The 251,834-nt window shown below is 35.1% G+C and overlaps 6 protein-coding genes across 14 annotated transcripts; 2 read left to right on the forward strand and 4 right to left on the reverse strand.

Annotated features, from left to right (window-relative positions):
- Positions 1 to 4,510: 4,510 nt before the first annotated feature.
- Positions 4,511 to 57,218, reverse strand: LOC136034673 (heparan-alpha-glucosaminide N-acetyltransferase-like). Of its 3 annotated transcripts, XM_065715988.1 has the most exons (11): positions 57,023 to 57,218; positions 52,821 to 52,963; positions 44,495 to 44,622; positions 40,471 to 40,663; positions 33,361 to 33,565; positions 24,454 to 24,609; positions 22,890 to 23,020; positions 21,587 to 21,759; positions 19,323 to 19,509; positions 14,941 to 15,053; positions 4,511 to 5,733 (listed from the first exon to the last, which is right to left on the reverse strand). In XM_065715988.1, exons 1-11 carry the CDS (start codon positions 57,110 to 57,112, stop codon positions 5,552 to 5,554), a joined length of 1,701 nt encoding a protein of 566 aa, XP_065572060.1. In that variant the 5' UTR covers positions 57,113 to 57,218; the 3' UTR covers positions 4,511 to 5,551. The 3 variants fall into 3 exon arrangements, with proteins under 3 accessions (XP_065572060.1, XP_065572061.1, XP_065572062.1); XM_065715989.1 differs by lacking the exon at positions 44,495 to 44,622 and having other exon boundaries at positions 5,418 to 5,733; positions 57,023 to 57,160; XM_065715990.1 differs by lacking the exons at positions 44,495 to 44,622; positions 57,023 to 57,218 and adding an exon at positions 55,054 to 55,069 and having other exon boundaries at positions 5,418 to 5,733.
- A 31-nt stretch (positions 57,219 to 57,249) lies between these two features.
- LOC136034674 (1-acyl-sn-glycerol-3-phosphate acyltransferase epsilon-like) lies at positions 57,250 to 86,811 on the forward strand. Of its 2 annotated transcripts, none has more exons than XM_065715991.1 (6): positions 57,250 to 57,551; positions 64,232 to 64,307; positions 69,162 to 69,364; positions 71,940 to 72,186; positions 73,554 to 73,677; positions 82,775 to 86,811. In XM_065715991.1, exons 1-6 carry the CDS (start codon positions 57,345 to 57,347, stop codon positions 82,995 to 82,997), a joined length of 1,080 nt encoding a protein of 359 aa, XP_065572063.1. In that variant the 5' UTR covers positions 57,250 to 57,344; the 3' UTR covers positions 82,998 to 86,811. The 2 variants fall into 2 exon arrangements, with proteins under 2 accessions (XP_065572063.1, XP_065572064.1); XM_065715992.1 differs by having other exon boundaries at positions 73,566 to 73,677.
- A 914-nt stretch (positions 86,812 to 87,725) lies between these two features.
- On the reverse strand, positions 87,726 to 102,169 carry LOC136034675 (E3 ubiquitin-protein ligase RNF146-like). Of its 4 annotated transcripts, none has more exons than XM_065715996.1 (4): positions 102,096 to 102,169; positions 95,894 to 95,985; positions 92,202 to 92,355; positions 87,726 to 90,038 (listed from the first exon to the last, which is right to left on the reverse strand). In XM_065715996.1, the coding sequence occupies exons 2-4, from the start codon at positions 95,981 to 95,983 to the stop codon at positions 89,575 to 89,577; spliced, it is 708 nt and encodes a 235-aa protein (XP_065572068.1). In that variant the 5' UTR covers positions 95,984 to 95,985; positions 102,096 to 102,169; the 3' UTR covers positions 87,726 to 89,574. The 4 variants fall into 4 exon arrangements, with proteins under 4 accessions (XP_065572068.1, XP_065572066.1, XP_065572067.1 ...); XM_065715994.1 differs by lacking the exon at positions 102,096 to 102,169 and adding an exon at positions 100,646 to 100,716; XM_065715995.1 differs by lacking the exon at positions 102,096 to 102,169 and adding an exon at positions 100,605 to 100,698.
- Positions 102,170 to 103,931: 1,762 nt separating this feature from the next.
- Positions 103,932 to 140,073, reverse strand: LOC136034676 (intraflagellar transport protein 52 homolog). 2 transcript variants are annotated; one of them, XM_065715997.1, is made up of 6 exons: positions 139,796 to 140,073; positions 132,127 to 132,347; positions 130,196 to 130,334; positions 124,828 to 125,110; positions 106,975 to 107,217; positions 103,932 to 104,204 (listed from the first exon to the last, which is right to left on the reverse strand). In XM_065715997.1, exons 1-6 carry the CDS (start codon positions 139,990 to 139,992, stop codon positions 103,965 to 103,967), a joined length of 1,323 nt encoding a protein of 440 aa, XP_065572069.1. In that variant the 5' UTR covers positions 139,993 to 140,073; the 3' UTR covers positions 103,932 to 103,964. The 2 variants fall into 2 exon arrangements, with proteins under 2 accessions (XP_065572069.1, XP_065572070.1); XM_065715998.1 differs by lacking the exon at positions 139,796 to 140,073 and adding an exon at positions 133,744 to 133,903.
- Positions 140,074 to 140,079: 6 nt separating this feature from the next.
- Positions 140,080 to 177,465, reverse strand: LOC136034678 (prohibitin 1-like). Of its 2 annotated transcripts, none has more exons than XM_065715999.1 (6): positions 177,338 to 177,465; positions 175,408 to 175,515; positions 171,823 to 171,984; positions 170,795 to 170,937; positions 144,987 to 145,154; positions 140,080 to 140,401 (listed from the first exon to the last, which is right to left on the reverse strand). In XM_065715999.1, exons 2-6 carry the CDS (start codon positions 175,493 to 175,495, stop codon positions 140,144 to 140,146), a joined length of 819 nt encoding a protein of 272 aa, XP_065572071.1. In that variant the 5' UTR covers positions 175,496 to 175,515; positions 177,338 to 177,465; the 3' UTR covers positions 140,080 to 140,143. The 2 variants fall into 2 exon arrangements, with proteins under 2 accessions (XP_065572071.1, XP_065572072.1); XM_065716000.1 differs by having other exon boundaries at positions 175,408 to 175,510; positions 177,338 to 177,421.
- Positions 177,466 to 187,656: 10,191 nt separating this feature from the next.
- LOC136034679 (basic salivary proline-rich protein 2-like) lies at positions 187,657 to 239,556 on the forward strand. The gene is made up of 8 exons (XM_065716001.1): positions 187,657 to 187,747; positions 191,487 to 191,563; positions 199,444 to 199,525; positions 204,127 to 204,289; positions 213,566 to 213,642; positions 226,256 to 227,195; positions 232,518 to 232,559; positions 239,169 to 239,556. The coding sequence occupies exons 1-8, from the start codon at positions 187,685 to 187,687 to the stop codon at positions 239,378 to 239,380; spliced, it is 1,656 nt and encodes a 551-aa protein (XP_065572073.1). The 5' UTR covers positions 187,657 to 187,684; the 3' UTR covers positions 239,381 to 239,556.
- The last annotated feature ends 12,278 nt before the right edge of the window (positions 239,557 to 251,834 follow it).

Genomic DNA, 251,834 nt, shown 5'->3' on the forward strand with positions numbered 1-251,834 from the left:
ATAATCGAGTGACTTAGGGTCGACGGACTCTATACAGAAATTGGCAGAAATTCGTAAACTGCACTATCGATTCTACTATATAAAACATCAAGTGACGGCAATATAAGAAAAATCAATTTCTTATCTGCAAACCGGACTACCCTAGCCTCTGACATGTAATGATTTTCTCGATCAATGGAAATAATGAGAATTAGGGGGTCCAAAGATCACTTTTCCAGAACTTCGCTCTCTATTATATTTCCTTTCGATAATCATTGCTTATTATCATTAACGCTGGTTCAGAAGGGTTCATCTATCAAAATTAAATTTACTGTTTTTGAGCCACCTAGTACCACTTACACAGACAAGATAAAAAACATTCCAAGCTGGAACCTTTTAGTGTAGTTGATTCACAAGTTAGAATGAGTTCTGAGAGGTCAATCATTTTTGCTTAAAATACACTTTTAGGCCAATAGATCAGTATATAGTCAGTTGGGTATCAAAAGGACGTATCGCCATTATAGTAAATTTTCAGAAGGGCAGAAAAAAATCTCGCAATTTTTTATTTCTCCCCTCATAACCATAAACCAAAAACGGGTTGGTATTTATTGATCTTACATATTGATCCGTTATAGTTTCATGGTGATCAGAGTGGAAATAAAAAAGTTACGAGGCTTCTATTCTGCTCTTCTGATAATTTATAATTATGGAGGTATATCCTTTTGATACCCGACAGACGATATAGTCTCTTTGATTAACCGAAATTTATTTCTAAACGAATTTTTTTTTAAATATAATTACTTAATTGAGTTTGGGTCATTTGTATGCATACTTTTGTAAAAATGAAAGAATAAATATGGATTTATGATTTGATGCGTAATTCTTCTCCTTCTTTATGAAGAACTACTCTTGCTATCTTTAGTTCTTTGGAGAAAACTTAAAGATTCAGGGTCTGACTGACAGATCATTGTTAAGAAAAAGGTAAGACACTTAATTTTTTAGTTTTATTAGGTCTACTAAAACCTATTTATGCTGCTGAAACTTGACTTTATAACTGTCAAAACCCGTGTCACTTCTTGTTCCAAAAACCTTGCAAACTCAAAGTTTTCACCTGAAGTTGATGTTAGCCAACGCTTGATGGAAAATACTTTTGATGACAATAGATGTTAATATAGATATCATTCAATTGTTTCTTGAAAATTTATAAACCAATTACGTTTCAGAATTGTTTTTTAAAAACTTACTAGCCGATGAAAAGCAAATAACCTAAAATTAGCTGTTAAAGATGAAAGCTAACTGCAATGGCATTGATTGGCTAAAAACCTGGCTTAAAAGCTGATACACGCCAATTTAAGGCCAAACCAAAGGTTAAAAATCCAATCGAAAGTTTTTGAAAGGCTTCAATCCACTTTAAAACTGCTTTTAGGCTTTTCAAAACTATATTTAGCCGATAGAAAGCTTGTTTGGTTTATTGTTTTCATATTTTTAATATCCAGTAGTATATTACGCTTAGTCGCGTAACATGTTTCGGGTAAGTTTATTACATTTCCTTGTTTTGACTGTAGTTACTGAGTATTCAAAACTTTTATGGACACGTTTTCTTCTCAAATCACACTGTTTCTACTTAAAACCAGGTTTATTCCCTATTTTCTGACACCCAGTCAATGTAGGTACTTTTAAAATGTACCGTGTAATTGTAAGCTAATCTTATATTATTTTTACCTATCGATAAGATCCAACCAAATATTTACTAAAACTAAAAAAAACTTGTGCAAGCTAAGGCTATACTACTTTGCCATAAAACACAAGTGCCGGTTTTTTATTTTCGATATTTAATGATGCATGATGTGCTGGGAGCCCATTTTATGCCTCAAGCTGACGGGAATAAGGCGAGATGAAGTTTGTTTTTCGCTTTTTTTTTAACTTTATGCTTCTAATAGTTATTACTTAAATGCTTGTATGATGTTAGTTCAAACCAGATACTGCACAATTAACTTTTTACTAACAATATAGCATTGAAGGGGGGAGGTGAGCTTAGAGAGGCTATCGACCCTCATTGTTTCTATACTCATAGCTTGACAAATTTGACTCAAATAAACCACGATTCCTGCTGAATGTTGGGAATAGGAAGGGCGCAGAGGGGAGGGGTCGGAAGGAAAATCAGCGAATGCTGGCTCTCCCGTTATATTCATCGAAAATCCTCCCAGGATTTTCTGCCAAAAGTTGACAAGAAGAGGAAGAGGCCATAGCCCACTGAGTGCATCTAGCTTGCTTTTGCACCGAATAGGGACTTGGCTAGTTTTTGAGCAAAAATCATTATCCGTTTTTTCCAATATGTACGACTACAATGAAGTTGTTAGCCCCTTGAAATTATGAACATGGTGTATCTTACCAACAAGCTTTTGTAAAAAAAGAAAAAAAGTGATGTCTTATACTTATATGTATAATAAGTATATATCTTATATGTCTTATAAATTTAAAAATTCACCAAAAATTTGATACCATTTTTCTGCCCCTTCTAAACGGACAAAATAAAAAATGTAACATAATTTAAAAACATAAAGGTCATGTAAAAGCAGATGGTACCACTTCCGGACCGTCAGAAAATGCTTAAAAATGCAATTATCTTTGTTATCCAAGTTAAAGGACCATAAGCCATCAATTAAAGGCTATCGACGCAAGTAATTTCAACGTTGTTGTTTTTACAAATTACTCTTCAGTTGAATGTGAATAAAATTAGTATTTCGATAAAATCATTCAACAACAAATATTTGCCATGGAAATTTTCTTAGATATCTATTTTTAAAATTTTGGACAATCTGCACCATGGTATCATGGTTAGATTGTATACATGGTGCAATTTAAAAGTAACAATGTTGATTCGATTTCTGGAAATAGAGAATAAAGATGGTTTGAAGCAGAAACAGAGTATTTTGGAACTTCTTTAAGGAACCTTCCACGAATTTGTTTCTACAGAAAAAAAAAAACTTCTTGGCATATATATTTTAAAAGATTTAAGGGGTTGATAACGACAGTGTCTAATCAATGGCAACGAAAAAAACAAATTGCTGCTCCCAGAACGTTTTCTCTTGATAGCGTGACACTTTACGTTGATCAGGCAACGCACATATAGTTTATTTTTAATCGGCTTCCGAATTCTTAAAAGACGATCTAAAAACTTAGCTGGCATGTAATTTTACTACAATCATCATCATTTTTTAAATCGATAAAAAAAATTAAGACAACCGAAAATTTGTTGTTGAAATACTACGCTAATAGCTCGGCACTAAAAGCTTACAAGCCAATTAAAAATCAGCTTATTGTTGGTTATGACACGGGCTTCGTCTATCTGGCTTTCAAGTTTGTTTGTATATGTATTGGACTAACAGCACTTCTTGACTACTAAGGTCTTTGCGACGGCCCTGCGGTGTGTTGCAACAGCTGAGTTTGAACCTTGGGTCCCGTATTACTAAGCTGAGACCAAAACCAATTCGCCACAACAGGACTTTTAAATTTCCTTCTAAAGAGCAGATTGCAACTTCAAAGGATTTAATTCAAAGGATCCAACTGGCTTTTACATCAGTTTCTCAATAACAGTAGTAACTTTTTGATTCGAAGAAGTCATTACTGTAATTTCATAGGTTTATGTCCAAATAGATGACATTTTCGTCATAACGGCTTTTAGTTTCGCTTTCTAAGACGCTAGTAATTTCGACGTTCTTGTTTTTGTGTCAATTTGGGGTCATTTCTAAGAGGTTTTCCAGTCTTTCCGTCAAAACCTTACAACTTTCTTCCTGCACAAATTTCTTTTCATTTAAAAATTACTTTTCAGTTGAATGTGAATAAAATTAATATTTCGATAAATCATTTAACAGTAAATATTTGCCATGGAAATTTTCTTAGATATCCATTTTTAAAATTTTGGACAATCTGCACCATGGTTCACTCTTTATTATGCTGTAGAATGTAGATTCTGCCACCATGATCATTGCGGTCGACATAAGAAAACATTTATCGGATAACGACTGTCATAAAAAAAAATCAGAGTTCTGATTCAGCGCAAAAATGGGCTTAATCCTAATTGTGTTGCGAGAGCAACACTTTGGTTTTGTCGTGTTTTTTTTTTTTTTTGTTCCTAGCACCCCGATTTCAGCTTATTGCTAGAAAGTGGTAAGGGTCTAACCTCTGCAGTTTTTACGGAAAGTGTGGACCTTAGGCCGGATTGATGAATATGACTTTACATTTTGGAAAGCTTCGTAGAACTCTTGCCTGGGGCCAAAAAGGACTGAAGAATAAATACCTAGGTCTACCAAAACTTATGACGAGAACCACAATGATTTTGGTTTTTTATTTACTGCATATACATTGTATAGCAGTTTCAAAGAAAACAAAAAGAGGGAAAATACTCCATATCAGGGGACGAGGTGGTTTTTAGCCCGGTCCACATTCTGACCATTGCTACTCTTGTTGAAAACTTATAAATGATTTTTATAAGAGTTTCTTTGAAGACGCATGTTAAATGAAGACCAGGTTCATCTTTAAAACTTTTTACTCAACATAAACCATAAAAATAAAATATCAGGAAATTCAACGCATATATAAAAATCGTAAAAAAATATACAAATCTGCTTGCAAAGATATACACATACAAACAAAATTGTATGCAAACTAATATTTAACTATGAATGGAAATTATGATGTTCAATAGCTTTCTGAGTAGAAAATAATTTAATCTAGATAAAAGTTTCTAAAAGATTGATTCACATTTTATTACCCCAGTTTCAAAACTGATCAGCTCCATAAAAAAGCGAAAGATAAGTTAACAAGCTAGAAAGCTAAACAAGGTAAGACAGAAGAAATTCCAAGGCACATAAGTAGTTTTGATTAAATACTCGTATAACTATATTCTATCCATAATAAGGTTCGGTACTTTTTTGTGTTTTAACATTATTACGTTTTAATATAGAATTATTCAATTTAGCTGCTAAAAAAAGTATTCTTTGCTACGTGGCAAAGGAATTATTTTAACACAACTAAAACAACTCGTTTAATTACACAAAAAGGGACTAAACGGCTAAACCGATGCTGTTACTAAGGTTAGCCTACTAGGTACCTCACATTACCAGGACTATTTTCTATGGCGAAGCTTACTTACGTAGTTATGGTTAACTAGCAACAGAGCCCGTCGGACGACATGCATAAAAAAAATATAGAAAAAAAATATGGTCTCTACTAAGGACTAGAGACCATACTGATTCTGATTGTGCAACAAAGTAATACTCGCTTCAGTTTTACGTTGCATAACACAATAGGATTTTTTTTAGATTGGTGTTTGGGAGGTATTTACTAATATTGTCAATTCTATAGGCAGACATCCGTAAAATGCATTCAGATCAGTTTCAATTATAATGCGTCCAAAGTGGATCTCAACATACAAAAATAGTTTAATATTTATAATTTGTCCGCAAAGTGGGTCTTCCTTACTTTAAAACTGTTTTTACGCTTCAGTACACCACAAAATATAAAAAAGATGAAGAAAATCCTGGCATTGAGAAGAAACCAAAAGAATGAACTAAAGGGCAATGAAAATCCTCTTTTCGTTCATCCAATAAGCCAAGACAACCCACATGGTAGTGCCCCAGAGGCATTCTGCATAGAGCCATTCATGAGTATTCATTTTGCCGTATGACCAATTCCATGGCAGCATGTTATAGCACAGACTGTGTCCGACATACATAACAATACTGTTTTTCCCTAAAAGAAAAAAATATTATTAACCATATTTTGTCTATATACTAAAAATTTCATAAATGAGACCAAGGAATTGAAGCTCCTGCAAAAGATTCTTCAAGTTATACGTACAGAATCTATTACCTGTTTCTATGTGTATGTAGGTTTACGCAAACATTCCAAGAACCAAACTATTAAGACTATTAGGCTATGAAGCCTGGTGCCAGGCAACCATGGGCATTATGAAGGCCGTAAAAATCCTCCCAAACTATATCACCGAAAAAAGAACAACAATAGAAAAATATACAGAAAATATCATCATGCGAGGACCAAAGCCCTGAGAGGCTGGTATACTAAGCTATGCGAAAGTCCCGGCGAAGTCACAAAATCTAAAGCTGAATTTTCGGGTCATATTCTTCAATTTTCCAGATGTCCTTTTCTAGATCCTTGGGGATGCCTCCCACCTCTGTGCAGGCAGGCATACTGATGCAATCTTTTATATTGAACCCAAAATATTTCTGTCATAAAAGGAGAGGACTACCAACATTGCACACTTAGTCCAAATGTATTTTTTCAAACGAAATTAGCCCATGGGGAGAATTTTTCTTTAATGATAATAGTTTATTTCTAGCTTAATACGAATATTAGAAGTCGAGCAATAGAGAGTAAACAAATAAGACAACACAGAACTTAAAAGTAAGCAAAAAAAAGAGCTTAACTGCAGACCTGGATTTCAATTGAATTTTATTCAAAACTAATAACACTAAAGTAATTCAGCAATCTCAAAAGGGGTCATACTCAGTATCAAAACTAGAGTTCAATCACACAAAATTTTCTAAATAAATACATTTAGCATTAACCGACTATAAAAAAACTAAAATATATAGCAATTTTATCTCTGCTTCTACTGTTACCTACCGCCTACACTTTGTTTCCATCAACATTTTTATATATAAGCTTTTTTTTTTCATTGTCTGTATAATCGACTTTAACTCCAAATTGTACATGGTTCATTTCTTAAGTCAATTTTTAATCCGTCAGGGCGTTATTTCAAAACATTGCTCCTCAAAGTTTGAACAGGGATAGGGAGCCTATTTGCCCCCCGATTTTTTTGTTCACTTAAAAAGGCTACTAGAACTTATTAATTTCCATTCGAATGAGCAACTCCCGAAGTTCTAGGTCCACTGGGTCGATAAGATCACCCCTAAAAAAACAAACAAAAAAACAACAACAAAACAAACAAATAAACATGAATCCGCGATCTTTCTTCTGGCAGAAAATACAAAATTCCATGTTTTTACAGATAGGAGCTTAAAACTCTACAGAAGGGTTCTCTGACATGCTGATTCTGATGGTGTCGTTTTCATTAAGATTCTATGACTTTTAGGGGGTATTTCTGCCTTTTTTCGAAAATCAGGCAAGTTTTCACGCTCGTAACCTTTGATGGGTAAGACTAAACTTAACAAAACTTCCATATTTGAAATCAACAACATAAGCCAATTCTTTTGATACATCTATTGGTATCGAAAATCCGTTTTTTAGAATTTCGGTTACTATTGAGCCGGGTGGCTCCTTACTTACATTTCGTTACCACGAACTGTTTGACGTACGGTTGACCACGGAACGTTTTTCAGAAGATGGTATCTGTGCAAGAGGCACCTTAAACAAAAATACAAATACATTCGCTGAAGAAGAGCAAATAATTTTGATTATGTAAGTTTGCTCCAGCACATGCAGGTGCGAAATCCAACCATACTCCCTGCGTGGAAAACAAGGATCACACAAAATTGAGGAATATTTTCAGCCGCTTAACGATTATTTGAAAAAAAGAGGGAAATATTTCGCTAAAGATCATCTTCAATACGAGGAAAGAGTCTTGATAAAAAAAAAAGGGAGCAAAACAACTTGTAAAAACTCGAACTAAAAATCTGAGAAACAGAAGAGCTACACTACAGCCCGAGTTACAGATGTGTAGTATCAGATAGCTCAGCCTTAAAAGCGAAAATTCACGCAAGGGCCCATTCTTCGAGCAATAACACGCCTAAGGTGCAATTTTTCAATAGATTTACTTTGAAAAATGCGCTAATTTGAAGAATTAAGTGCACAACCCATCAAAAAGATGCATATCTAAGAATCCCATTTATATAAACAAATGTAAAAAAAAAAAAAAAATGAAAAAAGCTCTGTTTCAAAAACATATTCTGTTTCTAAAAGAAACAGAATATTCTGCTTAGAAACACTGAAGCCCTTTGGAGCTTCAATTTCATATGACAAAATATGACAACACTAAGACACAGTATGGCAACAGTACATGGAGCTCAGATATTTTCTTCTGTTGTATCTTCATCGACTGAAGTATTATTTTAAATTTGCTTTAGGCTTTTAAGCTAGCTTTATTTTAAACTTTTTGTCTTTGTTTTAAAATTACCCCTAAAAATGTCTTTTCTTGTCAAGAGAAATTAAAATTGTCTTGTCAAACAGTTCGTGGTAACGAACTGTAGTAAGGAGCAACCCGGCTCAATAGTAACCAAAACTCTAAAAAACGGAATTTTGATACCAATAGTAACATCAAAAGAATCAAATTTTAATGCTGATTTTAAATATACAAGTTTCATCGAGATTAGTCTTACTGATCAAAAGTTACGAGCCTGAGAAAATTTGCTTGAATTTAGAAAATAGGGGGAAACACCCCCTAAAAGTCATAGAATCTTAACAAAAATCACACCATCAGATTAAGCGTATCAAAGAACCGTACTGTAAAAGTTTCAAGCTCCTATCGAGAAAAATGTGGATTTTTGTATTTTTTGCCAGAAGACAGATCACGGATGCGTGTTTATTTGTTTTTTTTCTTTTTCCCAGGGGTGATCGTATCGACCCAGTGGTCCTAGAATGTTGCGAGAGGGCTCATTTTAACGGAAATTAAAAATTCTAGTGCACTTAAGTGACCAAAAAAATTGAAGGGCACCTGGGCCCCCTCCCACGCACATTTCCCCCCAAAGTGTTATGAAGTGTACAAACGTTTTCAGAGGGACTTTTTCGAGCTAGGGTGGGAGTGGGTCGGGGGTTGCGTGCGAGGATCTTTCAATGGAGGAACTTATCATGAGGGAAGAGAATTTCCATAAAGGGGGCGCAGGATTTTCTAGCATTATTTAAAGAAAAAACAATGAGAAATAAATACAAAACAATTTTCACCTAGAAGTAATGAGTAGCATTAAAACTTAAAACGAGCATAAGATATTACGTATTCGTCTCCTCTACAATACCTTGCTCTTTACACTAAAGTATTTTTAGTAATTTCAAATATTTATTCTACGGCCTCTGTGATTCAGGGGTCACTCTTAAAGATTTGGGATAAAATTCAAGCTTTAGTGTAAAGAGCGAGGTATTGACGAGGGGGCAAACCTGCTCATATACGTAATAAAAATACACAAATATAGAAGTTCGTTACGTTAGTTGATTCGTAAGGTACGTATGTTTATTACTAACAAAAACGTTCGTACAAAAAGTAAAAAAATCTAGTTGCATTTTTAAGTGATCAAAAATTTAAGGGCAGCTAGGCCTCCTCCCCCACCCCTTTTTGTATCAAAATCCTCTGACCAAAATGTTGAGAAAGCCATTTAGCAAAAAAAAAAAATATGCAAATTTCGTTTTAATTATTAATATGCGGTGAGCCAAAATCAAAACATGCATTAATTCAAAAACGTTCAGAAGTTCAATAAGTTTTTAACTGCAAGTAAGGAGCAACATTAAAACTTAAAACAATACTCCGTATATGAAAGAGGTTGTCCCCTCCGCAACGCCTCACTCTTTACGCTAATGTTTTTTTTTATTGTTTTAAAAAGTAGAGTTGTGACAGTGTCAAACTTTAGCGTAAAGAGTGAGGCATTGCGGAGGGGACAACCTCTTTCATATACGGAGTAATTTCTATTCGATTTAAGTTTTAATTTTGCTCCTTACTTGCAGTTAAAAAAACTTGTTTTATTATTATTTAATTTTAGAATAAAACGATCAAGGATGTCAAGAGCATGACCCAATCAGTAGCGGTTGGAAACGTCCAAGAGGATTGCCCAGGTCCCGGTGGAATGATAATCTCAGGGAATTCCTGGAATTCTGCGGTCAGATGCAGAGGCCCTTGCTGCCGACCAACTGGCATGGAGAAGGTTGACAATTCACCCAACACCACCCTGGTATGAGGATTAAGCAAAGTGAGTAAGGTGTCAAGGGTGTGGAGGGGTAAAACAATACCATAAATTCATAACTTTGTGAACAACCGATTTATGTTCATACAATATTTTCCCCAATTAGTGGTGTGTCCTGCCAATGTATAACCTTCCACACGGGCAAGGAGCTTTACAAAAGAACTTATATCCATATCAACACTTTATATCCTTATTCAATTAGATTCTAACTCAATGAATTTATAAATAAAATAATCTTTGCTGTTTGTCTTCAGTGACCTTTTTACGGCTATAATCATAGGGTAAAGGGAAAGAATATGGCACTAGACTTTAAAGTCCCTACCAGCAGCGCTGATCTCCGTTTCATGGCCCTCCAGCCAAGAAGTGCAATGACCCTTCCTGTTTATCTTCCCCAGATTCCCATTAAAAAAATGGGTCGACTCTGGCTGAGCTTACAGGGTCATGCCACTGACCCTCATTCCAAACCAAATAACCAGCGAAAGCAGGACTCGAATCCTTGTCGTCATGGACAAGGGATTTCAAGTCTAGTGCTTTCTATAATTCTCGGATTTTTAGGTAGCGTTTCCTAAGATGGTTTCCATTCTATTTTAGGTTTTCGAAGGGTATTGAAGCATATTCCTTCTAATGTTTGTCACATTACAAGATTTTTTGCTTGTTAATTGCTGCAAAGAATCAGCGTGAATTTGTGCAGAAAATTGATTGGACAGATAAAGTAACTGGTCAATCATTTGGACGCTGAGGAGTCGGCCGCTGCAGTAGTTACAGCCATCCCCTCCACCTTAAAATTTTTTTGGCAGGGTTATCAAAACTAAACATGCCAGTATTATTAAGATGGATTCCGATTATGATATTTCTCAGATTTCAGGGACTGTTATTAGCGTCGTAACTGCAAAGAGGTATGGGAGCTCTAGAATCATACAACTGAACTTTGGAACTAAAGACGAACTTTATCGTCCAATCAAGTTCAGCATCAAGTTTGAATACAGTCTATTCTGCGTGACTTTGCCAATTGAAAAGCCTAATCATTGCTTTAATCGCCAATGATTCAGGCATTTCGCAAGAGACAGTAAGAACCCTGTTAAATGTAACGAGTGTACAGGTGATCACACTAAGAAGGATCAAGTATGTTTAACTGAAATTGTTAAGCGCGCTAATTGCGGAGGGTATCACCATAGCAAAAGCTTGGTGTGTCCGGAGCTTAAGAAACCCCTCCCCACTCAAGGGGCTTCAGGAGGATTGAGTTCGTCTGGCCGTGTATAATTTTTAGGTTTTACTGACATCTAAATCAGCCGTAAAATTATTTTATCCCTATATTAACGGTGCTCGTGACAAGCTTGGAATTCTCTAACATCTTTTAGTAGTTACAAAATTGTGTGCATTATTCAACACCTTTAGAGTACTAAAGCTAGAGCTCTGCTTTCATAGCTAGAGCTCTCGCGTCATCACGTATTCTTTTCCAGCCCGCCAAACAGACATCTGGTCGTGCTTCCGATGGCCTCACGATTGCAGAGAATAACAGGTCTTCTTGTGCCTTTCTTAAATCTACCAATACATATATTTCAGTTTATTTTTGTTTCTTGTTTTGATGTGTGGATATGCCCACGAACTACCGAAATATGAGTTCTATGCCGTAGCTTGTACTTCGCTTTCTGAATCCATTCATAAGATCCGGTCTGCACATAAGTCAATAACTATCTTAGAAATGAGATTTTAATCCAATTGAATACAATTTGTACACATTTATTGACAAAAGTCAATGTGACGACAAAAAACCCCCCTCCCCCCAAAAATGGATACCATTCATAGCAATACATCTTAACTAATCAAAAACAGGGAAAAAAGGAAAACAAAACATATAGAAAAAATACAACCCCAGATATAAAAAGCAAGCAAATGATAAAAATAAATACAGGACTGCAGTGCTTACTGAAATGTTACTTTCGTCCCTTACTAGTGGTATTATTCGATTACTAAATTCAAAGCTGTTTTCTTATGTACACAATTCAGCTTCCACTTCTGATCTGAATTTCGTCTTAACGGACCCTCGTCACATGTTGGGTGCCATTGTTGATACTTCAAGGGATATCCTAGCAACCCCTTAAGTTAGCAGCTTCGACTCACTTTTTTTCTACTTATCTCGTATTCTTTACCTGAGGACAATCTCATTAATATGGGCTCTAGGGAAAGTCAGTGATATGGGTTCTTGAGAAATTTCTCCTTCTTGTTTCCTGATGACCCAACTCTTCTTGACAAAACATTTCTTATATACTTTTGGGTCATTTTACAAAGTAAAAACATGCTAGAAACATCGTCGCCACTACGCCGGCATCTATTCAGGCACATATTTTCCTTCTAAAACCAGGCAAAGCATCGAGTTCAGAGGGTCTCGAACCCAAACATCTGATCAGCGGGACAAAAAAAAATTGATCAAACATCCCGTCATTTTAATCCAGGCCATAATTACCGAGCAGCATATGTATGATGCGCTATGTGAAGTTTTAGTAACTTGTGTTCCTAAGAAGAAAAAAAAAACCGACATCTTGCGACTCATACAGACTGATAATCATATGCTCGACGATCGGAAAGCTTCTTCAGAAGCTTGTCTTAGGCAAAATTAGCAGGAAGTGTAATCAAGGCAATGATTAATTTGATTTTCAAGATGTTAAGTGTGGTTCTATTCTAGGTCTTGCAATATTTAATAACGTTATCCGAGTAGTTACTCAACACATTCTATACTGCTTAATTGAGCCACATAGAACTGCAAGTCGCTTGTTGAATGAAGATGACATTCTTCTTTTAGCTAATAATCTTGAGGGACTTCAGACCATCGTTGATGTTGTCTGCTCTGGAATGAATGAAACGAGTTTTTAAGTTGCTGCTTCAAAAATAAAGTTTTTTTGTCTTTGAACCAGAAACCGCCTTCACTGATATAATCCAAGTTGGTCCAGCTACAATCTCATCTTCCACTTTACTTAGATGTTTAGGCCTTACATTTGGAATGTTAATTAGTTTCACAATAAAGTTTAAAATTGATTCTTTGAAAGAGAAACAGAGAAAATGCTACGGGCTTCTTTCCAGGATAAAGGGCCAATATGATAAAAGAACCCTTTGCCGGATATATAATACATTTTTCCCATAACGTATATTTTTTTGACACACCTTAGAAACTTGGTTGGCAAGTCAAATCGTCGTTTTTAAGGTTCTGAAAGCACTTTCAAAGTATACCCACTGAGATTCGTAATAGCTAAATTTCTGACTATAATGTGTTTTGGAGATTTGAAAATAAATAGGTAAAATTGAGGTAGGTTTACTGACCGCTGCAGTAGAATTCTTGATGTTCCACTAATCTGTCGTCTCCAGTGTTGTAAGATGTGAAGTCTCATAGTTTTTCAACTATGTCGAATTAGTGCTTAAAAGTTAAAGTTGTCAATAATTGTGCGTAATTTTGTCACTGTCCTTTTCGTCTTATTTTTCTCATACCCCTCTTAGCGCGTCTTTAATATGAACACAGTGTAACAATAAATTGTTATTACTATTAAAATAGCGTTGATGGTTAGAATTGACTATTACGTAGTAGTAATCATTTATGTTTATTGTTTACTGATTTTTTTTTATATCACAGTTTATTTATTTCACGTCAGAAAATTTACAGATAAAAATTGGAACTGATCGTGAGAGCCCAATCCAGTACATATTCAATCAATGCGTTGATACGACTCTGTTTATGGGGTTAAATACTAAGAAACAGAATGTGTCATTTAACAAAATTTAAGCCCAAGAAATCTCAATAAAAAATTCTTAGCATTACATGTTTTTCTGTAAAGTGACATATAGAGCCTTTGCTACCATGGCACGCTTATAATGTCTAAAGCTCTGTTTCCAATTTATGTTTTTCAACTAATTACAAGAAAAACATGTTTTCCCCTTTCCAACTTTATTCCATCTTCTGCCCATAAAACATCCCGTGAAAATATGGCTAAAAGGCTCGTTCAAATTGCTGTAGTCTACATGGATCATTAATTAATAATCACTATACAAACAAAAAAGTAGGTTTTTCTTTAAATCTTAGTGTTCATCTAAGGAGAGGGGGCAGCTACAGACCACTGATCCTCAAGGGTATCCAGTACCATTTATTGCTATTTTAAAAGCCCTTTGTTTAAAAAACATCGATCTCTATTCTTACAGATCTTTATAAAAATGAGCATCCATTATGTCTTTAGCAAAGCATATAAAAAAACTAAGAATAAAAGATGGAGCATGAGGTATTTTCTTTCCTTGTGTCACCGTTTATTAGCAAAACATTATTCATGCAGACAGACATTAACCACGCTCTGAATATTTGAAGAATGACACGATTTAGAGAGAGGTGCTTACATGAAAAAAAAAAATTCTCTAGTGCTACAAAACCATCAACAACTGACCCCTAAGGATGTCAGTTGCCCACCCAGAGAATCCATTGCTTCCCTCAAAGAAAGATTGAGTAAGCAAGTTAGGGACTTTACTAGATAAAGGACAAGTGACATACCACACACCGAAAGTTCTGGGTAATCCTAGGCATCTTATACAAAAATAAATAAAATTAATGTAATTTTTTTTTTGCAAAACGTAGTTTTTTTATATTTCTGATGGGACTTGTGCATTTGATTGCTTGGTAAATTAGTTTCTATAGGAGTCCAAATTTTTCCTTTCTTTCCCTTTTGCTCTCACTATCCTAATAAAGAAACTATGAGATTCTAGGTGAATAAGAAACACGACTGAATCTTCAATCTTGATTCAGGCACAAGACTGAACATTACTTTCAGGGTTGTCCCCAGCATTTTAATGAGGAGGAGGAGGAGGAAGCGTATTTTAAAAGGTATTTCATAGCCACTACGTAGCAAAAAAAAATCATATTTTTGTGCAACTTCCGACATATTGGGGGGATTGAAACCAGGTATCCTTATATCTTGGTAATATTTATTTTTGTTACTGAGGTTTGAGTTAGTGTCTTTTAATCTAAACAGCTGTCCAGCACAAAAAAGGATAAAAATACCTGGAAAAACCAGGGGAGCCCCGTTCCATATATTATAGACATCAATAAGTAAGTAGAACACCGATAGGATGATCAATGCGAAACATGTTGTTACCAGCACATATGATATTGACCTGAAAATGAAATAATTAGATAAAATGAAAATGTTTCATTTCTGACCTCCTTAACCAAAGAAGGACAGTTTCGTAACGAAGCTAAAATTCCAAAAAATTTACTAAAAGCTAGGGCACCATTAGTAGGATATCATGGTTGCAGCAATAGCTATGACATCCTCCCACCCCAGACGAGGACGACCTGTTTTCCGTGTAGCCCCAGACGGTTGGCCAAAAGGGACAATCTTCGGCAATCTGTCACCCTTCGTACGCAGAATGTGGCCTAGCCATCTCAACCTTTCTTTCATTATAGCCCTAGAAAGCAGGATTGAACCATATTTTTCGTACAAGCTACTGTTTGAAATACGGTCAGTCAGCCGTATTTTATCCAAAACAATCCGTAAGCAATTTCTCTGGAAAACAGCTTGTAATTGTTCATCCGCTTTTCCAAGCACCCATGCTTCAGAGCCATATTTGACCAATGTCATCACTGTAGCTTCCAATATTCTAATCTTGGTTTGCACACTTATCTTACTATTCTTCCAAACTTTTTTTTAACTGTGAAAAAACACCCTGAGCCTTGGCTATTCTACTTTTAATATCTTCACTGTTCCCACCTTCTTTACTAATAATACTACCAAGGTAAGTGAAGCTGCCCACCTGATTCACCCTTCGTACGCAGAATGTGGCCTAGCCATCTAAACCATATTTTTCGTACAAGCTACTGTTTGAAATACGGTCAGTCAGCCGTATTTGCACCCAGAACAATCCGAAAGCAATTTCTCTGGAAAACAGCTTGTAATTGTTCATCCGCTTTTCCAAGCACCCATGCTTCAGAGCCATATTTGACCAATGTCATCACTGTAGCTTCCAATATTCTAATCTTGGTTTGCAGACTTATCTTACTATTCTTCCAAACGTTTTTTTAACTGTGGAAAAACACTCTGAGCCTTAGCTATTCTACTTTTAACATCTTCACTGTTCCCACCGTCTTTACTAATAATACTACCAAGGTAAGTGAAGCTGCCCACCTGATTAATCTTTTCGTTACCCAACGTCACCTGTTCATCTTTACTTATTCCTAGCCTTAGTAACTTAGTCTTCTTAACATTAATTATCAAACCTATTTTAGCAAACCTGAACTCGCAAAACCTCTAAAAATTCATTCATTTTGCTCATACTTTCATCTAATACGCTTAAATCATCAGCATAAGCTAAGTCCAGATAGTAACTATTATCCATGTTAAACTGATAGCAATAACTAATAGGGAAAACAAATTTTTGAGAATTAAAAACAAAAAACAAGAAACTTCAGAACCCTCGAATAAGGTGGTGGATCAAAATAAAAATTGCAAAAAAATAACAACGGTCGAGAACCCCTTCACAGAAGGTTTTCAGCCCTTCATGTTAGAACTGAAGAAAACAACATTCTAGCTTTGGAAGTACTGACATATCCTTTTTACCCCTGGGACTAGCGGTGGACTGGAACATAGTAGACCTGTTAAGGGCTTTTGAAAGAGAATGTATACATTTACAAGATTTCTCATTAGATACGCTTTAATAGTAGTAAAGACATATACAATCTTTCACAAAAACTACATCTTTTGGTGTCGTTTTCGTATTAATCTCTGAAACTGGCAGCGGATTGGAATTAAGAATACACCATTAGAATCATATTGGTGAACAACCCTCAGGCGAACGTTTTTCAGCCGCACTCCTTTTGAGAACCCCAGAAAAGCCTATGCATCATTGGGGTGTCTCTTTTTTTACGGCATTAGTCCGAGTAAAGAGCGGTAGCTTGAAAAAAGTGACTCCGCCTCTACCATATTGCAACTAGGAAAAAGCCGACAGTTTTTTCCTCCCTGTAATATTATTAGGCTATTATATGGCTGCCACAATTCTCCTAAAACATATCACTCACAAGCTTCATATATAAAATCTTTTTCGTTTCTACCAAGATTAAAGCCTTTTCGTATATATTCCTAGTCACGTTTAAAATTTTCATCACTAAGATACCTCTTCTACTTCATAGACTATTTTCCGAAAATCAATCCGTCCGTCTTTCATGCTACCAAGTTTTGAACTCTCCAGCTTTGTATCCAACTTTTCTTGGAATATCTTAAATTAAAAAAAAAAAAAAAAAAAAAAAAAAAAAAAAAAAAAAAAAAAAAAAAAAAAAACGCTTTCATATTCAGAGTAAAAGAAGGGGAACAGTTTAAACTCTACCCGTGCCTCAGTTTTCATTTTTTTGTAATTTATTTTAGACACGTCAAGAAGTAAACTTCGAACAGAAAAGCAGAGTCTCACTTGAAAATTACCTTCAATCCCCAGAACTAACTTCATCTTCAAGAATCAAACTCCGAAGAGAATTTACAAGCTACATCTCCTCCAAATCCACATCCCTACAGATCCCTCTTGGTCTTGCAACACTCATCTTGATCGGATGAGAGCCTCCTGCTCAAGAAATCTGGGATTCACTCTTCACTCCAAAAAGCTTGCTACCACTCAGCTCAATCATCCCACTTTTCAAGTCTAGCATCAAACCCATCACTGTAAATACACACCCATGTGTGCTGGTGCTATGAAAACATTGTTCGTCCCACTTCAGAAAATCCAGAATATAGCTAATAGGCCAGGTCCAGTCATTACCTATGACTCTCCCCAGTCTCTTAGTGAAAGGTTTGATCTGGTGTCGACGGCTGGTGTCTACAAACACATGAAGTTGCCTCCTTTTGTACATATTTTTCTTGTTCTAACCACCCATTGGCTAACTGAGAAGACAGATACGAAGGAACACAGTTCTGTCCAATCATCATACAGTTGACACGACAAAAACCGAGTGCTTGAAGAGCAGTTTCCTTCGACGGTGAACTTTGACTTGGAAAGGACTTCCCGGAGACATTTTCCTTAAAATTGTCTATCTAGTTCAAAAGGAGATTCAACAGACAATTACAACCTCACGATGAAACGAGATAAAAGATTAGCGGCATGTCAGATACTTAAAAGTACCTGGGACGACAAATTTAGGAAAAGCACATTATTAAGAGTTTATAATTACAGTGTGACTCTCAATGTCTGACAAGCAAAACGAAATGATTATGCACAGGAGAAAACAAGGATTATAAATAGCATTCAGAGTCAAACATTTTAGTTGTAAAAGAAAAATCTTGAAAACCGCTGGTTAAAAAAGAACTGTTTACTTTATAGATACGACCAGAAGCATATGCTTGAATTAAGGCGGTTCACTACGGCCACCACTAAAAAACACCATTTAAAAGCCAATACAATATCCATCAAATAGTCAAAGACAGACAAAGTCGTGACGAAAAAGTATAAATATCGAACAGAAAAAAAACACATACAAGAGATTATTCCATTTATTGGGAATTTAATTTCACAATATAAAAACCAAATAAAAAAATAGTTAGTGTACCGAAAAGAGCTCACCACAGAGACACTCCCGGTCATCATGGTACTAACTCGGTATACTAGTATTTCAAAATTCACGAGCACAATTTAAATAAATTACACCTAATTCTTTTTTAGTTTATTAAATTAGCTGTAGCTGTCTTTACCCATTATTATCCGTTTTACCCAGTAGTATCGATGGGCTTTTTAATTTTTAAGGGACCTGCATAACTAATAATCTTATTAATTTGTCACTAAGCTTTACACGCTAATGTATCAACTTTGGGAATTGAGCAATACGCCATGTTGCTAAATTTGATTGACTAAACAATGTTGAGAAGTGCCTGCTATATGAAATATTAAATTGTCATAATAAGTGAAATAGATGTGCCTCAATTATCCCTTTTTTAGTCATTACTTCAGAAAAATGTCAAGAGGCCACGCTTTTTAGGCTTAGACAAGGAGTTAATTGAACTTTTGCTCCAAAAAAGAAACAGTATCTTAATCGAGAAATTATTAGCAAAATTACACATATTTCGAATAGGCACAGTGTAGATTTTGTAAAAGGAAAAGTCCAGCGTCACAACAATTCAAACAAACAAGCTTAAGTTTTGAATCAGTTATGGTTAAAGAAACCCTATGAATATACTAGAGAACACACATCGTTTGAAATAATTGACTAAGGTTGCCTCCCCCCTCCAAACACAAAAAAAAAGAATTCAATAAAATCAAAATTTTCATTACATTCCCTATTTTCTTTGGTCAATTTCTTGTTGTTAGTGTCAAAGAAGTTCATCAAATTATGAACATTTCACCTTATATACTAAGGAAAGGGGAGAGTGGTGTTCGTCCTAATTTTCGTATATATAGAATTAGGCATACCAAAGATTTTTATTCACTGGTATAATTCCGCCAAATTGTGTGAAATTACAGAGGGCTCCTCCCAGCAAGCCGAACAATATTGCAAATGAAAGCCAACTGGCTAAACGGCGTTTCTTATCTTTGAAAGTTAGTATTGTAATACCAGTTTGAACACCAAGTAACGTTTGAATGATGCTAGTGACTGAACCTAGAAAAAAAGACAGACAAGCTATATAATAAATTGAGCCATCTTGATTGAAGTTCACAAAAAAAAGGAAAGAAAAAAATAGTTTGAACGCACAAAATATAATCGAATAAGTTTCCACTTGGACTTATTTTGGGTAGCTGAGGTAAGACTGCAGCATATTTTTTTCTTTTTTTTATGTCTCACAATAAGCAGACGGCTTTGCCTTACCTCTTGAAAAAAATTCTTTCAGTTTCTACAGTTTCAATATGATAACAAATTACATTTCAGACAGGTGCGCTTTAGCTCCTTAACAGTAGGATACTTCAGGTTCTGATCGGACCAACTGCTTGGTGCCCGGTGAGGGCAGCAAGTGAGCCTAAGCAAAGCAAGATGCTTAATTTTGAGGCCTTCATATTACAATTCTAGGCCGAAGTTTGCAGTTATTGTCTCCAAAACCGTTTAATACGAGACTTACAGAGGACAAAACACCATCTATAAATATGAACTTGTCGTCTATCGAGTTTAGACTTGTAATATTGCCATATATGCCTTGTAATCAAGAGGCTCAGCAGACCATGAACCATTGACAGAATGAGTATAGATGCTTGTGTATAGTAAAGTTGAAACCATTGGATTTGTTGAAATGCGCAGAATAAAAACCAGCAGATGTACAATGGTAAAACCTGATTGGCATACAAACAACCTATGCACGAGAATCTAAAAGCAATTCAATCACGGGGTTTGCAAATCATTATTTAATGCAAAATATTTAAAATGAAGGACACAAATCACCCTGTCTGTGTAAGGGGATATAAGAAGCCGTTGGTGAATATAATGGGACAAACAAATTTTTTTATATAGTTATAACAATTATAGCCTCATAATCCAAAAATTCGAAAATTGAAACTTCATTAAAATGCGATTATAATTCAGACTGACTTCTAGGATTTCTTCTGTTTGTGCAGGTACCCCAAAACTCTGATTAATTAACATCCCTTGGTATCTCCCCACAGACAACATAAAAGCTGGCCATGCCTCCAAATATACATCCAGACAAGACAGGCATGGTAAACAAAAAGCCTCTACAATAGAAAGGAATGACTTTGATATCGTCGGGTACCAAAGGTAGCTAAACAGCAACACGTTATCCACTAACTCTACAACTTCTACTACAAGACAGGATATGATTCGTCTTTTTTGTGACCATTTTTGCTTCCATAGGTCTTGAAGGACTGGACAGACGTAGTATTTTGCTCCAGTATTTACTGTGTGTTTAATGTGCGAACAGTAAACTGATATTTAGACAGAAAAGGCAACATTTTACATGGCAGACCCTTTGAATGTATTGAACATGGACCCTGCCTAAAAATATATATACTACCTCTCATTCTACCCACCGCTTTTTGTGCTACACTTTGACTTGTTTTTCCTCAGTGCGTGAAATTTTAATGCTCTAACACAAGAGCAATGAGATAAGAAGTTCTTTTAAGTGCCTCAAGAATGAGAAAGCTTACTTATTCATATTTGCTTAAAAATATATTTTAAATCTAATTGTTTTAAGCAATCTGCAAATAAATAAATCACAATTACCGATTGGCTACTATTGCTCTTCAGTGCTAAGCTCGGAAGCATAGGATTTTACAAATCTTTTCAGGATTTTATTACCATTTGCACCTCAAAATTTTAACAGGATATACTATAAGGTTGTCAAGAAAACCCTAAAGATTTTAAACACTTATCACTCTAAATAAAACTTCATAAGATTTCTTGAAAAATTTTCAAGTTGAAAATAGCGACAAAATCCTTAGCATAAAACACATTCAGGGAAGCACTAGTAAGACTTTATCACAAAGAGCGGTGAGTGGAGGGACAGAAGCCCCCTTCACATACTGGATAGACTATGCTCGTTTTAAGTTTTAATGTTTCTCTTTGCTATAACAAAAAAGAGTTCCAAAAAAGACTAGATTTCTATGATGCAGGACAATATGTATTTGCACAGTAGGCAGATAGACTCGTCCATTTGTGTAGGTATGTATTACTTTTTTTATTAATTAAAAGGCAAGAATAAGAAGATAAAAGGTGAAAAGGCTTTCCTTACCCAAAATACCCTCTGGATCGAAAGATCCACTTTTATACACTTCTCTTGCAGTGGGAAACTTGTATATATGACTCTCTGTTAGTAGAATTTTATCAATGTATCCAGTGGCACCTCCAATGCAAAAATCAGGATAAGAAGCATTATCATGAAGCCCACCTGGACCCAGGTATCCACTAGAATAGGACAAGAATGATTAAAGAAAAAATCACGAGTCGAAACAAATAGTCTATTTGTTTGAAATGCTTGCTAATGTAAGAAATCAAAACTCAACCATAGGCACGGCCTACGGTAATAAGACAGCTTATCATAAGACAGTTTCTCGTGTAGTTTCAGCGTTTGATTTGAATTAAAGGCAAGATGGCAGTTCTTAATTTATGTTAAGTCTAGAACTGGTTAGGATTTTTCTGAAAAATTATCAGAAACTTGGCAAATAAAAAGTTTTGTAGGGGATTTGCTACACCAAATTTGAACGTCTTTAACGAGAAACGGGGCTAAAGCTATTTATAAAAAAAAAGAGATAGCAGGCAGATTTTGTTTGAAGTAAATTTAAGTGGCTTAATCACTTTATCTCTCTAGTTTTTGCACCAAACCTCAAATTAAACAGGATTTTCTCCATTCACATTTATCATGTTTTTCAGGTAATTTCACCCAAAAAAGCTGACTTATTAAGTAATAACTGATCTACAAAGAAACATCCAATAGTCGTCTACGTCCCTGACAGAACACTTATTTTAAGATTTAATGAAATGTTCTTAAAGCCTTAATCCGTTGCAAAGATCTCTAGCAGCACACCCCATTCCCAGGGAATAATGACTGAAAATATGGAAGAAAAAATAACTGAATAAATAAGAACCACGTGGCTGCTCCTCCAGAAATAAGACGAACTATAACAGCCCATCGAACGACTTTTGATGCAAAATATTAGAGGTCATATTTCATTGGTCGGAGCATTGTTAGTACCGAACACGAGAACATATATTTCTAAAAAAAAAAAAAAAAAAACTTCGTAAAAAAAGTAGCGTTTTTACTGTATTTTCAGAAAAAAAAAGATAGGTTTGAATCTGGACAATCGGCCGTAAGGATTAGCGATCATCAGTTTTTCATTTCTAATAAACGATTTTAGTGTCAAAAATGAAAATGACTTGTGTTTAATTTGCAATGTATACATATATATATATATATATATATATATATATATATATATATATATATATATATATATATATATATATATATATATATATATATATATATATATATATTTCCCTTTCTTCATCAGCTCTTCTCTCTAATAAATACTTACGTAGGACATCCAGGAACAGGCAAACCAAACGTTAATCCTGTATGTATAGCAAGAAGCACGAGAATTGCTACCCAATGAGGCCAAGCATTTGACACGTCAGTCAGTTTAAGAACTGATGCTCCTTCCGGCTCCTAAAGTGAAAAAACAAATAAATAAAGGTAAGTAATCTAGCATTTTATCACTTTGACATCTACATAGGAATCTCGTTCAGAAGTAAGGAGTAAATATAATTTAGTTAATATTAGGAGTCCTGGGGAGACTAACTGTCATTTTCCAATTGTCCTGTCTTAAAAACCTTATACTGCAATTTAATATTTTAAATATTTGTTAGAGCACAATATGGTTAAATAGCACATTGGAAAAATGTAATTACCAAACAATTTTTATATGCTGTAAATAACTTAATTCAACGTGCAATATTTAGATTCAGAACCTAGGCTTATTTTAGGGGCTATGGAACTTAATTAGTTTTCACTTAGTAGAAACTAAAAAATTAAGTTACTCAAATAATAATGGTAAGATAAATATTTTAAATTGGTATTTTATGGTCAATTTGACAGTTCTGTGTGAAAATTGATGAGATTTAAATAACTGCTGTTACAATATTAGCTCCCAAAATTAAATAGCCACTGTCATTAATGTCTATACTATCGTGCTTAGCTTGAAATTCGTATATTTTTTTGACGCTTTTACAAGTCACAGCTTTGTAAGAATAAATTTACTTACATAGGTTAGTAAACAACTCAAAACTACTCACCGTGTAAACCTGTTACGCTTTTGAATACAATCACCGGGGGGGGGTACCTGTTCTTTAAGGCTAAAGACATACCTAACCTGAGCTAAATTATTATTACAAAAAAAGCATATTAATTAGCCACCACAAACGACTTGGTTATGTTGCAAATAGCATTTTAGCAAAGCCTTTTGAGGCATTTTAGCAAAGGTTTGAACTTCATATTTACTGTGTTTATTTTATAAATAAACATATTGCTAGATACTTTCCAGAGAAATTACCTAAGGATTTTTCTCGGTACACGGCTGACTGACCGTATTTCAAACAGTAGGCTGTACGAAAAATGTAGTTCAATCAAGCTTTCTAGGGCTATAATCGGAGAAAGGTTGAGATGGCTAGGGCCCGTTCTGCAGATGAAGGATGACAAATTACCAAAGATTGTCCTTTTCGGCTAACCGTCTAGGGCTAAACAAAAAGCAGGTCGTCCTCATTTGGGATGGGAGGATATGATCAAGAAAGATTTAGAGGATATGGAGCTTCCTGGGAGAGAGTGTAAAGAGGGAGGCCTTGAATAAATACGCAGGAGGAGCCCTGCGTAGCTCTGTTGGCCTCAGGCGGCTTGGTACTGCGGCGAGTTGTTAATAGTAGTAGTATTTTATAACGATTTACCATATAACAGATTTAGGGTTTTTGGTGAAAAAAAAGAAACACGATTTCGTTCAAATTAACACTGACCACTTAAAGCACAAGCCAATCAATTTGAAGCGTTAAATACTTATTCTAGCCTAGAATCGCTGATCATGAATATTGAGTGCCTCAGAATCTACGTACCTTTTGATGCATCAAACGAAGAGAGAAGAGAACCAATGTGGCAGAAAAAAGATAACAAACGGCAAAGCGCTGAAGAACACCTGGAATACGCAAGGTCTCTATTGGCTGGCCACGAGATCCAAGACAAGCACCAATAAAAAACAAGGTTGCAGATCTCTAAAATATAGATACAAAAAAAAAATCTAAAAGCCGGAATAGAGCTATACCATCTTTTAGGATTATATTGCGTTAGTTAGAGATTCGCTTCTTTTTCCTCTAGGCTGATCACAAAGTGCGAATCGCCACGGAAAGTTGGGGATGGAATCAATTAATGGAGGTCTAAAATTCAAATTAAAACTCAAAATCAAAAGGTCGAAACTAGCGATGGGACGAAGCCAATATTTCCCCCGATTTCAACACTAGTTTTGATGTATCGAATCTGATACGATTCTTGATCCCGCTATAATTTCACGAGCAAATGACATTTTTTATGGTACAATTAAGCACTTGCTGTTTCCAAATTTCTGGTAAGAGCACTAATAGTGACATATATACTCACAGGTCGCCTGTTTTTAGTAGTTTTGAAGTCAGCTCACTCAAACTTTGAGAACGATAGAATAATTTTCGGCATGCATGCCTTTTCTTGTGTCATATAAGATTATTTCATCGTATTTAGGGCTTAAATTTTAATTGTTTATAGTCTATAATTTCTTAAAAAAAGCTTACTACTGAAGGACAGAATTACAACACAAAGTGAAAATACATACAGATGCATGATGAAATCAATGTCTAGTGTTAATTGATACTCCATTTCTAAAGTTTTATTGTTAGAAAAGTGTCCTTTCAATAAGATTTTTCAGCTTTTTGCTGTTTCTTCTTTTTTATTATTATTAGCTTGAGGCTAATTAAAAAAAAAAATCTTATTTTTCTAACTTATCAAAGAGCTACATTTCTTTCTACAAGAGTTAGTTCTACGAAACCATGCTGGTTTATTCTAAGGCTTATTTCATTATAAAAATTTGGAACATGGTCAACAATAAGTGTGCCTTAACTTTCGAGAAAGAATATGGTTTTGAAATTTGTCTGTGATACTGAAGTTCAGAATTTTTCTGAAATTTAGATTTTATTACTGCATTTTTACAACTATGTAGACAAATTCTTATGTAAACTCAACGATTGAACAATAGGTAAGAGGTTCAGATAAAATTAAAGTCAGACAGCTAATCAGAAAACTTTCTTAAAAATTGGATGTGACTGCACTTCTTCAAGTATGTGGAAAAATTATGTTGCTAAAATACTGAATAAACTACAAAGCAAAAGGTTAAGATTCTTTTGGAGCTAGACTGCTAATGCTGATGCTAGAGAAACTATGAATATCTATATGTTACTGTGAATGTCCGAAATCTGGTTATGTCAACATTCACCGGTGAATGTCCGGAATTTCTTTTTCTCTTCTTGGATTGAATTGGCTTTGCAAATCAGCTTTTTCAGTCTTATGCAAGCTTTGATGGTAAAAGTTAAAGTTAGGTTAGATTAACTTATAAATATCAGGAACGGGTTGAAAACCTAACCTGTCACCATCAAACCTTGCACGAAATTGAAAAAGTTGGTCGGGAACGCTGACTAAAGCCAAGGAGAAAAAAGTATTTCAGACATTCATCGGTGAATGTCGACATTCACCAACTTCGGACATTCACGGTAACATATCTATATAAATTGATTAATCCCTGAGGTATTTCTTCTTTACTGAAACTTGAACCATTAAATGATTGGACAGCAACTAAATCATAGCACATATACGTTTAGTTTTTCTAAGTGATTCTTTATCGATATAACAATATCTAAAAAAAAACAAGAGCTAAGAGTTCATATGGCACTTGTGACGAGGCAAGAAGAGCTAAGAGCCAAGAGATCATATGGTATGAGCTCTAGCAAAATTCTATGAATCAATAGATTGATTTAAAAGGAAAATAAGAGGCTTAGTGCCGGTCAGTATTTAAATAAAGCTCTGAGTTACGATGTCCTCCTAAATATCAAAATGCATTAATATCCGATCACCAACTCATATGTTATAAATACCCAATTTTTTCTAATTTTTCCTCTCCTTTTAGCCCCCCAGATGGTCGAATCTGGGAAAACGACTTTATCAAGTCAATTTGTGCAGCTCCCTGACACGCCTACCAATTTTCATCGTCCTAGCACGTCCCCCAAAGAGAGCGAATCCAGTACGGTTCCGTCAATCACGTATCAAGGACATTTGCTTATTCTATCCACCAAGCTTCAGCCCGATTCCTCCACTCCAAGCGTTTTCCAAAATTCCCCCTCCAACTCCACCCAATGTCAAAAGATCTGGTCGGGATTTGAAATAAGAGCTCTGAGACATGAATTCCTTCTAAATATCAAATTTCATTAAGATCCGATTACCTATTCGTAAAATAGAAATACCCCAATTTTCAAGTTTTCCGAGAATTCCGGTTTTCCCCTTTAACTCCCCCCAATGTCACAGGATCTCGTCTGAATTTAAAATTAGAGCTTTAAAGCGCAAGACCCTTCTAAATATCAAATTTCATTACGATCTGGTCACCCTTACGTAAGTTACAAATACCTCAATTTTCAAAATTACCCCATCCCCCAAACTCCACCAAAGAGAGCAGATCCGGTCCGATTACGTCAGTCACGTGTCTTAGACAGGTTTTTATTCTTCCCATCCAGTTTCATCCTGATCTCACCGCTTTAAGTATTTTCTAAGATTTCCGGTTACCCTCAACTCCCCCCCCCCCAATTACGCTGGATCCGGTTGAGATTTAAAATAAGAGATCTGAGTCACGAGGTCCTTCTAAATATGAAGTTTCATGAAGATCCGATCACTCCTTCGTAAGTTAAAAATACGTCATTTTTCTATTTTTTCAGAATTAACCCCCCCCCCACCCAATAGAGCGGATCCGTTCCAATTATGTAAATCAAATATCTAAGACTTCTGCTTATTTTTCCCACCAAGTTTTATCCCGATCCCTCCAATCTAAGCGTTTTTCATGATTTTGGGTTCCCTCACCCCAAACTCCCCCCAATGTCACCAGATCCGGTTGGGACTTAAATATCCTTCTAAATATCAATTTCATTGAGATCCGATCACCCGTTCGTAAGTTAAAAATACCTCATTTTTTCAGAATTAACCCCCCCCCCCAACTAACCCAAAGAGAGCGGATCCGTTCCGATTATGTCAATCACGTATCTAGGACTTGTGCTTATTTTTCCCACCAAGTTTCATCCCGATCCCTCCACTCTAAGTGATTTCCAAGTTTTAGGTTTCCCCCTCCCAACTCCCCCATGTCACCAGATCCGGTCGGTATTTAAAATAAGAGCTCTGAGATACGATATCCTTCTAAATATCAAATTTCATTGAGATCCGATAACCCGTTCGTAAGTTAAAAATACCTCATTTTTTCTAATTTTTCAGAATTAACCCCTCCCCAACTGCCCCAAAGAGATCAAACCCGTTCCGGTTATGTCAATCATGTATCTAGGACTTGTGCTTATTTTTCCCACCAAGTTTCATCCCGATCCCTCCACTCTAAGTGTTTTCCAAGTTTTAGGTTTCCCCCTCCCAACTCTCCCCCAATGTCACCAGATCTGTTCGGGATTTAAAATAACAGCTCTGAGACACGATATCCTTCTAAATATCAAATTTCATTGAGATCCGATCACCCGTTCGTAAGTTAAAAATACCTCATTTTTTTCTAATTTTTCAGAATTAACCCCCTCCCCCCAACTACCCCAAAGAGAGCGGATCCGTTCCGGTTATGTCAATTATGTATCTAGAACTTGTGCTTATTTTTCCCACCAAGTTTCATCCCGATCCCTCCAATCTAAGTGTTTTCCAAGTTTTAGGTTTCCCCCTCCCACCCCCCCCCCTCAATGTCACCAGATCTGTTCGGGATTTAAAATATGAGCTCTAAGACACGATATCCTTCTAAATATCAAACTTCATTGAGATCCGATCACCCGTTCGTAAGTTAAAAATGCCTCATTTTTTCTTTTTTTTTTTTAGAATTAACCCCCCCCCCAACTACACCAAAGAGAGCGGATCCGTTCCGGTTATGTCAATCATGTATCTAGGACTTGTGCTTACTTTTCCCACCAAGTTTCATCCCGATCCCTCCACTCTAAGTGTTTTCCAAGTTTTAGGTGTCCCCCTCCCAACTCCCCCCTCCGATGTCACCAGATCTGGTCGGGATTTAGAATAAGAGCTCTGAGACACGATATCCTTCTAAATATCACATTTCATTGAGATCCGATTACCCGTTCGTAAGTTAAAAATACCTCATTTTTTCTAATTCTTCAGAATTAACCCCCCCCCCCAACTACCCCAAAGAGAGCGGATCCGTTCCGGTTATGTCAATCATGTATCTAGGACTTGTGCTTATTTTTCCCACCAAGTTTCATCCCGATCCCTCCACTCTAAGTGTTTTCCAAGTTTTAGGTTTCCCCCTCCCAACTCCCCCCCCAATGTCACCAGATCCGGTCGGGATTTAAAATAACAGCTCTGAGACACGATATCCTTCGAAACATCAAATTTCAATGAGATCTGATCAACCGTTCGTAAGTTAAAATACTTCAATTTTTCTATTTCTTTCCGAATTAACGGGCCCCCCAATCCCCCCCCCAGATGGTCAAATCGGGAAAACGACTATTTCTAATTTAATCTGGTCCGGTCCCTGATACGCCTGCCAAATTTAATCGTCCTAGCTTACCTGAAAGTGCCTAAAGTAGCAAAACCGGGACCGACAGACTGACAGAATTTGCGATTGCTAAATGTCACTTGGTTAATACCAAGTGCCATAATTACCATTGGAGGAAAATTATTATTCAAACTCAAAACGACGATTAACATATTTAACTTTAACTGATAAGAGTTCTAAATATGTATCATATAAATTATCATATATTGCAGAAAGTATTCCTCTCATACAAATGAAACCTACTTTTTTTGCATTTTTGCCAAATTTTTCTAAATAATTTATTTTCTAATAAATAGTAATGGAAAAATAGAATTTACCACTGAAAGAAAAATGTATTAGACAAAGTGACAATGATGATAAATGGGTAAGTGGTAACCAACGAAGTTTCAGATATGAATCATTTCTAAAACTAAGGGCTGTTTCAAACATTTTACGCAAAACTGAAAAGTATCCGCTAAAAAGTTCTTTATTTTGATTGTCTTTAAATGTGTGCTTTAAATTGTGAAGAATAATAACTATGTTCAAGACTAAGCTCCAAGTCCTATTTCAACCCGTCACATTTTATCGTTTATAGTAAAGGGATCATGTTATTATTATATTTTCGCAATAAATATTTATCATTAAGATTAACAGAGCAAACAGTTGCCATTCCTTAGTTGACTTCAAATGCCGATTCTTCCTCATTTGAAACGTTTTAAATTTTAGGTTACCACTGGCTAGAATTCTTTTTTTACTAGATTGAATCTGACAACATGACATTAATTAACAGTAGCACATTGGAAGTAAACATTATCATTGACTTTTCATTTGCCAAACTAAGAAATACACAGTTTTTCAATGCTCTTCATCTACCACACACATCCTACTACCCTTATGTCATAACTTCCAATAAGAGCAAGAGCTAAGAGCTCATATGGCACTTGTGACGAGGCGAGAAGAGCTAAGAGCCAAGAGATCATATGGTATGAGCTCTAACAAAATTCTATGAATCAATAGATTGATTTAAAAAGGAAAATAAGAGGCTTAATGCCGGTCAAGATTTAAAATAAGAGCTCTGAGTCACAAAGTCCTTCTAAATATCAAAATTCATTAAGATCCGATCACCCACTCGTAAGTTATAAATACCTAATTTTTTCTAATTTTTCCTGTCCCTTTTGCCCCCCAGATGGTCGAATCTGGGAAAACGACTTTATCAAGTCAAATTGTGCAGCTCCCTGACACGCCTACCAATTTTCATCGCCATAGCACGTCCAGAAGCACCGAACTCGCCAAATCACTGAACCCCTCCCCCAACTCCCCCAAAGAGAGCGAATCCAGTACGATTCTGTCAATCACGTATCAAGGACATTTGTTTATTCTATCCACTAAGCTTCATCCCGATTCCTCCACTCCAAGTGTTTTTCCAAGATTTCCCCCTCCAACTCCCCCCAATGTCAAAAGATCTGGTCGGGATTTGAAATAAGAGCTCTGAGACATGAATTCCTTCTAAAAATCAAATTTCATTACGATCCGATCATCTATTCGTAAGATAAAAATACCCCAATTTTCATGTTTTCCAAGAATTCCGGTTTCCCCCTCCAACTCCCCCGAATGTCACAGGATCTGGTCGGAATTTGAAATTAGAACTGTAAAGCACAAGATCCTTCTAAATATCAAATTTCATTTAGATCTGGTCACCCTCTTGTAAGTTACAAATACCTCAATTTTCAAAATAACTCCCCCCCCCAATTCCACCAAAGAGAGCAGATCCGGTCCAGTTATGTCAGTCACGTATCTTAGACAGGTTTCTATTCTTCCCATCCAGTTTCATCATGATCTCACCGCTTTAAGTATTTTCTAAGATTTCCGGTCTCCCCAACTGCCCCCCCCCCCCAATTATGTTTGATCCGGTTGAGATTTAAAATAAGATATCCGAGTTACGAGGTCCTTCTAAATATGAAGTTTCACGAAGATCAAATCACTCCTTCGTAAGTTAAAAATACGCCATGTTTTCTTATTTTTCAGAATTACCCCCCCCCCAATTCAGTGGATCCGTTCCAATTATGTAAATCACGTATGCAAGACTTCTGCTTATTTTTCAAACCAAGTTTCATCCCAATCCCTCCAATCTAAGCGTTTTCCATCATTTTAGGTTTCCCCACCCCAAACTTCCCCCGATGTCACCAGACCCGGTCAGGATTTAAAATAAGAGCTTTGAGACACGATATCCTTCTGAATATCAAATTTCATGGAGATCAAATCACCCGTTCGTAAGTTAAAAATACCTCATTTTTTCTAGTTTTTCAGAATTAACCCCCCCCCCCCAACTATCCGGATCCGTTCTGGTTATGTCAATCATGTATCTAGGACTCGTGTTTTTTCCCCACCAAGTTTCATCCCGATCCCTCCATTCTAAGTGTTTTCCAAGTTTTAGGTTTCCCCCTCCCAACTCCCCCCCTAATGTCACCAGATCTGGTCGGGTTTAAAATAAGAGCTCTGAGCCACGATATCCTTCTAAATATCAAATTTCATTGAGATCCGATCACCCGTTCGTAAGTTAAAAATACCTCATTTTTTTAATATTTCAGAAATACCCCAAAGAGAGCGAATCAGTTCCGATTATGTCAATCATGTATCTGGGACTTGCACTTATTTTTCCCATCAAGTTTCATCCCGATCCCTCCACTCTAAGTGTTTTCCAAGATTTTAGGTTTCCCCCCCTCCAACTCCCCCCAATGTCATCACATCCGGTCGGGATTTAAAATAAGAGCTGTGAGACACAATATCATTCCAAACATCAAATTTCATTAAGATCCAATCACCCGCTCATAAGTTAAAAATACTTCATTTTTTCTATTTTTTGCGAATTAACCGGCCCCCCACTCCCCCCATATGGTCAAATCGGGAAAACGACTACTTCTAATTTAATCTGGTCCAGTCCCTGATACGCTTGCCAAATTTCATCGTCCTAGCTTACCTGGAAGTTCCTAAAGTAGCAAAACCGGGACCGACAGACCGACAGACAGACAGACCGACAGACCGACAGAATTGGCGATTGCTATATGTCACTTGGTTAATACCAAGTGCCATAAAAATGGAGGATAAGTTATTCAAAATCTAAATATCTCGCTGTCGGGGTCATTAGTATTAAAGATCTTCTCAAAATTTACACGAATATAACCCGACTTTTTCCACTTATATTACCAATTCATGCGTCTCAATTAGTCCAATCGAAGCAAACCAATCACTACATAACCCCTGCTGGGTATCATTCTCTACAGCTGCTAAATAAAAATCCATGGCTGTATAATCACTACATCCATTATTTTTGCAGCGATGACGCGAAAAACAAATATTCTTTGTGTTTGAATAGTTTCTTCCAAAAACAGCTTAAAATACATGCAAAATCAGTCTGGTATCACTAAACTAAAATTTTTTGCAGGTGTTTTTCTGATTAAACCAGGGTTGGTGTTTTGGCATTACTCACAGTTATGATAGCAACAATTGCAACATAAAAAACCTCTGACATGAGAGCCACAAATCTCCACAAAACAGAAATTACAGACTTTACACTTGATTCCCATACCCTCTATATAATTAACGCGAGTTATACAATCAGCATCCCAATGTCTATAACAAAAAAGGGCAAGCATGGAACATATTTTTTACTACAGCATCATGTTTAAATTTCTTACTGAGAAACATCAGAAAGAAATCTTCTTTTGTGCCAAATATTCGATACGCGACTGCACTAACTTACAATATGCCTATAGGCTCTTTTAAAAGAGAGAAGGGATTAATACCGTGACCTAACAAACCAACCAATTTCCTATCTACAGATAGAAACAAACCTGCCTATAGGTACATTCGAAAGATTAAGCAACCAATCAAAACAAGCTACGACTAAGGAGAACACCGACTAGCCTTTCAAGCTATGCTATCCAATTAAAAGCATAAGGTATAGCATATCCGAACATTTTCCATCTTTGAAAGATAAGCACACGAATTATATTCAGAAACTATAGAAATCTGCAGCGAAAAAAAGAATTTAAAAACCTTTTTTTAAATTTCAAAGACCAAAATATCATTCAAAAACCATAAATCACAAACAATTCATAAACAGAGGTGAAAGGACTGTATGCAGTCTGTATAACCTCATACAGATTCTGGAATTTGAAATCATAAGCCTCGTGAGTGTTTTGATACATACCCTCAAAATACCTTTAAATACGGTCCATTCAGCTTCCTTTCTCTTTAACTGGCCAGTTATTGCCATCGGTATACACACACCCATGATCCAAATAAACCATGGGAATACCAAATCCGCTACCAGCAGTCCATCCCATGTCGCATGCTGAAAAAACCAATAGCCACCTCCACCACCATTCACAAATATCATCACAACAATGCTCAGCCTAAAACAAAGTAATAAATGTGGACAAGACTTAAGTTCCCTTATATTCCACATTTTTAAGCAGGTACAACATTACCAACTATTATCAAATTGACACTCAGGACATTAGGATAGTGCTAACTTCCATAGTACTGATTCCTCAAAACAAATTTGATGTATATGCTCGACATATAGTACCTACACTTTCTGTTTGAGTTTAAAAATTTTTCTACAGGGTGGATATGGTGCTTGAAAAATTGGTTTTGCTACAAATTTCTTTTTCTTTCTTACACAATGATGTATTGTTCATTATGTTCTACTACGGAGACGGAGTTTTTGATTCACTTCTGTAATATTTCACCTCAATTCCCCTTTTTTTGCGAGTATGATGACCAATATATTTCTAACTGTAAGGAATAATTGACAAGATGCCCAAAAAAGGTCAGTAAGCAATTTTTCACGAATAACCTCTGAAGCAAAAAAAAAAAAAAAAAAAAAAAAAAAAAGAAAAAACACAGAGATAAGCTGTTCAAATGGGATTTAAGAACAACATTAAAATTTGAAGAGAACAGATATTATGTTGCATACGACGAAAGCTGCCCCCCTCTAGCTCCATTCTTTACGCTAAAGTTTATCTATTAATGATTTGGGAGCATTTTAGAGTTCAAATAGGCAGTTGGTATTTATAGGTTTTTTAATCACTTATAGCCTTTCAAAGCACGAAAACTAGAATTTTCATAGTTAAAAGCATCTCCAAATAAATAAATCCTTATATTCACTGTTTGTGAAATGTTGTGAAAAAAAAACAAAAAAGACAACAGACTTTTGTCTGATATTAAGGGATTGGGGTGAAAATGAAGATTCAGACTTCAGCACTAAGAGTGGGGATTAGTCATTACATAGTTATCACTCGATAGGATTCCGGCCTTATTCGAAGAAAAAATATGATTTGCAGCACAAATTGGCAGAAATCAGCATTTTCATTAACCCCATTTCTTTTTTTGCTAAAAAAATGCACTAGAAAATTTAACTTCCGATTGAATGATCCCACTACCGATATTCTATAGCCACTAATTCAAAATGATCACTCAGGGAAAAGAAATAATCGAAAAAATAAAAACGTATCTGTTGTCAAATATCTCGGAGAAAATACAAAATTTCGTGTTTTGGAACATAGGAATTTAAAAATTTTGTAGCAGGGTTCTAAGAGATCCTGAATATAATACTGCAATTTCTGTGATGATCGCATCCTTCGTAGGGGTGTTTGGGTGGGTTTTTCGTAGGGATCATCGTAGGGATTTGGGTAGAACTAATTAGACTCCTAGCCCCCTCCGGAAAAAAATAAAAACAGAGACCCTTGGCTATTTTATCTGTGCTCTCTATCCGGCCTAAGTCACGATAATAAAACTGTAACTTCTAAAATCCAAATCTAAACTTTTAATTACTAAAAATTTCCAGAGAAAACAACAGCTCGGTCTTGTGGGATGCCACCATAACAAGGAGGGGTTGGAAAAATGTTCTGATGAAGGGGCCAAGATGCCATAAAAATGCATTTACAGACCCATTTTCTTCTGGGAGTCCAGAGTAAAGTTTAGATTCAAAGTCCCCCCCCCCCAGAAAAGCAATACCTAGTCTGTTGTTACATCTTAATATTACATATATATTTTCCATCATCTCACGAAATATATTAGGGATTAAGAATATAACAAAAGTGTGTTTTTACCCCGACATAGATAAAAAAATAAGCAAGGAGCCATCCTCCAAACTTATTTTGGGAAAATTACAACATGCTTTACCTTACATGCGGGTATAACTTGTGCTTCAGGATCAAAGAAGAGGTGCAAAAACTTTCCCTGGTCATTGCAAATTGTGCCAACAGGTTAAACAAATCATGTTTAAAATAGACAACTTTCTTTGGCTGATCTTAAAACCCACCCACTATGATGGAGTATATCTCCAAAACCTTTATGACCGATCCCGAAGCAACACCTTGCGAAGGTTGGAAACAAACAAGGAAGGGCCAGTGCGGGCATTTAGGTTAAAATTATCAGAGGTCGCCTTTCAGGCGGATCTTCTTCAGACTTTCTTAGTAGGTCTTGACTCCCTTGTTGGCTTTCATTCACGACAACTGAAAACTTAAAATGACAAGAGCAGTTGCTATGAGTTTATTGACTGGAGATAAATCTTTTAATATGTTCATTTATTTATTTTTCCAAATTGTAAACAAGCCAGCCCTCCCCTCGAGTATTGCTTGTAGTTTTCCCCTAAAGAGTATACAATAACTATTGACTGTGGCATAAGTGCTACTGTTACTACTACTAACAACTCGCCACAGTACCGAGCCACCTGAGGCCAACACAGCTACAGAGGGCTCCTCCTCCATCCCAATCTATTCAAAGCCTCCCTCTTTACACCCTCCCAGGAAGTTCCCTTTTCCTATAGATCTTTCATTATAAAATCCTCCCACCCCAGATGAGGATGATTTGTCTTCCGCTTAGCCCAAGACAGTTGGCCGAAAAGGACAATCTTCGGCAATTTGTCATCATTCATTCACAGAACTTGCACTAGCAATCTCAACCTTTCTTTCATTTTAGCCCTAGAAAACGGGATTGAACCACATTTTTCGTAGAGCTTTCTGTTTGAAATATGGTGAGTCACCAGGGTACCGTACCGCAGTACCGCGTAACAATCCACAGGCAATTTCTCTGGAAAACATCTAGGAAATCTTCATCCGCTTTTCGGAGCGCTCATGCTTCAGAGCCTTATTCTACCACTGTCATCACAGTAGCTTCCATTATTCTAATCTTGGTTTGCAGACTTATCTTCCCTTCCTTCCAAACTTTTTTTAACTGTGAAAAAACACCTTGAGTCTTGGCTGGTCTACTTTTAACATCTACACTGCTCCCACCATCTTTACTAATAATACTACCAAGGTAAGTGAAGCTGTCTACCTGATAAATCTTTCCGTTACTCAACGTCACCTTTTCATCTTCACTTATTCCTAGCCTTAGCGACTTAGTCTTCTTAACATTAATTTCCAAACCTATTCTAGCACCCTGAACTCACAAAACCCCTAACATTCATTTTGCTCGCACTTTCATCTAGGATACTTAAATCATCGACATAATCTAAGTCCAGAAGAGACTTTTCTCCCCATTTGATTCCGTGGTCTCCCATTGCCTTTCCTGTGCTCCTTAAGACAAAGTCCGCCAACATAATCCATATAAAGGGGAATAGAATATAACTCGGCTTAATTCCTGATTTGATATAAAACCAGCTTCTAACCCATTTCCTACCATAACTGCAGCAGTGTTATTTTCGTACATAGCACTAATCATTTTAATGTATTTGTTTGGTATGCCATACAAGGATAAGACCTTTGCTAAACCTCTTCTATCAGAACAATCGAACGCTTGCTCATAATCTATAAAACTGGGGACCAACATCCTCTACTTTTTCTAAAACTGCAATGTTCTTCTCTCAAAACTTTGTCTACACCACCTCGCAATCTAAAAAGTATCATAGTACTAAGTAATTTGCTACCGAAATAGACCAGACTAATGCCTCGATAATTACCACCCTCACTGTCATCATCTTTTTTTTACATTGGTTTAATTAAGGTTTTCCTCAAATCGTTAAGTACTTCCCCTTTTTTCAAAAATCATATCCATAATCTTGAGTACCTTATTTCTAGCCTCAGAGTCACCATCAGTACCTGAAGTTTTTTTAGTGGTGTCGCTAATTCTTCCTCACAAAACAAATCCTTCACTAATCTTCTTGAAATTCGGTCGATACGATAGTCATTTTTTAACGTCGTAACATTCCTAGTTCCAATTTTCATGTTCTTTAAATCATTGAAGTTATTTTGGCCTTAGGAAAAGCAATGATCCCGGATATCAGTGCAGGACAGGGATCAACATATCTTCTCAAGTCTACACCGAAGCGCTTAGGACGGCTTAGAACCAGACAGCAAGAAGTCCCGGGACCTCAATATGAATGAAGGCTTTGTTCAATCCTGGGCCCATCTTGGTCACAAAATGGAATTCAGCACTTGGCAATGGTCTTCTATCAACAAGAGTCAAAATTTTACACAGACAGTCACAAGCATATTACCTCCAATTATTTATTCATACCGATAAAGACGATGCTACTACGGAGAGGCAACCCATAGTAGACAAATTAGCTAGGAAAAGGTTCAGCCCAAAAAAGCACGTCAAAATAGACAAATCCCAGAAGAATTATCCATTGATCAGAATTTCGTGTGAATACTGTATATATGGTATATATTCCTCTGTATATATTTGTGCGATATATATATATATATATATATATATATATATATATATATATATATATATATATATATATATATATGTTTTTAACTACGTAAAACTTGCGAATCACAACATTCTTTGCTGTCCCATTGTCAGTGCATATAAATAGATTGTCAGGTTTACCGACTCTTGAACATGCAACATATAATGGTCAATGGGAAAACAATCCGTATTCAGATCTATACCTCATGATTCTAATGATTGCCCTTGAGCTTTGTTGATGGTGATTGCTAATCGACCAGTCCCTGAGTCGCCATCGTCATTTATATATCCCCCTGTGCACCCCGGCGTCCCCTTTGTAGTTATGTCCCTGTGTCCCGGTCGTCATTTATATTCCCTGTGTCCCGGTCGTCATTTGTGTCCCGGTGTCCCAGTCTCTGATTTCTCTTTGAGTGTCCCGGGCGTCATTTATATTCCTTGTGTCCCGGTCGTCATTTATATCCCCCTGTGCCCCCCGGCGTCCCCGTTGTAGTTGTGTCATTTATATTCCCTGTGTCCCGGTCGTCATCCCGGTATACATTCGTTTTTGAATTGGTATATGATGAAATAAATTTTTAATTTTTTCCCTTTTTTTCCTTTTAGTTTTTTTTATTGGTTTTGACCTTTTTTTAGGTTTTTTAGTGTTTTTCTTTTTTCTTTTTAGTTTTTTTTGAAGTTTTTATCTTTTTAGTTTTTTTATTTTTATTTATATTTTTTTAGTTTTCTTTTTCTCCTTTATTTTTCAGTTTTTTTCCTTTTTTTAGTATTTTTTTTTTTTTAGTTCTTTTAGTTTTTACCTTTTTTAGTTTTTTTTAGTTTTTTAGATGAAAATTTTTTTAGTTTTATTCCTTTTTTTCTTTTCAGTTTTTTATTGGTTTTTACCTTTTTTTTTTAGCTTTTTTAGTTTTTTTTCGTTTTTTCTTTTTACTTTTTTTTTTAGTTTTTATCTTTTTTTATTTTTTTTATTTTTATTCTTAATTTTTTTTTATTAGTTTTTAGTTTTTTTTGTAGTTTTTGCCTTTTTTAGTTTTTTCAGTTTTTTTTTTTAGTTTTTAGATTTTTACCTTTTTTAGCCTAACCAGGATTTGAACCTGGGACCTTCATTCTCCGTTCTGACACCCTCTCTCACCGAGTGACTACTCCAGCATGTTCATTTTGGTGTTTTAAATGGTATATTATTAACCAAATTAATGTGTTTTACAATATACTAAGCATCGTCATAACAAAAATGACGACAACTAATTTCATGACGTCAGTCAACACAGAAATTAAGTTCTGAAATTAAGTCATGAAATTAGTTACCGTCATTTTTGCTTTGACGGTGACGTCATTCAAGTTATATAAGACATATGTTCACGTAGAAATCTATTAATGTTTAAGTTTACAATGACTGATGAAGATGCTCAAAGAGTCTATGCCAAAAAACCTGCTGCTGATAGAGAAAGTCAGAAAAGAAAGCGTGCCGAGGAACTATCAGCAGCAAGTTTTTTGGCATAGACTCTTTGAGCATCTTCATCAGTCATTGTAAACTTAAACATTAATAGATTTCTACGTGAACATATGTCTTATATAACTTGAATGACGTCACCGTCAAAGCAAAAATGACGACATCTAATTTCATGACGTCAGCCGACACAGAAACATGACGTCACCTGACAACTAATTTCATGACGTCAGCCGACACAGAAACATGACGTCACCTGATCCACAGATCCACAGACAGACAACTTATTTTTATATATATAGAAGATATATATATATATATATATATATATATATATATATATATATATATATATATATATATATATATATATATATATATATATATATAGTGATTCATTTATATCTAATTGACAGGGAAAAGACGAGTTGCCTATTCTAGAAGCAAAAAACTAAGTATTTAATTGAAGTATTAACCTTATTTATTTATTTCTATTACTCCAAAGAAGATTCAAAGAAGAAGAAGGACCACATATAACCTTTTACAAGGCCCTGATACATCTGACTTGTCGAGTCAGGTGTTAAGAAGGTTTCGGTACACTTCAGCTCCTAGCAAACAAAATCAGGAACTTTTTATTGTAAACAAGTATTTTAGTGCGAAATACTAGCACAGAATGGATTCAGTATATTAAGAAATAAAGAACTTTTATAATTTGAAGCTCCACATTTGAGAACTTTTGCAAATCCAAGTCGATATACCTGATCCAATTCCTACCATTGGAGACCCCGTTAAATCGAATTTTACCAGCCTCTATAGTTCTATTTTTGAAGTATTAAAAATAGCTTGTGTATACTCAACATCTTCGTTATTCCCCGACTTTTGTTTTGGCTATTAAAAAAAAACAAAACAAATGGTTAAATGTTATTTTACAATATGATCTATCGAGCTCACTGGTAGGAAATTTCAATTTTGATAGTGATTACTGGACCAAATAAGCAAGAAATTTTACGGGTGAGGCTTCATTGCAACTACGAAGATCAACTCTACTTACAAAGTATCTACCACAGCGGATAACTACTAATAGTTTTGAATACCACGGCTCAGATTATTTTTTTTTTTGCACCTTTTAGTAAGAAACACACAAGTAAACTAGGAATAAGAGTCTGTTACCCGCGAAAAGTATCCAGCGATGCAAGCCTTTTCGTCTTTTGAGGGTTCTGACATGTTGAATCAGCAGCAGGGTAGGCATCATTCTCATTTCTTTTCTGATTTGCCTTCCATTCTTGGAACTTCCGTGACCCATAAATGGTCAAGTAAGAGGCAACAGCAAGGCACAAGTAAAAAATGCTGCTGTATAGTATAGCTATAAGAGAAAGATATCTTTTTTTATAATAAGTTTTGACAAACATAGATAAAGAACGATAAGGGAAAACGAAGAGATGGAGTACATAAGCAAAGGTTATTTTTTTAGTTTCTTATGAAAAGCATAGAGATTTTAACTAATAGATGTGTGCTGCGAAGTACATCATGGTAGCGACAATAACTGCAACCTAGCAAAGAGCGATCCTCGGCCCAGAGTAACCGAGAGGTAGAAACACATTTTTTTTTTTATAAACGATCTAGTGAGGAAAAACTTCCATTTGACGCCAGTTCAGGAATGATAGCTATTAATTCAGTTAGTGTTAATTGTAAAAATTACTGCAAAAATAATTTCATAGGGACTTCTCCTCAAAAAGAGCACCAAAGTGAAACGAATCGCACACGATGGGAAACTCGAGTTTTATTCGAGCATTAAAAAATATTTTTACAAACTTGAACCCCTGAATAAGTCTAGAATTTGATTTTTCTTTTTATAAATCAAAATTCAAAGTCTTTATAAAAGTTAGGGCATTAGCAAATGTAATGCAAGCACTTTATTTATTAGTTTTTATAGTCAGATAAAATTTCTAATTAACCAGATATCTATTGACTTATTCATAGCAAAAAGTACTTCTGATAGTGGATTAAATAAAAAAAAAAAAAAAAAAAAGTTTTTTTTTCTGAAAGTAAGGAGCGACATTAAAACTTAAAACAAACAGAAATTATTCCGTATATGAAAGGATCCATCCCCTCCACAACAACCCGCTCTTTACGCTAAAGTTTGCGCTAAAGTCTTAAGCATCCAACAGTTCGTTGTCACGATCTGTTTGATGCGGAGAAGCTAGTAATAACACAAAAGAATGTCAAGGACCTCGATTATATTATTTGCTATAGACAACAGCAAAGATACTAAAACCTAAGGAAAAACCAAAACGGCCATTATTAGAATTGAACAAAACAAAAGATAGCAGAGATTTAGAATCAACATTTGATCAAAGTAAAAGCTTGAAAAAACTTTACTATGTGCTTCTATCAATAAGAACCAACAGTCATAAATAGTGAGCGATCATGTTAGCGGCTGTAGCGGAAACCTTGCCGGTGCTAGAATTGGTAATGCAGTGTCGATCATTTGCGTAAAAACGGAAATTATTAGGATTACGCTTTTGCTTATAGAGTAAATATAAATAGTTCTTTAATTTCGACGATTCCCAATGAGTTAACTATAAATTCGGAAAGTTTTTAATTAAACGAACAATTCTTTAACGTTGATTTTCGTAATATGCCTGTTCATTCCCGTCATTGTCCAATTTTAAGAGATTTGCGGGTGTGGTGGAAATTGTCAAGGTATTGTCAAATTGTGGAAATTGTCAAGGTGGAAATTGTAAAAAATGCAGTGATTTTTTGGACTCCAGATAATCTTTTAATGCCCTGGAGACAAGCAAATGCGCGGGAATTTATTTAGAAAATCATCTAATTCGTTAAATTCTCGTAAAAACCATGGATTATAATCAAAATCCATGAAAGGACAAAATCCTGAAAGAAGAATCTGAAACGAAGAGACCAACCATGACACAACCAAAAAAATAAGAACAATAATAACTTGGGAACTTGACTTGGGCTAATGAAATTCAGAGATAAAAACATATATCTTGAATGATTCTCCCGTATAAACTAGGGTCCAACCAATATGAATTTTTGGAATCCGATACCGATACGACACCGATATAATTTACCAATAAATTCCCATTCGAAAAAAACTTACAGTTTAAACCCCCCATTGTCTAGCCATATTCACACTAGTATGTTTCTCCCTGGTCTATTACACATTAAAGAACAGCCTCAACAATTCACTCCTGATATGAGTTCTCTAATTGAATTCGTTCCTAATTGGGTACAAAGTCAATTTGAGTTCTCTTGACTCAATAGTTATGCTTCAGCAAAAAACATTAGACCCAACAAATTTTTTTTCAGGCTATTATTATTTTTTCTTTGTTTCTCTTACTTTTTTATGTTTCAGTGAAAAATAATTGTTTTCTACTTGTAATTGTAATTGTTACCGCTCGTCTTTTTTGTTGATTTCTTTAGTTTTCTGACATTTTTTGTTCTATCTTTTAGAATAAATAGTAAAATACTCTCTATAGAGCATATGCTCTATAAATACTATGTTAAGAAAACATCCTATAAATCGATATACTATTAAAAATTTTTGATAAATATCCCATAAATAAACAGCTTATAATGCTTTTGCCATATTTTGTTTCTATACGTATTACATTTTAAGTGATAAAATGTAGAAATTTGACTAGTTAGTTAGTGCTAGATATTTACAAATGAATCTTATCTTAAAAAAATAGCCGTATCACTGCTTGGCGTTAATGGGATTTAAGTATTTGCAAAATAAGTAAACTAAAACAAGACATAAAAACAGAATGGCTCAGGTCTCTTTTGCAAATTTTCCTTTTTATGATGCAAAAAGAACGATAATATGAAGATATTTAGCTGAATGGTTAGATCTTTTTAGCCGAGTGGTTGAAGCACTGTTTTGTTCACCTTGTGGGCGCAGTATGTAATTAAATAAAAAAAAGAAAAGTTTTTTTCAACTGAAAGTAAGGAGCAACATTAAAACTTAAAACAAACAGACATTATTACGTATTTGAAGGGGGATGCTCCCTCCTCAACACCCCGCTCTTTGCGCTGAAAAGTTTTTTAGACTTTTAAAAAAGGTTCTAATTGTACTAATTAAACGACCCTTGCGTTTCAGGAGCCGTTCTTAAATAATTGGGACATAATTCAAACTTTGGCGTAAAGAGCGAGGTATTGGGGAGGGGGGAACCCCTTTCAAATACATAATGATTCCTGTTTTTTTTAAGTTTTAATGTTTTAATTTTTTTACTTAATTTCTGATCGTTTTTTCAAACAATGCCGGAACATCTGGTCCCACCTCCATGAAAAAATACTCCTCCCCACGGAAATATCCTTCACCCTCTTGGAAACCACACTCACCATGGAAAATTCCCCCGTGGAAAAAACGCAAAAAATTTGCCCCCCCCCACCTGAAACTGTATGCACACTTCACAATAACAAATACTATATTACTAATAGCAATTAGAAATATTAATCATATCTTACAGAGCAAAAATCCTACATTCTTCCTCCTTAAGCTCCTTAAAAATTTTAAATCTTCTAAATTACACTATTTTAGAATTCTTCTGCTCAAGTTCTGTTGAGTACGCCTGTCCTGTTTGCATCTTGACATCTCGAAGGAATTGTCAGACAAACGTCATATAAAAAAGATGCTTAAAATTGTCTTTAATGAGGGCAAAACCCTGCATATCTCCCTTTTTCGCCGAGTCAATCTGGTTAGTCTTGAGGAAATGAGAAAAAAATCTTATATTTGGCCAATAGTGCTCTGCCAATGGTACCCTTTTATAGCTCGGCGCCCTCATTCTCCTTCAGCAAAGATCACCATTTTAGTCAAATTATAATTTCCACGTAGAAGACCCCCCTCCACATAATTCATGTCTTCAATAAGTGAATCTCCTTTCTCTCTCCGTTTCCCATCCTTTTTACAGTTCATCGTATAAAATTTACTTATCTAATTCTTGACATTCTTTTTGTGTAGTTTATATTTTACTGAAATCTATGCGTTTTTATAATTATTATTTTATGTACGATGTACTTCGTTTTTAATTAGTTTTCGAAATTCTTTGTTGTACCAGGTTTTCCTTTTCTTTGCTTGAAACAATTAGTGAATTCGGCTCTATTAGAGCTTGTAATAGAGCTACTGAGATGAATACTATCTTATCTTACGTTCAAACAAGGTAATTAAGCTTACGTAAATAAGAACTAGATGGCCAATAGTCTCCATCGGTTTGAATTTGACAATTAGATCCGTTATTTAAAATTACTTGATATTTTCCATATTCCGCAAAAAGAATTTCGTCATATTGGCAAATTAATTCCCTGAAAAAAGAAAAGAAGGAAAAATCAGTACACCCTCATTTAAATGTAAATTGAAAAAAAAAAACCATCAATATACTAGCTCAGAAGTGAAAAAATAACCAAACAAATTCACACTTTGGAATATTTCAAACAATTACTGTCAAAATTAAAGAAGTGCCGAGCAACTTAGCCTTTACAAACCAGTCAGTTAACCCAAGATACATTATCTGCAAATAAAGCCGAGAAATGTGCTTTTTTGTGGCTAAATTTTCAAATTAAATTTCTGGCACTGCAAACTTTACAAAAGATTTATTATCTTTTAGTCCTCACAGGTTATCATTTTTCTTGAAAACAATTTTACCAAAAGAGAGAGGCAGGGGCGAAAAGTTCGCATCAAGAAGAAACTCCAGAAAATAGGTTTTCGAATTTTTTTTTCTGGTTTAGAAACTAAAATACTCGGCTTATAAGAAACCTTGTGATAACGCAGTGTACGAGGTCGTGGCTCTTGATTAAAGGCTTTTAGGTTCGATCCTACCTCTTGTAGGGAATTAATTAGTTTGCGCAGCCTACTGGCGAAGATTAGTGGTCAAACCAGTCTGCGGGAACGTTTATAGCTAAGCCACCCTAGCCCAGTAGATGGGACACTGGACTTGCGATCCGGTATCCCTCAAGATGCGGGTTTCAGTCCTTGTGTCACTAATCTCAAGTCCTGGTTTGGATGGGGATTGGTGGTGTGACTCTGTAAGCTCAACCGAATGGGGTGTGGAGGCCATAAACATTTGAGGTCTAAGCCTCGATCCAGTTGGATTCGCCCCACCAAAAATTACATAAATATTAGAAGCAAAAAAATTAATAAAATGAAATGAAATTTTTTAGCCAAGAAAAGTACTTTTTTCCCTCCATAATTATAGGATTTATAGCCTTGCAGGACCTTCATTTTCAAACTGGTGACTGAACCGTAATTCATACGCATAGCAAAAACTGTACATAAAACAAGCATCTTTAAAAAGTTTGTGAATGTTAGCACTCGTAGGGTATAGCTTTAAATCAAAGACCTGATTTAAGTAGTCATATTTTAGTCTTTAATTGTTTTCTAGGTCCCTTTGATTCAACACGCAATAAAATGAATAATAAAAAGGCAAGTTGAAGGACAGGACCGAATCAGATATGGAAGCTGTAAAACTTGTTCTAATTTCAACTGTTGTAGCGCACTTGAGCTTCAGGAAGTAAAACTTAATAAGAAGAAAAAAGGGATGAACGAAGAGCCTGAAATACAGGTTTATGTCGACCTTCGCTCATTAGTTTCAGAAGATAGTAAAATACAAAGCGCCCAAGGTACAATTTTGGATTCTAAAAGAAAATAGGTACACAGAAGACGGAAGTTACAATAGAGCTATACCTTTCTTGAGTCTTGAATTCTAAACATCGCTAATGATAAAACTATTCTACTTTTCATCATTCGATAGTTGCCATGGTTATGTTTTAACTTGAAAAACCATAGAATGTTTTCCTCCTACTCTGTCGATTTAAGCTTATAGCTAGAAAGTGGTGAGGTTTTAACCTCTACAGATTTTACGGAAAGTGTGGACCTCACCCCGAATATGATATTACATTTTGAAAAGCTACGCATAATTCTTGACTCAAGCCAAAAATGATGTTTTTTAATGGAAATTGAGCTAGAGCTCACAGTATGCGAGATGAAGGCGAGTTTAATAGTCTATGTCGAAGAGGACTTTCTGAAGTTATGCAGCAAAGCTCTCGTTCCATCGAGCCATGTTTCTATTTTCGACTGGAAAGCATCATTCTAGGAGGCAAGCAGGCAGATATCAGTTTCATACCGAAGCTAGACTAAATTGGAAAGTTCTTACGATGTGCGACGGTTATCTGGTCCAATAGCAAAAAATTGAAGCTTTCCCTAGGCCCTTTATAAGAAGTGATATTAGAAAGTTGGACGCTGATCAAGTTTTTCGACGCTGATCAATAGTCCTTGATGAGCAGACCTAGGTGTGCACAACAAATTTCTTAATTAAAAGACTCGTTCATGCGATATACCATTCTAAAATTTTGAGGGTTTGACAACTTCAGTCTTGCAGAATACATTTGAAAATAAAAATCTGGTTTATATTTTGAGACAAAACATTATTTGCTTCCAATGCATTTGAGAGCATGAACAATTCAGTTTCATTCCTGTTACTGAGAGGGGGGAAGTTGAAAATAGGAATATATTATTAGAACACAGTCATCTACATAGACGAGGGGCTATGTATTTTACTAACTACTGTACCTTCCTTTTAATTTTAGCAGTGTCTATCTACAGTAGTATGATTGTGAAAGAAATTCTTCATACTATCTACAGTAGTATAAAGTGTAATGTGCACATCGAAAGAAAGAATTCGGACAAAAAGTCTGAGACAATATGACACTTGAAAGATGTCTTTAAGGGGTCATTGCATTTAAGGTTCAACTGTCTGCTAAGTAAATATAATATTTTCAAATCCCTTTTTCGGATTTTTGACCAAAGTGTTGCTCCTGCAACATTTTGTTGGCTTAGGCCATTAGGGGTTGCTGAAACCCTTCGCGCAGCCTAAGCAGGGGAGGGTGGTGCCCCCCTGACATAGTGGTGTATTTTTGGTAGGGACTGCTTGCTCCGGTTTGGGACGAAAGTTTTTTTTTATTGGTTTTTAGTAGTTGAGTTTTTAGTAAGTTCTTAATTACTAAGATTGTTTTTTTTTGCAAACAAGTTTGAAACGAGGTTTTAGTCACTTTGTGTGGTCTCTGTTAGATTTTACTAATGTCGCATACCGCCAAAAAGTATTAACTTAAATTTAAGTTTATCAAGGGAATCTGTCCGTACTACCACAAAAGCCAACTGGGAGGTGAAAACTTCATTTCGTAAAAACAAGGAGGGGAAATTTAAAATGCTAACACTTCTTTAGGCTGTCTAAATGATATTTCAGGATTGTGCTGTCATAATGGGGCTGCAAAAGCAAAATATTTACTTCTTTTTACTGTCAAAAATTTGTTTTTGAGTCTTGCTATGGCACTGAGGCAAAGAAATTGATATCTTACTTTTTTCGGCTCTCTGTTTTGTTTTTTGTGTTTGCTTTTTTGCAAAGCAGGGTGGTTTTTACAACATTGTTGTTTTTAGCGGATTTGTATAATAGAAAGTAGATGTATGAGAAGTGCAAAAATTATTAATTTAAGTTTCGGATTTTGGTGAGGAAATGGTGGCCACTTAATTGCCTATTTTCATCTAATGAAAGCTCAGCAACATATGACATATCACCTCCTATGTTCATCTTAAAACATTAAAATAAAGACCGAACTCTTTAGAGCTTAAATAAAAGTTCGTAGAAGTATATACTTAAAACTAAGAATATGAGGCAAAATATTATGAAATATAATTAGGAAAAATAAGAAATAATTAAGAAAAATAAATTTTCGAAAAGTTGTTTATAAAAGAAGGCTATGTGTTTAATTTTTTTATCTAGCTGGTATAGATGGGTCTCTGAATTCTTATTTTGAATCAGTGGAATGGCATCGATTGTTTTTTCAAGCATTATGTAATAAAATGTTGATAAAAATTGGAAATTCATACAACTTGAGTTAACCACGGAAAGGGAATGCAACTACAATATTATTTCAGTATTTCTCACCTTCTCAATACCAATCAGTTTCAAAATATAGTTATGTTTTTTATAGGGGTTGCATATATTTGTCCATAAAATTGTCTGAACTGCTAAATATACCACCGAGGATTTTTATACCTACTTTGATAAATGCCATCCAATCATATTTCAGCGATTAGTTGTTTATTAATCAAATTTTTTACAGGAAAAATCCCTTTCTTAATGCTAAATCTGAGTCAAATTTCAAATTTTTGTGCTAAACAGACGTGTCGAGATTTAAACGTTTGAATTGAATATCTGAAAATCTCAAGATTAAAAAAAAGCCTAATTAGAAATCTACCACAGCTTGAAACCCTGAGAATTTAAATCACCATTCTATACCTATCAAATACAAAAATAACAAACACATAATAATCCGTTTTTTCAAGGAGTATTTCGACTTTATTACATTCACCGGAATATTGAGCTAGACATCGACCATGTAATAAACAGATATGACGGGAGTGAAAATAGAGAAATAGAATTTTTCTTATAAGAGTGTGAATTCCGTAATTTAAGTGAATTGTTATGAAAAGTACAATTCTGACTAGCAAATTTTTGAGATTTCGTCAATGTTGACACTGTTTATTAAAACACTATTTTTAAAAAGAAACATTGATTAGTTAATGCTTTATTGCCTATACTTAAAAACCTTGTTTTAAATGTCTTGTATGCATTTCTATCTCTTCGTTCTGTTTTTCTTGTTACATTCCTAAATGAACTGGTATTTAATGTTTAATATATCTTTTATACAAAGTTGTATCTTTCTCCTCATTTCCTACTCTTCATTACTATCATAGTTACTAAGCGTTGTCACAAAGTTGGACGACATTGTAAATGATTTGACCTATACAAATTGTCACATAGACTGCATGACCCAAAAAGATGGTTCAAGACCTTAATAAAAAGCTTAACTCACTCGCTATAGTGGTCAGAAGTGCAAAGGCAAAATATTATGCAGAAAATATTAAATATAATTTTTTTATAGATGGTGAACAGCTTTTCATTTTATTTTTTTATGGCGGGATAGTCTTTTTAACTGACTATTTTTGTATCAATATTTTCATACCATTTTGATTCCAACAGATTTATTAGAACTTTAACCCTCACCAGATTTTGGATTAAATTTAGGACCATCTGGACTAAACTACTTACTTACGACGCATAATTGTCGAGGTTTCATTTGAATTGCAGGCATTTCTTTGTTCGCAAGTTTATCCAAGCAACCTATTATGCACCCCCCCCCCTAAAGAAAATCCTGGATCTGCCCCTGCTTCAGTATGTCTTTAAAAGTCTTTGTCTTTTTTACAATTTAATTATGGTTTGTTTTTAATCTACATACCAATAATATATCTATGCATTTTAGTATTATTATTGACTAATAAAACTCTGTGAACATAGTGCAACAAAAGACGATAGAATCTGTAAGGGATTATAATAAAAATTTAAATATTTTACCTTTTGATAGAACTTTTAAATTCTCATTAGAGGACCCAAGAATCTGATGATGAGATCTTCATTATGAATACGTCATAATTCAACTGAAATACGGAAAGACTTTCCAGATGAATTGAAGTCAATGAAGGAAACGGAAGAGTTCCGTGCTCCGTCAAAATATTTAGGTTTAGATAATTATATAGGGTGAGAGGATAAAAATATGACCGTTTCTGATGAGTGGGATGGTGAATGGTGAATATTGAGGTGTGACTGAAAGTTAAGTTATAAGTTTTTATTTAATGAAGGAAATTTGAATGGCTTTGGAGAGTTGATTTAGAAGGATTAGGCTTAGCCAACAAATTGAGGCTACTTTGCACAATTGTAGACTTACTTTGCACAATTGTAGCACTCCAGGATATTATGCCAGGGATTGCCCCAATAAAAATGGTCGAAAAAAAATCATAAAAGAACATGTTGAACTGGGTCCCATAATGATGAAAAAATGGGTGCATTTGAGGAATCCTAGATGATATGCAGAAAAATAAATGGACAATTACAGGAAATGACAATTAATTCATGTAGCGATTAAACTTAAATACGAAGTAAATAGACTAATAGGACTGACTTTAACCATTTGGATACGACAATCCAACACAGGTCAATAGGCCAACAATAGCCCTTGTCTCGACTCTCGGCCAAAACAAGTAAATAACCATTTTCTAACTAAACGCTGATGAACTACGAGCCGAGAAAACATCGTTAAATGAAAATAACAAAAATTAATCAATCAACATCACACTCCCTCCCCCTTCATCATTGGTTCATGATTTACAACGTGAAATTCTGGACCGACCTGCACTTTCGCCGCTATTTACAAGAGGGGCGCCACTTTAGATCGACCATGTAACACCCACCTCACTACAGACTGACATTGTCTCAGCCATGCTGCCTCACAATGGTATCAATTCTTTTCATAGTCTTTGATATGGATAAATAAACCAGGCCAAGAGTGTTCAGGCAGAATATGATGAGCCATATTTTTGCCCTGATGGAGAATTTCAGTTGGCATGACGTTTGGGGACAAGTTGATTATTGAAGAACCTCCTTAAGATTCCTGTTCATCCCATGTAAGTTTTGCACTGTGAATTTAACAACAGTGGATCTTTCAATTCAAAGGCTACCATTTCTTCATTGTACTGCAATGTGCTGTCAATTACATTCAACCACTCACTTTACCGTAGGTGAGCCAATACAGTGCTTTGGTAGATATCCATGAAGACGTTTCGTTTTGGATCCTGCAACATAAAGTTTGTTTACAACATCTACAAAGCGAGGTAGGTTACCTATTCCCGATACCTTGACAGGGCATCAGCAATGAACAGGGACAGCTACTAATTGTGAAATCGTGTGCTTGTAGGCTGAGAGTCCACCGAGCTAATTTTTCATCCTGGTTCGACATCGCATAAAGCCACTGTAAAGGATTATGGTCGACTGGTTACTCACAACCTACTCTCAGCTGGTGTCTTTTTCCTGCTGATGAAACAATAGGATGTTCCTCCCCATCAACTTGCTGGATTCCCCTCGACCGCTTCACATCTGTTTGTAATGGTTCGTTAAAGTTCTGATTCCTCAAAACCGGACCTGAACCTAATGCCTTCTTTAGGGACATGAACGCCCCTTGAGCATTAGGACTACATTGGACAATTTCTAGTGCCTTCTTAGTCGTCATCTGATGGAGTGGTTCCACTAAACCTATACCCAATACCTAATACCCAAGAACGCCAGCAATGGCGTTCTTGACCCCTCGACGGCTACTAATTGTGAAATCGTGTGCTTGTAGGCTGAGAGTCCACCGAGCTAATTTTTCATCCTGGTTGGAAATAGCATAAAGCCACTGTAAAGTATTATAGTCTACTGGTTGCTCTCAACCAACTCTTTCCTGTTGATGAAGCGATAGGATGTTCCTCCCCATCAACCTGCTGGATAATAGCTGTCCCTCGTCCTTTTCCGTTCAGATCGGTTTGTAATGGTTCAGGATAAATTTAAAAGTTGCAGCTAAGTATATACCTAACAAATGAATTTAGTTTGGATTTACCTTGTGGTATTTTTCTAGGAAGTTAACATGGAGAAGTTTCAATTTCTTTTTTAACCTCAGAAAATTCAACCACATAATCAACACTCCAGGCTTTCTTCAGCATCTTTTATGGGCCTTGCCACTGTACCTCAAGTTTGTTGCTTCCACACGAAAAGAGCAGTAGCACTTCTTTCCAACTTGAAACTCTCTCGACTTCTGGTTATGGTTGTACCAGACCTTCTATTGCTCCTGGCTTGACAAATTACAGAGTAATCTTGGTCTATTTACTAAGTCATTCCCACATGTTAACTAAGGAACTGACTACCTAATCAGAAGCACCTTTCTTCTCCTCCCCCCGCGCTTCTGGCAACACATATAGTGATCTTCTGACGCAATGCCTGTAGATCACTTCAAATCGTGAAAAATTCATTGAAGCCAGATAGTCTCCCTACACTTACCCCACTTCTTTGGCCCATTTCTGGAAAATTTCCTTAACTAAGGTTCCATTTAGCCTCCCAACCCATCTATCCATCTCAAGTATTTAAATACATGTGAGACATGGTTTAAGGCCAAGAGCCCCATGCAGTCTCAGCATCACTTGGGAGATGAGGTTAATTCCATTAACAGTCATCATCTCAGAAACTATCCCCACTTAGGAGAGACACTAGATTAATCCATCACCCATTATCTGTAAAACTGTTGAGCAAAGTGGTATTTCCTTCAGATACCTAATTGCATAGTCACCTTTAACCAAGATCCACTTGAAACAGTTTCGCTACACTCTTGAGGTCCCAAAAAGCTCATTACTATTTTGTGGAAAGTAGTTTCAGTAATCAGGAGCAGTTTCAGCAGCATCCCCTCAGTTTGGCACTTTCTTTCTGTTCTGTTACATATGTAAATATGCAAGTAGATTAAAAGGAACACATCAAATAATGAATATAAAAAATTAAACAAAATTATTCAAAATTTTCCCACCTAAGATGGAGCCAAAGGAATAAACCACAGAGCACAACTAAAAGAATACTGGCTACTTTACTTACTGATCATTAGCACTTTTGTAGGGTGCCCATTCATTTTTTCCCCCACTTGATCTCCACCTGAAAGTCCATGGATATTTAGAATTCAAAGTGATATTTGAGCCTCCAGCTCCCTGAACTGCATGTGCCAGAGGAACATAAGCGCACTGAAATGAAAATTATAATCAACATCAAGCATATAAAGAGCACAAGGGGTATTGGAGGAACCCTATCAAATATAAGCTTAAAAGAAATTGCTTAAGAAAACAAAAATTTTACAGAGGAGCAAAATCTTCTGCTGATAGTCTAATATTTTGGCTGTAATAAGGTTGTTGTGTAGACTATATAAGATTGCAACGTATTCCTGAATATATGTCAATGAATCAAAAATGGGACACATTAATTGGGACCACTAAGCAAAAATGTGTAAATTTATCTTGGTTTTGAGAATAAAATACAACAAATAATTTTGCAATCCCTAGTGGTGGTGCTGATCTCTATTGCATGACTCTTCAGCTAGGAAGTGCAATGGAGGGAGGGGGTATCTTGGTCCTAGCCTTCATTAATGGCATTCTATAAAGGTGTCATTAGATAACTGACTGGCGTGGGGTGGATGTCCTGTTTTTGACCAGATGATACTTGCAAATATCCTCAGTAAGATGACCTGACAAGGATAGGCAGGGTATAAATGGTTGCAGCTGTTCTTCCATTTGGGGTTATTCCTAGAAGGGAAAACCTACCAGTGTGGCCTGATACTGGTAGTTGGGCCAAAATTTTGGGACTTCACCTGACTAGATCTTTTAGTAAAAAAGTGTTACAGGATGACAATGATGAATAGCACCCATAAAGGAAATTATTGTCTATCAGGTGACAAAGCATGGCATTGGATTTTTAGCAATGAATATTTCTTTTTTTTTCTGATGGGCTTTTATGTCATATTCAAGTTATGGTTTACTATGGCCAATTCATTCTTAAAAATCAAAGCAGCAGCCAGAGAAAATAGTGACTTGAATGAATTTTACACAGAGTTATTTGAGGTCGAGGCCGAAGGCCTCGACCGAGATCTGTTGATTTTTGAATTTAAAAAAAGGTTAGGTTAGGTAAACGAAAATAATTCCAACTAGAAACAAGGTAATTTAATGACAGGACTTATTGCCCAAGTTGGTACAAGTAGAAATTACACTTAGACCAATTTCATGTTGGAAAGAAAATGTTAATGGTAATATACTGCTAAAATACAGTAGATACACCAATCTAGTTAAAACCAATGCATTATTTGGTCACAGAATAGCCTTTAAGTCAACATGGTATTAAACGAATTGGTAAGACAGCTAGCCTTATTCATTATGTTATTGTAAATCAAAGAATGTCTGGATCAACACAGGGCAGTAAGGTATATACAATTACTATTATTGTTTTTAAAGCAAATATTACCACCTAGTATCAACAGTGAATTAAAAGCTGAAATACAGAGAAAGTAAATACCCACCAGGTATTTAGGATGGATGGTGGATTTAAAAATTACAGTATCCAAGACCCAGTGATTTTTGTACAAAAAAGGCATGAATAAAAGGGAGATAAGTTTTAGAGCCAAAATTGGGATACCATAAGCTACATTAATGACAATGGTCAACTAAGGCTACAAGATTTGGGTGCTCTAAGGGGAAAAAGATATTTTCTGGATATATATATATATATATATATATATATATATATATATATATATATATATATATATATATAAAAGTAGACTTAAACCAATTTTATCTGGTAAAAAAGTTGGCAACAAGTGCTTTAAGCAAGTGATAAGTGTTTACACATAAACCACTCTTGTCTACATAAATTTATTGTACTAAAAACTCTTCAGAATTGGTTAAAAAATAAATGAAGTAGAAATTTCAGCAAGTAAATTGATCACAAGCATTGCTGTCATGTTGAAGTGCACAAGTATTGATACAAAAGAAGCTGAAGTCCTTCTTTAAAGTAAATTACTACATATTTTTGTTTGAAAAGTTATTATGTTTTTTTTTAGAATAATAAGGCAAGGGTTTTGTTGGGAGGATTAGTGTTATAATTGCATGTAAATAACATCCAATATGTTCAGCAAGAAAATCACAGACATTCATGGGTCTTGTTATATTGCTTTATACCATGGATTCCCTTTAGAGACCTCCTAATGGTCATGAGAATCACACCTGGTTTATGATGTCACAAACAAAAACAATACATTTAACAATAATTTTATTTCAGTACTTACATACAAACTATCAGACAAATGCACTTTGATCATTTTTTATCACACCATAAGCACATTTTTTCATTATTTTGAAATTGGGTTGCAAATACAACAATTTTCACTTTAAATAGCATAAACATTTACAGATTAATGAGGTATTGTAGGGCTTTATGTTGCAGGTTTGAAGATGCTACAAACAAGCCTCAAGATACATCTGAAACCAAATCACCTGATATCCAACCAACCCAGGTTAAACCAGATGCAAATAACCCCCAAAACAAATCAGGAACCAAATTACCTGAAAATCAACCAACTCAAATTAAGTCAGATGAAGTACCAAATAAAAATAAAACACAAGGCATAATAAAAGGTACCAAATGCATAAAAATAACAGCAAATTCTACTAATAATGTAAGCAAACCAATACACATATTTAAATGCCAATATTTCTGTAGAAGAATAAATTCAACACTGAAAATAGAAAAAACAAACAATACCTCCCCACCTTTAAATACTACTCCCTACAATAATATAGAATTTACAACTGAAGGGACATCAATATCTACAGAAAGAGGCCTCTCTAAAAAACGTGCATCAACTACCCCTATTTTTGGAGGAGGATTCCACAATTTAATCAAGAAAAGCAGTGCATCCAATTCTGAATATAAAAGCTTGATAGATATGGACACCACTATTCCTGCAACAATGGACACCTTAATTTCAGAAACTATCACAAATACCTTCCCTAACATACTTGAATCAAACAAAGGCTATACCACCAAATATCATAAAAAAAAAAAACCTTCAAAGCAGTAGATGAATGTGGGTATCTTCAAAAACCTCAGTAAGAATACAGACAAGAATATGAGTCCTGATTCCTGATATGGACTACAGTACTACCAAATGCATAGATGGAGAAAAAAACTGTCAGAACAAAACTTGTCAAAAAAAATGTTGGATCTTTGATGGTCAAAAAAAAGTGTATGGTCAAATGAATATTGCTACATTCACTTAATGCAGTAAAATGGATAGAGTAAGGCCCCTAAGGAGAGTAAGGGGTTAATATTATAGGATAATTTAATAATTTTGGCTATATTTAATTCAGAATTTGATTTTAATAAGGATAAATTAAAAGACAAAAAAAAAATGCAAGTTATTATGTGTAGGCTGGGAAAGAAAATTGAGAAATACCAGCATCCTTGCTGGATGGCACATAATATGTGTGGGGGCATATCACATAAAAGCAGCTGTTGATTGTAACTGTTTTGCTAGTTTTTCTTAGGATACTTTGGACTACTGGTATATGCCAAATCTTGTAGCATAAAAAAAGGCATCAAGTGGTATATTCACTTTATACAAAAGCTAGTTATATGGTTTGCTATAAATTTACCAATATATAGGCTAAGCATATCAAAGATTGCTGAAAGGCAAAGCCTATGCAGTGGTAGCTTCATAGTTAAGAATTAGACTAATGATGCCTAGCCTATATTAAAAAATTGATTTTTAACCAAGAAGAAAAATATTAAAAAATTGACTTTTATTGTAAGTGTGTTATTGTTGATTATTTTCTTTGCTTAGACAGCCTTAGGGCTGAAATATTCAAATAGGTTTTTTTCATTCACTGTCTTGGGAAAAAGGCATCATTATTCTCTCTTCTGTATTTGTATTCATCTTTTAGCTAGAAGTTAATTTGAAAATAGAAAAATGTACCCTAAAAGCAACATTTAAAATTAAATTATGCTAGGCTAGTAGCCTAGTTTCCAGAATCTAATGAAGTAGGCTAGGCTAATGCTTAAGAATTGAATTATTAGCATATAGTGTTTAGCATGGAAGTGGCAAAATACATGTTAATCCCCATATTACATCAAGATGTTATCAATATTCTAGGCCAATATGTTCAGCCTAAGCTTTCTTTAAAGAAAAAAATAATTAAAGCACATATATTTTGGCCAGCCAATCACCATATTGCACAAAATAAAACAGAAATTACTTTTTCACATTCTGATGAGCGACCATAGAGCCATGCAGGGAGAGTTGGTGATCGTATATCCAAAGAAAAAGTGTCAAATTGCAAGTCCATAGCAACGCTCACTTTTAAGTTTCAAATTGGGAATGCGCTGTCAATTTATAACTGAAGTTTTGCAAAGCCACCCAAATACTGGTCAGCCTAAAACTTTGGCACAAGTAATAGAAATTATCAACATCATTCTTTTATTTTTGTAAACGCTGTCCAAAATGTACAATTTTTAAAAGTTTTGGCATGAAAGCGCTCAATTTGGCATGAAATTTTTGGAACTGGAACTCAATAAAAAATGTCTTCTGTTTTAAAATATACGCGTTATATATTTGCCTCAGGTTTTATGTTTGGATCTGCTCCAACATTTTTTGTTGTTTGGACAGGATGGAGAGGCATATCACTTCTTCTCCCAAAGTGGTTATTTCAAAAAATTGATGATGATCTTTTTGGAGCATACCAAAAATTAGTCTTGTTTTTCTATGAGCACATCACAGGGTTAAAGGTAAGTCTTGGTATCAGTATTGTGCTTCCATCCTCCAGAAGGAAATGCTACAAAATTCTGGAAACTAGTCTACTTTAGGTCTGTTCCCATTACCTGAACAATTGTTTAGGGTCATGAAACTATTGTTAATAGATGCATTTTGACTTTTTGAACATCTTTTCTCTTGCAAAAATACCGCAAAATCACCGTTATGGAGTTATTCCAGCCCAAATATTCTTGTAGGCCTATTTAAACATAGGCCTATAGAATTGCAGTCATTTCCATTTTTGTTGGTTGGATGTTTGAAATCACAAATCTGTAATAGTTTAGAAACAAATTTGGGCTATATATTTGCACATTAGGGGGGTGGGGGTAAAGCATAGCATATATTAAACATGTATAGGCTACTAACCATTGCTGTATTTAATAGTATATGCTATGCTTTCCTCCCCCCTCCCCCTTATGTGCAAATATATAATAACTCCATAATGGTGCATTTGCAGTAGTTTTGCAAGAGGGAAAAGATGTTCAAAAAGTCAAAATGCATCTATTAATAATAGTTTCATGACCCTAAACAATTGTTCAGGTAATAGGAACATCAACCCTACTTTAATGTTGGTGGACACTTAATTGTTTATGCTAAATGGCATATGCTATGATGCTTCACATTAAATCTTTGGTAAATTTCCCAATTAAATTACTAATGGGATAGCTAAGGAATAGATATACCCTTGGAATCAAAATTTTACCCTGGATCCAAATACCATGTTCATTTGCATCTGGAATGAGTTTTCTCTCCACTCCCTAATATGCAGACATACTTATAAATATTGTGTAGTTTGTATATTTAAGCTAAAAATCAATTGAACAAATGGTAAAATTCTACTTTATCTAGGCTACTTTTGGCTATCTTGGAAAGCATTTAGGTTAGGAAAATGAAACTTTCAGAGATGTGGTCTACAGGCTAAAGTAGCCTTTATCAAGGGAAGGTATTTCAAAGTACCAACTTTGACTCCTTCTTCCTCTAAAGTTTCCTCACCTTTCAAAATTGGTGTGTTATAAATGTGAAACTTAGCAAAATAGATCTTCTTCTTAAATGAAGTAGGCCTATTACAAAATTGTTTTCAGCTTTACAACTTTGGACAATCCCAATTTACAAGGTTTTAAAGATATGCATTTTCTAAATTTTGAATAAAAAAAAACATTGATGTCTACACAAGTAACAGGAATTGCATTTTCAGAACTGAAGCCAGAAATCAAGAAACTGATAACTGAAAATAAAGGTAAATTGTTGTTTTGTCAAAATTGCAATAGGTGTTGACCTGTTGTGTATGTATATTTCAGCTAAAGGTAGGTACTTCAAAATACCTTTCTGGGGCACACTTTAGCCTGTAGACCTATCCCTGAAAATTTCATTTTCCTAACCCCTTTCCAAGATAGCCAAAAGTAGCTAAAATGGAATTTTACTGAACATACCACTAGATGCCATTTTTTTGCTCTTTCTGAACCTAATAATTGCTTTTCTTGCAAATTCAGTTTTAAGCCTTTTTAAGACACTTGGAAATAAATATTTCATTGTATATTTTTTGAATATAAAATTGGTTATAATATTTGCTTTAAACTTGATATTTCGTTATAAATCCATTTTGTAAAAGTTTGCAAACAGTATAATTCACAAATTCTGATTTGTCAAGATTAAGTTGATTAAAAAAAAAATGTTTTTATCCCAGCTTTGCCTCTTGTGCCAGTAATATACCTACCCTGAATTATATATATGCAATTTTTTTAGTATTTTGACAAACTGTTAAATCAATTTCAAGAAAAGGATGATTTCTGGAGAATTCAGTGCATATATATAACTTAGGATGTATATTTGCACATCAGGGTATGGAGTGGTTGTTGGGGTAAAGCTTATATCCAACACCAATGAATGTTATACTTGTACTCAGAATGAAGTTTTGACTCTAAAGTTGTGTCTATTTATTAGCTATCTCATGAGTGAGTTAATCAGATGATTTACTGACACTTCTGAAAGCAAAGTTTAGTTTCTTTCATGTTGAAGTTTTGATTATCATTCAGGTACTCCCATTAGCTGTCCAACTCTTGAACTCATTAAAGCCTCTAAAAAAAAGATACAGAAATATTTTCTATAACCTATTTTTGTCTAATAACTAGAAGACTCCAGGGAAAAAATCTTAAAATACTTATTTATATCATTCTTAAGCAGCATTCAATGGGAAATCAAATATATGATTATTATTTTCTATCTCTTCCTGCCCTATGAATACCCTTGCCCCAAATTTTAACCTTCACATTCTAAGACCAAAGGGTAAATACTTAGTGGTCAGCTTTTTCTGAAGGAAAAATGGGTAAATATAGAACAATTCATATAATTGACTTCTGAATCAAATGAATATACCACATGTTTCCATTTCATATGCTCTTTTTGAATATAATGATGGCTTGTGATGCAAGTTCATTTTAAACCTTTTCTCAAACCCTTGAAAATTACAATTTTCTTTCTATGGTTTTTGGGAATAAAAAGGGTTGAAATTGTATTTGGGAACTTAAGATCTGCCCTTCTGAACACATTGTTTACCTTGGTATTCCCATTAGAAATACCATTTCCCACACTTGTCATGTCCTAACAGAAGGCATCAAACACTGCACATCAGCTTCATATGCTTCCATAGTTTCTGCTAAGTTTTGTTTCAATTGCTCTTATCTTGCAATGCTTTAAAACTATTGCTCATTCCCAGATCCTCTACTTTATACCCTTCTGGAAGATATTTTACTAATGCTGATAAATTGAAAATCCGCCCCACTTCCTTCTGTTTTGCAAAATACATACTGAGATATCTGATATGGATATATAATTCAAAGTTCATCAACAGTCTTTGCATAGCAGATCCTACTATAGCCATTGCTCAAGATTTCTACAAAGAAATCACACGCCTATATCACACACTATGTTATACAGAGACCTAGGCAGCATGATTACACTCCATGAGATTATCTAATTTTGTCCCTTTACTATAGGCATTTTTTTGGTTTTTTGCTTCCACTATCAGAATAGAGTTTTATACATTCATACATTGAAAAAAGTTGAAGAGAAACAAAGAAATGAAGTAAAAAGAATAGGCATATCAAATGTACCAGGATACAGCCACAAGCATTTTGACAGTTGTTGAATTGGCTTCCAACTTACATCAAAAACAGGTAACTTTTTTGTTGTTGAATTCGGAGGTGAAAATGCTCCAATTTCAGAAAATCAGAGTTTAGCACCCTTTTTGTGATAAAAATTCAAACTTTTAATCAAACAGATAGATTTGTAGATGTTTTTCTATGTATTGAAACCCTTTTCAAACCAAAGTTTGAAATCAAGCCTTCTGGAGTAGAAAAATAGTTCCTTTGTCCTGTGTGATGCAGTTAAGTTTTTTTTTCTGGCTGTTGCAATCAGTCTAGCACATATGAGTACCCTCTTGCTGTTACATTGGTAGCTGTCATGTATTTTACCTTACATCTAAAAAGTTTCTATATATCAAGCAGCTAGCAAGGGTATATATCAAGCAAGGGCTCAGCAGCAAGAATTGCATCTATGTTTATTCGTTAATCTGCTAATATCAGATTAACTTGTTGACAGCCTGAAAATTGGTAACTGGGCTCAGCAGCAAGAATTGCATCTATGTTTCAAGTAAGTGAAATTTTCGAAATGTCCAAAGTCTATCTCTCAGTTGAGGTCTAAATCAATGTAGGTAAGAATCTTAGCAGTCAATCAAGTTTAAATTGATGGAAAATAAACTATTCTGTCAACTGCAATAAGATTTTGAAGATGATTTGATAAATCATGATTTCATGTTTTTAGATAGTAAGCATACATTGCTGCTAATCCTTTGTTATAAACCATGGTTAAATTTGAGCTGTGAGAGCAACTTGATAATCCTTCTTCAACTTCAACTCCTTCTTTACAATTTCAGCTGTGAGGCAACTAAACATGGATAGAGGCATATTTTGTTGGATAAATTGGTCACAGTGTAACTGTTTAGTAGTATACTGTATTGTTCTAATCCATTGCCAAATAGCTATGGTCAAACTTCTGGTTACTAAATTAAATAATTATCACAATCCCAGTAGTTTTTCAGGTGGCTTAAGAATCAACTTACTTGAATAAAATCCCGTGCATCCCTGAAGATCATTGTGGTGTATTTTTTGTGAAAGTGTACATTCTGTATGCCTTACAGATTTGTATTAGTCAAAGAAGGTCCAAGAGGTAGTGAGGTATAAAGCTATCTTCCACTTCAATTAAGGGATAGTAATAAAATAAATATAACCTTTTATGTTACACTGGAAAAATATTTCTTTAATACAAGGGGAGCTATCACCCCACAGCTCCCATATTAGAGCAGTACAGCAGTCTCTTGATGCTTTTTAAACAGTCTTCTATATTTACTTGAAGCTCATGGGAAGTTGCAAAATTTGGACCAAAAAATGCGCTCTTTGAAGTTCAAGATAAGACCCCTCCTCCAACACATATATGCATATATCCCCTGACCCTCTTCCCTAGTAGCTGATATGCAAGTGTACATCCCTATACATGATTTTATCAAGCCTTGAATGAATCAACTTAGTCAATTGATGCTCCAAGATGTCAACTATCAACTATTTCATCTTTGGGATTGAACATTCCTTGGTGTGGTGTGTTGGCTTCTGAAACTGGCAAGCTCTATATATTACTTCCCGAGAACTTGAAATCCATTTGCTATCTTAGGTGTTTTGACTTGTAGCTTTTTCTCACTCTTTAGAGCAAAATTGTTATTTTGTGCCACAAAATGGCAGAAAATACCTTTTTTCTATGGTATAATATTTTGTTTTATGTATAATAGGGACTAGAACTTTTAACTTCCATCCAAAAGAGCCTTCTCTGATGTTCTAGGACCATTGGCTCAATGTACTCATTTGTCTCTGGAAATATACAAATTTTTGTAGATAGAGCCTTGAAAACTCTGGATTAGAGTTTTCTAATACTCTGAATTTGATGATGTGATTTTCATTAACATCACTTGCTCTCTTGTTTTTTCCCCCTGTTTTTCCAAAATGAGAAAAATAATCTCCATCTTCTTAAATTTTTTAAATGAACTTTACATATTCAGATTCACCATAAAAAAGCCAATTATTTTTTATAATACTTATAGTTCATTACCAGGAACTGTTTGATTATTATATGACCTTACTTGTGTCAGTCTTAGATTTTAATGTGGCTATTCACTTTTATGTAAAAAAAATCTTTTTTGGGAAGTGTCTTTTTTCTATTAAACTAAATTTAACAATTCAGAAAAAAGAAAAGAAAAATTCAGAAAAAAGAAGTATTTTTTTTCTATAGTTTTAACGTTTTGCACTTAAAATGTTTCCTTTATGTTTACTTTATGAGAAAGCTGCTCCTTTTGCTCTCCTGTCTTATAGTTTTTGCTTACACCTCCCCTGAAACTCTTGTTCTCAAGTCAAGGCATATTTTTCCTCTGAAACAAGCAATTTTGTGACAAGCCTGCAGCCCTAATTTGCACCAAAAGGGCAAGTTTTTTAAATCATTGCATTCATTAGTCTTGAGTATGTCAATTTGCTGATCCAGAATTATTGTATTATTAGGTTTTTTCCAGAGAAGGATCTAAATTTGTTAAAAAATGAATTTCAACCAATTTTGAATGTGTCAAGTTTGGTTTATATGTTATGTTTAGACTGTGTTACGTTTGGTCTTGTCTTATCGTACGTTAAGCGTGTACTAATAGTTAGCCTAAAAGTGTAGGCTATGTTTACCTTGAGTGTGGCCTGTGGCCCAAGTATCCAGCTTGAGGTAGAAGTGGAGGTTTTGGCTAATATATCTATATAGATGTCAACATAAACAAGTAAGATACATAAGTTAAAAAAAAGTTTATTATGGTGACTGGTCCTCAAGTGTCTAAAATCATTCTGACAGTAATCCTAATGACAATGAATGCCTGCTCTTCCCTACTTCCCTGCCTTCTTTCTTCCCTCTTCCCTAGAATATATTAGAAAAAACATTGGCTGCTTACAAAGGGGGTATTCCATTCCAAATTCATTGACACAGGAAGCATTCCCAAGACTGAGAGGAAACGTTTCTAGATATCTTTAAAAGAATATTAACTTGCTTTCTTTAGAAACTCCTATTGTCTTTGTATCATTTTTGAGCTTTAGTTCTAAGGCAATTTTAACTTTAGGTTTCCCCTCTTTTTCTTTAGAAATTTATTAAGTGTTCTATCATTACCGCTAATCTCACTATAAATGTATTTTTAACAAAAAAAAAAAAACATATACCACATTCCAAAAATTTAATTTGGTAGTTAGATAGAACTGAATCTCAGATATGGAGTCATCAATCAATCATCAATCATTTTATTAATACTAACACACTATTACAGTAAAAATAAATTTTTCCTCGTTTGTTGATTTATTAAAACCGTAGGAGAGCAGAAAAATAACATACCAGATCTAAAACGGAACATAAACCTTGGTCTATTAAATTTGGTTGAAGTTCAATGAAGTGCTGGTGAGTCAGGTCCAAACTTTATAGTCCTTAAAAAAGAGAGCAATGATTGTCCTTAAAAAAGAGAGCAATGAAAAGAACTTGTTTGTATGTTTAAGTCAGCTTAAAGCTATCAATGCTTAGAGTTTACTATTACTTGCAGATCTACTTCAGCGGTGACTTGGAATGCTTCAAGAAAGAGGAATCAATTCTTTATTTTTCAAATCATCAATCAACAGGTGAGTAAACTTATCTTGGAAGTTTTTCTTGTATGAAAAAATTCATGCCTTTCGAATTTTCCGACTTCAAAATGAAGTTAATAATCTAAGACAATAAGGCACTGCATTCTAGAAACTTTACAAGCAAAATCAAAATGGTTTACCATCTACTTTGTGTACAATTAGATCCTCTAATATTTTTGCGAAGATCGTGTTTGTTGCAACGGCTAAACCAGGGTTTTAGCTCCAGTTAAAAAGAATGCTATGGACCATAGTTGCAAAGTACTTTATAGATTCTTAATGTTTGATGGTTGTAGTTAAATAATACAAGCTTTTTTCTTTGGTAGGAGCTATTTGTCAGACCTGATAAGCTGCTGAAATTTCCTATTAACACGTTACCTATGCAACAAAAATGACCAAACAAGAGTTTCCTATCATATCATTTTTACAATAGAATACAAACCAGCAACTCATATTATTGATTAATTTTTTCTGCTGTGTGTACTTTATGAAGTGATATCTTATTATAGCTATAGTCTAATCCAATAATTAAACTTTGAGAAGTTTGTTGACAAAAAGTGTTTGTCCTGCTATAAAAATGCTGTTGCTGATCTGGTTCATATAAATGATCTGAGGGCTGATGTATCATTGCCTTGAATGAAGGATTTTTCCTTTTTGTGGCTTCAACTTGTCAAGCAGCTCTAAGCCTCGAATATATGCTTAAAAACTCCTCAAAAACAAATCTTCAGGTAAAACAAAAATAGCTATTCCCATTTCTGTATCAAACCGTAGGTGAGCGATTTTTCCTCTTTTAATATGGTAATATTGCTTAGAATGTAGGGAATAATAATAATAGAATCAGAGTCAACTGGGTAATGAACAAACAAGTGTTGACTTAGTGAAGAGCAAATATCTCGTGTATTATTACAAGTATCTATCATTTCTTCCCTGGCCACTTTATGTGGAATGGTGGATACTCTCAGTGAAATTCTGGAAAGTCTAGTACTCTTTTTGATGACCAAAATTGATTGCAAAGCAACCAGTCCCCCTTCCCTTTTTGCCCCTGGGTGTCCACGGGCATCCTCTCCCATGGATTGCATAAAATTTCTAAGATGTGAGCTACACATTCCCATGGATATGGACCCTCAGTTATTAGAGCTATCCATTGCTCATAGATTAGATGCATGGTAGAAAAATGACCCGGTGTTTAATCTCATTGTCTGTTCGACTTGATATTTATATCCCCAAGTCTTTGGATCATTGGAATCTCGACGCACAAGAAAAAAAAATAGTGGCTCTCCCAGATAAGGGGCCAAATAAAGGCCATCGTGTTTTTTTTTTTCTAAACGCATTATAACTTACATCTATAAGCTCCAGGGCGAAGGCACTGAAAAGGAGAACCTGATTGACAAAAGTCGTTTCGGCTGGATGCATGGACCCGTCAATAGGACCCAAAAATGGGCTAAAGTCCTTTTAATTGTCTTATAGCTTAGATCTGGAAGTTCTTGAACAATAGGAATCAATGCTAAAAAAGATGGATTGCCAGGAAAAATAGCCTAAAAAGGCTCAAAACTTCCTTTCCCAAAAGGCTTGATGCTTACATCTGCAGTCCTTAGACCGAGGAGACTATTATTTACAACAAATTGTGTTGGAAACTTCCAGCGATTGGCTCCTGGTTATAGGCATTGGGAGCCTGAATGTGGGCCAAAAATGGTTTTGATATTAGTTTGAACCCCAGTAAACCTCTTGACTAGGGGAACCAGTGTACTAAAACAAATTTGATTGGAGGCACAGGCCCACTAAAAATTGATTCAAAAATGCCAAAAAAAATTTTGTTTTTTTATTGGTTTGAAGCTTATGTCTTAAATTCTTAGGTATAGGAAACTTCAATCCATAAGGAAAACTGAAAAAGCTGCTTCACCTAAAATGGAAAGGACGCTAGTGGGGGATTGTTGTTGGAAGGGCTCTATTGAGCCTCAGACCATAATGTTAGATTTAAAGCTATTACACGTTTTGATTTGAAGAAGATCAAGCATGGCTACGCTTCTACTAAATGCAGGTGATTGTAGGGGCTGGAGTGATCCTCGGTCAGGTTTGGTTCCTACAACATAGAGATTAAAAATCGTGGCATTGTTCCTATTCAAATAAGATGCATCATGCCTATTTTTGTGCTAAAAATTTTGCGGGGCATAGAGGGGGCCATTTCAATTTCTCAAATCATGCCGATTGAGGTCCTCGTGTATTTGCTGTTCAAATAAGCCAAAAGATCCTTAACTCTCGGCTATTAAAAGGGTGAGCGAGGGTCCAGTTTGTTCAGTGTCAGCATGCAATTATGTACATTCAAAATTCATGCCTGTCCTTCAGTTTTTTTAAGAGCTATTGAAGTGTTTAACATGATTCTGATTCAAACATGTGGCAACATACTAAGTTCATGAGCAATGGATCACAGGCAAACTTCGTTCCTCTTACAGAGCGTAGCATGCTTGTTTTTATCACTAAAAGGTTAATGGGGAGAGGCTGGGTAATGAGGGGCTCACGGCGACTTTGTACGTTATTACCATGACTCTAATAAATCAGGGCTTAGTTTGCTTTTGCACCGAATCTGGACATACCTCATTTTTTATAAAGTCAATATCCTTTTTTTTTCTGCAATTTGTATTACAGCTATGAAGGGTTTTCATTGAGATTCCCGACATGATGCGTCTCATGGACGAATTTTGTACAAAGAACTGAAGTCCTAAACTTATATAAATGTTTCATGGACACTAAAATCTACCTTAGTTATTCCTCTCTAAAAAGAATATAAAACTACACTTCATCTCCCACATGCAGGCTCTCGGCTCAAGGACTAGCCAAAACCCTTCTTATGGATATACACGGGTTTACAAAATATGATGTCGCATTCACCATTCCGACCTGAGGTCCAAGTTTTTCGTGAAAATAGCGTAGGTCAGACACCTACCACTTTTTCACAATAAAACTGAAATCGACAGTAAAGAAAAAAAAACAACAGGACAATACCAAACTTTTCTCTGGAACAATTAAATGAATAACTGTGTAAAATTTTTAAATAATAAATATTACTATGCACGATTTATTGAAACCTTACACGAACAGCTTTTAAAATTAATAATTGAGCAAATCTTGGAATAACTGAAATTGCCTCTAATAAGAGAAGACTACCTCCTTAAACATCCTGAAGGCCAAAGTATCATTTGTGCTTTTCTGACATCAAAATATATTTTAAACAGTTTTCTCTAATTATTATTTACATTAAAAAATTTGCACAAATTTATAGGAATTCTTTTTAATTATATTTTGAAGAATCGATTTAGTTTCGCAAGTCTTCTTCCTTTTATTTAGATTCCTTTTAAATGTTTAGAAAAACAATTGATGGATCATTGGTTGATTTTTCTAGTTCATAATTTTATTAAAAGAAACTAAAGAAATTGGTTCAATAACTAGCAATGTTTTTGTTTTAAAAGTTTATTGAGGCATCAGTTTTCTATACTTTTGTATGATATTGAATCGAAAGAAAGGCTTTGATAAAAAAAGTGTTCTTCTACAGTAATAGAATTAATTAGAAAGTCACGAAATGTGATTATTCTAAGAATTTTTTTGCTGTGACCTTGATTAGTATTGTGATTTTCTTCTTTTTACTTATTGATGATTTGATAATTAAAATCACACTGTTGAGAATACATATCGTTTTCAGTAAAGTGTCTTTTATAGGGTTTGAGGGCGAAGTAGTTCCACCCTTATTAAGATTCTTTTTGAAATACAAATCGATAATAAAGCACAAATGACCTTATGGCCCTAAAGACTTAGTGGGTTGTAGTCCGGCTCTTTTTTGTGTTAATTTCTGTTCGTTTTAAGTTTATCTTTATAATCCATCTTAGTTTCTGTTCGTTTTATTATTACTGTGAGAGTTATGAGAGGATTCTCACGAACTGAGTGGAGGCTCTGGCCATAAAGCCATTGCCCATTCCTGCCATTGTGAATTGTGTGCATTTATGGCTACCACTGAAGTAATCGTTTTCTCTGTGCCTATATTGTTAATTTGGTTATTAGTCTTTTTAGAAAACCAGTAATATTCTGTCCGTTGTCGGTTTAAGTCGCCCACTCATAGTAATTTCTGTTCGTTTTAAGTTTTACTCATTATATGACTATGTTTGCTCGTTTTAGGTTTGATATAGCTCTTTACTTTTCTTTGAAAATCTTGTCTGTGGGAAAAAGTTTTTTTTAACTAAATTGCATAACGAGGGGATAAACACCCGACGAGCAGAAAAACTGAAATAAAAAGGAGCAGAGGGTCAGAATTAAGTAATAAGAATTGATAATCGTAGTATTTATTTCAGGGTTGAACTGAATAATGTTTGAATTAACGATATAGGGATATAGAAAATCGTTATTTTGGTTGCTACCAAAGATGCACACTATTCATTACGACAGGAATGAGGCGTATGATATTTTCTAGGGGGAGGAGTTCGAAAATACTAATGAAGCTGATTGTTAACCCGTAGTGTCTCGACTTTTGCGTGAAAAATATCCTGGGCCCATATTATGGAAAAGAAGAATCAACCCCACCTCCTCCCAAGTTGCAGATATGCTGGTCTCTAAATATTTGTGGTGGGGGTAATTATTTTAAATTACTCGTTCATTCCTTTTTGATATTTATATTTGCACTAAGAATTAATTAAGTTTCCTTTCTCAAAACATTACACAATCAGAAGAGCAGTCTATGGCTAGTCTACTGTTTGCTTTTTATCCCAATGATCAAACGCATAATTCAACACCATATTTGTTCAACATACAACCTTTTCATTCAGTTAAAGTTTTGTTACTTTCTTTGTATAAGTGTCATTTTTCTGGCAGTTGATTGGGTAATCTGCAACGCTGTTGCCATCAGACAGAAGTCAATTGGTCATCTTCGATATGTGATGAAATATTCTCTACAAGCTTTACCTTTATATGGTTTTTACTTTTATGAACATGGATGCATATACGTCAAACGAGGAAGTTTTAAGCCGAGAAAGATGTTACAGGCATTAGATTATTTGAAGCATCCAAAGATAAAGGTAAGAAAAATGTCTGTCACGAATTCACACTCGAGGGACTTAGAAAATGGGAGAGAGGATCATTTAGTCCTTGGAAGCATGCTAAGACCTCCCTGTGAAGAAAAATTTTAAGGAAAGGGCTTAAAGTATGCAAAATATTTAATATTGTGCCATATCTGTGGGTTTAATCAGGCAAAAAATAAACTCATTTGTTATCTGGTCTCTACATCAATATTTGAGAAACTTGTAATATCTGAGTTTTGAAATGATACGACATGAAAGCCCTGAAGATACTTTACGATACCCCTCCCCCTCCTCCCAAATTTTGCCTGAGTTTACCAGGATATGTTGAAAAAACAAGGACATTCAAATCCAAATAAAAGCAAAACTTAAATCCTTTATTCCGAACCCAAAGTGATAAATGTGACCAGGCTTAGTATTCACTTGTGCAAGAATACACACGTTTTAAATAATGTTTTAAAATGTTTATAGTCAGCAACCTTATATGTTTAATGTTCGCTTGTGTTCTGGAGATGCAAAACACAGATCCCTATCAAAAGATTGTTTCCATGATTTTTTTTTTTTTTATTTTAGGTTGGTCTCTTAATCTATCCATCGACTTTTTGGACAAGAGGCTCTGGCATATTTCTTGTGTTTTCTTTTATTGTTAACCAAAATTCAATTCAAATAACAAGCAGGATCGGATTTTCTAAACAAAAAATATTTTTGGACTTCGAAAACAAATAAAAAGTATTTAAAGATTACAGTGAGGTCGTAAAAGTATTTAAAGGTCAAAATGCAGGGGAGTGTCAAAATTGCGAAAAAGCGGCATATTTAGCTCAAATTTGTGAATTACTTTGCTGCGCAAACGTGAAGCTAGAGTATCTAATAAGGAGAGTGGACGTAGACAACGTCCAGAATTTACCCAAGTTGAAAATTCCTTAGGGCACAACTATCATCCAAAATATGATAAACCAATTCAATGATATATAAATTTCGTAACGTCTGAAGTACCAATATTCTCAACGTTGTTTGATGTTTTAGACATGAATTGTAAAATTACGATGGTATCGAAGCAGAATGCAGGAACACGAGGAGATTTGAAAGCTAAATCAATTTTTGACCTGCTGTAAGAATTTCGGTTCGAATTCAATGAAACCAATTCATAGCTGTTTAATCAGTAGAAATTCTGCCTTCGTACACTTTGAAGGGGTAAATCAACTTACCAGAATAACGAGTTGATGTCCAATTAACTTCGCTTATTTCTATTTGTTTAAACGTTTTAAGGGTTTCTTCCGCACGGGTAACAGAATATGTTTTTCATTGTATTTATAAAACAGTTCATCAAGCTTGGGAAGATTGGCTCGTTTACGGTTTTCTTAGTTTAAAAGAAACTCAATTCCAACCATAAGGAATTAGCCTCCCCTCCCCACCTCTCATTGTAAAGAAAGACCATAATTAAGTAGTTGGTGTTAGGTTGTGTATCCCCGAATAATTCACCGAAAATGAATAACTAGTTCTAGATGCCTAGACTATAACTAGATAAAATTAAAATCCTCATTGCTGTTGTATTCTTTTAAGACCATTCTATACAGCTCTTGACTCAGATTAAACCCTAAAGTTTTTGAGCTACAAATGCCACCCAATTGTGAAAAGTGAGCATGATAAGCTGTAATTGGTGGTAAAAATTTTCACCAAATGTAATATGCACTTTAATAGTTGACTTCAGCTTTATAATAAGACTATCTTAGCCGTTGTGCCTTGTTGCGATCTCAAAAGAAAGGAAATTTAAGAACCCCGGAAAACTTTCCTGCGAAGAATTTTTCCCTGAGGAAAACTCCTCAGTGGAAACTCCCTTGTGTATTGTTGGTCAACCAATATTTAATTAATTTTTTGCTGTATTTTGGATTAAAATCAAGTCGTTAGGTTAAGAAATTTCCCCGAAAATCCATGAATTCCTTTGCATGAATCGAAAAATACGATGATGTTCCCACTATAGAGCTGATCCCATACTGATTAAGTTAACCTTTACCCTATATTTGTATAAATTACCAAATTAATTTATCTTGATTACATATGCGAAGAATTGGAAAAAGATCCCTTTGAAAATTTTCCGTGTCTAAATAAATTTAGTATTTGTTATGTTATAAAGTATTTGGTTGAATACCAAATTAAGGAAACTGTTCAATAGCAAATCCAGAGTAATTATTGAAAGAGATTTTTTTCATTTGGGCAGTGAGTATGATGACAGAATTCATAATTACCTAACTCGTTGATTCAATATCTAAAAAATATGAATAATATTACTGGACGGGACTGTCAATTACTTTTGTCGAGGGATCTATAATTTCAGTCAGCACGAAAAGTATTAAAAGAGGCTTATGGGGGGAATTTATACCTAAAACCCTCGTAAAACTGCACTCAACAACGTATTGAAGTTTCTTGATAATGGATATATATATATATATATATATATATATATATATATATATATATATATATATATATATATATATATATATATATATGTATATATATATAAATATATATATATATATATTAAATTCTTCTCTTTGCTTTGTAAGTACTTTTACAGTCCTGGATTGTTGTTTTCCCTGAAGGAACACGTTTTGTACCAAACCATCCTGCCATTGAAAAGTCAAAGAAGGCGGCCGAAGACGCGGATCTGCCGGTTTTACGGAACCTCCTCACACCCCGGCACAAAGGCTCTTGGCTGATTTTCGAGTCAATGCAACATTCGTTAGATGCTGTTTATAATGTAACATGTATTTATGGAAGTACTATTCAAAAAAATGGCAGGCAGAAAGCACCTCAGCTAGATGGTAAGTTTCTTGTATTAATTTTGCTGAACAAAAATTTTTGGTGCCAACAATTATATTTTGATGTTTTAGGTTTTATTATAACTTGAAGGTTCTTTTTCTTTGATTGAGACAAATGAAGAAAAAGAAATTACTCTTCGTAATTAGTTTTTTTTAAGTTCTTAACCTCTTTTGTAATACGAGGCTGCTGACTTTGCAATGACAATCTCCATAATTACTTCAGTGATCAACCAACCCACAGAAATCCTCTCCCATGCGACTCCACGCGAACCAAAACACACACAACCCCCCCCCCCCCCAAAAAAAAAATAAAAAATAAAAAAGTAAATCCAATTTGCACCCCAATTAAACGGCTTAACGGCAATTTAACGGTTTAACGGCTTAATGTTTCGACCTGACTATTCCGAGGCCTAGAGACCACCCCATCTACAGATAAAAATAGAAAGACCACCTGAGCCCTTAGAGACCACCCCATCTACAGATAAAAATAGAAAGCTCATATTTCGCAAATAATATTTGAACTTTTAACGTTTGAATTTTAGCTATATGTTGTTTACATGTTTCACAAACGGTTTTGAAATAATATCAAATAGAGGCTTAGAGACCACCCCATCTACAGATAAAAATAGAAAGCTCATATTTCGCAAATAATATTTGAACTTTTAACGTTTGAATTTTAGCTATATGTTGTTTACATGTTTCACAAATGGTTTTGAAATAATATCAAATAGAGGCTTAGAGACCACCCCATCTACAGATAAAAATAGAAAGCTCATATTTCGCAAATAATATTTGAACTTTTAACGTTTGAATTTTAGCTATATGTTGTTTACATGTTTCACAAATGGTTTTGAAATAATATCAAATAGAGACTCTTGTAGTCTCGTGGAAATGACACGCAAGTTGTCGAATATTCTGTGCGTACACAGAATTGTTTAACTTCGTTTCATACATTTTGTCTGAGTATGCTTTATCACTAAATTAAAAAGAAAATATGAAAGTAAAACGCGATTTCCAAGCCTTATACCAATAGAATTTACCCTAAGTGTGACAGGGCTGACCCTCCGTACATCCTTCGTTTAAAGCCCAGAGGGTTGTAACGGATTACTTATTCAATGAAACTATTTAAGCTTTAAACAGAGCTAACTGTCTTTTGTCCTTGTAATAGTTCCACAGGAAAGTGTGGGAAAGCCCGCTTTTTTCTTTATCCATAGAAGACGTTTAAGAAAAACAGAAAATAATAGCTCGTATACCTTTGGGCTGCCGTTCGATATAGAATGACTGATAAACTGAAGTATGGTCACATATCAGGTGTAAGTTCTGGTAAGGAAAATGTCTCTTATGTTCGATAATTGCTCATCTGTTTGCAGATATTTTGTTAGGACGATGCAAAGAAGTTCATATCAATGTGAAGAGAGTACCCATCCATGATGTGCCTGTAAATGAAGATGAATTTAGGAAGTGGCTCCATATGCTTTACTATGAAAACGACAAGTAAGATAAATGTTGTTGTTTTTTAGTTGTTTCCATTCTTCAATATTTAACAGTCCAATAAAAGGCATAGAGAACTATTGTGGAGGGAAAGAGATAGATAGTTTTGTTCCCAAAGAACATTTTTACATAACGTTATGGACCAAGTGGTTAATTTCCCTATTATTAAAAATGACTATCAAACAGTAAAAACTAAAGTCGGTGCCCTGGTACTGGGGTTTTTTCTTTGTGGGTTTGAAGTCGGGGCGGTAACTTACTAATTCAGTCCTCAAAAAACTTAAAGGTATCTTAGATCGGGTATTCTGACTGCTAATTTCGGTGTTCAGGAGAATCATTGAAGTAACACTGCTACATGATAGCACAGATTATTGATGCTCACACAGGTTTCTCACCTCAATAATTTTGCGAACCTGAAATCTATCCGATCAGACAATTTGGCCTCCTGATGTTTGACGATATCCAATGAAATTAAGCGGGCGGAATTTTATCGTATCCAAGCGCAGGCGGATTGTTAATCAATCCAATGACGTTGCGTGACATTACACCTGCGGGCAAGTTTTGTTAGATAGCCAATGTAATTGAGGAACACGTCGGCCCATGTATTTTCTATAAGTGAGATATTTGGAGAAACCTAATAGATAATCTGTGATGATAGTACATCTGATAGGCACCGATGGAATCATTCCTTGGAAAATTCGTTCTGCGAGAAAAACATAAGTTAATTATGAAGATCGAAGAAAAAAAGGATCCTTTATGTAGTATCTCCTCCACTTCAACCCCTCCCTCCCTCCCCAGAATTCTGAAATTTAAAGCCATAAGAATAAAGCTTTATTGTCTGCTACAACCATAAGAATAAAATATTAATGTCTGCTACAATATATCCGGGGTTTCTCTAACCAAGGAAAATGCAGGAAAAATTTTCGTCCAGCCCTTGAAACCCAATTGGAAAAATTGTCGGGATTGAAATTCAGTTTTTTGTATTTCTTAGGATACCGGAATTAGCAAGTTTCTATCCCGTCCTTTGATGCCTTTGCTACTACCACTGACAACTCACCGCAGCACCAAGCCGCCTGAGGCCAACACAGTTACGTGCGCTCCTCCTCCATTCCAATCTATGCGAAGTCCCCCTCTTGATACCCTCCCTTCTTTATGACATCCTCCCACCCCAGACGGGGACTACCTGCTTTCCGTTTAGCCTTAAACGGTTGGGTGAAAAGGACAATCTTCGGCAATCTGTTATACTTCATCCGCAGAACGTGCCCTAGCCCTCTCAGCCTTTCTTTCATTATAGCCCTAGAAAGCGGAATTGAACCACATTTTTTGTACAGTCTACTGTTTGAAATACGGTCAGTCAGCCGGGTACCCAGAATAATCCGTTGGCAATTTCTCTGGAAAAAATCTAGCAAATCTTGGCAATTTCTCTGGAAAAAATCTAGCAAATCTTCATCTACTTTTCGGAGCGCCAATGTTTCAGAGCCATATTTGACCACTGTCATCACTTTAACTCCCAGTATTCTAATCTTGGCTGGCAGACTTATCTTCTTATTCTTCAAAAAATTTTGACTGAAAAATACCCTGAGCCTTGGTTATTCTACTTTTAACACCTTCACTGCTCCCACCGTTTTTACTAATAATACTACCAAGGTAAGTGAATCTACCCACCCGATCAATCTTTTCGTTACCCAACATCACCTTTTCCTCTCCATTTACTCCTAGCCTTAGTGACTTACTCTTCTTAACATTAATTTTCAGACTTATTCAAGCACCCTGAACTCATAAAACCTCTAAAAGTTCATTCATTATGATCACTCTTTTATTCAGGATGCCTAAATCATCAGCATAATATAAGTCCAGGAGAGCTTTTCCTCCTCATTTGGTTCCGTGGTCTCACAGTGCCTTACCTGTTTCCAAGCTATTCTATCAACAGAACCGAGCGCTTGCTTATAATCTATAAAACTAAGGATTAGTCGTGTTTGACAACTAAGACACTTCTCAATTATTAACCTAAGAGTGAAAATTTGGTCGACACATCTTCTACCTTTTCTAAAGCCGCACTGTTCTTCTCTTATAACTGTGTCTAAAGCATCTGTTAGTCCAAAAATTATTACATTACTAAGTAATTTGTTACCTACAGAGACCAGACTAATGTCCCGATAATTACAACACTCACTTTGATCGCCTTTCTTATACATTGGTTTGATTAAGGTTTTCCTAAAATCGTTAGGTACTTGCCCTTTTTCAAAAAATCATATTCATAATCTTCAGTAACTTATTTCTAACCTCAGAGCCACCATATTTAAGAAACTCATTCACCACACTTTCGGCAACTGGAGCCTTATTATTTGTTAATCCTTTTAGTTCTGTCGCTAATTATTCCTTACAAAACAAACCTTCCTTCACATCCAAGGTATCACACACTTTTTCGTTTTCCTCTATATCTTTTCCTACAACTCTATCACGGTTTATAAATTCTCAAAATGTTCTTTCCGTCTTTCTTTAACTCTTTCCTTATCACTAATTGTGGGTCGTTCCGGTCCCGAAAATAGCAAGCTGACACTTCGATTATAGATACCAAAAGCACTGGCCTTGTACCATAGATCGATTTTAGTGAGGACCACCATCAAAGCTTGAAAGTTTAGTAAATTTGTATTCTAATAGTACTAGACTAGATTGACTAGATTTGTAGATAGTACGAAATAGTACTAGATTAGTAGATAGTACTAGACTTGTCTAATTGACTAGAGATTCTACATATTGACGAAGAGTTGTTGGGCACCAGTAATTTAACGTGGCAGCAGTGAATCAGTTAACACTATCTGCAATTTTTTACATTTTTCTCATATGGATTTTTTTTGCGCTGGTGTTAACGCCTGAATGAAGCCTTTCATGACAAAGAACGATGTGGAAATAGTGATACCTGTCAATAGAAATCAAGGTTCTTAAAAAGGAAGTTTATAAAAAAAAATGCGTATGTACACAAAAAAATTCTCTTTTTATGCTGATTCCAAATATGTATTCATCAATTTTTCAATTCTAAAGTTATTACCATGAGATAATTTGCGTGATCATGGTTTTAGCGGCAGCTGTAACCTAGTAAAGAGTGAACCATTGCCCATAGTAACTAAAAGCTTAAAACCGTATTTTGAAAAAAAACTGGACAGTGAGACAGAATTTCCATTTGTAATTTATTCTTAAATGGTAACTATTATTTCGACTGACTGTAATAATAAAATTTGTCATGAAAATTTATGGGAATTTCGAAATAAGAGCCTGGAATTTCTCTAAAATGGCGTCTGATCGAAATGAAAGTTCACCACTGGAATTGCCTTTGTCAAAAACCCAACACAGATAAACTACAGACCCTCACCTTGAACAACAAGGAAAATCACTTTTTTTTACGGGTAGCACTGATTTGTCTTTTTGTCGCCGCTATTGGGGACCTGGAACATTGTAGAGAGATCTTTAAGGGCTCATTTGAAAGCAAAATTTTATATTTACGTGCTTTTTAAAATTCAACTTGATAATGCCCTTGTAAAGTGCCATATAGCTCCCAAATACGGTACTCTGGGTGCCTTTTCTGGAACAGAAAAGATGAATGAACAGGGTATCACCATAATCTCCATGGTTGAAAAACATAACCTTAGACTTATAATCTTCCTCTTGTATGTATTCCCTCCCAGTCCCCTTAATATCTTTCATAATTCGTTTACTGACTAATAGAACTAGTAGGCAATTGCAACATAGAGATCTGTTTAGGGTTTCCTTTAAAACTTAATTTTATATCTGTGTGCTTTCTTATAAATTCGTTTTGATGACCTTATTAATTGCCACTTGCTACCCAAAATGGCACTTTTAAGTGCTATATCTGGAATGGAAAGGCTAGGAAGCGTTAAAAGGGCACCATCATAATCTCTGTTGTCGAAAACCTTGAATTTAAATTTAAAATTTCCCTCTTGTACACTCCTCTTGTAAAATCCTCCGTCTTGTATACTGTTTTGAGAGGATTGAAATTGTATTCTAAGACTCTCCGGGTGAAAGACTTTTGAAAGCCTTACAAATTAGTCTTTTATTTTCTGCTCGGTGTTTAAGGGCTTTTCTGCTCCTAATCGCGCTTTGTTGCGTCGATTTTGTGTTTTCAGTCAGTGCTAGGTTTTTAGAATTCTAAAAACCTTGGAAAATATTATGAATCAGTTTATTTGAACCGATATTGCAGATATGTGTTGCATAAACTGCGAAAAATTAATTTTTGTTCGTTTTGAGTTTCATCTTCTCTCTTTAATTCCACCCCGAAAAACTGTTTTTTATTTTTTTGCTTTTTTTTACTATTATTAAATTCAAGAAAGGGTGAATATGCCACTAAAGAGTGGATTGGTCTCGATGAAAATTAAACCATCAAATTCACCATATCTGGCCAAATTTAGAAATGGTTTCAGTTTGTTTCAGGGTCCTGTTATATGGAGCTTAGGATTGCTGATTTAAAGTCTAAGACCGAACTTGCAATTTGACCATCCGAAAACAAAACTCACAATGTAGATACTTCACATTTTTTAATTTCACTAGTCATTTTGTGGTCATCACTTTCACTGTATTGATGGATAATCCATTTTCAGCTTTGGAGACACCACATGAAGTCCAGTAATGTTGTGTTGGTAAATACACCCTAAATTACTAATGGTACTAAATAACGTATTTATTGCAGTTCGTTTCTTAATGTCTGTTTTGGAAAAAGGGATATATACTGGAATTTTTTTTGCATATCCCTTTAAGGGAGGCTAAGCTGCAACTAAGTACATATATCTCGATGTAGACTTGCAGATCAATTGAGTTTATCGTCTCTTTTATAGTAGTAGTAGCAGTAGTAGTAGTAGTAGTAGTAGTAGTAGAACAATTTTATTAGAAATAAACATTTCTTAATCAATAGCACAACATAAGCGATGCTTGCGAGGCTGTGCTAAATTCAAGGAAAACAAAGAGAGAATATGGAGAATGAGACCGTATACCGAAACCATCAACAATAAAAAAAAACATAAACAATACATTACCTTGCGTAACCCCAAGACAACAAAAAATAACAAACAATAAAATACATAAATATTACAAATGAATAACCTATGGTAAATTTGTTTTACTTAATCTGTTTCAAAAGTATACCTACCGAGCAACTCCACACGTAAATCAGACTTAAACTGGACAAAGCTACCTATTTCCTTGATATCTATGCTCAGTTTATTCCAAAGTTTTGAAGCTCTGTAAATAAGTGAAAAAGAAGACCTGCTTGAAACTAATCGAGGAACCTCAGTATTTCCTCGTATCCGAGTAACGTGGTGGTGAACATTAGACCTCTCACAAAGTATTCCTGTAAAACAATCAGGAAGGCTCTCACTGTAATACTTATATATAAAAATCAACGTATAAAAATCACATAATCCAGCTGCAGGCATTATATTTAAATCTCTATACACAGACCTCATAGACTCCTAGTTCCCAACACCACAAAAAACTCGGATAGCATTATTCTGGATCACACGGATTGGACGAACTATCGAAGGGAAAGTATCAAGCCAAATCGACGAGCAATACAAAATGTAGGGGTGAATCAGGGAAAAGTATAACAACCGTAGAACATTTAAGGGGAAAATTTGTTTTAATTTGCGCATGATACCTAATTTACATGATCACTATTTTCGAAACTGACTTCACATGATCTTTATATGATAGGGTTTCATCAACATTGATTCCGAGGTATTTGGTGAACCTTGTTCGTTTAATAATTCCCCGCTCCGAAATCATTTCCGTAAACCAAGGGTAAAATTCGGAAATCGAGAGAAAATAACAAAATTTGACTTATCTATATTCAGGTCAAGGTTGTTTATTTTAAGCCATGTACATATCTTGCTCATTGCTGCATTTATCGTTGACATGAGCAGTAGTTCCGTAGAGGGAACACACACCAAGGTTGTATCATCAGCAAATAAGGGCATAGTAACCTGGGTCTTACTAGGACCGTTGTCAACAAAGTCATCAATTCTGGGCAGAGCTTTCACAACTTGCGGCAGATCATTAATAAAAATTAAAAACAGAGTCGGATCCTTGGGGAAACCCCCAATTAACAACATTTTTACTAGACAAAAATCCTTGTAAATTGACATACTGCTGTCTATTTTGAAGATAACTGCAAAGCAAGCCCAATGTAGCACCCCTTAATCCATAAAATTCACATTTTTTAAATAATATTCGACGATCAACAGTGTCAAACGCCTTAATTAAGTCCAAAAATATACCAGCTACCCTAAGCTTTTTATCAAGAGCATCATTAATTATAGTAGTAATAAATGAAATCGCCATTTCTGTTGTTTTACCATTCCCGAAACAAAACTGATTTGGATGTAAAAGTTTATTACGTTCCAAATGCTCATAAATTATAATATTAATACATTTTTCAAAAATTCGTGAAATAACATGTAATAATGAAAATGGTCTATAATTCCCCAAATCATTCTTGTTACCACCCTTAAACACAGGAGTTATTCTTGCGATTTTAAGACAATTGGGGAACTTTTCTTGCTTAAAACAAGCATTAATAATGGACGTAAATATATGTGAAATGCTTGAAAACGCGGTTTTTAAAACAAGAAGGTTAATGGAATCACTCCCAGCCGAAGAACTTTTCATCTCAAAGATAATCTTACGAATTTCATCATGAGTAACAGGTCTTAGATACATTGATACATCGACAGAAGTACCCATAAAAGTCTCAAGCGGAGGATCATTATCAGAAGCTACTGTAGTACGAGAAAATCGAGCCCCAACAGTTGCAAAATGTTCCGAAAGAACATTGCATATTACTTCAGGCTCATTAGATTTTAACCCGTCACTTGCAGTAACTTCATCAGGCAGAACCGGATCTGCTGAAGGTATAACACTTTTAATAATTTTCCATGTTTTAGCTGGGTTACCACAAGTATCTTTAAAGTTACACTCAAATATTTTTTCTTCGCGTTTCTCAAAAGTTTATTAAAAGCATTTCTATAATTTTTATAAATTCTAGTGCAAACTGGATCATTTTCATTCCTTATTGAATCCCTATATAACTGTTCTTTTTTATTTATGCACCGCAGAAGACTAGGTGACAATCACGGCTTTTTTGGTATCTTTTTCCTTGACCTTGTCCGATTCATATACAAATTTTACTCAAAATGGAGATCAATGTATCATAAAATCTCTAAAAACTTATTTTTATATCATCTAGATTTTCAACTACATTATTCCAATCAACATTAGAAATCTCTTGTTTAAACTTTTCTAGGTTACTCTGGTTAAGCACAGGTAATATACTCATTTTCAGTCTAGGGCTTTGCTGCCTCGGGAAAATTTTGAATTAGAAAAAATATTATCAACTAGCTTTGCCGTTAAAGTGGTAACACGCGTACAAATATTAATAGTGGGAAATAAACTATATGACATGCAAAGCTGTAGGAAATCCATAGGAGTATTCGAATTCATATCATTAAGGTCAATATTGAAGTCCCCAAGCATGAAGAATGGGTGCGAACCAGTAGGTAGTTTATCCAACTGTTCCTCCAAAATATCCACAAAGGCCAGTATAGACCCAGATGGTGGTCTATATAGTACAACAACATAAACATCTTTTGGCTTAATTTTAAGCTGAAGGATAAGTGGCTCAAATAACATCTCGTGATACGGCACTAGATTATTTCTTACCAAAACCTCGATATCGCTCCGTATATACGTACCAATTCCGCCATGTTGTCGAAGTTGACGATTCCTATGATAAAGTGTATACCCTGGAATATCCAAGAGAGCAGAGTTATGCTCATTTAGCCATGTTTCTGTAACTATAAATGAACTATGCGAAATTTCTACGGAAAAAATAGAACACGAAACAACACATTTTGGAATTACTTATTTACAAAACAGAAGACAACATTAGATTAAATATTCCATTTGCATTTAGCTGAAGAACTTGTCTTTGTTGGTGGAAGTCTAACGTTTATGTGACACATGGACAGCTTTCAAACCCAAGTGTTTATCTTAATGGGCACAATTTTGTTTCGCGCGTCATTTGAACTACCCAAACCCCAAAAATATTAACAACATATTTTTCCAATCATTTATTCGTGACGTCGCTAAGTTGAAGAGGATGTCCTTAAGTAAATTCTTGTTTTTTCTCCTTTTTTTGGTTACGATCGTGATGCAAAGATATGATGAGTCAGATTAATATTACAGCTATTGATTTCCTTTAAACTGTCTATTTTGAAACCTCTCTTTATTTTTTGGGTTTTAAGTTTTAAAGTATGTTTTTAGTCTGAATATTTATAGTTCGTGTTAGAAACTGGTGAATTTAAAATATAGAACCAAATTATTAATTGGCTGAGTTCCATCATTTACCAGAAGCGCTTTCATTGAAGTTGTATCTTGCAAATCCAACTCAAAACTTCTAAACCCTTACATTATCCAGAGGCTGTTCACCTTCTCTCCCCATCAAGAACAAACACGAGGACTTTCTAAAAAGCTGTTCAAATCCACCGTTAACACCAAGGTCCGACTAGATTTTTTCAGCTAGCGAGTGGTGAACGATTGGAACTAACTAAGTCAAGAGATAGTACCTGCAACCTCGCCTGAGGAATTCAAAAAGAGGCTCTAAAAGGAATGGGAGGCCAAACCACGGAGATTCCAGGGGGAAATTCCCTCCTGGTCCTCAGTACCATAACATTCTTGGAGGAGGATGCGGCCTGTCATACCCAACCATCTCGCACACGCAATCCAAAGTTGCTGTTGTGCGGCGGTACCAACTCTAAATCGCTGGAGAATGGTTTTTGAACTATACCTACCATGTGATCACCGTTACCGAATAGGCTTAAATTGCATATCTCAACACTCTCTAGTCCTGATGGTTTGTCGCTTGACCTTAATATAGCAACCTGATCTATCACGATCATCAACAACGGAACATCACGCTTCTTATAACTCCGAAATGCGAATTAAGGTAATTTATTTTTGATTGTTTTTTATAACATTTTTTTCTTGTTCTTTTTTTTTGTATAAATTTAGTGCGTTTAATCAGTTTTTCTTCTTTCAGGTTACTCGATTCCTTTTACAACTTGACAGATCCTTTGCCGATAACAGCTGGTGGAAAGCAGCTGAAATTACGTATCAGTGAAACATTGCCCAGTTTTGTATTTTTCGCTAGCTTACTCATTCCTCTTGGGTTCTCATCCTGGTGGCGGACACTTTACCTAAAAACATGCGCTTTAGGTACTCTTGGAGGTTATGTTTGGCTAGCTATACGTTCTGTTGCTTAAATTTTTTTTAAAGAATTGTAATGCATACGTTTATTCTTTTTTTGCCGAAGTGATATTATATCAAGTCCCATTTCTGCTCATTTTAAAAGTATATGTGATACATTTTGAGGCTATGAAACATTAACAATGTTGGGTTAAAACTATGTTAATTTTGTCTGGTCTTTTGACGACAGTCTACAGCAATTACGATTTTAAAAGTTCGTAGCAGTGTTAAACAACCTAGGCCAGCACCATGGTAAATACTCCTCTCCCACTCTGCGTGAAGATTCTTTTTTGAACCTCCATCCCCCCTCCTCCACCTCCTACAAAAAACCTAAGGATTGTAAACCATTTTTATCACCATTTAAATTTTGACCATTTGGGATAGTAAACTTTTGTTCAACAACTAGACATGCGACGTTAATAAAATTGATGGTTAAATTTGTTAAGAAATTTAATCTCCTAAGTTTGTAGTTTGTTTTCTTTTAAGCAAGTAATTATGCACCTTAGCAAAATGAGATGGTTTTAATCTCTTGAGATTGATTTTTAAGACTAAAATTGATGGTTAAATCCCTTAAGAGATTTAATCGCTTAAATTTGTAGTTTGTTTTCTTTTAAGTAAGCAATTATGCACCTTGGCAAAATGAGATGGTTTTAATCTCTTAAGATTTAAACCTTAAACTAAGTTTATGTAAATTTAAGAGAAATATCGTGCCCGCTTAGAGCACTGACATACAAGGGAGCTGTATTTAAAATATGTTTAAAGTAAGCTGAATTGACTGAGGAAAAGTCAATGAAAACCTGCATTAAGGAAGTTTGCTTAAAATAAAAGGGGATTTGTTACTTCAGAGATGTACGCACTTATTCGGTTCAATGGCTAGGGAAGAAAATGGGTTGTTAAAATGAAAATGTGGCTCCAGATTGAAAATATTTCAGAGGTTTTGCCTTTTGAATAACTTTTACAGGGGGAGGGGGAGGGTCAAAAGTACTTGTCGGTGACATTTTTTAATTATCATATTCTCCTCTCCTTTCTGTGCCAATAAGTCCTGATAAACATATTTTTATTTTATGGCATTTTATTGTTTTTCAAGCCTGCTAAAGGGTTATCTATTGGGCAATAAAAAACTAAATCTCTGTAAAGAAATTTAGCCCCGTTTACTTGTTGTAATATCGTTTCTTTTTGTTGCGAGGGAATGGTATTTATTTGTTTTCAGCTCCTAATTTCTGAGTATTGACTGAAAAAAAGATTAACAACGCTTCGTATTTACTTGAGCGACCCAAGCGTGTACGTTCGTACGAATGAGCGAATTCAACTGAAACATTAAGAGAATGCAGGCAAAATAGTTAAATTTCTAGATTTTAGGAGTACACAGTCCCAAAGGCTTCCTCTTTTGTGTCTAGACCGAGCCGTAGAGTTAAGAAATAAAGTATTTTGAAACAAAGCAAGAAACATAGACTACTGAGAAAAAAGGCAACCCTCGGATATATAACTAGATAGGTCAATGGACACAAGGAAACATTTTAAGAAAACAATTCTTACTTCATAATATGCAGAATAATCATAGTTAACATATTTGCAGGGGGAGGTAACCTTTATCTTCACTTATTTCATTGTTTTACACTTTTTCTACCACACTTCTAAATTTTTATGTGTCTATTCTCTAAGTCTATGTTTAGTATTAAAAACGTGCTCAAACAAACGCCCAACCGCCATCTAACCACCTAATATAACCTATTTTTTCTATTAGCAAGTGATCTGAGAAATAATGATATTTAAAATTGTATTGACACCATTGCATTTGGTATATATTTTTGTCCTGTGGTGGCGCAGTGGATTTGACCTTGTCTTGGTAATACGGGACCCAGAGATCGAATCACGCTGCAGGGCCGACACAGGGACCATAGTAGTCAAGAAGCGTCGTTAATTCTTAAATCTTAAACTTTTGTATATATTGGCATCTACAAACAAATTTCGTAGATCCCATTTGTTTCAGCAAGAATTTGAAAATGGAGAAAAGACTGATCGAATCCATGCTTATTTTTCACAAATTTGTTTTTAAAAAATTCTACAAAAGCGAAAGAAGTGAAGATAAAGGTTCTCCCCATGCAAATATGTTAACTCCTATTATTTTGCAGATTAATATAACAAATAATTGTATATTTAACATGTTTCCTTATGCCCAGTGGCCTACACATAATCCTGTTTAAGCCCTTCAATGTATATTTTTCATGGCAAACATTGTTTTATCCTTTTTGATTCACCATATTAGATATTTCAAGGCTTGTTCTCGGAACTTTGTCCGGAAACTATTCCATATTACTTTCCTTTTGTGTAATTAGTATCTGATGAGCTAACCTGCCAATATATTAACTCTATTGATTATTAATTAATTTAAAAGAAAAAAGGGCAAAGTTAAAGAAAAGAAAATTGTCATTTTGAGGGAACAAGATGAAATTTAATGCTTGTTTTTTTTTTATGTTGGGTCTTCATTTTTTCATAGTAAATTTTGAGTATTGTAAAAATAGAAATGCTATTGTTTTTACTTTTGTAGGTTAACCACATTAGATGTGTTTCACAACTGTGCTGAGAACATTCCATGTTATTTAACTTTTTATCCTTATTTGGTAAGGTGATTTAGCCAATTATACTTTCAACCGTGCCTTCTCTCGGATTCAGAATCCTTGCCACTACAATAACGTACTGGTCAGTAAAATTAGAAATAACGAAATAATACTTGAAACTGTGTTTGAGCATGCGTCCAATTTCTTTTTTTATATAGTTCCTAAAAATATAATGAAAATTCGGTTGCGAAAATCCAAATGGCGAGTTTTTCCTTTTTTCCGACTGGGTTTGATTTTGCGACCAGATTTTCAAGAAAAAACTTCTAAACCAGCTAAAAATTCTTCATATAGCTTTCTAGTTTGTGAAACGAACTTTGTTTTTTCTAGAATTTAATTATGAATCAATATATACTCCCTTATCTAGTTCGAAAGGCTTAAACATTAAAAACTGCAGTTAGACTAACCATATTTTTTTATTTTCACTTAAGCGACTCTAAAACAGAAATCGGGAATATCTAAAAATGATTTTTGGATAAGAACAATACTGACGTGGCAACGCTTCTCATTTTGCTAAAATGAAACGAAGGAACTTGTTAAAAGTTCAGCTTCTGGGAAGTTTTTATTTCTTTTTTTTCATCCAACATCTTATAGAGCTTAATTTGTGATTGTTTCTTATGCTGTACGACAACTTTCTATAATTGACACTTAACCTATTTTTAATTTACATCAACACCATTCCAATTTATGGGGATGTTTAGAATTCTCGGCGTTCTGGCCTAATTTGCAACGTGTTCTTCCCTGTTGGGCTTTGTTCTATTGTCGGAACCATGGTGAATTTTTTGGCGAAATAATACTCAAATATTATGATAGCTGGTACTTTAATGCTACAACTTATTTCAGGTTGTTAATTAAATTTTATGTTTCTGCTGTTCTTTCCCGAACATTTTATTTTTATCCTGAACTTGAGAAAAAAGGAGCCTACTGGCAGTGCCAGTATAAGATTGACAGTATAATGTCGCCAAGCTGAATGAGCCAGATTACAAATTGCTTTCGTGTAACAAAATAAACCTGCAACTTAAAAGGAAGAAGACGAGCTTAGCCAAATGCTAAGTGCAAATGCTTTGAAACCTAAGTGCAAATGCTTTTTAATGGGAGATTCGGATATTGATGATCCTTAAAATTTGTAATTTAGCTCATTGAAAAATGTTAAGTGTCTGTAATGCTTGTTCCATTTTCTGTATAGTAGACACTGATTAAAATTAATAAAGCACAACAGCTTTACGATTACTTATGAAGACGCTGGATAGTGTTGAATATTTTGTTTATCAGACCAATTGGTCAGTGTGGATTAAAAAAAAAAAAGAAGCCAGATCATAGATTATTGTATTACTAATCTATAAATTTAAAATATTCTGTTTTACCTTCTTCTTCTTTCATTTGAGGATAGCATTGTGTTTACATTTTCGGCAAGGAGGTTTCAAAGTCCACGCAGCATTCGGATTCCAATAAAAAAAACTAAACAATAAAAACCTAACAAATTTTGAGCATCTACAAGACTACATACCGAGAGGTAAGTTTATAAATTCAGAGGGCTGCTGTCAGACATTAAACCGAATTCGCCGCTATCGAAATCAAAAAGGTGTGATTGCTAACCAGAGGCGTCATCCGTCCTACACGACAACGCGCATCATCACTCAGCTGCATCAGCCGAAGACTTACTTTTGCAGTTTAATTGGGAAGTCTTTGAGCATCCACCCTAGAGTCTATTGTTAGAACCGATGTTTAAATTTTAACGGTCACTATGTAAATAATTAACCAGAGTAAAATACTATGTAAATTTAGCTTTACTTTGTCTTATCTGTGAAAGTTTTTATGCTCGAACTTACTTCCTGTGTATTATATTTTTAAATTTTACAAGATGCAATATATTAAGATCTGAAACAAGAATATTTTCTGTTTTTCATGGCAATAGATGAAGATATTTTCTAAAAAAAAATGACAGTGATGATAGTAATAACAGAAGAAACTATAAAAATTTTAAATACTTTCAGCGAAACAATCCCTAATTTTGTCTATCCAAGTAATTTTTCTATATGAATCTATATTTTCGCTATAATAAAGCAAATGGCTTTCTTAGCAAGAATGAGAAACTGCAACTTCAAGTAAAGGAAATAACAACGAATACAGTTTATATATATGAAATTTTTTATTTCAAGACTTATTTAAATTTGCGGCCGTAACAAAAATCGAAACACGAATCAGAATTTATATACCAGACACTTTCAAATTCTTAGACCTAAATCCGAAATGCAAAAAATTTCTTTTATACTTAATTAACACTTTCAAGTAATATCATATTAAGCTAACTAATTCGAAACGCAACAATAAGTAGATAAAGAAAATAAACGAGAAATTAGGCTAAGACGACTGAAGGGCATTCGTTTCGATTTAGATGATATTAAAACCATGTCGCCTGAAAAATGTTGGAATTAATCAGACTAACCACACACAAAAAAATGTTAATATAAAAAAATATAAGATTTGTATTACAGGGAGAACGCTATGCAGATAGGAAAAGCTTCGCATAAAAAAAAAAGTTTAAGCCGCAAAAAGAACAATACTTCTAATCAATTTACATTAATAGATAATACGGATGTTAATAGACAAAATTCACGAAATGTTTACAAGACAAAAAATAAAATAAAAAGGTGGTCGGGAGAAAAAAAAGCCAAAATATTTGCTCAATTTTGGTGTTATTAAAAATCCCAGAGTGATTGGGCCTTCAGGTTTAAAAACACATTTAAGATAGCAAAAAAAAGTTTATTCGAGATTGGATTGTACACATTAATATACATTTTTAAGCAGATTGAAAAATAAATTTCCCTGCTCTGTTTTATAACAAAATATTGCTAAGAATTTTCCATAATAATAAATAAATAAAAAAGGTAGCGAGTGCTGTTCTATCTGTTTGGGATTTTTGGAGGGAGAACTGCTATGTCGAATATTATGCAGTGCAAAACCGTAGATTTATCACAATGTTACTTAATAAGGATTCTCTTGAACATTCTAGGTGTAAAGAAGATATTCTTTAAATTGTTCAAGCTGTATCTTGTAGACCAAATCAGTCAATGATAGGTATATTTTAAAATTATATGCTTGCAAATACGGTAATCAAAAGACGAAACATATTCTTTTCGAAAGCTAGTTGCAAACACTTACAATTTGAAACTACAAGATTATACGGAAAATGATGGCAAATATTGTGTTTTGGAAAGGGAAAAAAGTATACAGCTGATTATTTTGTAGACGTCCCAAAGCAATACGACAGGGGCGGTAACCAAATATGGTGCAAATTTAACTGTAGACCACTTTTTGGAAGGGGGTTTGTTTTTGGTTGCCGAATATCCCTTGGACAGCCGCATTCTGTTTTGGATAGCCGCATATCCCTAGAGCAAACAAAGTTGTTTTAGTCAAACTGAACTAAGCGATAATATAGGCTTTCTTCACTCATGAGATTTGATTTAGCATCGAACAAAAAAGAAAGCTCTTGGATCAAAAACTCCGTATTGGGTACAAGATCCCTAAGAAATACGGCTAATAAAATTGTTCCTAGAATACTCGAATGCATTAATTTATATGCAGTATCAAGAAATATGGGGATTTTTTCCCTCCCCGTCTCCAAGATTAGGAATCAGAATTTGCACACACTCTTACATTACCTTTTTTTACCCAATTGGCTGAATTTATAGAAAGATGAATACTTGGAAATTATAAATCTTTTATTTTAGTACTTCAACCTATGCAAGGTTAAACATAGCAGAAGAATAAACATAGCAGACCCAGTTATACATGTCCCCCCTCCCCCCAAAAATAAAATAAGTGGAGAGCTGAATTTACTATTTAAAATCAAAATGAAGAGGCAATCCCAAAATCTCCACGATCCTATTTTTAATAAACACATATACAGAATACATGGAGACATTAGCTATATCACTAAAATCGCACAGTTCAGCAGATTCACAAAGTATTTATAAAGTTAGCTTTCTTGTGTAGGCGTCGAACCATTTACTGGAGCTACATCCGAAACGAAGCTGGATGTATGAATGCCAAGTCTACTTAATCTTAGTGATAACTGCTCCATGTCATTTCTGATAGAATGAATTCTCTCTTCATAAAGATTGACAAGTGCAGTTAAGGTTAAAGCACGTGCAACTCTACCAGCTGCTTCCCCGCTTTCTTCTTCCTCTGAATCGCTGGTATCGCTATTTTTTTCATCTTGACTCGGATTCAGTAGTAAACCAGCCACCCCTTTCTTAGATGCAGAGACAAGATCGCGTTTTATCCTTCGCTTCCGTCCAGGACCGTGAACTCTAAACTGAACCATTTCTTCAAAATCGACTTTGTAAATAAATCCGGCAATTAAAACTTCACATGAACTTCTATTGCAACTGAATGCAGCCTCAATCTCCTGATTAGTTCGATGGTCATACTGCCACCACCCTATAAACAACAATTACGGCTTAGTCGATTCAGGCAAGCAAGTAAAATATATCACTTTTATAATCTTTGATGTTATTGAATCTCTTGCTCCAGGGATCTATTGTTTTTAATATGTTCTTATTGTTGTTGTTTTGTTGAGAGAAACCTGATCTGAGACACGGGCCGCCAAAGATGGCACCTCGGGTGTCATTTTTCATTTTCAATTCTTAGTAGAACATACAATGTTTCGAGTCTGTAATGATATTTGTTGTTTTTCAAAGAAAAACTTCCGCGTTTGTACTTTTACTGTGACTGGATTTTGATACGACAAAACAACAGATTCTGATTTCCTGATACCAATGACTTATCCCTTTGTTGAACATCTGATACACGCAAAATAAAATCTATGTTTTTTTTTAACAAGGAAAACCGGGAAAAAACTCTTAGCAATGAGCTAAAAGAAAAGAAACTAGCAGAAATAAGTAAAATACGACATGCTGAAATTGTTTTTTACCCAAAGCAAATCTGTATGACTCTTTCTGTTTTTTGTTTAAATTTTAGTTAATGAAAATAAATTATGTTTGAAATGGGATTATTTCTTTCTTTATTTAATGTGTATAACTTGCCACAGAAAATAATACTAATTATTAGAACGCCGACAATAAACGTGTTGGTCATGAAATTATTAACTGAAATCGTAAAATTCTGAGATAATCCAAGAATTGGATTTGTCATTGGAATCAGGGAATTAAAGAAAAATTGCATCTTAAACTTCTATTTGTTATCGAGAAATACCAGTTATTTACACCTTCGCAAAGATTCTGACTGAACATAACCCCATTCTGTTAAATTGTTGACTTAAGAGTTTTTTTCGCCGTCCAACTAAAAACTGATAGCTAACATTGTTAGAGAATATATTTAACAAATCGAATACTAGCTGGAGAAAATTGTTAGAAAATTTATTTCTGTTAGCTAACAATTCTGTTCCCGCCGTTCAAACAAATATCTGTAAACATTGTTAGAAAAAAGTTAGGCGGCGGAAAAACCTCTTTAAATATGAATGAAGTTGAACCTGTCTAAACTATCAGAACATCATTCATCTTCAAACTTTCAGGTTCCAAGCCTTTCTTTAAAAAAATATTTTATTAAAAAGGTGTTTCATTTCGTTTCAATTCGTCGTTAACGTATTTTTATTATGGACTAATTGTAGGAATATTTGTCAACTTCTTTGTATTTCTTTTGCCTACACAATTAATTACTGGAAATCCGAATATACAACCGGAAAACCCTCTCACTGGTCATTTTTATCCAATAAAGGGCGAATGGGGCCAAATACTCTACCATTATCACTGTTACTTACACTTAATTGTCAAAAGAACGTTCCTTCCTACAATTTTACTGAATTAGGCAACATCGCTTTGCTTGCAAGTATCTTTTACCAGCATCTTTTGAATCCGTATTCTACTGGATTACTACAGTTGCTACCCTTTTGCTGTACTCAAGATACAAGGGGTCAGGGTGGCGGCATAAATTTACCCTGACATCGGTATATTCGATAGCCCCCCTCCCATAGGAACATGTAAAAATTTTAGCCTAAATTTGTTTTGCTTTAACCCTACTCCCTTTCCTGGAGTTGAGTAATCTTACTTCCTCCCCACAAAAAATAAGACTTGTATATCTATACTCAGAACCATATACCTGATGCAAAAAAATTAGAAGGTTTCAGATCAGTTGCCAGATCTACACAAATATAAAATACAAAAAAGGAATGATCTTTCTGACAGTGCTTAATTGTGTGAGAATTTAGCTTTCAAGTCATTTTGTTCTGCTATGGTTAACAGTGTCTCCTGGCAGAGAAGGACACGAAGCTACTTTGGGCTTTTTCTCAATTGTGGACATTTTTGGTCTTTTGACATCGTCTGCTAGGCTTCAGACCACTAAAATCTTGAATCAAAAAAGAGTCAGTATGTTTTTTTTAGTTTGAGACAACGTTACACGTAGCGAACGTGACCGACCACTAAACCAGAAGGAAATGGTCGGCTATTGTAGAATAATAGCCTCAATATAGACAGAAAGAACAACTATCAACATATTATCGAAGTAAAAAAATTTTTACTTTATTTAAAATCTTTGTTTATTAGCAATAACATTTTTCTGAAACTTTTTGAACTTCAAGTTTCTTACCATTACTGCCCTCATAATACCATATGTAGCCATCACCTTCAGAAGCAATTCTTGCAATTTCTTCATGGTTTATAACTTTTGGATTCTTCAAAATTTCTCTAGGAAATGGTGTTCTACACATCGGACATTTTCTCTGTGCGCTATAAGCCACGCCCTAGAATAAAACATGAGATAGAGATATTCTTAGCTTAATGCCATGTTCTAGTACAACTTTTTCGAGACTATTTCCCCATTTTCATTAATTTAGACTAATATATGTTCATACGGCTGAGTTTTCACGGACAAGTGGACATCTTTACGTTTTCGTGAGATTTCATAAGATCCCTTTTTGATTCCGCCACTCTGAAAGCTAAAAACGAAAACTTTGCAAAAAAGACAAATGTGTAACTTCTTTGGTAGTAAAAAAAGCTATTGTTATATATTTTCTCTTGTCCATCTGGTCTCTTGTTTTCATTTTTGTAGTTTCCGTTTTAACGAAGCCAAGGGTGCAATTTAATCAGCAATTTCATTTTTTACTGCCCCCATTATGCATGAGTGTAAACAAGCAAACATAGCTGAAAAGATATTTTAATGCTTTATCTGAATAAAACTGATATTTTATTCAAACAAATCAAGTTTTAGAATCATCAGAGCTAATAATTGACGAATTATCTTAATTTGAACAATTATGAATTTTCAAGAAAACCTTTATGGAGAACTGTTTTTGACTTTTACAAGCACTTAAAATTCAAGAAATGGCACAAAAAATAAGTAAAACGATTCAACAACTTAGACGATTAAATTTTCCCTTGTGTATTGTGGAACAGATATCAAACAGAAAAGAATCTTAAGATTCAGAGGTTCCCGTAATTCGGAAATGCAGAAGTCTCAAAGCTGGTGTTCTCATTTCTGACAACTTATAATTGAAATAAATTATAATTAGTATCTTATGATTACTTTTTGTAAACGTTTTCCAAAAAAATAGTCTCCATGAAAAGTAAAAAGCGATTTTAAAACTTAAATCAAGCTGAAACCAAGTCATGCAACAAGTCAAGCTTAAGAGCAACAAAACTACTGTAAACGAATAAATGAAATCTGAAACAAAAAGAATTAATTTAATAAATAGATGAAACCAAAAACGAGCAGAAATAACTGAAAAACTAGAGGAATCTAAAAAGAAGAGAAATTTGCCACGTCAAACTTAAAATAAACAGAAATGACTATGAATGAATCATAATGAAAACTATAACGATATGAAATTACAATGAATAGTCAAGTTACACTTCAGACGAACAGAACATATCACAAAAAAGGGGCTGCCGCCCCCTTAAACTCCCAAAGGCTAATTTCAATTGTACGTTATTCAATATTAAATTCATCTTGATCAATTTTTCATTTTTTCTTATATCAGTCAGCCCGTAACATGGACTTCATTCATTTTTGCACCAAGTGAGGACTTAACTTATTTTCGCACCGCGCACCTGGCTCGGACTTCGGTTATTTTAAACTTAGTCAGGAATTAGCTCGTTTTGGCACTTATCGGAGACTTGGCTCGTTTTGTATCGAATCAATCTTTAACTTGGACTTGTAACTCGTATGGCACATGTCAGGTTAAAGCTGATTTTTCCTTGGCTCAACTGTTGCTTCGATTTAACTTCTTTTAGCATACTCAGGACTTAGTTTGTTTATATAACTAGTCACAAATAAGCTCATTTTGTGCCGAATCAGGACTTCCTCGTTTTTGTACGAAGTAAGACTGCATCTTTGGACTCATCTCGTTTTTTCACTTATTCAGGATTTGGCTCGATTTTGCAAAGCCTCAGAAAAATTCCGCGGCTTATACTTAGCTCGTCGTTGAACCGTTTAACCGAATTCCTCCGGTTATTAATATACTACCAAAGCGATTCTAGTTGAAGTTACAAATAGCCTAGTATGCGCTCCTATTACATTATCTCATCGTTCCGCAATAGCTGTAACCTAGTAAAGAGTGAACCGCGGCCCATAGTATCCAGAAGTTTAAAAATACTTTATAAAAAGGAGGTTCACTCCTTTTCCTGTTATGATAAATAACCTTGCTAAGGAATTTCCCAACAGATGGAAAATTGTGGATAACCTAACGGTTGTTGAAACCTGCTACCTAAGCTTAGTAAGCAACCATGAGTATCCTCAATGATATTGCAGATGACGCTGCGGTCTTGGAGATGAGAGTAAACCCCTCTAAATCTATGATAATGCCAATATGTTTCCTTAAAACTTCACCCCTTTTCCTCAACCCTATCCCCCAGATATTTCTGTGTCTTCCTTCAAATTACTTGGGGTTACAATTTCCTCTAATCTAAAGTGGGATATCCAAGTTAAAGCTATTGTCCATAAAGCTAATGCGTCTATGTCTCTCCTTAAGCTCTTGAGTAAATTTGTCCCCCATCCCATTCTTTACTGATCTATACTTACTTTGTCTGCCCGCATCTTGAATATGCATGTACAGTTTGACATCCTGGCATCTCTCGTGATGAATCAGAAAAAATTTAATCCATTCAAAAAAGAGCCCTCGGAATAATTTTTAAAGAAGCTAAGGTACCATACTCGCTCCTTCTAAAAAAGGCCAACCTGGAAACTCTTGAGCACAGGAGAGGAGCGTTGTGCCTCCGTTTTGCAAAAATGCAATAGTAAACCTTCGTACGCAAAACATTTTCCCCAAAAGACACTCCCCACCCAGACATCGCCTGCCATGTACTGTTTCTGAACCCGTTCATATCTTGTCCCCCATCCGTTGCTTAACCTCCAGGTATGAAAAAACCTTTGTCCCCTTCATTACTGATAAAGTAAACCGCTAGTTTTCTTTTTTTTCTTTGGTACTGCTGATACCCAAGTTTGATGTTCATTTGATTCTTTTGTTCCCTCCCCTTTGTTTATATGTTCTCTTTTAAACCTTTTCAATGCTAATTTTATCTCACTCCTTTTTAGTTTTGTTTTAGTTTTTACCTTTTTTTGTTTTAGTTTTTAGCTTGATGACATTTGGCCACTTTTTTTTTGACTAATGAATGGCTTTGCCTTTCTGATTTTGTTGTTTTTGTCATTGTTTAGGCAATTTTTTAGTTGTTGTGCTATTTTTATGATTTTTTATGGTTTTATGACTCCAAAACGCGAATTCGGTCCTTTGAGGCTTATGATAGACATATTTTAAATTAAATGTCTTAACAGGGAAAATCACTTTTTTGCACATGTAGCACAGATGTCTCCTCTTTTTTTCTTCACAGCAATTTGAGTTCTACTAAATGAACTAAAATAAGCCTAACTAAAGCCTAACTAAAATATACTTTCTTATGAGGAGAACAAAATTTTTTTGAATACTGCAGAAAAATTGCAATAGTAAAACCATGAATTTTTGCAAATTATATTGACTACACATCTAGGCCAGAATCTCTCCTTTTTTTTCATTATTGATTACCTCATTATCTGGGGGAAATACGCCAAACCTCTAAAAAGTTATGTTATAATTAAATTTTTTTAGCTAAAACTTCAGCTAAAGTTTTACACTTTAAAGTGTTAAAGTTGACATAGTCAGTTTTTTTTCAAACAGGGATACTTGATTGGACAACAAACCTTTAGAACAAACCAATATATGTCCATCATTGCTCTCCTATTAAACTGACAGCAAAAAATATTAAAACTTTATTTTGGCAAAGAAAAAGAAGTAAATATAAGCTTATTACCTTAATACAGAGAAAACAAAATGTATGATTGCAGGGCAGTTCTACAGGATGTGAACAAGGTAAAAGGCATACTGGACACTCGTCTGACATTTCTGGAAAACGAAAATCATATTAGTTTAACTCAGATAGATCATACATAGGAAAACTATAGCTTAACTTATAAGTAAAAGTATAAACAGTCCTGAACCAAGATGGGGACACACAAATTTCCCCTACATCCCAAGCTACATGGAAATTTTCAGAAATTATAAAGCTGAGCAAAATTGCCAAAGTTGCTATTTCAGATGATCTAACCAGTAAGAGATCCCTCCACCAAAGAGAAATTTCACAGTGGTGTTTGTAAGGAATCTCCATTATAGAGTTTCTCCAGCTTATCATTGCTCCCCTCCCCAAAAAAAAAGATTATCATACTCTCCATAGAAATAAGGCTGTTATTTCTAATATAAGGCCATAAAATAAGGCTAACAAACTAAACTACCCTGCTTTCACCCAAATCTTTAATTTGGCAGGTTCAAGCTCTATTCTCTCCCTTGTTCTACTGTACAATGGGTGCTGAGGAAATCATAGATAACTGTATCTTTGAGTAGAGCGTTCAATCTACATGGAAAAAATACCTCAACTTGCTTTTTGCAATGAATTAGGTCCAAAAAGATAGCATTCTAGTCCAAAATCCAGGTGGAGTGCAAATCTTTCCAAAGGTATTGAAACTAGGATATTCGTCTTTTGAAGAAGTCAAGTGAGGTTCTAATCAAATATTGGTTAAAATGAGAAAAAAATCAGAAGGCTAAATAGTTTTAACTTAAAGTTCCAGAAACAAAACAGAAGATCCAAAGGAAATCTTCAACAATTTTCCTTTTTTAAATCTCACAAACTATGAATGTAAGTTGTTCTCCTTATTTACTTACTTGGGTCCTGGATATCCTCATGGGATGCTTTGGGGCGACAGCTCCTGGCAACTCATAAGCAAGAGTTTGGTATATTGCTCTATCTGGTGTGGTGTGTGATAACTGATCCATCTTACATTGCCAAAGTTCTCTGTGCATCGTTTTCATAGCCTGGCTCATCAACAAAGCGCAAGGAGAAATTATTCGTGGACAATTTTTGGGAGATGGTATGACTCCATTTTCTTGACATGGCCAAGTCAGTGCAGTTTTGTTTCTTGATTCTGTTGAGAATGGTTTCAGTGGACTCGAGTCTTTAGCGTAGTTCCATATTCGTGATGCAGTCAATGTATTTGATTCTTTTAATATGATAAAAACATTTTATATTGAACGCTAGAAGTTTCCTTTTGTCTTTGGTTGTGAAATAGGCACAGCTCTAGTTTGTTGGATAGATGGTTGTTTTTGAGAGGTTGGCTACACTTTGGAAGCTAGAGCAAACAAGGGCAAGTTTTCATTTTATATCAGAGCTATGACAATTATCAAAGGAGAGTAGGCTACCTAGGTGTAAGAGGTAGTCCACCATTTGAAATTTTTGTCTGCCTATACTAATAATGGGGGATTATGTAGTTCATGTCTTGTAGTCACCATAACTTTGGTCTTACTGAAATTGATCTCCATCCCAAACATCTTAGCAACATTGCAAAATTTATCAGCTTGTGCAAGTAGTTCCTGTGATGAGTTGGCTAGCTTACCATTATCACTTGTGCAGGCAAGATTGTCTATCAGCAGCCCTCCTATTTTAGCACCACATACCAAATGTACCCATGATATATTGGCATTTAGAAAGGGGTTGAGGTATGGTGAAAAGACGCAAAAGTAGAGTGCTCCTGATGAAGTTATGAACTCTTCTGACAACCTATCAGCAGTTTATACTTGGCCCAAGTGCTAGTACTACTTGATAAATACTACTTGATAAACTAGACTCTTGATAATTTTGACTATTTCATCAGGAATTCAGAAGAGAACAAGAATATGCCACAGTCATTTGTCCCACTTCAGGTTATACACCTGTCAGAAATCAACAAATAGCTGGAGGAGTTTTTGGTTCATTTTGTTGCATTGTTCCATGAGTTGTTGAACAACAAATATCTGGTTGATTGTGGTTCTGATAGGGCAAAAGCCAGCCTGATGGTAAAATTGGTAATTATTTGTATGGGTTAAATAAGGCTTTTTTCAGACTATGCAACTGGCGGCTTGTGAAGCTACTTGTATAGCAATTTCAGCATTCCTTTGTTGATCCAAATTTTTATGAATAAGTGGAATTGCCGCCTCCTCCCATTGATGGGATATATATAGCTGGTTTTACACATAGCAGATATATAGATATGGTACATATCAATCACAGCATGCACTCCAGTGTTAATGGCTTCAATTGGAATTCCATCTGGGTAATGGGCCTTTTTATTAATTGAACAACTTTATTGCTGATTTGGTTTCCAGCTTGAGCAGGGGTCTAAGTTCTTGTTTGAGCAAGGGGAATCTGGTCAGAATTTCAGGATCAGCCACTACTGGGGGATTGAGTTTAGCTTTGGAGTAATCTATCCATCTTTCAAGTTTTGACTTTCAATCAGTAATCTTTTTTGTGACTTTGTACAGGATCACAAATATTTGTAGTTTTTTTTTTTTTTTACTCAATTCAAGTACTGTTTTGAAAAGTGCTCTGCTGTTCCATCATGATTTTAAGTCAGGTGGTTTCTTGACTAGATGGGAGGTGGGACACCACTCCTCTCCACTATCTTGCAGAGACTGTTGTCTGTAATTCTGGATATTCTGCATTTGTCTTCTTATAGACAATCCACATTCTGGTCCTTTATCGTGTACATTCCTAGTTCTCTGTGGAGACACACTACATATATGCAATACCTTCTCCTAACCACTACTTGGGAATCCTGAGTAGCCTGGGGGAAAACCCTGCCAAGAAGGTAATTCAGACAATAACAAGTATATGATGTTTCTTCTTTGTCTTCACTGACTAATTTATGAAAGCTTACTATTGCTAGTTAAAACCACAGGATTCAATCGAAAAATTTCTGATCTGTTTCAACCTACCACAAGAAAATGACCACATTTGTCAACTTCTGCAAATAAAAACTATATTTTCAAAAAACCTTTTGAATCCATCAGCTTTCATTTTTAAACCATGTGTCTGATAAAAGACTTAAACTCTTATAATCTTCACAAGTATGATTTTCATGGGAGAAATTCACATATTTAAAGGATTATAAACAATAATCAGTTCAATTTGATGGACTATCTCTTAAACAGAATATATTAATTTTGACAAATAGTTTCATGGTAAAACTGGCAATGGAACTCTGTAATCTGAATGATGTTAAAGCTCCTAATCAAAGCACATTGTACAGGAAAGCAGTGTTGAACAACTCAACAACAAGCAGTAATAGCATCATTATAAGACAAGATAAGAGACCCACTTCTTTTTATGCTTAAACATAAATTTTCCTTTGCTGAAAAAAAAATGGTTGGAATATATGTTTTGCTTATTTCAAATTTTGAACAAGAATCTACCTTGCTTTGTATCTTTTAATAAATTGCACTATAAATAAAATTTACATGTGCCTCAAACAGGGGAAGCTGCCCCATTAAAAGGCTTTGTTCATACTTTTCCAAGTTATCAGTTCAGGAAGTAATACAAACACCTCCCCTCCCCCCTTTCATGGAAAATCCTTGTCACTTTATGAATTTCAAACTTTGCTGGGACAATCAGTTTTCATAATAAAATCATACTTCATTTGGTAAAATTCTAGTTAATTGACTTCTTGCTATCTCAGAAAGGGTTTAGGTTAGGAGAATGAAACTTTCAGGGATAATTCTACAGACTAAAGTATGTCCCAGGAAGGTATTTTGAAGCAACTACCTCTACTCCTTCTCCCTCTAGAGAGCCCTGACCTTTGATGACCTTTAAAAATATGTGTGTTATAAAAGTGAAACCTTGCAAAATAGATCTTCTGCTTAATTGAAGTACAACAAAATTGTTTTCAGCTTCATAACTTTGCCCAGTTCCATTTTAAAAGGTTTTAAAGATATATAAATACATTTCCTAAATTTTGGGAAAAAAAACATTGATATGGCTAAAAATTTTGCTCAAATAACAGGAATTGTATTTTCAGAACTAAAGACAGAGAAAAAGCAACTAGTAACTGAAAATTAAGGTAAAATGTTGTTTTGTCAAAATTTCAATAGGTATATAGACCTGTCATGTAGGCAAATTTCAGGGCCCTCTAGATGGAGAAGGAGTGGAGATGGGTACTTTAAATTACCTTCCTGGGACATACTTTAGCCTGCAAACCCATCCCTGAAAGTTTCATTTTCCTAACCTAAACCCTTTCAGAGATAGTGAGAAGTCAATTAACTAGAACTTTACCCTTCATTTTGTTGTAGCCTATCATGAAAAGCCAACAAAAGCATTTTCCAGTTAATTAAAAAAAAACAAAATTCATTATAAATATGACCTACATATATTGCTCAAATGAGATTACCCCGTTATACAGGCGATACATAAGCTGCAGAAGGTGGTACAGCAAACCACAACTCATGTCACACCTCCCATAAAAAAAAGTATTAGGCCTAAATGAAGAAAAAGATTATCAAGCAAAAGTGATTATTATAAAAAGATTTAGTTGAAAGTTAACTATTCCAAAATTCACTAGAATTTCATTAAGGTTTTATATCAATAGTATCAGCATTGAAGGCTACATAACCTAGGCTATATTTGGTCCTGTTTTCAATTTCTGTTGCAGAAATCATTTTACCTAACCCAGCAGATCTAGTAAAATTAGGCTAGATTTCTTACAAACTATGAATTGTTAAAGAGTCCCCTAGTTTTATTTAACTATTGGATTCCTCATAACCTTTAGATTCTTCTATTAAGAGCTGATGTTTAAATCAAAAACTGGATAAAGTAAATTTGCTCTTGATTTGGCTGTCATTTACAAGAAGAGTCATTAATGGAATATGATATTTAAGAATATCTTTTATCAAGAAATCTTTATATATAAATAAAAAATATTAATAATATTACATATAAGGTATGTCTTATTTATAGATAGAATGAGAACTGACTTGACTGAGGCTTTCTTAATAAAACAAGCCTTTTGTTTTAGTCACCAAATTTGACGACAATAGCAAACTTTGGCTGAACTGGCAATTGAAGGCCTAAAAAAAACAAGTAAGACATGGCTCAATCCTTTGAGCAATATTAAAGTAGGGCTGTAACACATTGGTTTCTTGGCCATGTCTTGAATCAAGTCTAAAAATTCAGTATTGTTGAAGTTTCAATCAGTCTGATTGAAGATTCAGGAAGCTTGAAACTTTATTGAAGTCTGAGCTCAATTGCAGCTATGCTAGTACCTAATTAAAACGCAGGAAGCATTTTTTTTATTCTAAAAAAAGAAACAAGGGATCAGTATTAATCTGGTCAACTCCATGTTTATCACTAGGGGTCCACACCTAGTCTCTTTTTGATGAGCTAAGCCACAAACCAAAAATGCTGATTTACAAATTGGTTTGTAAAGGTGCAAAGACCAAAGGATGCCACCATGTAGGGGCGTAGCTAAGGGTGGGGGTGAGTTACTCACCCCTAAGTTTCCAAGGTACCATTGTGCAGTGTTGACACCTCAAAATTTTGCTTGTGTTTTTAGTTTAATTTAGCTTATGTTTCAGTACTTGTGGTTTGGAAGACTGCACAATATTTTTGGTACATTCTTTGTACCCCCAGAAACCCATACTTTAATCAATGTCTCTCAAGTAAAGTGTATATGCAAAGGTACTTTAGGGTCAATTTAAGATGAACAAGGAAAGAAAAATAAAAAAAGCAACAGTTCTGAAATTAAATCTAGAGGTGAGATGAATAGCACAACACTTTAAAACCGAGTAATTAAAGTCTGATCAGTATATTTGTCATAAAATAATTTGTATATTCTCTAAGAACAGTATTTTTATAAAGAACTCCACTCGCAAAGCTTGAAACTTTCACCCAGATCAAAAGATTATCAAGCAAAAGTGATTATTATAAAAAGATTTAGTTGAAAGTTAACTATTCCAAAATTCATTAGAATTTCATTAAGGTTTTATATCAATAGTTGGTTTGTAATGTGAAATAATTCCAATTAAGAATAAATAAATAAAAATCAGCATTGAAGGCTACATAACCTAGGCTATATTTGGTCCTGCTTTCAATTTCTGTTGCAGAAATCATTTTACCTAACCCAGCAGATCTAGTAAAATTAGGCTAGATTTCTTACAAACTATGAATTGTTAAAGAGTCCCCTAGTTTTATTTAACTATTGGATTCCTCATAACCTTCGGATTCTTCTATTAAGAACTGATGTTTAAATCGAAAACTGGATAAAGTAAATTTGCTCTCGATTTGGCTGTCGTTTACGAAAAGAGTCATTAATGGAATATGATATTTAAGAATATCTTTTATCAAGAAATAAAAAATATTTATAATATTATATATAAGGTATGTCTTATTTATAGATAGAATGAGAATTGACTTGACTGAGGCTTTCTTAATAAAATAAGCCTTTCGTTTTAGTCACCGAATTTGACAACAACAGCAAACTTCGGCTGAACTGGCAATTGAAGGCCTAAAAAAAAACAAATAAGACATGGCTCAATCCTTCGAGCAATATTAAAGTGGGGCTGTAACACATTGGTTTCTTGGCCATGTATTGAATCGAGTCTAAAAATTCAGTATTGTTGAAGTTTCAATCAGTCTGATTGAAGATTCAGGAAGCTTGAAACTTTATTGAAGTCTGAGCTCAATTGCAGCTATGCTAGTACCTAATTAAAACGCAGGAAGCATTTTTTTTTATTCTAAAAAAAGAAACAAGGGATCAGTATTAATCTGGTCAACTCCATGTTTATCACTAGGGGTCCACACCTAGTCTCTTTTCGATGAGCTAAGCCACGAACCAAAAATGCTGATTTACAAATTGGTTTGTAAAGGTGTAAAGACCAAAGGATGCCACCATGTAGGGGCGTAGCTAAGGGTGGGGGTGAGTTACTCACCCCTAAGTTTCCAAGGTACCGTTGTGCAGTGTCGACACCTCGAAATTTTGCTTGTGTTTTTAGTTTAATTTAGCTTATGTGTCAGTACTTGTGGTTTGGAACACTGCACAATAATTTCGGTACATTCTTTGTACCCCCAGAAACCCATACTTTAATCTATATCTCTCAAGTAAAGTGTATATGCAAAGGTACTTTAGGGTCCATTTAAGATGAACAAGGAAAGAAAAATAAAAAAAGCAACAGTTCTGAAATTAAATCTAGAGGTGAGATGAATAACACAACACTTTAAAACCGAGTAATTAAAGTCTGATCAGTATATTTGTCATAAAATAATTTGTATATTCTCTAAGAACAGTATTTTTATAAAGAACTCCACTCGCAAAGCTTGAAACTTTCGCCCAGATAATTTAAATTTTCTTTTCAGACCTATCCCACTCCCACGATAAAATTTTCAAGGGTTTACTTGTTGAAGCTGGTCTTCTTTCGTAAATATGAAGAGCGTGAGCCGAAAAGTTTATTTACGCCTAATATTTGATATTTGTCACTGTATCTCTTTGTTTCTCAATTTTTAACGAGCTTCATTAAGCTGAAAACTGCCTAAACTGCAGACTTCGCTTATCTTTCATGACTTTCTTTCTATTTTGACTTTCTTAACTTTCTCTAACTTTCTGCGATCTAGATTTTTTATAGATGCAAAATTTAGACGAAAGAGACAGTGCTGATGGTTCAGAGATGGCTCACAATGACGCATATATGTGCTAGTTGGGATTAGACACATTTGATTTGAACTGGTTACACATCGCAGAAAACTTTTTTATTGGAAAGAGCTTTGCTTAGGTAAAAACTTTGTTTTTGTTGTTTGCGCTGTTGTCAATCTCAATACATCTATTCGGTTTTTAGTGTAATTCTTGGGGTTATAAATGTTTTGTTAGTGTGTCCCGGTAAAAATATTCATAAAATATATCTCTTTTAATTGTGTGACAGTTATAAAGAGACTAATTTAATACATATACCCTCCTTTAAGATTCACAACTCAAAAAAGTTGTATTTTCTAAGTAAAGAATTCGATATATTTATTTAATAAAACGCTTACAAAATCAAACATCTCCAACTTTATATGATAAAATGTCTTTGAGTACTTTTTTAAGAGTCTCTCTTGAAGATTCGCTATTTATGCCAATTGAGTTTCCTCCACTCAAAATATTTGATTCCAGCCGAGATTCAAGCCATTTTGATGCAACCGATGACAAATTTGTTTCATTTGACTTCCAAGCTTCTTCTAGATCAAAAAGCTCAACTGCTGGTGGATCAAAACTAATGAAAGGAGGAGGAAATACCTGAAATAATGAAAAAGTGCTTGCAACTCTTAATATGTTTCTATTATGTTGTAATCAGCAACAACTTCAGCGATTCTGTTGTGTTTGGGGTTGGTTGTACTATTATTGATTTTGGGAGATAAATCTAGAGAGAGGGAAGGAAGAGGGTGACAAATCGTGAACCTAAGACACATTCAGTTACCTCTTTCAAGGCTCAGAACTGTATAGTTACAAATCCTTCCCCTATCCTTAACAAAGTATGGGAAAAGGTAATAAGTTGGAAAACTCAAAAGTTTTCCATTTAAGGAAGCACTTCATTTGGATTTTTTGTTTTCACCTCCTTTCTCATATCCATTAAAATATTTTAATTTCTCTTATTTAGATTCTAGATCAGACGAGAAAGGAATTTAAAGCCAGACGACGCTTTTAATTTATTTTGGCCTGATTCTTTTCTCTTGTAACATGTTAATCTCATACAAAAAGTCAATATAATTTAACAAAAACAATAAAAAAAGTAAATTAAGTGGGAATTATAAGATAAAATGGACAAGATTGTAAGAAAGACAAGGTTTCAAGGGTGGAAGACCTCTAACCCTCGTTATGTACATGCTTGATAGCAGAAAACCTATATAAGTGTTTTGGTTGTATTTTAGGTGTAATTTTTTGTTATTCTCACTAATTCATGCCTAATTTAGTTACCCAGAAGAGGATAGACCGAATGTGAACTCCACCTTCCCTTGAAGACACAAATGCTAAAAGTGGCAAAATCCTGCAATTTTCAGGGTGAAATACGACAGTTATGGAAATGATTTTTACCCTTTGCCCCTACCCCCACTAGAAATAAGGGTAAATCTCCTCTCCTCCCCTAAAAGAATCCTATTGAAAATTCCTAGTCTCCAGTATATTTTATTTAATAAAAGAAGCATACGATCCACTATTTTGTTTCACCTTTATTTCAAGCGAAACATCCCTCCAAGGTAGAATAAAGAATATTAGGTATAAAAACCTTTCCAAAATCATCCACTTTTATTGCGTTTTTGATTACCTATTAGATTAAAATATCATATAATGAATGTAACACATTCATGTAAAAGCAAAAATATTTCTTTTCATAAGCAAACTCCACAATATAATTTTACTAGAGTAAATCTTTGGGCTGTTGGATATTATTGGAAAATGTCTGTTTCACCCACGAAAGGCGTCGGAAAATCCGAGCTGAAAATTTGATCCAAACCCATGTCTTTCGCAACCTGGCATTAAGCAGATTTCATTAGAGAAAATAAATGAAGCTAATCATTTTAATGATTTTTTTGATCATTTTAATGATCATTTAATGCTCTTTAAGCAATTGAATGTAAGCTTTTCCATGCATAAAAATCTTCAGTTTTTCCTCATAAGTGTAGCAAATAGGATGTCATTGCAATATTGATGTATATAAAAATGACATCACTCATATAAATATGTTGTTTGTTTGTATATGTTGGTTGTGTAAAATATGCTCGTTATTTGCTATAAAACTTTTCAAAATATACTTGTGTTATGTTTACTTTCAGTTACTATATGCAGTGGCTTGTTCTTTACTACGTTTCAAATATCTCTTCATCAATAAGACTAATGCCCCATTTATATTCCTGTATGTAACCGTAGGTTTCTTACCGTTCTTTACTAAAACAAGCTTCATATTAGTCTAATGATGTGCATTGTTGCGCAATTACTGTAGCTTATAGTAATAAAATCACGCATCGAGTTAAAAGAGCCTAACAAAAATAAAGCTAATTTAAAAAATTCCAGGTATTTTTCTGGTTAGGATTAAACAATTAACATTACTGCTTGGACACCATAAATATTTTGCAGTTTACATGATAACTTTAGTGATCCTGAACTGAGAACTAAAATAAAATAAAATTTATTGTGAAATTTTCGTTTCTATTATAAAAATATAGCACAGAGTTATGGAAATGCGTAATTTAGGAGTTAAGCAAAAAAAAATTTGGTTCCAGGAAACAATTAAAACATTAAACGGAAAGATGAAGTAAAATTATTTTATGTAAATTTTCAGGAATTACTCTAATTTCAAATCACCAATCCGATTTTTTGTTAAAACCCTAAAAGAAATATAGCATTTTATACAACTATATCTACATGCTTTTTGTAATGTTAAAAAACACTTTTGATCTTCATATGCAGGATGATTTAATAACATTTTATACTACAGTGTTGTACAAAAATGTATTTTTTTTGTACAAAATTGATTTTATTTTTACAATTTTTTTTGATTACAAAAGGCACTATATATGTAGCAATTTCTTTTCAAATGTTCCATTAAACAGATCTCTACGATTTTCCAGTACCCACTAGCGGTACTGAACAAAAAAAAAAGGAAAAAAAGATGCCTTCGATCCAGAATGTCGCACTTCGAGTCACTTTTTTTAAATCCAGTAAATTTTATTCGTTATTCAAGCCAAGGAGCAGTTGGTTTCCTATATAGGAGTACTGGACAAGGTGGTTCTAGTAGTTCACTTCTTTTTTTTTTGATCTGACTCTAATGTTAGGAGTTATGGGTTATTGTATTTCTTAGTACAGGACGTGATTGTATCTTACTAGGTTGCAAGCTACCGCTGCAACTCGGATACCATTGCTATTATCTATTGGAAACATACTCAATTTAACTTTCCTTTTCATCTAATTTCAGCTGAAAAAATTTTAGCTGATGCGAAAAATGAAGTACAGGGACAAAATCATTTTGGAAAATTATGAACTTTAAGCATGTTTTGGTCAAAAAGAGACTTACAGCCATTTGAAGTGGAGGATGTGGTATATCAAATTTTGGTGGTATAATTCTCAGCATCTCGTGAACGACGCCTATATCTTCGTAATTTCTCAGCACTTCAGGGAGAAGACTAGTATCCAGTGAATAAAACTTCGTGTCAAATAATTCCATATAGTCTGCTGGAAGAGGCTCTGATTGGCTAAATACCACTTTGGGCTCTTCTGCTAGGGAAATAACATCAGGGGCTGAAAAATATTCTGTTACCTGAAATGAAGCATATATATATATATATATATATATATATATATATATATATATATATATATATATATATATATATATATATATATATATATATATATATATATATATATATATATATATATATATATATATATATATATATATAGAGTTTAGGAAAAAGAACAAAGTAAAAGAGAATGGGTTCTGGTGAACAGTGGGCAGAAGAATTCGGGAATACCTTTTAGGATGAATAGTTCTGTTATAGGGTTGGTAGCGAGGGATGGGGCGTTGTAACAATGGACCATTTATTTGTCTTCGATGACTGGCTTCACAAAAATAACCCTTTTTCTGAGCTTCTCAAGGATGTCACTTAAAAATGTGTTCACAGTTTGTCCTTTAGGAGCAAATGTATTCTTTGTGTACGATCTTCCTTTCATGACAAAATCAGTTGCCTACTGATTTGAGCTCCTATTTACTCACTCAAGCTTTCTTTGATTGAGGAAATTTTGCAGTCAAGTCACTCTTGACTTTGCCTCTTGTTCTTGGGATTGCATTAAAAAATCCGTGGTTAACTGCCAAACATCACACAATAAAAATTTTTTGCTCATTAGCGATTCTACCTAAAAGATCAAGACACCTAGTTTTTCGGGTGTCGTCCTGCTCAATTGTGGGAAATTTCAGCATCATTTTGGCACCTACCTTTCAACTCCAATTAACATTCGACAATCGCAATATTAACTAGACCTACGTTGCCTGAGCAACGTGAAGTATTGCGGCAACCTTTCTCCAGCTTCGCCGAATAAAGTGTTGTGAGAGCAAAACTTTGGTTTTGTTTCTTTGCTATCGGTTAAACGCTGAAGTTGTCAGCCTATCGAAGCGTTTAAAACTTTATGTTCAAAAAAGAACGCGATCAGTAATCACATGATCAAAGGCTATTCCTCAGCGTTGAAAAAACAATAATAACAAAAGAATATCGAAAGAAGGGACTAACTTGACTTTGCAGCCGGTTGAACTTTATCCTTTTCAATCGTAGACATCGTGACGGATGAAAACTTGGAACAATCTTATCTTATATAATATAGTTGGTATTATAAAGCCATCCTTAACTTTTCAGGATTAAAATACCATAGGTGACACTAATTATGACGAAATTGCCTCATTGTTTTACGTTATCGTTTCTACCCGTTGCGTAAACACTTAATTCTAGGTGACAGTGAGTATGGGTAGGCTACACCAACTAGCAAAAGTTACAAACCCTTCTTCACCGAAGATGATTGTAGCCTAGCAGACGATTATTGCTTACAAGTCCCCTGCATGTCTTACCACTGGAACCAAATTGGTATTACCATCAAATACACCGGAAACAAATAATAGGTGCACCAACTATCCAAAGTTGCAAACCCGTTATTGCCGAAGCCGACTGTTTCTTAAAAGTCCTCTACTTGTCTCACAATTGGTATCAGCCTATTTTTGGTTTCAGTGTGTACCCTACTATTGAAGTTGTCAACCGCTTGAAACTTTCAAACTAGTATATCTCATGAAGGAATTTTTGTACCAAAAAATGGATGACATATACTTTGATCAGCTCATCAAAAGCTATCGATTGCCATTGAAAAAATTCTATCTGTGTTAGTCCAAAAGTTGACTTTTTTTGCCGTAGGCCAACTTTTTAACGTCACCACTTAGAAAGCAAAGGATAAGCTCCAATTTCCTTAGCAATGACAGAACTTTTAAAGTTTAAGAGGTAAAGTTTAAAAGTTTAAAGTCTGATAACATTTCTCTACCTCAATCCCAAGTCCGAAAAAACAAATGATAAACCCAGCCGAAATCACGGCAGCACTTCCGGACCCGTGGGAAAATGCCGCTTTTTTGCTTCTGTAAATTTTTCTATTTATCACTCAAAGAAGATATATTGGCTGTGGAGCCGGGTAACTGCCGCATATATTTAACACTTATATATTTTAGTCCATCTTCAATTTGAAAGTGGTGCCTGCCTGCTTGCCTGCTAGAACGGAGCTTTCCACTCGAAAGCAGAAACATGCTTTGATGAAACGAAAGCTTGGCTGCACAACTTCAGATACTCCTCTCTGACATAGGCTATATAACTTCACTTTACTTCGAACATCATAGTCTCTGGCTCGTGGACAAGCAAAAACCATCTTTTTGGCCCCAGGCAAGAGTTCTGTGGAGCTTTCCAAAATGTAATGTCATATTCATCAATCCGGCCTGAGATCCACACTTACCGTAAAAACCGCACAGGTTAGATCCTTACCAGTTTCCAGGAATAAGCCGAGATCGGCGGCATAGGAAAAAAACAACAAAAAAAACAAAAAAACGGGATAAAACCAAAGTGTCGCTCTCGCAACACAATGAAAGTCTGGTCTCATAAGGCTGTTGAAATGTTCAATTTTTCGTCAGTTTTGCAACATTTTTAGCTAGTAATCCTTCTGGGTTTAATTTAGGGAGCATTATCATGTATCCCTAAAGAGGATCTTGGGAACCAAGTCCCCTCACTACCAAACCTCATTAATATAGACACAGTTCACCTCTTTCTACTCGCGGTCGTGCAAGGATCCTTAATGGGCGTAAACCAAAAGATGATATATGTGCCTAGATTTTGTTTGGTCGTGTATCACTTTTTGAAAATGTCATAATTCGTAAAAGTCCACTCTGGTAATGGGGCCATAGCAAGTTTAAGCACCAAAGCAACTATTTCTGAGTCCCTAGCAACGAGCAGGCTTGTTGATTTTTGATTATTTACGCCTGGATGTTACGTATTACTATAGGGATTTGGTTGTTATGTAATTGTTTACTTATGCAAATATTCTCTTCGAGAATTTGTTGTCTGTTATTTGTTTGTTTAAAAGCCTACGAGGACCAGATAGGAAAAAACCTTCAGGGCTCGCTAGTTAAGTGAGGAACTCCTCATTGTAAATAAATTAATCTTAACCCAATGTTTACTTGACGACACTGGTCTTTTATGGCAGTACACAATCCTTTTGTTTTGAATTTTGTTTTCATTGCTGCTAACACAGACGAAGGCACCCCCATTATGTATTGATCTTTCAACAGCCTCAAAGGGGTCCCGTTCTGTGGTATAGACACCTGTTGAATTTCAAAAGTGTTATGCAAGAGATAAATATTCTCATAGTAGATAACGAACAGGGTAATTCCCTTTTTTTCTCGGGGGGGGGGATAAAACATGAAAAATCATTAAAAAACATGAGAAAATCATCAATGTAACTTCCAAGATAAACGGCGAAAGAGAGAAATTTTAACAGGGCCCGATAGAATTGGGCCTATTTCCCTATTTTTCGGGAAATAGGCCCGAGCCTATTTCCAGGTAAGATTCTATGGGCGAAGCACGAGGGGTGCTTTCTCCTCCGTCACCAAAAAATAGAATGATATTTTACTCAAAATGAAACTGGTATAGTTCTCTGTATGAAAATAACAAGTAAACATTTACCCCATCCCCATGAAAAAGATTTATTAGTGATAGAATAACGTTATTATCTCACGAAATATACGCTCTTAGTGTGTCTGCCATTTCAAAAGTGCTTTTGCTATTCATGGCTTATTCTGAGAGTTCCTCAAATGATTACCATCTACCAACTATCCACGTTAACCCTTAATCACCAACTGTCAAGATATTTGGGTTAGACTTTTCCATGAACAGGTATCATTTGGCATAGGATTAAATAATTGGAGGAAAAGGTTAATTTTTAACATCTACTTTTTTCCGCCAAATAAGATGCTTTTAGCAACTTAAAGCTTTACTTCAAATGCTTAGAAAAACGTAGCTTATTTATGCGTTATATAAAGATGAGAATAATATTTTTTTTCTTACAGTAAATGCAAATAAGTAAACAAAGTGATTCTGAGTATTAGTACAGGCAAATGGAGGTTTGACCCGAAACAAATTGCAACAGAAATGATTCTTACACCATCTTGTAGAGAAAAAAAAACTGAACAGCATATCCATTTTCGCATATTCTGAGTCGACGCAAAATAACCGTGTTTTGGCTTTTAATGCGATTTTTTTTACGTTTTCCGAAAAAAAATATAATTTTAGTATCCGACCGTTTTTCTTGAAATGAAGTATGATTCTGATCCAGAATGACAAGCTGAGACAGAAAATGAAGTCAGATTGGGTGTCTGGTGCAAAACAAAAAGTTTCACTATCATCAATATGCGTTGCGGTAATTTTTATAAAGACAATCAATCGGCACTTATTATTCAACAAATGATCGGTTTTTCGTAAAAATACCTGAACTAGGCACTAGTATAAGACGCTTCGAAGGCTACGTAATGCAATAAAAATGAAAATCGTCACATTCATCATTTAGTGTTTTAAAAATTTCAAAGTTTATTCCCAAGATTTGACTGAGAAATCAATTAGACGAAGACTTCAAGTAATGCCAGAAAGTCGAGTAGAAAACTAGTTCCGGTCAGTGAGAGTCATAACCTTTATTTAGATTCGCCATCTACCCCGAGAAAAATTTTATTCGAAATTTCGCCATCTAACAGTCGAGTAATACTTTCCGGTGAATCTGCTAGTGGAGGCTCCATTCAGTGGGAGCTCCATTTGAAGTCTACCTCAGACATGTTACCTTACCTGGCGATTGCAGGACACAACCACTATACGAAATCATGCCATCTTTACCTCCAGCGAATGGACAAGCTCGAAGATACCCATCCTACGGTCTACCAGGCTTTCCAGAGTGGCATGCATGTAGTAAGACGTTCTGATAGATTCTGGGCTGGACTCTCCACAGATCTTGTCATTGAACAGGAGCTTATGCGCTCTCTTAAAACCTCTGGTGGCCTTAGCAACGGCAGCGGCATGACAGAGGCTCAGAGGGGTTTTGTCGCGACCAGTCTGCTCTACAGTAAACCTTCTGATGGAACGTATCTCACAAATTCTGTACGTTACAAGCGATCAGCACAAGGAGATGTCAGAGCCGATGCAACTGAGAGACTGCAAAGATACGCAGACGATTATCGAGTTTCTGGAAAGGGGTCACCATTTGAGGGAGATGTTCAGTTAAGAAGCATAGCAAATGGTCTAACTGCCTATCCGTCTGCCAACGTTGATTCTGCCAAAGATGTTGGCCTAAAAGTCATTGACGCCATGTCTGGACAGCTGGCCTCTGACTTTGTGTTTCGACGAAAACAACAGGCAATCCAGATGACGACCAAGCAAAGTCCAAGCGGAGACTGCAAACGACTAGACCCGACTCTTCTTTTTCAGAGGTTTATCATGATCGCGAAAAGGATCAATCTTACGGAAACTGAGTACTTTCAACATGAACTGTTTTCCTACCCAGCGTCACTTTTTGACAGCTCCTGCATGCTCCGGACTGCGAACAAACCAGAACTTGCGAAGGCCATAGCCCAGGCGTGCAACCTTGAGAAGCATTCATTTCCCCTCTCCGAAGGCACTCGATATATCCTAGACGAAGGAGCTCTGCTGCACAGGATACCATGGACAAAAAATGAAAGATACCTGGAGATTCTAGACCATTATGCAACTTACGTGACAGTAAAGTACCCTTCTGCCACTATCGTTTTCGACGGCTACGATGGTGGGGCTTCCATAAAAGATATAGCTCACTCGCAGAGGAGTCGTACACTTGGCCGTGAGATCTTCTTCATAGCAGATATGCAGCTCAAGGTGAAGAAAGAAGAGTTCTTATCTTGCAAGAAAAACAAGGCCAGGTTTATCTCCGCTTTGGCTGATCATCTCCGTGCAAAGGGTGTCTCTGTCTCCCAGGCATCAGGTAACGCAGATGTCCCGATTGTGGAGGCTGCTGTTGCCTCTTCACGGTATCACGACACTGCCGTAGTTGGGGACGATACCGATCTATTGGTTCTCTTATGCTACCACTGTGACTTGTCAAGCAAGAAACTATTCTTCGCACCTGAGCCAAAGTCGAATAAAGCTCCCCGAACAATATATGACAAGATACTTGTCATCTGATCCTTTTTGCTCACGCTCTGTTAGGCTTTGACTCTACTTCGCGAATCCAGGGTGTGGGAAAAGGTCTTGCACTGAAGAGGCTGATAGAAGACAATGATTTCCAAAAATCAGCTGCAGTGTTCATGCAGAAGTCCGCTTCGAAGGAGGAAATCAAGACCGCTGGTGAAGACGCCCTGCTGATTATATACGGTTCGTCGAAAGGAGGGAACTTGAACAAACTCCGCAGAGAAGTTTTTGAAAAGAAAGTGACAACGGCAAACTCTTTTGTTCACCCAGAAAATCTGCCACCAACTTCTGATGCAGCCAAGTTTCATAGCTATAAAGTTTTTTATCAAGTTCAGGTATGGACCGGGGAGCCTGATCCGGAACTGAAAGCCGAAGAATGGGAATGGAAGAATAAATATGACTTCTTGTACCCATTAACAACTGACCTCCCACCAGCCCCGCGTATGCTCCTAAAGATTGTGAAGTGCTCCTGTCGTGTACAGTGTAGTTCAGCGAGGTGTAGCTGCTTTAAAAACGGCTTAGTTTGAACTCCAGCATGCAGAACCTGCAAGGGAACAATGTGTTCCAACTCTCCAAAAATCGACAGCAACAATGATGAAGAGAACCTAGAACCCTAGTCGTTAATCCATTCCAAATGAAGAAGTTGTGAAACTAGTCGGAATCTGATTCTCTATTTTGTATTTTTTATAAGATTGATTCTATTTAATAGACTGTGAAGATTAGACACTATGGGTTGACCCTAAATAGTATACGAAGAGTGTTTTAAGTGTGATTTACGATACTGACCACTGAAAACCAGTTCGGTTTGTAATTCACTTTCCCTAATTATTTTCTAAAAAAAATGTAGATCATTCATTAATGATTACGATTTTTTTCTGGTTCAGTGAACAACCTATTTGATTCTATTTTCGGTCTCAGCTCGTGATTCTACGTCAGAACCACACTTTCATTCAAGAAAATCGGGCTACAACGAAAATTGTATTTTTTAGGCGAAAAAAGTTGAAAAAATACAATTACCTTTTTTATCGTGCTTCTTGCGCTAAATCCGACTTCGTTTTCGGTCTCGCCATGTTATTTTGGGTTAGAATCATACTTCAGTTCAAGAAAAACCGATGTCCACGAAAATTGCGATTTTTATTCGAATAACGGAAAAAAATAGCATTAAAAGCCAAAAAACGGTTATTTTGCGTCGACTCAGAATACGCGAAAATGGATATGCTGTTAATTTTTTTTTCTACAAGATGGTGTAAAAATCATTTCTGTTGCAATTTGTTTCGGGTCGACCTCTTTTTGGAGCTCATTTTCCTGTACTATATAGTAATGAATTATTGTGTGAGAACCATCTTCTTTACATAATATAAGCAAGAGGGGGCATGGAGTCATTTTTGAAGTCTCAAAAGTACTTTATTTTTGGCTATGCGCGGGTTATTAAATTCAAACTTGATGGGGTTGGGGTGATTTGATGAAACCATTGGATGAGAAAAATAAAAATGTATTTTTTATTTCAGAATGTTCTTTTATTACAATTAAACGATGTCGTAAAAAACATCTGTAGCTCATGTGCACAGATTTATCTGCAAAGAAAAAAGAACATCGATCGCCAGGATGTTTCTTATACTATAACATCTTAAAGAAATAATAAAAACACGGCAAAAATTCAATCAGGAAATTAAAACACTTAGGGTCTAACACTCATTAATTCTAAGTTTTGTATGAAATATTCCTTTTTTTTGGGGGGGAGGGGTTCAGTTACTATTAACATGAGTCGCCTTTAATTAGGTAGATTCTTTAATTTCACTTTTGCTCGTTTTTGGTTTAATGGAGTTCTTTACCTTTCTTTGAAAAACTTATTTTATGGAAAAATTGTTCTTCATAATTTTCTTGTTGATCCTTCCGGACCATGAAAACGGTCTTTCAGACCATAAAGTGTTTCTAAACTTAAATACTACATCGAAAATTAACAATTTAAGCTGGAAAGGAAAGGTTTCTAACATTGATATAGAAGGGGAGTAAGTTATGGGAGGATGTGTTATTCATGTTAACTTTAAGTGGAGACACAATACACGTAGAAAAGTAAGGTTTTGTGGGTAATTATAACTAAAACTATTATTCGTCTTAAATTCAACGGGAAACTAAGATTTTAAGACTCAAGTTATTTGGAAAATTTTATTTCTAATTCAGGAAATCCCGAGAAAAAGGCTCCCCCGTAAAGAAAGCGTGGGGCCATTCAAGACTAGCCCTCTCCTGTGCGTTCATGATTTGGAGTATTCTACCCCCCCCCCTACAAGGCGATACTTTGGAGAGTCTACTGCCTACGAAGACGATATCAATAATACAAGCCTTTACTTAATTACCATTATTTAAGACATATAGATGGATTTTTTTTTTAAAAACTTTATACATGTTTTAGCGATAAAAAGGCTACGCAACTGGATACGAGGCTAAAATCTCAGGCTATAGTACATTGAGCAGCCCTAGTTTGATGCTGCTGTTGTGGGCCTGGCACTCAAAGAAATAGCTAAAATAACGCATTCTTTTTGCTTAATAAGGAAAAATAGCTGAGACTGTTGGGGACATTTTCGAATAGTTATGAGGTGTTTGAGGGCCCTGATTCTGAAAAATAGGTGTTTTTCACTTTTAAAATAATAAATCCTTTTTTAAAAAGAAAATATTTTTACCATTTAAGGGATGAGAACCATCAGATTAATAATTTATTCTTTTGAGAGGTTATTATCATTAGTGTTTCAGGGAAAAAAGTAAATTTTTATTCTCTTTTCACTGGTCCCCATTGATGATCCAGCTTGGATTGAGCAGTTACTGCGTATTTTCTTCGGGGAAGAAGCGATACAAAGGGACAGCATTAATACCAACCCTCTCGTAAGTAATTAGTTAAGACTAATAATGAAATTTCAAGGGGATGGGGAACATAGTTTCATGCTTAATATTCGGACTTAAAACAACTAAAATAAAACTGAAGCGTAACAGTCAGGGCTGGAGGAGGGGGGCAACTACCCCAAATCTGTGGAATAACCACCAAACGGCCAACCTACCCACGGTTAACCTACCCACATTTACGGAATACTTTCTGATATTTAATCTTTTAAGCAGTAGTATAGGCTCTCTATATCCAAACAACCACTTTACCCCATGTGGGGGCTTCAGCCCTCAACAATTTACAAAGTAAAAGTATATTCTTTTTCAGCCTAAAATATACTCTTTTTCAGGACGAAATCCAATGTGTTTCAAAGAGAAAATTTTTTTTTAGTATTTTTCACGTTCACCTAGCAACATTACCAACGATACAAGGGGCCTACATTGGCGGCAAGGAGACTCTCACCTTTTTTTCACCTTGAGAATTTCTTGACAGTCTTTGTGTCAGTACGGGCCCGAGGAAAGGGAACGGGAGGGGCACTTTTGTGTGGGGGTGAACTCTTTTAATGTAGCTCCCCTATCTATGATTTAGATGGTTTTACAGCTGACCTCGACTTCGATTCAGAACTTTAGGACCGTTTGCTTGCCCGACTGTCACCAAGGCAGTTCGAGAGGCTACAAGAAAAAGAGACACTGCTTAGTCCCCACAGTGACTGTGATGAGAAGGGATCAGAACACGGTGGAAGCAGTTCATCCCCTGTATTACCTGATTTTTATTTAGCCAACTCCGTATAATGTAAACGCTTTGTTTTTAGACCTAAGTTTGCAGACCCTTTTAACACTCTTACAGCCATTAGTATCTGTTCAGATCTGAATGAAATAGTACACTCCTATATGGGCAAGGAACAAGTCCTTCTTAAACAACAGATTGAGAGGGAGAGTTAGAGATAGTATTAAAGGATGCATTGCAGCGTTCTTTTTTTTTGTTTGAATGAGAAAATGGGTGAGGTGCACTCGCATTATATACAAACGGAAACGCAGACACTTCATCCGGACTTGTAAAATTTTTAGGGTGTTTTTCAGACTGTATTGGTAGTATTTTTAATAAGGTGGATAGTTAAAATGAGATGGGGAGTGGGTCAGTAGTTTTATTTAATGAAAGTTTAGGTTTAAATGTTTTAAAATTTAAAAAGGACTTTGTTGTAAAAGGCGGAAGAGGGGTTGCAAAATATAATTTTGATTTGAGGGGTTACAAGAATATTTAACACATTTGTTTGAATACGGGTCTACAGTGATTCAAGTACGTTTTCACTTTTGCAGCTCAAAAATCATTGCAAAAAGACGCTAATAAGACACATTTGTACGATTTGGCAGTTAATGGGACTAAGGAGGGGGCAGATTTTGCCGAAGTAAACTTTAACTCTTTAAAAGGGCAAAACTCTGTAACATTCAAAGGAACAGATATATTTGAGAGGGCCGATGAACATTTAAAGATCAGTGGTACAGTGTTACCATAAGACCCAGAAGTTGAAGAGGGGTGATCGTAAAGATAATAAGCGGGCAATGTATTCATAGAGAGCTCCGTCCATTGAATTGGTGAAACACTGGGTACAGCTTACTTATGAGCCTTCGTTAGAGCCCGAACCTATTGGAAATTTTCTTCCAATAACAAATATTAGTCGAGTTTTAAGTCAAGGGAAGAAGGACTTCACGTTGTTGTAGTCTAGTGTAACTTCCAAGGTTCTGCATCGAATGAAAATTAAGACATAACTTAAGGCACTGTAAGCGTCATGGGCACAAGTCTGCGAAGACGTTTTCGGATGACAATGCTAGCTTGCGGCTCAATAATTTTCCGAATTCGCTCTTGCAGAGTAATAAGGTGGCTTTAGATATAGAGGAAAAACTGAAGCCATTGCAATCTCTAATGCCCACGCACAAGGAGATGCTAGCAATACCATGCAACTGGTAGATATATTTGAGACATTTGGTGGGGAAGATTGTATGGGTGCAGCCATGGTTGCACTTGTTAAAACTGCCAATAAGTCAATTTAACAACTGCAAAATACAAATTATACAATGAATCTTTCACCAGAGGACAAGTTGGCTATTCAATATAAGTAAATGTGTTGGGTTTGCAAGGAGCTATTGGTTGAGGGTATTGGGAAAACGCCGGGTCTGCGACCCTGATCAGTTAAGTAATCCAATTTTATCAGGGAATGGGTAACTTTCGTGAAATGGCCCATAAATTATGCAATGTAAAGGTTAAACAGTACCAGTTTCCAGTCACAATTCCAATTATTATTTGAAATTCATATTATCAGCGTTGGCGCGTTTACTGAAAGGTGAAGTTGTAGATCGCGCACAGGTAGACGGGCCATTTTCTTACAGCACCCAAAGCATCTGAGAAACTACTAGTCTCAGATTTCAAATGGAAAACAGTTGATCATGGTCACATGTGCTTAAATAAAATTTTATTTTAGATAGTTCCCTAAATTTATTCAGTCAATTACTCAGTCGATTTAAATCAAGTAATTCAAGTAAAGAGAAGCAGCGATTCCAATAGTTTCCTCTCCATAAACTGCACTTTCCGGATGATTTATTAACGTTTAGAGGCATATACCCAGATGAGTACTACAACTCCGTCTCGAGCCTACGAATTTCCCTGACATTGCCACTGTTGAGAAGAATGAACCAAAGGGATGTTTTTTTTCGAAATTGATGATGAAATAGTAGTGGAACTTTCATGGCTCAGTAAATAATTTCGTTTTCCTGTGCATAAGCAGGCTGGTGTTAAAGGACCCAGTGGAACCCTATAATAATTCCTTGGTGGAGGATTGGGGTATGCACTGGGCACCTTCGAATCAACAGCTTATTGCCTACATTTATCCGAAGCAGATTATTGTTTCAAACCATATTGTTTTGTGGTGGATGCTATACAATGGTTTTAAGGTCACAACGATTCATAGAACCCTCCATTTTGATCAAAAACCATCTATGAAGAAGTTTATTGGCAAATTGGTCAATAAACGCTCTGAGGCAAAGACTAAGGTTAAAAAAGGATCATTAAAATTATTTTAAATTCTGTCTTCAGTAAGATACGCGAGAGTGTGTTCCATGAAACTGGAGATTTCCAGTTTTGGAAATGTCCAAAAAATTAAGAAATCAAAAAGTCTCGAAAGGGGTACTTAAATACTATGTGAAGGAGAATTTCGACATGATTGCTTATACAGAATTTGTAGGATATAATTAAATTCAAATAGCAAAGGTCATGGCGATTCGCTCGTAAGGATTTAATAACTACATGGTTAAAATGGAGAAAAATGCCAAGTCAGCCATATCGGACAAGGTCTATGTATGCGCAGACGGTTCAGATGTACTGCCGCCCGGCCATTATGCTTCATTATACGGTAATTCAGTCTAACTTCAGACCGGGATGCATGTGTAGAAAATCGACATCGTCTTGGTCAGGAGAAAATTCAATAGTTGGTATGAGAAGGGCACGGTTTTCCTTCCCAGCAGTTTTCTATTAGTCTCCAGCTCAGCAATGTGTTTTTTTATGTGTAGTGTCTCTCATATGTTTTCATATTTAGTGTTTTATTTTTAGTAGCAGGACTTAACTAAAAGAAAACTAAAGCTTAAAGGTCAGGGTTGGAGGAAGGGTGCCAACTACCCTCATTTACGGAATATTTTCTACTCGTTGAGCCTCAAAGTAGTGTTATAGGATTTCTCTGTCCAAACGAATACTCTACCCGCATTTATGGAATAATTTCTGGTCGCTGAACTTTTAAGTAGTAGTATGGGCACTATATGTTCAAACGGTCACTCTACCCCAAAGGGGTTTTAACCCTCCAATATTTACAGGGTAATAATATATTCTATTTCAGCCTAATATAAATTTGTTTTCAAGATGAAATCAAAGGTGTTTCAAACGGAAAATAAGTTTTTATAATTTTTGGGTTCAGCCAGCAGCGTTATCAATATTGACGGCACAGACAGTCCCATCCTGTTGCTTTCTTCAGATTTCCGTGAAAGTCTCTGCGTCAGTACGGGTCCCGAGGAAATTATGCAAAAGGAAGACTTTTTGTGGGGCTAAGTCCTGTTAATGTAGCCGCTTCCCCATCTCTGATTTAAATTGTCTTACTGAATTTGCCTTAAACGGTGGGAAGTGATTGTAAAATATAGGTCAGATTTAGGGAGTTGTAAGGGTGTACCCCACATTCGTTTCGAGACGGGCTTAGAGTTCTTGTATTCCTTATTGCAGCCCAAAACCCATTACAAAAAGACGCTAGTAAGGCAAATTTGGCCAATTTGACAGTTAATGGGACTGGAGACGGGTAGAGATTTCCAAAGCAGACTTTAACTGTTTAAAAGAGCAATATCCTGTAGTTTTTAAAGGAACAAATATTTTTGAGAGGGCCAATGGATGTTTAAAGATCGGTATTACAGTGTTACTGTATGACACAGAATTTGAACAGGGTGATCGTACAGATACTCAGTGAGCACTCCGTCCATTGAATCAGTGAAACAATGGGTATGGTTCCGTTACGAGCCTGCCAAAGAGCCCGAATCGGTGTTACAGTATTACAGTATGACACAGAATTTGAACAGGGTGATCGTAGAGATATTCAGTGGACCAAACACTCTATATTATATTAATATACATACTCTATACTCAATATATTATACAAACGACTATATTGTTCCTTTATGAGCCTGCCAAAGAGCCCAATTCAATTGGACATTTCCTTCCAATAGCAAATATTAGTCGACTTTTCAGTCAAAAGAAGATAGAGGCTCACATCAGTATTGCCCAATGTGTCTTTCAAGACTCTACCAAATTAAAATTAAAACACCACTTAGGGCGCTGTAAACGGCATCACCAGTCTGTGGGGACGGATTGGGGTGACAATGATATCTAAAGGTTCAATATTTTTCCGAATTCGTTCTTGCACAGCGACAAGATGACTAAATATCAAATACAAACTCAGAGACGTTTGCGATTCATTGAATTTGAAACGTGTTAAAGAACACGAAGCCATTGCAGTCTCTTATGTCCATACAAAAAGAGATGCTAGTAATACCATGCAATTAGTAGATGTATTTGAGACATTTGGTGGGGAAGATTATGTGGGCACAGCCATAAAAACACGGACAAAATATATGAAGAATTTGGGTTGGTTTGGTGTTTAATTTTTAAACTCCTCATTTGTTGATTGGTCTAATTCTTAAAATCTGTAAAAAGAAGAGAGGACTGATTATCGCTTTTTCATAGATATATCAATTCGGGGAGGATATGTTTTCCACAGAGATCGTATCCTGGAAACTAACCCGACTGAAATATGCATAGGTGACAAGTCGAAGGCGATTTTTCTAGATATTATTTCTCTTTATCCGTCGGCTTACTAGTCTTGGCCGTGTGGGAATTATAAATGGCTAGACAATCCTTGTGATCCAACTTTCCCCAACATTGCCACTATTGAGGGAAAGGGGTCATAGAGATGGCTTTCTATGAGTCGATAGGCATAAACCCTACCACGAAAGATCACTCAAAATAAATGTCATTGATCACACTCAATATCAGAATTTGCCACAACCACCACCCAAAACAAGAAGAATGCGTGTCTAAAGTTTTAAAACGTGTTAATAAAACGTATAGACCTTAATCGTATCGTGAGTAATATAAAAGACTCTTGACCTATCTCGTTGAAAATGATCATGTACAAATTGATGGTAAAAAGGTGAAGTTATAATCCATGGCAAGATCTACAATCTAGTTGATTTGATATTAGATTTCATTGCAAATCGTACAAGACTTGAATCGTTTGACAGTCATTTGTATAAATTTTGAAAGTCATCAACCTTCCCAAAAAGTCTTATTGGGAATAAACCTATTTTAAGTCAATTGAAGGAATATCGTCAAATATCAAAAGACAACTTTAAATCATTTTCGAAAATACTAGCACACCAAGTGGAGGTGATAATTGGCAATTAAAAGCTACCAAACGAATGCGTCTTAATATCAGTGCATCATAAGATAGTAGGTAAAAGATAGTTAGTGTTTTTGATCCTAACACTCTCACTGCCGATTACAGACTAACAACACCAAAGAATGAAGATTCTTTTTACCTTCTCATCACCAGTAAAACATCTAACGAAAAAACATTTTCAAACGCACTCTTTTGTGTATATTGATTAAGATCATTGTCTTTAGTATATTTCACTCATGCGTTTAAACTATCGTGTAGTCTTTCTATATGCATTATATTCACCTTTGCTGCAAAATATAACTGTTCTTCCAACTTGAATTTACTTAATGATATTACATATCTTGCAAACATCTAATCTCATTCAAGAGTTAGCTGAAAACCTCATGTAATTTCAACGGCTACGTTAGGTACTCCTGGTTTCATTTTGTCACTACTAGCACCTTCAACTACAAATAAAGTAAAAGCATCATTACAAAAAAAAATTGCCAAGAACAATATCCACAATGTTGTCGCACTGAACTCTTTTTGAATACTGACTTAAGTGAACCGTAAGATCTAACAAAACTAGTGTCGTTAACCTTCAAACCTTTTTTTACTGGATTATAAAGGTCCCCTGGTACCAAAATAAATCACGGAAAATTACGTCATCTACATAAGTAAACATGGAACTATGATCAGTTTTTACAACCGGGGTTCTCTACTTTACTGGCGGCCTCTGAGAGTGTTTTCATATATTGCCCTCGTAGGTGTTTAAACAATTACATAACAGCCAAAGAATTCTTGAAGAAAACATCTGCATAAGTAAACAACTGTGCAACTACCGAAGAAATCATGATGAAAACATTTTCATAATTAAATAATTACGTAACATCCAACTCCCTATAGTATTACGTCACACCCAGGTGTACATAATCAATAATCAGTAACACCTGCTGGTTACTAGTGACTCAGAACTGGTTGCTATGATGCTTAGATTTGTTATGGCTCCTCCTACTCACTCGCTGACTCTTAAACCTTCTTGGAACATTAAAGGAGCATCATTAAAGGGTCCAAACTTCCTAGTCCTAGTCCTAGGGCCTAGGGACCAAAGTCTCCTCATATCTGAATTTACTTAGTATAGATATGCTGTACCCCTTTTGGCTTGTGGTCGTTCAATGATCATTAATTGCCCTAAACCAAAAGATGATGCATATGTCTAGGTTTAGTTCGGTCGCGAACTAATTCCTGAAAGTGTCACACTTGCTAAAAAGTCTACTTTTAACGAATTTTATAAATTTCATTTAAAAGAGATGAAACTTGTGATGAGGACAGAAGAGGAGTATTGAAACCATTATATGTCTAAATAAGGCAAGACAAAACAACATTATCAATAATTTTTAAAACCAACGAAACGACATTCTTACAAAATGACCTTAAATTTGAAGATCTTTAATCTGTGGTCATATCAAAACTCTGTTTGAAAAATTATTTAATATTACATTTTTATGAAAACCAATTAAGGTCCTTTCTGAATAAATTCGGTACTGAATAAAAAATAATTAACTAATTTGCTATACTAAATATTCTCTTACAATTTGACCAAGTAAGAGATATTTTATAAATAAAAGTTACCGATCATCACAAACATGTATATGTTCTCATACGTTTCAAAGTTCCAGCCCTGCTCAAAAATTGGATACACAGCAATATAATTAACTAGCTGTTGGGGTGGCACTTCACACGACCCCAACACCTAGTTGGTGGGGGCGCTTTGACCCCCCCCCCCCAAGCCCCCCCCCCCACGCGTAAGCCGTTACGCACCATTTTAGTTACGCGCCATTGTAGTTGTGTCCCTGTGTCCCACCTGTGAATATATATATATATATATATATATATATATATATATATATATATATATATATATATATATATATATATATATATATATATATATATATATATATATATATATATATATATATATATATATATATATTTGTTTTTAACTACGTAAAACTTGCGAATATACAACATTCTTCGCTGTCCCATTGTCTGTACGTATAAATAGATTGTCAGGTTTACCGACTCTTGAACATGCAACATATAATTGTCCATGGGAAAAACAATCCGTATTCAGATCTATACCACATTATTCTAATGATTGCCCTTGAGCTTTGTTGATGGTGATTGCTAATCGAACGTTCCCTGTGTCCCCATCGGAAAACTTGCGAATATACAACATTCTTCGCTGTCCCACTGTCTGTGCATATAAATAGATTGTCAGATTTACCGACTCTTGAACATGCAACATATAATTGTCCATGGGAAAAACAATCCGTATTCAGGTCTATACCTCATGATTCTAGTGATTGCCCTTGAGCTTTGTTGATGGTGATCCCCGTCGTCACTTATATATCGAACAAGTTTTTTTTTTTACCTTTTTTTAGTTTTTTATTAGTTTTTAGTGTTTTTTACTTTTTAGTTTTTTTTAGTTTTTACCTTAGTTTTTTTCTGTAGTTTTTTGTTTTTTTATTTTTTAGTTTTTAGTTTTTTAACTTTTTTTTAGCTTTTTTAGTTTTTTTAGTTTTTTTTCTTTTTAGTTTTTTTGTAGTTTTGTAAAGTTCGAACCTGGAACCTCTCGAACCTAGAACCTGGAACATAACGCGTTACCAACTCAGCTACATCGGCTTGAATACTTTGGTTTTTGAATTGGTATATGATAGAAATAATTCAGACGTCATATGCGGACAGACAGACTGACAGACAGACAGACAGACAACTTATTTTTATATATATAGATTGTAATACCTCAACATTCAAAGAAAGTTTTTCATCGTTTATCCGTATATCTGACATGCAAAAGTCAAAAAGCAGCCTGACTACTTCCTCATTGTCATGCTTCTTTACATAGCTGTCATAAAATAGCTGAATTGAACCGACCACAAGAAGTTTTCCTCCACTCTTGGGATGTGAATAAGCAGCAACAATTGGTCGTTGCAAGGGATGGCAGAAATGGCCTGTAGTGAAAATAGTTATAGCGGGCTTTGCCACATTTAGCGTTGCTCCGAATGGAAAGAGGAAAGAGACCTTCCTGAAAATTGAGTAAACATAATTAGTAACCGACAAATAAAAGGATATGTATGAGGTTTTTACAAGTTAAATTTAGCACCAAAGCCTGTTGGTGCTTTTCTTTTTATGGCTACAGGCATAAAAAGAAAAAAAACTAATAGACTACAACTTTTTCAGGATGGGAGAAAAATTATGAAATATGCACTAAATTTGCTGTGATTTTTAAATTTTATATTCTATTTATGTCTATTTGAATCAAGGGACTGGTTCGACATCTTTAGAGGAGGACCAAGGGAGCTTTGCGTATTTGGTTTCAGCACCGTGGGTGACCGAAAGAGAGAGGGATGGGCAGAGGGGCCGTGCCCCCATGGAAATGTGGAAATTGCAAATTAATCCTCAGGAAAACAAAGGAAGGGGAGCAGAGTAGGAAAAAATTATGGAAGTCTAACAATAAATCAAAACAAAAGAAAAGAAAATGGTCATGTGTACGACCATAGTTTACTGTCTACCAATAGATTTTGACCCTTTAAAGGGGCAAAGTTGTAATTTGTCACCAAATGACCCTTTCTCGGCTTTCCACGATCATTTTTTCTATATAATTAGGTTAAAAAAATAATTAAAATTGTCCCTGGAAATGAACGGTAAGGAAAGAGCGCAACTTGTTTTAAAAGCGAAAGTAAAAAAAACTTAAGTTTTGATAGTGTTATATCAAAGAATTTGCTTTTATTGGTGATATAAATACGTAAAATTACCAAACTTGATGAAAGGTAATAGATAATTTTCATAGAGTTTCGTTGAGGATTTAGAGCCCTGTACGGAAAAGGGCAAGGGGGTACCTCAAACCAAGTCGTCGGTGTATCTATGAAAAGTGCTTCTTAGATAACAAACAAATTTGGAAGTAATCATTAAGCCCTAGTTAAACCTTTTCTAAGGACCATTTTGATTTGACCTTTGGTAATGAGAAGGAATAGGGGTCTCTAAAATCAGGTAATGGCCACGCCTTCAAAAGGACAATGATTAGATTTCTGCTAGTGAAGTCCTGGATTCTTGTCATCCGGGATTTCTCACTATTTACACTAAAGTGTGTTCACACTATTCAGCTCAACCGGTTCAAAAATGGAGACAGCTACTTCTGATTCTAATTAAATCATCTGTTGGACTTTTAAAAAAGAAGAGGATAATAAAAAACAATTCACACATATGCTTAGACTGGTTATTCAACACAAAATCTATCACGCATATATATTTCTTAGTGATTAGAATAGAATGGTACTAGAAAGATTTTCCTTGTCCGAGTTTCAATTCAAGCGCAAGCTACATTGAAAATGAAAGGAAAATTATTTCTGGAGGGGGCGCATTCATACTTTAAAGATAAAGTAAGAATTCTTAAATAATTACAGTTTGAAATAGTTTTCAGACGGGACTTTTTCAATTCATACCTTAAAACTAAAATAGAACGCTATGGCGTCGCCTATGGTAAAGGCCAAAAGGGTTAAACAACTTAATTATTATTTATTTTTCCTAAGGCAATTCCTATGGAAGAGATGGTCGCATAAACTTAGGAGGGAATCATTTGACTAGAAATTGGAAGTTCTAGCGCCATTTTTAAGAGTCAAAAATGATTGGAGGGGTTTTAGCCCCCCCCCCCACAGCCTATATTCTCCAAATACATTTGATTAAAATTTAAAAATCAACACTTTGTTCATAATAGTCCAAAGATCAGATAACAAGAACTACGGGATCGACACTACCGCTTAGAGCCAAGGGGCAAGTGTTGTAAGTTATGCCCGGGTGCATCTAAGGTTTTTATCAAAAGGTGGTCATATAAACTTTGTAGGAGGCCAGTTCCAATGCACTTTTTAAGAGTCTAAAATAATCGAAGGGCAACTAGCCCCATTCTCATGTCTTTTTTTCAAAATGCATCCGACCGAAATTTTGAGATAGCCATTCTGGTTGAAACAAACCCCCGTAGCATGGGGGCAAGTGTTGTAAGCTTTACCTCGTTGGAAGATACGTCTTTTTATGGAAAGAGTGGTCGTGTAAACTTTGTCCTCATTTGATTGGAAATTGAAAATTGTAGCTCTCTTTTTTTAAAGTCAAAAGTGATCTGAAGTCAATTAGCCCCCCCCCCCATACCCTCTTTTCGCCAATCGAAATACTGACATAGCCAATTTGTTAAGAAAAAATCCAAAGATCATATAACAATGTCTCCGAGGTTGACAACCCCCAGAGCCTGGGGGTAAAAGCTATAATCTCTGCCCCGGGGTATATAAGGTTCGTATGAAAGTGGTTGTCGCATAAACTTTCACGATCAAAGGGGAATTAAAACTCACTTGCTTAGAATTGCTCACTTACTCAATCCCTCAGTCACTCATACTCGCTCTCATACTCACTCAAAATCCCACCCAGGTGGAAGAAGTGATCGTATAAACTTCGGACGGGGCTTATTCGATTGTAAATCGGAAGTTCTAGTGTCGTTTTTAAAGTCAAAAGTGATTGAAGGTAAACTACCCCCCTCCCTACGTTTCCTTTTCCCCAAATGCATCAGATCAAAATTTTGAGAGAGCCATCCTGTCCAAAATAGTTCAAAAATCATTTAACAGTGTCTCCAGGATTGACATAACACCAGGACCCCGGGGTCATGGGTTGTAAATTATGCCCAGGGGTTGTATGAGGTTCTTATGGAAGCGTTGGTCGTATAAACTTTGGCGGAGACTTATTTGATTAGAAATTGAAAGTTCTAGTTCCTTTATAAGAGTAAAAAATGATCGGAGGGCCCTTTTTCCCTCCAAGTCCTCTTTTCCCCAAATGGATTTTATCAAAATTTTGAGATAACCATTTTGTTCAAAATATTTTAAAGACAAAATAACTATGTATCCAGGGTTGAATCTGGCCCCCGGGGCATGGGCTATAAGTTATGCTAGTTGAAAATTATTAACATACGAGCTTTTCATGGAAAGGGTAGTTGCAAAAGCTTTGGGGGATGCTAATTGGATTGGAAATTGAAGTTTTGATTCTCTTGTTAAGAGTAAAAAGTAATCGGAGGGCAACTAACCCCCTCTTGCACCCTTTTCCCCCAATGGATCTGATAAAAATTCTGAGATAGCTATATTGTTCAAAATAGTCCAGAGTGGAACTAACTATTCTTCTGGGGTTAAAAACCCTCCCCCAAGCCCCAGAGGCATGGGCTGTAAGATATGTTAATCGCCTATTGTTGAAATATAAGGTTTTTATGGAAGGGGTTGTTTTTTGAGCTATGGAGGAGGCTCATTTTATTGGAAATTTAAAGTTCCAGTTCCCTTTTCAAGAGTGAAAACTGATAGTAGGGTTACCCCTCCCTCCTCTCACGCCCTTCTTTGCTTAAACGATCCGATCAAAATTTGAGATATCAGTTTTGTTCATAATAGTGAAAAAGTCAAATAATTATAACCCAGGGGTTGAAAAAAAAACCAATAGCCTCCGGGGCAAGTGCTGTAAGTTATACAAGTTTCTTACTATTACTTTGATAATTTTTTTTTTTACTTTGATTTACTGATTTCAAAGGCAATTTATACTTACGAGCCGATGGATATAAGTTATGTAAGTTGCTTATTGTTACTTTGATACTTTGTTTACTTTAATACTAGTTTTGATACTTTCATGAAACTTTGATGGTGAAAAAAGAATTGATTTTGAAATGGGTAATGTTGAAATACTTGAAACTTTGGCAATCATAAACGAACAGAAATTAGTTCTTAAAAAAACTTTCCGAAAAGAATTTTTTCAAAGAAAAGTAAAGGGCATATTAAACTCAAGATCAGCAGAAATAAAAAAGACAATAATAATTCAAGCTGAAAACGACCAGAAAATTACTTTTAACGAATATACAAAACCCAAAACGAACAGAAATTAAATAAATGATCATTGCAAACAAACATCCAACAGCCAAACTCTTGTTTGTAATGATTTTGTTCGCTTTCAGCTTGATTTGTATATTCAACTTAAGTTTTACTCGTTTTTAGATTTATGTATACAATTATATTATTACCTGTTGCATGTTTGTTTGCTATGATTGTTCTTTTAACTTCTGTTCGTTTTGGGTTTCATTTATTTTTCAATAGAAGTTGCTGGTCGTTTTGAGTTTGAGTTATTAGGTTTTCACATTCCTTTGGAAAATTTCTTTTTCGATTTTTTTTTTTAAACTAACCTCATGAAAAGAGAATTTTTAAAACGAACAATTTTCATCCCTTCCAAGATCTACAAAAATAAAAATCTAAATTGGTCGGAACCTACGCTTTTCTTGAGGCCCTAGCAATTTCAGAAATTTAATGAAAATTCCTTACTTAAGATAGTTATGTCATGATTTAGGGATACAAGATTAGAGACTGCCAATAATCATGCTTTATGACAAGTCATCTGAGGCAGGAGGAAAAGCCAAATCTCCTTTAGTAGGGTAGGAAGAGATCATATAGATAATATATAGAAAATAAAAACTACGGGGGAATTAATAGCGAATCTCTGAAAATATTATGCTGGAGGAGGAGTGTGTGGACCTATCTTGGGCTGAATTGCTGTTATAGTGGGATCAGGTGTCAGTGGCAGTAGCAGTAAATCGTTAATATTCTCTTGAATCCCGGAACTCTTATTTAGTCTTTACTTCTTTATATTTAGACTCATAGTAAATGCCTCTGAAAACGTTCAAAGACTCCTGAAGACTAATATGTAAGCTTTAGATAGAGAAAAATTTCAAAATATATATAATTAGTTGGATTATTTCACATTTAAAGCATATTTAGTGCCTAAATATATTTGAAATGTACACTTTGTTTGTGTAAATAGTTATCATTTATGCTTTCCATGGTTTTGAATGAAAACCCCATGCATCTGACTGAATCATAAAAAAAGAAACTAAAATAATTAACTCAAGCCAAGATACTTCGAATTAAATCAAATAGGCCATTTTACACGATTTTGAATTATTGTTGAATTTTACTGACCTTGGCAAGAGGTGATAGAAATTCTTACTGAAATACATGAATAGTAAGGATCATAAACTAGCAATATATATGCAATAAATTAAGGGAATCCGTGACAGTTTTGTCAGTATAAAGCTTAGAAAGTGACATACCTATTGCTAACAAGAAATTGTTTGGTACTTTGAATATTTCTGGAGTTTTTCACAAGAGAAACTTGAGGCAAGGGGACATTGGATATCAAGCATTCCTTTGGATGGAATAAGCCACTGGGAGAAACTCTTATTACGCAATCTGCAAAGGAAAAATGAGATGTTGAAGACCTGATAGAGCTTAAATATAATAACGGATGATATCACAAAAAAATCACAAATTAATAAGCATTTAAAATGTGTCTGGTATCATAAAATGGCTTCATTACTGTCTAAAAGATTTAGAAGCCAAATCACAAATTTCATTCAAGGAACAAAACAAATCGAATAATTAAAAGGAATATGAAGATGAAATCTCAGTTTGTGTACTGGGGGGTAAGGAAATTTAAATAATAGGATTTAAGAAATACTACTTGTGACCATAAGTGGTAATCCTCATAAATTGCAGCTTGGTAAGTTGTAGTGAGTTTTTGGATTGGTAATACACTTTAGTGCATTTCAGTACGAACTTCGTCAATTTGATGTGTAAAAATACATTTATTATTCCATGGCCATAACCATATGCCAAAATCCTTTTTGATGTTCATGTTGCAAAAAATATCTCATGAGTAAAACAAGGCAAAAGGCAATCAAGTGCTTTAACATTAAAATATCAGAAAATGTAAATATTGGACTATCGGATAGCTGGTATTTTGAAAGGTTCATCTTTTGCAAAATTCTAACAAAAAAGAAGAACAAACCATAAAAAATTAATATTGATGATAGTTTAATAGCCCACCATCAACAAAAGATTATAGCGGAGGAAAAAAGAAGAGGAAATGAAACACACAAAGGAAAAGAATCCCTCAAATTATTCCAGTAGAAAAATATTGTCCATTCAGCGTCGGTTTTATCACTGGGCTCCCACAAATGCTCAACTACTGTTTGATTGGGCTGACAATCCAGAATATTTTATGACGCAAACTTTTGTACCACTTAGAAATAGATAGTAAGAACTTTCGTATCTAAAACAAGACTTTTTGATTTTATTGTGCCCTTCACAGGGAACACCAAGCAAACCCACTAAGTAAACAAAATGGGCATGACAAAATGAATAAAAAACAAGTAAGTGCGTTCTTAACCTCTCCCTCTCCCGCCCCTGATTCGACACTACAGTTCTGAAAACACCTTTAATGGCAGGAGTGTATGGTGTATGTTTATTTCTGTGTTTGTGCTGTTGCATTGGTGATTTCTTTTTTCATTATATTATCCTTTTTTTGCTCTCAAAGTTTCAACAAATTCAAATGTGCAAGTAAATCTGTCCATTAGTTATTCTCAAGCTTAACATGATTCCTGAAAATATAATCCCAATCAATAAAATCTTCCCATCATAGTCATAAAAAAAAATAATTAAAACTATAATGGATAACATAAATCCGTTGAGAAAAAAGATGATGCAAAGAATTTAGTGTAAGGCTAAGTAGATTTATTACTTCTAATTTGGCTGAATATTTGGTCTTTAGCAGCAATAAAAAAATCAAAATTAAAGTGACATGTAAAATTAAACCTTTTAAATTTATCCTTAATGTGGAGGTTAAACTCCTAATGGCTATCTTAGCTTTGTTTCCAGTTACCGTCGAATACATTGTACCTTTTCCAGCGATTAATTGAGTAATTAGAGCGCTTTAGAATACGGTTATTTGCATCACCCATTGAGAAAATACCAGCCACGTTTCCATAAAGTATGATAACGTGATGCCAATTAGCCTGGCAAAAAAAAAATTACCAGAAATCATTCGTTATTTTTAAACAAACTGTACAATAGGAATTATCATGTCAAAGAATTTTTTCATTCCTTTCAACGAGGACTGATCAGTTTTTGATGTGCCTGGTAACATGAATTACGTGAAGAAACTATAGCTTCTAACTTTTATCCCTTGTCCTTCAAAGTTTACCTTGATTAATCATGATTCCATATTCTTCTAGAAGAAAGTCAATATTTGTTTCTGTTTCTTTATCCATATTCTGTTCGGCAATAACCATAAGTTTTCCTCCATTTTCTATATGCTGTCTTAGCGCATTGAATTCGATTTCAGAGAATTTCTCTTTTGGAGTAGGTAACACAATGAGACGCTCACAGCCTCCTGTAGTACCAGGACCGATTCTGTCTTTTTGCCTGAAAAATTTATTCAGAAGTTTTCTACGCTACCAAAAATATCCGGTTTTCGCCGCATGAATCGTACTCAAGGCCACACTTAGTAATTTAGAGAGTTGCCTAGCAGTATAATAAAAAACATAAAAATTTCATAAAAATTAAAGTATCATAAAATTTTATTTTAACAGCAAAAGAAGTATTTAAAATTTTAATGTATCAGACCAGGCCAAAAGCTTTTTTCCAATAAAAATGGAATATCTCAGACACAAAAACATAATTAAAGACATTCGAGCACGGGCAATTATTTATTTACGAAAGCAATACTGTAGCAAGCCAAAATAGAAAGGTCTTTCTTGGTTCTTTCACTCTCCTGTAAAGCTCATGTGAAAAATGTGGAAAAATTGAAATTCATAAGATTTCCATAAAAATAACGCCATTTATTTATGATAAATGACGAGAGTTATTCGTTAAGGCCTAAGGTCCCAGCTACCATGCGAGCGAAGTAAGGCCCAACGAAAACCCCGACACGTAGGCTTCTTGCTAGACTCCAACCAATCTTTTTGTCTTTTGTATACATAAATAGTCTTGGCTGCATTATTGCCACCACATTTTGATTGAAATTGTTTCATGCAGCTTCTAATGTTATTTTTACGAGAACTCAAATAAAAAAATGAAAAGGTTAAAAAAATTTTATTAAAAAAATTCAGCAACATTTTTTCACTTCTATTCAAGTTTTTACTGTACTGCAGACGGGGTATCATTTGCCTTCCTAGATTTCGAAAGCATATTTTTGGTATTTCGATTAAAAAAGCCCTTTTTGATGTTTTTATTGGAAAAAATTTTATTGGAACAAAATTGTCTTCCTGTATGAAAAATATACTCTTAGCTATATTTTCAGAAATTAGCACCACTGGCAGGGGGAGGGGGAATTCTTTGTTTATTCTTACAAGACGGTTAAGATGCAAAAATTACAAGAAGGTTGAGATGTGAAAAATCTACCTTTAGTAAGAAAGTAAAACATAAATTGGCATAAAGGAGGTTTTATTTCACTCCTAATGCAGTTTTTATACTAAATGAAAAATTAAGTAAGATTTTATCTTTTACACTTATGAAACACAATTTTTAGTTATTTTTTAATGGGCAATTGAACTTGTTAAAAAAAAAAAAAACAATTTAATTGTTTAGGAGTGTTCCAAATGGAACTTTTCATCTTAAATCCAAAAATCTAATTACAGTTTTATTTCCCATGACATTGCCTGACTCTTCTTTTTTTAAGAAGTTAATTAAGCAAACAGGAAATCGCTACACTAGAAAACGTGTTACTAAAGGTAATTCATATATTTTTTCTGGTTTAAAATAGGGTGCAACAAAGATACACTAAAGTGTGCCAAAAAATTTACGTGCGTATTATACATACAGTAAGACCTTCCATGATGCTTTTAAATACTTTTGTAGTTCTTTGAAATTATCTTGTAGCGTAAATTCTTCGTTTTTGGAGATATTAAAGACAACAGAAGGAAGTAATTCTCTTTCAGCTCCCATGTTATGAAGTTTATTTTTAAGTAGCTATGGAAACACAAAAAATATAGATGGCAGTAATGAGGAAACTCGTTAAGAATAGACGTTTGTGTCAATTCTAATTTCGAGGCAAAATCTATAGTGGTCTTTGAAAGATGAAAATACTAAAATTTCTTCAAGCTTAATAAAAAATAATTCTGACATATTTTGCGAAGAATCAGTAAAATAACTAAATTTTTAGCAAGAGAATTATGACAAAAATAAAAATCCCCAAGTTTTGGAATTTAACTAGAATATTTGATTTTCCGTTGAACAATATTACAGTACGGTACAAGTTCGCAGAGATATAGTAAAAGTTACAGCGATATATAATCAATATGGCTAAAAGGCACATTCAAGATGAAATTTATGGCTTATTTTGACATTGCATTAATTCAAATATTTTATTTACTGAATTGCTCTCCTCTGTCAGTTTATTTTTGTAAACAACTTTCAATAAGTTCTATAAGGTACGTAAATCCTCCACGTTAAGAGTGCCTGAAGCCCCAAAACACAAATTCCTAGGCCCAAATCATCTAAATTTTGTGAGAATTCTCTTCAATCAATAAACTAACCAGCCTTCAGTAGAATTAATGGGAAAAGACCAACTGTTAAGATTGGGTTATGTGGCATAACTTCCCTATCCGAAATCAATTTTGAACACGAAATAAACGATTACATTCATATGCCTACCAGCGCAGGAGCGCGGGGGGGATTATGTCCCGAATAAATTTTTTCTGAAATTTAAAGACCCCACTCCAGATTATTTTAGGATTTCACTTTTTTAAAGAGTAATTGTACCGAACCACGGGTCACAGAAAGTAAAAACAAGAGTCGATCAAAAGGAGACTATTTCAATACTAGAAGCCCTTTTAGGGAGCAGTAGAGCATATACTTCAAAAAACTCCGCCATTTCGTGCTGCAATGTGACCATTTGGGTCGAAATTAGGTGATCAAACAGTTCGTGGTAACGAACTGTAGTAAGAAGCGACCCTGCTCAATAGTAACCGAAACTCTAAAAAACGGAATTTTGATACCAATAGTTGCATCAACAGAATTGCAATTTAATGCTGATTTTAAATATATAAGTTTCATCAAGTTTAGTCTTACCCATCAAAAGTTATGAGCCAGAGAAAATTTGCCTTACTATAGAAAATAGGGGAAAACACCCCTTAAAAGTTATAAAATCTTAACGAAAATCACACCATCAGATTAAACGTATATGAGAACCCTATTCTAGAAGTTTCAAGCTCCTATCTACAAAAATGTGGAATTTTATATTTTTTGCCAGAAGTCAGATCATGGATGTGTGTTTATCTGTTTGTTTGTTTTTTTCCCAGGGGTGATCGTGTCGACCCAGTGGTCCTAGAATGTCGCAAGAGCATTCTAGCGGAAATCAAAAGTTCTAGTGCCCTTTTTAAGTGACCAGAAAAATTGGAGGGCCCCTAAGCCCTCGCCAACGAACACTTTTTTCCCAAAGTCACCGGATGAAAATTTTGAGATAGCCATTCTGTTTAGCTTAGTCGTAAACCTAATAACTATGTCTTTGGGGCCGACTTAATCCCCCCCACACTTCCAGGGGGAGGGGCTGCAAGTTACAAACTTTGACCATGGTTCACAAATAGTAATGGTTATTATGAAGTGTACAGACGTTTTCAGAGGGACTTTTTCACGTTGGGGTGGGAATGGGTTGGGGGAGGGTGTAACGTGGGAGGATCTTTCCATGGAGGAATTTATCACGAGGGAAGAAAATTTCCATGAAGGGGGCGGAGGATTTTCTAGCATTATTAAAAAAAAACAATGAGAAAATAAATGATTTTTTTCAACTGGAAGTAAAGAGCAGCATTAAAACTTAAAACGAACATAAGGTATTACGTATTTAAGGGGATTCGTCTCCTCCACAATACCTTGCTCTTTACGCTAAAGTATTTTTAGTAATTTCAATTATTTATTCAACGGTCTTTGGGATTCAGGGATCATTCTTAAAGATTTGGGACACAATTCAAGGTTTAGTGTAAACAGCGAGGTATTGAAGAGGGGGCGAACCCCTCATATACGTAATAAAAAAACATAAATATAGAAGTTTGTTACGTAATTTAATTCGTAAAGTATGCATGTTTATTACTAACAAAAACTTTCGTAAAAAAAAAATCTTTTTGCATTTTTAAGTAACCAAAAATTGGAGGGCAACTAGGCCTCCTCCCCCACCCCTTTTTTATCAAAATCGTCCGATCAAAACTATGAGAAAGTCATTTAGCAAAAAAAAATAATATGCAAATTTCGTTTTAATTATTCATGTGCGGTGAGCCAAAATCAAAACATCCATTAATTCAAAAACATTCAGAAATAAAAAAAATACGTTTTTTTTTAACTGCAAGTAAGGAGCGACATTAAAACTTAAAACGAACAGAAATTATTCTGTATATTAAAGGGGTTGTCCCCTCAACACCTCGCTCTTTACGATAAAGTTTTTTTTATTGTTTTAAAAAGTAGAGTTGTAACAAAGAGTCAAACTTTAGCGTAAATAGCGGGGTGTTGAGGAGGGGACAACCCCTTTAATATATGGAATAATTTCTGTTCGTTTTAATGTCGCTCCTTACTTGCAGTTAAAAAAACTTGTTTTTTTTTTTAATTGTCTCTTCAGACCGAGAAAAGACAAGCCACATGGTTCATAGTACAGAAAAGCCTTCTAAAAACATACCAGTTCTCGAGACCCTATCCAAAACCCTAGTACATTTTGTTCTTAAGTGCAACAATATACAACAGCTTATTTATTTTCCGTGAACAAATTGAAAGGGACATGATTAAATGTTTTCTCTATTTTTTAATATGAAAATAAAGAGCCCCATTACAGAACAAAACGGACATAGAACACCTGTTCTTGATGAGAGGTTGCTCCCCCTCCCAATTCTTATTCTTATTCCCAATTCTTTAGTTTTTAAGTAGCTGAAATTTAATAGAAAACGAGAATCAGCAATTCGAAAATATTTTATTGGTCCATTTCCTTCCAAAATTTTAACACAAAATATTTTACCTTTTCAGTCCTACTGAGAACTTTGTCAAATAAAAGTTATCACAAATAAATTACGACACTCACTCTCCAAGCGCTAGGATGACAGAATATACGTTGGAAAGTGTTTATTTTGCTACAGCAGAAATTAAAACTTTAACACAAAGAGCCTTTGGTTTATATTTATTTGTGTGTGTTTGACGCGTTAACTTTACTTCTTTAGCATAAAAAACTCACTTTTTAAGAATTTTAAATCCTACCAAAGAGCAGCAGCTTTAATTGTCTATTGAACAGCTCCGCGCCACCCCAACACCTAGTTGGTGGGGCGCTTCGCGCCCCCCCCCGCGCGCGTAAGTCGTTACGCGCCATTGTAGTTGTGTCCTTGTGTCCCACCTGTGAATAGATATATATATATATATATATATATATATATATATATATATATATATATATATATATATATATATATATATATATATATATATATATATATATATGTCCCATTGTCTGTGCATATAAATAGATTGTCAGGTTTACTGACTCTTGAACATGCAACATATAATTGTCCATGGGAAAAACAATCCGTATTCAGATCTATACCTCATTATTCTAATGATGTGTCCCTGTGTCCCGGTCGTCATTTATATATCCCACCTGTGCCCGCGGCGTCCCCGTTGTAGTTGTGTCCCTATGTCCCGGTCGTCATTTATATTCCCTCTGTCCTGGTCGTGATTTGTGTCCGGGTGTCCCAGTCTGTAATTTCCCTTTGAGGTTCCCGGTCGTCATTAATATTCCCTGTGTCCCGGTGTCCCGGTCGTCTTTTGTGTCCCGGTCTGTAATTTCTATTCGAATAATCCCTGTGTCCCGGTCGTCATTTATATATCCCACCTGTGCCCCCAGCGTCCCCGTTGTAGTTGTGTCCCTGTGTCCCGGTCGTCATTTATATTCCCCGTGTCCTGGTCGTGATTTGTGTCCGGGTGTCCCAGTCTGTAATTTCTCTTTGAGGTTCCCGGTCGTCATTTATATTCCCTGTGTCCCGGTCGTCATTTGTGTCCCGGTATGTAATTTCATCAGTTGACAAACATGACGTCAGTCGTTGTCATTTATATTCCCTGTGTCCCGGTCGTCATTTGTGTCCCGGTGCTTTGTTGATGGTGATTGCTAATCGAACATTCCTTGTGTCCCGGTCGCTTTCTCTTTGAGTGTCCCGGTCGTCATTTATATTCCCTATGTCCCGGTCGTCATTTGTGTCCCGATGTCCCGGTCTGTAATTTCGTCAGTCGAAAACATGACGTCAGTCAACACCTTATTTTATATATATATATATATATATATATATATATATATATATATATATATATATATATTACTAAATATGCTTTTTTGGTTTTTTCTTTTTTCTTTGTAGTTTTTTTTTGTAGTTTTTACCTTTTGTAGTTTGCTTATTTTTGTTTTTATTTTTTTAGTTTTCTTTTTCTCCTTTATTTTTCACTTTTTTTCCTTTTTTTATTTTTTTTTCTTTTTCAGTTTTTAGTTTTTTTTTATTAGTTTTTAGCCTTTCTTTCTTTTTAGTTTTTTTCTGTAGTTTTGACATTTTTTTTTGTTTTTTTTTAGTTTTGTAGTTTTTACATTTTTTAGGTTTTTTTTTCTTTTTTAGTTTTTAGTTTTTTACTTTTAATTAGTTTTTTAGCTTTTTATTTTTTTTAGTTTATTTTCTTTTTAGTTTTTTTTGTAGTTTTTACCTTTTTTAGTTTTTTTTCTTCTTTTGTATTCAGATTCGAACCTGGAACCTGGAACGGTCTCGATTAGTCGTCGGATAAGTTACAGTCGTTAACCCTAGAAAATGCAGGATAACTGAGCATAAGCGACGTCATATATAAACAAAAATTTAATCTTTTTAAAAACTGAAAACAAGTCAAATTATATGTAGAGATCAAAAAGGGACAGTAATTGTGAAATGTGTCACACTTTCAGGGATTTGTGAAAAAATTATGCTTACAGCGGAGCAGATGTGATTAACATTGTTATTCACCTACTTGGCAGTAGTGTTTCAGTCGACAAGTTGCCGGACAAGTATTTGTTAACTTTTACGGATTACATCTGGGGAAGTTAATATTGAGCAAATAAGGGATGTTCGAACACACCATGCTTGTCATTGAATCCACAAAAACAACACTAAAAAAGTTTACAACCAGGATTTTTTTTTACCTTCATAGGAGTGAATAATTGCTTGTCAAGCTGTATTTTGAGTAGGGCCCGACCGATATGGATTTTTGGGGTCCGATGCCGATATATCGTTATCGGACCGTTACGATGCCAATATAATTTTTCAATAAATTCTCCTCCGAAAAAAACCTTACCTAAAGTTTAAACCCCCCCCCCCATTCTTTGACCATATTCATATTCGCATGTTTGTCCCTGGTCTGATACACATCAAAAAACAGTTTCAATAATTCGGTTTGGATTCCAAAAATTAGGACATTCACAAGAATTGTTTTATTTTCTTCACATTTTCTGTTCAGCAGCTTCTGAGCACACAAAAAAAAGAAGAAAAAAAAAATGGCGGATACTTGTAGAAGAGACAAATAAGGAAAAATTTAATCAGAGAAGCCGGTTTAGTTACATAAACACATATACATGAAAATATGATTGAAAGAAGTGTAAGATATCTATTGAAAATGATCATTTAATTCTAAATTTCAAAAGCGGGACTTTGAATTTTAATCATTCACATATTAATGTGAAAACTTCACTTGACATTCATACAATATGGTATCTTATTAACAAATCCATGCTAGGCACACTGGATACAGGGATCCAGCTCGTTTTAAGTTTGGAGGAGGGATTTAAAGAAAGTATCGACACAATCGTCCATCCCCAATGACTGATCAAGCAAAATTACCAGAGGAAATATGGTACCATCTTCTGGACAAGATGCGCATAAAAATATATATCGGCTGCTAACCAATATTTCTTTCCCGACATCCGATAATGACACTGACCTTCATATCGGCCCAATAATGGTCGGAGCCCAATTTTGAGTGTTGACGTTTCTGCATCCCAGACGTTTAGGCAGGTCTTATCTCTGTAATAAACCATGACAATAATTGTGCGTGTTCATCCTTTAATTTTAAAAATGTTAAAATGTTGGTCATATACTCTATAAAGTAAAAGCATACTAAGTAGTTACTGGTAATATTTTTAATTATTGTGATATACCAAATCATTTATAAAATCGCAAACAAGAGGATTACTGAGGCAAACTCAACAAAGTTTTCTGCCCAGACGGCAAAAATGTAACATTTCTATTTTTAGCCAATTGATAAGCAATATCTTCAGCAGCCTCAATGCGCCTAAGTTCGACCAAACCTTCTCCAGCGTCACCAAAAGCTTTAGCCAATAGAGCTGCAGCTTCAGAGTCACCCTGAGCGGAAATGACCGCAGCTTTCTTCTGTTGCTCAGCCTTTTCTACAACAAATCGGGCTCTTTCGGCATCTTGTTGTGCAACCTGAAATACAAATGAAAAATCACATATTGAACTAAAATAGGAATTCTTATTAGGAGCTTTATTAAAAAAAAAAAACTATATTTGCTTCATTCTTCTTCACTTGTGAATATGAGCGTGGGATGGTATTTGCAAATATGCTCCCTTTGTGTTATTAGACAGTAAATATTACTTATATTTGAGATATGTAAAAAATTTTTGGGAAAATAAAGTTCTAGTAGAAAATACTAGTCGAAGTTGCATGATCTTTTTTTTAGCAGCAGGCTAAAAACAGAAAAAACAAATAGTTATTACTAAAAATAAACTTTTTACAATGTGATATTTGCCTTATCTTATAGCAATTACCCAACTTATGAATTGCCATTTCTCAAACCTGAACGTCCACATTCCTGAATGTATTATACCTCACCTTTCACTACATACATTTAAACAGAATCTCATACTTTATAGTAGGTAGGTAGGTAGACGGTATTAGACCCTTAAGGTCCAAACCGGTGGTACTGAACTCCGTTTCGTGGCCTTTCAGCAACGAAGAGCAATGAGGGGGAGGGGAAACCATCCTGTGCTTTCGCACACCCTTCCTCCTTACATTTCCAAGATTTTTCCAGGTGCTGATTTAGAGCTAGGTCGACTCTGGCTGACCTTACAGAGTCACTCCACTGACTCCCATCCGAAACCAAACAACTGGGTATATCTAGGATCGAACCCATGCCCCTAGGACAAATAATTCTCAAACCAGCGCAACAACCACTTAGCCAGGACGGCAAACTTTATAGGATTACGTTATAGGTTTCAAAACTTTCAGATGCATCCTAAAAAGACATAGGACCTAATTCATTCTTGCCTAGGAAATAATGATAATAATTCCCTTTCACAAGAGATAGTACCTCCTGGTGCAAAATTCAGGGTCTTATGCAAACAAGTGGTTGTTAGCTTGCTCAACAAACATTTTACGACTATTGTGAGAAGACTGATTCGCTTTCTGCTTATTCAGTTGTAAAATATTCTCAACTTACCTACCTCCCCCAGCCAAGACTCCATTTTTTGTCAGCAGTAATGGTGCAGAAGCTTATTAGCATAGCCAAGCATATTAAACACGGAATATTTGAAGGACGCACAGGTAATCCACGAACTTGTTGAAAAAAGTAACTTCCGAAAAAAAAACTCAAATGAGCACGCAAAGATAGTTGAAACACAAGTTCTTCACAACGCCCTTGGTACAAATGAAATCGACACCACTGGCTTTTTTGATCTAAAGAAGGCATTCAACACCGTTTCCCACTTTATTTTACAGTTTAAGCTTGGTTGTGATGGAATTGAGAAATCCAGTAAGAGATTACATCCATGTCATACCTGACAAACAAGTATCAATTTATTACTTCTGGTGGTATTGTTGCTGCTGAAATTCCCTAAGCAAATACTGCTGGTGTGCCCCAGGGCCCATTTCTAAGTCCTCTATTATCCCTTATACAAGTTTGCAGGATTTCTAGCACTCTAAAGGCATTTAGATTAAGTGTTATTATCTATGAAATTGTTGGTTCCGTTTAACCTAACAACAATTCAGCAATAAGCATGAAAACTCTGCTTTAATACACCTACTCCAGTACTTTATAGATAACATGTTAATGATGAATGACTCAAAGTCAAATTTTGTTTTTCTCCCGAATTGGTGATCATCTACCAAACCTACCGTCCGTGGTGATAGAGTTCATATTATAAGGTAGCTTGGTATCAAGCTAGACAATAGTCTATCATTAAAACCTGCCAAAGGCAATACGGATCAATAGATAAGTCATCTAGCTGCTCTTCTGAGGTTACACAGAAGAATGTATGAAGGTATACTTGCCATGTCCGTTATTGCCAGATTCTACTCCTAAGAAGAGTGCCTACAGGTTTCACAATATTTTCTTTCTCTATTGCAATATTTGAGACTATAGGTGTCAAAGTACCCGCAATAAATTGATATAATATGGAATAATTATAGAGGATATTCTAGTGATTTTGAGATTCTAACGATTTTGATTCTGGAGGTGGACACTCAAGCAACATAAATTTTATGACTTCCTTGGAGCACACGAAGGCCTATGCTTAGTCTCTGACTACCTCATCCCAAAAGTTTGACAAAAGGAAAGGAAACCCACACTAAAGCAAAAGAAGTGATTAATCACTCATCAAAACACAGGGCTCTTCTAACTGCACGCTTGCTTACTATCAAACGGCATGATAAAGAGGAGGTCTTTTTCGAAAGCAACTACAGAAGACTGCTTCTTCTGGGTGAATAGCCCCGATACAGACATGACTCAAAATGGTGAACTTTTGTATTGAATACCTTACAGAGCCATCTGTTCCCAACACCTCTACCCTAAAATAGCTGAACCTACAAAAAAAAAAAGTTCCGAAAGTTTACCATCTTGGGCTATACATATTCAATCAATTTAAAGAAGATCCAACAAATAGAGAATAAGACCATCAACATGGCACGTCAAGACTGCTCAGCGTAATTGGTACTCAAAGGAAACCCTCCCACTATTCTGGGTAGAACGGTGTCAGAGTTATAGTGACTTTCAAGGAACATCCTAACAGAACTGATGCTTTGTAGACATTCAACAACCTTCTTTCTCTAATTAGTTATAAATAAGAGAGGCAGTGAGATACAGTTATTAATCAACTGCAATAAATATGGATGGGATTTTGTTTTTTCAAACAAAAATCAAAACAAACAAAATCATACTTAATTATTTAATATAGAGACGCAAAATAATGCCCTGTGTAGTCTGTAATTTACAGTTTGGATGCACCATCTCCACATAACAATAAAAGACGCCTATTCCTTGCTGTTTTATATTTACTAGGTAAAGTATAATCAAAAAGACCTTTTTACAGGCATGAAAACTTAATAAGGAGTCAAGCTAAAATAGAGGTTCCATGAAATCTCGAACAACTGCCCCGTCATTGAGTCGCACCATGAAGCATGACCTTCAACATCTGATGGGAAAAGGCTTCTTGAAATTTCCTTCCACTTTGAAGCGTTTTGATTAGAGATGAAGAAGATACAGAGGGACTTTAGCCCCATTATTGTACAGAGTATCTGTCAATAGAGAAGGAAATTACCAGATTTTTTAAGCCCAGGCTATAATCAATTGATAAAAATTCGCTCACTTTATACATGTTGACTCAGGGCAATAAATTGAGGGAATGGGACAGAAGTCAACCCTAAAAGAAATACCACACTCCTACCTACCAGCTGAAAAAGTATATATTTCTTAACTTAGAAACAATATTGGTAGCAAGACCTTCCATTTTAGTAGCAAGAGTTCTCTCAACAGACTGATCTCTATCCGCAAGCTAAATAATAAAGAAAATAAAAAGTAAAACAAGAAGGTGTTTCACTCTCTCCTAATCCATAAAAGTCTAACAACAAGTAAAGTAATATATCTACCAAATCTCCAGACGTAGCGGCATAGCGCCTTTTAGCTTGTCCTTAAGTGCAAAATACGACACAACAGATCTTCAGACACTACAGATGTGACCAAACATCCAGAAGGGAGAGCGAATGGAAAAACAAACAGTGAGGATACCAATCACGCCCCTCCTTACTTCACTCCGGATGGGAATAGAAAAATAAACAAGATAGCTATTCTTCCCAATACTTATCCTGTAACCAGAGCCCACTCTGACTGTTATCTGGTATTGGAATCAGACACAAGGGATGGCACCATGCGGCTTGGGGATTTACTTTCGAGAATTTATTTTCCATGAAATTGCTAAACAACTGAAACTACTAAACGATTACGAGACGAGAAAAATACCTTGAAGGCACGATTAAGAAATGAGAAATGGTAGAGGGGGAAGGAGGATAAAGTGAAAAATATTTGTACGGAGAATGGGCACTGAATGTTACAGGGGAGAGAATTTCCAAGAGTTTTCGGTTTGGGGGATATTACATCCTCGGTAAGGAGACAGTGATGGCCATACTCGGGCCAAAAAAGGTGTTGGTTGAAGGGTGTAACTTTCTGAAGAACTAGTCTTCTTCTAACCCTTAGCTGAATCGATTACCTTGAAGATTCTCTAGATGGCTTAAACATGGATCTCCGTCAGATACATAGTCTCTAGAAGGATTCTTCTCCTTCGTCCTCTGAGGACGAGCGAGCTGGATAGTCTTCCACAGCTAATTCATCACCCAAAGCACAACCCTCACGGTTGAATTTTTCACGAAGTTGATGTGAAAAACTTCCATCACCTTCCTATGCCTTCCAGTGCAACTCTATAGTTGACGTCTTTCAACTTCTTCAGTGTTCGATGGGTTATTTCTAACTTATTGGTGCCAATTCCTGTTTCCCTCCTTTCCAATTCCTTTCATAATTCCTATTTCCGAAACTTTTCCTCCAACCTTGACTCTCATTGGGCAACCATCAAAATTTACATTTGCATGCGAGAAGAACCGAACTCGTCCGAAATATGGTTACATTTTGTCACTGTAATCCTAATTAATATTCTTTTTATCCACAGGTCTAGCTTTTGCACAGCAGAAAATGTTCACAAAATAAAAAAAAAAATACATATATATTAAAAAACCTTAAAATATCACCTGTTTTAATTCGACAGCTTCTGTGAACTCACGACCAAATGTTAAGTGTGTAATAGAGATATCATCTAAAATTATGCCAAATTGGGATGCTCTTTCTGTTAAGTCATCACTGACTTTTTGTGACACAAGTTCTCTCTGAGTGATTAGTTCACCTGCATCAAATTGGGCCTAAATAAAAAGGATATATATTACAAGTTGAAAAAGGATATACTTTTAACGAAAGAGAATATAAGAACAGAAGAAAAATAGAGATATGGAGCAGTATATTCGAAGGAAAAACAAACATTCAGCCTGGAAACAAAACTCAAATAATATGACCTTTTAGAAATAGTAAATAAAGGGTCAGAAGTTACCAAACAAATTTGATACAGGATAAAAAAAGTCAATACAACTTACTAGGTTGCTTCGCTGTTTTTTATTTTTAATTTCTATATACTTACCCTGATGTTGTAAGATGTAAAAGTTATCAGGGGATATTCGATCCCAGGTTTCGGCAAATTTTTCTGCTTCTTTTTAATACCTTGTGACAGCGCAGTGGATATGGCCGCGCTACTGGATCAAGTATGCAGCGGTTAAATCCCGCATGTCGTAAGGAAGTTTCCTCAGCAGAGGCACACTTATTACTTTTGTCCTGTGGTGGCGCAGTGGATTTGACCTTAGCTTGGTAATACGTGACCCAGAGATCGAATCACGCCGCAGGAATGCACTGCAGGGCTGATGCAAGGACCTTAGTAGTCAAGAAGCGTCGTTAATTCTTAAATAATAAAAAATAATATCACGGGATACAATGGTTTTCTATTCCTCCCGTACTTTTTTTCTTGTCCTTTTTTATTTTCTTTTTTAGTTTTTTTTTAGCTTTTAAGCTTTTTTAGTTTTTTATTAGTTTTTAGTTTTTTTTTCTTTTTAGTTTTTTGTAGTTTTTACCTTTTTTTTAGTTTTTAATTTTTTTTTACTTATGTCCTGGTCGTCATTTATACTCCCTGTGTCCCAGTCGTCATTTGTATCCCGGTGCTTTGTTGATGGTGATTGCTAATCGAACATTCCTTGTGTCCCGGTCGTCATTTATATTCCCTATGTGCCGGTGTCCCGGTCGTCATTTGTGTCCCGATGTCCCTAAATGTAATTTCGTCAGTCGAAAACATGACGTCAGTCGACACAGAAACATGACGTCACCTGACAGATCCACAGACAGACAACTTATTTTTATATATATAGATAGATATATTAAATATATATATATATATATTTTCTTTTTAGTTTTTTTGTAGTTTTTACCTTTTTTATTTTTTTTCTTCTTTTGTATTAATGCTAAAGCCAAGGTTCAAACCTGGAGCCTCTCGGACCTAGAACCTGAAACATAACGCTTTACCAACTCAACTACTTCGGCTTGAATACATTCGTTTTGAGCAGCTTCCTCGGGTGTTGCCATTGTAGGTTCTTCAGTCATTTTACAATTAGAAATTTCTCTTTCAACGGTCTTCTTACAATTAAAAATTTGTCTTTGAACGATATTCTTAAATACCTGTGTCCTGGTCGTCATTTATATTCCCTGTGTCCCGGTCGTCATTTGTGTCCCGGTATCTCAGTCTGTAATTTCTCTTTGAGTGTCCCGGTCGTTATTTATATTCCCTCTGTCCCGGTCGTCATTTGTGTCCCGGTCTGTAATTTCTCTTTGAGTGTTTTTTTCTTTTTAGTATTTTTTAGTTTTTTACATTTTTTCTTTTTTCAGTTTTCTTTTTCTTCTTTATTTTTCAGCTTCACTATGAAATACATATCGCCGAACCTTTGTTTTTTAACTAAAATCTGGTAGGCATTGATGACCTTATCCAAGTCAAAATCCCAAACCCAATCATCATCGCTATCATTTTCAGTTTTGATATGTTTTGACTCTCGCTGTCCAGGTGGATCTTCACCTAACTGCGCGGTTTCGCGTTCTTTAGCCTCAAGCCTGTTTCCTTGCTGTTCTTTTGATTCCTCGGCACGCTTTCTTTTCTGACTTTCTCTATCAGCAGCAAGTTTTTTGGCATAGACTCTTTGAGCATCTTCATCGGCTTTTGCCATTGTAAGTTCATCAGTCATTTTAAACTTAAACATTAATAGATTTCTACGTGAACATATATGTCTTAAATATCTTTAATGACGTCACCGTCATAGCAAAAATGACGACAACTAACTTCATGACGTCAGTCGACACAGAAACATGACGTCACCTGATCCACAGACAGACACACAGACAGACAACTTATTTTTATATATATAGATATATATATATATATATATATATATATATATATATATATATATATATATATATATATATATATATATATATATATATATATATATATGTTTTTAACTACGTAAAACTAATGATTCTAGTGATTGCCCTTGAGCTTTGTTGATGGTGATTGCTAATCGAACATTCCCTGTGTCGCTGTCGTCATTTATATATCCCCCTGTTCCCCCGGCGTCCCCGTTGTAGTTGTGTCCCTGTGTCCCGGTCGTCATTTATATTCCCTGTGTATCGGTCGTCATTTGTGTCCCGGTGTCCCAGTCTGTAATTTCTCTTTGAGTGTCCCGGTCGTCATTTATATTCCATGTGTCCCGGTCGTCATTTGTGTCCCGGTGTCCCGGTCTGTATATACATTCGTTTTTAAATTGGTCTTTTTTTTTAGTTTTTTTTACCTTTTTTTGTTTTTTTTTACTTATACCTCATGATTCTAATGATTGCCCTTGAGCTTTGTTGATGGTGATTGCTAATCAAACCTTCCCTGTGTCCCCGTCGGCATTTATATATCCCCCTGTGCCCCCCGGCGTCCCCGTTGTAGTTGTGTCCCTGTGTCCCGGTCGTCATTTATATTCCCTGTGTCCCGGTCGTCATTTGTGCCCCGGTGTCCCGGTCTGTATATACATTCGTTTTTGAATTGGTATATGATGAAATAAATTTTTGTGTTTTTCCCCTTTTTTCTTTTTAGTTTATTTTTGGTTTTTACTCTTTTTTTTAGTTTTTTTCTTTTTTCTTTTTAGTTTTTACCTTTTTATTTTTTTTTTTTAGTTTTGTTTTTCTTTTTAGTTTTTTATTGGTTTTTACCTTTTTTTTTTAGCTTTTTTAGTTTTTTTTTCGTTTTTTCTTTTTACTTTTTTAGCCTAACCAGGATTTGAACCTGGGACCTTCATTCTCCGTTCTGACACCCTCTCTCACCGAGTGACTACTCCAGCATGTTCATTTTGGTGTTTTAAATGGTATATTATTAACCAAATTAATGTGTTTTACAATATACTAAGCATCGTCATAACAAAAATGACGACAACTAATTTCATGACGTCAGCCGACACAGAAACATGACGTCACCTGATCCACAGATCCACAGACAGACAACTTATTTTTATATATATGTGTCATTTATATTCCCTGTGTCCCGGTCGTCATCCCGGTATACATTCGTTTTTGAATTGGTATATAAATTTTTTATTTTTTCCCTTTTTTTCCTTTTAGTTTTTTTTTATTGGTTTTGACCTTTTTTTTAGGTTTTTTAGTTTTTTTCTTTTTTCTTTTTAGTTTTTTTTGAAGTTTTTATCTTTTTAGTTTTTTTATTTTTATTTATATTTTTTTAGTTTTCTTTTTCTCCTTTATTTTTCAGTTTTTTTCCTTTTTTTAGGTTTTTTTTCTTTTTTAATTCTTTTAGTTTTTACCTTTTTTAGTTTTTTTTAGTTTTTTAGATGAAATTTTTTTTTAGTTTTTTTCCTTTTTTTCTTTTTAGTTTTTCATTGGTTTTTACCTTTTTTTTAGCTTTTTTAGTTTTTTTTCGTTTTTTCTTTTTACTTTTATTTTTAGTTTTTATCTTTTTTATTTTTTTTTATTTTTATTCTTAATTTTATTAGTTTTCTTTTTCTCTTCTATTTTTCAGTTTTTTCCTTTTTTTTAGTTTTTTTTTAGTTTTTAGTTTTTTTAGTTTTTTAGCTTTTTAATTTTTTTCATTGGTTTTTAGTTTTTTTTGTAGTTTTTGCCTTTTTTTTTAGTTTTTTCAGTTTTTTTTTTTAGTTTTTAGTTTTTTACCTTTTTTAGCCTAACCAGGATTTGAACCTGGGACCTTCATTCTCCGTTCTGACACCCTCTCTCACCGAGTGACTACTCCAGCATGTTCATTTTGGTGTTTTAAATGGTATATTATTAATCAAATTAATGTGTTTTACAATATACTAAGCATCGTCATAACAAAAATGACGACAACTAATTTCATGACGTCAGCCGACACAGAAACATGACGTCACCTGATCCACAGATCCACAGACAGACAACTTATTTTTATATATATGTGTCATTTATATTCCCTGTGTCCCGGTCGTCATCCCGGTATACATTCGTTTTTGAATTGGTATATAAATTTTTAATTTTTTCCCTTTTTTTCCTTTTAGTTTTTTTTTATTGGTTTTGACCTTTTTTTTAGATTTTTTAGTTTTTTTTTCTTTTTTCTTTTTAGTTTTTTTTTGAAGTTTTTATCTTTTTAGTTTTTTTATTTTTATTTATATTTTTTTAGTTTTCTTTTTCTCCTTTATTTTTCAGTTTTTTTCCTTTTTTTAGGTTTTTTTTTCTTTTTTAGTTCTTTTAGTTTTTACCTTTTTTAGTTTTTTAGATGAAATTTTTTTTTAGTTTTTTTCCTTTTTTTTCTTTTTAGTTTTTCATTGGTTTTTACCTTTTTTTTTAGCTTTTTTAGTTTTTTTTCGTTTTTTCTTTTTACTTTTATTTTTAGTTTTTATCTTTTTTATTTTTTTTTATTTTTATTCTTAATTTTATTAGTTTTCTTTTTCTCTTCTATTTTTCAGTTTTTTCCTTTTTTTTAGTTTTTTTTTAGTTTTTAGTTTTTTTAGTTTTTTAGCTTTTTAATTTTTTTCATTGGTTTTTAGTTTTTTTTGTAGTTTTTGCCTTTTTTTTTAGTTTTTTCAGTTTTTTTTTTTAGTTTTTAGTTTTTTACCTTTTTTAGCCTAACCAGGATTTGAACCTGTGACCTTCATTCTCCGTTCTGACACCCTCTCTCACCGAGTGACTACTCCAGCATGTTCATTTTGGTGTTTTAAATGGTATATTATTAACCAAATTAATGTGTTTTACAATATACTAAGCATCGTCATAACAAAAATGACGACAACTAATTTCATGACGTCAGCCGACACAGAAACATGACGTCACCTGATCCACAGATCCACAGACAGACAACTTATTTTTATATATATGTGTCATTTATATTCCCTGTGTCCCGGTCGTCATCCCGGTATACATTCGTTTTTGAATTGGTATATAAATTTTTAATTTTTTCCCTTTTTTTCCTTTTAGTTTTTTTTTATTGGTTTTGACCTTTTTTTAGGTTTTTTAGTTTTTTTTTCTTTTTTCTTTTTAGTTTTTTTTTGAAGTTTTTATCTTTTTAGTTTTTTTATTTTTATTTATATTTTTTTAGTTTTCTTTTTCTCCTTTATTTTTCAGTTTTTTTCCTTTTTTTAGGTTTTTTTTTCTTTTTTAGTTCTTTTAGTTTTTACCTTTTTTAGTTTTTTTAGTTTTTTAGATGAAATTTTTTTTTAGTTTTTTTCCTTTTTTTCTTTTTAGTTTTTCATTGGTTTTTACCTTTTTTTTTAGCTTTTTTAGTTTTTTTCGTTTTTTCTTTTTACTTTTATTTTTAGTTTTTATCTTTTTTATTTTTTTTATTTTTATTCTTAATTTTATTAGTTTTCTTTTTCTCTTCTATTTTTCAGTTTTTTCCTTTTTTTTAGTTTTTTTTTAGTTTTTAGTTTTTTTAGTTTTTTAGCTTTTTAATTTTTTTCATTAGTTTTTAGTTTTTTTTGTAGTTTTTGCCTTTTTTTTAGTTTTTTCAGTTTTTTTTTTTAGTTTTTAGTTTTTTACCTTTTTTAGCCTAACCAGGATTTGAACCTGGGACCTTCATTCTCCGTTCTGACACCCTCTCTCACCGAGTGACTACTCCAGCATGTTCATTTTGGTGTTTTAAATGGTATATTATTAACCAAATTAATGTGTTTTACAATATACTAAGCATCGTCATAACAAAAATGACGACAACTAATTTCATGACGTCAGCCGACACAGAAACATGACGTCACCTGATCCACAGATCCACAGACAGACAACTTATTTTTATATATATAGATTTATAGATAGATATATATTCACAGGTGGGACATAGGGACACAACTACAATGGCGCGTAACTAATATGGCGCGTAACGACTTACGCGCGCGGGGGGCTTGGGGGGCGCGAAGCGCCACCCCAACACCTAGTATATATATATATATATATATATATATATATATATATATATATATATATATATATATATATATATATATATATATATATATATATATATATATATATATATATATATATATATAAAAATAAGTTGTCTGTCTGTCTGTGGATCAGGTGACGTCATGTTTCTGTGTCGGCTGACGTCATGAAATTAGTTGTCGTCATTTTTGCTTTGACGGTGACGTCATTCAAGATATTTAAGACATATGTTCACGCAGAAATCTATTAATGTTTAAGTTTACAATGACTGATGAACTTACCATGGCAAAAGCCGATGAAGATGCTCAAAGAGTCTATGCCAAAAAACTTGCTGCTGATAGAGAAAGTAAGAAAAGAAAGCGTTCCGGGGAATCACAAGAACAGCAAGAAAACAGGCTTGCAGCTGATAGAGACAGTAAGAAAAGAAAGCGTGCCGGGGAATCACAAGAACAGCAAGAAAACAGCCTTGCGGCTAAAGAACGCAAAACCGCGCAGTTAGATGAAAATCCATCTGGACAGCGAGAGTCAAAACATATCAAAACTGAAAATGATAGCGATGATGATTGGGTTTGGGATTTTGACTTGGATAAGGTCATCAATGCCTACCAGATTTAAGTTAAAAAAAACAAAGGTTCGTCGATATGTACTTCATAGTGACGCTGAAAAATAAAGAAGAAAAAGAAAACTGAAAAAAGAAAAAAGGTAAAAAACTAAAAAAAAACTAAAAAGAAAAAACACTCAAAGAGAAATTACAGACCGGGACACAAATGACGACCGAGACAGAGGGAATATAAGTGACGACCGGGAACCTCAAAGAGAAATTACAGACTGGGACACCCGGACACAAATCACGACCGGGACACAGGGAATATAAATGACGACCGGGACACAGGGACACAACTACAACGGGGACGCCGTGGGCACAGGCGGGACATATAAATGGCGACCGGGACACAGGGATTGTTCGAATAGAAATTACAGACCGGGACACAGAGACACAAATGAAGACCGGGACACCGTGACACAGGGAATATAAGTGACGACCGGGACACTCAAAGAGAAATTACAGACTGGGACACCCGGACACAAATGACGACCGGGACACAGGGAATATAAATGACGACAGGGACACAGGGACACATCATTAGAATAATGAGGTATAGATCTGAATTCGGATTGTTTTTCCCATGGACAATTATGTGTTGCATGTTCAAGAGTCAGTAAACCTGACAATCTATTTATATGCACAGACAATGGGACAGCGAAGAATGTTGTATATTCGCATGTTTTACGTAGTTAAAAACATATATTTATATCTATCTCTATTCACAGGTGGGACACAGGGACACAACTACAATGGCGCGTAACTAATATGGCGCGTAACGACTTACGCGCGCGGGGGGGCTTGGGGGGGCGCGAAGCGCCACCCCAACAGCTAGTATATATATATATATATATACTATCAGATTTTACCAAAACCACATGTATTTCTTTTTGGCTATATCGTTTAAAGGAGGTTTCAGAAATTTTAACGTTGCTTGAAAAATTTCACAACGAAGAGCTTTAAATTAAATTTCACTGAAGATACACCCGTGAGGACCGTCACGGTACATCAACCAATCGAATTGTTTCATATTCATAATTCAATTATTGCATTTTTCCTTTCAAGTGAGGGGGGAGAGATAGCCTTGCTTTCGAGCCTTATTTTCTTGCTCCAACATGCAACACATTTTTACTATTTTCCTTTTTTGTAAAAGCTCCCATCTATGCAAAGGTTTTTGTAGAGTACTTTACTTATCTATTTAAAAAGAGTGTTGTTACTACAAAGCAAGAGAAATCTAAAATAAAAGAAAACATGACATCATATCGATAAAGATGAAACGTCATAAAGAAAAGAATTACTGACGTCATCACTTGTATATATACATCGCCTTCACTGCATATGGTACCCAGTTTAATTGAAGCTCAACCAATTCAACAACTAAAATAATAGCACAGATGTATTATCAAGATATAATAGAAATGTCACCGTCGCATTCAATTACAAGTGAAGATTCATCGCCCAAGAGAGTTACCAATTCAAAAACTAAAATGACACCAAAGATGTATTATCAAGATATACTAGAAATGTCACCCACACGTTTAGATATAAGTGAAGATACTTCCCGCAATAGATTAAGTAAAAAAAGACCTCATCAGTCGAGTGTAACAAGTTCTATTGTAGAAATGAGCAAATCAACGTCTAGCAAGAGAGGAACAAATTTCAATATAAAAGATTCTCGAGTAAGAAAAACTTCAAAGTTTAGAATGAACAAACTTAGCAGAAAAACTGTTCAGATTGAACAGCTTGCATCATCTCTTTTCAAAAAGAAATATGACTTTATTTTTCCAGAACGTGTGGTCTTTCCATCAAGTTCCTGTAATTGGGTTGAAGGTTTTAGAAAAACTGACCAACAGAAGATACTCCTAAAAAAACTAAGGGATGTAGACTTTAGGAAAGAAGAAGCAAATTTTTTGCAATGCGGTAAACCGGAAGTAGATGATATTTCATTGCCTTTGGAAGTAATAATATACAAAAAACTTCGGGACTTAAGCTGTACTCCTGATTTCAAAGATTTCTATGACTTTGGAAACGTTGGGTTTCTAATTGCTGAGCATCCTGAGTCGTTTTCTGATTTCAATTCAAGAAATAATTATGGCATCGAAACGCTTTCAGAAAGAAAAAAGAAACTCTTTTGGCTTGATTTGAATGATACACTTAAGCGTATAATGGAAAGAGGTATCGTCTTTGACGATCTCGATCTGGAAAGTATTTACTCTACTACACATGGTCCTCTAATCACAAATTTTGATTCTGCGCGAAGTCTTTACAAAGGATTGCCTCCAGCAGACTACCCAAGTTGCTTGATTTCGAGGCTCAAGCGCCGATTCTCAAGACAGTGGAATTAGCCATGTTCGAACTCCAAAATGGAATATTAAAAAAATTGATTAAGTTTTGGCGAAACTGATATAGGTATTTGACACCAAGGCCAGATTTCGCCTAGGAAAAATTGGATTGGCACAATTAACCACCTATTATACTCCCTAGTTGCTAAATTAGTAATTTTTGTGCATGCCCACGTGCATTAACAAGTCCCAGTGGACAGTTTGTGTTGCTAAAAATTATTTTACGTAGTTAATGTGTGCTTCATTGTTTCTTAATAAAAAATCAATCTAGACCTGAACTCTAAATTGTAATAAGAATAGGCAATAACAAAAAACAAGATTATGTAACTTTTGAACATTTTGTTCTCTGTTAGGTTTTAAATCTTAGGTTAGGTTTGCACTCTGTTAGGTTTAAGTATCTGTTATGTTTTGTGCTGTGCAGTAAAAGCTATTATGTAGTATTGAAGACACAGCTACTTTCCTATAAAAAAGATCATTTCATAAGCTTGTGCTGCCTCCTTCCGCTAGCTTCACTCAGGCCTTAGATCCACGCAAATAGCTATCAGATGATATCATTTTCGGTCTTTTTTTTCTGTTATAATTTTGAAACTAATAGAGCCTACCAGTAATAACAAATGTAATGAAATTATTTTGTGATTTTTTTTTTGCTTAAGTAGTTTGGTTCTCTACACAAAAGATAAAAATATAGGTAACACAGAAGGGAAATCACTTTTTGAAATACAAACGAAAGACCCGAATTCCCCATCGTTTTACCTAACAAAAGGATGGGTTTGCCAGATTTTTTTTTTCGTCTCTTCAATCACTATATCCACAATGGTTGGCGGATCAGGCGTTAGGTTGTCGCATATCATGACATTATAGCTCTAGTTTTTCAGTTAATTCGTTTCTTTTCAATCCACTTCTTTTGTGAATGTCTATTTTCATGGTTGATAGCCTATAAGTATTCTCATGGCCTGTACAAATTTTAATATTTCTACCTTCTATAGTTTAGTTGTGAACTCAGAGAATGAAGAGAGAAAACAGTTCCTGGTAACGAACTGTAGTAAGGAGTGACCCGGCTCAATAGTAACTAAAACACGGACACAGATTTTAAATATATATATGTATCATCGAGTTTAGTCCTACCCATCAAAAGTTACGAGCCTGAGAAAATTTCCCTTATTTTCGAAAAAGGGGGAAATGCCCCCTCAAAGTAAAAGAATCTTAATGGAAAAATCACCCCATCCGATTCAGCGTATCAGAGAAACCGTACTGCAGATGTTTCAAGCTCCTATCTGCAAAAAGACGAATTCTATATTTTTTCCAGAAGAAAGATCACGGATGCGTGTTTATTTGTTTTTTTTTCCCACGAGTGATCGCATCGACCCAGTGGTCCTAGGATGTCGCGAGAGGGCTCATTCTAACGAAAATTAAACGTTCTAGTGCACTTTTTAAGAAATTATAAGTTCTAGTGGCTTTTTAAGTAACCGAAAAAATTGGTGGGGAACAATTCCTCCTCTTCCACCCTTTTTGTCTCAATCGTCGAATCAAAACTTGGAGAAAGCCACTAATATGCAATTTTGTTTACGATGAGCCAAAATCAAAACCTACATTAATTCTGAAACGTTCAGAAATTAAATAAAAACAAGTTTTTTTAACCAAAAGTAAAGAGTGACATTAAAACTTAAAAAAGAAAAATTACTCCACATAGGCAAGGGGCTGTCCCCTCCTCAACGCACCTGCTCTTTGCGCTGAAGTTTGACTCTTTGTCACAGTTCTACTTTTCAAAACAATTAAAAACTTTAGCGTAAAGAGCGGGGCGTTGAGGAGGGGACAACCCCTTTCATATACGGAGTAATTTCTCTTCGTTTTAAGTTCTGATGTTGCTTCTTACTTTCAGTTTTAAAAAATTGTTTTTTTTTTTATATATTTGATTATCACTTAGCATTGATATTGATATCAACAAATGCTAGTATTGATATAAGGAACAATTGAAAAATGTATCAGCATTAATTACTTCTACATGAAAGGGGTGTTGGATTCAATTCAAACTTGGTGGAAAGTACAAGGCAAGCTTATTATGGATTTTTTTTATGGTCTACACATGATTAACTGTCTCTGAAAGGGGGAGGGGGGATAATGCATCAACACTAGGCACTAGGGTGTCGAATTCATTTCTAGATCAGTAAAAAGTATGAAGTAAGCTCGTAATTGGTGTTTTTATGCTCTGGACCTGATTTACTCTCTTCGAAAGGGGGGGGGGATCAACAACTAATTTCATAAGCTCTATGACTAGGTTGACGGGTAGAATTCACTAAAAAAAGTCAACGGAAGTCCGTGCTCGATGGGACCTTTGTATGTGAGGGAACGGCTGAATGGTTGTCAAGTGCATCCATTGGATTGATTTATCTGATCTCAATTAAATATTTTTCTTGAGTTGAGTTTTCGGTGGAATAGAAAAAGCCCAGGCCTTTTTTTTTACAATCACAGACATTTACATTTGTAGAGCAGATGTACAATTTGAGTGAAATGTTCCTTTTAGCCCACAAAACTCATATATACATAGAAAACACAATAAAAAATATTTCAATGTTTTTGTTGAAGCTAAAAATAGTATTTCAATCCGTCTGTTTCGTCAAATATTTCCCATGTTCATTCTAAGGAAATTTTTTTCAAGGTTAATCAAATCGAAGCATGAGGGATTTACTGACTATCAACCCACAAACAATTAAAGAAAATAGATTATTCTGCTACATTATCCACTTATTGACACGCAATAATACATTAGTATGGTCACTCCCTAATTGTAGTAAAATCAAATAGTTGTGGGCATCAAGTCATGGTTAATTGTAGAAAAAGCCAAGACAGATAGTCCAATTGAGTGAGAGGCAATTCTGACATTACCCCCCCCCTCCCCCTATTAGGATTGTATAAAAATGATGTTGGTTCATTTGTTACTAGATATGTCTGTCTATTATCCGTCTATGCACCAGGAGATGAGAAGCAAATAATTCACCCCAAAAATCGGTCGAAGGCGAAACAAGTCTGCTCCTGAATCCAGGTTTTCAGAAGAAAAAGAAGAAGCTTATTCGCCGAGAACTAAACTCTACTGAACAGAGAGAAACAGTACAGAACCCCTTCATCTTCTTTTATAATTCGGTTAAGATTACCAAAAATTAGCTATGCAGAAGAGAACATGCTGTAAAAAAGGGGAGGCCTTTGGAGAATACAAATGGGATTAGAAGGCGGTCCTTTACTTGATTAAATGAAAAAAAAATTAACTGTAAGTAAGGAGCGACATTAAAACTTAAAAACGAACAGAAATTATTCCGTTGATGAAAGGGGTTGTCCCTCCTCAACGCCTTGCTCTTTACACTAAATTTTGAATCTTTCTCACAGCTCTATTTAAAAAAAAAAAAAAAAAAAAAAAAAAACTTTAGCATAAGAGCGAGGCGTTGAGGAAGGGACAACCCCTTTCAGAAACGGAACAATTTCTGTTCGTTTTGAGTTTAATGTCGCTCCTTACTTGGAGTTTAAAAACTTGTTTTTTTTTAATTTAATTTCTGAACGTTTTTGAATTAATGCATGTTTTTATTTTGGCTCACCGCAGATGAATAATTAAAACGAAATTTGCACATTAATTTTTTTTTTTTACTAAATGGCTTTCTCATAGTTTTGACCGGACGATTTTGATAAGAAAAAGTGGGGGAGGAGGCCTAGTTGCACTCCAATTTTTGGCTACTTAAAAGGCAACTAGAACTTTTTATTTTTTTACGAAGGTTTTTATTAGTAATAAATATTCGTAACTTACGAATCAATTTACGTAACAAAATTCGATAATTGTATCTTTTAATTACGCATTTGAGGGAGTTCTCCCCCTTGTCAATACTTCGCTCTTTACACTTAAGATTCAGCTTGGTCCCAATTCTTTAAGAATGACCCCTGAATCACAAACGCCGTAGAATAAATAGTTGAAATTACTAAAAATACTTTAGCGTAGAGAGTGAGGTATTGTGGAGGAGACGAACCCCCTTATCTACGCAATAATTTTTTTCGTTTTAGGTTCTAATGCTGCTCCTTACCTCCACCACAAAAAGCTTTTTTTTATTCTCTCATTATTCTTTTAAATAGTACTAGAAAATCCTGCGGCCCCTTCATGGAAATTTTCTTCCCTGATGATGAATTCCTCCATGAAACAATACTCCCACATAATCCCCTCCTCGACCCCCCATTTAACGTGGAAAAGTCCCCCTGAAATCGTCTGTATACGTCCCAATAACCATTACTTTATGTAAAGAATGGTCAAACTTCGTGACTTGCAGCCCCTCTCCCGGGGACTGTGGGGGAGCCAGTTGTCCCGAAAGACATAATTATTAGGTTTTTCCACCATGCTGAACAAAATGGCTATCTCAAAATTTTGGTTCAGCAACTTTGGGAAAAATGAGCATGGGAGGGGGCCTAGGTGCCTTCCAATTTTTTGGTCACTTAAAAAGGGCACTAGAACTTTTAATTTCCATTAGAATGAGCCCTCTCGTGACATTCTAGGACCAAAGGTTCGATACGATCACACCTGGGGAGAAGAACAAAAAAAGAAAAACAAACAAACAAGCATCCGTGATATTTCTTCTGGCAAAAATATAAAATTCCACATTTTTGTAGATAGAAGCTTGAAACTTCTACAGTAGGGTTATCTGATACGCTGAATCTCATGGTGTGATTTTCGTTGTAACTATTGTTATCAAAATTTCATTTTTTAGAGTTTTGGTTACGATTGAGCCGGGTTGCTCCTTACTACAGTTCGTGAAGACGAACTGTTTGACTCAGTAAAATTTGTATAGCAGGGTTTCCCTGATCTAAAAAGACAAAATCACAAAAATGGTAAAAAGTGGACATAAATTAAGAATTTTGTTCCCCTTTCAGCATTAGCTTTAGTCAAGTTGAGGAAGAAGTAAACTAAAAAAAAGAGACTCATTTAAAGAAAAGACTTGAGTGTAACTGATAAAACATTGACAAGAAAGAATATGCTTATATTGGGTGAATTATTTGACAATTTACAGATTATGCAATTTTTTTTGTTTACAGGGGTGCAGCTACATTGTTTTAACCCGGGGGGCAAGAGGGGGTGATACTGAAATAGGTGCTATTCAAGGGATGGCGAAGAAAAGTAACTATTTAACAAACACGCTACTTCGTGAATTTAAAAAACATTACGTAATACATTAAAAACAAAAAAACAGACATTAAACAATCATACATATAAGTGCTGGTGCTTGGCTTTTACTAAAATTGTCAGCAATGATCTGCTGCAGACGACAAAAGCATAATGTAATCAAGGTTTCAGGCGGGCTAAGGTCAATGTTGTACATACCTGGCTTTTTCAGACAGATTCACCCCTAACACTGCAGCACATACCCCCCCTCTACTTCCCTCATCCCCCATGCCCAGCAAGGGATGTTCGATCTCATAATTGAAACAAACTCTACTCTAATAACCCCGGATATCGCGCTATTCCCTTGCGTAATTTTGAATGGATTTCGACGCTGTAAGATTTAATTGGTTGCACTAGACTTTTAATATACGTGATTTATTGATATATTATTTATGACTTTTGTTAAATTAATTTGTTTGTGGGTTCTCCGATTTGTATTAGCAAATAGCATTGATATCAGTGGGCCGCATAAAGCCGAAACAAAATTATAGGTAGCGCAATAGCGCTGCCTAAGTAAAGATACACGATAAGCCAAAGTATTACCTAAGAAACTGAACATTATATTGCGATTATATTTATATTCCCCACATTTAAATAGCGACTGGATTTCAAATTGAAAGTATCTGAAAAATAAAGTCAGAATTTTTAATTTATCCGTTTGGCAAACAATATTCAAAAAATCTGAAAATTTCTTGACATTATTGCAGCAGAAACCATAAATAAAATAAAAATTGCCATGGATGCCAATTGGCAGGGAAAATTGACTCCTAGGGTTTCAAAATTACTTTCCCTTTGCATCTTTGCTTCAGAAAACGAATTCTAAAAAAATTACAAGTTTTTTATGTGTAAATCAGGGTATGGTGAATAAATCAGGGTATACGTTTCCAGAGAGGGGTTACATTTAATGTCGTTTTAAGGTCAATAAATCCCTTCATGAGCAAAACTCGGTCTCCTAGTGCTGCATGATAAAATTGATAATAATAGAAAAAGACAATGGGTTGGTACAGCTTATACGAACACGAAATTTCTAAATTGCGAGAAAAATACACATATTTTGATCAAATTCACTTTATCCTACTCGCAGCAGACATTTCCTACATGATGATGCAGAGATAAATATCACACAAGTAGCACTGACGTTACGTGAAATCCGACTGATAACAGTTATAATCCTCAGTACATTTATGTCAATTATTTTTAGCGCTGGTTAAAAAAACAATATATTTAGAAAAGAAAAATAGCAAAAATTCAGCTTGGTATTGTACATAGAGGCAGTTCTACATTTATGGGTTATTATGTGAATTCTTAACATAAGGAATAGAACATTATCAGAGCTTATTGGGCATTTCAATGACAAATAAGAGAGTCGGAATTTTAACTTAGCACTAGAATTAAAAATAAAAACAACTTGATGATTCCTAGAGCATGTCTCCCTCTACCAAATTTCACGACCAAACTACAACCAATATAAAATTTCTAGTTATAGTACGAATATTATTATAAAAAGCACCAAGTCTTATTTTCTTCTCCAATTATTTCTTTTTCATTCAGAAAATTATATTCACTGTATATCTGCGTTCTTGTTCTTCAATAATTCAATTTTTATCCTATTTGCAGATACACAGGCTGTATTCATTTCCACTTTTGAAACCTTTGAAACTAGATAATCTAACCTTGGACTGATAGATCCCAGGTAGTAAAAGCACCTTTCATATCAGGGGGAAAAATGACCTGAGCAAATATTTGGAAAGATATTACTGTGGAACATATTGTGAACTGTAATGGACCCCAAATTTTCTCGTTTTCCTTATGTTAAAAACGAGCATGGATTAATTAAAAAAAAAAATTCTACCAATAGTAAAGAGCAAATTTGACACTTGAAACGAGCAACAGTTTAAAAGCTAGGTAATAGATTATAGCTTTTTTTCAAATTATTGGGGGGGGGGGGGAATTACCCCTTGACCCCCCCCCCCCCCCCTTCCCCCTCAACGACACCATTGATTCTTTACACACATAATTTATCATTGGGAAAGAGAAAAATATTCAAAACTGGTTGTGCCCCAAAAGAGTAATGGTCTAAATGTATACTTCAATGAATATTGAAGAGTATTTTGAACTAAATTAAAAACCACAATGTGTATCCTGGTTATATGGAAGGAGGATTAAAATTTTGAAAATGATTAATCAAAGAAAAAACGTAAGGAATTCCCCGTCACAAACGGGAAATTTAAATATTGACCCAATTTATGATTGTCTTTTGAAAAAAATAACCAATAGTCAATAAGGGAATTAAAATTTTACCTAATCACCAAGGGACAAGATTACCTACTGGACCAAAAAGAGTTTATTCAATATTAGCTAACAAGAGGATTATTTCGCAACAGAATAGTTAACTTAGTTTTAATTTTCATAATTTTTCCTCAGTTGCTTTGATGTTCTCATTGAAGTAACTCTAATAGCTTCTTTTCCCAACGTGAACCAGTAGGGAAAATTGTATTTATTATTATTGGTAGTGGTTTTATTTGTTTTTAGTTTAGTGTTTTTCTTTTTAACGTGTGCTGAGGACACCTAGTTTGGATACAGGCGAAATATCCGCGTTATTTTAATCTTTCATCTCTTTTCTCTCTATTGGTCGCAGTCTCGTTTGAGGTTTTTTTGTGGAGTTTTATCTCTCTTTGTTGTTCAAAGTCTAGTATTTTTTCAAAGATCTACCCTACAATACAAAATGAATACTAGTTGGATGTATAGAAACTACGCTATTTTTATGGGTCTAAAATCCTATACTCCTCTCCTTGTGACAGATTTTTTTTACTTTCTAGATTTACCCCGCTTTACATCTTTAAACATTTGTTCTACTGGGGACTAAATAAGAAAAAAATTGAAGGATTATAAATTGCAAATCGTGAGCAAGTGTTCAAAGTCTGGTATTTTTTCAAAGATATACATTGCAAAATAAAATGAATACTAGTTGTATGTCTAGAAACTACGCTATTTTTAGGAGGTTACAATCATCTACCTCTCTGCTTTTGACAGATAATTTTTGGCTTTCTAGATTTACACCGCTTTATATCTATAAACATTTTTTCTACTACGGACTAAATAAGATGAAAATTGAAGGGTTATAGATCGAAAGCTTCAGAATATACAGTGCGATTCAGTGTGTTTTGATTTGAAGGTCTCAGTTTTGGGCGAATTGAATAGAGAAAGAAAGAAATTGATTTAGATAAACTTAAATACAATTGTGTATACTCCTTCCCTTCCTTTGCCCCTGTTGTTTATCTGTTTAGTTCTATTTAATTAATCTAAAAAAAAAACTCTAAGAAAAATATATGAGAATTCGGACCCAAATCCCTAAAAAAAAACCCAAACCTATAAGCTATACACCGTAGCGTTGTTTGGGGGAAGGGGGTTGTCCCCCAATAATTTTGAGAAAAAATTATTAGGAAAACACAATTTTTTTTTTTTTTTATTTAACAATTTCTTGGGCGCCGTGTGGCACTTTGTGATTGCCTTATTAAGTCAAATTTATAAAAAGTAAATAAATATAAAAATATATATAAATGAGCCCATAATTAGCTCTATGATGCCGATGTGTCCGGCCTAGCATTCCGTTCAAAAAATGTCGCCCAAATTGTGGTTTTTGTGTACAAGGTGGCAGTTTTTGACGGCCTTATCGAGTCTAATATGTAAAAAAAGATAAGATATAAGAATTAGCTTTTATGAGTCCTTAAGTAGCTCTCAATGATATTCCAGTGCCTCAATAGCAATGAAGAAAAATAAGAGGACATATCACTGCCGCACATGTGAAAATAGGATTTTTTTTTTCTTGTTCCATCACCCACCCAAAAGCTTGTTTTCAATACATTACTGTTGTCTGCAGTAACTCATATATGACAGCATTAGTAAAGACCGAGTCCACTACTTAATTTATGCTTGTTTGATGCGTGTGCATTCTTTATTTATGTATTTTTGAAGACTTGCCGATTATTTTTGAAATGTCCAATTGGAGACTTAGGAATGGATCAGGCTATCTTTACTTTTTAACCGCTTGGTACATCCCTCCCCCATCAGATGGAAGAGCACATGCACATGTGATCCCAGGATTAAGACAGCTGGGCATCAGTAAATTATGCAAATTATTAAATCAGAATAAGCGCGTCCGTACGTTCAACAATGTAATATGGTCCAACTTGACCAGTTCTGTAATAAACCAGCTTTGTCCATCTTTCAACTTTGATGTGTTTTATAATATTTTCTACCAATATAATCCGTATCAATTTTATTTGGTCACAATAGGCTAATAAGACCAGCATAAAGAGCGGGGCGTTGAGGAGGGGACAGCCCCTTTCACATACGGCATAAATTCTGTTCGTTTTGAGTTTTAATGTTGCTCCTTGCCTTCAATAAAAAAAAACTTGTTTTTTCTTTATTTAGTTTCTGAGCGTTTTTGCGTTAATGTAGGTCTTGAATTTGGCTCACCGTATATGAATAATTAAAACGAAATATGCATATTAATTTTACTTTTTCTAACTAATATAAACCTTATAATAACCTAAGATGATTTTTGTTCCACTTGCTTAAGAATGACTTCTGAATCAAAAAGGCTGTTTGATTAGAATAATAACCTCTTTTAAAAGTTAAATAAGAACCATTAAAAATAGCTATCGAGGAGAGCTATCTCCCCTCATATACGTAATATTTTTTGTTCATTTTAAGTTTTAATGTTGTTTTTTACTATCAGTTGAAAAAAAAACTTTTTTTATTTAATTGCTGATCGTTTCTAAATAATATCGGAAATCCAGCTTCCCCTCCATGGAAAATTCCCTTCCCCTACGAGAAACTTCTCCATGGAAAGATTTTCCCGTGTAGCTTAAATTAGCGATATTTGCGGAACTAATTTTGTAAGGTATATTAACAGTCAAACAGTTCGTGCTAACGAACTGAAGTAAGGAGCGACCCGGATCAATAGAAACCAAAACTCGAAAAAACTGGATTTTGATACTAATAGATACATCAAAAGAATCGGATTTTAATGATTTTAAATATGTAAGTTTCATCAAACTTAGTCTTACCCATCAAAATATACGAGCCTGAGAAAATTTGCCTTATTTTGGAAAATAGGGGGAAATACCCCTTAAACGTTATAGCATCTTAACGAAAATCACAACATCACATTCAGCGTATCAGAGAACTCTATTGTATAAGTTTCAAGCGCCTATCTACAAAAATGTGGAATTTTGTATATTTTGCCAGAAGACTGATCACGGGTGCGTGTTCATTTATTTTGCTTTTTTTTTCCAGGGGTGATCGTATCGACCCAGTGGTTCTAGAATGTCGCGAAAGGGCTCATTCTAGCGGAAATTAAAAGTTTCAGTGCCCTTTAAAAGTGACCAAAAAAATTGGAGGGCACCTAGGCCCCCTCCTACGCTCATTTTTTCCCAAAGTTACCGGACCAAAATTTTGAGATAGCTATTTTGTTCAACATAGTCAAAAAACCTAATAACTATGTCTTTTGGGATGACTTACTCCCCCGTAGTCCCCGGAGGAGGGGCTACAAGTCACAAATTTTGACCATTGTTAACATATAGATATAGTTGGAAAGTGTACATACGTTTTCAGGGGGATTTTTCTGGTTGGGGGGGTCGGGGGGAGGGGGTTACCTGAGATGATCTTTTCAAGGAGAATTTATCATGGGGAAAGAAAAATTACATAAAGGGGACGCAGGATTTCCTAGTATTCTTTAAAAAAAAAAAAAAAAATATGAAAAGTTTTTTTTTCAACTGGATGTAAGGAGCAGCATTGACACATAAAACGAACAGAAATTATTACACATATGAGGAGGTTCATTTCCTCCTAAATACCTCGCTCTTTACGCTAAAGTATTTTTGTAATTTCAACTATTTATTCTATGACCTTTGTGATTCAGGGGTCATTCTTAAAGAATTGGGATAAAATTTAAGCTTTAGTGTAAAGAGCGAGGTATTGACGAGGGTACGAACCCTCTCATATACGTAATAAAAATATACGAATATAGAAGCACGTTACATAAATTAATTCGTAAGTTACGCACATTTACTACTTATAAAAACATTCGTGAAAAAATTAAAAGTTCTAGTTGCCTTTTTAAGTAACCGAAAAATTGGAGGGAAAATGGGCCTCCTACCCCACCCCTTTTTTCTCAAAATCGTCCGATCAAGACTATGAGAAAGCCATTTAGCCACAAAATATGCAAATTTCGTTTTAATTATTCGCGTGCGGAGCGCCAAAATCAAAACATACATTAATTCAAAAACGTTCAGAAACTAAATAAAAAAAAAGTTTTTTTAAACTGAATGTAAGGAGCGACATTAAAACTTAAAACGAACAGAAATTATTCCGTATATGAAAGTAGCTGTCCCCTCCTCAACGTCCCGCTCTTTACGCTAAAGCTTTTGATTACTTTGAAAAGTAGTGTTGTGAGAAAGATTCGAACTTCAGCGTAAATAGCGGGGCGTTGAGGAGAGGACAGCCCCTTTCATTGCGTTCGAAGTTTTTGAAAGACGAGAATAGCATTCAATCAATGCGGAAATTGGCCATACTTTGTGAAACATGGTGAAGAAACGTACTAAAAGAGGATTCGGTATGGATACCGTGCAGAAGCACAGGGAAAAACTAAAGTAAATATACAAAAAGCTTGGAATAGCATGACTTTGAAAACATTTCCTCGCCGTGAATGAAACAACTCTCGAAGAAGAGACTGTAGCTGCACCAACAGAGTTAGAAGTTATAACTGCTGGTCGCAATTTAGAATCGGATGTTTTAACAAATTCTCGCTGGATGGTCGATGTACCCTTTTTTCTAAAGGGCTAAAAGGATCTAGTAGTAAAAAATACATAAATATGACTTAAATCATTTTGTAGTATAAACTTTTCAAAGACCTTTGACCTTGATGTATAGCCAGGGGCGTAGCTTTTTCATTTTTATTGGTGGGGCAAGAGGAGGTCCACATCTGGATAGTCAATGGACAAGGGCTATCCTTTAGGGGAAAGCAGTGGCGGTTATGGCCTATTCAATTTGCTCATGCTTACACTAAGGAGTGTCATATAAGTTGTACAATAAATGAGTAACTTACAGTCAGCCACGGCCTCGTGGTAACAAACTGTTACACCGATCGTGGTAACAAACTGTCTGATAAGTAAGGAGCGACCCGGCTCAATAATAACTGAAACTAATTTTGATACCAATAGATACATCAAAAGAATCGGATTTTTACGCTGATTTTAAATATGTAAGTTTCATCGAGTTTAATTTGCATATTAATTATTTTTTTGGCTAAATGACTTTCTCATAGTTTATTGGAAGATTTTGATTAAAAAAGAGGCGGGGGAGGAGGCCTAGCTGCCCCCAATTTTTGGGTACTTAAATGCAACTAGAACTTTTCATTTTTTTCGTACGTTTTTATTAGTAAGAAATATATGTAACTTACGAATTAACTTCAATAACAAACTTCTGTATTTGTATTTATTACGTATATGAGGGGTTCGCCCCCTCGTCAATACCTCGTTCTTTACACTAAAGCTTTAATTTTGTCCCAACTCTTTAAGAATGACCCCTGAATCACAAAGCCCGCAGAATAAATAGATGAAATTACTAAACAGACTTTAGCATAAAGAGAGAGGTATTAAGGAGGAGACGAATCCCCTTATATACGTAATATCTTATGTTCGTTTAAAGTTTTAATGCTGCTCCTTACTTCCAGTTGAAAAAACCTTGTTTTTATTTATTTTCTCATTGTTTTTTTTAAGCAAGAAAATCCTGTACTCCCTCATGGAAATTCTCTTCCCTCATGATGAATTCTTCCATGGAAAGATCCTCTCGCATAACCCCCTCTTCCCGACCCAGCCCCCTCCCCGAACACGAAAAAGTGCCCCTGAAAATGTCTGTACACTTCCCAATAACTAATACTATATGTAAACAATGGTCAAAGTTTGTAACTTGCAGCCCCTCCCCGAGGACTGTGAGGGATTAAGTCGTCCCCATGCGGAACGAAACGGCTATATCAAAATTTTAATCTGGCGACTTTGTGAAAAATGAGCATGGAAGGGGGCATATAGGCCCTCCAATTTTATTGGTCACTTAAAAAGGGCACTAGAACTTTTAATTTCCATTAGAATGAGCCCTCTAGCGACATTCTAGGACCACTGGGTCGATACGATCATCCCTGGAAGAAAAAAAAAACAAAAAAAAAACGCATCTGTGATCTGTCTTCTGGCAAAAAATACGAAATTCAACATTTTTGTAGATAGCAGCTTGAAACTTCTACAGTAGGGTTTACTGATACGCTGAATCTGATGGTATGATATTCGTTAAAATTCTATGACTTTTAGGGGGTGTTTCCCCCTATTTTCAAAATAAGGCAAATTTTCTCAGGCTCGTAACTTTTGATGGACAAGTCCAAACTTGATGAAACTTATATATTTAAATCGGCATAAAAATATGATTCTTTTGATGTAACTATTGGTATCAAAATTCCGTTTTCTAGAATTTTCAGTTACTATTGAGCCGGGTCACTCCTTACTATAGTTTGTTACCACGAACTGTTTGATAATTACGGGCTGCCAATACTCCTGCTTTTTTGCAACCCATCTGTGCCTAAAAGAAAAGCAGGTTGTCCTCGAATGGGTGTGAAGAGGACCTTAGACAGGATTTAAAGGAAATAGTAAGTCCATGTAAAAGGGTTAAAAATTACGGGAAGGAGTTAAGAATGTAGTTCTGAATATGGGCGAAAAGCAGTAAGTGTTTTGTCGGCCTCTGACGGGTTGGTGCTGTGTTGAGGTGTCAGTAGCAGCAGCAGTAATATAACTATAATTTCTGATTTCTTTGTGGTATTCTTTGATATTGACGTCCTGCCGTTGTCTTAATTATGGTTTGTCTCCCTTATCTCCAATTAATACATATGTATTAAAGGGGGATCAATGGATAATAACCTGTTAGGGGATTTTACTCCATTTTCTAACCTAATTTTGAAAAAGCAAGTAATGCTTATTTGATGTCGCATTAATTTACCTCACTGAGAAAACGGATATTTGTCATTATATAATGAGCAGATAGGGCAATTGTATTTTAACAAAATGTAGGAATTTCTAGTCTCTATTAAAGCTATTTTAATGTTAATAGGGACCCAAGAACGCAAAAACCGCTCCTTTTTTTCAGTGACAAGAATGTGACTCTAGTATGTATCAGATTTGTCCCTTTAAAGGTAATTTTGAGGTTCTTTCTTTCAGCTGTAAGATTTTCAGTTTAGTATTTATGAGGAAATACATTTATACTGCAAGGGTTACGATGAGCTCCCTCCTTTCATAGTACATCATGTTTTCTTTTTTTTCGTATCTTAGGTACCTCATAAGCTCCTTTCTTTCAGCGACAAGATTGTCAGTTTGACATTTATGAGGGAAGAGCTATTCACATTACAAGAGTTATCAAACCTGCACTAACTAAAGAAGCTGCAGAAATTCTAGCTGAAGAGCATTCCCGCCTTTGGTGCTTACAAACAGAGTACACAAACATAGCAAGGGTAAGTTAATTCTTATTGCACGTTCCTGTACAAGCAAATTATTTTTTTGAATTTGATTTACTATATGTCTACTATAAAAGAAAATTGTTTTTTCTTCTAGTGTTTTCTTCTAATTGTTTTTCTTGGATTAGTTTTTTTAGGGTGGGGGGAGGTACCCACGGTTTGTCTCTTCTGCATCTCCATGGTTATCAGTATATTCTTCCTTTAATCAATTCCTTCCAATTGAATAGAAAATTAATTGGCAAATCATTTATTGTTTTTTTGCCAATTGAAATAATAGCTTCAGAAAACAAATCAGCGTTAAAAGATTACCAATAAAAATTTTTGAAAAGATTTATTTAATTTAATATATTCTCTGAGGCCAACCTGACTCTTATGCATAATAATGGTAGATGGTAATAAGCTTACCTAAGCTATAGATATCAGGTGACAGATTTTCTTCAAACAATAATTTCGACAGGACCTGTGCCTGTCATCATCAGGTTCAAATTCCTATTTGAACCTGATGATGAAAGGCACAGGTCCTGTCAAAATTATCGTTTGAAGAAAATGAATCACCTGACATCCATAGCTTAGGTAAGCTTATTACCATCTACCATTACTATTTATTTAATTATAAATTTTCTATGATTCTGATTGAAGTGGAGTGAAAGAGAGAGAGAGAGAGCGACAAAGAATTAGCATAATTAGTCCATTAAATTAGTAAAACTAAATTCGTTGATATAATCGTTCTTGTTTCTAGGAATTGCTATTTTTTTCTTACAATTGACTAGTATTTATATTATGTTCTGTTATAGCTCAAAGATAAACACTTTTCAAAAAATATGCAGTCTTTTTTTAAAGCGCAACCTTTAAGTGGTTTGAGGGAGGTAACAGCTACATTCTTATTTCTGGTTGTTTTAAGTTTGACTTGCAGGATAGATAAAAATTGAGATACAAAAGGGAAGTCATTCCCAACAAGTCTACAGCTGCTGCCACCTGAGATTAGTAGCCATGGGTTTTGGGTGACTGTCATTCCTTTTTACGCATTTGGAGTAGAGATGTGTCTAGTTATTTATTTGCTTTCTGTGTGGTGAATTATAGCTTTCCGGTGTGCGTTCATGTGATCTTCTGCACATTGAAAAAGTAGCTAAACTGATGGGGCTAAAAACGTCAACCTGTTGCAGGATAATCTGGGAACCATTAAAATGGCATTTAAAAAAGTGGACTGGACTTGGAATGACATTATAATAGTTAGTTACTGACAATGACATACGAAGGGATACAACCAAACCTTGTAAGGGTTGACATCCCTTAGAGGCAACAAACCTGAGGTTTCTGCTAGAAAAAGTCAGGCCGTTTGCTATAATAATACAAAAATATTCAATAGTTATCGAAGAAGAATATTGAAGAATTGTTTTATTTTTTCTTAATTTCAAAGAAATTGAAGATTTCATTACAATCAACCGCTTTTATAGTTCATTTTTTCCTAAATCCAAAATCTTTTCCACTTTGTCTTTTGCCAGTCCTGCTACTTTAATTTAAAGATTCTTTTGCTTCTTTTATAGAAAAACCTGCTAGGACAAATCACCAATGATTCCCCAAGGAAGGCAAAATTAGCTGGTTGTATTATAAAAACACCATGGAAAACTGCTGAATAAATTCCATGTGTTTACTCTCTTGTAAAATTTTGGAAAGGCAGGCTTAACACCTCTTGGGTTTAACAACGCTTTAAGTCAAACTAAAAAGATAAAACCCTAAATCTTCTCTTTCCTCATTTGCCATACCAAGACTATACCCTTTGGTAACAACAATGAATAGTATAAATAAAATAGAATTTAACATACCACAGTTGCTTTTAAAACTTCGCTCGTAATAGAAGGAAGCACTCTTTCCTCATAATCGACGCCAAGAGTAGAATAAAGATTTGGAAGTTGGCCAGGCATTGGTCTGAACAGGATTCGAAGAGTGATATTCACATTCTGAAGATCTATAAATATTAACCATTATGTTCAAATGGCACCTTTAACTCCTTTAATAAAGACACATGTTTCTTTGTTTTTACTTTGTTTACGTTTTAACGTTTTAGCATTAAAATTAGTGATGATGTTGAAAAGGAATTAAAAATAGACAATTATTTAAGATTATTTTCGCTATAACTGACTATAACTGATTTCACTTGAACTTCCATCCTAATATTTTTAATGAGACTGTTGCCACTTTTTTGCTCTGGCAACTGATAAGTATAGCAAGCTAACTCATTTCAATATAAATTATAACAGTGTTATGATGTGATCATGTTAGCACAAAGGGGGATGCAAGTTTTTTTTTTTTTTTTTTTTTTTTAATTTGGGACTATATCTGCAGAAGATTTATCAAGAGCAGTGTTTGAATGGATAAAGATATAATCTAGACCAGGAATGTCTGACTTCCAGAGTGCAGTGTCATGTTTTCACCCTCATCATGAAAGAATACATTATTTTATGAGCTGCATTCACAGGTTTGGTGCATGGTAGGTATAGTCAAATTTAATAGGGCTAATGTACTCACGTTGAACTGATTTGCACATGTGGCATGTAGGAATAAGTATAAAAATTTATTCTTGTAAATGCTAATCCTATAGAAGCACTTTTTGTTTTACTTTTTTTTACATTCATTTTATGCTTCATTATTTCTTAAAAGTTGCCCATTCCTTATAGTGAAATATATAACACACTGGAAAAACATGTCCAAATTCACTATCATATTTTTCATCAGTGGAAACCCTAGCATGTTTTTGCTCATAAATCTTTATCCCAAGCGAGAATTGCTTTTATAAGAAATTATATCTGTTACTGGAAAATATGAATAAATAGATACAGAAACGAATGCTAACCTTTGCTGCCAGTGATAACTGGTACATTCCTGGGTCGTGATCTAATGTCATAAGTGATAGGCTTCTGAACCCAAGGAATGAAGAAATGAGTACCTTCTCCAATCACCTTATCCTTGACACCAACAAATCTGTCAAATATTACAGCTCTGTGTCCACCTTCAACTAAAAATGCACACGTTATTTTTTCTTCTGAAACTGCCAAATTTATATTTGATAAAAAAAACTCATTAAATAGGAATCAACTTTGTTTTCTTTTTCCCCAAATTCACACTTGGTTATAAAATAATTTTGTTTCATTGCCAGTACACTTTAATAATTAGTTGACTATACTCTTGTGAATGTTTTAGGACCCCCCCCCCCCGAAGCCCTCCTTAAAACTTTTTGTGCTGACTCAAATTAGAGACCTCTCAACACAAATAATTGATAGCCCCTTCCCCAAAAAATTCATATTTTCTGGATATTCAATTAAAGGGTTAGTTAACAATGAATTTTGTCATCTACCACATTTACTGAATTATAAAACTTCGTTTTCAATAAATTCTTTGAACTTAGTATTCAACAACACTTCAAACTTAAAAATACTATCAATATTTTATAGGTGGAGAAATTTGTCCAGGAGGGAATTGTTCATATTAAGACAAATTCGATTTGCATATCTTTTTCTGACTCTTTGCAAACAAAATCAAAACAATTTAATCAGGCAATATATATAAAAGTAGGGTTAATAATAGCTTTATTCAGTGTCATTAATCTTACTACGGAAAGCATGTTTGAAAAACTTGATGCCTGTGCTTCTTGATTCAGTGCATTATCATGTTTTGATTTATTGATTCAATTCCCGGGTGAAGGGGAATTTTCTGCAGGATGGCAGGAATTTTCCCTGACAGTAGATTTTCTAGGGGGGCGGGGGTCTTGTGAAGGAGAAATATCAAACAGGGATTTTGCAGAAGGGATATCCCTAGAAAGAATTTTCCACAGGCAAAAATTTTATCCAATGCTATTTTCTGGGAGGGGGATTTTCCTTGAATGTCCTTTCTTTTAATATTGCAGCAATGCATGATGGGTAAGATAGTTTATACATGATCACTTAATAAGGCATTGGCTGGCTCATTAGGGGAACTTAAAAATTGGAGAGAAAGGATTTCAAAATTTTTGGCCAAAGAGCTCCTCTAGAGAATTGGTTTTTCTACAGATGATACCTGTGCAAATAGCATACCTAACCACAATAGGAGTATTTGCAGCTACATAGATACTGGGAGACTTCAGAAACATGTAAGCTTTGTGAAAAAAATCCATGAAAACACATTTTAATTTAACATTTTTGAAGAAAAATATATTTGAAAAAGAAAAGTTGAACTTTGCTTAAGAATAATTAGCAAAATAGTATTCAAGATCCTCTTGTCAGTTATATCTTAATGTGAAATTGGGAATTGTGAATAAATGGATAAGAGAAAAAATAATTCCACATCAAAATATTGAAATCAAAATTTGGCATTTTTAAAATCTATAGATTACACTATATTTTAGATATGGTGTTTGGAGAATACTTGATTGAAAAGATATGTTGAATAGATGGATAAGAAATACCTTTAAGGATTTATTTTGACAATAGAGTAAAGTTGTATTGTACAGGGTTTATTTATTATTTATTTATTAATACCAAATACGGTAAGCTTTCAAGCTTGTCCCACTAAACATAATAAAAAGAAGTTATGACAATGCTGACAACATAATACACACATACAAATCTATGAAAAATAACAACTACAACAAACACTGACAAATAATACTATAAATGATTTAAAAGTGATTTACTGTGAAAATGTGTTTCTGCTAGTTTTGTTTTGAATCTGTTTATATCATCTGTTAGAACTGTTTCAGGTGGAAGGTCATTCCATGGCTTCCACACCCTGCTGTAAAATGAATGATGGCCTATTTTCCTTTTTGAAAGTGAGGAGTACAATTTATGTGGGTGATAACAGGTCCTGTTAGTGTCATTAAATGTGAAGAGCTGTGATGTACTTATATTATCAATGCCTTTGATTAGACAGGATGTGTTAATAATGTCTGCCATATCACTTCAGAATTGAAGACTTGGCAATCCTAGCCTGTGCAGTCTATTTTCATACAGCAAATGTTTAAACATGGGCTTAGTTGCTCTTTGCTGTGTTTTTTTCAACCCTTGCTCTGTCTTTTTTATCCAATGGATACCATACTGACGAATTGCATTTGAACATAGATTGAACTGTTGATTTATAAATGGCAATGAATGAATCGAGATTAAACTTATGGAAATTGCATATGAGACATAAAAGCTGATAGTTTGCCTTATGAGTTACTTCAGAGACATGCCTGTCAAACCTAAGACTAGAATCAAAATGAACACCAAGGTCACAGACATTTTTAACAGGTAAAATTTAATGTCCAACAAGATGGTAATGGTAACTTTGTTATACTTTGCAAAAGTAATGGATGACCCTACACTTATTTTCGTTGACAAACATTGAGTTGAAAGTACACCAATTGTGCACTGTATCCAAGTCTTTTTGAAGCAATGAAGCTTCATCTGAATTTGTCAAGGAGCAGTAAAGCTTGACAAACAAGGAGACAACAAGAGGCAAGTCACTGATGAAAAGGCAGAAAAGTACCAGACCAAGGAAACTACCTTGTGGAATGCCACTTAAAACCATCTCAGCAGAGGACAAAGCATCAACTAAAATCACTTGCTGCATCCTGCCTGTTAGATAATCACCCATCATTTCAAAATTCTGGCAACAAGGTGATATACCTCATACTTTTAAAGTAAAAGCAGAATAGAAATTTTATCAAACACCTTAGAAAAGTCTATATAAATGCAATCAAACATAAGACCTTCATCTGCCATTCTATGGAAGTCAGTAACTACTTCCAAAAGCTGTGTATTACATGAATGTTTTTTATGGAAACCATGTTGAGATGGATGCCAAAGAAGATTTGACTCAAAATAATTTTGTATTCTCTTGGAATTTAGTTTTTCCATAATTCTGGAAAAAATGAACTGTTTGATATTGGTCTATAGTTTTTAAATTGTGTTTTTGTACCACTTTTATACAGGGGTTTGATTATTGCTTTTTTCCATGCCAAAGGGCAAGTACCAGATGCCAGACACAGATTATACAAATATGTCAGTGGTTTAGTGAGTACTAGTTGAGAAATTTCAATCCCAAAAAATACAATATGATAAAAAGTGTGCTTATGAGGAAAATGACACAGCACAAGACTTAACAGTTGAAACCAGTACTGCTGATCTTTATTTTGTGACCCTTTAGCAAGGAAGTGCAATGGGGGTAAGGGGCAAGGCATCCTATGCTTTTGCATAACCTTCCAGTTAACATTCCCAAAATTTCTTCAGGCATTCTTTTACAGATGGGTCAAACCTGACTGAACTTAGAGTAATGAGATTGACCCCTAGTAAAGTAATGAATCCCAGCCCACAAAGGCATAGAATTGCAAGTTCAGCATGCATGCTAATGGGGCTCAGCATGCTAAACCCCTTTAGTTCAGCATGCTAAAAGGGTGAATTAAAAAGAAAAATCCATTTCCTACCATTAAACAATGCTGAGTTTACTACACTGCCAACCACAGCTACTCCTAATCCAACTTGACCAATCTTGTTGAAAAATTGTGTTGCCATTCTTTTCTTATTGAGCTAACCTTAAATAAACAAAAAATCTATAATATATAAATGAATATAAAATAGTTCACAATATTTTCAAACATCATAAAGTAAGCTGTTTTATACCATAATACCATAATATACCATACATATATACCATAAAGCAAATTCAAAATTAGGGAGAAAGAAAAAATATAAACCAAAAAACATACATTCAAATCATATGGCCTAGCAATCTATGGATAGATATAGATAAGAATGAATAGGAAATATGTTTCATAATTATACTCAATTCCTACTTATAGGGCTTAAAAGATTGTATAGAAACTGGTCATAAATTAGGGCAAATAATTTTTTGGTAAACCTTAAGCACAGGGGGATGTTTGAAGGAAGTCCTAAAAAAATATGAAAACTACTTTCAAAACAATAATAAAAGCTTACTTACCTTAATGATTTAGATAGGCCAAGTAAGTGGTAAGGCTAAGAATTTTTAAAAGTAAATTCAGAATTTTATACAGCTTCATTCAAATTCAGGCAAAATAATAGAGTTATTGCCCCTCTGAAGAAAACTGTTTATAATATATAAGCATTATCCTTATCTTATACTATTCCAAGAGTATATAATCTTTCAAAAAGACATACTCTTACATGGTTGCTCTTCTAGCAATGCACCCCTCCTTCTACTGGTCCTATATATACCCCTAATAATATATTCCTTCATTGCCTTTCATTTCATGATGTACTACATAAGGGTAGCTCAATTTTTGGATTGATGAAAACAAGTTTTGTTAGAGTGATTATAATAAAATTGTGAACAGAAAATATTAGGTAACACTGGAGAGTTGAGGCTTTGATGAAGGAAAAGTGAAATAAATAAAAGTAGGATAAAATTATTGTTGAGAGGCTCCTTGCTCTTTTAGAAGGTAGCTGGGTTAGGAGAATACAACTTTCAGGAATGAATCCAAGGCCCCTACATAACATCCCCAGAAAAGTCTACTATCAAGCTACTATCTCAACCATTTCCTTATTTGTAGGTAAAAAAAAAAATATGACAACAGGTTTACATAAATTTTGTAACTAACCTAACTATAAATAATTTTGGCACTGAGAAAACAGAGTATTTTGTCAAAAATGACTGAGAAAACAGCAATGAGAAAATGTAGTATTTATTTTCTAGAAAATGGCTGATAACTCATACCTTAATTCAAAATTCATCATTTTTAAGAGCTCAAAACGTGTTTAGGCCTAAATTTGAAGATGCAATAGAAGCAATTATTATATTCATAAAGAACATAAAAAAGCAACAAGTGGTATGTTCACTTTATTGGTAAGTCAATCATATGAACTGCAAAATAATGATTGGATTAACATGGACATATAGCCAAGTTTTAACTAGCCTACAAGCCAACTAAACTATTTACAAGTCATATCCAAGGTTAGTGACCAGTTGTCCATGTTTAGAAATGACACATTAGAACCAAGACATTTGTAAAAAATTAGGCATTTTCTTAATAGCCTCCTGGAAATTTTACCCTAAATATAACTTAGGCAATATATTTTCTAATCAGAAGGGAGTAAAGCAAAACAAAGTGCATTTATGAATGAGTTTAACATATATTTTAAAATATCTGAAATTAGGCTAAATTTCAAGAATTTTATAGTGTTTTCTTGTTTAAGAAAACACTATCTACATTTGTGCTAGGCTACTCTGAATGATTTGAACTAGATTTTAGCCTACACCCATGCAACATTTGATTTTTGTTTGTCATTCAGAAGTTCTTTAACAACTTATGAATCAAAAATTAGCAGGGTGCGATGCTTCCTAAGCCTTCACTTTCCTAGTTAAATTTATTACTGAACCTAGGCTAATTCCAGTCTATTTTCTTTCTCCTGCTTATTTAATAAGCAAATCTTTTCTTCAAAAAATTCTTCAAAAACGAAAAAGATATCTTTTGGGTGATTAACGGTGGCTCACACTAGTAAAGACAAGAGCTAAGAGCTCATATGGCACTTGTGGCGAGGTCGGAACAGCCAAGAGCTCCTATGGCATGAGTTCTAGCAAAATTTTAAGAATCAATAGATTGCTTTAAAAGGAAAATCAGAGGCTTAATGCCGGTCGGGATTAAAAATAAGAGCTCTGAGTCACGAGGTCCTTCTGAATGTCAAAATCCATTAAGATCCGATCACGCACTCGTAAGTTAAAAATACCTCAGTTCTTCCAATTTTTCCTTTCCCTTAAGCCCCCCAGGTGGTCAAATCAGGGAAAACGACTTTATAAAGACAATTCATGCAGCTCCCTGACACACCTACCAATTTTCATCATCCTAGCACGTCCAGAAGCACCAAACTCGCCAAAGCACTGAAACCCACCCCCCAACTCCCTAAAAAGAGAGCGGATCCAGTCCGGTTACGTCAATCACATATCTACGGACATTTATAAGCGTTTTCCAAGATTTCCGGTTTCCCACTCCAACTCCTCCCAATCTCGACAGATCTGGTCAGGATTTGAAATAAGAGCTCTGAGACATGAGTTCCTTCTAAATATCAAATTTCAGTAAGATCCAGTCACCCCTTCTTAAGTTAAAAATATCTCTATTTTTCTGTTTTTCCAAATTAATAGCCCGCAGCTCCTCCAAAGAGAATAGATCCGTACTAATTATGTCAATCACGTATTTATAACTTGCGCTTATTCTTTCCATAAAGTTTCATCCCGATCTCTCTACTCTAAGCGTTTTCTAAGATTTCTAGTTTCTCCCTCCAGCTCCCCCCATGTCACTGGATCTGGTCGGTATTTACAATGAAAGTTCTAAAGCACAAGATCCTTCTAAATATCAAACAGATCTTTTATTAAGATCTGTATACCCGTTGGTAGGTTACAAATACCTCATTATTTCTAGTTTTTCCGAATTGCCCAACTCCAAAAAAGAGAGCGGATACGATCCGTTTATGTCAGTCATTTATCTTGGACTTGTGCTTATTCTTCCCACCAAGTTTTCCTGATCTCTCTGCTTTAAGCATTTTCCAAGATTCCCCCCCCCCAATGACACTGGATCCAATCGGGATTTAAACTAAGAGATCTGAGTTACAAGGTCCTTCTAAATATGAAATTTCATAAAGATCCGATCAATTCTTCGTAAGTTAAAAATACCTCAATTTTTTAATGTTTTAGAAATAACCCTTCCCCCTCAACTCCTCCAAAGAGATTGGATCCGTTCCGGCTATATCAATCACGTATCTAGGACTTCTGCTTACTTTTCCCTCCAATTTTCATCCCGATCCCTCCACTCTAAGCGTTTTCCAAAATTATAGGCCCTCCCTCCACCTCCCGCCAATGTCACCAGATCCGGTCGGATTTAAAATTAGAGCTCTGAGACACGACTTCCTTCCAAACATCAAATTTCATTAAGATCTGATCACTCCTTCGTAAGTTGAAAATACCTCATTTTTTCTAATTTTTCAGAATTAACCCTCCCCCCAAAATCCTCCAAAGAGAGTGGATCCGTTCCAGTTATTTCAATCACGTATCTAGGACTTGTACTTATTTTTCCCACCAAGTTTCATCCCGATCCGTCCACTCTAAGCGTTTTCCAAGTTTTTAGGTTTCCCCACCCCAACTCCCCCCAATGTTACCTGATCCGGTCGGGATTTAAAATAAGAGCTCTGAAGCATGATATCCTTCCCAAAATCAAAGTTCATTAAGATCCTATCACCCGTTCGTAAGTTAAAAATACCTCTTTTTTCTAATTTTTCCAATTTAACTGTCCGCCATTCACCCCCCCCCCCCCAGATGATCAAAAAGAAGAATTGACAATTTCTAATTTAATCTGGTATGGTTCCTGACGCGCCTGCCAAATTTCATCGTCCTAACTTACCTGGAAGTGCCTAAAGTAACAAAACCGGGACAGACAGACCGACAGACAGATCGACAGAAACTACGGTCGCTATGTGTCACTTGATTAATACCAAGTGCCATAAAAAAAAAAAATTTTCGTTTTTCCAAATTAATAGCCCGCAGCTCCTCCAAAGAGAATAGATCCGTACTAATTATGTCAATCACGTATTTATAACTTGCGCTTATTCTTTCCATAAAGTTTCATCCCGATCTCTCTACTCTAAGCGTTTTCTAAGATTTCTAGTTTCTCCCTCCAGCTCCCCCCATGTCACTGGATCTGGTCGGTATTTACAATGAAAGTTCTAAAGCACAAGATCCTTCTAAATATCAAACAGATCTTTTATTAAGATCTGTATACCCGTTGATAGGTTACAAATACCTCATTATTTCTAGTTTTTCCGAATTGCTCCCCCCCCCCCAACTCCAAAAAAGAGAGCGGATACGATCCGTTTATGTCAGTCATTTATCTTGGACTTGTGCTTATTCTTCCCACCAAGTTTTCCTGATCTCTCTGCTTTAAGCATTTTCCAAGATTCCCCCCCTCCAATGACACTGGATCCAATCGGGATTTAAACTAAGAGATCTGAGTTACAAGGTCCTTCTAAATATGAAATTTCATAAAGATCCGATCAATTCTTCGTAAGTTAAAAATACCTCAATTTTTTAATGTTTTAGAAATAACCCTTCCCCCTCAACTCCTCCAAAGAGAGTGGATCCGTTCCGGCTATATCAATCACGTATCTAGGACTTCTGCTTACTTTTCCCTCCAATTTTCATCCCGATCCCTCCACTCTAAGCGTTTTCCAAAATTATAGGCCCTCCCTCCACCTCCCGCCAATGTCACCAGATCCGGTCGGATTTAAAATTAGAGCTCTGAGACACGACTTCCTTCCAAACATCAAATTTCATTAAGATCTGATCACTCCTTCGTAAGTTGAAAATACCTCATTTTTTCTAATTTTTCAAAATTAACCCTCCCCCCAAACTCCTCCAAAGAGAGTGGATCCGTTCCGGTTATTTCAATCACGTATCTAGGACTTGTACTTATTTTTCCCACCAAGTTTCATCCCGATCCGTCCACTCTAAGCGTTTTCCAAGTTTTTAGGTTTCCCCACCCCAACTCCCCCCAATGTTACCTGATCCGGTCGGGATTTAAAATAAGAGCTCTGAAGCATGATATCCTTCCCAAAATCAAAGTTCATTAAGATCCTATCACCCGTTCGTAAGTTAAAAATACCTCTTTTTTCTAATTTTTCCGATTTAACTGTCCGCCATTCACCCCCCCCCCCAGATGATCAAAAAGAAGAATTGACAATTTCTAATTTAATCTGGTATGGTTCCTGACGCGCCTGCCAAATTTCATCGTCCTAGCTTACCTGGAAGTGCCTAAAGTAACAAAACCGGGACAGACAGACCGACAGACAGATCGACAGAAACTACGGTCGCTATGTGTCACTTGATTAATACCAAGTGCCATAAAGAAAATTACAGCGCGCTCATGCTCACCCTATCTGACTTGTCAACTTAACACTAACTTCCCCGGAGCTAGTCTGTAAAGGATGTCAATGTATATGTATGCGATAACTTTTCAACTGAAATGGTACTGAATACTAAACATTTATCAGAATTAATCACATGTAATGCATCGTAAACATAGTATATTTACAAATATATTTACAAATGTCATATTTCTTGATTACTGTTCTCTTTAATGTTTTTTTATATTTTCATAATCTTCTTGTATTTTGAAAAGATTGATTTGTTTGTTTACATACGACATTAATTATCCTCGCTTATCCTGGATTCTTATTTTCTAGATTTAGCGGTGTAGCGTATCCAACAACTAGTCCTGACTCTATGGAAGAATAAACGTCCTAAACCCTGACATCATTTGATCTCCTAAAACGATTAAATAAAAACAAAGTTTTTTTAAGCTGGAGGACCAACATTAAAACTCGAAACGAACAGAAATTATTCCGTATATGAAAGGGGCTCTCCCTCCTCAACACCTCACTTTAAGCTAAAGTTTGACACTTTGTTAAAACTTTACTTTTTTTAAAACTTTAGCCTAAAGTGCAAAGCGTGGAAGAGGGGACAGTCCCTTTCATATACAGAATATTTTCTATTCGTTTTAAGTTTTAATGCTACTACTTACTTTCAGTGAAAAAAAACTTGTTTGTTTAGTTAATTTCTGAAGGTTTTCCAACTAATGCAAGTTCGTTTGACTCGCCATATATGAAAAATTGAAACAAGATTTACGCATTGATTTTGGCAGATTTACTCTGTATATGAAGGGCCCTCGTCAATACCATGCTAGTTACGCTAAAGCAGTTAGCAATTTTAACAAAGCTTCTTATTTTAGCTAATCGCCCCTGTGTTTCAGGACGCTCTTAAAAAATTGAGACAAACGGTCAAACTTTATTGTAAAGAGCAAGATGTAGAGGAGGGGGCAACCCTTCATATATGAAGTAATTTCTGGTCATTTTTCAAATAATGACGGTAAATTCAGCTAACCCTTTTTTAAATATACCCCTCTCCTAACAGAAAACTTCTCCGTGGAAACTTCATCCAGCGTAAAGTGTACCCACCCGTCAAACTCCCTCCAGACAGTTCCATCACCGCTGAGAATCCCCCTCCCTGTAAAATTGCTTGCAAATAACCCAGTCTGAAAAATTCTTCTTGGTATTCTTTGAATTGAATAGGACTTTAATCTCAGAAATTTCTCATCTACTAGGGAACATACATGAACCAATAAATAAATAAATTAAAATATGGATAGATGGCTCAGAAATTACTCCATTTTAACTTTGTTAATAGTCCATCATATCTCACTGAATTACCAATTTTTTATACTTTGAATAGCCTTATGGAATTTTCCAAGACTAATCTAAACCAAAAATATATTCGTATCTTCAGAAGAAGAAAAATAGTGTTTATGCATCCTACAAGAAGAAAAATCCATTTTTTTTAGAAACGATAGACTATCCAACGCTTATAAAATAAAAATAATCACTAAACATATTAGCAACAGCTGGTACTCTAACTTCTTCACTATTTATGTCATACAATACTCCGAGATGCGACAATTGTTATTTGGTCCAATTATATCTTTGATCGAACTCCATGTTTTCCGGGCATAATCAGAATTTTGAAATGAATCTTCATAATATTCATTTCACTTTTTTCAAGAGTCCCTACCATAAGATTTTGATAATTTTTAAAACGCCTTATATTTTTTTTTCTGTTGCATACTGGACATTGATTTTATGTAAACGGTTTTCTTCATTAATCAACCTCAAAAGGGAGTCATTTACTCAACTTAATCTTAGAGCATTTCTCTTTCCCATTGAAATTCTATACGGGCAAAATTGATCAAGGTTTTCAGTCAATATATTATAAAACTTACCTAAGGATTGATTTTGATTCTTTTCATTAACTACTGGACTCCATTCAACGTCACCAAGCCCTTCTGTTAAATTTAACAAATTTGTATGCGAAAAATCTCGACGATTTGTTTGACTTTTTTTAAGATACGGGAAAAAAGCGAAAAATCAGTCATAATTATACAGTGATCAAATGAATCATCAGGAACGATATGGGTTTTAATGGCGCAGTAAGCGAAAAAAATATTGTCAATTAGTGAAAATGATCTATCAGTTATTCTAGATGGCATAAAACATACAGGGTTTAATCCATGAGTTAACGGACATTCTAAGAACTAAACAGTGTTTCTATCCATTTTATTCTGGTTAATATTAAATTAATATCAAAATCTCCCATAACTAGATAAGGAGAATTAAAACTGTATAATTTATCCAACAAGGTTTCAAAACTATTTATAAATTCTATCAGACTAAATGACATAGTACAAAAAATAACCGCGATAAGCAGTTTTTGATCATTGAAAAAAAAAAACTTAATAAAACAAGATCCAAAGAGCATTTCTATATCAATTGGCAAAAGATCTAGCCTTGCACTAGCTGGTATGCAATTTTTAACAGAACACCAAAACCACCTTGCTTTTGTCTACTTCTGCCGAAATGAAAAAGTTGATAATCTTCAACATGAACTCATCTAAGAAATTTTCACATAGGCCTAAAATATCCGTATTAAATGCCAATAAAAAAGTTTCAAACGTATCTTGTGCAGTCCTCCAGCCCCAACAATTCCAAGGCGATATGCTCCTTGCATTAACATTATTATTTGTCAAAAAGTTCAAAAAAAAATATTGATTTTTTGGAATATCTAATATATTACAATTATCTTCATTACCATTAGCTGCAATATTTTGGAAAACTGAAAGAAACAAAAGAGAATATTGCTCAAATCATTTAACCTTGATGATGAAGTTCCACAATTTCCTCTATCCATCATCAAATATTACCACCACATGAAGGACAACCATATCAGGCCCTACCAGCCCAGCAATCAAACAAAAGAAATAAAAAAGGTAACACAAACAGGAACAACCTTGAAAAGAGAAGAAAAATGTCTTCATTCCGGGTTAATTTCTTCCAATACTGCTAATCGGAAAGACCTCTGTGAGGGTCTAAATAATATAACAGAAATAGTAAATAAAGAAAAATAATTAAGGATTTCGAAGAAGGCATAAAAACAATATATAAATGCAAAAAAAAAAAAGGCTAAACAAAACAAGATTAAACATTAAACACTTATATGATAACAACAGAGGGCTCCAACTATCATACGTAATAATTTTATGCCACAGAATCATCCACTTGCAAAATTTGCTGTGTTTCTCTTCGGTCTCTCAGAAAGTCGTCGATATCTAGTGTATTATCACTAAATGAGTATTTTGCAGTCGAACCGTTGGGTCATATCACAAACAAATATGCCTGAATGCTCTTGGATATCCATGCATCGTATCCGTAACTTTTATTAATTTATCACACTTCGCCAATAGTAGCTTACAGTACATATTTTACGAACTTCAGCTGGAACATCGTCACTAATAAACAAGTTCGAATTGTTTCCAAGGAATATCTTAACCTTAGGCTTAATAGTATTTTTATCATAGCTAACTTATCATCTTTTTTACTCAGTGACACGTTCAAAATTTACGATTTCTTTCGTACTGTGTGATGGTGAAATTTACATCCTGCATTTCTGATCCACGGTAAACTATCTCTGTGAATACAATTATAGTGTTATTATTGTCATCGCACACATCATTACATATGATAACATCTTTTTTTTTTAATTTAGCAGTTTCCATTCTCACAATCCGACCCATACAATCTTCTTTTTCTTCTTAACTTCATTAATTCATCAGCACATGTTTTTATTTGCAATTTGAGGCAAGACGTATCATTTTCGATCTGTCCAATTTTCAGTTCAGTATTATTCCTCTTATTTTTAAGTAACGAATGGTCTTTTTCCTGATTATCAACTCTGGTCGTAGGACTTCCTATTTGATATTATCTAGCTTATTACCATTTTCTTTTACAACATCAAGACTCTGCTTAAGGTCTGAAACTAGTATTGATAATTCTGGCTTTGAGCTACCCTCTGAAGTTTCAAATGTACTATTCATACCTTCTTGTCTTGGGTTTGTCCCTTTCGTCCCATTATGTGCTAATAGACTTGATATATATCCAACTACCCTCGAGACAATCTTTTCACATTAATTTACACACAGAGGTCTTAAATGCGTCTTACTCTGACGAGAGTATAGAATGAACTTAAACTACTTGAGAGCATGAATTGAGGAATTGAATAAATTTCAATATTTTTTACTCTTCTTCAAGATGATGATGAGATTTAGTGGACTCGAATGGCTTCCACAAATAAATCTTTCTTTTTGTACTCTTAAGAAGAGATGCAGTCATCCAAGAGGCACGAGGAACTGGACGCTTAGACCCTTTAGCTGCTGAGGTCACACAGCGACTATCAATAAAGGCTTCATTGATCAGATCATAAAATTGACGGAAAAGACTATCAACAGACCAACTTGAGTTGGTGAGAAACTTCCGGAAGGTATCAGACAATCAAAATTTAAACTGTTCAAGTTGATGATGTTGGTAACGTACTGGTAAATTACAAAAAGTGGAAGGAACTGAAAGTAGACCGTAGATTGAATAATTTTTAATACAAGGAAAGTGCTCAGAGATTTGAGACATGATAACAAATGTCGAATTAGGCATTGAAGTAGAAAAAATATTGTCGATTAATGTGGCATATATGTCAGGTACTCCTGCTAGAATAGTGATACAAGAAAACATGTTAAATGATAAAGCAGAGGATAAAGAGTCTTAAGAAGTTCTAACGAGATTTTTAAAAGGCCAATATTGAAGCCTCCTAAAAGGATAATTTAATAATTACCTCTGATTATTTCAGACATAACCCTGTCAACATTCCTATGAAAGAAGGTATCAACCCACTTGGTCGGTGGTATATTTCCCCAATGATAGTTTTCTTTTTGTCAATTAAAATTTCAATGAAAATAGACTCAAATAGTCCATCCAGATACTTATACAGATCACTACGCATAGTATAACCCAGGTAATCAGTAATGTAAAATGCTAAGCCACCTTTTTTTTCTTTCCAATCTATTTACAAACTCCAACTTAAATCCAGAAATATCTAAAAGTATATTATTTTCCTCATGGAGAAATTTTTCATATATTAGGTGGGGTCCCATATAAAGCACCATTTTAACTTAAAACATTGATATGAGTCTTTTCAAGCAATTTAAATTGAATAGGAATTTAGATATCATAACTAGAGCGATCCTAATCAATAGGTGTCGTTAATAAGAAGTAAATGTAATAAAAATTTGGATATAACTAAAGAGGAATGTGAAGAAAAAAAAGAAGAATGAACAGATAATTAATAGAAAATGATTTGTGCAATGACCAAAGAGTAGAACCATGATATATAAGAAAAACGACAATCGTTAACATTGTTAAAAACAGTGAGGTAGCACAAAGCTATCAAGCCCAAAAGTTTGGAAGAAAAACATAAACTGCAACGACAAATAGAAAGCAAGTGAATTATAGTTGACCCATTGCATAAGAAAAAAAAAGAATTCTGACAGAAGATAGAAAAAGGAATCTGTTTGAAAGGCAGATAGAAGGGAAAATAGTGAAATTTTGGGGGAAACGCTGAAAAGAAAGAGACAATGAAGTAAAAGCAAGATTAAAGTAAACCAACGCATTACTGTACTAACTTTCGATAAACAATACAAACCTGTGATATGCATCTGCAGGAGGTCCTACATAATAAAATCATAAATAGATAAAGATTGATGTTGTGCACAATGGTACAATGAGAGCATATAAGGAGCATATAGCAAACATGGAAAGAGAATACAAAGAACACACATAAATCATTCCAGAAATAGGGCCAAAACTGACCTATTAAAGTAGTGGGCAGAAAAATAGCCAAAAATATAACATTCCTGCGTACAAAATAAAGCACGGAAAGACAAATGGCAAGCAAACAACAAGAAGGAAGAAAAATAAAGCACTGAGAACTACACTAAGCATAATTAGTGGTGAGACTGGCAAGAACAGACGGTTGAGCATGATCATATCACTTTTAATCGCTATCTTATAGGGACAGGTAAGATCAGTTTTGATAAGTATGTTGCCGTCTACTGTCCAAGCATCTCTGAGCCCTAGCTTAGTCTCAGCATATCATTGAGACGAGTGGCTTCTTACTTACTGTTCGTTACCATGAACTGTTTGATAAGCATACGCAATATAACTTGTCAGATAAGTAATTAGGGGCTTCTTGAATATGACATACAACGTGTCTTGTCAGTCTAAATGAAATACTTTGATCAAATTGAGGCCAACCCAAAGCACAACCCTCACAGTTGGATGCAGTCCAACTCGTGTCACAAAGGCATTGCCACATAGATAATTTAATTCCAGACAGCTTATCCTTTCTAAGCAACAAAAATTTAGTCAAAGTTTCTCGTATAATATAATTACTAGACCTTTCATCTGTGTTAAACAAAATAGGTATCACAAAATTATGATCTGATGTTTTTGTTTCGCTAGACTATTCAAATTTCTAATCAAATGAACACCTTTTGAAGTTTCTACGATAATTCTGTCTATACAAAATGCATTGGTCAGAAACAAAAATAGATAGAATATTTGGCTCACATTGCTCTTTACTTAGGCAGTGCTATTGTGCTGCACATGATTCACAAGATATGTGATGCCCACCTTCTCCTCTTTGTTAATGAAAGGAGTCAAATGAAGCGTTAAATGAGGATTCTACCTAATGGTTGCGATAATTGTTAAGTTTCATCACATTTATCATTTGAATCGCGAAAATTCGAAATGTCTACAGCGTTTATGCCACCAAAAAGTAGACCTCCGCCGTCTCCTGCCGTTGTTCAGAAGGTTTTTACTATGAATTCTTAAAATACTGGCAATCTAGAAATTTTAAATCATGTGTGGTAATAACCATTCTTCCAAAGAGTGGAAACAAATCATGACATTTAGTTTAAGACATCTAGTAGCCTGGTTTGCCTATTAGTCATCATCTCCACAGTTAAATCACCACAAAACTCTTTTATACTGCCTAAAAAACTGATTATTCACCCAGTGAACCATTTTGGTCCAGCTATGTCAATAATTTCAATATTTCATCCATTGACTTAAACAGTGCCAATTAGGTTAGACCACTCATCTTTCTTTTGAATCTTTGTGTAAAAGAATAAAAATATTTACAAAACTTTATAACTAATCTAGAGACAAGGTGATCACCCTTTCTTTTTTGTGCTCTTTACATCTACAATAATCAGTTCACTTTCAAATACCCCCCTCCCCCCACTGATCATCCTAGATACAGCTCAAGGAACATATGAGCACTGAAAAAGGGCAAGTTTATTCTTTTTCATATTATTTTGCTAGAAAGAAAGTGAATACATTGCCTAATGAATATTTTAATGCCCTTTCCATATAGCCTATAATAATTGCTCCTAGGGTGAATTCCAATTTGAGCCCTTTATTGGGTCCCAAAAGTTAACTCATTATAGTTTTTAGACTGTGATCTAAGAGATAAGATAAGATTTATGACTGAAAAAGGGCTATCATAAGCCTAATAGCATAGGCCAATAAACAAATGTATAGCAGATAGTGTAGTATCAATAAATAAACAAAATTATAAAAGGTTTTATTTGATCTAACCTCTATTTTTCTCTTTAGAGTCAAAAGTGATCAAAACACAACCAGTACCCCCCCCCCATCTCTCAAATGAATCCAGTCAAAATTTTGAGATACCCATTTTGTTCAAAACAGTCCAAAGGCAAAATGACTGTGCTTCCAGGGTTGAATCCTTTGTTTACTTTAATACTTGGATTTGCTGATTTTGGGGCTACTTGAATTTATGGGGCAAGGGATCTAAGTTATGCAAGTTGTCTCCTTTTACTTTGTTACTGGATTTAATACTTTAATGAAATTGTGATTATGAAAAAAAATTGAAATAGGGAATTTTGAAAAACTTGAAACTCAGGCAATAAAGAACAAACTGAAATTACTTTAAAAAAATACTTCTAAAAACATAGTTTTTCAAAGAAAAGTAAAGGCCATATTAAACTTAGATCCACAGAAATAAAAATTTATGATAGCTCAAAGACAAAATAATCAGAAATTACTATTAAAGAATAAATAAAACCTAAAACAAACAGAAATTAAATAAACAATCATAGCAAACAAACATACAACAGGTACTAATTTAAGTTAATAATTAAATCTTAAAACAGGTAAAACTTAAATTGAATATTCAAATCAAGCTTAAAACAAACACAATTTACTACAAACAAGAGTTTGGCTACTGCCCTCTTTCCTAACTTCAAAAGTATAAAGCCTTGTGTCATTGGTGCTTTGCTGAAAACTATATGTGTCTTGAAAAGAACATATAAATTTAAACTGAATATTTGATATATAATGATATTAATTGCTGAAAGCTCATCAGTTTAAAATTTTATTTCACTGCAATTTTCGTTTGATTTTCAGTGTTGTAATAAAAATAAAAGAAAATATTTTTTTTATTTATTAATACCAAATACACTAAATATGGTTTTTTGTATAATTACAGTTTAACCAAATATGGTTCTTGTATAATTTTTTGATTAAAACCCCAATTACACAGTAGGTTATATCTACAAGCTTTCTTCAGCAATATAACAAGTAAAATAAACATAAAATTGAACTTTATTGTTTTATTGTTGGCTTAGTTTTAGTCTTCTTTTTTTTCATCATAAGTTTAATTTACTTATTTTTGTTGTTGAAGACAGTTTTTTAGATAGAAAGCCTAAATATTTAACTAATGTTTCTCTCTCTAACATTCCTTATTATATTAAACTCATTACTGTTTCTATTTTTGCAACCATCAATGGGAGAGAATGAGGTGAAGTGTCATTATGCATACATCAATTAGTATGTGGTAACAAACTGTAAGTAAAGAGCAACTCGGTCAATAGTAACCAAAACTATAAAAAGCTGAATTTTTATAACAATAGATACATCAAAAGATTTGGTTTTTATGCTGATTCCAAATATGCAAAATTCATTAAGTTTAATGTTACCCATTAAAAGCTACAAGCCTGGAAAACTTTGCCCAATTTTCAAAAAAAGGAAGAAAAATCCCAGTAAGGTCAAGCAATCTTAATGAAAAATACACCATCAGACTTAGCACATCAGAGAATAATCCTATTGTAGAGGTTTCAAGCTCCCATCTACAAAGAAGTAGAGTTTTGTATATTTTTTTTGCCCAAAGAAATATCTTGGCTGAGTATTTTTTTTTTTTTTTCTCAGGGGTGATTTTATTGAGCCAATGGTCCAAGAAGATTGGTAGAGAGCTAATTCAAATGGAGATAAAAAGCTATAATGCCCTTTTTAAATGACAAAAAGATTGCAGGGCAACTAGCCTCCCTCCCATGCCTCTTTTTTTACCAAAGACATAAAATAACATTATTGAGATAGCCATTTGATTTAGCATAGTTGGAAGGTCCAATAACTATACTTCTGGAGATGAAGTGACTCCCCATAATCCCTGGGGAAAGGGCTGTAAGCTATGCAGTTTGCCCCTTGGAAATGCTTTTTGGGAAAATTTTTGGTGGGATCAATTTTCTACAGGACAAATTATCCATGGGGATGAAAGTTTCTGGGGGAAATTTTGCACAAGGCAGCAGGAGGAGATTTCCTGCTATGCTTTAAGAAATGGCTGGAAATTCATTAAAAACACATGTTTTTTAACTGAAAGTCAAAAGCCACATTAAAACTTAAACAAACAGACATTATTCTGTGCATGAGGGGGCCTGTCCCTTCCTCATTGCTTGATTTTTATGCTAAAGCTTTAGAGTTCTTTAAAACACTTCTCATTCAAATTCAACTGCCCATGTGTGTTAAGCAGTAAACTGTTAGTAGCCTAAGCTATTTTGGCACATAGAAATCAGATTGAAGAAAAAGAAATGCATCATTTGATTTTCTATTTAATACTCTTTCCAAATATAATACCACAACAGTTACAAGAGTCTCTCAGCCCCATCCCCCCCATACCCGTAAGCTACAACAGCCTGTATACCACCATACACTATAAACAGTGGTTTTCTGATCTTTTTTTCTCTCAAATTAACTTCATGGACTAGGCTAAACTGTTGGTGAGAAATAATTGAAAAATAACAGAAATGAATGATATCATCAAGCTTTTGCACATAGCCTAGGGCTATATGCAGGTATTAGGAGAGAAGGAGCTGGGATGTAATTAAGAGGGTAATTATTATAATACTTAGTTACAGAATTAAAGGGAAATTTATGTTATAAGATAGAAATTAAATAAAAAAAATGTATCAATCAATGCTGATTCTAAAAATTATAGCCCTAGTCAGTGGGAGCTAATCATAATTTTCATACATTTTATAGTTCAGCACACATTTGCTGACACATTCAATAATTTCATTAAAGGTACAAGTGGGTTGACTAACCTTTAATCTTTTATTGATCTTTTTCTAGTAATAAAGTTCATGTCTCATTGGAGAAGTCCAACTGTGCTTGTCTTTCAGTTTACTGCTAGCTCTCTTTTTTATCACCCATAGGAAACTTTTACCTTTGTCATCAAAATTTGTGTTTGTTTCAGATGTTGGATGAAAATAGTGGTTTAATTGCTACTATTCAGAATTGTCAAGCTGCTGGAGAGTTGCATAAATCTATTCCGTAAGTACAGTCTTCACAAAGTATGAAGAGCCATAGTCCTTAGAGCATTATCAGCATTCTTTGCTTTGAATTACATAATCTGTATCTAACAGAAAATAAGACTTTATTTGTTGTAAATCTTGTGTATCTGTAGTCATTTCTTCAAGATGACTAAAATCTTTCACATATATTTCAGAGTTGTTAAAGTAAAAAAATTATTGTTTTGAGCCATTACTGCTTTGTTGTTTGAAAATTAAAACTAAATTTGTCACAAAAATAATAAAATTGTAGCTAGCTTCTGTAGAGCATGGCTTACAACCTTACAATTTCTTTACAATAAGCAATACTATTTTTGCTGACATTTTACTTTACACATATGAAAAATTGGGTAATTGTATAAAATGTTTTTAAGATCATCTCCTTTAACTTGCTCCTTGCACTGCCAGGGATGTGTATACCCTCAGTTGGAAACCCTGGTATGTAGGATTTGGTCAATAATTGCATTACTTTCTAAACATTAAACTGACAATTAAAGTTTTCAGTGTTTATGGCTATCCTAAATTAAGCAAATGTTGCTTTGTGATAATGGATTTGAAAGAAACTAACTAAATTATAACCCCATATTATATATTTTTGGAAAAAGGATTTTAATGATATTCAAGTGTCTTATTTCTGCTTCTGTAAATTTCTTCTTTATCTTCCTCTTTGGTATAGGAATCAAAAGGTAGTAAACAAGTTCCATTTTCTGAATATTACTGAGAAGCTGACTGGTTTATATGAAAAGCTTTTGGAAACAGCATATAAACTTCTGTTGCCTCACCACAGTTTGATTCTTTTGTTTTATTGGTTTTATTATTTATATGTTATTGCTGATTAATGTTATTATTTAATATTATTGTTAATTTCTGTTTTTATTTTGCGTTTTTGTTGTTTGTTTTCTTAAGTGTTTACTGCACTATTTATCTTTTGATGTAAGTGGTTTGTAAATAAATAATATTATATACAAAGAGAAGGAATTCCTCTATTGTAGAATAATCTGAATGACTCTAACTCTCAGGATTTGTGTGCCCACTAAAAATTAGTCTGAGCACTGACCAAACTTCCTCTGGAAATCTCTATTAATAAGTCCCAAGATAGCTTATAGCAGCAAGATGTTGCTCTGTTTTTATTTATGTATGTTTTTATTTGTTGCTCTGTTCATAATAATTGACTATAACTTGCAGTATTTTGCAAGGCATCCTAAAGGGTACTTTCTGTTTGAATGCAGGAAATCTTGGGCGTTGCTGAATTGAACATTTTACCCTCTAGGCTTGCTCATCTGTTTGCTTTTTTGGTGGATTAGCTAGATTAGTTTCCACTGGCTGCATTTTGGTTCCCCATAGTCATTTATTTCTTGAAATGTTATAACCATTTCTGAATTTTTCTATTGGAGGAAACTTCTCACATTCAAACCAACATGAAGTTGTGCTTAATTGTCTTGAACAAACCATTCCTTGTAGCATTTTGGGGGTATTTTAGAAGTTTTTATATTGGTATTTATACACAGTAGTAGGTTTTATTGGTCATAACATCAGCAAGAATAAAAAAAAAATATCTAAATGCTATTCACAGCTTACAATCAACAGCTATCACAAAGAAAGAGTGTGGTTACCCTCCTTCCCTTCACCAAGTGCCTTAAAGTCACTAAAAACGATACTTATTTCGAGTTTTTGATATTCCTATTTCAATATGTATTGTGTTTGTTTGTCAAAACTGCAAAAAATCATGATACTAATCAAGGTTACTGAATAGCAAAGAAAAATACTTCTTAGAACTATTACATTTGTGACTTCTAATTTAGCTTCTATATTTTAAAAGACAGTTTTCTTTCTAAACTTTTCCTTTTCATTTTGTTTCATTCAAAAGCACTGAAAATTAAGCATAAAAAAATAAAATCTTAAAAACGAACTTAGCAATTTTTAAGACATTTTTTATGGTTTGTTGAGGCAACATTTTAGACTGACGAATTAATGAATGATTCATGAACTGATGTTCTATGCATTTGAAAGTAATTTGTTTTATAAGGAAGAAATTAATGATGACAATTTACCATGTACCAGGCAAATAATACTAGATTGATTGTTTAAAATAAAATGATATAGAGAAAAACTTTAGAGGCTTTAAGGATCATATTTGTGGTTATTTCTATTCATTGTTGGTGTCGTCCATAGTAATATCTGTTATCTTAAAGTTCCATGATAATGTTTCATATTAGGGGCAGTACTTTAGTTTTATCCTGCTTTTTTTTCCAGCAGCGATTTCAGTATATTGCTAGGAAGTAATAATTTTTTTTTGCAAGGGCTCTGTGTTCTCTACAACGAATGTGGACCCCTGGCTGAATTGTAGAGCATGATATTACATTTTAGAAATATTTGTGTTATTCTTGCATAGGACCAAAAACATGATTTTAAGAAGTCTTTTACCAAAGTTGACAGTGTATTAGCTAAATTAGGGTTCTAGAGTGGATGTCAGAGAGGGCTTTCTAAAAATTTCCAGACAGCCATTTGTTACTTCTTTGCAAAATTTGAAAAATATCTTCTTATTTCTATTCCATAGTTATTTTAGCTATATGCTATATTAAAGCAGCAAGACAAGCTAACTGGTTGTCTTTATTTGTCACCCCTGTGCTTTGTTTTTTCACTACTGTTAATTAAAAAAAAAATTCCACTAGACAAGTTTTTCATGATAAGTGAAGAGCTTCATTAGACCAAGAATGAGCAAAATACAGTCAAATAATCTTCCAAGTGTGAAACTACCACAAATCACTGTCAATAAGTAAAGGAAACTCAAAACAAACAAAAATTAACATTAATAGGGATAAAAGGAATATATATCAGTATATGTATACCAAACTGACAATCCACAGCCATTATTTTTCTATAAGTGCAAATTATGCTCTAGTCTTGAGAAGGTATGGGGGTTGTCAAAGACATAATATCCAGACGTATCAACTACACTTAACAAAATGGCTACCTCAAAATTTTGATTAGATGTGTCTTGGGAATTGATGGGCGTAGGGAGGGAGGCTTTTTGCCCTACAATTTTTTTCTGACTAATAAAAAGGGCACTAGCCCTTTCGATTTCCAATCGAATGAGCCTTTTTAGAGGTTTCTATGACTACAAATGGCCGTTTCTACATTTCAATCATATGCGTTACGGGAAAACACGAGGTTTGGAGAGATGAGGATTATTCACCCTCCAATCACTCTGAATCTTAAAAAGGGCACTAGGCCTTCTGACGACCAATCCAAAGAGCCCCTTCCTAAGTCTATATGATCACCCTTTCTATATATACCTTATAGGCCTCCAGGGCCTTACTTACCTTGCCCTGAGGGATTTGAGGGGCTGTTATCCTTAAAGACATATTTTCCGTTCCTTTCAATTATGCTGAACAAAATGGCTAATTCAGAATTTTGATTGGATGTGTTTGAGGAAATGGTGAGCGAGGGGGGGGAGTTAGTTGCCCTTCAATCAGTTTTGACTATTAAAAAGGACACTGACCTTTTTCAACTTCCAATTGAATGAGCTGTTTTCGAAGTATCTACAACAACAAATGGCCATCTCAAAGTTTTTATCTGATGCATTTCGGGAAAATATGAGGCGCGATGGGGGGGATATTCACCCTCTGATCACTCTGAGTCTTAAAAATGGCAATAGAGCTTTTAATTACGAACCCAATAAACCCCTTTCAAAATTTATACTATCACCCTTTCTATATATACCTGATATGCCCCCAGGGCATAACCTACATTTTTTGCGCTCAGGGCTGTGGGGGAGGGGTCGCCATCCTCAAAGACACAATTTTCGGACCTTTCAATTATGTTGAACAAAATGACTATCTCGAAATTTTTATTGGATGTCTTTGGGGAAATGGTGGGCGTGAGATTGGGGTTAGTTGCTCTCCAAACACTTTCCACTATTAAAAAGGAGACTGGCCCTTTCAATTTCCAATCAAATGAGCCATTTTCGATGTTTCTCTGACAACAAATGGCCATCTCAAAGTTAAAATCAGATGTATTTCGGGAAAATACGAGGTATGGGGGTATCCGCCCTCCAATCACCCTGAATCTTAAAAAGAATACTAGAACTTCTGACCAATCCAATGTGCCCTCTTCAAAGGATACTCAATCGCCCTTTCAATATATACCTTATATGCCCCCAGGGCATAACTCACAACCCTTGCACTGAGAGCTTTGCAGGGTTGTCATGCTCAGAGACGAAATTTCTAGACCTTTCAATTACGTTGATTGAACAAAGTGGCTATTTCATAATTTTTATCGGATGTGTTTGGGGAAATGGCGTGCGTGGGAGGGGGGTTAGTTGCCCTTCAATCACTTTTGACTATTCAAAAGGGTACTGGCTCCTTCAATTTCCAATCAAAAAGCTTTTTTTGAAGTTTTTTCGACAACAAATGACCATCTCATAATTTCTGTCAGACGCATTTCAGAAAATACGAGGTGTGTGTGTGGGGGGGGGTATTCACCCTCTATTCTCTTTGAATCTTAAAAAGGGCATTAGAACTTCTGAATACCAATGCAATGAGCCCCCTCCGAGGTTTATAATATCACCGTTTCTATAGATACCTTATATACCCCAGGGCATAACTTACAACCCTTGCCCTGGGCGCTCTGGGGGGGGGGGTTGTCATCCTCAAAGACATAATTTCTGGACCTCTCAATTACGTTGAACAAAATGGCTATCTAAAAATCTTTGATGGGATGTGTTTGGGGAAATGGTGGGTGTGGGAGGGGTTAGTTGTCCCCCAATCACTTAACTATTAAAAACGGCAGCAAGTCTTTCAATTTACATAATTTATAATGCTTTTCCTGATGGTTGTTGGTTGGTTGTCATCCTCAAAGACATAATTTCCGGAAGAGCACTAGACCTTTCAATTTCCAGTCGAATGAGCTCATTTCGAAGTTTCTACGCCAACAAACAGTCGTCTCAAAATTAGTATAAGATGCATTTCGTGAACACACGAGGTATGGGGGGGGGTATCCACTCTCTAGTCACTCTGAATCTTAAAAAGACCACTAGAACATCTGTTTTTCTATCAAATAAGCCCATTCCGAAGTTTTTATGATTACCCTTTCCATATATATTCCTTATATGCCCCCGGGGCATAACTTATAACGCTTGCCCTGAGGGCTGCGGGGGGGGGGGGGGGGGGGGTTTGCCATCCTCGAAGACATATTTTCTGGACCTTTCAACTACGTTGAACTAAATGGTTATCTCAAAATTTGATTGGATGTATTTGGGGAAATGGTGGGCGTGTGAGGGAGGTTGGTTTTCCTCCAATCACTTTTGACTATTAAAAGTGGCAGAAGTCCTTTCAATTTTCAATCGAAAGAGCTCTTTTCAAAGTTCTTACGACAGCAAATGGCCATCTCGAAAGTTCTTTCAGATGCATTTCAGAAAAATACGGGGTTTGAGGGGGGGGCATTTACCGTTCTATCACACTGAATCTCGAAAACGGCACTAAAACTTCTGATTAGGAATCCTATGAGCCCCCTCCGAAGTTTAACTGATTACACTTTCTATCTAAACTTTAAATGCCATAAGGGTATAACTTACAAACCTTGCCCTGAGGGCTGTGGGGAGGTTGTAATCCTCAAAGACATAATTTCCGGATCTTTTAACTATGTTGAACAAAATGACCATCTCAAAATTTTGATTGAAGGTGTTAGGGGAAATGATTGGTGTGGTGGGGGGGGGGGTAGTTGCCTTCCAATCACTTTCGACTGTTAAAAAGGGCACCGGCCCTTTCAATTTACAATCGTAGTATTTCGACGAAGTATTTCGATTTACAACCGGCCCTTTTCGAAGTTTCTTCGACAACTCCTTGATACGAAGTGCCCTGGTCAAAACAAAAAATAATAAAGCACTATGTCCACATTGCTCTTTACTTAGGCAGCGCTATTGCGCTGGACTGTACTTGCCTTGTCCAAAAATCCTTTAAAGGGAACTTACAGTCCCTTGGCTTGGAGAACAAGGAAAATCCATTGACTTGAAAAACAAGGAAAGTGGCTGAAACCACGATCTTCGGCATCGAAAGCATCTTTATTGTATTTCTCCTTCTGATAGAGGGCTGTCTACTGGCTCATTTTAAAGGAAATTGCTATGTATAGTGCTTTTGTAATTAACAAAAAATGATTTTTTGAAATAATTATAACCGTTGTTGCAGTGGTAGCTGCAACCTTGTAAATCGTGGGTTGCTGTGGTAGCTGCTAATTAAGAGAATTAAGATCTCAACTTACTCCCTGTTTTAGGTATATTTGCTCAATTTTGTATTGTTTTTATCCTCATTAAAAAATAGAAAGAGTCCTTGCTTCCCTCCCCTACTTTTTCGTGAATCGACGCCACTGTATTTCATTGAGCCACGCTTTTGCTTTTGAGCGAAAAACTCCGTCAGTTCCAGCAAGCAAGCACCAAATAGTTTCAAATTGAAGTTAAATTAATATCTAAAGGCTTGATTCGCCTTTAGATTCCTATGATTCCTGTGTCAAAGTGTAAAAAAATTAAAAATTTGTTGCAAGATAATCAATTTTTGAACTTAGCGAGATGGAATTTTTTGCTTAACTGTTTGATTTCCCTCAAAGAGCGAATGAATGTATGCTGCAACAGTTTTTTTCGTATGAAAATTCGCTCACGAGATTCCAAAGGGCCTACAACGTCTTTGTTTCAGTATACACACTGGCAAAAAGCTGGATAATTAATTTGCTAAAAAAAAAAAAAATTAAAGTTTTGCTCCCTCCAGAGTTTTGTGAAGTACATCGAAGATTGCTAGGGAAATCGACCAAAGGCTGTTGCAACATTTTACGTTACCCTATCAGCGGAATTGTGATTCATTTTGGTTCTGGTCTGTTTTAGATTACTTTCTCTCATTGACAGTAGTTTCTGTTCGTTTGATGTTAGGTGTATTAGTTCATTTTATTCTCTATTCGTATTGGTATTTAATATTGCTCTTTTTTTCCGAAAAAGGATTTTTCGGAAAAAGTTTTTTAATTATTTTCTGTTTGTTTTTTAACTCACATAGTTTTATTTTGGGTCAATAGGAATATTTGTAAATTTATTTTAAGGGCTATCTCTTAATAAATTCTTTTTGATATGCCAAGCCTTCTGGAAACTACTTCGGTTCCTTTTGGCTTTATGACGGTTTTCAATATGTACGTGATGATGGGTCAGGAATTAGTCTTGCTACCATCTTTGTGATCTACTCGCAGATATCATGTTGTCGTAGGAAATCAAAAATACTTTTATATAGAGGTCTTTCAGTGTTAGCTGGTAGGCTTGAGAGCAGCAGCACATTGATGTAGGGCTGAAGGTATGCCTCCCTGAAGATTCTCGTAATGTTGCTTACTTCCTTCTGGATGCACTGACATTCAAAAATCAGGTGGTTCAAGGATTCTGGAATAGAGTTGCAAAACCTGCAATATGGTTCGGCTCGTTTATGCCCAGTAAACTTCTCTTTTCTCGGGATCAAAGATTTGCTTTTAATTCTGTAATAAAGAATATTATCCACCCTTGATGGAAATAAGGATAGAATAGGCATTTTTGTTTTTGAAGGAACTCTTCTTCTGAGTATGTCTCTGAAGATCTGATCCTTCAAATTGGGGTTGATTGGATTATACAAGGAGCTACCTGCTAGCTGGTTTGCAATCTCATTATATAATAACTAAGATGTTGGAATCCAATTAAAATTGTTATGTCCAGTTCAAATTTCGATCCACTGTAGTTTTTTTACGATTTTTTCTTACAATGTTTTTACTATTAAATATGGGGTGGATGGGGAATAATATAACTAAATAGGCCATTGCTTGTTATTTCTTTTATCAATGTTTTTACAGATATTATTTTTATAGGTACCAGCAACATCTTCATCGGAATTTAGTTTTCTTAGCATCGTTGGCTGAATCAGGAACTAACATCTCTCAGTTACTGCCTGTAAGTTGCTCGTGTTCCAGACTTCTAGCTTCATGTTACTAAGTTTCGATTCTCGTTTGGATTACGGAAATGGCTGTCTTGCTCATAGAAAGTTTCTTATAGGCACAAGAAATAAGTCTGATTTTTATTGCTTTAAAGGGCTCTGAAATACGCTCGCATGGCAATGTATTTATTATTATTTTAATTGAATTTTAAGGAGTGTTATAAACCGTTTTCATGTTATCTTGGACGGTGACACAAGGAGGAGGGGGGGGGGTTCTTAAGTAGTGACGTAAAAAAACATTGCTTCTGAAAAGTCTTTTCCAAGTAAATGCTCTTCCATATTTACTTGTGATCAGTGCCATGCAGTGGGTAGCTTCTAGGCGATGAAGAGGCTCTTCCAGTTGAGCTGATATTGAGTTATGCCAAATAATTGGTGTACTAAACATATGTACTTAAAACGAGCATAACAATGGAGGCTAATATTGTGCAGCCTGCTGGAAAACTATCATTTTCTCAAACAAAGAGATAAATTAAAAATGTTGTAAATTTTTTTTTGTCTTTTCAGTTAAAATTTAAGGGTTTAGTTGAAACTCTGCATCTTTCGAGCTTTTCCGAGTTTCAACTTCTCTACCGTGGAACGGGGTAACTTTGAACTAAAAATCATGAAAAATCGAAGCTATTTTTGATATTTGTCTTTAAAACTAGAATTTACTCAAAACTATTTTTGATGTTTGTAGAATAATTCATTCTACGACCAATTGCAGTTGTCCAAAACTGCTGGTCTTCATGTAGTGAGAGCTTCACTAATCCTAAAAAGGTGTTCAAAGTTACCTCACGAGATGTTTAACTTTGAACTCTAAAAAATTTGACGGGTAACATTAACAAGAGTTGGAGGAGTTTGAAGGCATGTGGCATCAAGCTTAAAGTAAAAAAAAACTCGTTTATCGAGAGAACTAAAACATTATCTCTAAAATAGACATGCAAAAAAAAGTCAAATTAGTGAAGCATCAGATAACCAAACCCATAATCAAATGAAAATTGTCCTCTGTGAGTGAGTCGAGGGACTAGAAGATCTTCCACTACCTGATCGAGAGGGATGGATGCTGAGTCTTTCACCCTGGGAAAATAGAAGGATCCATCCTTCTTTTTTCGCAAGCATATCACGTTTAGCAAGCCGTCAAAAGAAAGAGCATCAACCTCTTACACTACAAAATGCTTATAAATACGACCCACGAAGAACTTTGTAATGAACCATCGTCCATCCACGGTTTTTGGTAGATAATTTGAACCCGTATTGGCTGCTGTCTTGCTTGATAGATTAGAAGGGCCAGCGCTCGTCAACTCATCCACTTCAATTTCAGACTCACTCTCGCACCCAGATGCATCAATCATAACAGATTCACAAATTGAATCTTCTGCGTCCCGAATGCTTTCCCTTGTTATGATGCTAAGACGTTTGCGCTTGATATTCCTTGCAGATTTTCCAAATCTGCGGACTTGCAGGACATCTAGTAAAACTTTGCTGGCGTTGTCCATAACCTCGTGTGGAGTTTGCTGGGTGTTAAGTGGATGGTCTTAAATAACTGTGGAACGTGATAAACACTTCGCAAAGCCATTCTATAGATTTTTCTTTCTATTTGATAATAGACTCTCCAGTAGTACCCTCAGAAGCTTGGGGAATTTGTCTTTTTCTCACTGAAGTATCTTTTGGGTTATCTATTTTGTAATCATCAAGTATTTTCCTCCAAGTTCTTTTCATTGGAGCAAAAAATGCAACATCAAGAGGTTGCAGTATATCTGTTGCGTTTGGTGGAGGGCATACAAAGCGAATGTCGTTTTCTCTGCAGATTTTCAGTACTTTAGCAGAAAAGTGGGAAATGAGGCTGTCAACCCACAAAACTTTCACCCCTGCTCTTTTCTTTAGGCGGGGGAGTGCCAGTGACAAACCATTTCAAAAATTTCACTCTCAAACCATCCTGACGTAGATGCAGAATACCTAGCTCCTTTAGAGCCTCCTGTACGCCAAGAGCGAAACATACCTTAGATTTGTAGCACACAAATGGTGGAAGCAGTTCGTATTCTACATTTCTATATATCGTCAGGGACATTGCTCCCTTTGTTTCATTCATTTTTATGGAGGGGTATTTGGCACCTTTTTTTTTACAGTCAATTTCTTTTTCCCAGAGTAGTTTGTTAAGTTAGTCTCATCGTAATTCTAAATATTTGAGAAAGGCACATCCTGAATAGTCACCTCTAAATTGTCATAGTACTCCTTCAACATTTCAGATGAAATAGAAGCTGTTTAGTTCGCTACGGTTCTCAACCGAAGCTTTGAACGATGTCGATTCAGAAAAGAATCAATACAAGTCCTGTCCAGTCATATTGTTCCTAAAGCAATTTGCTGTTTTTCCAACTGATGTAAGATAACTTTTGACTATGATTTTCAGCTCGAAGCGGTCAACAGGAAACCTCCACTCAGCACATGTAAGCAAATGGGAGACGATAGCTTCTTCTTCAAGCCCTGTCAATACATTTGGTCTACCCACCTTTTTATTGTGCTCCTTGTTCATTCGGCGGTAAAAGAGTACCCAAAGGAATCCCGTATTTCCACGAAGCCTTTCTCATTGTTAGGTCTCCTTTCTTTATTTCCCCCAGAGCTTTTCCCCATCACATCCTTGTCATAACTGGCATACTTTCTTTCATTCACTGGTTTCGTATATGTTCTGGACATCTGTAAGAATTATTGATCAAGAATCAATTTAAAACGAATAAATAATAAAGCAAAAAATACATAAAACAAATCCATAAGAATTTCCAATCAAATGATTCTCATCCGCAGTTTTTACGATCGTCGCTTCTCTAATAAGTGACTGAAAAAAAAAGTACAATGAAGGCTTGTGGTCTTTACAAAAAGTACAATGAAGGCTTGTGGTCTTTACAACAGGCAACGGTTGAGCATTGTCACTGATAGGGTCAGTTCCGAGGATTAAATTGTTTCTATAATTTTGTTTCCATTTTGGGTGCCTGTAAATAATTTCACTTGCCCTTTATTCGCTCTTCTAAATTGCGTGATAAACCACGGCCTGATAAATCAATCTCTTTAGCGGTAAAACAGAAGGCATGAGCCTTATCTGAAAATAATATTTTAAAAAATATCATATTTTAAATTTATCAAATTAAATTACAAAGGACCCAAATTAAACTGCCTTAAATTAATTTTTCATATTTTTTTTTAGGGCAAATCGTACTTTTCTTTTTCATATTTTACACTATAAGTAACTTTATAATTCTTTGTTTCTTCTATTGATTGTCTAATGCCCCTTCCCCCCAAAAAAAAGGAAAGAAAAGTAGGTCTGAAGGAAGTAGGAAAGGGTGGAAAATTTTAACGACAGCTAAAGAGATGAACTTGATTTGCGCCTTCCTAAGGATCAATAGAATGAAATGGGTTTCCTGAAAGTCTAAACAACAGAGTAAACCTCAATTCAATTCAAAGTTAAACAATTGGCCAGTAAAGAACATTAAAGTTAGATAAGGGTAACTTCGAACATATGTTCGAAATTACTTCGGAAAAACAAAATATTCGCGGGTAATATGTTACAGTGCTGCCATCTTGAATCCATAGAATAAGGAAATGACCTGACTTAAAAACCTAACCATTCGGCTCCTTGGCTATAGAAAAATGTAAGATTAAAAGACCCAGTTTAGTTTATATAAGTAAGAAAAGGGTTTCTTACTTTTAGCACTTCTTGACAATTTTAGATAGCTCAAATTCTTTTAAAAATAAAAAGCTAATATTTCATGTTAATCTGAATGCAATGTTACCAAGTGATTAAGATGCCATCCATCAATAATCTAGTAACAAGTACGATCGAATAATTCCACTATTGTCTGCAAGAGAGCGCTCATTGTTCGTTACTAATTTTGTTCAAAGTTACCCCTAGCGTTCAAAGTAACCCCATTCTACGGTACTTCTTTCTAACTTTTATCATTTCAGTTTAGTATTAGTTTAAAACAAAAATTGTAAGCTGGAACAGAGGGGAGAGTTAACCCACTAGCTGGGGTCTAACCCAAGCTAGTTTTTTGTTTTTAATTTTCTGAGTTCCTCCAACATATGCTAGTTTTTAGAAACGTGGAGTTACTTTTAACGCTGTTTAAGATCATGAAAAATAAATTTGCTTCTTCTTTTCACATTATCTTGTTTTATTTTTATCTATTTCAGTTTTTCTAGATATCTTTGTATACACACCGAGTCCATATCCAGGGGAGAGGGGTTTGAGGGTTGGAACCTCCTTCCCCCCTCCGAAATCGTTTCTGACTTGTATAAATGTAACAAGTACATATTAACAAATTTGTAATGCGTTCTTTAAAGTTTTTTGCCCTCCTCTCTCTCCCTATACAAAAATACTGGATACACCCCTGATTTACATACAAAAAGGAAAAAAAAGAGAAATGGCTCAATTGAACCTTAAATAATCCTAGAATGTAAATAAGTATGCACAATTAGTTTAAATAATTCAATAGGAGTGCCAGAACTAGTAAGAGGCTCAGTATTATTTTTCTAATGTACACTTACTTAATGTATTTTTAAACTGTTAGCTTTATTTCAATGTTTCTTCTAGCCTCCGCATTCAGTACCAGGATCAGCATCAGCACCCCCAAATCCCGAGGCTCAAGTCCCACCACACCCGCCTACTGGTGCTTCAACAAACCCTCCTGGTCCTCCTGGCGGGCCTGGTTATTATGGGACTCAATCTACACCTGGTCCACCGTCACAGTCACCAAGTATGTAGGCTTTTTATTTTGTTTACCGCTATTACGCTTTTAAGCAATGTTGGTGCGTCATAAACGTTTTATATTGCTCGTAATACACATTTCAAATGTAATAATACAATAATATTTATTTATATCCCACATATATCAAAAAGATAAATAGTGGAGTATTTAGAAAAACAATAATCACAACAACGAAAATCTTAACACCCCCTATCCCCTAAAAATAACACTAATAGAGCATACGGGTCAAATCAAGATAAGGCGACTAGCGCCGATACGCCGTTGAAGACAGCTTATTGTTTAAATCAGTCAGTCTGTCAATGATATTGGGCAGGTGAAAATTTCTTATTATTTTTCGATTCTGATATCAAGGAGAAAGAAATTTGCAATAACCAGAATAGGGAGAGATTGAATTTTGGAAGTATTTTTTCTTGAAAGTTGAGTAAAGGCCAGAGAGGTAAAGAACCGAATGGTTAGAAAAAGAAGAATAAAGCTTATCGATGACAACACGATTATACTTACCCCAGTTGGCTACAATTCTAGAGTAGCCAGTCTGGGTTTTCGCCTTAGCATCACGGACAGCACGCAACCGAAGTCCCTTAAGAGTTTTTGGTAGTGTAATAACCAACCACCTAATCGAACCAACATTAGGGTTGAGAGATTTGGTGAACTTAAAGGTCTAGTAGAGAAAGAAGCACTGAAAAAAAGATACTTGCATTTAGTAATGTTAAGGAAAGATCAATTTTATTAATAGCAAAAGGATCCTTATGAACCATATGCGACAGACCAATTTTTGGATCGACTTAGTAGACGAATGTTTTCAACATGGGCAAGGTTTTCACTCAACTCAATAAAACACATAGGAGAAATATTTTCAAGTATTTCAGAAATACAAAATTTGAAAATACTTCAAGATATAATTCCACATTGAGTATGCCTCGACGAAAAGTACCGTGAGGAGTGGACAGGGCACAATTACTTTTAGTTCGAAGATATGATGGAAAACGGAGAGTTTGGCTGTGAATTATACTATTGAAAGCCTTGGAAAAATCAAGAGCACAAATATGGAAAATATATTTTTTAGCCAAAACATTTTTGAGAAGCTTAGCGAGAGCGGGGTGAGCGTGCTGACATCCAACAGTGAACTGAAAGCCTAACTGATTCGAAGTTTATATTAAGATTACAGGCAAGGCCTGTAAAAAGAAAGTTCCACTGGCGTCTTACCTTGTTTAAGAACGAAAGTAATGTCTCTGCACAAGAAGCTCTTGGGAACTAGGGAACAACAATGGCACATTTAGAAAAGCGACTGTAGATGGAAAAACAAATGTGGGCAATTTACTTTTAAATGATAAGCAATGACGCCGTCAATATCATCAGAGTTTAGATAATTTTAAAAATCACGCTGCCTTTCCATGGCGATAAAAAAAAAGTTCAAATAAGGATAAAAATCCTTTTAATAGACAGTAATAAATTTCACAAAAATACTATATTTTGGTAACATATGTAGTGGTCGTCATCAGTAGTAATACTAAACTAAAACAATTAAAAGCAGTAATTTATATACAAAATGTAATAAACTGCATATTGTTTAATAATCTTATTCTTTCCAAAGGAAAAACGGAAGCGAGTCTCTTTGACCTTATTGGGTCCGGTTCATTAGCATTGGATGAAATTAAAATTTGGTTAATCGCATTATGTGAATTGAACTTTGCTCTATCTAATTTTAATAATTTACCGTAAATAGAATTCCAACCAATTTTCACCCGTGTCCCTATTTAACGCTATATTCTTTAATAAAATTTTCTTAATTTCAAGAGTTTTACAAATATTTTGCTTTTAACCCCGGTCCCTAGAAATCGAAGAAAATACATGATCTGGAAGATTAAAAAATATGTTCCGAAAGGGCTGGAGTGAAATCTTCGGGCTTAGAATTTTGCTTTAAAGCCAAAGAAATAGAGTCTTTGTGCTGTAGTAATCTCGTATCCAAATTCTGGTTAGTATGTTCTACATATGAGCTTCCACAAGTACATGGGATCTGATAGACATGTTGTTCCAATAAAGTTAGATCCTTCCCAGAATTTAGAAAACTACTGAAAGTATTACTACTCTTTGAAGCTATCCTTAGAATACTACTTTGTAAAATCCTTTTAAGTTTTTCTCTTAGCCCGGGTACATATGGTAAGGAACAATTTCATCCTTTTCTTGGTTTGTCTCCAAGACTTTCTTAGAAATCTCTAGAAACTTTTTTCTTCTTTTTGAAAAAGTCTGGTTAATTAACCACTCTGGATACATACTACTTATTAGTATTTTTCTTAGAAAAGACAAGTTCTCCTGAAAAAATTTCGGAGAGCAAATATTAGAGATCCGGTCACTTAAAGAAATGAGCAAACCAATTTTTACTTGGCGAGCGTGACCGGAGCAAAACGACAAAAATCTCTTGTTATTAGTCGGTTTCCTGTAAAATTTAGAATCTAGACTATTTTCGTTTGTAAAAAAAGAACATCAGGAAAAAGAAGTTTTCCATCCTCTTCTAATTCAACAGTAATTTTTAAATCCCCCCCCACAATTAGGATGTTCCAAAAACCATTTTAATTTCTCCTCCCCATAATTCCATACTGAAATTATGTCATCCATATACCAGCCCCAAAAGTTATGTTTTAAAAATATGAAGCAAACGCAATTGTTTCCATATTTTCCACTACTGCTTCTACATCGATATTTGTGTACATTGATAAGATGTCAAAGCTCGAAAGCGAAGAACTAGAATAAATTTCCAATTAAAGAGTAGTAATACTTTGGGTAGTTTTCTAAATTTTGGGAAGGAATTAACTTCATTTGGGAAACGAAGTGGGGTCTCTCAGATCCATGTACTTGCGGTAGCTCATATGTGGGACGTACTAACCAGAATTAGGAAACGAGTTCACTTCAGAATAAAGACTCTATTTCATCTACTTTAAACAAAATTCTGAGCCTGACAAATTTCACTTCAACCCTTTCGAGACATATTTTTAATTTTCCAGACTATTTTATTTTGTTCGATAATGTCTCTTTGACTTCAAGGGACCGGGATTTAAAGAAAAAAATTTGCGAAATTCTTGGAATTGAGAATAAGAGTATAGCTTTAAATAGAGACACGGGTGATTTTGGTTTGAACTGTATTTATGATAATTTATTAAAATCAGATAAAGTTCTATTCACCTAATGCGATGAATCTCTGTCCAAGTTTTAGTTCATTCAGTTCTGATGAACCGGATCCAATAAGGTCAAAGAGACTTGCTTCCCTTTTTGCTTTGCAAAGAATAAGACTATTAAAGAATATGTAGTTTATTTTATTTTGTGTATAAATCATTGCTTTTAATTGTTTTAGTTTAGTATTTCTACTGATGACGGCCACTGCATATGTGACCGAAATATCTAGTATTTTTGTGAAATATATCACTGTCTATTGAAAGCATCAATATCTCTATTTGAACTTTTGTTTATTGTCAAGGAAAGGCAATATGGTCTTTGAAATTGTCCAAGCTCTGATAATATTGTCGGCGTCAGGGCTTGTCAATTTAAAAGACACTACGGGATAAGTCTCGGACATTTAATTTGTTGTCGATGATTACAACTGATAGAAGCATTTAGTTTTGGACATGTAAAGCCTTATGAAATGTGGCCATCTTTACAGTTTGCACACTATAGTGACAACTCTGTTGGAGATGTGAGGACCAGCACATCGTGCACGTTTTGGAGTGATATATCGGACAGGACAATTGAAATTAGTACGGGGATGTACACCTGTTACAGCATCGCTGAATCTCTTTAAACTCGTTGACGCTTAGGATTTGACATCCAAGACCGACTCCCTTGATGCTATATCACTGAAGTCCGATATTCTTTCCATAACTCGGAGAATTTTATCCATCACTCCCGGGTTTTTAATTCTGTTTTTTGTCTTTATATTCCCTGTATTACTTCATGTATTTGTTTTTGTATTCCCTGGAATTTCGGGTGTCTTAATTTTTTTTTCTTTTTCCATAATTTTCTATAACAATTGGAGTTAAGTTTGCACGTTCCTGTTTTTGCTGAACTTAAGAATACGGTCATACTTTTTCTATTCCACTCAGTATTTGTGGGCAAATTTTCGATGCCACATTTTAGATAATAAGCCAAAATAGACAAGCTTACATAAGCCAAAATGCGAAAAATGGGGCATGAGTAGTGCAAAACCACTGTTGCAATTCAATTGAGTGTAAAAGGCTCATCAAGAAATCTGTAGAAAATATTTATATTTATGGCAAAAAAGATACTATATTCGGAAACAAGGAAATAATAAAAAAAACTACTCTTTTTGGAAAAGCTTGTGCTTAATATTTTGATTTTGATTGTGCTTGAAATTTTAATTAATTGTGCTTAATATATAATGTTTTGATTGATGAATATTCAATGTTTACTTTTTTCCTAACTGTAATATCGTAAAAATGTAATTCCCGTTCTGTGTTATAACATCATCAACACCTTTCATATTATGTGAATATCAAATGTTACTTTTCTATTGGTTATGAATAAGATTCAGAGTGAACCAAATGCGATTTTTTTTTTCCAAAATTCAATTTTGGGAACTTCACTAAAAAAAAGTAGACAATTCGCAATGAAAGTTATGTAACATATACACTACTAATATTCATGTCGCTTTAAGAATAATTTGGAACATGCTTTTTAATCCTACTTTAATTACCAACTTTTTTGGTGGGGGGGAGGGATTCCTCGATATGACTTAAAAATGTGCAAAAGTATCTTCCGTGGATCTTGCCGAATTGTACATACGCGGTCTAAGTGAAAACCACGATTAGATGATTACTATTATTTCATTCATTCCTTGTTTTAACCAGGATATCAAGATTAACAAACGTTCACTTTCTATCTTTTCGTTAAAGCAAAAACCTTTTGTAAGTAAAAAAAGAGAATTAACTAAATGGAAACCTACAGGACGTTAGATGTCTAAGAAAAATTAGCAAAAATCGAGAAATTCTATTTTTAATGGGAATACTACCAAATGCAGTTATGCAGTTTTCGGTGGTAGCGGGGGCCAAAGCCAATAAATGAGACTTGAGGTGAAAAATCAGGAAAAAGCTTAAAATATGAAATACCAAGAATCTTAAGAAGCTGTAGCTACCCTTTAAATGTATAGTTGTCTCTGGGAATTAACAAATCGCTAACTTTTAACTGGTAGGGTGTTTTGTGTACCATGTAAGGTAGAGTGGGGTTAAAACGACTCCCTGATACCACGCTGAGCACGCTTGGCTGGCCATTGCTGCCCCCCTTTGCTCTGGCTGGCTGCGAAGAGGATTCCAGCTGTCTGGGAGGAAAGCCGACGAAGTTCTTGTGGCAGAGCTTTGTTCAAAGATCCCATGGTCTTAGCTGGATCAAAGCCATACGCAAGCTTATGAAGGCCTCACGGCGGGGAATGTTGATTTCATTTACAAGCACAGAAACATGTACACTAGCAACATCTAGTAGACCAAAAACACTGCCATTGACCACCGACGTGGTGTAGGGCTTGTGGTTTTGTTTGCACATTTCTGGTCCAAACTGTCAACTCTTCTCTATTTTGAGCTGTAAAACTAAATAATTTAGGTTTTCCTGTATTTTCGTCAACTCTAAATATGTGATGCATAGATAATATCAACACGGCAACCTTGCTTTTCTTTGGCACTTATGAAACCATTGTTTTATCACTTTTTAAGGCAAAAAGTGAACTCCCTTGCTTGCGAGTTTTGTTTGTGTATGAAACCACTATTTTATCATTTCTGAAGCCAAAACGTGAACTCCCTTCCTTGCAAGTCTCGTCTAGTTGGCACCGAAAAATGCTCGGATAAAAGCAACTTTTCTTTTTTTTTTTACAGTATATGAATGTATCACAGAGATAGAAAGTATGGGAGTCTGCTAGGCATTGCATTTTCATACCATATTTGTTAGGTTTTGATTGAATGTACTTACGGAACCGAAATCTGCCTCTAAACCCGATAAGCATCTCGTTGATAGTGACGATGTCTGCAGAAGAGTAAAGTTGGCTGCTGTTTCCGACAAACTGCTCGTAGGCCTATGTATCAAATGTTGGTGCAAGTCGTATTCTTCTTTCTATTCGGGTCAATGGACCATCAAAGCGAAGACAGGTCTCAATGTACTAATGATGTTTTTAGAAAAAAGGAGACCTCACGCAGTTTCTGTTTGCAAAGGTTGACCTGTGTGTGCTGGTGCTTTGGGGCCAGCTCGTTCACTGATGATATCTTTAATTGTGGTTTTGCGTGGGGATCGGGAACTTATGCACCACTTTGTTGTCCTGTCACGTCTCAACGGCAAACCCTTATCGGTCAATTTTTCGGTTTTCTGAGAAAGAGGCAAATTGTCGAAATCTGGTTGACCTGGAGCTGGTGAAGGATGTTCATCAGATAGTATTATACGTATTATTAAGTAACGGTAGTTTCCTTGGACTCACTTGCGCTTTCTTTTGACGATGAAATTTCATCAGTAACAAGGTTTTCCTTCTGGTCCCTGGACCGTCTGTAATCATGGTCATTTCGAGTGTTGGATCCACTGATATCTCGTCGTCGTCTTCAAGCATCTGAATAGTGTCTTTCTCTGTAAGGCACTTTATAGGTTAGGTGTCCATTTTTTTTTAAAGGCAAAAGAAAATATAAGTTATCCATATGAATCACTCTTCGACACTGAAATCCTGAAAGAAGAGATGAAAAAGGTCTCATATTTATTCTACAACCAAATCTTCGCTTTCCTTTTTTGAAACGTTAATGTTAGGGGTCAAAATAATCCCAGGACACTATTTCCTCCTCGGCCTTTGGTGCCAGCCATTCCACTAATTGCGTGCTTCAACAACGCCAGCTTTCCGGACAATAGATGAGAAAACAGTCGTTTGCTCCTAACGGTATAGGAGGCACACATTCTCAGAGTTTTGTTAGAGTCTAAGTTACACACCCTACCAGTTAAGGGTTGATTTTCGAAGTTTTCTAGAAGAAAGGCATTGTAAGGCTTTGATCCTCTCGGTTGTATTTCCCCGATTTGTTCATAGCCATGTTGTAGCTACAGTGGACATAGCTATGTTGTTTATGTTGTACTTTTGTTTATATTTCCTTGCAGGCTATTATATTTTTTGTTCCTTGCATGTATATAGTTTTTTTTTGCCTTTACTCCGCGTTAATTTATGTACTATTGTGGGTTATAAATAAACTTAATTACTTACTGAAAATGGGTGGAAAACGTTACTTTGCTGTTGTTTGTCAAGTTTTTGATTTAAAGATTGGAGGCTAATGCTCAAAACGTAGTGTTTTAGGTTTTAGACCTTAAAAAACCCAGTAGTTACCATAGAGTTTCCTTTGAAACATCTGTGCTTCTCATGCAAAAATGTGATTCTCCTTTGTTGAAGGGGTTTGCAATTTTCTTTGAAAAATTATATAAGAGCACTTCTTATGATGATTTTTTTTTCAAATGAACCTTCTCCCAACATTATACGACCATTGATTCGATATGATCACTCCCGGGAAAAAGCAGAAAAAAGAAACATTGTTGCTTCCCATACAAAAATGTGATTCTCCATGTTGAAGGTGAGTTGGGGGCTGTAAATTTCCTTGAAAAACAAGTATAAATGCAATATATATGCAGTTTTTCAGACTTTAAATGCAACGGCATGACCTGTATTTGACCTCGCAGTTTTGGGAAATTTTTGGTGGTCATTATGATTTAGAATGGTTGGCTCCTTTTGGTAGTTTTAAATAAAATGTATACGTGTGACTACTAGTTGTTTCTATAGCCTTTTTTGTTATCATTTCTTTTTTTGTACAGGTTTCGTATATTGTACGTTATTTTTAGCTGCAAGTTACTATTTATAGCTGAAACCGCTATACGCCTTGCTTTATTTCAATCTTTATTTTAAGAATTTAAATTGTAAATTCGAAATCAAGTTCATTTCCTTGTTCTAATTTCCGCGTCATAATTACTTGTTTAATATGCGAGAATTGAAGAATATATTATGTTTCGAAAACAGGTTTGATGGGTGAGTAAATTTGGTTCCAAATTACCATCGGTTTAATCGAGTTGTGCTTCGAAACAAACAAAGAAAATTTGAATATTTCAGCTGATTCATTTTTTGATTAGAATATTATCTCAGTGGGAAGTAGAATGGTTTCTATTTTTTTGAAAATGTAGAAAAAAAGATGCATAGATGCCACATCGGTCTTTATTAAGTGCTTCGTACCCAGGATGCTTAATTATAAGAGATTAATTCAAGTTCAACTGATATTACTTGTCTAGTATCAATACTCCTAGTTCAAACCATTTAACTGAAATGATAAGATTATCCCATAGGAAAAGGAGAAAGGCTAATTATATAAAAGTATGTTTTAAACAAGAATATGCTAATTCTCTTGTAGTCTAACTTGTTTTAAGACTTTCCATAGGAAGGGCATTGGTGCCAATTGGTGGGTGAAAGGACAATTGCTCCCCTGCTAGAGTTAGAGAATACTTTTCTGTATCTTCAATAAAAAAAGACCGAAAGAATATTCCCCCCCCCTACATTCTTGTGAATTGGCGCCCCGTGAGGAAATGGGTTTTAACTGTGCGTGTGTTGACCACCGATTGTCTTTATCTGAACATAAAGTAATGGAATCGTCCCAAGACAAGTTTTCTGGAATTTTTAACAGTAAAATTTGTTAGTATATGTAGCTTAAAGCTACTGTCTTGGTTATAAGATAGCTTTGAAAAGTCCCACATTTCTAACTGGAATATGTTATCGGTTTTTTTCCTTTTTTGTTCTGTCCAAAGATAAAATAAAAGACTCTAACTTTATTTAATATGCATATAAAAAAATCATACATGTGCTGGTGCGCTTGCGTATGTGTTGGTGATTATGCTTAAAGACAAGCTAAACTGGAAAGGCTTGAAACTCAAAAATTTTGCAGAATATTCTTGGAACCATAAAAATGGCTACAGATTGTATAAACTGAGGAAATTTTTTTTTAAAAATGGAGCAGAAAATTTGCCTTGGAATAACGTCATGAACGGAGTGGGGCTATAGAAAGCTAGGCTCTTAAAGCTCGAGCACACAAATGCCATATTTGTAAGTCTAGCAGCCAACCATAGTAAGGGAATCAACCGGAGGGAGACGACAAATAAACCCTCGAAGGATTTTTTGCTTGCAAGAAAAATGAAAATAAAACACAAAAGATGAGAATCCAGCTTTTTCACTCGTAGATATATTTATATACAACCATAATGTATATTTTCTAGGGCCTAGTTACTCTCCGCAGACTCAAGGTCCAGGACAATACTCACATCCTTATCCTCAGCCATCTGGACAGCAACAGGTATGTCATAATTCTTTTTTTCCTTTTCAATTGCGCTTTTAAAGAAGAGTAGGACAAAAAATAAATTTTTTTTTGTCTAATTAGTCTTATTAGTCCAACCGTGGATTAATTTCATATATTTCTTAGGAATATGAATTGAGGGAAGAATTTTCTTTATTGATAAGGAGTAATATTTAGGCCTAGGTAGCTCCTAAGTGTTAACACCAAATGGAATGGCTTAGACTTGGTTCTTGCCTGTATTTACTCCAGGGTTTGCCTGATTATGCGTAATAAGACATATAATTTTTGCATTACTGGTTTTAATTTATGCTTTTGTGCAGAACATTAATTATTCTCATCTTCTAAATGAATAAATAATACCATGGAAATATGAGAAATAAGCAAGTCGCCCAGTCGCCCTGAGAACGAAAGAAGGTAAAAAAAAGAGAAAAAATTATGGGTGCATTTTGTGTTAATTTGTTAAAATTATGTGTTAATTTTGATCCAAGATAAAGTCCTAGAGATTTTACTCAAGAGATAGACAACTTCCTGTTCATGTAATTCTCTCCAGCAGGGATGTACCTGGAATAGCTTTTATTGTGTGCAAAAGTTAGAAGACAGTGTTGATCATACTATACGTAAGCTGGATCAAAGTTTGTGTATAGATTTAGCAAACAATTTCCTGTGTTTTGTTTTTTATTATTATTATAAAAATGGAATGGACAGTCTTAAAAAGATGGGCAGAGGCTTATTTGTTTGTAAACACTGAAATCTAGCACCATATTTATGTGATGAAACATATCAGAGGAGCCTAAAAAATTGTGTGCGCCCTCATTGCCCTCTGGGCCTCGTTCGGCATTAGAGTAAAATTATCAAATAGAAATTTTATTTGGCTATTATAAAATAGGTATTGAAAAGCATCAAATATGTATTAAGGAGTGACGTGAGGCGTGTTGCTCTAGGAGCAAAGGTGTTAAATCTTGTGAATAACTTCCTTTAAACAGATGCTTTCTAGATGGCGAAGTTAGAAATCTAGCGCCCTTTTTACTCAGCGGTCAAACGGGTCGGAAAAAAAAAGATCACTAAGGTCATTCTTACTGTCCCTTTTGTGTCCTTCATATTGTGATGATAAAAATTTTAAGATGGCATCTTAATCAAAATTGTCGAAAGATCTGAACGTATGGCTCCGGGTTGATTTGATGCGCGCTGCTCTAGAAGCATTTCCTCAAATTATCCTAATGGTCCATTTAAAATCGAGGACTTCCTACAGGCATTATAGTAGAAAGGTGGACTAGTTTTTCCATTTTGAACCACAAATAACCTAAGGATTGCTAATGCGCATAATGGGAAGACCCCAGGTAGAGCCCTGGAGCTCAACTCCTGTCCTCTGACAACCTTTCAAATATTGACAGGTTAGGTATTCTTGAACTCAAATCTTTCAGGGGTTATTCTGGGTATGTGAATGCTATTTACTTAGCTTATTCGGCGCGCGTTGCTAATTTACTCGTTGCGCGTTGTTATGATCTCAAAATAAAAGAAACTCAAGGAAATCTCATTCCGCGGGAAATTTCCCTGGAAAAAAATCTATATTTGGGCTATATATTTGCACATTAGGTGTGGGAGGGAGGGCTGGTGGGGGTGGGGGGTAAAGTATTTGGACAGTGTGAAGTTAGAAAACAATTCTTACTTCTTAAAATGCAGAATAATTCTACCTAACACATTAGGTATGCAGACCCGCTATACTACCCCCATTCCCCTAATGTGGAAATATGTAGCCCAAAATTGTTTCTAAAGCATTATATTTTATCTTATTTTGGTATATTTCATTAGGTTTGAGCGTCAGAAAAATATATTAGAAGAGCATTAGATAGGGCGTATATCATACAAGTACTAATCCCCCTCCTGAACATCCCCTTTCACTGGGGAATGGAATTAATAAATCAAAAACCGTGAAAATGCACCGAATCGATATAAACGAGCTTCGATTTTTCATGCGCCTTGCTTTTTACAAAAATAAAAAACAATTTTTTTCAACTGCAAGTAAGAAGCGACATTAAAACTTGAAACGAACGGAAATTATTCCGTATATGAAAGGGGCTGTTCCCTCCTCAACGGCCCACTCTTTACACCAAAGTTTTTTATTGTTATAAAAAGTAGAGTTGTGAGAAAGAGTCAAACTTTAGCGTAAATAACAAGGCGTTGAGGAGGGGACAGCCCCTTTCATATACGGAATAATTTCTGCTCATTTTAAGTTTTAATGTCGCTCCTTACTTGCATTTGAAAAAATTGTTATTTCTATTTTATTTCTGAATTTTTTTGAATTAATGCATGTTTTGATTTTGGCTCAACGAACATGAATAATTAAAACAAAATTTACATTTACATTTTTTTTTTGTTGGCTAAATGGCTTTCTCACAGTTTTGATCGGACGGTTTTGAAAAAAAAGGGGCGGGAGAGGAGACTTAAAGAATTAGGAAAAGAAGTCAAAACTTTAGCGTAAGGATCAAGGTCTTGTGGGAGGGATAACTGCTTTCATATACACAATGATTTCTGTTTCTTTTAAGTTTTGATGTCGCTCCTTACTTTCAGTTGAAAAAAAAAAAGTTTTTTTTATTTAATTTCTGATTATTTTTTTATTTGAACTTCTAATTTTTAAATAATACCGAGCAATCCGGCTCTCTTTCAATGAAACATTCCGGTACTTGTGCATTATACGCCACTCATTCAAGTGTACGATGTGTAAAACTCGAGAACAAGCCGGTTTCTTCGATAGTTTCTTTTTTACTTAGAAACAAATTTAGGATATATATTTACACATTGGGGGGGGGGGGGTGAAGTATAGCGGGTCTGTATGCAAAATGTGTTAGGTACAATTATTTTGTATTTTATGAAGTAAGAATTGTTTTCTGACTTCAAACTCTCCAAATAATTTATCCTCCCCCCACTTGAGTGCAAATAAATAGCCCAAATTATATATTTCCCATCTATTCTCTCACTTGTCTTTGTCTTGTCTCATGCTAAGCTGAAAAAAACTAACGAAGAAACCGGTTTGTTCTCGAGTTTTATACAGCTTAAACTTGAATGAGTGGCGAATAATACAAAAGTACCAGAACTCTTTCCATAATTTATCCTCCCCCCACTTGAGTGCAAATAAATAGCCCAAATTATATATTTCCCATCTATTCTCTCACTTGTCTTTGTCTTGTCTCATGCTAAGCTGAAAAAAACTAACGAAGAAACCGGTTTGTTCTCGAGTTTTATACAGCTTAAACTTGAATGAGTGGCGAATAATACAAAAGTACCAGAACTCTTTCCCCCTACGGAAAAAAGAACAAAACTCAAATAAAAATCTCAGTTTAGGAAAGCCATATTTTCCACAAGGGGGGGGGGAAATGTTTTCAGGGGTTGTATTCCACAGGGGTATTTTCCACGGAGGGTATTTTTCGGGGGGGGGGGGGGAACACCGGCCAACGTTAGTGGGTACCCAAAGCAATCTGTAGGCAATTTCTCTGGAAAAAATCTATCAAATCGACCTCCGTTTTTTGGAGCGCCCACGTTTTAGAACCATGCTTGACCATGGCTATAGTTGCTATAACTGTAGTTTCCAATGTTCTAATCTTGTTTCGCAGACCTATCTTCTTATTCTTCCAGACTTCTTTCTACTGTGAAAAAACGCCCTGGGCCTTGGTTATTCTACTTCTAACATCTTCACTGTACCCACCGTTTTCACTAATAACACTACCTACATATGTGAAGCTGTCCACTCGATCGATCTTCTCGTTACCCAACATTACCTTTTCATCTTCACTTATTCCTAATCTTAGCGACTTAGTCTTCTTAACATTAATTTTCAAGCCTATTCTTGCACCATGAACTCGTAAAACTTCTCAAAGTTCATTCATTTCGCAAACACTTTCATGTAGGATGCTTAAGTCATCAGCCCGATCGAAATTCAGAAGAATTTGACTCCCCCATTTGATTCAGTGGTCTCCCATTGCCCTTGCTTTGCTCCTTAAGACAAAGTCCATCAAAATGACCCATAAGAATGGAGATAAAACGAACCCTGCTTAACTCCTGATTTAATACGAAACAAGCTACTAACTTCATTTCCTACCTAACCGCAGTAATGTCATTCTCGCATAGTGTTGCTCTCGTACCAGCACTATTCACTGCAATGTATTTGTCTGTTATACCATACAAGGATAAAACCCTCGCTAAAACTCTTGTATTAGCTGAATCAAATGCTTGCTCATTCTCCATCGAACGGACGACTTAAGGTGTTTGATTACCCAGGCACTTCCCAATGATTAATCTATGAGTGAAAACTTGGTCGAGACATCCTCTACCCTTTCTAAAACCACACTGTCCTACTCTTAAAAATTTTTCTACAACATCTCCAAGTCTAGAAAGTATCATCACACTGAATAATTTGTGACCTACAGAAACCAGATCCATGCCTCTATGATTAACACACTCACTAACCTACACTTTGACCTTATGACCTTTTTCTTTATAGAGGGGTTTAATTATAAGCTTTCCATATTATCGCTAGGTACTTCCCTTTTTCCAAAAATCATATTCGTAATATTCAGTAATTTAGTTCTAACATCATACTCACCATATTTATAAAACTTGTCTACCACACTATCAGAATCTGGGGCTTCATGTTTTTTATCCTTTTAGTACTGTCACTAATACTTCCTTACAAAATAAACCTTCCTCCACATTTAATGTGCCACAAACTTTTTTTTTATTCTTCTGTATATTTTCCTGTAACTTTATCACGGTTTAGCACATTTTTAAAAATTCCCGCCCTCTCTTTAACTATTTCCTTATCACTAAGTGTCGCCCTGTTCCTAAATGGGCATCTGATTAGCTGAAAATTTTCAGAGATCATTCTTTGAAAGTCATACATTTTTTGGGGTATGAGGGGGGTCAAAATGAGTCATTAATTTTTCTCGTAAATAGTTGTATGTCGAATGAGCTCTTACAGATCGCTCGCTTGGCCAAGATTACCAGTTTCCCAAAAGTTTACTGCGGGAATGACACTTGTACCCGAGTAAATCGAAAGGCAAAACATGCAGTCAATTTTTTTTAATTATTTACAATATCTTGAGAATTGCTTCAGATCGAACGGAGGACTTAAGGTGTTTGATTACTCAGGCACGTCCTAATTATTAATCTATTAGTAAAAACTTGGTCGACACATCCTCTATCGTTCTAAAACCACACTGTTCTTCTCTTAAAACTTCATCTACAGCATCTCTAAGTCTAGAAAGTATCATCACACTGAGTAATTTGCTACCTACAGAAACCAAATTAATGCCTCTATAGTTAACACGCTCACTCTTTATCACCTGTCTTATAGAGGGGCTTAATTAAAGAGATCTAGATCTCAAGGGATCTAGTTGAACCTTTGAAAGTGTATTAGAGGGTAAATTGTATGTTTGATTTTGACTGGGGGAGGGGGTGTCTAAGTTAAATCGAAATACATTATGTGTGTTCAGGTCTTGGAAATATAATGTGCAAAAATGTGGACAGGGTTAGGCAAGGGAAGTTCAGATTTAGTTTCGTGGAGAGGGGGAAAGGGTCCTCTCCCCAAAACTAAATTTTCATAAACTCTTCCCATAAATAACATCTTTGCACTAGAAGTTCGTATGCGACTTGCAATGTATGCAAGGTTAAATAGCTAGATGGATCAAAAGACACTAAGTCCTGCCAGACTATCAATATGGTCTGTATTCAATGTCGCTAGGGATTACGGTATTAAATTCAAAAATTTTGAAAATATCGTGGGGTGGAGTCGACGCTAAATTATGGCCTGGGGGAAAGAGTACAGCTAAATCGAAAGAAATTATGTGCATTCAGATCATCAAAATACTATAGTTGAAGATTCTCGGGAGTAGAAACTAACTGTTTAGGAAATCAATTTTAAATTTTGAGGGATGGGGGTAATTGAGTACACTTTAAATTTTGAAAAAAAGGGGTCTTGACATAAGATTGGAGGGCAAGTAGGAGCCTTCAAGGCCCCTTTTCCTCCTAAAATGGTCCAATAAAAATTTTGATATAACTATTCTGTTCAGTGTAGTTGAAAAGCCCGAAAAGTATGCCTTTGGAGATGACATGACCCCACACAGCCCCGGGAAAGGGGTTGTAAGCTATGGAGTTTGCGCATTGTTCAAACATAGTATTTGTTATTGGGAGTATGTGGAAAAAATTTTATGGGGGGGGGAGATTTTCAATTGGGAGACTTTTCCGTAGATAGGGAACTTTCCAGGAAAAATTTTACACAGGGGAGGGGAATTTGCCAGAATTCCTTTTAGAAATTCATTTTATTTGTCTTACTTTTTCTTTAGTGACTCAATTTGAACTGTGGAGATTTTCTAGGGGAATTGTCTGCGGGAAATTTTCAGCGGGACTATATTTTTTTCGTGGTGGGATCTTCCGCGGGATAAATTCTCAATGGGGAATTTTCTGTGGGAAAACTGTTCATATGGAGGGTCTGGGAAAATTTCAGCAAAGGGGGATATCTGGCATGATTTGAAAAACAATCAGAAATTCAATAAAAAACTCAAATTATTTCAAATGAAATAAAAAAAATATTTTTCAAATGAAAGTATGCTAAGGAGAATTTACAGGCGTAATCGTCGGCAAGAGGCTTTCAGGGGAATTTTCAGCGAGGATGGAATTGTCCGGAGGAATTTCTAGAAGGTAAAGATTTTACGTGGGGAGGGGGACTTTCCACGAAGCAAATTTCGTGGGGGAATTTTTCATAGAGGGAGACGGATTTCCGGGTATTATTTGAAAAACTGTCAGAAATTAAGATCCCCCTAAGCCCTCCAAAGCCCAGAGTAACATTTTTACTTTACTGAAAACAATGTTATTTTGAATTTTGTTGAATATTTGTCATAATCTAACAAGCAACAGCAATAACAAAAAATCAGAAAATCACCGTTAATAACCAAGATTACTGAAAAGAGCTAATGCAAGTTGACTGTTTTAATATATAATGATAATCATTCCTGGAAGTCTCATCAACTTGTATACATTGATGTTGTAAAAGAGAAAGTGTTCACGATATATTTTGTTTTCAGTAAGGCGCAATTGAGGCTCTCGTTCTGCCTTTAGAAGGCTTTGGGAATATTAGCCCTACCTACACATAAACTGTTTGATCTATACTGCTGCTTGTTCTTTCAGCGGAAATCGTAACACTTTAGGATATTAGAGGCAACAATATAGCGTTGCCTATAGTAAAGGCCATACGGCTCCAATGTTTGGTCGTCATTTAAACTTCAATGGTCGTCATTTAAACTTCAAATGGGGTTAAGTCGACTAGAAATTCTCGTGCCCTTTTTCCGAGAAAATTTTTGAGATGGCCATCCTGTTAAAGATAGTTCAAAGATCATATAACGAAAACTCTGGGGTCGACCCCCCCCCTGCGCACGGTGACAGGCATTGTAAGCTATACCCTGAGGGCATATATGGTTCTTATAGGATGCTCGTGTAAATTTCAGAGAAGGCTCATTTGATTGGAAATTAAAAGTTCTTCTTCACTTTTTTGAAGTCAAAAGAGATTGGGGGGGGCAACTAGCCTTCCCCCGCCTACTCCCTTTCCCCGTACCCATCTGATGAAAATTTCGAGATAGCCATTTTGTTAAAAATAGTTCAGTATCAGATTACAGAAACTCTGGGGTTGACACAACACCCCAGGGCCCGGGGAAGCTGTTGTATGTTATGCGCTGGAGGGATATATGGTTCTTATAGAAAGGAATACTTGTATAAACTTCAGAGATGGCTCATTTGATTGGAAACTGAAAGTTCTAGTTCACTTTTAAAGAGTATAAAGATATCGAAGGGCAACTAACCCCCCACCACCCCCTTTTTCCCCAAACCTATCTCTACACCAAACAATTATCAATGATGAATCGTGGGAACTGAACCCTGACCCTCCCTCCATAACCTGACTCCCCTTCCCCCAAATAAACTTTTTCCAAAACTTGCTCTTTCCAAAACTTCTTCACCACAAACGGCTACTGCCCGTTGCTCAATGGTAAAAGCATAAAGCCTACTGCGTATTTTGCACTTTACTAAAACAGATTATATTGCAAGTATGTTCTTTTGTACTTATTACAACGTTGAAAGTAAATTTAAAATTGAAGTGAAATCAGACCAGGATTTACCAATCGAACGTTCACTAGGCTCTATGGCTTTTACTAATCCAGTCAGACCAGGATTTACCAATCGAACGTTCACTAGGCTCTATGGCTTTTACTAATCCAGTCAGACCAGGATTTACCAATCGAACGTTCACTAGGCTCTATGGATTTTACTAATCCGGTTTTCAGGATTGAGGATTGAGTTTTTAGGATTTCCCCGGAAATCTTGCAAAAATGGAGCGGCAAAAACGCTTGGACCTAGAAGCGTCAAAGCTTTAACTGCGGCCCTGGGTGAAACAAAATCTTGAGCTAGTGAGCTTTCATTACTATCATCATATGTCAAATATTCAGTATAATTTTATTAGTTCTTGCCAAAACTGTTAATTTACTTTGGAATAAAAAATAATTTTGAAATAAGGAAATTTGAAAAACTTAAAATTCTGGCAATAAAAAACGAACAGAAATTAATTCAAAAAAGCTTTCTGAAAAAGAAGTTTTCTAAAGAAAAGTAAAGGTGATATTAAACTTAGGATAAGAAGAAATGGAAACCTAAAATAACTCAAACTCAAAAAGACCAGAAATTACTATTGAAGAATAAATGAAACCCAAAACGAATAGAAATTACATAAACAATCATAGCAGAAAAACATACACCTGCTAAAGCTTGAGTTGAATATGCAAATCAAGCTTAAAACATACAAAAATATTTTGCTATTGAAGTATAAATGAAAACAAAAATGAACAGAAATTAAATAAACAATCATACAAACAAATATACAGTAGGTAACAATATAAATGAGTAAATAAATCTTAAAACGAGCGAAACTTAAAATCTACTGCATTATTGACACTTAATTGAAAACGAATTATTTTACAATTTTCTTTTGTACTTATTACAATATTGAAAATAAACATAAAAAATTACAATAAAATTAAATTTTGGACTGACGAGCTTTCAGCAATTAATATCATTATATATCAAATATTCGTTTTAATTTTATTAGTTCTTTCCAAGACTATTCGAGACAAATATAGCTTTACTACAAACAAGAATTTGGATTCTGCCCCCTTCCCTAACTGTAAAAGTCTAAAATTTACTACATCATTGGTGCTTCACTGTAAAACAAACTCTGTTACAAATATTTTCTTTTCCAGTTACTGTAGCATTGAGAATAAAAATAAAATTACAGTGTAAGAATCTTGAACTGATGATCTTATACAATTAATAGCATTATATATCAAACATTCAGCTTGATTCTATTTCTACTCCCCAAGACTATTCTAAACATATACTTTTCAGTAAAGCGCCAATGATGCAGTAGGTTTTATACTTTTACAGTGAGAGAAGGATGCAAATACCAAACTCTTGTTCGTAGATTTTTTTTAAGTTTCAAGCTTGATTTGCATATTCAATTCAAGTTTCACTCGTTTTAAAATTTACTATCGTATGTTTGTATGCTCTGATTGTTTATGGAATTTCTGTTGGTTTTGGTTTTCATTTATACTTCAATAGCAAAATATTTTTGTTCGTTTTAAGCTTGATTTCTATATTCAACTTAAGCTCTACTCGTTTCAAGACTTATTTATTCAATTATATTAGTAGGCTACCTGTTGGATGTTTTTTTTTTTTTTGCTATGCTTATTTATTTAATTTCTGTTCGTGTTGAGTTTCGTTTATTCTTTAATAGAATTTCTGGTCTTTTTGAGTTTGAGTTATTTGTAGGTTTTTATTTCTCTGATCCTATGTTTAGTATTATCCTTCTTTGGAAAACTTCCTTTTTGTAAGTTTTTTTTGTAAATTAATATGATGAAACGGGTTTGTTTAAGTACTTATGACGCTTAAGCACTGTTTGTTTCGTTTCTGCACTAATAGAGGAAAATAAAGACAAAGACTTAATCACATACAAATAAAGACAAAATGTCGGTAATCTTGTGTGCAAGCAGAGGCTTGGCAATATATGTCGAAGTCAGTGTGTGCTTCATTATATTAGGTAGACACACAACGTCTCGTCGTTGTATCTCAGGCGTAACCCAACTATTTTTATTAATTTGTTTAATCTTTTTTTTACTTGTTTTTGAACAGTGTTTCTTCTGACGCAGCTTTAGTGTTTCAGTCAGTTTTTTTTCGTAATGTTCGTTCTTTTTGTGGAAGATCATAGTGGATCTCATCGCTTGTTTTCCTTCTACGCTAGCTCGACTTTTTTTCTTCTTTCAAGGTTGTTTTTTTTTACTTTTACTATTGAATCCCAGATCTTTGGTACTTATACATTTCGTTTTTGTTTTTTATTTTCCTTTTATCTGGCCGTATTTTACTTATGACATAGTTTCAAGATAATTTTCTTTTTTATTAATGGCTTGTTCAAAGATACTATTTTTTTTTTCTTATTAGGTAGCAATAAAAATGTATGTTTTCTCATATATTGAAATTCATGTAAGCTGTGCAGAAAAAAAACTATTCTTGATAAAAGAAAACTGACCTAAGTTTCGAGATCAATGTCTCCATTGTTATAGCTGTTGTGTAATATTCTTCTGTACAATGGCTGAAAACTCGGGCTTAACAACAATTTTAAAAAAAAAGTTGTTTTTCACATTATTGTAGCTACTATCATTTATAAACTTCAATGCTTTGAGATATTTTAAACTCCTCTGATCATTTTTTTAGGGATATTATCAATTCTGAGCAATTAGCTTCCGTGCTCAATCTTATTGATAAGTCAGAAGAAGATGCATTGAGGGAGTTGTTTTCGGAAAAGTTCATAGTTCAATTGCTTACCTAGCCTAATTTGATTCGTTTGAAGTTGTAGTTACTTAAGCTTAAATTGATTGTAGAAAAGCTTCTGATAATAGCCTTTTTCGAGTGTTTCTTTTGAAGGAAATCATCATCATCAAATACATTTTGCCCAGATTCAAGGAAACTTAATGAGATTCTCAGTAAAACAGCATAGATAATTGACGAGTATTTATTCATTGTTATTGAGTGGCGAACCCGAGAACAAGCTTTTTCGCTGTTGATTCAACTTCTTATGAAATAATATCCTAGAATGTTATCGAAAATACTCAAATAACCAAAATATTACTTTTTGAGGCTGGGATGAGGGAAATATCTGAGTGTTTTATAAATATATTTATAAGGACGTTTCCCTTGGACCCTAGTAGGGAATCACAAAGGCCCCTTCCAGGGAAACAAGAAGACATTAAACAATGTATGTAAAGGAAAAACGCGAAATATTCCCATTTGAATCTCTGCGAAAACAAAGCTCATGACAGCAATTGTGTATCCCCTTTCCAGAAAATTTCCTGGAGGCACTCTTGAACCCCTACTCCCTATCTTTTCAGTGTTTGTGCCGGTGAGCATGTTTATGTTATCTTTTGTGTTACACATAAAAAAAAATTGTCCGAAAAAAGAGGGCTGCTATTTTCCCGCAGCATTTCACAGGTGTATTCCAAAACAATCCCGTTAACCAAGGGGATTACACATTAATTGCTACCCCTCCTTTCGAAAAACCTCCCTCTGTATTTATCTGATGATTTATGAAGAGTTAGGAAATTTGAGCGTAAGAATGTATTTTTTGAAGCTCCAAGCACACTACCCTCACCCACACAAAGATCCAGCGGCCCTCCTTCATAATGGCTGATGCAAATTATACACCACTATAGATACTTTTATCAGAATTCAAATGAATCAACTTAGTTGGTTCATTTGAATTTTGAACAGTGCTTTACTTTTTGAAAACATTGCGGAAAAAATAAGAAATAAATCAGTAATAACTATCAAGATGTCCGGAAAGAACTAATGAAAATAAAATGAATATTTAATATAGACTGATAGAGAACTCCCAACAATTCAAGATTTTAGTTCACTGTACTTTTTTTTCAAAAATTTCGTCATTTCGACGTTTCAAGAAACGTTTTTTCGTCATTTCTTTTACTATCGGCTCGGATTGTTCAGAACTTGCAGTTCATTAGCAATATTGACAACTTTTATGGTTAGTGTTGAGGAAAGGGGCAGTAGTCAAACTCCTGCTTGTAGTAAATTTTGTTTGTTTTATACTCAACTCGAATATTCAATTTTTACTCGGTTTAAGATTTATTTGTTCATCTATATCAGTATCTGTTATCTTTATGCTTGATATGATAATTTGCTTTAATTTCTGTTGGTTTGGGTTTCGTTAATTCTGTGATAGCAATTTCTAGTGGTTTTGAGTTAGGATTAATGTAGGTCTTAATTCTGCTAGTATTATGTTTAATGTGACTCTTTACTGTTCTTCAAAAAATGAAAAACATGAGTTTTTCTTGCTTAGACTTTCGAAAAAATCTTTCTGACAAAAAGCAGAAAGACCTTGTTTTCGGTTACTTTTAGAATTGTGAAATTTTGAGGAACGTCTTTTTTTGGCACGATTAAATGCATAATAATATCAGAATAATCATGAAATAAGTACCTAAAATATCAAAATAAATCGGTTCTCTTTTTTTTACAGGCATTTAGTGGGCCTCCAAGTACCAATACTACTTCTTCTGCTACAGGGTATCCTGTTGGCCAGCCTAATCAGACACCTGGATTTAGCTCAAGTCAACAGCCAGGGTACCCTTCTCAAATAAACCAACCATCGTATCCTGCTGGCTATCCTCCGCAAGGGAGCTCCAACTATCAACCAAATTACCCGCAGTCTGCTTTCAACCAAGCGAATTACCCACCTGGCTACCAATCACAAACATCTCAGCAGTCACAGACCACTCTAAATTATCCACCATTCCAAACTCCGCAACATCCCGTGTCTCAGCAGCAACAGCCACCTGGCGGACAGTCACAACAAAGTACACCATCTGATACACAACAACAAGCTATTCAACAGCCCTCTGTTGCGGTTGGATTCCAGTCTCCTCCTTCAAGGCCCACAGCTGTTCCTACTCCCCCTCCTCAGATGGCTCAGCAGCCATTAAAAGAAGAGCAGAAAGAAGTTAAAGATCAGTCACCTACCGCTCCTCAGAATGTTAGTAGTCCAGCACCAGCTACTCAATTTACTGTGCCGCAGCAGGCTGAACGAGCTCAGTCTCCGCAACAACCACCTCCCAGCAGCCCACAACAACCACGATCAGTTCCCACCCCACCTGCTACATCACATCCACCTGTACAGTCGCAACCACAGAATCTTTCTGCACAGCCGTTTGGTCATTCAAACCAGCAAGGCTACGCTTCTCAGCCGTCTGCTCCTCCTGCCGGTTATCAGGGACCACCACAGCCAGGATTTGGGTATCCCCAAGCTAATCAGCCTCAAGGATATCAACCTTCATCAACTGGTTATCCTCCTTCGCAGCCGTACTCTGGAGGACCTCAACAACCAGTTGTTTCATATGGTTCAACTGGTTCAGGATACCCTGCTCAAAATCAGCCAAATTATGGCTCAGCTGGTTCCGGTGGTAACTTTCAAAAAAAAAATATTATTCTTTTTGTTTTATTTTATTTGATGTAGTTTATCTTTTGGGCATGGTTTACTACTATGGATTCTCCTGCCCTTAGTAAGTATTGCTTAGACAGGATAGAAGATGAAATTATTAAGAAAGATTACAGTCAACTAAGGAAGATGCGCAAGCTGAAATTTAGAATTTCGGATATTTTACAAGAATTCAAAGCCAAATGTTGCCAGTTCTTTTGTAAATATGCCTTTTCTTTTTTATTTGAATTGAAAACTTAAAAATAGCAACATATTGCATATGCTTGATACAACATCCTTGTTCTTTTTTTCTCTTAGGCTTTGACCCTGATCTTCTTTATACGGATATAATCCTTGAGTTTAAGACCTTATGTTTAGTATGCAACATAATGTGGTCCTAGTGACTGTATTACCAATTTAGATTAGTTGGAACGAAGGAAGGCGACAAAATTTTCATTCTTTTTCCAATAATTAATGTGTTTAATTTTGAGTAAATAGAGTGTTAATATATAAGTGTTGTTTCTTTCTTAAAGTCTGCTCACAGTATGCATTTAACTGTAAATTAATTTTTCCCACCTCTAAAGAATCTTCATTTTTCAATCTACGAACTCACGTGTTGAGACACGAGGTATTCTAGTTTAAAAGGGAACTACATTTCCTGACATTAGTTATACTTCTCAGAAACCATTCTCTGGGGAATAATTATTTAATGACCAAAAATGCCGTGAAGGGTCCAGGAGAAGATTTGAAGGGGGGTCAAAACCAGCATTGATAAAGAAAGAGAAAATTTCCGGAAAAGTAATTATCCAGGCGTTTTTTTTATTGCAACCGTCAAGATTATATTGTAACTACGGCTCTCAAATTCTAAGTGGTTTGAGTGTACTCTTTTTTTGCATAAACCCACAGAATTGTCTAAAAATAGAAAAAAAACTCTAAAACTGGAAATACTCTAAATGCTCATAAATGAAAATAAATATTGAAAATGTTTTTTTTTGTAAACCAGTTTGGCCAAGTTCATAGCAAAATGTACTATAATATATTTTCTATATTCAAACAAATAAGTGAACACTAAAGATCATCTTGGATATTTTTTTCGCCATATGATTACTATATTAAAACTAAAGCTGAGGATGAATCTTCTTTTTGAATTCTGTCTGTTGTTTGCTTTTGATTTACTCTCTGAATGGTATATGGACTAAAAACACAAACTATACGCCGAATATGGATGGAAAATCCTTGTGTATTTAACTGACAATGTTTCCAAGCAAGAAAAAAGAAAATGTAAGAACATCACTTGTTTAAGCGTTGCCAGAAAAAGAAACAAAAAAATTATTGTTTTTAGTATAGTGGGCATTGAAATTACAGACACGTAAGCCTTTTCCCTAATCGATCCCTCAAATCTCAAAATTCTTACAATTTTCTATATTTTTCGTAAGACTCGTTTGTTCTTTCGTTGCTTTGCATCTCCCTCCCCCAATATATTTGTGTGTACATGCCTGAGAAAAGACTCTTAATTTTACATGTTATGTTTCATTCGATATCAGGCTTAAGGAATGGACATGACAATTTTCCAACTGTTAATTTGCTTTCTAATTTGAATTTGAAAATGTTTGTAAGTTCAAAGTTAGTGTCCCCTTTTCTTATTTCTTTCTTTGTTCATCCAGTATCATTTATGAAAGCTTTTTAAGGCAATACGGCACCTTATAGCAGTGGTTCTCAAACTGTGGTACGCCTACCCCTTGGGGATACACGAAAATTTTTAGGGAGTGCGCGGCCGGCCAACAAAAAATAAAATAACTCTTTAAATCTAGGAGTGGCCATATAATTTATATTTTAGCTATAGTTTACTTGGTACCGGTAGCTGAGAAGGGGTGCCTAAAATGTGTTGTGAGTAAAAAGGGGTGCAGTGTCTAAATAAGTTTGAGAACCACTACGTTAGAGGATCACCATATATTATCCATTGCAAAGTTGTTGAGTTTTTGTCGCCAAACTATATAGAATTGACTGGTAGGTCTTGCCATGGTTTTTTCTTACTCTGCTTTTTTCCCTGCAGCAGTTTTTTCTTTAACGAAAACCTTAACAATGATAAGAGAACGTAATAAATGACAGAAAAAATACAAGCCGACACGACACTTATTTTCCCAGAGATGTTAGAAAAAACATGTAATTTTTGGCTTTGGGGATAAAGATATTCAGTTTTAATGAAACTTACGCCATCAAAAAGTATATATTAATTTTTTCTTCGATTAAATGGATCAGAATTTTCTTTTTAAAATTTGGGAAAGGGCAGATTCTAAAAATATTTTCACCAGAGGCGCCATTTGGGCCAAATCTTGGGGTGGGCATGAACTCCATCTGCCCCCCCCCCCCGATTCACCTTGTGTTGCGTAAGAGAATTCCGGGTTTCGGCAGCACATTGATCGAATATTCTAAGTAAAAATGCATTTTCAGCACCCGTGTGTTGCTTGGAAATGTACTGTAACCGAATGTGGAACTCAGCCACACTGACCTCTAAGATTAATTATAACAACGAAGAATACAATCAACAAGGTTAAGTGATTAAACTGAAAGTGGAAAATTCAACCAGACTACAGGCTGGCATTCCTCAGCGAGAAACTTTCTTATTTAAGTAAACAATACGTCTGTGAAAGTAACCTTCATTGTTATGCTGAGGGTTGTAACAAAAATCTCAGTTTTCCTTCAGCAGAAATCTTCCAGATCAAATATATTTATAAAAAGAGAAAAACATAACAAGAAAAAAAAATATAACAACATTTAAGGTAACAAGGGGAAACGCCGAGCTTTCATCTTTGTAAAATCGTCAACAAGCTGGTTGTAGTTCAAATTTTTACTAAATTCTTCTCTGCAAATATCAAAAGGAGGTGACTGAGACGATCATCTCCTGTTGTAGACCGCAGGTAATTTTTCACTATTTCTAGGCTAGAAAACAAACGCTCATTGCTCGCTGTTGTCTCAGGAAGTGTGGCAGCAATACGAAGTACTTTAATTACTTCTGAGTAAGCCACTGGTAATGCCTGAAGATGGTCAACAATGTCTAGGAAGTTTTCCGGCTTTTTCTCCTCATTGGGCAAGAAACGCTTGGCAATACCAGCTTGCGATTCGAGAAGAATGCTGTCGATATCCAGCTCGCCGTAAAGAGAAGAGAAAAGCTTGAGCTGCTCTGTGTCCATAAATTTGGTTGAGCTTGGATCCAAGGCTTCGAGCGTACTCAGCACTGGCAAGTTATCTGTGAACCTTCTGTCAAATTCGGCTAGTAGACGGTCAAAAGTTTTGAAGTATTCTTGCTTCATTTCATCCGCCAAAGTAGTAGTCTAATTTCCAGATTCGATGAAATTCTTTCCTAGCGTCAAAGTTGTCACAAATTGTTTCCGATATTTTGAGTTCTTCAAGGTCGTCCTTTCTGACCAACAGAGGAGGGTCTAGTTGCGGGTCCATTTACAGCAGGTACTTCAATTTCGAGTTCTTTTGCAAACTCTTTAGCCTTCTTGAAAAGCGATACAAAGGAAGCATCTGAACGCAGGTTGGTGAGTTTGTTTCTTGTGGCCTGAGTCAGGGTGCGCGATCGAGAAATAACCAAGTCGACGGCGACGGCATGGAGTAGCTGAGACAGCGATTTCGTCGCTCGCGTGATTGCTTCTTTGTAGCGCAGTTGAAAGATAACAAGGAACGATTCCATAAAGAAATGATAGGCCATGAACTGACTTATTTTAGTCTATCAACTTAGAGGAATTACTGCAAATATTCAGAATTTGTAATATTAATATAATCATCTTGGAAACGGGCATTTGACAGAACTTGAGAATTAGATTATGTATCTAACTTGCTTTCAGAGTTTATAATGGTTAATAGCAAATAGTGTTATTATTATGGCCGGCAAAGGACCCTTGTTGGTGGAAGCTTGGGCCCCCTGGAAAATCTGGGGTGGGTATTTACCTACCCCTGCCCCACCCAAATGGCGCCTCTGATTTTCATACTTGACAGGAAAATGTTAAAAATCAGCTCAAAGGAATTATCATTTGAGCAATATTATCGCTTTGGGAGTTCCCTGTGGTGTCGCCTGCTTTGATTGAAAAGTTTGACAAAAAAGGATGTAAAAATCCACGGTCTTTTCAGTCAAATCACAAATTCTTTTCAGCTTTCGATGTTTATTAGTCCCCTGGGAGGATTTGTTTATGGGCCCTTTGTCTTTATGACGGTCAACCGAGGCTGAAACTCGCAAAATGATTTTTAAGGCACCGTATCACCTTAAATTTCTTTAAATTTGTAGAAATTTACTTCCCCTTCAGCAGTTTCTTCTTCAACGATAAACTCAACAATGACAAACGTGAAGATTTTTCATAAAAAATATTTTTTTTGTTTTAGTTTTTTAGCCAGACGAAGAGAAAATTTTAACTCCTTATGCACCTCTGAACACTAAGCATCCGTAAAACTCCTTGCAACAGCAACAAAACGCCCATGAATTAGTGTTATAATAGAACATACTAAATTAGACGAAAGCACGTTTCCAGCAGCTGCCCCTGTTGTTGATATGAATCATTTTTATGATGGATTGTTTTAGGAACAGTCAGAATAGTAGTGGATCATGTTTTCTTGACATGCCAGATATTGTCTAATTATTTCATCACCCTTAGGATGCAAAAAAAAAATATAAATTTTGTTTGTGAACAAACAAAACCTATTTGAATATTTCGGCCCTATATCTAAGGGCCGTCTTCAGCAAAGAAAATAAAAAACAATAAAACACTTACAATAAAAGTTTTCAGTTAAAAATCCATTTCTTTTTTTTATTAAAATAGCCTTTATTAAAATAGAGTTATGTGCTCTCTTTGTTAATTACTACACCATTTCCCTTTCTCTCTTTATTTTAAGGAGACAAAACTGCGGCTTATAAGCTAGTAAGTCCGATTTTCGAATCCATATCCCAAATCTACGGCTACCCATTTTATTTGAGTGTCTTTCTTTTTATTCCCGAGGAAGACATATGTGAATTTTTCAAATTTGCTACCTTGTGGGCAGTACACGCTGTTTTAACATCTGTTTGAGAAGAGGTTCTTCAAAATAATGCTTAGTTTTAATGTAATATTTTTCCTACTAAAACAACAGTTTCATTTTTCTAAAAAAATTACAATAATTGATTCCAGTGCATCCTTGGGTTTTACGCAAAGTTCACATTCGTCTCAGACTCCCTCTGATAGCTCAAACTGCGAACTCCCTCTGATTTATTAAACGGTTGATATTTTTTGTTACTTTGGCCTTTGAAAAAACTTCCTTTTTTTATTTTTTTCAGGACCTCGAAGGATGCCGGAAAATGGAACTGCAAAATGGGATGGTACGTAATATATGTGCAAATATTTGCTTTTTTTGTACCCTTAAAATAATTGTCCAACAGTAATCTAGCTATTTTGTAATTTGTGGATGTCGTTGTACTATCTCGGAACTTGTACTATCTCGTTCGGTATGCTATTTTTGGCTTAGTCTTTGTTGTTATTTTTCTTTTTCACTATTTTGCTTTTCCCCTTGGCCTTTTTGAAAATAAATTTCTATCTGTCTATAAATGACAATTAAAGATATTGGAAAAAGAAAAAACAAGCGGAGAATACAGCACATAATCCTTAATACAGCACATACAGCACATACAGCACATAATTGTTTCTATAAAAAAAGGAAAAAGGGTCAAATAGACTGGAAACAAAAGTTTCCCAATACCTCAACCCGGTTTTTGGGTAGAAAATAGTTTAATTATAGGTGAATTGTAACTTTAAAGTCTGCTTGAGATTTTAATTGCCGCCAAATTCCTGCATATTTTATGCTGAAGGACATTTGCTAGGTCCAAACTGCTTGCCCTGATTCCATGATAAACTACCATCCAAACAGTTTTAATCACTAGATAAATCGAAATCAGAAGCTATACAATGGCTGAATTTTCTTCAGATCCCTGCATTGATTTTACTTCTTCGCTTGTAAACTACTTTCTCAGCCTACAAGGATTATCTCAAGAAGCCCAGATTCCTGACAGTGAATATTTTAATGAAGCCGTCTGCTATCCTTACTTAAGATGCATTTCATTTTGATTGTAAAATTAAAGTACTTCCAGATAAGGAATGACTTTTCTTTTCAAAAACTAGATTATATCTACTTTTATATATACAAGCTAAAAATCTCAAAGGAATAAAAACGACACGCCTTAATAGTAATAATAAATAGTATTTAAATTATAATTTCAATAATGGGCGGCTAAGTCTGTAAAATCATAAGAATCGCTCAGTGGTCGTAAAAGAGTTAGAATTGATGGACATGTACTTTGGACTCCGCTGAACAATCCTGGAAGTTGTTGCAAAAAGGTCGCCACTAAAACTTCATCTAAGATTCCGAATCGTTGGAAACGTTAAATTTGGATTTTAATAGAGCAAGATAGTCTTGAAATGGTTTAAAAACTGGTTGTCTTCAGTTTTATTCTCTCATCATTAGAACGTCGTCTAAACGTCATACAACGTTGTTTCTTCAAAAAAAGTATTTTACTGCTAAATGAGAGTCGGTCAGATATAGTCTTTGACGAGGTCTCGGCTGCATTGAAAACTGTGAGTAGGAGGCAATAATTTGATCAGAAGAACGTCGTGTAAAATCGTGAGTCGTAGGAATAGTTCAAATGTAGTTTTAACAGTGCAAGCGACTATTTGAAAAGTCCCATTGCTGTAAACACATTTAGTATTACAATTTTAGAAGTTTTTGACGTCACTAAGTTTAATGTATTCGTTAGCTTTATTCAGCTCTTTTTTTCCGTTTTTCGTCTTTGTCTTCGAATGTTGTCTTGGATTTTCTAGAGGCTGGGATCTACTCTATTTCTGATAAGTTCTTCTAGAAAAAATGACAGGCCACATAACGCAATCAGTTGTTTTTCTTCATTCTTCCCAAATACCTGATACGGGAGATGTACGATGAATAAACCGGGATATTTGATGTACATTTTAAGAACAAGCTTTTTCTGAAGAGCTACAGAACCCAAGCAAAAATAGGAAAAATATTAATGTGGGATATAGCCCTTTCTCTGACACTCTAATCGTGTTTGCAGCTTCCGATGGTTTGCCACCCGAATAGACCATGGATCGGCTTGACCCCGAAGGTGGAATATCTTGCACACTTGTTGAAATGAAGACGAAGTGGGATAAGTGCTGTAAACTAAGAATTTTTGTCTGGATTTTGAAAGTTATAAAGCTGCTACTAAAGTCATTTGAGTAATTGGAAGTGAAAGTAAACTGACAACCAGTCTGGGGTCAGTCTGATATTCATGGCAATCTGATTTTTCTCTAGATTAAAGAGAAAAATCCTCAACAAAATGTTTTCAGTTTAATGACTTGCATGATGAGGGTCTTTTGTCGCTTAAATTAATTTTGTAATATTATACGATTTATGAATACTAATCATGGATTTCTTAAGGGTACTTTGTGCCCATGGGCTGGATAATGTTGCAATACTGCATAGAGCAACTCAACTTTGTTTAAAATACGTAGCTAAGACAAGTTGTTGAACCCTGGGTAAGTTTTGATTGGATCTAGGCGTCAAGACGACCCCAAGACCAGGAAGAAGTTGAAAGTGACGAACGTGTGGTCATTCTTTGATTCCACTAACGGAAGATAGTATTGCCAAAATAAATAAAATTATCAGGAAAATTTGTTTTCTTAGCACTAGTTTTATTGCAGACGTAATAATCACTCACGAAGACAGTTAGGAAAATGTTAGTATCTCGACTGTGAAGTGTCAAGATGTCTTGATTGCAAAATGCTCTTGCTCACAATTACCTATTTGTAAAGTACTTCTTAGGAAATGTTTACAATCTTGTGCTCCATTTTGTTCAGTAGTCACCAGATCTGCCCCTATATTATCTCCATTTGTCTTCAAAATAATACTTGAGCAGGAGAGTGATTTAAGTGATGCCAAATGGAAGTGAGCATATTTAGTCAGTAATGTTTGATTTAGACATTACGTTATAGTATATTTTTTTCAGTTCTGTAAATATTTTAGGGTTCAAACTACTAAAAAGAAGTGTTTAAATACTATTCAGCAATCCTTAACAAAAGGATTGTAACTATTTTAAAAATATCTAAATACTTATGGCATTTAAATGGTATTTAAATACTAGTAGTATTTAACCACTAACTAGTTGTAGGTAAGGTTAACCTCTAGTAGGTATGTTGTAAATAATGGTATGTTGCAATTTCAGTAAATTGTAGTAGTAGGTATGGTAAACTAGTAGGTATGGTAAATTGGTATTTAAATACTTGTGCAACACTTTGGCCTAGGAAATGACCAATTTTTTTTTGTTGTAAAATATTATTTGCGTTATGCGTGCACTCTTTAAGAATCCACTTATTAAATACAGTATATGTGTTCTTAATGCGTTTTTTTCTTTATATAGTCCTTATGTACTTTTCTTAATACGCCCTCTTAATATATGGTCCTGATTGACTTTATGGGGGCTCGATGAACTGCCTTCTTATATGTTACATTCAATATATGTTTTTCTTAAATGTTGAAAACACATTGTCGATTCTCAATACCATACCCTGACATAACCTTCATTCACTTTTCTTAATACACTACTTTTGAAAAAAGAGGATCTAAAACAATGTTTAAAGAAGGATGGGATAAAAGTATTTAATTTATAAGCGAAATTTGTAGAGGGGTAGAAAGTTGTGAGTGGCAGCATTGCTTATTTCAGAACATATATAATGTTCTGAAACATCAAAAACATATATATATGTTTTTGTCTGTCAATGTATATGTATATACATAATTTTGGAAGTTTCTGCAAAACAACGTGGTGACACAAAACTCCAACTTAAAGCTCATGCCCGGCAATGGCATCAGCGTAGAGGGAATTAGGTGTCAGTGCCGTTAGTTGCTTCCAGAGTGATCTGTGTTGGAAGAGAGTTGGGGCTTCATTAAGGGCGATTTTCCTAGTAGTAAGTCGACCGCAGATGACATCCGCCCATCTTGTGCATGGTCTATCTCTTTTTTTTCTTTTGGAGTTGGATCGAGGTCGAATATGGGTCGGGGGGGGGGGGTGTTTGAGTGGGCAGGTGAATCGGATGACCGTACTAACGCAGCGAGTGAGGCTTTTGCTGCTCAGACAGGGTTGACCATTTAAAGGACCGGATGATCTCCAAGTTCTGTACCATGTTAAGCCATCTAACGCGTTCGATTTTGCGGAGGCGTTTCATCTGGACAGCATCTACCTTCATCATCCGTGTCTGAGTCATGGACCAAGTCTCTGCCGAGTACACCATAACGGCAGCTACCGAGGCAGAGTAAATTCGTGCTTTCCTTGGGCGGCTGATCAAGGGTTGGTGATGATATTCTCAGAAGACGGTCAAAGATGCCATCTACCTTTGCCATCTTTGCTGATATTTTTGCATCTAGATTTCCATTTGAGCAGACAGTTGAACCAAGGTAGATAAACAGCTTGAGTGTCTCAACATTCTGGCCACAGACTTTTGTCGAAGTCGGGATGCTGTGTGACGCCTTGGCCATAGGAATTATTTTGGTCTTAGACCAGTTTACTTTTAAACCGAGTTTTTCTGCAGCAGACGCTAGTGTTTCCAGGGCGTTTTTGAGCTCACCGAGACTTTCGTATACTAGCGGCACATTACGAAAGTAAAACAGTTCAAAATATGGATGAAACCTTTTTATTGACAGTGAACAGATACAAAATTTAACTGGATATTTCGAACACATATACAGTGTTCATCATCAGTTTACTGAGTTCATCAGTGTTCGTCAGGAGTTTTACTGCTGATGATGAAAACTGTATATGTGTTCGAAATATCCAGTTAAATTTTGTATCTGTTCACTGTCAATAAAAACGTTTCATCCCTATTTTGAACTATTTTACTTTCGTCATGGAAAGGCAGTGTGGTCTTCGAAGTTATCTAAGCGGCACATTGTCAACAAATTCGACATCTGAGAGAACTCTTCCAGTAAAATCGATACCAAATGGCTACGTCAGAAGTATTTCTTAGAACCTGGTCTATGACGCAATCGAAGAATTCGGGTGCAGCAACGCAACCGTGCCGAACATCATTTCTAATTTGGAGACGTGAGGAGGACTGACCATTTACAGGGACAACACTTTCGGTGTTATTTTACAGCTCTTTGAATAGATTGACAATTTTTGTGGGCACATCAGCAGGTTGAAGGATCAGCCACAGTGACTGTCTGGCGAGAATCTCGAAGCCAGATCGAAAACCAACGAAGGCAATTTACGCTTTCCGTTTGTATTCAATACAATTTGACAACTGGTTTTCCCTACCAGTTGTCTAATTGTATGGGTTTGCTCAATAGTGTACTGCCCCGGTATGAACCCAGCCGGCGGGGGGTGATGGAGCAGAAATAGGTAGCTTGTTGCATGCTTGAGGAGTGGCATGGTGAAGAGTTTGCCGGGCATTAAGAGCAGAGCTATGGCACAATAGTTGCTACATTTTGCATTGATTCCTTTCCTCTTGTTGACTGGCACAGGTAATCCCGACTTCCAGTCTGATGGAAAAATTTCAGAGTGCCACAAAATACTGAAAATCATGCAGCCCGAAGATCATGGATGGACCACTATTCTATAGGATTTCTGTTGCCAGGCCACATATTTATGGTGCTTTGTTGTTCTTCAGCTCTTGGATTGCAGCTTTAATTTCTTCAGCTACAATTTCAGTCCTATTGGGGGTGGACGTAACATTGGCCGCAGCAGCAGTAAGCTAGTTGTGATTTCTTCTGCTACAATTTCAGTCCTATTGGGGGGTGGGTGTAGCATTATCCGCAGTAGCAGTAAGCTGGTTGTAATTTGATTGTGTATTTTAGTAGTTAAGTAGTTTCTCCAAGTGGTCTTCTCACGGGTGGAGGCACTGTGATTGGTTGTAAATTTTCTTGCCGCTGGCGTTTCGGAGAAATATCATAATCTGATTGTATTCACCTGGGGGCTCACGAAGGATCTGGTATGTGGCTCCTTTGTCCTTTTTGTTGGTGACCTCTTGAAGCTTGCATGTCTTCCTGTCAAGGTCTTACGGTCTTTGTGCAGTATGGTGTTACGCTCTCTGTTGAGTTGCCTGTATGCTGTCATGTCCTCGTGAAGGCGGGGTCTCTGTCTTGCGATCGATGATGGCGAGGAAGTTGATGCTGATCCAGTCTTTTTGCTTACGCTGCTTCATTCCAGCAACACTAGTTGCCGCTGCAAGAGTATCCTCTTTGATGACTTCTCGAGATGACCAATTTCTCGAGATGATTGGCTGTTTTTGTAGTTGTAACGAGAAGCCTGATTTTGGTTGTAATGAGCCGATGGTCAGTGTTCCAGGGTTCGGTGCCGCGATCGGTGCGACAAATCTTTATTAGGTGACATCCATCGATGACATATAATGAAGTAGTCGATAATCTTCTTCGTTGATTCATCATTGCTATACTAGGTATACTTTGCTATGTCGGATCTCTGGAACCACGTGTTTGCGATGGTAAGATTGGTGAAATCCCACAGACCGGACTCATTTGAAATGTTTGCATTCATATCTCCTAGGAGGACGAGCTGGTCATGGGGAGATACTGACAGGAGCTCAGAACTTAATAGGGTACAGAACTCTCATTATTTTCTTCTTCTTCGGCTTTCTTTGTGGGGGCGTAACAGGTGGTGCTGGTCATTTTTTAAATTATTGGTCACGTTATTATGAGTAAAAGATTTGATAAAATATTAATATCTTCTACAATTCAAGCAGCGGCGTGTGCAAGAATAACGGTCAGAAGAATTGCAAGGTGATCACAAGGAAGCCTTGAGAAATTGTAATTTTAATTGATTTTTTTTTTAATCACCCCTTTCGAGCAGGTTTTAAGGCTATATAAAAGACACAAATGTCTGGATTTATTAAGTAACTTCTTCATTGAAACTAACCGTAATATTTTGTTTTAGGTCCAGGAATGTATCCTCAAAACTATCCTTATCAAGGGCCTGCAAATCAGTCTTATACCAGTCCTCCGGGAAATGCATATCCACCACAGCAGCAGTACCCAGCTAACTATACCCAGCCCCCCGCTGGATACCCTCAGTATCAACGACCCCCTGGACCTGGCCAGTACCCTGGATACCCAAATTATCCTGCTCAAGGTCCACCAGCTCAGTGAAGCCTTAAGGCGCCTGTGTCTTACCGAAATTTGCACGTAAAGGAAGTGTATTCTGGTAATATGTTTATGTAGAGCAGCGCTACCTTGCATTTAATGTAGGTCTTTTTCCTAGTATCTTCAATTATCGTAATTCATTTTTATGGTGATTAGTTAAAATAAATATCCTTTTTCTCCTATATTGTTTATTCAGAAAGCAACGATAAGGCAAAAAATGAGCGGCAAAACTTACACGCTGGATGTATAACTTAACTACTCATAAGCTCTCCAATATTCTAAGCTAGGCAGCTCTTAAACTTCAACTATTTCACTAGGTTCTGTGTACTGGCAGTTTTTTTCTTCTATAGTACTCTTTTCACTCATTTAATAAGGTCATTCATGCTATCTATGCTTTTTTCGTATTGGAAGTTTGACAGGGATGAAGGCTGTCCACCTCAACTAATTATTTCAAATTTACAACTTCTAAATGGCCTGTTTGTTAAAATAAAATAACTATTTGTATGAAACAGAATCAAATAAAAAGCTGTTGAAAGAGCTAATATTGTCTGGTTCAATCACGTATCTAGGACTTAAGATTATTTTTACCACCAAGTTTCATTCCGATCCCTCCACTCTAAGCGTTTTCCAAGATTTTAGGTCCTCCCCCCAACTTACTGTCTAGGCTAAACGACGAAGAAGGGCTTAAAATTCGTCAGTTTATATCCCATTGGATCAAGGAACTTGCCCCATAAGTTTTTAGCCGACCGAAAGAAAAAGTCTTCCTATCTTTCTGCCGAAAAGTTGGTGGGGTGACACTGAAAGGATAACAACTTTGCCTACAGTCATGTAATTCGAAAGTCCTAATATAATTCCAGTTAAAAAGGTGTCATACGAAGTGTTGCATTATAGGGGGGTAGTTTTGAATGAGCCACCTGGCCCACTCTGGTCTTTTAATCATCCAAATTTTTTAATCCTTGCATAGTTCATGTTCAAATAATGTGCAAAATTTCTACCTTTCTAATAAAATATTCGTAGTGAGAGGAGTGGGATGGTTGAGGGGAGCAGGTTTAATGTGTGCCAACGATGATTCAGCACAGCTGCAAGTCAGCCAGTTCCACATTTCGGACTAAGCTCATTTTCGCTGAGAGTTTAATTTAAAAGAGATCGTTGTAAGAATAACTCGAATTGGTCCACTCTGCTTATGCTGAAAGTTTCAGGACCATCTGATATAAACAATGTTTGACCCACTTAGAGGTTTGCCGAATCTATACAGCCAACTTTTTTCCAAAATACTTTTCTGCTCTTTGGTTTATTTGGCCCAATTTACATACTCAGTAAGTTTCTAGCCGATCTGAGACAAAATGAAATTTGGGCCAATTTTTGGCGTGATGAATCAATGCAACGATGCTTTTTGAAAGCTTTTGTCTTCGTTGAGGTCCCCTTGTCTCTGTCTACATGCCCTGTAGCTCTAAGCTGATCAGAGAAAAAATAATGTGCTGACCTAGTATTAGGTGACAAATATAGACGCAGCAAATGTTCAACATATTCTTGTGTTGTCATTAAGATCAACTTGGCCCTGTCTACATGCCCTGCAAGTTACAAATTATCAGAGACGAAAATTATTTGTGAGCCCATATTTGGGCATCATAAATCGATGCAGTCAAATTAGTTAAAAACTTATGGTCGTTTTAAATCAAAATACAGTAGGTATTTTGATCAGGGAAAATGATTATTTCATTGTTTCTAATATCATTATTAGAAGTGTGGGGCTAGAATTGCAATATCGCGTGCTAAAAGAAAAACGCTTAATGTAGCTTGCATATTAGAGTAAATGGCTTCGAATTTCTGCTGCAGTTTCCATGGAAAGATTTTTTGGTCTATATTATTTTAGATCTGCTCAATAAAACACAGTAAGAAGACATTTTAAATATGGTGCTTTATTTCAATTAAATAAAAAAAAACAAGTTTTTTAACTGAAAGCAAGGAGCGACATTAAAACTTAAAACGAACAGAAATTACGCTGTATATGAAAGGAGCTATTCCCTCCTCAACACCCCGCTCTTTACGCTAAAGTTTGACTCTTTCTCTCTACTCTACTTTTTAAAACAGTAAAAAAAATTAGCGAAAAGAGCGGGGTGTTGAGGAGAAAACCAAAAAAATCCCCCTGAAAGCGTCTGTACACTTCCCAATAACCATTACAATATGTGTTTCCACAAAAATACATTATGTTTCCACAAAATAAGTTTTTGAAGAAAAGTAAAGAATTCCATTAAAACAAAAATGAGCAAAGATAAAATGAAATAATCTACCAAGCGTAAAACTACCACAAGTCAGCATTGATAAATAAATGAAACCCAAAACGAACAGAAATTACAATAAATAATTTAGTCAAACTCAAAATTAGCAGAAATTAACTTGAGTATGGCTCAAAACCCCTATGGCTTCCCAAGGCTAGAACGTAATTTGCACTTTACTGGAATTTTTTTTTAATGTTTTCGCTTTTGTAACTGCAATAATTCAAATATTATAAACTTTTTAAGGAATAAATATCAGCATATGCATTTTAAAATGACAATACACATTCATTTGTATTTTTTTCAAATATACAAAAGTGCTATTTTGGAGCCATATGGAACTTTAGGCTGGAATTATAAAGAAGATCTTTATAGAATAACGAAATGAGCATCGCTTTTTAAATTAGCTATTAAACATCTCTACGATCTAAATAGCCTCCTTGCCTTGGCGGAAGAAAAGAGATGTTAACCTTGCAAAAAGGCCTAAGAGTTAAGTGGCTTTAGACAATAAAAATCGATTGGCAACCTTAGAGTTTGCATTGTCTGGCATCTTGGCCCTCTTCGGACAAAATTAATGTTTTATGGCACAAAATGACACAAAAACTCCACTTTATTTTAGCTCTATTCGTTTTGTAACTTAAAAAGGGTACTCGATTTTGCGATTTCCGTTAGTTCTCTCCCAATACTCTATAAGCACTGATTCCGCACTCTGGAAAGAAAAGAAAAAGTAAAGAAGGTAAAACATCAGTACTACATTTTTTTCTTTTTGTTCAAGGTGGGAGACTATGATTTTCCAAATTAGGGTTTTCGCCAAAGACAATTCAAATTAGGTACTTTCACATCGATCCACCAGCGTTTTAAGAAATATCACGCTCTTTCAAAATTCCCGGAAATCCGTTTTTGCCATAAATTTTACAGTTAAATTAAACTTATATTATACTTATACTTAAACTTATAAGCCTTCTTTTAAGTTTACGATTGCAATGCAGGCGCATCACTTCGCAAAAAAGTAGGGGAGAAGAGCAAAATGTGTTTTTCAAAATCTATCGGGGTGGATCAATTTTGTTGTTTATAGGTTTTGCTGAAAATACCAAATAAAGGTATTTTCCAAATTCTACGGAAGAGGATAAAAACTCCCCTCCTTCTGTTTGACGTAGCTATTACTATGCGCAGTAACTTGCTCTCTTCTAGCTTGCCGCTATTGCTGCAACCATGATTTTCACCCACTTTCCCGGCACCTTGGGTAATATACCCCTTAACGGCTCAGAACATTTTTATATTTCCACTTTTATGTGAGTACAGGTTTTTTTATACAGAGACATATTTAGACATAGTTCCTCCTAAGCCGGTTGGCGCGTAAGGCGACAACGGTGCCTTTACACGATGACATCTGAAGAGCTTGTGGCAACAGGTGGGGCAAAGATGTACCCGCCAGTGTAGCTTCCCTCTTTAGGCATCAGCGAAGCGACGCTTTCTGCCGTCCACGCCTTCTAATGCCAGGGGAAACCCAACACCAAAGATCATGAGGGAGCCTGTCATCGCCCATATGGCCCCAATACCGCCACCTACTTCTTCGAATTCTCTCAACTATCAATGGGTGCTTTGTTTTTTAAGAATGAAGGTGTTCGGCATCCAATCAGAACAGAGGATAACCACGATAAGCCGGAGGTAATTATTTTCGAAATTTGTTTTTGATTTGTTTTTCTCTATGAAGTCATAAAACAGTAAAAAAAAGAGAACATAACAATGTTACTAATAAACCTCTGTTTAAAGCATTGTTAAATTCAAGTAAAGAACAGATTAAACATCAGTGCGAGCTGTTGTTTGATTCCTAGCTTATGCATAAATTTGTTTTTATCGAAATTTTAGTTAAATACTCACATCGTCAAATTAAGGCGCAACAAAGCAAAGATAATACATAATTACACTTATATAGCTTCAATTTCGGGTTTGTTTCTGAAGGTCCTTTCTTATAATGATTAATCCAAGCTTTAACAATGGCAAACAACCACACCCCTTCTTGCGAATTTTGAATTTATTACCTTGTTATTGTGAATTACAAAACCTTTAAAGAATTCATGCAATATTTAATTTTTAAGTCATCACTATTTTATCAAATTTTGTTGTTTAAAAAGAGTATAACTAAACCCCGGGGGAGAGTATAACTCTCCCCCTAAACTAAACCCCGGATGCGTCCTTGACTGAGAATCTTGTAAGCTTTGGAAATATTCCATTGCAGCCATTTTAGGCTCTATAGAAGTGCTAATTGTTGTGATTCAAATTGGGTCTAACGCAATTTTTGCAGATTATATGGCTGTGACAGTGAAAGCTAAAACCCCTTCTTTGTTGGTTGAGAAAACGGTGACAACAATGAAATATTTGAATAAATGGTTTGCATGTAACTACCAAGCTCCGAACTTTTCTAAAACTGAATTCATGATTTTTGAGCGGTCACAGCGGGCGGTAATAAAATTACCGTAAATGAGTTAATTGTAAATGAAAGTAGGATAAAAAGAGTAAATTCATTTCGTTACCTTGGGATTATTATCTATGAGCTTTTATCTTTCCGTAAGCATTATGATTATTTGAGATTGAAACTTGCCCATTACTTAGGTTGTCTTTATAGATCAAAACATGTGTTTCCCTTTTCCATCCTTGAAATTTTATACCATTTTCTAATTGAATCATATCTTAATTATTAACCTGTAATCTATCTCAACACATTTATGGTTCATCTGCAACCTCTTCAGATAATCCAAAATAAGGCAATTAGAATTCTGGGTACTTCTGTTCATCGCCCTGTGAGGCTTAAAAATCTGTCGGAAACCCAAACTTTATATATTTTTCGTAATATACTTAATCTCAAACAACTGAAAGACTTGCATACAGCAATGTTGTATTATGATATCCAATCTTCAACAAATTATTCCCATAATTTGGGAATAATTGACCCTCTCATTTCTCCTGCCCACCACGTTCGCTCCAAGAAGTATCGCTTTCCTCCAATTAAATCAGAATGAGCCGGATTCTCAATCAGATACCAGATTCCTCATATTGTAAATAAATTTAATTTAGTAGAAATGTCCCCAAGTTTCAAGGGCCGATTTTCATTGAAAAAAAAACATATTTCAAAAATAGTTCTTTGTCTGGATGTTGGGATTGATGAATAATAGATATTAGTATGAATTTGGTTGTGGTGTTCTCGCGCTGGGGTGGCCGCCTCTGTTATCTCCTACCTTATATGTTTTTTCTTTGTTTTTGCTATTCCGACATTTTCTTACCTCTGTTTTATGAACAACACTTCGAGCCCAGCTTCCTGATGTCCAGTTTAGAAAATTATTTATTATGTAACTCGTCAATAAAAGATCTTGTCTTGTAATGTCATTTTTAAGCATAAATGGTGACACAATTTTTCTTAAATGGAATGACTTCTCAACATACTCCAGAATGGGGTGAGCACCAAAGAATTTTTTGGGGCCCGAAAAGTACTAGGAACAGTTTTGTCTCTATCAAGATTTAACCAACTCTCTCTCTCTCTTACGGTTCTCAAATCCTAACAAGATAAGTTGTTTGAAATAAACCAAAAGAGAAAAATTGACAATTTAGAAGTGAATGAAGATTTATTTTCCAAGGAAGATATAGAGATTGTACTAGCAAGATTGAAAAATAATAAGGCCTCAAGAACAGATAGATTGTCAAACGAGTTTTTGAAATGTGAGTTGGAGATAAGTTAGAGATAAAATACTGAAGATTATGAACGTAATATTTGACTAAGGGAACTACATAGGGATTTTAGGAAAACAATAATTAAGCCCCTCTTAGAGTGTGTAGTAATTACAGAGGCATTAGCTCGATTTCTATGGGAAATAAATTAGTTAGCATGACGGTCCTTATTGGACTAAGAGATACCGTAGAGGAGTCCGTGAGGGAAGAACAATGTGGTTTTAAATGTGTAATTATTACCCCATGTGCAATAATGGGGGATTTTAATCTTAATATGAGTTTACAAAATAATAGAATTTGCCGTAATTTTTGTGATACTTTGTTTTCTTTTAATATGAATCCTTCAATTAATATTTGTACACGGATTACTGAGACCTCTGCGACGTTGGTTGATGATATTTTTGTAAACTGTAATTATAAAGAGTCGTGTGTTATCCCTAATGATGATTTTGATCATTGTGGAATAATGACAGCTTTTGAAGTTATGGATTTGCGTGTAGGTGTCCAAGAATTGATAATAAGAGGTTTTATATTAGTAAGACTTCTTTGAGTTTTTAAAAAAAGCCTAGAGAATTTTGATTGATAATTTTTGAGTTGTTATTGTACGACTTCTGAAAAGTTAGATAATTGGTATCAGAAAATAAGTGACCTTTTGAAGGAAGAGTGTCTGAAGAAAAAAAATTTTCTAGATAGTAAAAATAAACCAAGGAAACCCTAGGTAACGTCAAGTTTAGTAAATTAAATTAATCCAAGACATTGCCTTTATAAGTTGAGTGTGATAAGTGGTAGTGAGAGTGATAGTAGAGTATATAAGAATTATAATAGTACTTCCAATAAACTCCTGAGGAAGGCTAAAAGGGATTATTATTTTAAGGAATTTAAAAACTGTCAGGATAATCCAGCAAAGACCTGGATGACAATTAAGTCAGTCTTTGGGAATAATGCTAGTAAGCCACCATATTTAAATCAGCTGGATGACACAGGTCAACTTGCCAAAGGAATGGCTTCCCATTTTTCTAATATTGGTTGTAAAATAAAGAATTCGATTGAAGTTTATCCTGAGGATGGAACTTTTAAACAGTTTCTGGGCCCTTTATGTAGTATGAGCATTTGGCTTACAAAATCGACTGATCTACAAGGGACTGAAATAGTGTCTTCAATGAAGAGCAGTGCTGCAGGACCTGATTTTGTATCTTTGAGGACAGCGAAATCGATTTTGCCTCTTTTTTTGTGCTAAATTTAGTTGATTTGGCTAATGGTTGTTTTAAAGAAGGGTCATTCTCAAGTGCCTTTAAAAGAGCAAAAATTGTACCATTGTTTAAACAGGGTGACCCAAAAGATTTTAATAATTATATACCGGTTTTTCTACTGTCAACCTTTTCAAAAGTGATGGAAAAATTAAAATTTGTGAGAGTGGATAGTTTTTTGAGTAAGAATGATTTTTTTTTTTTTACAAGTTTGGTTTTCGTAGAGGTTGTTCTACTAAGGATGCTATCCACTTTCTCACAACAACAGTTAATGATGGTCTTAATAATAAATTTGAAGTTGGTTCAGGGTTTCAAGACATATTAAAGGTGTTTGATACTTGTTACCATTTGATCTTATTGAAGAAACTAGAAAATGGAGGTATTCGCGGGAGCGCGCAGTAACTTTTTGCCTCTTATCTTAATGATCGAGTCCTTTTTTTTGTGAAATCGGAGGTGATTTTTTGTAAAAAGTCCTTTTTTGTGAAAGTCCTTTTTATGTGAAATATAGTGAGATGTGGTGTCTCACAGGGGCTCCCCTTGGGACTACTATTGTTTGCAATATATGTAAATGACCTATACTTAACACTTGGTGGGCTGTAGTATTGATGCTTGAACAATGACAATGAGACACTAATTAAGCTTTATTGCTGTTTGCGGATGATACATGTCTTACGGTGGCAGCAAGAACAGAAAATGAATTATTAACTATCACAAGAGGTAGTATGTCAAGGATAGAAAAGTGGATGAGGATTAATCACCCAAAAATAAATTATAAGAAATCTCATTGGGTAATTTTTTCTAGATCGCCCGATAATTAACCTTGGTTAAAGGAATTAAATATTGGACCTTACCGTATTACGTGTGTACCGTCTGTGGAATACCTTGGGGTAATAGTGGATGAGACTTAGTTTCTCAAAGTATATACAATGTATATCATCTAAAATCGCTGAGAATGTAGGGAATCTGAGAAAGTTGAAATATTTTTTTCCCAGTTAATATAATTAGATTTATGTATTTTTCTATTGTCCACCCTTATTTGGTTTATTGTTGTTCGGTGTGGTCATCTACTTCTCAAACACATTTGAGGCCAGGACGCGCTCTCCAAAATTCGAGGATTCGGGTTCTTGTTACTTGTGATAATCGTAGATCAGTTAGAGATAGTTATACAAAAGTTAATATTTTACCAGTTTCAGGTCTTTTTAATTTTTATAAGGCTTTATTTATGTTTGATATATTGTATAAAAATACACCTGAAGGTTTGGTTAGTGTTTTTGAGAGAGATGCGCCTGAATATGAGACAAGGAATTCATAAGCGATTAGAAAACCGATTAAAAGGTCTACAAGGTCTGCATTTTCGATTCGCTATATTCTTCCTTCTATATGGGAATCTCTACCTTTTGATATAGTTTAGAGACTGATTGGCCGACTTTTCATGGGTTGCTTATGGACCATTGTTTTGGTATTTATGGTTTGATTTTTTCTTCTTTTTTTATATATAGATAAAGTAGGGCAATAGTGCATAATAGTCTTGTTATATTAGGCTGGTGTAGTACAGGGTTTTAAGTGGTGACTTTTTTTGCTTGTTTCCGTTTCGTAGTTTCGAGAATGACCACACAAGCCATAAGGATTTTTGGCAATTTTTTTCTTTTTTTTTTGTATTTTTTGCGCTTTTTAAATAAAGTCTCTCTAGAAGGGAGGAAGATAAGTCACCAAAATTTTCGTTCCTTGAATAATAGTTGAGAAGAGACGTCTTTAGTCCTCAGCTTTATAGATTATGAACAGGCCTTTGATCCAGTTACTAGAAAAGTTTATTGAATGTCCTATTCTTGAATGGTATTCCAGACATATAGATTAAGGTGGTTAGTGCTATATACAGGAATAGCATTGTTAAGGTAGGAAGTGGGTTTAGCATTTGCTTAAACGAGAAAACTTAGGACAACGAAGGAAAACGCGGTAGTTCACAGCCAGTGGAAAAAGAAGTAAAGGGCTTCTTCTCTATTATCTTTTCGGTTTTTGTTTTAAGGTTGTCCTGCGGAGTTTTATCTGCTTTTTATCTTAGTTTTTGCACTGATAACAGCTGAGCGGAATCCTTGACCAAAATATTTGCGTTTCCCTTCTTTTTTACTGGCTGCAACTTGCCACGTTTTCCTTCGTACATTTTCTCGTTTTTAACATTTTCTCTCCCTCTTGTCTGTTTCTACATTTACGTTTTCTCATCTGTCATGCTTAGCCAATGTGATCTCAAAAATTAATTTTGGTGTGGAATGAGGAGTTGACCAGAATTGCATCATATTCTCGATTAAATAATTTTGATGAAATCTTGTCCTAAAGAGAGTAGCAAAGGCTATATGAAATCATCCCATCAAATCGCAGATAGCAAAATTCTCCATAGATTTAAATTATCCAAATAATTTGGGTGTTCTGGATAAAGATATTAGCTATACTTATGAATTTGAGGTGGTCTTAAGAGTTCAGGGTGCAAGAATGTGTTTGAAAGTCGCTTAAACTAGGAATAAAAAAAGTGAAGATATGATATTAGGTAACAAAGAAATCAATCACTTACCAATAGCTTCACTTACTAGGGTAATTTTATTAGAAATAATGGAGGACGCAGCAAAGACTAAAACGTAGAATGGCCAAGGTGCAGAATTTTTCTTCGTAGTTGAAAAAAGTTTGAAAGAATAAATAGGTAAGCGTGTGAACTAAGTTTATAATATTGTAAGCCATGATAGTAGTATTGACCAAGTATGGCTGTGAGGCGTGGGTGCCCCGAATGGCTGGGAAAATATGCCAGATTACTCCAAAGGAATTGTTAGAAGAGAGTTATAACATGGACTGTATCTAGGGGGATTACCCGGTTTACCCCCCCCCCCCTAAAAAATGCTCAACGAACCGTAAAAAAAATGTACGTAAAAACAAGATTGCTAACAGTAATCTTAAGCTGTTGCATTTTCTACTTCATGTGCTGTAAAACCAATTATGAGATTACGCTTTGAGTCAATTCCTACGAGCAAAGAGGTTAACCGTTACAAGTTTGGCTCTTCAGTCGCTTCGATGTATGGTTTTGTGAAGTGGAAAACGTTTATAAAATGACAAGGAATTGTAATATTTTCTTTTCTTTACGTTTAAACGAACCAGAGATTGGTATTTTAGATACTAACGTTAGCAAATCATCTACTGATTGTGTTCCTCTGGGCTTGCAAGATACAGAAACGGTGCAATTAATTCTGGAAATCGCAGGTTAAAAATCGTCAAAATCAGAGACGAATTGTTGAGACTTTTATATTCTGCGGGAAGCAATATTTTTCCCTTTGGGAAAGATTCCTGCTCCAACTCAATCAGAGAGCAAGAAATGGCAACCTCCGAGCTCTTCTGCGACCGAGGGCAAGACATGGCGCCGAAAGTCCAACGAAACGTCTTCTTTGATAGGCCAAAAATTCCAAATATATTTCTCCAATTATTCAAAATGATCTGATGACCGCACCTGGAGAGCTTCTTCAGAAATCTACCGTCAAAAAATTAGCACAAGCCCTTTCTTTTCGGCGCTTGCTGACAAACATTTGATACTTCCAATATGTCCGCGATATATTGCATGATGTTTCCCTTATTTGAGAGTTTTTAGTTGGAAACTGTGATTTGACTGCACTTGCATACTTGTCAAGATTGGCCTTACCAGAACAACATAAGTGCGAGAAAATGGTTTTACCAATAGGCTCAGTAGTTAGACAATACCTTAGGACTTGAAATGACTCGTCCTAGGACGAGAGGCGGAAGGAGTGATCCTGCTGAACCTGATCTGCTTGCTCACTTTAGAACCTCTCTATTTATTCTTTTTCTAGACCACTTCATATCACAGCTGAAACAACATTTTGAATTCAACTAGAATGTTTTGTCACATCTCAGTGTACTTGGCCCTGAAGATTGTTTCTATTAATCTCAAGATTTTAAAATCAGAGTCTTTACTTGAGTTATATGTTGATGTTCTAAACAAGGCAAACTACTTGAAGCAAGAGTTTAAGCTTAATCTTACACTTAAGAAGACTGCAAAGCAAACGTGTAAATATTTCTAATCGGAGAAAGGCCTGCTTGTACTCTATCTTCTCTTCAGGAATACGATTTTTCCTTTTCCCCAAATATTCGTCTTCTCTTGCCGGTCTTTCGACGATGCCCGTAACCACTGCTACTCCTGAAACAAGCTTTCTTCACGCTTAGAAGGCTAAAAACATGACTCAGAAGGTCAACAGGACAAGAAAGCCTGAGCGATTTAGCCCTGCTCGCCGTCCATAGAGAACATTGATATCTGCCCATAAACGGTAATAGACATTTTTGCAGGGAAGAAAAGTCGTCGTTTTGACTTTGTTTTGTAAATATTTTTTGTACTGGAATCGACAAAACCTATTTGTCGACTTCACGAATTAATAATTTATATCAATACTTGGCTTGCTTGTATAGAAAAAAAAAGACTGTCATTTAAAGATACAAAAGTATTCGCAATGGTGGCGTTGTTGTTCGCAAAAGACGGACTACCAGTGTCTCAAGCTAGGAGCCCAGGCTTAGTCTTATTCGAGGTCGTTAGACAAAATCCGTGGGAAGATATTCTTTTGGCTAAGTAAATTTACTAGGAACTAGTGATGGAGGTACGTAGCCTACACAGAATTTTATTTTGGTGGCCCGAGTTCGGAAAACGTAAAAAAGAATAGATACACTGAAAAACGTCGAAAATATAGAGAAAAAATGAACGCTAAGTCTTGGTATTTCAGGGCAGCACAATCCTGATCAAGTGCCAGCATCGATAATATGCGAATAATGGCCATTGATGTTGTTTATTTTATAAGAACTGAATTGAAATCTTTGAAAAGTCGCTACACGAATAAAAATTGAGAGTTTTCAAGGGATTTTAGAGGTTTTATTCCAAAGGTTTCGGGAACCCGTGTCCATGCTAATAACCATTTTTTTCTCTAGTTAAAAATTGTTTAGCTTACAGGTGAAATCCATCTCCTTAAATATTGACAAATCCAAATAAATTTACTATCAAAATATTCTCTGGTTAGCGTACTAGACTTGAAATCCTTTGCCCGGGAGGACAGGGTCTGGTCCTGGTGCTGCTGGTTATTTAGTTTAAAATGGCAGTCAGTGGTGTGACTCTGTAAGCTCATCCCGTGTTGAGCGAGCTATAAATGGGTACCTGGAGAAATATTGGGGGAAAGCTTCGAA

Source organism: Artemia franciscana, chromosome 13, assembly GCF_032884065.1.
Source record: "Artemia franciscana chromosome 13, ASM3288406v1, whole genome shotgun sequence".
Lineage (NCBI taxonomy): Eukaryota > Metazoa > Arthropoda > Branchiopoda > Anostraca > Artemiidae > Artemia > Artemia franciscana.

Excerpts from the sequence above, each read along its gene's own strand:
- LOC136034673 (XM_065715988.1), bottom strand. The coding sequence starts at position 57,112 with ATGGACTTGCAATTTGACACTTTTTCTTTGGATATACGATCACCAACT. Across the intron at positions 44,623-52,820 it reads TACAAAAGTGCTAATGATCA|GGAATTAATTTGCCAATATG; the intron begins GTAAGTAAAGTA and ends TTCTTTTTTCAG. Across the intron at positions 21,760-22,889 it reads CCTGTTCCTGGATGTCCTAC|TGGATACCTGGGTCCAGGTG; the intron begins GTAAGTATTTAT and ends GTCCTATTCTAG.
- LOC136034674 (XM_065715991.1), top strand. The coding sequence starts at position 57,345 with ATGTCTTCTGTTTTAAAATATACGCGTTATATATTTGCCTCAGGTTTT. Across the intron at positions 64,308-69,161 it reads TTCAAATCATCAATCAACAG|TTGATTGGGTAATCTGCAAC; the intron begins GTGAGTAAACTT and ends TTTTTCTGGCAG. Across the intron at positions 69,365-71,939 it reads TGAAGCATCCAAAGATAAAG|TCCTGGATTGTTGTTTTCCC; the intron begins GTAAGAAAAATG and ends GTACTTTTACAG.
- LOC136034675 (XM_065715993.1), bottom strand. The coding sequence starts at position 100,599 with ATGATTTCTGCAACAGAAATTGAAAACAGGACCAAATATAGCCTAG. Across the intron at positions 92,356-95,893 it reads TTTGTTTTCTCTGTATTAAG|GGCGTGGCTTATAGCGCACA; the intron begins GTAATAAGCTTA and ends GTTTTATTCTAG. Across the intron at positions 90,039-92,201 it reads GTATTATGAGGGCAGTAATG|GGTGGTGGCAGTATGACCAT; the intron begins GTAAGAAACTTG and ends TGTTGTTTATAG.
- LOC136034676 (XM_065715997.1), bottom strand. The coding sequence starts at position 139,992 with ATGGTTTATTACAGAGATAAGACCTGCCTAAACGTCTGGGATGCAGAA. Across the intron at positions 107,218-124,827 it reads AACTTTCTTTGAATGTTGAG|GTAACAGAATATTTTTCAGC; the intron begins GTATTACAATCT and ends GCTTCATTTCAG. Across the intron at positions 104,205-106,974 it reads ATCCTCCACTTCAAATGGCT|GTATTTCCTCCTCCTTTCAT; the intron begins GTAAGTCTCTTT and ends TCATTATTTCAG.
- LOC136034678 (XM_065715999.1), bottom strand. The coding sequence starts at position 175,495 with ATGGCAACACAATTTTTCAACAAGATTGGTCAAGTTGGATTAGGAGTA. Across the intron at positions 171,985-175,407 it reads AAACTCAGCATTGTTTAATG|TTGAAGGTGGACACAGAGCT; the intron begins GTAGGAAATGGA and ends GTGCATTTTTAG. Across the intron at positions 170,938-171,822 it reads AGTTATCACTGGCAGCAAAG|ATCTTCAGAATGTGAATATC; the intron begins GTTAGCATTCGT and ends TAATATTTATAG.
- LOC136034679 (XM_065716001.1), top strand. The coding sequence starts at position 187,685 with ATGTCTACAGCGTTTATGCCACCAAAAAGTAGACCTCCGCCGTCTCCT. Across the intron at positions 191,564-199,443 it reads GAGTTGCATAAATCTATTCC|GTACCAGCAACATCTTCATC; the intron begins GTAAGTACAGTC and ends TTATTTTTATAG. Across the intron at positions 213,643-226,255 it reads AGCCATCTGGACAGCAACAG|GCATTTAGTGGGCCTCCAAG; the intron begins GTATGTCATAAT and ends TTTTTTTTACAG.